Source organism: Cheilinus undulatus, linkage group 16, assembly GCF_018320785.1.
Source record: "Cheilinus undulatus linkage group 16, ASM1832078v1, whole genome shotgun sequence".
NCBI lineage: Eukaryota > Metazoa > Chordata > Actinopteri > Labriformes > Labridae > Cheilinus > Cheilinus undulatus.
The window spans coordinates 12,503,272-12,747,654 of NC_054880.1; the positions used below are offsets into that span (position 1 = coordinate 12,503,272).

Genomic DNA, 244,383 nt, shown 5'->3' on the forward strand with positions numbered 1-244,383 from the left:
ATAGTTCTGTGGTAGTATAATTTGAAAGTATTCACAAGCTGTGAAAAGATTTTGATTTGTCCTTAAAAATTGCTCAGACTGAATTACAAAACTGTTAAAATTATTGCTAGAGTTCATTAAATATCACTTCTTTGCTGGAGCGCAAACTCAGTTTCTCTATAATAATCTGTATTTAATATCAATATATCCATATGTTAAAGTTTCCTTTAAAGTTTGGATGATTTGGGAAAATAGCGGAGTTTTTCATTCATCTTTCACTTTTCAGGAAAGAGTGATCACTGTGGTAAAAAGGCCAGACACGGTTTGTTAAGACATGAGAAAATGTAGGATAATAAACGTGTGAGGTATTACTCCTGCACTTTTTGTTGCAGCTTTAAGAAATGCATCTTTGAAAGTCTCTGAGAGTTCTTCATATTTCAGGTGCAGCCTTGCAAACAAACAGGTGGTGGCGCTGTTTGTTTAGCCCTTAACCCCACAGGTGTACTACCTGCAGCCACAGGACTCCACCACCATGTCCTCGTACTGTTTGTACACCACGTTGTTTCCTGAGTCGATGTACAGGATGCTGATGGGGCTGAGTTTGGACGGGGCGCAGCAGCTGGGCGGCATGTTGCTGGGGTTCATTGAATTCATCAGAGTCTGGATGATGGCGTGGTTGGTGGGCTCCAGGTGGGAGCGCAGAGGGAAGTCACACACCCCCTCGCAGTGGTAAGCCTCATAATCCAGCGGGGCAATGATCCAGTCGTCCCAGCCCAGGTCTCTAAAGTTAACATGCAGCGGCTTCTTGCTGCACCTGGATTTGGACTTCTTACCGTGTCTTTTACCATGACGGGTTTTGGACACAGCCGTCCTCCTCCTCCTGCTGGTTTTGCCTCCAGGGCCCCTCTCTCTGGCTTTCCTCTCGAGCCCCAGCAGCACCCTCCCCTCCCTCCTCTCACTGAAGAGGGTTTGCCTCTTCTTAGACCTGGTGAAAACCACCAGGATGGCTTTCTTCTGTTGGGGCCGGCCATGCCGGTGTAAACCCAGAAGGTGCAGGTCCAGCTCCCTCTCCGGGTTGTCCAGCATGGCCCTGAGCTCCAGGCAGAAGTGCTTCCCCTGGCTCAGGTGCCGCTGCTCTTTGAATATTTCCCACACGTCCAAAACCTCCCACTTCGGCCTGTGGGGATCCTGCAGGTCCAGCGTTTTGGAGTCCAGCAGCTGCCGGTCGTGGCAGGAGAGGAGCTGGATGTCGACGGGTTCTGTTTCCGATATCCTGAAATTCCCAGACACTTTGGTGTAAACCCTCAGCTCGGCCCCCAGCACCTCCGCTTTTTTGGAGAGGGTTGAGACGTCGAACAGATACTGCTGTCTCCTCAGAGGGGAGAGTGGGAGGTCATCTGTGGAAAGTATTAAAACAAGAGGGTCAGAGATGATGTGCATACCACAGAGATGTGCAATCTCACTATTGTCTGCACCCGATTAATCTGGGACAGAAAATATGAGTCATGACTGTTAAATCAAACATACCTGCATGCACATGCACACATTTTACATACCAAAAATTTACCATCAGTCAGAGTAGACAGCTGTCTGAGGCTACTGCAAATCTAGAATTACGTTTAATGATAGAGAGATGCAGTCTGAATGCTATAATCAAAAAGTATGATTTGTTGCAGTAGAACAGCGATTGCACCTACAGAGAGCATTTTAGAGTACTATTGGGGATTTAAATTTCAGATTTCCCTGGTTTTCTTCCCTGAAAAGAGCCTCAAAATATTTTGTTCCTTTGCTATGATTGCTTTTAGCTTAACTGGGATGGGTTTCATAGATTTTACCCTTGTCTTGAGCCTCCAAATGTCTTTACATACCTTGTCCAATGTCCACAAAACTTGCAATAGTGTTTGCAGCTTTTGAAGAGCGAAAGAAGCTGGCGTTGAGTCCCAGTCTCTCTGCTGTGGAGAAGGTTTTGTAAATAGACAGCATGTAGTCATGAGGCTCTATTGAGTCTTTAGATGTAGCTTTGTTGCTTCTGTCCATGGACGCCGGTGCGTAAAACTCCTTGAAGTATTTTGACGCCTCCTGCCCATCAAAAATCCTCGTCACCTTGCTGCTCTTCGGCGCAGCTGGAGGAAAAATAGCCAGAGAGTGAAAACAGGGAATGTCCAAGGCGATCAGCAGAGCCCCGCAGAGAAGAGAGAAGTGATGGAGATCCATCCTCTCTGGTCCTGAGTCAGAGCCGGAGCCTTAGCTGTGGCCGGGCGGGGAGGGGGGGACCACGGCACAAACCGGAGCTGAACTCTGCATCCACTCCACGGTAAGTGGCTGCCCCGCAAAGTGCGCACAGCTCAGAGGGACAGGCGGTGCAAAGTTTGAAAAGGAGGGGGTGAAAACACGCCCACATTGTACTGTTATCGTAAAGAGTAAATGGAGGGCGCAAATTAAGGCTGTAAAGCTAATTGTTCCTCTGTCGACCGTCTCCTCCCTCCTGGGGAGGCAGATGTGCGGTGAAAAGACGCTCATCGACATCAGGAGCAGAAAACCACTCCGACATTCTAACAAACCTTCTCCTACCTGTCAGGCTGGCTCTATTTTTTAACTCTTACCTCTTCTTTTCATAAGTTCACGTTTGCTTGAGCAGGACTAATCTCACCAGAGAAGTTGAGCCGGCGTGCTGCTAAATTCAAGAATTTTCTACGGAGTTTGGCGCCCTCTCGTGACGTAACGGCGCACAAACACGCAAAAGGACTTTCAGCCAATCAGCGCCGTTCAGCACCACGGACAGAGCCTTCAGTCCGAGTTATAAAAATGACATAAATTACAGATAAATATGCATTTCTTGGTTCCTGTCACATGACGTTGTTGAATTCCTGATCCATTTCATAAAGAGCAGAACAGTGATAAATCCTCATCACATGTAAATTTATATCACAATGATAATATAATAATATAACAATTTTTGTGGTTCATAATTATATTTTACTCAATTATGACAGTCTCTAGAATAACCCAAATATTATATCAGATGTGTAGTATTTTGTGTGTGGAGTCATTCAGGCAATAGGCAACACATTCAAAAAATTTGGGACACATGCGAGAAAAGACAGAGACTTGTGTAATGCTCAGAAATCACCTGGAACATTTCACGGGTTAATTAGAAGAGCACCCACGAAAGGCTCAGTCATTCACAGTCAGCAACAGTGTGAAGTTCTCTACTTTGTGAAAGACTGCGTGGACAAACAGTCTGACAGTTTATGAACAATGTCCCTAAATGTGCGATTGCAAGGATTTTAGAGATTTCAGATCTATAGTCAATGATATTGTCAAAAGATTCAGAAAACCTGGGAAAATCTGTGCCTGTAAGAGGTACGGCTGGAAACCGACATTGACTACCCATGACACTTGAACTCTAAGGTGGCACTAGGTTAAAAACTGACATTCTGTGATGGGCTCAGGAACAGTTTGAAAACCAGTGTCAGTAACACGTTATATCACTGCTTCTACACATCTTAGTTAAAATGTTGTAATTGAAAGAGAAAGCCATATATCAACCATGTCCAGAAGCACCAGCTTCTTCTTCTCTGAGGTCAAACTCATCAGAGATGGACTGATCTAAAGGGGAAAAGTTTAACGAGTCAACGTTTCAAAATGTTTTTGGAAATAATGGCTGTTATGTACTCTCGGCTTGAGACGCAAGGGGTCATCCTGGTCATTGCCAATGCAGAGTTTAAAAGCCAGCATCTGTGATTGTATGGAGGTGTATTAGTGCCCATGGCGTGGGTAACTTGCACATCTGTGATGGCAACGTTGATACTGAAAGGTAAATAAATGTTTTGGACCTACACATGCTTCCATCCTGATATCTTTTTCAGGGACTTCCTTGCTTATTTCAGCGAGACAATGCCAAGCCACATTCTGCGCGAGTTACAACAGCATGGCTTCACAGTTAAAGAGGGCAGGTACTAGACTGGCCTGCCTGTCTCCTATTGAAAACTAATGACAGCAGAAAGCCTGCACTGTTGAGCCACTTCAGATGTACATCAATCAAAATGGAGAAGTTGTTCACTGTTACGTTAACTCTTAATAATCTGACACTGAACAAAAATACAGCATTTGGTTGGGGGCTAATTTCCAATAAAAGGACCCTGAAAGTGTTGACATTTTTTCCAGCGATATAAATCCAAAATTCAGGCAGACATTACTCTCAGCCTTTTCATGTTTGCACCATTTTTTCCCAACATATTCAGTGTGGTTAGAGACAAATTTATGATTTTTCTTATAGGGCTTTAAGATTATTGGATCAAAGAAATAAGAAACAAATAAAATTTCATATGTAATACAAACACACATTTTATCACTGAAAAATAGAATTTATTGAAAAGGGAAAAATAAAGTTTCAGACATGTAATCCTTCATCCTACAGATTCCAGTTGAGCATTATTGCACTGGTTTTTAAAGAGGTAGCCTTTATGTACTTTCACCAGGTGTGTGATCACATCACAAAAATACTTAACAGCAAAGAACAGACAGAAAAACAAATCAGAAAGAAAAAGTGCTTCTTTTTATCCTCCTTCATAGACTTTCCTTTTGGTTAATGCTTGAGTTTTGTGGAATCATAAATTCATTTCTGTTTTGCTTATCTAAAAGCCCTAACCCAAAAACTTTGTTAAAGAAAATAAAGATAAGACAAACCATCCCTTAGCCTTAGGTACAAAAGATTAAATCATTGAGCAGACTGTTTCATGTTAAAGTGAATAAAAGTTGCATTTCCTTCATTAAACCGTCTTAATGTCCCAGAGCCTTCTAACAGATATCAACACCTGAGCAGCAGGCGATGTTGTAGATGACGCTGATCATACAGGCACTGCTGACAGCCACTGTAGTACTCGAGCTGAAGACGCTGTTATCGTCAGTGGTCGGCTCAGGTGGGCTGTGGGTCGTTGGACACGTGGTGGTAGATGCTGTGGTGGTTGTCGCCATTGTGCTGGTTGCCATGGTGGTGGTTGCTATGGTGGTGGTTGGAGTGTTTTTCACAGTGAAGGAGCGTGACGTTGCACTCCATTCATTTAGCGTGAAGACCACGGTGAGGTTCTCACCTGTAGTTAAAGAGCGGGTGATTACTACGGGGATTCAGAGGAAGTGAAGAAGAAAATAACGCACGAAACAGACGACTTCCACACAGACTATATAAAAATAGAGAGAGCACATTGCCTGCAGTTTAGTCATGATGGTTGTTTTTACACCTACTTGGGTTCTAATCATGTTTTTGTTCAGAAAAGTTTATTTTTTTATTTGATGCTGTCCGAAGATCTTAAATAATAATAAATAAATTTATCATTATAATAAACTTTATAATATAACAAGCATAAAAGGTGGAAAAATGTTGCTAAAACTAATAATGCTGCATAAAACAAACAAAAATTAAAGCTTTATCTTTGTACAACAGGAGGTGACTGAGATGCATTGTCCATCTTTATAAACAGTTTATAATCTACAGTGAATTACTTGTTCTGAACCTTCATACTATCCTCTTAGTTTATAGTTTTAATTCAGAGTAGTATGACACAAGCATACCTGCAGTGAGAATAGACAGGTCGGTGTAGTTCGCCCAGCACTCATCAAACAGGAGGGTGGTGTTCCCCTCCAGTCCTTCTGCTGGATTTCCACTGGAGTCCAGCAGGACGGCAGTCACAGTGAGAGTCGTCACTCCAACAGAGACACAATTACCCTGCAGACAAAAGGGAGAGTTCAAATACACAAGACACTAAAACACAATAATGACATTAACGAACTGAAGCCCTGACCCATTTATCCCTTGTCAAAGAGCTTAGATCGGTGGACAGAGTTGTGTTTATACTCATATCATTGCCTCACCTCTGCATCCACAGCCATGAGGCTGGGCTGCTGGAACAGAGGACCCACAAACTCCCCGGTTATCGGCTCAGTCACCAGCAGCAGGTTGGAAACGCTAGACACAAAACTTACTTTAGGTTCCTCCCTCGTCCCTTCTTCTGAAGCTTCCTGGGATCCAAGAACAAGAAATAATTAAACCAGTAAACATTCAAGAAATCAGGTACAGAATTCGATCAGTGACAAGCAGAACTTCACAGAGCACCTTTAAACACAGAAGGCTACAACATACTTTGATAATGTGAAGGGAGGAATTTGGGTGGATAATATAATAAACATTAACGGTCAGGCTGAATAGAGAGCATCTGGGGTCTCTGGAGGTAAGAGGATGTAAAAAGAGTAAAGGGGAAGAAGCAGACAAAGCTGTTGAGTCTGCTATATGATGCTCTAATGAGAGTATTTTCCCTAAAATCTCTGCTATGTGAAGTTAGATCTCTTCCTAACACTCTCCCTTCCTACCAAATTTTGAATTTATATTTACATTACATGTATGAAATAAAGCTGACTATATAGCAATAATTTTTATGAACAGAATGCCAATATCTAAAGGATGTTGAAATATTCAAGATTAAAAAAACACAATAACCAATCATGTTTCCCTGGCATATTAGCACTTTAATGCGTGTAAGTAGATTTTGTTCTTCGCTAAGAATAAATCCTTAATAAGAAAACTGTCACGATTGCCAGAGTTTTCCTGAAATCTATCAGAGTACTTATCTAACTTTATTTATTTTTTTAAACAAACTTCTCTCCCTTTTCCTCTCATTTCAGATGGTGAAGTACCATTGAGTGTGATTCTTTCAAAGCAGTTTTAAGATTAAATGAAGATTTTCACCTTCTCCCAGCTGGGGTCTGATGGTGGTGCCGGAGCCTTGATAACTCCCACCCCAGACACGTTGAAGCCGATGGAGTTACTGAGGCTTCCGGAAACTGCTGCTTGACCCACTTTATCGGCTGCGTCTTTCAACACCGTGAAGTCTTTTAAGAAGAGAACAAAGAAATGTGATGAATATGTCTACTAGAAAGCTGAATCTAGAGGTCAACAGTTTTTTTCTCCAAATTCACCCTCTGTGCTGTTGTCTGCCTGCTGCTTTGGAGGAGTCCTAATCTCCACATCCACCCTCAGACCAGTAGATCTCTTCCTGCGTCGTGACCCTGCACCTTCCCGGATGATGTTGGTGACCCAGATCTTATTGGAGGGAATTTTGAGGAAAGTAGCGAGGTTAAGAACCAGTTTATCTCCAAAGAATTCCTCCTCAGTCACAGTGGGCAGTTCGAAGGAGATAAAGAGAACTGGAGACAAATGGATCTCTATGTCACCAGAACCCCTCAGGATGACATACATCATCTTGCTGTCAGGGTCGTAGAAGTTGGAGCCCAAGGTGGCGTTCAGCGCCGGAAGGTATTGACCTGGAGGGATTAAAGAATACACCAAAATAATGATTTCAAATTCAAACTTGCCATGTTGACTAGAACAGGTTTTCCATAAAAAACAAAAGAACTGTTTTTATTTATTTTTCTGTTATGGTTGGTCTTAGTATGCCTGATCATCAATATTGGCTTAAATGGGAACAAAATCACTGCATCATGTTAAAGTATTCAATATCATACAATAAGACTGATTTATTTCCTTCATGAATAGATTCAGCCATAACTGTTTAATCTGTCTGTCAAGTTTCAGCACCTTCATAGAGGGGCTTCTGTAGCGTAAAGTCAGTTTTGTCCTTGTTCCACAGAGCATTAGTTGGTGCTATTAACTCGCCAGCGACGTAAACGTTGTACACCTGTGGTTTGGAGTAGAAGACTGCCGCCCGAACGCTCTGCAAGTACAAACAAAAATCCCCTTAATGAAGATTATTGTTAACACATAGAGAAGAAGTCTTAAAGACTGTGCCCTCACCTCAGATTGATCAGCATTGAGCATCATTAGGCGAAGTTTCTGGGGGCTGATGCTGGTGAAGAAGATGTCAAAGGAGTGACCGGTGGCAATGATGGCATGGAACGTCGACAGTCTCTTCTGGCAGGTGTAACCCGCACACCATCCGTGATCCTGAGGACCTGCAAGTGGGGACACAGAGCTTTAAAGGCATACTTTTAAATAACATTCAAAAGTTTTCTTAGGGAGATACTATGGGTTTGACTCGTGTCAGAAGAACAGTCCTACCATTAATCAGATCCACATAGCCGTTTCCAAGCACAGCAACAGGTGACAGACGTCTGGTCTCCGTGTCAGAGTCAAGACTCTCGATCACTAGCATCCTGTAGTTCAACTCGAAACACTTGTAACTCTGCCAGGAATTCATATATGTGCAGTTTTCCCTGATTATGCCTGAGAACAAATAAAGCAACATCACTGATTAGACAACAGTGTAGTTTGAGAGGAACACACCAGCAAAGACACAACAGAGCCCATTAAGTCTCTATTCAAGAGGAGGGTCATAATCTCAGACTGGAAAACGTCTCATTCTAAGAGAGTTTGAGATTAAAGCAAACTTTAAGGATGGTTTTCTCTAAATGCCCAAGAGCTCCCAAAATTCCAGGCTCGCTACAAAAGCTTGGTCTGGACAGAACAGAACAGTCTTTATTCATCCACAGTGTGTGCAGGCTTGAAGTTCAAAACGGAATGCCTCAGGGCTCAGTCTTAGGAGCACTGTTACTTACTCCTTATATCAACAGTATCGGTCAAAATATAGTGTTTTTATGTTTATTTTTCATGTCTATGACTGTTAGATGTGCTGCTGCCTGTCTTGGCTAGGACACTCTTGTAAATGAGGTTCTTAATCTCAATGAGGTTTTCCTGGTTAAATAAATTTATATACAAAAACCTCTCTCTGGAAATGAGGGCTAAGAGCCACATGTCTAAGTTGAACCACATTCATCATCTTTAGTGTTATTTTTTATTCGCCCTCTCTTTATCTGGCTACCTTTGTTTGGAGCGATCACTTCCACAGGGATGCGGCTGCCGTCTGGCTTGGTGATCATGGTCTTTGGGATGCGGTAGTCGCCCAGCCCCCTCCTGGGATCACCGCCCCATGCAAACTCGGACTGGGGCAGCACAGCTCCAACTGCACCCAGGAAGGAGCCATCCAAGTCCTTAATCATGCTCTTCTTTTTGGCATCACACTCCATGTCCACACAGTCTGAGGGGTTGATTTTTCTGAAATAAAACAACTCAAATTTAATCAAAATGCACAAAATGCCAAAACATTTAATTTAAAAGATAACAACTGATAATGCAAGTAAGTGTTTTAAATCCTGTCATTTGATATATAACGATTACCCCAAATCTGCCCTGTGGACCAAGACTTTGTTGTCCTCCCAGCTGTCCACTATTGTAATGCCTGAAACATGCACAGGGTGCTGCAGGTCCTCACTCTTTGGGTTGGTCATGAACATGATGTTTGACTCTCCTGAGCAAACGTTTCGGAAATTGACGAATATCGTGTCTAAGAATAGAGCAAATGAAGCAGATGCATGTGTTTTTCTTGCATACATTTTGTGTTTCTTATTTTTTATAACCCCAGAGCCTTAACTCACCTTCCACTGTCAGCAGTCCTTTGATGGCGTTGTAGCTATGGCTACTAAAATAGACCATTAGTGGAGCGTTGTTGTGGGAAGACATAAAGCTTGGAAAAGCGACTGCAGTTCTGCCACCTGAACACAGTGACAAAAACATTTTTTTAATTGAAGAAATCTAAAAAAATGTGTTGATAGACAATATTCAGGGCTTTTAATTCATCTTTATTTTCTTTAAAGATAATCTGGGAAATTTAAAACTAAATAAATATAATTTTTCTACTTTTTACAAGCGCTTGTTCAATTTTCTTTCAAAAACCTGTTTCTGTATCAATGAACTCTGTGTCTCTCTCATGTGAGCTGAGAAAGTTAAGCTAAGTGAACATTATGCTATTTTAAACACTGTTCCAATGAATGAAATTATGCGCATATCTACTTTGCAGTAGTGATGCTGTGTGTTGTGTTTGTACTTCACCATTTGGTGGCCTTGGAGCACGATGCTGTTTGCTGCTTCGAACATTAAAGTCGCTGCTGGGCAGCGTGTCTGAACAGTCAAAGTTTATGCTGCTGCCCACGAACATGGAATTCTGGGAAAAGAGAAGCATAGGGGACGTAAAATTATCAGCAAGAAATAGGTTGTTTGAGATCACGTGATCCAGAATATTCGTTGGGGGATCAGGTAGTGGGGGACAGCCATGAGGAATGAATGGGAACAGAGGAAAGTTTGTACTTGACAGCTCTAAATGGAGCTCTGCACTGCTAAGGAAATTCCCATATACACTTTACCACAGTTTAAATGACTTACCTGGCGTGGAAGTGATCGATATCACAAATTACTCAGTCCTGCAGACCTCCTAGCATCTAGTGCCATTTAGCTAGGTGAAAAGGAGTCTTGTACTGAGCTAAGAGGTTAGCTAAGCCCCTTTAACAACCATAAGTCCTCATTTTGTCACACAAACATGCTTTTAATTGAAATGGTGACATACAATGAACAGACTAAACCTTGTGGGGTAGGTGACCAAGAGATGAAGAGCTGTTCATGAAGGAGTCTGTCCTACGAAACTGCTCTTTAGTGTGAGCTGTAGTAGCTAGCTCCCATATAAGTGCCAGTTTCCTTTCCCCTATCCTTTGTTGTTATCTAATCCACATTTAAAAAGCCAAACTGTGACCACATAAAGAGCTGTTTGGGAGTCAACCAGCACTACTGAGCTGAGCCAAATGATCTGGATCTCTGAAAAGAGATGGATTTCCTGTCACAGTGAGTGAAACTGGAGGTTGGTGAGACGAACCTCAGCTGAGGAAACACAGGTAAGATCAGAGTTTAATGTGCTAAACCATAAAAAAAACTATACTGAACCAAACTGGACCATACTGTGAAAATGGACCTTTAGGCTTACTGCCCTGTCTCTGACTTTTTTTTTTGCTTAATGTTTCACTACTTATGGGACATAAGAATTAATAATGTTTTGTTACACTTTGAATGCTTGGCATAATGATAAATCACGTAAACATGTCCTTTTTGGTAGAGTTTCTCAATGGAGAAATTACTTCTTGACCCCCAAGGGGAGCTCTCTGCTGCTGTCTTCTGTCATCTGCAAAGAACCTGTAGTGACTTTATTACATTACACAAAAAACACAAGGAACTTTATATCATTTAACACCAAGGGGCAGATCTGGCGTTTTGTTCATTTTTAATTGCTAAACTTGACACTATCTGTCCATTTAGGAAAAACAAGTGACTGTAAATCAAAAGAAAGTGAAAACAAGTGCAATGAAGAGGAACGCAAGGCCCAAAAAGGAGGCAGACAATTTTTCCCTCCTGACAGACTGTTCTGTATGTAGTTTTGTGTTCTGCGATTGCCCTTGTCTTTCCTTGTCCAAAAAGAGCTGGACAAGGAAGTGGAAAGCCATCAACCAAGCAGGACAACTGTATGCTCTACTGTCTTACGCCCTGATGCTGGTCTGGCAGGAGATCCCCCACTGAGACATCACCTACTGTATCGTCAGTAGCATGCTCAGACAGGCATGCAGCTGCAATCCATTTTGTTCTCAACAAGTTTGTGAGTGAAGACTTTAGTCATCCATTCATAATGATCTGATCTGTCAGTTTTTAAGTGTAAATGCAGTATAAGAAGTATTACAGGAGAGTAAAAATGCTCTTACCTTCACACTTGCATATTTATCAGCCATCTTATGGGCGAGAGAAGGAGGACCATAGATTAATGGCATGATGCCCATTCCGTTGTCCACCAGGGTCGCATTGTGGATAATAACACTACTGAAGGTCTGTAAAGGTGAGAGGAAGACAAAGGTTTGTTTAAATTCTTCTCAAATAATAATAAAAACAACTTTTAAATAAGTAGCAACCTTTGCTGCTAAAAATCAGACCAACACAGAGGTACAAAAAAATTTGCAGCTTTTTCAGCAAAAATAAAGGAAGCCCAAGAATAGCCATGTAGAAATGACAGCTGTTACTGCAGAGACATGTTTACAGCCTGGCACATACAGAAAAGAAAATTCTGCTTTTATTATATTTTGCATAACAGTTATGTTTAAATAAGATTTCTGTCTGATCTGACCAACAGGCCTGTTGATGTTAGCCAGCTTAAGGTACACTCTAACTCTACCTCTGTGTTTGTTTCTAGACCAAGAACCAACAATCAAGAGGGAAAAACACTTTCAGGAGGAAAACATTCAAATGGTAAAGGTTCAAGATTTTTTAAACTGTTCTTGAACCTTGGCACCACCTTACTCTGACAATTTCTCCTGTGGAAGAAAGAGAGAAAGTTCAGTACCTGGAAGAAGATGCCGTAGTCAAAAGTCCTCCATATGAAGAAGTTGCTGATGAGGCTGCAGCCGGGCAAACCATCTTTGTCCATAAAGACTCCGGCGAACATGCCGCTGTGAGCCTCATTATTGAGCCAGCTCCCAACCTCGTTCTTGGTACCTGCACAACAAGACAAATCATTTAAATAACTCTGAACACTCAAGACCTAATAGTGAGTTATTTGTTTTAAATTTGTCTGAGTATCACTTTGTTTGAATCATTTCTGCTACCTGGACATGGTTCACCATCGATGCGATAAGCGACTCTCTCATAACCTGCCACGATGTTATGCTGCAGAACAGCATTCGTCCCCTCGCTGACCTAAAATCCAACAGATCATAAATGTTGACATAGATATTTGTGACAGAACTAGCCTGTCTGTCTATTTACTGAGAACAAACCTTGATGCAGGCAGTGAAGTCAAAGTTGAATTCCTCCTCCCTGTCCTGATACGATCCGGGCCACAGACAAAACATCACCAGGTTCCTCCTCAGGGTAGTCTTGTCACCCCAAACCCTGATACCTGTGATCAGGAAGGCATTTATATACACACCAGCAACTTTATTAGGTTCACCTGTTCAATTGCTTGTTAACCCAGATAGCTAATCAGCCAATCACATGGCAGCAACTCAATGCATTCAGGCCAGCAAACATGGTCAGGCGACTTGCTGGAGTTCAAACCGAGCATCAGAATGAGGGAAGAAAGGGAATGCAAGAGACTTTGAATGTGGCATGGTTGTTAGTGCCAGATGAGCTGGTCTGAGTATTTCAGAAACTGCCGATCTGCTTAGATTTTCAACCACAACCATCCTAAGGGTCTACAGAAAATGGTCTGAAAAGGAAAATATCCAGTAAATGGCAGCTGAGTGGGCAAACATTTGGTCTGTCGTATCCATTACAAGCCAGAGCAACGAGGAAAAATGAGGAAGTAGGCATGCCTAGGGCTGTGATAGTTTGTGAGTAGTGGGGCTTGTTGGAGGACAAAACTCAAGCTGAGGCAAGTTGGGAAAAGTGCAAAAGCATCTTCTCTGCCAAGAGCTGCATTCAGTTTGGCTCTTTGCTCTTGTTTTAATAAAAAAAATACATGTGGATGAGTTCTGGTAAAACTTATGCTATATTACAGCTACATCCGAACTAATCGCTACACTGGTTGCAGCCATGGAATATTTAAGAGCTAAACCTGGCCTATAACTATCACAAACCATGCCAAAGCAGTTTGGGAGAAGAGTGAAGCCCTGTTCTTTTTAAACCCTTATTTTCTTTTTTTGACATGCTTTACAAATAAATTTATAATTAAACCAATTTTTTTAGGAAGTCAAAAAGACAACAATAATAAATCAAGGAGTTCCAGTTCAGAAAGCAGTTATCAAGGTTCTATGCTGTGTTAATTCTATTGACTGTAAAGGTGGAAACATGTCCATATTTACCGTCTCCCACGGGGCGATGGATGATGTTATCGTCAATATTCAGCCCCACTGTCCCATACACTCCGATGGCGGGAGCAAAGCCCTCATGGAAAGCACAACCCTGTATGTACAACTCTTCATCTGTAACCTAATAATACAGAATATAAAAGAATAAATATCATTACATTTTAGAATTTTAACACATGCCTGGTATGAAAAAATGTTCTGCTAATCTCACCATTCTTACTTTTCCTTTTGATTTACAAAATTAAAAACTACAAGTGATACTTGAGGGATTCACTGAATGTGCGGCAGCCTTTTATCTTTAAGGAAATAATTACAAAAATTATCTGTGTAATGTAATTACACAGTTACACAATTACACAATTACATAATTATGACTGTCAAGAAAAGCCACTTACTCAAACATCACAGAGAATGTGTTGTGAATTGGAGATCAGTCTGAATTGAACTGTGAGATACTTAAAGATTCACATCTCTATGGTCTAAGTGTGTATTTTTTGTGTATGCGTTCGCTGCTGTACCTCTCCCACATTAAGGGCGGCCACAGAGTATCGAGGGTCAAACCAGTCGGTCCATCCTTCCTGACCGGTGCGGTAGAACTCCACGTTCCTGAGCTGAGCTTTGCCTTTAGGAATAAAACAGCAAACAATGAAGAGCTTCATGTGTTGGAAAAAAATTCACAATGTAAATAAGAACACAAAGCCAAACTGAGTCTGGTTAGAGAGTGTTAAAGCTGCCAAAGTGTTGATAATTTCTTATCAGTTTTGATACCATTTATATTTTTATCCCTCATCTGCAGTTTGTGTCACATTGACACATCTTTTTAGTACAAGACAAATCATAAAGGAAAAGATGTTTTCTGCCTGAAACTCTGTGGCCTTAAATGACTTTATGTGAATAATTTGTAAAAGAAAAACAAGTGCACATGCTACAATAATCCTACAAATGTATGAGCACTAGGATGCTAGGGTCAGTTTGACTTTATTAGGTAGGGATGAACCTTTATTGATTTTTCAGAGCCGATGCCTGATGCCTGATTACTATTGACACAGATAATTGGTATTTGGGACAATGTACGCATTTACATTAAAAATAAGCAACATGTGATAGAGGACAGTAAATTGTACTTACTACTAAATATAAATATGTAAACCAGCAGTAATGTGAGTTTTTATCACTGAAAACGTTACACTGTTTACAGTTCATGTTTGTATCAGCCAGCAGTAGAAGTGCTCCCATGTTTTGTTTTCATCACTTAAATGTTGCAGATTGTGAAGATGGAGCTCTTTTAAACTGATTTAGTATGATACAAACTAGAGAAGGTACACTTCACATCAGAGCCAAAGTTGTGCAAATTTTAATTCATTTATAATAGTGATTTGGAATTTCCCCTTGTGGGACTAATAAAGGAATATCTTATAATAATATAAAATCACTTGACCCCTACTGTCAGTTTAAAAAGAACTACAGAAATCACTAACAAATACATAAAACAGAAATTCATTTGTTTCTAACAATGTTATATCTATGGCCCCTTTGGGCATAAATCTAGGAAAAACTTAAGTTGTTTAATTAAAATTTTTAATTGCAGTGAATTTCAGAATTTCTGCAGTTAATTACAATTAATCACCCAGTTTCGAAATGTCACCATTTTGCATTTAAAACTATTCCTCTTTCTTTTATGGGTTTTTGCATTGTCTTAAACTAAGGGTAATCAACTTCCTGTTTAGATACAGACCTGCTTTTATTTTGAAAGAAAATTAAAGAACAAATATTCAAAGAAAGATAGAAGATTATGACATGAACTTAACCACAGAAAAAGGGAACTTGGCATTATCAAAATAAGGAATCATGAGGTGCGCATGGCTTCTTACTCGTCCACTGAGCTGCCTGTTGGGGTTTTTTAATTATTAACAATAATATAGTTGGAAAGACAGATAAACAAGATGCTTGACTGACTTGCAGATGATGTAAAACATTTAAAGTTTTTTTTAAGTCAAATGATTTACAACACTCAACAAACAGCAGAAAGCAGCAGCTTCAAACAGCTATAACCCACATGAGATTTTTTCCTCTAGTTAGCCAGAACACTCTCCGTACCTCTGTAGGTGATACCATCCGACCTGAAAGTGCCCACCAACACTCTGGCTCCAAATGATTCCTTCTCCATATCGTCGTACTCTTCACCAATTATCTTAATGTTTCTAGTCAAGAGAGCGACATCAGCTGCGATGGTGTAGTAGTGTGTTCCTGAGACAGAGTAAGAGTCACCTGAGTAGAGAAAGGAGAGGAAAAAGGCTTGACAGGCATTCTGAGATCCTTCACACCTATACTATAGGTCATCTGTACATTTCACAATTATATATTAATTTTTTTGTAGTTTTTAGAGATGGATACTTGGCTGACCAATGTGTTTGTAAGTCAAAGGCTGGTCCAGGGTCAGTTCCAGGCCGTCTGCTGACACGGCGCTGATCTTCCGTTTTTCAGTCTCCCATGGGTTGTAGCTGGTGGTGGAGATGGCGACCTCTTCTCCAGCCTGTAGCCATGACAATTACACAAGGAGATGTAAACAAAGACTGGACTCTGGTTGTGATAATAGCATTATTAGTACCAGAAGGTATTTGATTACATGTTTATGTATAAGCTGTATTTAAAGGCTAAATTTTAATATTTCAACACTTCACTGCTAAAACTTTCAGTTTACAGTTTAATATCTGACCTGCCAGTCCACAGATTTCCCGAGGATCAGCTTGCTGGATCCGGCGGAGGCAGTAACAGCCAGTTTGGTGTGGTAAACATTGTGAGGTTGTCCATAAAGTTCCAGGGTACCAAACACACCTATGGTTCAAAAACAACCTAAGTCAACCTCACAGAGCATTAGTCTTGGCTTGGTTAATTCATGTCACTGCAGCTCTTTAAATTCTATCCTACAGTAATAGAGACTATTTCTCTGAAATCTGCTCTGATAACTTCTACATTTCAAGGACACAGCAAGAGTATTTTGTTACCCCTTTCCCCCTTTCCAATCATTATATTGATGGATTTCTATTAAGACTGGCAGCAGTCCTTTTTCTGGGTTTAAGTTTATGTCATAATCTTCGATCTACCTGGAGTATATTATTTTCTTTCAAAATAGAAGCAGGTCTGGATCCAAACAAGAAGCCAAAGATACCTCACATAAGGCTGTTTTCTGATTAAACACAACTGTTTTGTACACATTAACTGACCCACAAAGTTGTGCTGATTTTAGATCAACATAAAGTCAGTTTACCGACACAAGAGGTTACCTGTCGCTGTTGAAGTTCAGATTTAAATTGTGTAAAATATGAATTAAACATCATCACTCTCACTTACAGAGAAAATATGAGGATAAGAGAGAGGGACGCTGCTGTTAGCTGGTTTAACATTCATTTATCAAACAATAGTTTGTTTCAAACAGTCTTTTGGCCTACCAGAAAATAAAAGAGAATATTTAATTTTATCATCTTAATATTATTCAGTTATAATATATCCCCAGACTTAATAAAATATTTTATTTCAGGCTATTATTATTGAGGTTACATTAAGATATTTTCTATGCACAGAAATATGAACAACTATTCTTTTCTATGTGAATATAAATATGAACAATTATACTTCCCAGTGAGATTTGGAAACAAAGGCCTGACTCCAAATAAAGAACCTCCTCCTTATTAAGGCCTGGTACCCCCTGCATTTTTGTAAACAAAGGCCCCGGTCTTTAAGGATTTACGGTGGTTGATCTGCAAATTTACTTGGATGAATAAAGAAGAGGAGATAACTATGGTAACAACCTGATTGTTAATACCTGTGTAGTCCATACTGCAGGTAGCTATGGGTGTTTTTATGATTTTTAGGATGCCAACAATGACCCTCTTTCTACTTCCATATCTACTGTGCAGCTCAGAAGATGAAATTAATCCATGCTGTACAGATATGAAAGTCTTGGTAGAGGCAGGAGATCTTACAGTTTGCTCTCACAACTCTACTTCTGATGTGTACCCTGCACTAAAGCACGCTCACGTTCTTATTTCCTGCTTACCACAGAAGACTCCACATGAATTGTGCCCAAGACCACGTCTTCAAGCACCCTCAGGCACCATTGTGATCATACTGATCAAAATAACTGAGCTTTGGGGTCAAGTGTACTCAGATATAGGTCTGGGTCTAACATGTAAAAACTTGGGATTGTTTTCACCAGATACATTTTATTGTTTGTTCCATTCTGTTGCATTGCTGTGGGCTGAGGGAACAGCATTCTTTTTTTTTTTTACATGTTCAAGGAAAATGACAAATACACCAGTTGTTGAATCTTAAATCTTACCAAGAACTTTAGAACCCTGGTTTGGTCCTTCAGGCAGAAGCCAGTCAGGAGTGCTGTGGCGTCCTCTAAGTCTGATGTGCAGCTGACCCCTGAACGGCTTGTCATCCCAGCCAGCGATCATTCTGCCGCCCTAGAACCGGGAAAATGAATGGACTCAACTAAGAAGAGAGTACCATATTCATCTATCTTTTATCTTGTTCTTCTTACTTTTAAAAGTTTTCCAAATCTTCCCTCAACATATTTGAAGATATTAAAGATTAAAGAAAAAAGATGCAGATAATCAACATAGTCAGAGGATTAATCCCACTGACCTGTATGGAGATGTAGACAGCATCCACCACCACAGAACTGTACTCAGGAGCAGCCCGCCTCTTTCTGCTGGATGCATTCAAAGGGACATCAGGGATCTCCAGAACTCCAACAACTGTTAGTTTATTAAGAGGAGGAGTGTTGGCATCCAAAACCACCCACTGACCTGAAGTTTAAAGGGGAAATAAAAATTTGAGAACACTTCAGCATCAATAAGTTCAAAATAATTAATTTTAACATACTTTTATAAATACTAAGAATAAATTTGACCTTAGAGTTAAAGGATTGCTGCAAATATAAATTAAGTGGCTAAATTAAAACTACTGACACACATCAACAGAGACAGATGAGGGATAAAGCACCATCTACATCATAAAAAGATTCCATTAAATCACCTTTCACTTGGTTAATTCAAAATGTCCTTGGTTTTCTTTATCATGTTACCTGATGGGATGACAACATCGGCGCCCTCTGTTGGTACAGTAAAGTTATTTTCAGCTGAATTTTCCCAGAAAGAGGAATTTGACCAACGACTGGAGGAAAACATACAGAGGACAATTTATTTTTCTGTTAAAAGGCCAAATATACAGTACATTCATACAGATGTTCAAACCCTCTTTTAGCCTACCGGTACTTAAAACAAAAAAAGGCCAACTCTCTATAATATTCTGTTATTATTATCCTAATATGATTTTGTTCTGACATACCCCCCACTTCATACATCATTGCATTGGAGTTGCATTATGATATCTGCTTTAAACTAAAAAAAAACAAAAAAATTGTTCTTTTAAGAGTGGAGATTTTTATTTAAAAAACTAATGAATGTGTAAAGTGAATTTACTTTAGCACCCCCTAAGGACAAAGCCCTACCTCTAATAGCTGTGATCTTGATCTTTATGTGTAAGCAGAGTTTTCACGTGACAAAAAATAATAATAATAATAATAATAACAGTAAAAACACATTGCTGCAGACTATTTTTGAACAGGCTGCTCTCAGACAGGCCACTGAAGTTATAAATGATCAATCTCATGTTCTACATCCAGAGTTTCAACTGCTGCCCTCCGGTAAGAGGTTAAGAGTTCACTGCCGTAGACTTAACTGGTTTAAAAATTTATTTATTCCTTTGTCTATAAAGATATTTCACAGCAATAAATAAGGCAAGCAGGACAATGGACTGGACTGTGATTTCTCTTGCATTTTGCACTAGTACTCTGAGAATATAATGGTATTTATGTTCTAGGTTTCTAGGTAATTAAATATTAATACTACATGTGTATGTCTGAGTGTCTTTCATGTGTAATCTGTATGTTGTTGATTGTTGACTATTTCTGCAGCATGGCGGAAGAGCCCAAGACAAACTTCTTACTTTATGGGACGATAAAGTTGACCTTTTCTTATCCTACAAATCCCATCCCACTTACATTTCATGGTCAAATATGAGTTGTTGCTATATAAAATATTTAGGTTGTTTCTGCAGTGTGCTGTAGCTCACTTGATTTAACACCGAACCAACAACTAGGGCCCAACCGATTAATCTCCTGATTTAATCCTCCAATCATAGTCTATTGAGAATAATCATCAATTGGCCAAAAGTATGCAGACAGACGCCATTGTTAACACTTGTATTTTCACTTATAAAGTGCAGGGAATATGACTTTAATAAAAACATCTGTATTTTCCAGAAGTTACTGCATTTTTGCACAGCATTTTGTTCATTATAGTTCTTTTTCTAACAATAAAAGTAACTGAAAACAGTAAAATGTTCTGCCTTCAATTGATATCTTTATAACACATGTTGGAACTACTGCAGCTATGGAGCAGCTATTTATTTTATCTATTAATTAATCAAAAACAATTTTATGTAAATTCATTCGGCTGATAAATGGGTTATCAGAAAATTTTATTCCCTCATATCAGCAGCGGCCCACAAAAATCCATATTGGTTGGACCATAGAAACAACCATGAAGGAACTATCAGACTTGTTGCTGAAATAACCATGAAGAAAAATCAGTATTAAATTTCAGTTTTATAAGTGTCCAAAAAATAATTGCATAGGCTTTGCACAACAATGTGAAAGCAGTGGACTGTTTATCAGCAACAGATTGACTCAAAGTGCTGCTACGCCGAGGGTTGTTAGTTTCAGTTAGTAAGCGCTGGTCTTAGATATCATGTAGTTTAACGTACATAAAGTCGTCTGGACGGCCGGTTGGTAAGGGGGCGAGTGTGGCTGGAGGTGCGGGTGTTGGTGGGATGCAGTTGGGGTAGAAGCAGCGGTAGACCTTGAAGTTCACATCAAAGTCCTTCATAGAGCGGTCTGCGCTGGAACGACGGCGGCGATTGCTGGTCTTCCCTGACACTAAAAATCCAAATACCATCAAAAGATAAAGATGCATAAATTAATGGCAAAGGGTTCCCATTTCTAGTTCAGGGGTCATCATATGCCAAATAACATTAAAAAATCCCTCACATTTACACAGAATTTCAGAGCTGTTGATTAAATGAAGGTAACAATCCCACTAATAAGAGATCAGTGTCATAAGACAGATACATAAAATGAGCTATTCTTTTTAAATCCTCTCAATATTTGACATGAAATATAAAAACACCAACATATGATATAGAAATGTAATGTGTCATTATGCATTCACAAATGAAGACAACATTCATTAGTATTAGAAATCCCTTGTCCAAATGTCTTATTTTGGGACATCAGACAATGTAACAACACTGGCTGCACATGGCTGCTTAAGTTTTGATTAACAAATACCAATCAAATCAAATCAACCCAGGAAGATTTCTCAGGGCAATGGTCACACACAACAAAGCACAACATAACACACAGTATTATGATGACAAATCACCAACCACTAAAAAAACACCTAAATTTAAATGATGATGATGATACAGTTCAGATATGAGATAGTACAACTGTAAGTTTCTTAGTGTCCTCCAAACTCAACTTAGTGCCATTTGTCTGAAAAGAGAACCCATATTTCATGCATTTTGTGTCACGTTGGTTCTCGTTCTCGCTTTGTGAAACTGCTAGCATTAAATCAAACTTTAAGCTCCTACTTCCTTTGTCTTTGATGGAGCATGGGGACCAGCATTAGCTACCCTACCACCTCCCTATGACTCCCTTAAAATAACTGCACAATAAAGACTTTTTTCCCCAACTTTTCTTTTTCCAAACATCCAAGACTAGCTGAAAAAGGCTCTGCAACCCACTTTTGGGTCCAGATCTACCAGTTGAGAACAATGGGCCTATGGTCTAATTGTGTTAACCTGGTCCAAGGTGTAGCTTATGTTTCGCCCAATAACAGCTGGGTTTGGCTGTACCATCCCCCAACCCCAATGAGAAAACTGGTTTAAAGATGATTGGCTCCATGAAATTGTGAAAAATGCCAAAATTGCATCAAGAACAATGCAGTGAATTCTTTTTCTGTGATATAAAACACAAAAGAAAGCAGCTAGTAAGCTGATGTTCCTGAAAACCAAAAATGATTATAGATACAGAAAGGCAACAGAATAAAAAACATGTAAAATGGAGACTTACGTATGTAAGAGACCGTTTTGGAGCTTTCGTCCCAGTACCAGTCCCCACTTTGGTTTTTGTCGAAGCTGAGTGCTGACTCTGAGCCGTTCCTGTCATCCATGATGTGGAACTTGTCTGGGGACTGAGTCAGGTTGTGTTCCATAATCACATAGTCATTTTGCTGTGTGGGTGAAAAAGTTCAAGAAAAAGATGATCAGCTTAGTCAAGAAACAGAGTCAGTTTTAGTATTATCCTGTTGTTTGAAAATTTGAGTCTGTCCTTTACCCCGAAGCTGTAGTATGTTGAAGCATAAGAGATATTGGTGATCTGGTTGCTATCTTTAAAGTTCCACAGGTATGTATTTCTCGAGGGTAGCAGGGCCATCCAGCCCTTCTTATGAGTAAGTCTCTTCTCTGCATAAGGAACTGTAGAGATGCCTGTAACAGAGGGTTTAAAAACAATGAAGACAAAAACAACAGACCATAAAACTTAACATTACTGTGGACATGTGTTATTAGTTTCTTTAAGTGCCCGTGATTAATCTCAGAAATTCTGAAATTAATCTCTAGATATTCTCTTTTTTATGCATGTGCAGAGAGGCTGCCTTTGTACTTTTTTCTGTCTTTGACTAATACTTTCTAATTTTCAGAATTTATAGTATGCTCTGCACAATATTGATCTTGCTGTCAAAAGATGTCCCATTTTTGAGTCTATATTGATGTTTTTTGTGGTGACTAACTAGTTTTTATGTGTATTTCAATCGGTACAAACCATTCTGTTGTACTCTCATGTGTTCTTGCACTTTGATGATTGCTGTTGTGATTTATGTTTCATAGATGTGATTTTTTTGGAGTTTTTATGACCTTTGTCAGGTGACCTGTCACATGACACCGTACTTGTATGTTACCTTACCTGTTCTTTATCCTTATCCGTCTGTTATCACAATGAAGACTTGTGGCGAGTCGAAACGTGTAGATATCTCTGTTTAATAAAGCATTTTTTTTTAACACCAGAGTGCCTTGGATCATCAGGTTCGACAACAATTTCTTCTATAGACTATATTTGCAAATAATCTGGCAAGTCACTCTTCGTTTTTTGCTGTTTAAAGTTTGTCCACTCGTCCTTCAGAGGACCTGATCCTGGTAACATTTTACTGACATTTTTGACCCCTTGCAGCACTCACCCTCTTCTCTCCAAACATGTCTGTTTAAGCATAGACAGTACTTGGATGAGCCACCCTGGTGTATTTTTAACAACTCGAGCAAATTTTCAAACCATTTTATATTTTCAAAAAAATTTGTATCACAGTCTGTGCATGCAAGAGGGATGTCAACTGGTGCATCCCTCCCTTAAATTCACTGACTGAGATATAACAGCTCACGTTAAAAAAAATAATCTTTTAAAGTCCTTTTACCATGTTTCTGATGATGCAGCCATGATTTCTACGGACGTAAATCTAACTAACTTGTGGCATTATTATTGAGAGGATTCGTTTATTTTTTTAAACCTTCTTTTATTTTATTAATTCTTGTTTACAAATTTCTGAAAATTCTACATTTATTGTTGTGCTCCCATGTGTTTTATGTGTCTCGTGTGTTTTTATGCCTCACACTTCTGCACGATGAATTGTCCCAATGGGGACAAATCCAGTTGTATTTGTAGTTTGGAAAGGTCTATTTATGTTAATCAAATTAATATCCAACATCAACGTATTATTATAACAACTGCTCCCCTATTTCAAGGAGGGTCCTCTGGCTCTCTAAACACACTACGCACACCCTTCAACTGCACTGCATCTAGTCACCAGCAGAGTGCAGCACATTCTCAGAAAAAGTTGTCAACAGACCACATGGCAAGTCATGCAACTGCATGTATTCCTTACCAAATTTGTTTTGCAGTAGGATGTCATGAGCAGACAAAGAAGATGGGGAAGGGTTGTTTGCTCCCAGACGGATGAAGCTGACCGTGTGATCACATACAGCGCCAGGGAAACCATTGCTCCATTCGTCACGCTGTGTACAGTGGTCTGGGTCCAGCAAAGGGCTCATAGGAACCACTTTGTAGCCAGCGTTTCCTGAAATTGATAAAACACAAGAATTTTTGAATTGTTGTAACATGCTAAACAAAGCAAGTTCTTCACTTTTCTTTTTTTTGACATATCTCAAAATCAAAATGACCTAAAGCCTAGTAATCTTATTGCCTGAAATCCATAGACCTCTCCAGTTGCTAATAACTATTTCAATTAAACATTACATTTTTGTAGATGACTATTTAAGAGACTCTGTCTTCATTGTTGCCAAAAATGTAAATAGAAAATATTGTTGCCTTCGTTTGTCAGGAATGGGATAAATAGGAAAACTGGGGAAAGAGTGAAGACTAAAAAAAAAAAGGATTGTCCTACCCTAGCCTTGGCACATTAAGTGTATTTAATGACCTGAACACATTTTAAATCTGATTTTTTAAGTACTTGGCTGTTATAATTAAAATTTAAACTACAGTTCTGAGTTGTTTTAATGACTGCTGAAAATATTTTCATTTGACAAAGGGGGTCCCGGGAGAAAATGTTTGGAAATCACTGGATTAAAACCTGGGGCATGCATCTGGAGGACTGTAGCCTCCATGTATGGGTTGGACCTAGGAACTGATAATATTTGACTGTAACCTGTTCTGATGCTCTTTTCTGCGAAAGCAAACACTCAGTTACACCTAGATCGAGAGTTAATCCAACGCTGAAATAGTGCCTCATAGATTGATTTCAAATAGAAAAATGTTATCAAAACTAAAGTGCTGTTATTGAGTGTGCCAACTGTTCAAATTATGAAAAGAAAGAACACTGAGCTACTTTTGAGTCCCAACAGTACTGACATATGAGGCAAAGAGAGTTTAAAAAGCTTACAGAAAAACAGCGTCAGGGACGGATTAAAAGCCTCCATTTAAAGCCTGGATGAGTGGAGTTACACGCCACTTGTTTATGGTCTGTTTCCACAAAGCAGTCCGGCTTGGTTCTGTTCAGTTCTTTATGGTTTAGTACATTAAACCCTGATCCTGCTTGTGTTTCCACAGTTTATGCCATCCAGTTTTGCTCATGATGGAAAATCAGCTTTTTTTTTAAGAGAAGTGGATAATTTGGCTCAGCTCAGTAACAAAAGCCTGACATTTGGCATCGGAAGAAAACTGAGACTCAAAGGGGTGCTAGCGCCTGTGGCTCAGAGTAAAGGACCATTTTGTAGAACTACACTGTTTGTCAATGGCACGTTATTATTCTGTCACTTTAATGTAGTCACTTTCCTTCATTCCGACTTATTCCTTATAGCTGTTTCTCATTTAATGATGCCCCCACCCCCCACCATCCTGTGCTATCTGCATCACATGACTGAATACTATCTATAGACTACAGTGCCTTGCTGGTGTGCAAATTACAAGAAACACTTAATATAAATTTTCAAAATATGAGACCATGTATTTCTAAGCCATAGATTGACATATTAATGAGGATAAGTTTAAGAGAAACTGAACAGTAGCAGAGTCAAGAATCAGTACCTGTGAGGGAGCCATCCATATCCACCAGCTGTACCTCATGCTCCCACTTGAAGCCAGCCTTGTTGGTTGCATTGTAGTACTGGATCTTTTCAAACCTGACAGACCAGCCACCACATTTGTCGATACACGTCCCATCGATTGTAGTTACCCCAATGGCTGAGCAGGAGGGGCAGTCGTAATTGATGAATGTGGTGTTGGAGACCAACATGCCATCGTCATATGGTGTGATGACACCTCGTGTCTTACTCGTCTCAAATGTTCCAAGCTGCCAAGTTGGGCCTGCAAGGATGGAGTTGAACACCCCGGCGTTTCCAAAGTCTCTCACTTTCGATGATATGATACGCTTGCCTTCTATCCCAGCTTTCTCGTTATTGACCATGACAAAACCACTGAACTGCACAGCACCAACGTTGACCCACTCAGCACCTTTTTCACAGTTCCAGGTGGTGAGAGAATTGAAGACAGCTGGCTCGGGAGTTTTGGAGTTGCAGCCTCCGTTCTTCATGGGGAAGAAATCTTGGAAGATCCAGAGGCCAAACCAGCCCTGAGAGTGCACCGTGTTGTTAGAGAACTCACCAAGGGGAACCTTTTTCTGGCAGATGTTTCGGTCAAAGGACGGGCCATCAGGATGCTCGTGCATGCGGTACCAGAAGCCAAAGTGGGTGCCCCCTGCGGCAGCATTGTTTCGGATGATGTTGTTGGGATTGGTGACCCAGTAGGCGGCGGGCGTGACATCGTCATTCAGCAAGCTCATGCTCTGCTTGACAAACACAGCCAGGTTGTACTGCAGGATGTTCTCTGTCTCAATACCGTCCTCAATGAAAAAGGCGCCACCCATGATGTCAAAGATGACGTTGTGCTCCACCAGCAGCCTATGCGTGTTGTGGATAGTTACAGCCCTGTTGAAGGTTCTGTGGATTGCACAACCCCTCACATATGAGCTGTAAGCCATGTCTCCCATCAGATGCCAATGGATGGGATAACGTCCCAGCCTGAAGGCTTGTCCCGCATAGGTCACCTGCAGATTAAAATAATTGAAACATTGAAAGTTTCCATTTGAGGTTGTGCAAGTACAAACAAAAGCAAAAAGACCAGAAAAGACTAGCAAAAATAAAGAAAGCAGGCGTAATCAGATCAATCTGTTTCAACACATTAAGTATCAGCATTTTACCTCAACATATTCAATTCTGCCTTTTGCTATTTGATTAGTTTGGGTATTTCCTGTGGATGAGTGGATCATGATGCAGCCTCCAAACTCATCACTGCCAGTTTCCTCTCCAAACTTGCCTTGGAAGCATGTTTGGGTGCTGAATTCACCTACAACAATGAAAGAGAAGGATGTGATATACGCATACATCAGCTATAAAAGATGCTGTCATGATATCAAATTTTGACAAGAGTGTATTACCAAGGAACAAATAATGCCAAATCTTACAATATAGAGTCTATTTACCAGGGCATTTTGCCTTTTTTGGGCATTTTGCCTTTAATTGATAGGACAGCTGAAGAGAGACAGAAATATGGGGAGAGAGAATGGGAGAAGACATGTACCAAACATGAGCTGAGACTGGGAATCAATCCCACAACCAGTGCACTGAAGAATTCAGCCCCTGCCTACGGCTGCCTGCTTCACCCACTGATCTACACTGGCATCCACTTAAGCCCTCTGTAATAAAAGTTCTACAGGCATGAAAAATGCACAGTGCTGGACGCTCTATGACTAAAATGATAGATGACAACCTCTTTTCACGAGGAAGACAAGACTCTGACTTACTAAAAATAGATCTTTAAACTACTGAGACAAACAGTAAGTTTAGTTTTTAGATGGGAGCTGACACTGAGATCTCAACTGTTGACATCTTAAATATGTGATCCCTAAAGTAGAGAGCAAAAGAAAAAAATGACATTGCAATATAAATTTCATTTCATTATGCTCATCTCTGCAAGTTAATCCCTGATATTAAATTGAAGTTTTGATGTTAACAATGAGCAGTCACACAGCTCTAGGTTTTAAAAATGGCAAGTTCACATGTTTAGAGGTTCTGCATGTAATCTACAGGTAATTTGCTTAAAATAAATTAAAAGAGTTCAGAAATTTAAGTTGTTTTCTGTTACATTAAGATTTCTATGATTCACATTTAAACAATACCTGTGTTAAAGCCATCAGGACAGGCCTTAATCTCGTCTTGCCAGGCTTCATCGACGGATCCTCGTACCACGACGTTCCTGGTGAGCAGACCCACTTCAGCTCGACCCTCGAACTGTGTGCCATCAGGAAGCTCGACTGTCACCCCAAGATGAGTGTACTCGAGTGGTCTATCCAGGGTTAAAGTCTTTCCATCAGCCGACACAGAAGCAATTTTTCTTTTCTCGTTCTCTTTCTGACTGTGCCTGAAACATGATTATCAAAGTACAATGTCATAATTGGCAATAAATTCAAAACGTACTTACTGAATAGTAAGGATATGTGATCATAATGGCATCATGAGTTCAGAGTTCTTTAATACTAGGGGTAGAAATGTGAGGTTGCATTACTCTGTCAGGCATTGTGGACTATTGAGATTATTTTTTAAACTCTACAGTGTTTGGTTACTTTGTAGGGTGCAGTTATTTTCATTTATAAAGTTTAAATTTCCTCCAAAGGAAATGCGTTCTATGTTTTGACCATGATACGTTTTTGGTGGGAAAACAACATAAAATGCAAATAAGAGCGTGTGCATTCTAGAGCAATGTATCATATTTATGATTTATGAAGCTGGAAAAAAGCTGGTACAGTGGCTACTCGAGCAAAATCCTGAGTCATGTTTGTTACTGATGGACAACACACAAGCTTATGTAAACACAGGATGGGATGTTGCAACGCAGTCTGAGCACAGCGCTTAATATACACCTGCTCTAGTATTGCAAAATAGTGACAAAAAAGACAGAGGTTTTCTGGATATAATATAAACTGCTTAAAATCGTTTGATAGTGCATGAACCAACATTAATTTGTGGCATGCTGGCAGGTCACGCTGCTACAGGAGCAAACTGTTCTTTTTACTGTGTTTTGTTTTGCCGACTTCTTTTTCTTGTAATGGCGGCTATTAATCATTTATGAACATCACTGCCACCTGGTTGGCGGTAAATACCAACATTTGTTTGCCACCCCCCAACTGTAAGGAATACATAAACCGTTGCACTCCTAGTAATAACTACATTTTATTAACATTTCCTCAAGTATTTAAATTTCTTTGGCATCAATGATTTTGCATCCCTGCTGTACCTGTGGCCTGTGGAGGCGATGACAATTTCATCTCCTGCTTTCCATGTCACCGCCTTCTTCAGAATCAGTGTGTTGGAGCCCTCATTCGCTGTCTGTGCGAGGTGGGTCCAAGGGACAGGAACTGGAATACCTGGAGAAACAGGTTGTCAACACTGACTTACACCTGATGAGATCAAGTGTCGGTGATAGAAACCTCCCTGCAGGACACACGACTAACATTACCTTGGTAGCCATCTCTCATTTGACATAATGACATTTGATCAGGGTTTTTTTGGAAGATTCAGGTCAAAACTATTTCAGTTTTCCGTTCCTTAAAGCTCAATACTGTAATTCAGTAACAGCAGCAGTATTCTGATCCTCATCTCAAAGCTCCTATAGGGAACTTTTTGTTTATGTTGTTTTTGGTACCCCCCTGTGGACAATGCCGTAGTCTGTTGTATATTTTTTACAATGTCAGAGGTTTTCTGGGGGGGAAGAGATAAAAACTCTTGAATCTAAAAGCCAATTGCATATTATTAATGGTGTCATTATTCAAATTAAAAATGGTTCAGGAAGCATTAAAACAATGTTTCAGGAAATCATGCAGTATGTAGGAAAGAAATATCAATGCGTCTTTCAGCCAGTGATACAAATATCAGGAAGCATCACCTCAGTTAAAGACAAAAAGGAAGTTCTGTTAAAAAAAATATAGCACCTGCCAGCAACTCTACTTAACATGGAACTCCCCTTTGTGTAATTGAACAATAAGATTCACATAACCTAAATTTATTTTTTTTTGGATGGAGAGAGGCAAGCTGTTTCTTGTCTCTGTGCTATGCTAGGTGAACTATCTGCTGTATCTTGCTTCAATTTTAACAGACAAGGGAGGGTTCTTTCTCTTTACCTCTGGTTTTTGTTGGTATACATACCATGCAGGTCCAGAACTCCCTCTCTAACAGCCAGTGTCTTGGATCCATAAACAGGAAGTTCAGGTGAGCGCAGGTTTCCATGAAGTGTAATGATTGCTTTGTGCTGGAATGGCGCCCCCTCCTGGCCAACCTGGAGCTGACCTCCGTCTGTGATCAGGATGTTTTCTGCCTGCAGCTCGATGTCAGCTTCATCAAACACCAGTGTCCCTCCTTTGCGGGAGAAAAAATAAGTTAAAAACAAAAATTCTGGTGTTAAAAAATTATTGCTTTACTATTTCACAAATTTTATGATTTGATAATGTTAAAATTTTCATCTTTTTTGTGTTGATGTAGGGCTGTCAAACGGTTCAAGTTTTTTTATTGTGATTCATTTCAGTATTTCTGTAGTTAAACACAATTAATCTCCTCTATATGTCATATTTTCCACTATTTTTCATAAAAATATTCGTTTCATTTTTGATTATCGTAGAGTCTAAAACTAAGGCTAATTGTCCTCCGATTTAGATACAGATCTTTCATATTAAAATGAAAGTTCTGAACTTAGAGTACATCAAAGATTACAACATTAACTTAACCACAGGGAAAGAAACTTGTTATGGATTGAAGAGGAAACAGTGGTAACAATAAAACATAAAGTGTTTGCTGACATAGGGTTCCGATGACTTTTGCTTTCTACTGTGCTGTCTGTAAGTTTGGTGGACCTTATTTACATCGCTGTAACTATACTGCAGTGGCTCAACCAGTGTGCTGAAAGGGATGATAAAACATTAGATTAATCACAATTCTAAAAAGTATGGGCTTCATTAATTGGAATAATTGCATTATTGTTGATAGCCCAACTTGAATGTATTCTTTTTTCACCAATTCAAATTTCAGATAAAATGCTCTCTGTGCATTTTGAGAAGCTATATACTTCATACCTGAACAAATTTTTTAAGAAGTGTATTTTACTCGTTAAAAAAGTTCAGGAGTACATTTAAAACAAAGGGAAAAGAACTGGGGAAAAAAACCACGACAGCTAATGCAACAAAATCTTGTCAGTTGTGAAATTAAAATATATGATAGACTTCTATTTGAACCTTGGATCAGAAGCATTTTCACTACTGGGGTGCTGATGTCCAATAGGATTTTCTGTCCTTTAGTGATGACAACAAATGAGCCTCTTTCTGGTGGAGGCAGGCCACCCCATGTGTACTTGGAGGACCACACGTCAATGTAGAAGAAATCTGCCTTATCCTGAAAACAGGGAGACAATGTGATAAGACTCCAGGAACATAATAATAACTTTATTTGTATAGCACCTTTAAAAACAGAGGTTTGCAAAGTGCTTTGACAAGAAGCAGAAACACAATAAAACAGAGCATCATCATAACGCAAGCAAAAACATAAAGACAAAACCACATCAACAGGGAACCCGTGAAAGATAAGGCCAGCAATGTAACATCATTATCGTCCTAGTAGACTCATTACAAAGTCCAGAAACATTAAATTAATCTGATAATAGGTCTCTGCCTTCTTACCATCTTTGCAATGCCTTGATCTCCAATGCTGACTCTGACTTTAGTTTCCTGGGATTTTGGATTAGAATTTGTCACACACATGATTTGTGTGTTGGTTGCAGATTGAACGTCACAAACGGAGCCTGCAATGGTCACTTTAACTTTGCTTTTGTCGGTGCTGTAAGGTGGGAAAAACAGGACATAAGAAAGATGAATTTAACAACTCATACATATAGTGAAAGAGAAATAAACCCTGGGTTAAGCTAGTGTTGATGGAAGTATAAGGGAAGCTTCTGATTCACTGCCAGTGGTCCATGATCTGGGTGTGGCTCTGCACTGTTACATTGTAATTACTCTGCAGGGATGTTTAGCTCTACTGCACCTGAAACCAGAGCCGGTGATGGTGAGCAGTGTGCCTCCAGCAGTGCCTCCTCTGCGTGGAGAAACCCCAGAGATCACTGGAGTCAGCTGAGATTTGTAGGTGAAGCCGTTTGATATGTTGACAGCATCATTCTGGTTGATGACAGCAACCCCGCAGCTCAGCTCAGAGTCAGTGCCTAGAGTGCAGACAGGACAGCCAGACAGAGAGAAATATGCAACAACAAAGGAAGGAATCAAGATGAGTGCTTAGAGATAACAAACGGTAAAAGATGTCTCATTTTCTGTGACATGTCATTGTGCGATCTGACATGTCTATCACTCTGATGATGAAAGCCAAGCCACATTCCTCCCTGATGGTAATCTGTCTCTGTTAAAGTTTAACAAGACAGAACCAGTTTGTTATGATGAGTCAGGAACTAAAAATACCAGCCAGAAACATGTTCTTTCCATACAAAACTAAAACTTGAACTTTTGAACCTTAATTAGGAACACAAAAAGCTTCTCCTTTTTTTCAGTGGTAATAGTAACTGTAAAACACCTCTGAAAATTTTGATTTAAGATTCATTTTAGTTTTCTACTTAAATTAGTTCTTGTTATTGTAATTATAATAGTAATAAAGTCACTACCCCCTCTCCAGAAAAAAGAAGAAAAAAACAAAAACAAAACAAAAAAACAAAAACAAAAAAAAAACAGGTCTAATGTGCAGTAAATGTGTAAAGGAAGTTATATGATCAAAATAAATGCTATCTTTGGCATAAAAAACTGTTGATTTTTGATACGAAATAACAGTGAGATCATTTATAAAAATAAAATCCTGAAAATATTTAAATATCTGGTATTCAACAGGACTGAAGTTGATTAAAAGATTTAACCCAGAAAGTAGATAAAAATCATTCACATATACACAAGGCATGGCTATTTTAAAAAAGAGACTAACGCTCTCAAACAATTTTATAGAAGATAAACATTTTTGAAAGTCTTTCTCCTTCAACATGCGCCCCTTCTGCATCAACACACCGCTGGATTCAGGTCTTCTGCTGATCAAAGCAGTGCAGTAGGTCTTCCTCAGAGAGGTGTCTCAGAACCTCTGTGGTTCTTTTCTTAACTTCTAACACAGATTTAAAACATGTTCCTTGGAGCAAAGATTTGATCTTTGGAAAAAGGAAAAAGTCACATGGTGTTAGATCAGGTGAATAGGGAGGGTGATCAAGCACTGTGATTTGTTTTTGGGACAACTGCTTTACCGAGAGCGCAGTGTAAGCTGGAGCGTTGTCTTGATGAAGAATGAAACCATTTTTCTACAGTTGTAGTCTCTTTCCTGGGACTTTTCCTCAGTTTTTCTAGAAGTTGTTTGTAATCATGTTGATCGCCGTTGACCCTTCTGAAACCCACACCTCCAAAATAATACCCTTAATGTCAGGGAAAACAAAAATCATGGCCTGGTTTTCCATTGCACTGACTGCTGTTTTGTCTCAGGACCACACTGGAAAATTCAAGTTTCATTGCATGTAATCAATCCTTCTAACAGATTTAGGTTTGCTTCAGCTTGTTCCAAAATGTCTACACAAATTTGCTTGTTTTTTTCCATTTGATCAGGATTCAGAAGTTTTGGGATGACTTTGGCACACACTTTCATCATGTTCAAATATTCATGCAAAATTTGCCTGAACTGTCTCTTTATCAATGGAGACCATTTCTGCTATCATTCTTACACTGAGTAAGCAATCACTTGGAATGATTTGTTCAGTTTGTTGAATGTTTTCAGAAGTTTTTGATGTGCATGGGCCCCCAGATCGTCATCATCTTGAACATCCTCTGCCTTCACAAAATTTTTTGTGTCAAACACACATGTACATGACATGCAGCGTTCCTCATACACCTCAGTTACTATGTTAGATTCAGCTGCTCTTTTGTTCAATCTCACCAAAAATTTCAGAATAATGTGTCGCTCAACTTTAAGCTAATCATTTTCCAAAAAAACACATTTATTTCAGTCGGTAGCTAGCAGTGAACTAAAGACATCCCTTATTGGAAGCTTGCAGCAGTTGCATGTGAATACCCAACTTTTAATAAATAACACTCAGTGTGACTGTGAACCCTGCGGCTTCATCCTCATAAGTGCAGTCTCATTGTTTAACAATCATACCTTATATAGTATTTTTTATGAATGTTTTTGAAAGTGACATTTTTGCCCTTAATGGCCTTTAAAGATAGGAAATTTGTACTGGGTATATTTTGTATGCTTTAAAAAAATTACAGAAATCAGATTTTCAAAATTTACCCTGAAAAAAAAAAACCTACAAAAAACATGCCATCTGCAGTAACAAATGTAGAATATTTTCAAAAGAAAAGGGGAAAATGATTCATTTGGACAAAAGTGTCCGTCATGATACAAGAGGGTGAAGAGCTGTTCTGGTATGTGACAGTAAACAAAAGCAAAGGGAGAGACAAAGACTGGAAATCTTTTAGCTTAAATAGCTTTCCAAATTAGGAGTTTGCGTGTGATGGGAGAATTGTACAGTGAGCTATGTTAAGTATGACTCAGTTTGGCTCGAATTGTCTGCCTGAACTGGCAAGCATGCTTCACCTCATGTAATGAATATAGTTTGGCAAGACTCTGGCTCCTATTATTATTAATTGTACCATAACCAATACCTCATCTCTGAAAACAATGTTTTGATCAGGTCGATACTGTAAAAAAATCTACGAGTCATTATTGTCTTCTGAACAAAACAAAAGGGTGATCCTCCCCATTCTCTCTGGAAAAGTTCATGGTGTTCTCGACGTTTTCAAAAGAAAGCATGTGATCCTGCTGGTTTCTCATATATTTAGTTTCTGGCTAGTTATAACAAACAAAATAATGTTTGATGGACAAAATAATGCATGTTAATAAATGAAAATGTATCCCCATTGATACTACACAATGTGGACAATAGGAAACACTGGTCACACTTAAGGAACAGGTGGTTGTTGCTATGAGCTCAAGGCAATCAATTAAAGCAGCTCTGATCTTCTTAAATCTGGATTTGTGCTGGGACTAAGTAAGTATACATTGCTGACTTTTTTTCTGTCAGTAAATCAAACTGAAGCTATTAAAGCTAAGCGACAAACACGATTAAAAAAATCATAATCCTGGTTTTATTTCATTTATCAACTTTAATTATAATGTTTATTTTTTTAACATAAACCAAGCTTACCATTGTTTTGTGGAGACTCGCAGTACAGACGAGTTGATGTCGACGAGTTTCTGTCTACTTTACACTCCTCCCTGCAGATCCACACATCAGAGCTGGACGGATCGAAGCCAGAACCCTGCACGGTAAGGAGAGCACCGCCACCAAAACTACCTGAATCACAAATGAAGGAAGAAAGAACTTCTTCAGTAAGACAAAAACATAATCCTGAGGCTAACAGCAACAAAGAAAACAGAAAATGCAAGAATGAAGATTAAAGCTGCATAACACCACAACAGTTTTATGATTGAATATGCAAAAGGGTTGCCTCAACAAGGTCAATTCTCTTTTGTGCTGAGGACAGAGTTGATGGCAGCTTTGAAAGCCCCTAAATCTTTACCCCTCATTACTTCAATAAAAGCATTCTCAGTTTTGGTTTACTTCTCTCCTTTCCCCATCAGACAGGACAGAGCTACAAGTAAAATTTTAAGGGCAGTCTGTCCTAATATTCTTAAGAATCTTTATAAAAAACGCTCAGGAGGGTTATAGGACAAATGTTCTGTCCGTCACATTGATTTTGGGCCAATCAGAGTGACAAAACATATGACAACAACATGTAAAAAGCTTGCACACCTGTAGCTACCACCTGTTTCTCTTCAAATGATGCAGACTGGCCTGGTCATTCTCTGACTAGACATAAGTGTATCATCTGTGAACTTTCTAAGACGGATCCTCCTGATCATAGACATGGAATCTGGCCAATCCATCTGCTTTACTAAGTTATCACTGTCCCCTTCTGTGAAAAAAAACATTAAAAAATATATACAGGTAACTCTCTTTACTCACCCTGGTTGGGCTGCACACCGCTGAGTGTCAGCTCATAATTGAACTTGACTTCAGACTGTGCATTTCCTTTGTCCTTGCGCTGCAGCATGACTCTGTATGTCCCCCCTGGGCTGTTTCCTGCGGTGCACTTCACCTCTGTGTCAGACACTGATGATACAGTGCAGGGGACATTGTTTATGGTGACATGGACTTGCTCAGAGTTGCTGCCAAATCCTGAACCTGTGAGCGTGATGGGGACCCCGCTTGGCCCTGCAGGAGGAGGAAGATGAGGTAATGAGAGACATGTGATACATGACCGGAAGGTTTTAAAATGAACATAATACAGTGATCATGAGAAATTAATAGTACCACCCTTTGTTCAGAGAAACAGAGGGTTTGCTTTTGTCAGATCAAATATTATAAGAGCCATGAGGTGAAGATCTGACCTTATTTTGCATTGGAGCTTCAAAAATTGCTGAAATTAAAAGGTATAATATATCTAACAGTTTAATGACTCTTGACTTTTCAAAATAAAATCATGCAAACAGAAGAAAATGTGCTTTCTCAAACAAATATGTTTTTGTAACATTTAACTCTGGGACTGTGCGCTATCTTGGCCATGTGCACCTCAAAATAAAAAAGCAGTAAATTGTTGTTGTATTTTGCATTTTCAGCAATTGGTGCTTCCCAGTAAACACAGGGGTTGCTAATATGTAATATGGTCTGGCCCATAGATCAGCTGGCTGATTTAATTGGGCCACGACATAAAACCTTAAAGGGCTGCACAGAGGCACAGTTAGAAAAGCACTTAGAACCACTTGCTCTATAAATAAGCAGGCTTTTTCCTTTCTTTTGTTTATTCATTAGTTGCTCTTAATGAATCCTATCATATCGTGTTGTATGTATTTGGTAGTTTTAGTTTGATACCACTCTTGCACATACTTTTGTACATAAAAATACGCGTTTTCGGTTAGACTGGTTGTAAAATAATGATGTAGTTGTAGCTGAAAATAGATTTAGTTGTGAAGCTTTGTGAATAAGTAGTGTTAACATTGTCTTATTAAGGAATCAAACATTCTAAAATAAATGTAAATAAATGATTTTTCTTCATTTGATGGAAAAAGTATTTCATTACAGGATCAGGACCATAGTTACCAGTGTTAGGACTGATGGAGTCAATGACAGGAGTATGATCTGCAGAGTAGTTGAAGCTGAGAGGAGGATAATCCACTGAATACACCCTAACATTGACGGTCGTCTCTCCCTCGCTGTGAGGAGGTGTCAGGCAGCGAAGTTGTGCTGGAGTCACTTCCTGAATCTCACAGGGCTTGCCTTCGATCATCACATTGGTGTTTCCTGGAGCAAAGCCGTTTCCAGTGAGGACCAGATTGGTTCCTCCTGCCAGGCTGCCCACACTGGGGCTAAGGAGGGCTGTAGCTTTGCTGTTCAGGGTCACAGAACCAGAAGCAAGGCCGTTGCTTCTCAAAATCACTGTGATTGGATGATCTCCTGCAGGAAGGGCGTCGACTTTCACTGTAATGTTACTGTCACTGACCCCAGTGACCTCCAGCTCTGTGCTGCTTGCAAACACTGCAACGTCCTCCTCGTTGGTGCCAAACCCTGAGCCACTGATGGTGACTGCGGACGGCTCGCTGATGCTATCAGGAGAAATACTGGTGACTTGAGGAGTGATGGAAGAAGAATACTGAAAGGAGCAGTTTGATAAACAGGAGCTCTTGATCCTGCCCGTATGGAAGACAACTTCACCAGTGCGTTGCTGAGATGATGCTGACGTGTCACAGACAACATGGGTGTAGTTCACAGTGACCACAGTGCACTGAATGTCTGCTGCAGTTACTTGTCCTTCAGAGAAGCCTGAGCCATGGATGAGGAGTCGAGTTTGGCCGGTGGTACTGCCAATTTGAGGCCAGACTGAATCAACTACAGGCAGCACCGCAAAACGGCGATGGAGCTTTTTCTTCATGGTAATGATGGCATTTCCAAGGTTGTTGACTCTGACGACTACAGAGTGAGCAACACCGATGGAAAGACCACTGTCTTTGCTCAGTTGACAAAAGATCTCCGAATTAGAGCTGTTGATGACCTGACAGGGCTGACCTCCCACTGTCACCTACAGGACATAGAAACACCACAGTCAGGCACGAGAGATCAAGTTGAGCATATAAAAATCAAGCTTTAGTCTTCTGTCTGTCCAGAAAAACACACTTCCCATGATTGAACTGAATCTATCTTATTTATTAGGGCAGCTTAACATAGTTTCATTGTAAAGCATGGCATGCACAAAGAGTCATCACTTTTGTTTAGTTTTAACTGCTGTCCTTATTTGGGATGGGGATCGATTATTTTTTAATGATATTAATACATTTATCAATCTAAATCCTTATACCACTATCCCTACTTGTCTGTTTTTGGTAGAAAAACAAAATGACAATACATTTTTTACACTAGAGGTATGAGAGAAGTATAGCTTGAGTTAAAACAGGGGGTCCAAAGTTTTTCACACAGGGCCACTTACAGAACAATATAAGGATGATGGGAACACATTGACATAGAAACTTAAAACACCTCCAAACATAAAAAACAGATTACATGTGTAACATAAAAACACTGCTCACTTCATTAGCACAGGCAGTGTCACTGAAGCCTTTGCCCTGAATGTGGATATGCTGGTGGTACGTCCCCTGGTTTGGAGAGATGGAGGTCACTATGGGGGTGGCACAGGCAGTGGAGCTGAATGAAATGACATCTGAAGAGTTGGTGTTCTGCTCGCACTGTGTGGACGCGACGCATTGCTGGGCTTTTGTGGAGCCGCTATCAGAACCTGAAGGGAAGATGATTAAACACATGGATTATGTTCATATATTGGCACAGATTTTAAGTGGTTTGGATGGCAAGATTAGGCTCACACTAATACAATGTATTCTTTCAAAAAATATTAATACAGATTTTGAATTCGATACCTTTGATTATGTTACAAAAAAAGCTAGGACAGAGGCAAGAAATGACTGGTAAAGTTGTTAAAAACTCAGAAAACACCTGATAGTGACTGGATATAAGAGCACTCCTGAAGCGCTCAGCCATTCACAATCAGCGAGGACACAGGGTTCTCCACTTTGTGAGAGACTATCTGGAAAAGCACTCTCAGCTAACAAGCTGAGCTGCTCAGTTAGCAAGTCAATGTACAACTGTAAGTGAAGACTCTACCATGCAAAGTGAACAACATCCAGAAGTACTGCTGACTTCTCTGGGCCAAGCTTATCTGAGATGGACATAACCAAAGAGGAAAATGTGCTGTGGTCTGACAGGTCCACATTTCAAATTGTTTTTGATATTAAACACCATTGAGTCCTCTGGGCTAAAGAGGAAAATGACCATCCTGGTTTTGGACACAAAGCTCAAAATCCAGCTTCTGTACAGTGTGGGGTGTATGGTAAGGGTAACTTGCAAATCTGTGAAGACACCATTAATACTGAGAGATGCATAAATGTGTTGGATGAACATATGCTTCCATCCAGACATCTTTTCCAGGGATGTCTGCTTTCAGTGTGGCAATGCCAAGCCACATTTAGCACAAGTTACAACAGCATGGCTTCACAATGAAAGAGTGCAGGCATTAGACTGTATATACAGTACAGAACTATCACTCACTGATAATGTATGGCTGATTATGCGGCAACGAAAACCCTGCAGTGTTGAGAAACTTAAAGTGTGCATCAAGAAAAATAGTACAGCTTTCCACTCCTATTACTTCAACAATTAGTGTTTTCAGTCCTCAGGTGCTAACAGTGTTTGTGTGGTAAACATGCTCCTGTCCAAACTTTTTTGGAATATGGTTCAGGCATCAAATTCAGAATGTGTGTATATATCCACAAAAGCAATAAAGTTCTCAGTTTGAACCTTTGATGTGTAGTCTTTGTGTTCAACTGAATACATGTTGAAAAGGATTTGAAAATCACTGTATTGTATTCTCTTTTAACTGGCATTTTAAAGTGTCCCAACATTTTTGGAATTGGGGTTTGCAACTTTTTTTAAAGATATTAACAACAGCTGCATATTAAATCTATGTAGTCCTATTCAATGCCATGCTGGACTGAATGAATCCCAAAAAGAAACATGTAAAAATATTTATAGACACAAAAACAAACACTATGAACTCTTTCTGAGAGAAGAGGGAGGATCAGCCTCTTGTTTTGTTCAGAAGATGATAATGATTCATGGATTTTTTTTTTACAGGATCCACTTGGTTGAAAGATTGTTGGCACTGGTTATGGTACATTGGATAAGAATGGCAGCAGCTCAAGTTATTTTGGCGCCACAGTCTTGCCAAACTATACTCATTTAATGGAGCAAAGCATGGTAGCCAGTTCAGGCAGACAATTCGAGCAAAACTGAGTCATACTTAACATAGCTCCTTGTACAATTCTCCCATCACACGCATCCTCCTAATTTGGCAAGCTATTTAAGCTAAAATATTTCCGGCTTCTGCCTCTCCCTTTGCCATTGTTGACTGTCTCATACCAGAGCAGTTCTTAATCCTCTTGTACCATGATGGACACAGTTGTCAAAAAAAAAAAAAAAAAAAAAAAAAATATCTTTTTGGTAAATTATTTCTCTGTTGTAACAGTGCTTCTTTGGTAGTAATCTTGTACCATTGGAAAGCCTGTTTATTTCCTTTTTAAATTATGCCACATTTGTAGGGAACATGCATTTGTGGGATGAGCAGCAGAGCTGAGTATATGGGCAGCACCCATGAAAAACTTGCCAAATCTTCTCTACCAATGCCAAACAGCTTATTCTATTAATGACTCTTGTTTGGTGTTGTTCAATGGATTGGATGATTGAAGTCTGAGGAAACAAGACAGATTGGCAATAAAACAATTTATTCATTTAACAAACAGGAGCCTCAGTAGCATGTAGAAGAACTATACACAGCTACAACAGCCTGGCAGCTCTTCCTCATGTTGGTCAACAGCCTGGTCACACACTGCTATGGGTTGGCATCACATTCTTCAACCAGCATTTGTCGCAAGTCAACCAACGTGGTTGAAGAAATTGTGAAATTGCCAATATGTCTTGTTTCTTCAGACTCCAATCCACAAAAACACCAAACAAAAGTCAGTGGCAGAATAAACTGTCGGCACTGACAGAGAAGATTTTGCAAATTTTTCATGGGTGAAACCATCACACTCAGCTCTGCTACTCATCCAACAAATGTATGTTCCTTATAAATTTGGCACCATTTAAAAGGGAAATAAACAGGCTTTCTAATGGTACAAGATTTACTGCACAAAGAGAAATTTCCTCGATTTTGTACTTAAGTTTATATATAATATTACTGTTACTGCTGCTTTTTAATACTAAGGCACAAAGTATAAAAATACTGTTACAAATGACATTAAATGAAATCAATAACCAGATTCTTAATTTTGGATGAAAATACATAAACATATAAAGATGTTTTGTTACTCTTATATATTTCCATCATGAACAAGGAATTTAAGACAGTTTCCATAGCCTTGAGCTATAAGGGGTCCTTGGCTTGGCAAACTTTGGGAACCCCTGATCTGACAGTTTCATTTTCTCTTAAATATGTGAAATACATAAGAGCACCTGCATTTAAAAAGGTATTATTCATATGATTTCAGATTTACTGGGGGATTCGTAACACTTACCTCCTTTAACATGTAGGGCCTCCATACCTCCGACTTCGACTGAGACCCTCTTGCTCTTCCCCTCCCTTTCCTTGACCTTCACGACCCCCTGCAGCATCTTATCATTGGCTGGATTAATGAAACCACTGCTGTAATAATACACACCCGGGGCAGTGAAGCGGTAACTGAAAGACCCTGGGGAGGGGCAAGAGTGAAGAGTTTTTAGAAATGCAGCAAACATCACATACATAAAATCATGAAGATTTCACAGACGCGTTGATCAATTATCTCTCACATGTGTTAAAAGGTTTGACACTTAGCACAGCACTCATGGCATTCTTCTGTGTCACATACTGTAGTTAAAAGTGAGATCATGCTGACACATCAAGTGAAGCAGAACAATTCATACATGAGGTAGAGGTAGTAATTTTATGGTGTGGAAAGGTGTAAACATAGACTGTGATACAATGTAAGAAAGAATGAGCTTCAACTATAACTTTCCTTTTGTTACCAGATCTATTTTCATCTCCATTTATGCATTCAAATTACAGCAACGCACATGTGAATCTCAGGTGTAAATCCCAGCTTCTGTTGTCTGCACTTTATTTATCGCGGTAATACTTTCTTCGGACCCTTTCATTGTCATACTATGGCATGAAAAGGAAATTTGTATCGTATGCTACTTTTTTTTTTTTACTTCAATTATCTAACAATAAAAATCTTTCAGGTGTTTTATTGAGAGTATATAGGAGAACTAATTATCATTTCTTGAAAGTGACTCAGTTTTCTACCAGTTGCTGTCCTGCTTCCGCTGTTGAATGATGCATCGTCCTCATAACTGGTGCCGCTTGGCGTGGAGACCTGGAACACACTGTACCAAACTTGCTGGAAGGCTGGGGCTTCCCATTGCCACTGTACGGTGTCTCCAACAAACACTGTCAGCGAGGGCTGATCCCATGCATATCCCTGTCCATGGGCTGGGACATACACAAAAATGCACAGTTCAATGACATCAGTAATGTAAGTTAAAGAACAGGTTACACAGGAGGGAATTCAAGTCTTAAGATGAAGCAGCACATTAATGAAAGTTCTAACAAATCCAACAATATGTTGTGTTAATGCATGGCCAATCTTTCTGACCTTTTTTAGCCAGAGAGGACAAATGGAAAATTTAATAGTTGACAACCTTGCTCGTGTATATGAAACAATTTCCTTTTAAAGTTTGCAGCCACAGTCACATTCACCCAAAAGGTGACGCTCCCTTGCTTGCAGCCTTTTTCAGAAAGATAATTCACCTTCTGTTGTACTCAACCTAAGTCTGTTCAGGTTTATTTTACAGAGGAATAAAAAAGGTTGAAAGGTGACCCTACTGTGGTGTGATCCCTGGTTGGTGACAACGTGGGTCTTCTCCTCTGACTTCAAATCACACTGCAGCTCATTCTCTGAGGCAACCTTCACGTCACACTCTGCTTCTCCTGATGATCACAACCAACACAAAAAAGTGAGATCACATACAATTAAAAAACGTATTAAAGTAGTGGTTTTCCTACATTGGTTCTCTAACATTTCAGACATTGATGCATCTCAGTACTTCAGCTAAGAGGCTCAGCTTTTATTAACTGCTTATTTCCAAACTATTTCAACAATTTCACAAGTGCTTTTAGAAAATAAGTTCAGCCATACCTCCATATATTTAGCTAGTATTTAGCCAATAACTGTTAACATATATACATTAATAACTACTACTACTACTTCTACTACTACTACTAATAATAATAACAATAACTACTACTTATAATAATAATATTATTATTATTACTCCTGAATGAGTAAAAGACAAAGCGGGTAAAAGAAAAACTAAATTTTAAAGAAAAGAGAAACAAACAAATACATCAATAAATACATAAAAGGAAGAAAACAGCAGAAAGGAAAAAAGGAAATAACAATATAATAAAGAAAATAATAAATAAATGACAGAAAATGAAATAAATAAAATAATTATACTTGAATAAAAAAGAGCTTTATGCAACACATGCCATCTTCCAAGATTAATGGATCATAATGATCTATTGTACAGAAAAAAAATAGAAGTAAATACAGAAAAAATATTATTTTATCTTTTACTTTTTTAACTCCTTTACTTTAAATGGTTATTATTTTTTTTAAATTGAAATGATTTCGATTCATTATCATTGCTATTTAAACAATGAGTTTGTTATAACCTAACCATTACTGGTTACTGTAGTTAACAGCAGAGGTACAAAGTAACACTAACATTTACTCAAATTCCTGTATTTTAGTGGCTTTTGTGTGCTTCTGAAATCAGTAATTTTATTTTTACTTCAGTGTACTTTTAGGGAAGTACTGTCCTTTGTTAAGTTTTTAAAAACATCAATCACGGAGTAAACAAAAACAGAGTCAAATCGGGAAGTTCTGTCTTTTTGTCTAGGACATGAAACTAGCCAGCTGTCAGTTGTGACTACACAGAAAAATTCCACTTTAATTCCCAAAACAGCTTGTGCATTTCACTTTATATTAAAGCTGTGATTTTACTTAAACAACCTGGTTGAAGATCCATATTTTCCTGTTGTAACTGCCAACAAGGAATGACCACATGTTACTGTGCAGCTCTTCAGTATTTAGGTAAATTAGAACCAAAGTAACTGTACTTTTACTCGAGTATTATCATCTTTCCACCTCTGGCTAACAGTTGAAAAATATTTCTTTCTTTAACATAATTTCTCTAAGCGACATTTTCAACTATTTCTACCTTAAAGGTGATGTTTAGCTAAAACAATACTAAAAACTCATCCACTATTTTTGACTATTTCAAAACTTTGTTAAATCCTTTTTAATTTTTCACCCCTCCACTCAGCCTTTCTGCTGATCATTTTAGCTGTTGTTTGTTAACATTTAGCTAATCATTTTAAATGGTAAGCCATGACTTTCAGCTAATTGCTGAGCTATTAAGCTGAGCTTTCCTTGAAAACGAACTACTCTATGGGGAGTCACGGCATTGTTATATGATTACTACATGTATGAGTCACGATGACAAACAATCACCTATAGCAAACAGTGCGACTAGTTTCAATTCCACAGATTCCATTGACGATACCGTTTACACTAACAAATATGATTGTGGGAAGGGATTATTGCTGTGGAAATAACCCGATTTGCAGTTGCTGGGTCACCTGTTGCTTACCAACAGAGACTTTGTTTTCAGGGGCGTAGGTGCTGAAACCAGATCCAGAGATAGTCAGCCTGGTTCCTCCAAACAAAGAGCCAGCTGTAGGGGAGACGTTGTGGATTTCAAGGATGTATTTAATATTGGTGTTCACTCCATTGCTATAAAAGAAAATAAACAGAAAAGGAGGAAAAGTAAATCATACCTGAAATCCTATATTGGGGTTTAAATAACTGACATGTATTAATTGTGCTATTCTAATAATTCTAACCTGAAAAATGAGAAAGTTTTTCCTTTCTTTAATTCTTTTAGATTTTAAATGGTTTGATTTGTTGTCTGAAGCTACAGCAGTTTCAGAGTGCTGTTGAAATTGCTGTCATCTATGACAAATAAACAGATAAAGAACATTTTGTACAACATGATTTTGAAAGTTCTGATAAATTCTTATCTTCAGCTCTTTCATCACATCTTAACCTTGCACAACAAAAGCTTGCGTGCTGCCTGTTCTTTTGATACACTCCGGTTACAGCTGACGTCATATCTGCACTTTTCACTTGGGTGGACTGTTGACTGGAAAAATTCTCTACAGTGTAAACCATTTCTGTGAACCTCACCTTGCTTGTGGGTAGCCGTTGTTGCCGACCTGCACGTACACCTTGTATGAGCCAGGCGGCAGAGCGGGAAGCGTACACTGGATTTTTGTTGCAGTCCACTCAACTATTGTGCACTCCTTAGCGCCTACAAGTACCATGCTGTCATTGTCTTGTCCTCCTAGGTTTGAGCCTGTGACTGTGAGAACTTGTCCACCTAAAAAAAAAAATTCAGAAAAATAAAATTTAAAGTTTCAGAAGTTCTTTTCCACAGAGAAGCTCCTGTCATTCAAGTGCCAGGATAATTTGCTCTTGTCACCACCTTGATTCTACTTAATGATGTCCTGCAGATTAACATTGTTCGATAGTTTCGTTGCACACACTATAATTATGTGTGAGCGTCTTCAGCTCGTATTCTCAAGTTAGCGTGACGGACAAAAACAGAAGAAACCTGCAAGACGACATTACAGGACCCTTGAACAAAACTGAGAAGGTCATGGTGAAAGGTTTCCACACATCCTTCAAAGCTCAAAGCTCAGTGGAGTCACATGTCACCTCTACAGTAGTGACAAAATAATAACATCAATCTACTCCTCTTTCCTTCTGACATGTATAATTACACGGTGAAATTATGTCTGTCAACAGTTAGAGAGGCATTCAAATATAACATAACAGGTCCTTTACCAGGACCTGTTGCATCAGGTTGTTACGGTCACGTATTTGTGCTTCAGAAAGTCTGAGTCCCATTGTGTAAGTACACTTACACTACCTTATATCCTACAGTATGCCAGCATGAGATGAGGCGTTACATCATGCAGCATCAAACATTTGCTACTCACACCACATCTGTAAAGCATTTACCTCTCTGCTTTGTAAATTTAGGTTTTCCCCACTAACAGAATGACATCTGGTGATTTTATTTTGAATGCACATAAACAGAAATGTGCTGCTTTGTAGGGATGCACCAATCACAGTTTTCTAGACCATGTAAAAGTAAAAGTACTATGATTTGGGTTCTCACTGATACCAAGTACAAATTCTGTATGTAATATCTTTACAATTCCTAAAATTATTTTGAAAGTTTATTTCATTAGACATTTCTCACTCCTCCTCTTGACAGTTAAGTAGTTCATAGTTTGCAGTCTAACCTATTTCTGACACCCTCATTTATGTTAAAATATCACCACAATACAGAAATGGCTTCAACTTTACCTACAATACTTCCTCTCATAATGAGCTACAAATATTCTGCTGAAAAATGATAGAATATAGTATCTGAGATGCTTTCTGAGTACTACTACAACTGCACCAATGCAGTACCAGTATCGGTGCATGCCTTGTTCTTCATAATGAACAGCATTTGCTGGCAATCAATCAGATGATTTGTTAATTTTTTGTATTGCCACAAGTCAGGGTATAACATTTTAAGTCAAGAAAACAGTCCTATCAGACTCCTGGTACTTGTCATCTCCCTCGTTCCTCTTCGTTCATCCAAAAAACCTTAAAACCTTGTTTGTCCTGGCTGCCATTGGCTTTTTAAATGAACACTCGTGTTATAGTAATTATTTGTAGTAACTTAAAATTACTACTTTGATGCTGCTCTGTCCATCCCATAGAGTAAAGAAAGAATGATCCCTCCTCTGCCCAGGCGTGCTCTTGAAACTGTCTGTCTTTGATTTAGGTTGTTGTAGATTTCAGATAAACTGCTAGTTGCATACACTTGGCTGATTCTTTTTGTTGGACTTTCAGAATAAAACCTACTGGAGTTATAAATTATTCAACTATTCCATTTGGCATACCCATGTCACTGATGCTTTATAATGATTGTACTGAAAGGTAAATAAATGCAAATACTCCTGTGGAGGCACCCAAATAAATAACTGAACTTACCTGTGACATTTACAGAGTTGGGACTCATGCCTGAGATCTGCGGTGTGAGGTCACCATCATACGTGAAAGAGCTGCTGGCAGTCAGAGTTGTGCTTCCCTCCTTTACTACGACATTTTTTGATCCTGATCCCTGGAAAAGGTATCATAAACTTCTATGTTCAATTGAACTAGCAAAACTTACAGATTAAAAAGTCAAAGTTGGAATAACAAAGTATGAGATACATTTCACAGAAATTTTGATGGCCCATGTGGGTGCAGAGCATTTGTTATATTGATTCAGTTCTGTACATGAAAGACAAATGATCTTTTAAATGTTCTTTAAATGTTAAATATGTAAGCTTCATAAGGATTTGCCATGAAAATCCAAAAATTAATTTGGTTGGAAAACTATCAGGAACCAGGAACAAAAATAATTGTCCAGTATGCTTTTGCAGGTCAAGTAGATTAAAAAAAATTAAATAAAAAGACTTGCTGTCCATTCTTATGGACAGTCTTTGCTGTCATGTTTCTCCCGGCTGTAAAAATATGCGTTTTAATTCAGAACATAAAGAGGATTCCTCAACCCTGGACACTTGTTGAACTAAAGTTTTGCATTGCCTTAATTTTTCAGAGGCTGCTGCACAGCCTGTTACTTACTGGTGGGGTCCTGCATTTCAGTTCGGTGTCACTGCCATCAACTATCTTGCACTCCTCACCACCAACAGTAACTGTGGCGTCCTGGCTGAAGCCATAACCTTTCACCGTCAGCAGTGTGCCACCTTAGGAAAACCAGCTGGTTATCAAACTTTTCAACATGATTACTCAAGGTGAATCACTATATTCTAAAACTGTATTGGTCCTAGACTGATATTTTTTGAGTGATGACCTACCTGCTAGACTTCCAGAGAGTGGAGAGAAAGAGGAAATGCCGGTCTGGTACGTGAAGTTGAAGATTTTGCCCTCAGGAGTGCTTGCATTGCCCAAAGATTGAAAGCTCAGTGACACAGGGTAGGTACCAGCACTAGAGCTGCCAAGTCGGCACACCTGAGTGGTGGCTGAATTACAGAAAACCAGGTTAAGCTTCTTTGAGAATAAACAGTTAACTCACTTTAAAAACCCAGTATTTATGTCTCAAAACTTCTTAGACGTACCTGTGGTCTGTTCAACATGGCACCGGGCATTACCAACAAAAATGTCAGCACTTTCATTAATGAAGCCCGTCCCAGTGACGGTCAAAAGAGTCCCAAGGCCATTTGATCCTAAAGGTAGAGTTATTACTAAAATTACTACATAATCAGTTGCTGTTTCAACTTTGCTCTGCAGATTCGAAGACTGAATTTTAAAACATTACATTTGTTGCTACTGCCTATTTCTATATGAAATCAGCACAAAGTTTAAATAAATCTATTGGGAATAATACTCATTTTTTTGCATTTTAAAGTATTGATTGGTCTTTGAATAAGAATTTCTGTTTCAAGTTACTATAGCTTTGTGTAAACTTACACCTTTAAAAGGGCATCTTTACAAGATAGACCACATAACAATTGTAAAAATCAAGAACTTATCTGGCTTTGAAAAGTGTTGTAAAAATTTGAGGTCATGTAAGAACTCAATTAAAAATATATGTAACAAAGAGGTATTAGTAAAAATGAACATTTCTGTGCAAAAATTCTACATATCATTGCTCTAATAGAGAACAACAAGTGATTGTTCATCTAAAGTTTTAAAACTCAATCAGGAGTTACTTCATGTCAGCAAAGACAAAAAAACAAAAAAAACATTTGGGTCTGGTACCTTGAGATGGGCTGATTCCAGTCAAAACCGGAGTCTTTTCCAGAGAATACTCAAACCCACAGTCTCCAGAACACTTTGAGGGGATGCCGTTAATAGTAACCTGAACCTGCAAGAAGCAAGCCACAAAAAGTCCTGATGTGTTGAGTTTAAACCAAAAACAGAGACAAGCTGTTTAAGAATAATCACTAACAGTGTCATTTCTGCCACAGCAGTCACAAAGTTTCATGAATAAGGTCATTACTGTAGCTGTCATTCACTCAAAGCACATAATGCAGAGCACGTATTGAGTAGCGTGCAAAAATTACAATCTAATCCTGCCTGGAGGCATGAAATACATGAATGCAGCAGCACAATGCAGTGACAGCCAAAAATAGGACTTGCTCTACAGGAAATGTGCTTGGTAGACACAGAAAGTCACCAGCTAGCAGAGCAGACATTTGACAGACATAATAATGGCAAAACCCTACCCGGATGTACTGGAGGGTCTCTGAATCTATGATGTACCTGTGGTTTGGATTCTGGGGTGCGAAAGAATTCTCCCGACACGCTTTTCATCTTCAGTCCTCCCTTTCTCCTCTCACGAGCAGAAATTACTACATTGTTGCCTTTAACCATCGAGGAGTTAGCCTGTCATAAAAATGATAACCAGATTTCAAAACCAAACTACTGTTTTCACTTGCTGAAACCTAAATGGGTGGAAAAAGACAAATGCAAAGAGTAAACAGAAAATAAAACTCCTCCAGCTCTTAAGTTATGCTATTGTCCTCTTAGTAGGTCTATTACTGTTGCTGCTGGAGGAACAACATTAACATAGTGAGTGACTGCTGGCTTTAGCATTGAAGAAGATCTACATTTCTTTGCTTTTGTAAAGCTCTTTGAAACTCCTCTGTGTCTAACATAAATCATAAATACCTTGCTTTTCCTGTAAATAAAAAAATGATTGAGTAGATTTGGACCTTTATCAAAGGCTGGTCTCCAGGGTTTGTAAGCCACTCCACCCTCCAGTGGGGTCGTCTGCAGTCTCCCAGCCACTTGACTGTGACCTCGCCCATCCCTGGGATCCCCTGGAGGGCATACTTCATGTCCTCTGCACTGATGTTCACTGGCAGGCCTGAGAAGAAGCACTGAATGTGTTAGATAACCACCAGCAACCAAAGCTGGATGAGGACAGGGACTAAAAACCATCCATCAATTATTTATTCTGATGTTCCCATTCAGTAAAACCCACACATGTAGAACCAGAATCAGCTTTAAGTGATTGTAGCATTGATAGTATTGTTGCAAAATGTGCAAAGGGCAGAAGGATGCTGACTAGACATGATCAGAGAAAAAATATGAAAGAATGTGGGCAGATTTACATAAGATAGACAAGGTCATTAAGATTTGTGCAATGGGCAACCTTTTTGTTCATTTTTTTCATTATTCTTGGAAAAAAAGGAGGATTAACCCTTTTACTCATCATGACAACTATATCAACAAAGCCGCATAGGTAGCTAAAAAGTCAGATGGTCCATATTGACTTAAAAAGAGTTCAAACTTTTAGTTGATGCTTTATGTTGATCAGTGGGCTTTCTATGAGCAGCAAGAGTTATGAAAATGTTGATTGAAATAAAATTCCCATCCAAAATACCTGCAGCAACTCCACCATAAATCTCCAGGTCAAAATTGCCTGTCAGAGGAGCGGAGGCTCTGCTTTTGCGCGTGACAGTGACTGTGGCTGATCCATCAGTATACACAGCCGTGTCAGCACTGCTGTTAGACATCTATAAGAAAATAAAAAAGAAGCATTTTAAAAGACATTTTACCCATTTCAATGATGAGCCTCTCTTTAAAATAATTATCATTAAGTTCAAGACTGGAATTTATTTATTTTTCACAAATAACAGTCATGATGGGAGTGGACAACTGCTTTTCACCAGTTTCAATTTTTTTTTACCATTGTTTAAATATTGAGACATTTTGGTAAGATTTTCTCCTTGAAAAATGAGATCCACACAATAGGTAAATACAACCACACAAAAGCAAAGGGCATTTATCTTCATTACAAATTGCAGCAGGATAGGAAACAATGGATTAATGGCAGATTACTGTCAGCTTTAAATGAATGAAAGTTACAACAGACACTCCCCGCAGACAGTTCATTTAACGTCAGTCTGTCTGCTTCTCCTGTGATCTGTTGACTCTGCAGCATGTTATGGCATTACTCTGAAAGCTTCATTATGGGGAACTGTAACTGGTATCCCATAAGCTCAAGAATGTTTAACTTCTTTTCATAGGTGCTGCTGCCAAAACAACATTGTGTATTTAAAACCTCTGAAACTTTGTTGTAAACAATAAAAATCAATCCGTGAACTTTAAAGTTGAGCCTTTTATTTAATGTCCTTACGCTAAAAAAGAAGAGAAGCATAAGAAAAACAACAGAAAAAGAGATAGAAAAACATTAATATGTGTGGGTGTGGAAGATCACAATTAAATTGACATCTCTAAATGCTTAAGAGACAGCCATCACAGCATAAGCCTGAATGGTATGTCTGATTCAGACTCAAAGCAGGAAGCAGACGGCGCGCCTTCTGAGATATTATTTTTAACTGTCACTGAATGTTGAGTGACATATAGACACTACCATATATGCTCACTACTCCAGTTCAGGGTTTTCACACTCCCATATTTTTAAAACATTAGAGAAAAAAATCAAACAATATTCATACCTTTTGCAATACAAAAGTGTCAAAGGAAAAAAAACTTTGGGTTATTTCATTTTTTTAATGTCCAAAAATGCAGGAAATCTTCTGCACACTGTCTTCATTGCACAAAAACATCAGCAATATTATTGGTATGGAGACACTGCATAGAGATTTACAGATTAGGAACATCAGGATTGATACCAATACTGATGATTACGTATCAATTTACCTGATGCCAAAACTGATGCTTTAAGACTTACTAAAATTAAGAAATAAGCCAGTAATTGGTTCTTTTGAATTATTTCTAATTCAAAACCAATGTAGTCCAGCGTTCTGAGAAATCAGTGCCCCGGGCAGAAAAAAAAGGCCCCAGTGTCAGCTGTTTCTGTTGTCGCGCTTAAAGCGCTCTTGGTTGAAAAATGTTCAACGTTTGGAACAGTACTGCACTCGTCAATGTCACTTCTACAACACTTCCCAATCAAAATTAAGAAGTGGCAGGACTTGTGAGCATCAACCCGACCTGGAAAGGGTTAGAACTAGCCCAGACAAGGACACCTAACCCTGTCTCTGCCTTCCCCATCCTCTTGCTAAGATCTGTCGTCAGATTTTTCTCTTTCTATTTTCTCTTGTGTTCTCTGCAGATACTTGTCATGTGCGAAGTGTATGAGGTCTGACAGCAGATCTCCAGTGCCAATCTCCACTGTCAGCCCCCTCTCCAGGCCTTAAATAAAAGTTACAGTTAGGAAGAAGGTTTCCATTTGATATTCCCAGGGATGTCCTGGATCTTGCTGCCCATCAGTCTCATAGCATGGTTAGAGGACCACAAGGATAGGGATGTGGCAGAGTAGGCAGCATCAGTGCTGCCACTCCCTGAAGCTTGCACGTATGGACCCTAGGCTGTTGAAGGTGGCTTGCTGTGGCAACTAAATGCCATGCAATTTATCAGCAGCACTTGGGGAGCATAACTGGTATTAGGGGTTTTCTCACTGAGCACTTATTCTTTCATTACTACACAAGAACATTGTGTTTATTTAAAAAAGAAAGGAAACCATAACAGTTATTGACCCTAAAATGACATCAGTAAAGACACTTATGCAGTATCTTACCTGCATAAAGCCGACCTCTAGCAGTGGAAACCCAAAGGCACAATCATCTGGTGTAGCTTTGATCTCGTAGCTGATTTGGGAAGCCTTTGCTGGTTCTCCCTTACTAACAGAGATTGAGGCAAAGGTCTGACCCTTGTCCTCAAAAGGAGATGGTCTCCTCCTGAGAGGAACAGCTGTAAGAAACAATTCAGATACACCAAACACTTTAGAAACATGTAAAGTTTGCAGTTTCAAAAGTACAATTCATAGAAAAGCATTCAAAAGCTCTGTAATGTTTCTTGTTGAAATAAAACAGAAAAGCTCTCAAAAAGCTGGTTTGACAATCCCAAAACCATCAAGCTTTGTACCATTCATATCTGCCGTGGGAGCTCTCTTTCCCAAGTGAGTGACATCCACATAGAAGTCTGCACCAGAGTCGTCTCTGTAGAGGTAAAACTCCTGCAGTTTAAAACCATTTCCAGTGTATTCCACCCGCAGGGATTCGGCCAAGTCCATACATTGGTAACTCCATCTGTCAGGGCACAATTATGTTTAAATGCTACAGTTTTTTCTAAATAAACTTGCAAATGTGTAACATTTTCATGGCTTTAACTGACTTGTCTCCTTTATTGAACAGCCTGATGAGCTTTGCCGTCTCTGTCTTGGTTTGGCCTTGGCTGTCGATGTAGGTAAATCTTACTCCTACTTCATTCTTCAAAGTTCCCTTGTATGCAAAGCACAGCTGAAAGTACAAGGATGAAAAATATTACACGGCAGGATTAAAGAGTAATTCCAAGAGCAGATATCTTATAGAGACAACTGGTTAAAGGTTCTACCAGGGCTAGGCCATACTACCTAAAAATTCTTAGACCTACTTCATGAGTTGTTTATCCCTGAACTCTATATGACGATTTTTTTGGTAACACGCTTTTTTACACTGGCCGCTATGTTGTTGTGTGTGTGTCTATGAAGTAAATGAACAGAGAAGGTGAGGACCATAAGAGCCTAATGGGAGCCACAAAGCGAGTTAAAAAAATAATATAGATTTTTACTTCATAAATTGTTCCAAAATACAAACAGGACTTAACAGAGAAAATCTATATCTTGTTCAGCCCTAGTTTCTACCACTTTTATGACTGAATCTGGGGATGCCCAGATGTTCCTTGCAGCCAATACTGATCACCAATCACCTATTACTGAGGTCAGCTGATTACAGACAGAGTACCGACCAACAAGTTTCCAACAATAGATAAACTTTAATCTGCTCCTTTCATCAAGGATTTCACCACATATCTCAACAGTGAGTTAATGAAGCCACCAGTTAACAGGGTCACATATTAAACCGTTACACCGGTGTTTGCTAGTGCTTCTGTTATAAATAAGACGCTGCTAAGTAAGATGCTGTGTTTAAATCTTCATAAAATGATTTGTAGGAATCTGTTACCAACTTTTCAACAAAATGTACACTGCAAAAATCAATGCAGGAATTTTGTTGGCAAGAGTATTCATTTAGTACTGGTATCCATTTAGTAAGATGGCCCTTTTGCTGTTCATGGAGAAATTGTGGGATGTCACATGCAAAAGGTGTATAGATCAGTCCTTGTAGTTTAAGGAGAAGTCTTTTTAGCGTAAAACATAGGAGAAAGGTGCACTAGAAAAAAGTTTGATCCATGGTAATTCATTTCTTTAACTTAGATCAGTCGTAGAATCACTATTGCATTAATATTACTACTACTACAGATTAGGTCAAGTTTGAGAACATCTCAGGTGGCAATCCCCCAGGCTCATGCCCCATCTAGATCAGGCCCAGGAAGGCCCCCAAGCACAGTATATCAGGCAGCTGACCTTTCCCATCCCCACTCTCTTAAGTACATCAGCATCAGAAACACAGTCTTGCCAACGATACCCAAAAATGCGCAGCAAATAAGTCATCACAAAAAAGTCCAGCCAGCGCCTCTGGCCATCAGCCAGTGTCCAGGCCTAACAAGATTATTCTAAGACCAGTAGGACCAAGACCTGAAAGACCGACTTCCGTCCGCATGCTCAGATATTAGAGTCAACTGGGAAGAAGTCAGGGATGGTGCCACCACACTTCACAGCACTCTGTACCAGAATATAGGGCAGATATCATCTGGATGAGTGAACTTGGGAACCCACAAAGCTGCAGAAACTTCCAGAGGACATCCCTGCTCACCAAGCCTGCTCACCAAGTGGAATGCCTTCAGGAAGTCGACATTGGCTATAAGCAACCCTCTGTTGATTCCTGAAGGATGTGGTCTATCTTGTTTAGGTGTAAAGCCAAACTGATTAGGCTGCTGGTGTTGGAATGGATCACAGATCTTGTTAGGCAGAGTCAGTACAAGGACCTTGCCTGGCACTAGGACAGTTAATACCCCTGTAGTTGTAACACTTTCACACATTTCCCTTTCCCAAATACTACTACAACAACTAATAAATAACAATATACACCATTACTAATAAAATAAAAATATGAAGCATTAAAACAATGTTGTAAGCAGGGCATGCCCCATCTACAGTACCTCTGTCTATATCCTGTATACGTTAAAATGCACACACACACACACACCCACCCACACACCCACCCACACCCACACACACACACACACAAACCAATAGATAAAGTAGTGTTTTGTTTACCATAGGATACTTGTCCAATGGAACTTCTCCATACTTGCTGCCGCCAGACTCTTTGGGGAAACTGTCCTTAATAAGAACTTTAGGGTTCTTCAGTGACCACTGGCCACAGAATCCCATTTTCACTCGAGTCCCTCTCTCATCCCCTTCATTCTGGTAACAATAAGAAATGGAAAAGCTATGAGGACCCTGAACTGGAAGCTCTTAAGTCAAGCTCATCCAGATAATTCTGATGCAAAACAGTTCAACTGAAGCAAGTGAGGATTTTTTTGTAGTTAGTATTTCAAGCAGTTAACTTAAAGCACATGAGCCTGTCAAACCTCTCTACAAGAGCATCTGAAATAACCAGTCCAATCAGTGTTAACTTACAGAGTTTTCCGTTTCATAATCACTGAAGAACATCACATCAGACCCTTCAGTTGTCAAGATCTCCCCGGGGCACTCAGCTTTCATCAGATCCTCAATAGCTGACTGCACCTGTCCATGAAATCAAACATGCTTTCATTTCGATGTTATTTGTACTTTTATTTCCAGCACAGGCAGCTTTATGTACAACCCTTTCAAAAAAATAGATTGAAGAAGTCACTGACTAAAGCTACGGCATTTTTTCAGAACAGACCTCAGTTACAGTCGTATTGTAGGGAATTGGTTTTGTAGAGATTCCATTCCAGCACACAGTGAAGGTCTCCATGTTACTTCTCCCCTTAGTAACCTCAGTAGTAACGACACTTGTGTCAGAACTGTAAGGCTCACCATGAAGTAGATTGAAATCCCCTGCAATCACATGAAAGACTTTAAATAAATGTATTTATGTATCTTCACTTGATTTAGGAGTCATTTTTGCCACCTTTTGATAAATATAGCTGCTCTTCTGTCTTTTCATACCTCTTCCAGAATTGAATGTAACGATGAAGTGAGACCCTTCATCATCATCCTGTTTGGTGACCTGGACTGTGTCAGGTTTGATTGGGTATAGGTTGTTGATGTGCGCTTCCATCATATCTGATGAGGCAGTGACAGGAATGGGACCTAAAACCCCAAAAACAGTACATATTAGTAAATATCAGCTGAACACTTTTCACTTGTTCTAGTGCATTCAAAGGAATATTGATCTTCTTATTGTGGCTACCAAACAGGTGTAGCTATAATACTATTGATAATTACTTTGTTTTAATGAATTTCTCAGAAAAATTTATATGTATAAATAAGAACATTTTGTTTTCTCCCATTGTACAAATGTGAATCCAAAATATAGTAACCTGCTGACATTTAAATATTTGGAGCCAGAGTTGTTGCGACAAGGATTGGCTGGAAGAGCCACAGTATTTACATCAGAAGGATTAGACCAACAAAAACAAACCTCTAACTAAAGTATTCCCAAACTTTGCCATGCCAAGGACTCCCATATAGACTTAGCCTCTGGTCCTGGCCTCTGGTACCTCTTGCAAAACCTCTTAAACTGCTTGTAGCTTATGATGTATAATATTAAAAATGATGACAAAACTTCCACCTATAGCTCTTTATGTTTACATTTTAAATCCTGAAGTTAAAATGTCTCTAAAAGCATCAGTTTTCTGCTTGAAATTAGGCTCATATATAAGTCTATATTTACAGAATGACTCCAACTTTCCCTTGAAAGTTAATCCAGAAAATAACACCGTTAAAAATGTACCGCACTGTCCTTAGGTAAATGTGCCTTACGGCTCTGTTCAAGGGAGACAGCTGGTTAACTTATATGCCCAACTTCAGACAATGTTTTGATTCATGTGCCTTATACTTGGCAGAATCTGTCCCAAAATTTAGAGATAACAATAGCCACCCACTAAGAGGGGACATTTGATTGGTCAATTCTACTCTACTATCAAAAAAACCATCTCACTGAAAGAGCAGGGTCAAAAGTCTATGAAACTATTTTCAAACATGCTTGCTTTGTCTTGTCTCTTTGATTTGAAACATGTTTTGTACTGTGTGAGGTCCACACTGCTATTTTTCATTAAAAAAATCCAGATAGTCAAATAACATCAGAACTGCTCTGTCTCAGTTAATGTTTTTCGTTGATTTTTGTTTCTGCTCCATCCCTTATACTGCAGCCAGTCAGCAGGGAGAACTCAAAACTTATGGCTTCACTTCAAGTGAGTGGTTTCGCTGTCCATTCTTTATACTGTCACTGGTAGTAACGCCTTACCAGTTGTTGCTTCTCCGTAGCTAATGCTGAAGTAGGTGTTTCCACATAGGTGGCTGGCACAGCTGCTGTTGACAGTAATCTTCTGGACCTCTTTGACTGCCACAGCATTGCTTGGCCAAGAGTCAAAGGTAAGGACCTGGGTAACAATAAGACTTAAAATAAAGAACTTTGTTTTGTTATTTCTCCTGTTCACCAAAATGACATTTCATACCTACATTGGTAACAATCATTATGCTGACTCTGCAACAGTTTTCTAGTTGAAAAAAAAAAACACAATCAAAATGCTTTTCTTTTAATTGGGTCTTCATCTTGCTGGATCACAAAGACTCAAGATTTAGGCATCTCTGCCTCCAAAAATATGACTGAAAACAACAAACAGCCTAAGCAAGGGCTTTCCAGCTAACTTACTAGAGGGCCAGCAGAAACTATCCTAAGTTGCTTTTAACAATGTTTAAATATTTATGGTTGAGTTTATAGCGCATAAAAAGCTATTTCAGCCTAAAGCTTGTAATGAAAGAGAACTTCAAGTACTGTTTCTGTTTCTGGTAGTAAGAAAACTCCTGATCCTCACGTCCAATAGCTATTCAAAATCTATAAGCTGTGAGACTGTGCAGAATTAGCAGCAAGTCTGAAATTAAAGTTAAAGAAAGTTTTTCTTTTGTACAATTGTTTAAAAAAGGCGCTGACTCATAAGCAATAAAAAAGTACTTTTATTCAAATTAAACAAATATCAATGCAGACAAACAGACATGCTCTATCTGAGAAGCTCAGGGCTGGGATCAGTGACTTCCCTGGAGAGGTCCTGCTATGGGCCAATTACAGAGCAGTAAGAGTGATATATCATATGATAATGTGGACATGTGTCACACTGGGGAGTAAACTACCTCAACAGTTGGCTTTTTTATGTTTTCTATCAGTGGAGTCACTTGGAGAAACAAGCTCATGCCGAGCCAATCAGGGGAAGAGAAACATCTTTGCACCAGGAGAAGCTTTCAGTTTGGTTCGTTGCTCTCCTTTGATAAAGAAATCCTGTCCACAGTGGCTATAGATATATCTGAGCTAATCACTTCATGGGTTGCCATTTGAGGCTTTTTCATTTTGATTTTTGCCTGTAGAGGTCCAAACCAAGCCATGTTAATCACTCTGCCACCCCCAGTTTGGCTGCGTCGGGCTAAACCAAGCCACATCCAGAATGGCCATGCTCTGGAGCAGGCCCCAAGCGCACCCTACCCACCTCCAAGCATGCCACAGTAACTCATTAATGTTTGGGGACATGCCGCGGGCATGTTTAAGTGAACCAATGAAAATACGGTTGAATTGTTTGGGAAGAACATATCACACTTCATATGATTTGAAAAGGGTGTGGCGTACCAACTTGACAACATCATTCTCACAGTGAAGCTCTGTAGAGGGAGCATCATGATTTGAGGCTGCTTTGCTGTAAATCTACGAAAGCATGGCTTCAAAAACAGAAAATCCACATTTTGGAGTGGCCCAGTCAGAGCCAAGACCTGAATCCAATAGAGATGCTGTGGGATGACCTCAAGTAAGCTGTTCACACCAGACATCCTAAGAGCATGGGTGAGTTGAAGCAGTTCTGTAAGGAAGAATGGTCTAAACTTGCTCCTGATCAACTCCTGTCCAGGCCTGATCAACAGCTACCGGAAATACTTGTGCGTACGTAATTGATCACAGATGGCACTGATCTCCAAAAATAGATGTCTTTAGGGTTAATTTACCAATATGATGGCCAGGTAAAGTCTGTGTTTGGTCAGCGTTGTATAGACATTAAGTGGCTCATATTTATCATGCAAAAACCGGACTGATGTGCAGAGAGAGAGAAGAAAAAAATGCTCAAAGTGAGCCCCCCCGATGATGAGGCCCTATGCTGTATGCATAGTCTGCATATAGGCAGGGGTGGGCCTACTTATGCTGTGCATTTATGCCATTTGACTTCTGTGTTAAAGCCCAGGATGGAGACTGCGGAGCAACACCTCAGCCAGTTTGGTCAGACTGAAATGTACATGCAAGAGGAAATCTCTGACCCCATTACCCACGTGTGTCAATCCGAAAATTTGATTTAGTATAGACGCAATATGAAAGCCCAGTTTTAGTCAGACTAATAATCATGCCACTTCTAACTGTAGTGAATGTACTGAGTGATTACTGCATAGCAGCTACAGATAAGCAGCAGGTAAACAAATACATACCTGGGACTCATCATACGTGTCGTAATCAGCCACAATGCTCTGCATCTCATTTTCAGCATCATCCGTCTGGCTTTTTGTAAAGGCACTTTCATTACAGAACAAGCCAAGGTTTACATCAGCAGCACCAGCATACTCCTGTAGCAACATTTCCATGTAGTAGCTGTAAAAAGCATAGGAACCAGTTTAAAGCTATAGTTCATACAGCACACCATGAATTAAAGATGTGGGAGTGTCCAGAAGTTGATTTGAGGTACAGCCCTGTACGTACTGTTTTCCTTCCTCCATAAAAAACTCCTCAGATGTTTGTGAAAGCTGCGGTGTATGGACATAATAAGGCTGGGATGTAGCCTTAACCTGAAGAAGAGGTTTTAATCAAAAACTTGCTTAAATCAGAAAACTACGCATACAACATAATTTCCTAGCCCATACAGTGCATGTCTTAAATGTAAACATGATTCACAACAGGTAAAATGTTTTGAGGTTTACACTCTCTGTACCTTATCTTCAGGATAGGTGGTGTTGCTGAGGTAGAGCTCGCATCTATCGTCACAGTCGATGGTGAACTTGTAGTTACAGGTGGATTGAGGGGCGAAGAAGCCACTGGTTAATGTGACGAAATAATCATCATCTTTCTCAAACAGCTGGGGCATTTCAGAGACCCACTTGGTCCAGTACTTTGTTGTGTTTTTACTGAGGTCAGATATGTCAGACAAAGAACTGGGCCTTGTGTCGTTCCACACTTCCATCTTCAAACCTCTTCCACCTGGGATTAAAATAGATACAAAAGGTTAAGTTTTTAAAATTAGAGCTGGTATGGTCAATGTGTACCAGCAGAAGAACCATGGTAAATCCAGTAATTTTAATGGAAACTTCCGCCAGTTCCAGTGGCTAGAATGTCAGAACTTGCTGACAGTTTTGCATGAATAAATATATACAACAGAATAACAATAAAAAGTTAACATATGAAGAGGGATAGAAAAAACAACAACAACGAGGTAGCTTACAAAATTGGCACACATAATTTATCACTGAATGACATTTACAGCATAACCCAAAACTTCAACTGATGACTTGTTCGTTTGCAGAATCTACTGTTGATGTCTTGTGGGTGAAAGCAATAATTAAATAAAGGATTAAAAGATAAAAGGCAGTTAAGGAAAAATGGACAGATAAGAATGCAATAGAAATGAAAAATTGAGTAATGACTGATAAAGTAAGTTGATTGACATTGGGTTGTTTTTAGGAAAATTGTTGCAATTTGAAAAAACAGAAGATGGAAAATCAGATGGAAACACAAAGGCAAAAGTGAAAAGTTGTGCAATTTGATCAAAAAATGTAGCCATTTTAAGGCAAAAGTTACAAAAATAGCATCATGTAGAAAACATTTTATGTTTTCAAAAATTAGTGCCGTCAGACAATTGAAAAAAATGATGTAATTAATTATAGGAGTCATCTTTAATTAATCACAGCTAATCAACTATATTGATAGGATCCATATATATATATATATATATATATATATATTGTATATATATATATGTGTGTGTGTGTGTGTGTGTGTAAGTAAGGCATTGATGAGGGAACTGTTAATTTTAATTGTATATGATGTTGATGGATTTAACCAATTGGAACCAGTTCTCAACTGGAACAGGTTCTGGATTTCCACTGCTGTTTGAAAACTGCAGAATGTTTCCAGAGAGCCAAAAGGCAGCGAGTTTTGCCAGTGCTGTGGTTTTCCCAAGGAAATGGGTAACTTTTAATAGGGATGTGTACAGTGGAAACTGTTTAATTCTGTTATCAGTTTAGCTTTTGCAAGATTGACGAGTCGGTTAAAATAATTACAGATAATTTTTTAAAGATGGGCCTGAAATCCCAGTCAAATGCTTCTTAAAAACTTTATGTAGCCTACCACCACTAGTAGCCCCTGAAGCGTCAGTTAGTGATGTCGCTACCTTCCTGTCAGAGCTTTCCCCCCAACAGTTTGGCAGGCATAAATATGAGAAGCTTAGCAGTTAGCTTGTTGAGGAACAGTGCAGTAACCATTTTTAAACTAGAAAATGGAAATAAAGTGGTATGTAGTCTATCAAGGGTTGTTCTCTGTTTAAATACCCAACCAAGGTGAAAAGAGGCCACAAAGCCCAATATTTATCTGCAAAGAGGAATGAAGTTTGGCAGAGCTAGAAGCTAATGTTAGCCACACTCTACACAGCCTATCAGTCTCAACTCATATCTGCTGATACTTTTTGTAAGTATTTTCCTCTTTTTAGACCAGTCAGGTAAACTGTAGTGCTTTGGTGAATCCTTCAACACATTAACAAAGTCATATTGCTAAAAAATAGGGGGATATCAAAGGTAAACATGGGATCTTGCTGAATTAATTATTACAGCGTAAATTCTTTACTGATTCATATTTAATATTGTTTTTTATAGGCTGACTGACATTCTGTAAATGCTCCCATATTTTTTTGGTAGTTTATATTTTAAATGTTGTGCTTAGTAGCCCATTTTATATCTTAAACAATTAAAGAAATATATTAAACAACCGTGTAAGGAAGACTGCTTTCAGTGCTGGCATATCCTGGTCATTTATGGTTGGTTTTTATCAGCTTTTGGGCTTTTTAAGGCTAATTCTGATCAGCTGTTACTCTTCTTTTTTCACTCAAACCTAGCAACTTTGACCATTATGACAAAATCAGTGTCACAGTCTCCTGATCTGCAGCATCTTCTTAGATGTATCCCTGTCTGTTCTTTTTGAAGACAATTAACATGATTACTTTTTTCTTTAAATCACAATTTTCTTCAAATTAACTAAATAAAAACCATACCACTTCATACATTTACCATTCTATTTTCATTTGTGAAACATTTTTAGCATTTTATTTTGAATGCATGAGTTTTGATCATGGTAAGTTTAATCATTTATTTGTTGATATTTCCACATCTCTCATTTACATCAGCACTTTGTTTGCATACTGCTGACCTCAAATAAACAACAGTGGATCAGATATGATATCAAGACTTGTCTATATTTAATGCTGTTTAAAAAAACTATATCTGCTGAGCTACAAATCTGTACCTGCTGTTGTGATCAACTCTGGGCAAGGGTGCGTGCTTGACGTAAAATCACCAGCATGTCAATCAGATAACAGCTTATCTTGTGACAGCACACAAAGCACATCAAAGTCCCTAAGCTTTGTTGCACTGTGATAAGTGATGACACAAGTCCATCATCTTTAAGTCAACAGTTTTGTTCACAAGTAAGAGGGATGCTTTGAATTCTTGCTGTGATGAAGAGGTAAACTGATCTGACAGGGCACAAAAATAAAGCAACAGGATGGATCGAGACATGCTTCAGTTGCTTCAAACAAAAGGACAAAAGAAGAAGTAGCATATTCAGTTCTTACCTGGGTGCACTGTCATATTGTTCATCTCATGCATGGCGGTTCTGCACAAAATTCTGTCATCGAACACATTCTTGATCTCACACGGCAAGCCTGGGAAGAAACTGAGTGTCAGTAACTTTCCACTAAAACAAAAAACTGGCAAAGCAATGTGAATATTTACTCATCTTGTCTTAGGGGTTTGTTAAGCTGACATGAGATTGGGTTTGTAAATGGCTCATTTTGCATTTTTGAGGTTAGATATTTAATTGAATGTAGGCATCTCTAAAAAAATGATCAAACATATTTACTTTGGTTCAATTTCTCCATTTGTTTAAGTTATTTATCTACATCACCAAGAATTATAACTTATTTCTAATTATAAAGAGTGGCTCTTTACCATGGTAACATTCATACTTAAAAAAATCAAATTTAAGATTTTGAAGACATGAACTAAGAAACAGTACAACTTTTTGCACAGCAAACAGTCAAAAATTAAACATAAGTGAGACATAAGTGGACAGGACTAAATGTTTTTTTATTTTTATGAAATTTCAAATGACTTAGAGCAAAGACATTTTTCACAGGCTAATACAATATATATATATATATATATGTATATATATATATATATAGTTTGTTTAATGCAAAAATAACATGCTATGCTTCTTTTGACTTCATCTGGCTAGTGGTGGCTTCAATGTTGAACTGATTTTTAAAAAAAGAACAAAAAAGGTGTCAGGCCAAGGATGACAGATTTTGTCTGGTTACAGAAAAGGCTTAAATTTATACTGATGAACTTGAACTATAAAGGCAAACAAGATCATCAGCATAAAGACTGACAATTTCAATAAAGTTATTCTTAATACTTGAATGCTCTAATGTTTTTTGAGGTACTCTACAAATACATTTTATTCATATGATCATTATTTTATAATCAAATAATGACAACTTAGTGTTAAATGTGCCCTGAGATTTTTTCAACATTTGATAATAATGCTAAATAAATCAAACAAGATCAGCTTAACCTGAACTTACCATTTATCAGACGGTAACCAAAAGTCTAAAACAACTGAAATGATCTATGGTGTCTTGCCTTAGACAACAGCTTGTTCTTTTCATGGTCTGCTGTGTCTCTAAGCGCCAAAAGATTCTTTCCTTTCTCGTGAAACAACTCTAAAGTTTTCTTTTGTTTGCTGGGTTGTAAGGTACACGCACATTCTTCAGCTTTGAAAAGGATTAACACCTTTGCATGACTTGACGCACCGACAGTGAGTTTTGTTTTGGAGACAACTATACAAATCTATTCTTGCTGAACACTGTTAGCCTGAGATTAAGATAAATATGTGACACAGACAGTTTCACCTTACCTGGCTCAGGTAAGATGGAACACAGGAATTTATTACCTTAAACGGCTTATGGAGCCACCATAGTCAGAGCAAGGTCAGATATAAAGTGCACCTAGGCGCGCAGATGGTCAAGTGGTTTAAGGCGCTTTAAATCTGGCCTGTGGCCTTTTACCGCATGTCTCTCCCCACTCTCTTCCCTGTTTCTGAGTCTATCTGTTGTCCTTCCTCTATCTAAAAGGCATAAAGAGGCCCAAAAATAAATCTTTAAAAAAAAAGGATATAAAATGCACCTGGTCATCCTGGCATCATCAGTTGGTTTGTGGTGTGGCCCTGAGAAGCCTCAAATTTGGAGAGGAATGACCAAAGACTGCATCAAAACATGGACGTAGTTTCGAAGCGAAGCTTTCAAACCAAACAATGGTCATCAGCATATTAGAAATGCTGACTAAAGCTACCTTTTGATCAGTCAATGCTAATCACCATCAGAAGCTGTTTGAGTTTGTTTGAAAAATGAGGCACCACGTACATGAGCTATATAGACCAAAAAGCTTTTTGAAATCAGTCTGTAAACACCTTACTTCTGCTGCTAATAAAGCCGGTTTATGATGAGTGTTAATGGGATTTCCAGGGTTTTTGCAGTCAGCTTTGAATGCAGTTTTAATGTTCTTTCACAGTGGTTTAGCTTTTCAACAACCACTTAACGACATGCTCAAACAAGATAAGCAAGGTCTTGTTTGTATTGCAAAGTTCTGGGTTTAAGTTCTTTTCCAATCTCATGGTGATGCTTACCTCCGACAAGAACTTGTGCTGGTTCATCAGTTTCATCAAAGAAGCGGCCATGAACAGTCAACAGTGTCCCACCCATGATGCTACCCTTGGATGGAGAGACTCCTGTCACCTCTGAGGAAGACAAATACACATTTTACTATTAAAATAATGAAAACAATATGCCATATTTATTTTAAACAAATGCCTGACGTACCTGCATAACTCTGGAACATGGCGAGCTTGTTCTTACGACAAACCCTGAAGAGACTCTTCTTTATCTCAGACCTAAAATTAAACAATAATTTGCAATTATATTTGTGCACGCAACAGAGGTGAAAAAAGAACTAGATTATTGTACTCATATAAAAGTACAGTTACTCCGGTTAAATCTTTCTTAAGTAAAAGTAAAATTACTAGTCTATAAATTTACTATAGTAAAAGTAAAAAGCATTTCATTTTAATTTTACTTTAAGTTCTGAGTACTGAGTAGCTACTAAGGAGCTGTACAGTAAAGAATGATCTTTCCTTGTTGGCAAGGACAACAAGTGAATAGATCTCAAACCAGGTTGTTCAGGTAAAGTCACACTTTTTTAACAGAAATTAACAGTGTCAATTTAACTAATATAGTTAAATTTAACACTTGAAAAGTTACAGGTGGAAACTCTTACTCAACTTTGCGCATGGTGCAAATGTGTCTAATAACAAAAACAACAATACAATAGGAACTTGACCAAAAGAACCCCAGCAGGGATCATTGTTCCACAGGCAACATCTAAACACAACTAAACACATCTAAACAATCTGCCCAAGGGCATGATGGGGAACTCTGCTCACACAACCCCCCTGCTCTGAGAATGCAGTGCCCCTAAAATTAAAGATGTGTGAGATTTTTCAGTATACTGGACCAGATTTTCCTGGTTAAATACATTTAGATAAAATAAAATAATAAATACATTTCCTGATTTAATACACTTTATGGAATGTCAAATAATATAGGAAGGCCAAAGGTCATAAACCCCTTAAATTTGATGAGTTTTGGTAAATCAGTTGCCTCTTCTCTGACATATGCTATATGCTATTTCACATTTTAGGAGATTTGGTGTGCTGATTCTTAACAATGCAAAAACAAAGATTAAAATTGAATTGATTTAGCCAGAAAACAAAGACTGTATGAATGAATCTCTTAGTCAATGGCCTATCTAGAATTAAGACCTCTCACTGGTGACATCAAGTCTTTTTATAAGGTTTCTTATGGTCTTACATTTCAAAAGTCCAATTTAAGCCTTTTTAAGGCTTTTCAGGGACCTGCAAGAACCCAGTAAAACCTTTTATGAACTAAAACTAGACCACAGTGTTTTTCAGATTTGTCAGCTAGATCAAGACTAAAAAAACTTTAAGTGTTTTCATATAAAGACTGACTGAATCTAGAAGTGTTGACAAAATGAAAATTAAATTAAAAGCTGAATAAACCCAGGTCAGCAATGGGTACATCCGCACCAGGGCTATAATAGTTTGGGAGTTTTTATTTCAATTTCGCTTTCACTTATTGTTTTCAATTTTAGCCTAGTCTAGTTTATTTAGTTTTAATTCTTTTGAAAAAGCACAATTTTAGTTTAGTTTTAGTGTTTTCAAGTAATATTAGTTACTTGTTTGGTAAAGGACTCAAAAGGGACAGTAAGAGAAAACATCAAACCATTTCAGAAAAATATTCAAATAGGCTTCTCTTTATTCCTCACTTTATTTATTCAAATGTGACGTCTGAATACAATTCAAGAGCTAAAACTACTACTGTGTAAGTCTTCTTCAATCAAATCAAACCATTTTACATTCCCCATGCTTGGGTTTACATGCCAGTTAGTACGCTGCTGTCAAAGACAAAAACTAAGAAAATTTTGCACCAAATTTTATTTTATTTCAGTTTATTCATTTTCAGTTAGTTTTGTAAGCTCACGACACAGTTCTAGTTTTCATTTTTTGTAAAGCCTCTTTTTATTTTAGTTTCAGTTATCTAAAATAGATTTTACATCTTAGTTTTGGTCATTTATTTGGTTTTAGCTTACTATATCAACCTTGGTGTGTATGCAGATATTTTACTGAAGTTGCATTTCGTGAAATGTTGAAGTAGTTTTAAATGCTTTACCTTCCATATTCAAGGATGTAGGTGGTATTTTGACAGCCTGTTAAAGGAAAAAACATTCTAATCAAGGATAATTTGCACTTTCAAAATTAATCTCTGAAAAACAAACACAAGCATATCAAAGCAAGCGTACCAACATATGTTCCTGTTGTTTTACAGCTCATATCACCCCAGGTGGCCCTTTCATTGTCCAGCTTTAAGTTATAGCTTTGAAAAATAAAAGAGAAGAAAAACAACAATAGTAAATGTAATGATGGACTTGATCACAATGTATTGTGTAATTACATGTCAAAAAACTTACAGTTCATCTGAGTTGGGTTTCAGCAGATTACATGGTTTCCCTCCTGTGTCGGCTCTGCAATCATTAAGATCATATTGATGGATATATTAGGCGGGTTTTAAGTCTAAATTTAAAGGTCCTGTTCATGTTAAATTGATACAGGTTGTTTAGAAGCAAACAAAAGACCACTAATAGACTCCAAACTCTACATTTCACTAAAACCCTGTGATCTGGGAGGGAAAGGATTAAAAAATTATTTTCCTTATATTTACTCATTTTTGTTTTGTCTTTTCCTAAAACAAACTTCTATCCTTACACAATTGTCAGAAAAAACAGTCAAAGTCAAGGCCCTGTACACCTAATAAACAGTACCAATGCTTTTTGTACCTCAGAAATCTGACATCACGGCCATTAGAGCTCAGCTTGTCGCTGTTTCCATACACATCAGTGAAGATCCGGCCTCTCACAGAAATCACGGTGCCTGCAGGAATTTTAATTGAGGTTTAATATAAAGCTGAAAAGCTGTCCCAGTAGTCCCTGAATGCTGTAGAAGCAAAAAACAGTACCTGGGGGACCACTGGTTGGACTCATAGAATCGATTGTAGGTTGGTACCACCACACCACCTGGGGAAAGTTATAGTAAGAACACTGTTGGAACCAATCCAGGCTGGACTGATGGATTAACTCATTTATAAATGAAGGCATCTGCTTTGCATTGGCTGTATACTTACATACAAGCTGCACCAATATGGCTTGTCAGCTCCATTGCATATTTTCTTGACAGGAATAGGAACACCGTCCACAGTGACACGGACATCATGCCTTCCATTTTGTAAGGGTCTGTGATGACACATTTTTAAAATTGATCACATAAGTTGTGACATGGTGCACTTTCCAAAACAACTTCTCTAGTCTTCTAGGTACCAGTTAGAAGCTGGTCTTGATACTTCTTACCTGTACCTAAAGTTTTTACAGACATGGGGAAAATTGCTTTTTTTCTATGATGCACCTAAGGCATGAAATAATCTTCAAAAGCAGCCAAAATTAGAGTCACTGACATCACTGAGCAAATTTAAGAGAATAACAAAGAGCATAGTGACAGAGGCATGTAGTTTTTAGTGAAAAACTGTTTTAATTTGTTGTGATTGTTCCATGCTGTGATGTTTAACTTGTTCAATTCATCAATGTTTTTTTATGGCTGCTACCTCAGGTCTCCCTTGTTAAAGAGTTTTCCTCTCAATAAACTTCCTGGTGAAATACAAATAAAAATATTTGAATAAAATTAAGTGGGTTACCTGGAGTAACACATTATCTGCGTGTCGTGCGTCGAGTCTCTCTCCAAGTCACATGGGACCGAGTGAGTGCCAGACACAAAGGTCACACTGATGCGTGGGGGTGCAGCTGGGTTCAACTGGGGACTGTTCGACTTGCCAAAATCTAGGGAAAAAAAAAATACATTTATAGAAATAAATACCAGAAAGTTCACTGATGAATAAGATAAAAGTCAGTGAGTGAAATTTTTCAAAATAAACTCTTGAAAGACCTAAAAAAATCTAAATAAAAAAAAAACCCTATGAAGAATTGTTACATTGCCTCTTTAATGGTTTCCACTGTAGACTATTAGTCTTTACACTGTAAATTAACATAGTCATCTTTTTATCAACCAATGAACAGGTTTGTTAAGCTCTGCAAAGTACCATGTCTGAATAAAAAAGCAAAACTTCATTATTTCAAAGATAATTTAGGTCCATGTCAAAATTTCAGTTTCATAAATTCACCATGACAGTGCTTAGATCAAATGTACCTGTCCTGTTCCTTACCTTTTCCAAAAAGGGTCACTCTTGTTGCTCCATTAGTACTTCCATGACGTGGAAGAATATAGTCAACACGCGGTTCAGCCCCTGAAATACACAGAAAACTGATGGGATTTGGTCTTACAAAATTGATCAGTTTCAACTGTTGCTGATAGAAAATTCGTGAGAAAGATCATCTGAGTTATGTCATACGATAAAAACTGTTTCTCTTTTGTTTTAATTTAATTAATTTCTAATTAAATGTAAATAACTTGAAACAGAAAGATTAAAACAAGACAGCACCAAGATCAAGAGTAACAGCAAAGGGACAACACATAACATATGCTACATAGAAAAAAGTGTTAGGCTTCACCTGTTAATTATTCAATTTAGGTGTTTTAATCAAACCTGTTGCCACAGGTGTATAAAATCAAATACCTAGCCATGCAGTCTCCATTAACAAACATTTGTGATACAAAATGGGTCATTCTGAGGAGCTCAGTGACTTCAAGCGTGGTACTGTGATGAATGCCACCTTTACAATAATATAATTAGAAAGTGGAAGTGTTTAGGAACAACAGAAACTCAGCAACAAAGCAGAAGACCATGTAAAGTCACAGAGCAGAGTCAATGACTACTAAGGCGCATAGTTTGGGAGATCTGAACTTCCACTGACATTAATGTAAACACAAAAACTATGTGGCCCCATAGACTGGGTTTCCATGGCTGAGCAGCTGCACGCAAGCCTCTCATCACAAAGTCAACAACCAAGCACTAGACGATGGTGTAAAGCACAGCGAGACTACACTTTGAGGCAGTGGAAATGTGTTCTGTGGAGTGAGTGACAAATCATGCCTCTCTGTTTGAAAGTCAGATGGGCATGTCTAGGTTTGGTGGTCATCTGCTTACAAACTATTAAAAAAGCATCTTGTCTTGAGAAAAAGCCTTGCCTATCGGGGAGGAAATTGTTATTAATGCAAACTGTTTCCTTTTAAGATTTTTTTCGAATGTCAAAGAAAATAAATATGTATGTGCTATGTCATCTAAATGAAATCAATTTAGTTTTCTATTGCATAAATATGTGTTTGAAAGTACAGCATTTAATGTCTGCACTGGCATGTATATAAATATAAGCAGACTTAACAACATGTTAATTACACTTCACAAGAGATCTGTTGGCTCTGCAACAAAGTAGGAAAAAAATATGTTCATATCAGAAATAGATATATAATGTACCAGAGTTAGTTGGATAATACTGCCAAATCAAATACCAAAAATTAAACATCTTTACAATGGTTGCTAATTTTAGAAAATCTTGGCATTTTCTATGCAGTGTTAAAAAGTAGAATTTAGACTTAAAACTAGCAAACTTGATATATTTTGTACTTTTTTGTTTGTACTTACTGCAGCAACACCAAGGTGTGAGGAGGAGAGCCACCAGTGTCAGCTTCTCCATCCTGGAGATTTCCCAGATTTGCCTGCTGTCTCACCTGATGTCTGATGTGGTTAACAGTCTGGATGTTTGAAAAACTGTAGAAAAAACTGAACACAGAAAGGTCTTTTTAGAGCACTGTCTTCAAAGATTCAAATTCATGGTGTTGCATGATTTTGGATTTATGCTCATATCTGATACAAATTCCCTTTAGTCGACACCGATATTGATACAGATTAATACATTTAGGTAAGACCTAAAACATCTGTTCTTAAAACACACTTTTAAGTTAAGTTTAAGTTTAAGGAATGAGGATTATGAAAAACTTGTGTTGATGTAAGTAAGTTGGTCCTGCATAAGACTCCACAAACGTATTCGTACATGTGGTCAGTATTTACAGCTGACACATCAGTTGTAAATATCAGGATAAATTTTCATATCTGCTGAAATTGATAACTGACCATTCAAATTAATATCAGTCGATACTAATATCATGCCAATAATATTGTGCATCCCTACTTGAAAGAAGGATGACTTCTTAAGAAGACTCAGCATTGTAAATCTCAGCCATGAAGTGCATACATCTAAAAAAACTGCAACACAACAACAGGTAGGATTCTTTTTGATTTCAAATATGAGAAAAGCTCACCTGTTTGAAAGTTGTTCTCCCGTTGAATGACTCAGGTGTCAGAGGGAGAGGGAGAGAAACTCTGCCTGTGTACAGTAACACTGTCCTTTTATAACTCCGCTCATTGTCCCACCTCTAACCTGTTGGTGGGGGAGGGAACAATCCACTCTGCAATGCAACCATTTATCACTGTACTGCCAATCTGATGCTGCCATCAAAACAAACAACCTTCTTTAGATGTCCATTCAGAGGGTGAAACTAGGTCAAAAAGATGTGGCGGGTGACAGCTTCATGGGTGGAATCTCATCTTGATAAGAGTGATGGAATAAGAGAGGAGGTTATGAAACAAAACAGCTAAGAGTAGGTCTATCGATTACCAGTAATTAACAAATTATTGGACAGACATTAAAGTCAGCATTAAATAATCAAGTTAATAAGGAAGAATTGGGTGCATCATCTTCATCAAACACTGATCATTCAATATTACCAATATAGGAGAACAAGCCAATCAGCCAGAAGATAGACAGTCTCAAAGTGACTCTCATGTTAATGCGAAGGAATCCCTTCTGTCTTATGGCCCCTGTCATTAACAGCAAAAAGCACTGACACAGTAGTCATTTTCAGGCTGATAGCTAATGATGTTTAAATAGCAGATGACCTTATAATAAATCTTCTATGTGAGTGCCACTGAAAAAATTGACAATGTCATCAGACATCATCAGTTGTCTGACGAAGGGCTAGGGCCCGAAACGTCACATATATAGTGATAATCTTCATTGAACAAGCTTCGGAGCAGCTCCTGATTTACGAACTTATTCTTCTGTATTGCAAATAACCTTTTAACACACAGATTCATGTGTTTTTCAGAAACGAAGTGGATAATGACCATGACCAAACATCTTTGACATACCTTCATTTTAATATCTAAACTGTCTTTGTTGAAGAAAATTACTGTTAAATCCATTTTTAGCAGCAGTACTGATTGAGCACAGAAGTTTTGCAAGTAAAGGTGGCTTCAGCCAATCAGGGACATCACTGAGACACTAGGATCGTGGGTAATGTATTATTGTTTGCCGAAACCATGTTTTCTCTCAACAAAGTCAATCACATGAACACATGAGAAACTGTCTTTTACATGACCATACATTATCATTTCACACTTAAGAAGCTTGTGGTAAGAGGCGGCCGGTAGTCGAGTGGTTAAGGTGCGCGCCATGTACGCAGGCAACCAGGGCTCGAATCCGGCCCACGGCACCACCCCCCGCATGTTTCTCCCCGCTCCCCTCCCTGTTTCCAACTCAATCCACTGTCCTATCTAATAAAGGCTAAAAATAAATCTTAAAAAAGAAGCTTGTGGTAAGTCTACCTTGAATGGTTATGACATAATGGCTTATGGCCAAATCTAAATAGCATCATGGACTGAATGATTTTGTGGCTGATAAGGGACTATTAGATGGAGGGAGGGTGTCTGATCTCTCCTCCCTCTCCGCCCTTTCTGTGATGTTCTGAAGGCATTTATAGAAATTCCTGGGTAGATGAACCTCAGCTAACCTCTGGGGGTTAGTTACTCTTTAAGCAGGAAAAATGTTTACAGTTGACTTTATTTAATGTTGAACTCAGGAATTTCATCAACAGAGCTCCGGTCCGATCCTTTTGGTGTCTGAAGATTTTAATAATTAATGAGGCTAGTCTTTTTTCCCAATGCAAAAGTTTTCACAGTATCTTTTTAATCATTTCTGATGATGTGGGAATGCCTCAGTCAACACATATTCACACAGTGTCCTACGTGTGTTTTGTGCTCAGTGGCACAGTTTAAGTAGAGAAGTTCAAAGAGCCAGCTATGGCTCAGTCTAATGAATAATAAATATTAAAATCTGCAGAGTTGATGATACGCCAGTGTGCAAGTTAGATTCTTTAAGGGAACAGAAGGATCTGACTGGTTTAATTCATGTTTCTCCCAAAACGAGCAGTGGTGGGTTAAGACCCAAAAAGGGGTCGTGAAGCTGTGTTCGGTAGGTCTGGAAAAATTTGTGGCCAAAGACTATGATGTAAGGAAGCCCTAAGTGATCACATATCCATATATTTTACTTTACTCTGTCATGCTGTGAAAATAAGTAAAGTTAGGTGGTTTTCTTGAGAGCCTGACTCTATAGTGTACATATAGTGTACTGTACATATATATATATATATATATATATATATATGTATAGTGTATACAAACATGTTCTCCCAGTGACTGTGGAGGCACACATTTTTAAACCCCCTTGTTTTGTTCCATCTAAGGTCCAAATTGAAACAACTGGCATCAAAAAAAGTGAGCGGTTTTAATTTTTCAGAAATTCGAGTCATGATTTCTCGTTAAGGAGATGGTACTGAGGCTAGACTTGTTGAGTTGCCCTAAGCATGCCTTTATATATTTAGGCTACCTGATCCAACCTCTTTGCACTCAGTGACTGTGTGCCATCAAGATAAAACGTAGACAAGTATGTCCTAAATCACTGTGCGGCACGCGCCTTTGACAAGACGCTTTATACTGAAAAATACAGCCCAGTATGATTTTTCTTTAACTCATAATATCAACTTTAAGGGGTTTAAACCCCAAGTATGCCTAAGCCTGTCTGTTATGTAAACATTTATTTTTCAGTGATTATATACGTCACTTTGCTATGTTTGACTGACAGTGGCCTCATTTCAGATTTTATCATTAGTTCACCAAGCTGTTTGTATGTGCAGTTTCACTTTATAAGCCTCCTTTATTGTGAATTGGTGCATTAATCAATATTTCAAGACTAGAAGACAAATACTTTACTTTCATGGTTTATCTCTAAGATAAAATGAGAATATTAACCAATGAATACAAAAACGATATTAAAAGTTTATGTTATGCTAAATCTGACCAATCAGATTCAACCACGTAAATCCTAAGTCTGGAACAGCCAGAAACAGACAAGCTTCAGTTGAAGTGTAATCTAATATCAAAATATCTTTTAAAAATAGAAATAATACTTCTTAAAACAAAACTTGAACTTTATAAGCCAGTTGTGGACATGTAAAGGATCCAATTATATTTAACGAACATCTTGACCATTTGTGGGTTCATGTTTGACTTCATTCTGTCTATAAAAGATGGAAAATACAGTTAAACTGACACAGTATTAAATAGAAGATGTCTGGTCACTATGTATTCAAGCATACATAAAACAGCTGTCTTAAAAAAAAATCAGCAGGAATCACATAACTGCATTTAGTGGTGTTAATGAAGCAGTGCTAGTTTCATTTTAATGGTCCTTTATAAGATGCTATGACAATCTACAACACTATCACTTATTAACAACGGCAATAAGAAACATGTCATGACTGTTAATGGGTTTGATTCACATAAAGTGATTAAATGCATATACACCACAAGAGCTGAGGTCAACATTTTCATTGCTCAAGTTTAACAATGAGGAGAGCAGCCTCGAGAATTATGCTGCACAATCAATCTCACTGTAATCGCGATGTCAGGCTGTGCAATAACATAATCACATAAAAGACTGCGTTTTTTATGGTGTTAAGTAGTACCTGAAAGGTTTAAAAGAATGCCTGCAAAGGCCTTTTAATTCACAATAGTGCCACTATTGCACTTTGTAGGATTACCTTTATTTTCAAAAAAGGAACATAAATATATTTGTTAGGCAGTACTGTAAAAACATTGTATTTTATATGCTAGTGAATATTTTTATGTTTTCATTTGAGAAATATACACTTCACTTCATTATCACTGTCACAACTCAAGGTTGACCTATTTCTTGTCTCCATCATGACAAAAAAGAAAACAAAATAAGTCTGAGCAATGTTTGTCTGTTTCTCTGAGGTGTCCCACACAAAAGGAGCCATGCCTACACTGACTTAAAAACACAAACACAAGAACAGTACACTTCCGTACATGTCATTCAACATCAAATGAAATATGAACACAATGTTTCTTTTCAAACGGGATTGATGGGCTGACGCCCAGGACTATACTAAACAAAAGCGTCTTTCCTTTGTATCCTTTAAAAGTCCTAAAGGTTAGGAGGAATATTGTTCCTTTTTTATGCTGATCTTCAAAAATGTATCAGCTGATTTTTCCTAGATGTAGCAGGGATTTCCAGCACATTAAACCTCACCTCTTTGATAAAAATAAGGAATTTCTACTGATCCAGATTTTCTTAAAGCAATATTTCTGGTGTAAATAAAAGCATTGCAGACTCAAAAGCGCTGTTTTTAATGTCCTGTGGTGATAAAGAGTTGAAAGACAAAAATCTTTTCAGCTGTTGCATTTATACTTTGAGGTGCAACTCTAGCAGCCTCAAGTGGTATTCATGGCTCAGTGTTCAAATATATCATAAAATGTAAACCTACATTAAATCACGTAGACTCTTTTTATTATCAGCTGTCTGTTTCCTCTCAAAAAAGTACTCATTGTGCATCACTAATAAATGTGATTAAAAGTAAGCACTGCATTAATTATGGACCTGAGATCTGGGTATTCTTTGTAGTCCTGAACTGATAAACTGAGATGCTTTGAATTATTTTTCTCATTCACTGATTGTTTTTACCTGCAGCTCACCTGCACATCTTCTCGATCTACCCCCGCCTCATTCCATTGCGCTGTTTTTTGTGTTACAGCTCTTTTGAAACATCTATCAGCGAGTACATCATTGATCAAATTAGATAACCACGGTTTGACATGTTTCACTCAATATTCTGTTATCACAACATGTGATCTGGGTGTGTGGAGGCACGTTGTTGATGACGTGAATCACAAGAATCATGATAAATGATAAGAGCAGCAGCAGCAAATTAATAAAAGGAAGGCATAAGGAGCTTCAGTTTTAACACGAGAGCACACCTCAATCGTTAATCCTCCTGGAGAGACGCACTATAAGTGAACTTTTCCTGCTTCCTGTAGATTGCATGTTCTCACTTTCTAGTGGACACATGATTACCATAAAATATAGGTAAAAAAATAAATAAAGATTTGCAATTATCTTTGGGCAGCCTGACTTAGTATCCTCTGTGTGTGGGAAAGTGATGATGTTACTTGCAATAAATCATTTTTGATGGCAATAGTTTCCTTTTCTTAATGCTTTTGTGTGTTTTTTTTCTCATGGAAGATTTCAGTGAGGCCTAGGTTGAGCAGCAATGGCTTGCAGTATATTTCTATAATTCTGTGATGATCTACTGTAGTTGATTCTATTTATTTAGTATTATTACCTCCGCCAAGGAGGTTATGTGATTGGCAGGGTTTGTTAGTTTGTTTGTTAGCAACATAACTCAAAAACTTATGGACGGATTAAGATGAAATTTTCAGGAAATGTCACAAATGGCATAAGGAAGAACTGATTCGATTTTGAGAGGCATCTGGATCACCGTGCGGATCCAGGAATCTTTTAAAGGATTCTTTACTATTGGGAGATAGGGCTAATGGTGGAGATCTGCGCTCTCCAAATGCTTTTCTAGTTTTATAATGTTGTATTCTTGTTTTAAGTTTTGCTCTTTGTACTCTACTGTGAATCCCTTTGGTCAACCCCGGTTGTTTTAAATGTGCTATATAAATAAAGTTGACTTGAACTGAATTGTTACTCCATACTTTGTTTTGTTTCACTTGTAATAAGAGACCGAGGTTTGCATGTACCTGGCAAATTCTGGCTAGTCAAACATCACTGTAACCACTTTTTAAAATAAAGTTAAAGCTCTTTGTTCTGCTCTCCTTCAGTAGTCGGGATTTTGTTGGCGTTAGTATTAAAGTGTTTTTGGTCCCTTTGGTTTGTTGAACAGCAAACGCTGCTCATATATTTTTTTCTTGTTCATTTTATTTTTTCAATTGCTTTTTGTCACCCCAGTCCTATTCAGACTCTAATTGTACCTCAGCCGGATGCTTCTTTAAACCTCAGATGTGTTTATGGAGACAACCAGATAAATAAAATTGTTACCCATTGTGATATTTTGCTCAAGATCTGCCCAAGGCAGTCAGAACCATTAGATGAAGCCTTTTGTCAGAGGAGCAGGTGTGTTGCAAGCTGTTAAACATGCACCTCATCACGTCCTTCTCTCACACATGCCTCAGGGCAGGAAAGACTGACTGCTTTCTTGCATAACATCCCTGAGAAAAACAGCACAGATGCACAGCCTTTTGTGTTAAGAAGATTATGGCAGGACTGTCAATCTGCCTTCAAAGTTCTGTTATTTTCATCTTAAAGCGCTAATTATGTTGTTCCACACGAGGAAAACAAGAGAGGAGAAGGTGAGAAAAAAATTACCTGTTCGTAGAAGCAATCTTATGTTTCAAAAGGTATTCATGGGTCATCCACTTAGAAGAAAGGATTTATATTTCAAATTTAAGTATCCTCAGTCACAACAATGTCATCACTATCTTTACCCAAAAATGACATGACACAATCAAAATTAACATTTCAGTGATAACAGAAAACACAACGCTCACTATATTGTCCAGACCTTTTTTGGTGTCTGCAGCCATACTGGTGAGCAACTTTATGCAGCATCAGGAGCAGCTAAGTAGCTGGAAATGAAATAGATCAGCAAAACAAATGAGCAATATCACAGTTATCAACAAACCTGGGAACTTAGCTGCAGAAAAAACTGTGTGTAACAAACACACTGAGGTGATGACACTGTCTAATATACACAGACACATGAGCACCATTTTGGTCCCAAAACACTGACACTAATTAAGCACCAGTTAGACACTATGTAGGAGTTTACTTAAAATGTTTGGTAATTAAAAACCAAGAAACACTTGAAGCCTAAATCTTTGCAGTTTTTATTTACTATTAAAGTGTTTTTTGTACTCTAAGCATACTGAAAAAAATTCTAGTATTACAGTTTGAGAACCCAATGTTATTAAGATTTAGTCTGGCATCCTTTTATGTTACCCCTACGGAGTTAAGACCTCATACATTTGGTCAGAGTTAAGATAAATACAAAAAAGGAAAATAACAGGACCAGGCCCTGAGGCTGCAGCAACTGCACAGTCCAGGTAAAGTAAAAATAAATAAATAAATAAATTAGTTACAAGATGCTCTCATTTTAAGGGAATTAAAAACCAGTAACAGTGGCCGATTTTCATGTCATCCATTCCTTCCAAATAAATCATAAGTAACACAGTGATATGGGCTCTATGCACGAATTGCTTCCGCGTTTGGCATTAGACCGCTCCCACACTTTCAGTCGGGAGAGGAGAATGGGGTATGATGGCAAAATCGTTGCGGTTTACTCGCTGTTTGCATGAGTTACCTGAGCTGACTGTCAATGATGAGTTAAATTTAACTGAAGATGTCCAGAAGTGCTTTTAACCTGTTTTTGAAACATCATTTTAGCATGTTTGGATGCCAAGTGATGATGGTAGATTAAACACAAACAACAATGGAAACAACAACAACAACAACAAAAAAAAAAAAAAAACAACGACATGGACAAATTAAGGCAGTATAGGAGGGTTTAGATTCCGTTTGGCCTAGCACTTATCGTTAGGCGGAAGTTGAGAACCGGTCTTATTTTCCACCGGAAATACGCCACCCCCTGCCGTGCATAGAGCCCATTGCTTTCACAGACAAATATTTAAAAAACACAAATTTTACTCACTGACTGTACTACAAATACGGTCCATAGATAGAGACAGAGCTATTTATGTTTTTAACGCAAATAGGCTTGACTAAAAGCGTTGTGTGGCTAAATTAATAAAGCCTACTAAAAATATTAAACTAATATATCAGTAATATAATTATAGAAGCTAAATAACACAAATTTAAATGGCTGTTACAGGAATGTATTTTAGGAAAATGCACATATTTTCATCCCCTCCAGTTAGCAAGGACTATCGCCAGTGATCAACATTTAGCTTAACTCGACTGTTAGCTTAACTCGATCGTTAGCTTAACTCGACCGTTAGCTTAACTGGTAGGTTTAATCGGTTAGTTTAGGCTAGTTTAGGTGTAGCTAAATTATCAAAAAGCGATTTTTCCCCCTCCAGACATAACAAGGTATACCTTCATATTCCATAAAATAACAACTTATTTGAAAATAAAACCAAAGTGATACAAATAAAATGCTGTAACTTTACCTTGAGTTGTGTGCTGTTCATTATTTCCAGCTAGGAGAAATGACTCCTGTTTTAACATTTGTATGCTGGCCTGTAACGGTTCGTCTCGACTTTAACACAGAAAATAACAGTTTTCCTCTAAATAATACTGAGGAAAATTTGTTTGAAAATTAGAATGAGGAAAGAAGAAAATGTTAAAATACTGATTTGAAAAAAAGCTGAAACGTTGAGGAAAAACACAAAATGTCAAAGAAAAACAAGCGAAAATGCAAAAAAATATAACGCAGACAAAAAGTGATAACATTTTGAGAAAACTTGAATCAGCATAGAAATTAAAAAAACAAGCCAAGGTTAAGAAAAAAGTATGACAAGAATGGTCTCAACTTCAAAACTGTGTTTCAAAATTAGTTTCTGCATTTCGACTTTTCTGGATGTGCATACTGATCTAAGGGCTGTAAAGATTAATCACACCAATCGCGATTAACTAAGATCCATGACTAGTGCATTTAAGTCTTATAATCTTGATTAATTGCATGCTTGTTTTTATCCCTTTGGATAATAGTGATGCAAAATAAGTCTACCACTGGGATTTAAAGACTTCTTCTTACCACATTAGGAGTTCTTCATTTCCCAATCCTACATCTTTACAGTTGTTAAATGTACCAATGTTAATTTTCCAAAGTAACTTAGCGTGAAAATAAAAATTAACTCGGATAAGAAGTGGGTTTAATCTGAGTGTGGGGTGTAAAACTTTTAGGACACTGAAACTTATTGTCAAACTTCACTGCATCCAGTGTGTGATTTAGAAGCCTGGTATTGTTTTGTTGTGTAGATCACATTCTGCCAGTGTTCTCTTCTAAAAGACAATCTGATGTGTTGGCAAAGTTACAACATTGACAGCCATCACACAGGACAATAACACAGAGACTTCTGCTGCGTGCAGACACTTGTCGCCTGTGCACAAGTTCCCACTCACAGAACTTAACACTCCATCCAAAAGCCTAAAAATAACGCGGTCATTGCAGGAATGTACAGTACGCTGCTGTCACGTTTTCTCAGTCTGTGTGAAGAATGACCTCTAAATATGTTGTTTGGTAGGTTCTGACAGAAGTGTGATAATCAGTGCCTTTGTTTAAACGCTCTCTGTTTTCAAAGTAACATCTGAATACCTAGAAAAAAAAAATTGCATAACTGCTGCAACATGAGCTCATGCTTTGGATACATTTGCCTCCAGATATGGATGGTTTTTATCTTCAAGAAAGGACTTTTGTTTGAAGAAAACAACTTAATATGGTGATTAAAGTACAATACTGTTAGAATACAGTGTGCCAATCATTCTGGCTGAAAAGAGAAAATATGGGCATAAAATGGTCTGTCTGAAGTTTTTGGTTTATGGGTGATTTTCTAAAGGATGAAAACAGCTCTACAGCAATTGTAAAGAAAATATCAGAACACCTTGATGACCAAAATAGGCATGACTTTATTTTTCTTTCCAAAACTGCAGCATAACAAACTAAAATCAATATGAAAACACACAATACAAAATAAAAAATAACACTTCAGCATTGCTCACAATGAGAACGAACATCAGCTGGGGTTGTAATTGTGGATGTATGGAGAGTAAAAAAATGTCTAGACAGTGAATTGGCTCATTCACAAAGTTGCATGTTGAGCTAGAAAAGCTCTGATTCTCTGCAGGAGCTCTTTCTTCACACTGTCTGGTACAAGCGCTGAAATGAAGAGGAGAAAAGACAGATATGTCAGAACAAACATGGAGTGACCAGAGCAAGAGTCCGAGATACAAACTTTGTCGTGATTCTTTTGTGGATGTTCAGTTTTTGTTCTGAGATGCTTATTACTATCCATAACCACAATCAGAATTAATCACAATTACTTAATTTATCCCCAGGGGGATATTTGGATGTTATATTTACTCTTAAACACAAAATAGCTGCAGGATATGAAGAAATATGTATACATACATTATCAGTCAAAAGGAAATGTAATAAGAAAATTGTACAAAAAGGACAGAGTATGTGTTTTGTTGCTCTGATTGGCCTATAATGAGTGTGAACAAGAACCTTTGTCCAATCACCCTCTGAGTTTTTATTTTAGACATTCTGCTCTTCCAAAAGCCCTGCATGAGCTGTTGCCCCATTGTTATGAAACGCATACCATGAAATGAATCTAGTCTATTACGATCAAGTTAAGGTGATATGTCAGTATTTTTTAGGTTGAGTCATATGAGGTACTTGGTGACAGTATTGGCACTAGCCTCCAGAGATTTCAGTGAGCATTGCCCCTCTAGGAAGACTCGCTGGTCATACTGGCAGCAAAACTAGGCTATACAGTGTAGCAGATGAGCACATCCCAGCCGTATAATTCAGCAAGGTTAGGGTAAAAAAAAAAAAAAAGGGCTAAAAAACAAAGTTGGCTTAATCGTACACTATATCAAACATTTTTTAAGTGTTCCATTTTTCACCCAGAAAACCTCTGTGTTTGGCACTATTTTGCAATTCAAGCTTCGGCTATGTGTTCTTTTGCTCTAGTGCACTATTGTCTCCTGATCAGCTGTTAGAGCATGTGGACCCAGTGGGAAGAATGAGAGAGGAGAGAAACTTTAGAGGAAACTGGTTAAATGTAATTTGGTAATCCCTCCTAGGTACTGAACAGGAGGGATTTTAGGATCAGATTTTCAAGGCACTCAGCTACAAGAAAGTGACATGCATACCTGAAGTCCTCCTACTATACTTCTTATTTCACTGAACAACAAATAATTTCCAGCATATGAGATTTAAATTAACAGCATAATAACTTGTAATGAGAGTTTAACACCACAAAATATTAAGCAACAAATTTGTAACAAAAGCTCTAGTATGCTGTCTTCTGCAAAAGTATTTATATCCAATAGATGCTACTGGTTTTCAGTTATTATGTGTATTTTACCTTGTCAGCCATTCAGCATAGGAACTCATATTCATTGATAGGACATATTTAAACTCCATACATTAATACAAAAAAATAAAGTTCTGAATTTGAACTTTTACTGGCCCTTTATGTTTCAGTGGTGCTGAGATGAAATTCTGGTGTGTTTGAGCACAAGGGTCTAAAACCGCCCCATGGCATTGATAATGCATAAAGGCATGCCATCCTTTACAGGCTGCTTCTTTATTGTGGGTGTCTGACACATCTTTAATCTCTCTAAAACACTGGAGTGTTCAACAGAAATAAAGATGCTTTGTACGGTCAAGTTAGATTTGCCATTTAATGTCCAGGAAGGATTCTTTCTGATTAACTAAAATATTTTTAATTTAATAAGGTGGTCTGATATAAATTAAGTTATCATGCAATACTCAATCCTTTTTTGAGTTGTTTGTATGTATATGTTTGTACCTCTTCCTTTTGGTGTAACCTCTGTGACCAGATCCTCTACCGTGACATGCTCCAGACCCTTTTCTTTGATCACATCTAGGAAAAAGGAGAAAAGCCGTTCAGAAATCCCATTTCAAAGAAGGATCGCAACACATATACACATACGTTCAATGATAGTACCTTTGCAGTGTGCTTTCAGCTGATCCTTCCACCCACACTCCACCAGCTTGGCTCTGAGTAATTCTTTCAACCTACAGCCACACATTTGGTTGAAATTATTTCAACGAATGAATAGAAAACGCTGTCTTAAAACCATCAATGGATAAATCAGTGAAAAGAGCTCGCTTACCGCTCCCGTTCCCCCATTTCTATCAGCTTTTGGTTTATTGCAGCCCTCATCTGCGAGTCTTTGCTCATGATCTGTTTGGAATCAAACACAAAATAAACACGTTTTCTTTTTTCATTCAGTTATGCGAGGGGGATTTGCAAGAGATGTTTTTATTCAGCAAGAAAATACGTCGATTTTACCTTTTATCGAGATGGATCAGCTGGGGAACATACAGTCCATTCACAAGAGCGTACCGGCTAAAACACTGAAGCTCAAGAGTTCCGCGTTGAGGATAACGGTTCAGATGATAACGGTAAGTTTTCAACGACGCGGGCCACAGAAAAACAGATATGAAGGATTATTTCAAAATTAAACGCTGAATAAGTAAATAAAGTAATAAGTTAGTGAGCACATATAAAATAAATATGAAAAAATAACTTAAAGGAGAACTTAAAGGCATTGCCCAGATGGTAAACTTCGATATGGAAATAGATTTGTATGGTAAAGATACCCAGTTAAATAGAGTGACAACAGAAATATAACGGAGAATATGACTGGGAAATATCCTCGATGAAATATTAGAGATTTTAGGCAAACTCCAATTAACGGCTATTTGTTCATTCCTTCATTTTAAGCACCTGTCGTTTAGTAAATTATTATTTTCCCCACACTGTATTACATCAACATAACAAAGAAAGTTTCATTCTAAACACGGTTGCCTAACGAAACGTATCGAGTATTTTTTTTTTAGAAGAACGCGAGCTAAGTTTTAAGAACTCAATTTCCCATGAGCGTTAACTCAGTTCATGTCCGCTGCTAACTGTGACCGTGTGCACACAAACAGGAAACGTATGTCCTCCTTCACATCATCATCTCATTCTAAAGGCTGTCATCAACTTCTGAATAAGCTAGTGTTGTTTAAAAAACAATGGCCGCATCGAACTATTCCCTGAAGGTCAACCGAGATCTCCTGGACCCAAACTTTGAAAGTTACAGGCTATCTCTGGACGCAATACCGACGTACAACGTGGAGCTGGATGCAGGTGAGAGAAAGTTGAAGCAGTTAGCATACTATGCTACATAAGGTTAGCTCTAATATAAGGCTGAAAGGTCTATTTTACCTTTTTGTTACAAAATGAGCAGATTTATATGACAAGCAGAGGTGTTTGAATAGAAATAATAAAAATAACTCAAAATATCCTTTAATGCTAGGTGTTACCTGTTTTTGAGTGTCACCAAGATGAGACTACATTAAATTTTGCCAACTGAATGGTTTCACTGTCTGCTTTTTGAAATAAGCACAATTAGACCACCATCATTTAAAATGTATAAATGTATAAATGTATAAATGTCGGAGAGCTGCTTGTAAAAAAAAAAAAAAAAAAAAAAAAAAAAAAACAATCTAGGAAAAAAATAAAGTCACCGAGTTCCTCAGTCCAAGATGACAGGGATGTCATGTTTTGTCTACAAACCCCCAAATTTTCAGTTTCCGGTGTTTGGAGAGAATGTAAATATTTTCATCATTGAGGGCGTTGGAATGAGAGAATGGCTGCTTTGTTTTGCTGAGAAAATAAATGAAACCAAGAGGTTAGAGATCAGTAAAGTAACAATACTGATGAGCCAAAACCCTTTCCCCTGTGACAGTGACATATAAGGCTGAAATATGTACTAATTTGACCAGAATAGCCATTCTCAGTGTTCACCTCCTACATGATAGAGGCCAGCACCCAAAGCATGTTGCCACTGCACTGCAGGGGGAGAAATGGAAGGGTAACATTAAAGCACAAAAAGTTACTGTACATTAGGCTACCTTACAAAATGTTATCTTACAATATGTTAGGTTACTTTACAAAATATTACTTTACAGTATGTTACACTACTCTCAAAGTTTTACTGTACAATAGGTTACAGTACTTAACAAAATGTAACTTTACAATTTGTCACAATACTTAAAAAAAATAACTTTACCATAAGTTTCAGTATTTTACAAAATGTAACTTGACAATATGTAACAGTACTTTACAAAATGTAACTTGACAAATGTCACAATACTTTACAAAATATTACTTTACACTATGTTACAATACTTTGCAAAATGTTACTTCGCAATGTGTTATAATACTTTACACAATTTTACTTTACATTATGTCACAATACTTTACAGAGTGTAACATTACAATATGTTACTTTTCACAATGTTGCATTACAATTATTTAATGTATATTATATGTATTTGCAATACCCTACCTTACAAGAATTTACAAGACTTCACAATAGATGACATAAAAATACATATATAACAATAATATTATGATACACAACAACATGTAATGTTACAATGTTTAAAAATATGTAAGATCACAATTCGTAACAATACTTAATATATTGAAATACTTTATAACATGTTACCTTCCAATAGATTACAATACTTTACAATATGCTGCATTGCAATACATAAAAATACATTTCTGTATTTTACAGTGAGTGATGTTGGATTTTGTTTTATTAGATTACGTTTCATTAGGTATGATATTTTGATACACTGCAGGTTGCGTGGCTAAGGAAAACAATAATTTTTTAGATTAAAGTGGATTCTGCAATATTTGACTTATTGCAAGACAATCCTAAAAATTCATTACAATACATAATAAATGAAATAAACAGAATTTCCCTTAAAATTTCAAATGCACAATTTATCCATTTATTCACTGCAACATTATATTGTCAGCTTTCTCTTTGGCCAGTTAACTTCATTCACATTACTCTCATTCATGTCATAACCACCACTCTAAGGAGTCAAAATGGCAGAGAAATATTTTTACATCACTGTTTCTAAAAAATAAATCTGCACATAGGGCACCATGGATTAGGCTAGATAATATCTCACTTTATTAGAGCTGACCAAAATATTTTTGGTGATATACAGTCACATGTCAGTGTTTTTTCTAACCTTCTTCCTTTTTTATCTCTATTGTAGCTGTGGAGGAAGTGAAGCTGAAGGATACTCAGTACACCCTGGAACACATGAGGGCCTTTGGCATGTACAACTACCTCCACTTGGACCCTTGGTATGAGGATAGTGTTCTGTTTGTGGACTGCAAAGGACGGGTTCTCAGTCTCACTGTCACACTGGTAAGCCTTTAGATACATCTGTATTTGTATTAGTCCTTGTTCTTGGAAGCTCTTTTAATGCTGGTATTGTTGCAAAGCACATGTCCAGAACGTCTGAAACAAATTCCTTAAATGTATATCTCACTTCAGGTGGAACAGGTGTGATACTGATTTGACACTGTAAGTGTTGGTGAGATTTAATGCAACAGGCACGCCAGTAGATGGTGATCAAGCACCTTTTTAATGGCAGCATCAGCTTGTGATGCTGCCATTGATGCAGCCCATGAAGGTGCTGTTGGTTTTTCATTCATGCCAGAAGGTAAATTCAATGAATCAGTGTTTGCAGTCGATCTCATTTAGAGATAGACAAAGGACTTTGTCACTCTTTCACACATGCACTCCTCAATATTTCCTTAAAATTTTAGGGCAGGTGGCCCGTGCAGTCTTCCTTACTGCACTGAGACTTTCTGAGACTGTTTGACGCAGATGAGGGGGGTCTCTTTCATCAAGACATGACAAAAAGGACGCTGCATAAATAGAAGACACTATGATGGTAGTTTCAGTCTTTATATACAGTACATGCATAGATTGTGAAAATCATTGTTAAACCAATGTTTAAATTATCAATTCAGCTGATCTAATACACATGCTTATGGTTATTGTTAATATCTTCTTTTGGTGTAAGACTCCCTAAATGCCCACATTTTCTCCCATGTTTGAGAACAAAAACAGGATATTTTGCCCAAGAGTCCACTTCTTTTGCCTGATATAAAACCTCTTTTTAAAATCAGTAGTTAGGTGTGCTTGATTGCTTCATGACACATTATTTGCAGATGCCTGTCAGCAATCCAGACATCACTGCTACTGATACTGAACCAGTGCGGCACTGAAATTCCTAATTCATGCTTGATATGTTGGACATGTTCACAGAATTAACCAAAAACTGGAAAAAATGAAATTTTCAATCAGAAAAAAGAATGAAGCAGCTTTACTACATGCACAACAGTTATTGTGGTTGTGTATTTTAAACATCATCACCCCTGCTTACTTGAATACCTGAATATTTCCTGCTAAGTTCTTAAGGCCAGACCACATACATCAGTACATCAGTGCTATTGGTCACCCTTTACATCTGTCAGTGTGTTAACTCGGTTTAAAACAATAAAAATACATGCATGAATGCATGCTATAACCATTTGGTATTAAGGTAGCTCATTGTGGGGGAAAAAATGTTTTTTCATCTCCTGAAAAGTTGTGATTTTAGGGATACAGGGTTTTGGCCTGATGCCATCGATATGTTAAATGCCTTAAGAGTGAATGTCCCTTTCTAGCAGCAGCACCACTGCCTGTGTGTGTGAAGATTGTTTAAAAGCGATGACAGAACTCCTGTTGATGATCTTGGGCTAATCTGTCAAACAATACATTTTTAATATAAAGGACTCGCTATTGAGTATACTCGTGCATCATTGATTAATGTCTCGCTGTATGCGGTACTACCTTCTCTAAAGTCAAACTGTACAACATGCTCTGCTGGTTGTAATGTGATCCACAACAAGATGAGTTTTAAAGCAGTTTAGTTCTTCTTCATGGGGGTCAATGACAGAAAGAATCTGAAGTTTATTTTCAATAACCATATTTGCTGGGTGCAGCTGCCCCTGCAGTTTTTATAAATGTTTGAATTTGTATTTATCCTTTTTTATAGAATATGTAGATAAAGTGAATTGGCAGTTGTTGGTTATTTTTGGTGTTAGAGTAGTCTGCAACTTCTTTTAAGCTTCTCTAGAGTGAAGTCACATCTGTGTGCTATTGTTGCACAATGAAAAAAATAAATAACATTTACGGCTCATCTTTATAGGTTCAATAGCACATGAAACATTACTGTGTATTCTCAGATACTGTCTTATTTAGTTTCAGACTACTTTTTCTCATATTACCTCTGAAAGGGAGGAAGCGAAGAAGTAGGAAAAGAGTGCATATACATTATGCACCACTGTGCACAGAGGGAGAGGAAATAAACGACAAAACTTTATTCGATCCTCTGTCCTGATGTAACGCAGTTTACCAGTGAATTGTTAAAACAATGCTGCAACTATAAATCACATCCAGAGCTCCTGTAATAAATGTCCTCATGGTCTTTTTTTAAAGATGGAGAATTTTGTAAAAGGATTGAATGAAACACTGGTAGAGGCACCAGCTGTGCTCGCTGTGCACCTTCTAGCTCATGTATGTCGAGTTGTAGAGCTATTTCCAAATTTTTAGGAGAGTGTTTGCTGTGAAACAATAAAAAAAAAAAACAATCATGAAATACAGTTTCCATCACTGCCTCGCTTGCAAATATACTCTTTGTCTTTCTCTCTCTCTCTGCGGTTGTCCAGCCAAAAGAGATGTTGCCAAATGAGAGCTCATCAACCAAACACCTTAAAGGTGTCAGCCCTAGTATTTACACATCATTATCATTTTTATTCAATTTTTTGAGTGAGTACAAACCAACATGGAGAATGAAGTCAACGTTCAGCTCTTACGTGTCAGCAGTAGTAACATAAATGACTGATCCAGGTTTGTTACCAAAATGCTGAGACAGGGAGGAAAAATGAGTCCACTGACCTTTTTCTGTATCATTGAATATAATCATAGATAATTAGATCTTCATCTCTGTTTTTCAGTTCAAACTGATCTGGATGATGATAAGACTATAATCTATGTAGACAGACGGTATTTCTGCCTTTCAGTGGCATCAATAAACGACTCTTTATGAAAATGTGTCGCTCACAGTCTAATTACAATCATCACACCATAATTATCGCTCCTGATAGGCCCCATTTTTTATACATTTTCAGGCTAGTGTCACTCGGATCATTGTACAGAGGCGGTTCACACTCTGTCCCAGGCATTAACACTGCAGAAAACCATCTGAAATGTGCTTTATACATCACGTAGCGTTATGATTCGCAGTGTCACGCTCCATGGAAACAACAAGGCAGCTGCTGTAGAGTCCCTTTCAAACGCCTGTTACTTCATGCAATGAGTAATTGATGCTCATGTGGTTGCATTTCTGTTTTGGACTAAAAAGGCTGTGACAGTCACAGATTTAATGGGAAGCCAAGTTGCGGCTATCACCAACGTGTTTTGTCAATTGTTAGTCAGATTTGTGTTTCAAGTATCTTTAACATCAAGAACATGCACCAAATATAAATCTCTGCTTACAGATTCTGTCCAGAAATGTTGAATCAAGGTCTTGATTTTCAGATATGAAGTGTTCTGGTATCCGTTTGTAGTAGTATGAATGTTGTACGTACTGATGACTGGCTCATATCAGATTTGATGATCATTTATTAACAAAAATCTGGATTAAAGTGCAGCTAACAATCAAATATACGCTATATGGACTGAGGTATTTGGCCACACCTGTGAATCATTATTATTCAGGTGTTTTAGGCATGGTCCACACAGAGACAAATTCAGAAGTATACGCTAAAGTTTTTTTGTTGTGTCGGCGTTTCATCCACACGGAAACAGTATTTCTGGAGACCGAAAACGCTACTTTTTGAAACAGGATCCCAGAGTGAAGAAATCTGTATATGCCTGCCGTTTCGTCTCTGTGTGGACAGCCAACTGCATCTTTCTTGAAATGATTAAAAAAAAAAAAAAATTGTAGATCAGAGTATTTCTGCAGCACAACACTCATTTTTATGGTAACTTTTTGTCACATGCTACAATAAAATCAGTGCTTCTGGGATTTGGATAATTGACTTCATTAATTGTGCTTTGATTGCTTTGATTTATGTCTAAAGCATAATTGTCTGATTGTCTTTCTGGATGCAGTGCTGATGTTTTTGCTTTGTTGTGGATCCAGGACACCGCCCTGGGGAAGCCAAGAGAGGTTTACCGTTTAACCGAAGAGTCCAGAGAGAGTGAGGATCATCTGTGTGCATCACTCAGCCTCACCTCAGCAACCTGGGCGGCTCTCAGTGACGGTGCAGGGCGACTTTACCTTCTCCGCACTGGCAAGAGGGGTGACAGCTCCCATATGAAGTGGGAGGTATGTAAAAAAAAAAAAAAAAAGAAAAAAAGAGTTTCCTGTTTAAAGAGATACAAAAGCATGTTTTACAGCCTATATTTTTCCATGAATAAGACATCTGTGAAAGAAAAACAGGTATTTTTTTGGGTGTAAAATTGCTGCCACTGTGAAAGCAACATAAATAAAGCTTTATCCTGTATTGACCTCTGTTGGAGATAAAATGTAGGTGCCGCAACACAAACTAAACAAAAAGCCTCTGACGGATGTTAAAGCCCTTTTCCATGAACTGGTCTAAAAATAAGTCTCAAAGTAACAACCCATTTCAAACGAGATGTAACTGAGCACAGATCTTGCATGCTGCTATTTGGAGGAGGAAGTTCACTGCTTCTTTTCTGGCAATACTAGCATCTCTGCAACTGCCGCTTATTGAAATGTATTTGATGAACCGAGTTAAAAATGAAGCCAATATTAGAGGAGGTAAAAGATTTATGATGATGTATGCCAGACACCTCTTCAACAGGTGATGTAACTGTTGAGTCATTATGTGGCGCATTCACAGAGCACAGGTGCAGAATAACAATTTTAAAAAACCTGATTTATTATGACAATGACAAATATGCTTGTTTATGCCAGGAGATGAATTAGCTGGTGGCGAGCCAATGTTTGATATTTGTGTAATTTCTAGCTGCTGAAATAATTAAAAGATAAAGTGGCCAATGTTGATTTTACTTAATTTTTAAACAATTTTTCCACAGAAAGAAAGCAAGCAATGCACAAACCCTATCAAATTAATTTTCTGTGTCCAAAGTTTAATCTAGCCCTGTCTGTAATACTTTAGAAATCTGTTTTCAAAACAAAAGATGATTAAAAACTCAGCAAGTCTCACTGCTGAAATGTGATAATGTCCTCTGATAATGATAAACTCTGATTCTCATTTAGTATGCAACTAATGTGCTACTGTCTAAAGACTAGTCCAAATGTAGATGGGTATTTTTGAAAAATAGGTTTTTGTCAGTTTTTTAGTTCACAAAAATGCATTCTTTGAGAGCTCTGTGTCCAGTGTTTATAAGAAGTCTGCCCATATGGGGGGATAAAGGGACAAGTTTTCTAAGCCTCTGACTTTTATTTATTAATACTGTAGTAAAATACAGCCTTTTCCAAAATGTAAGCCCCTTGTATAAAACCAAAACGATCTTTTTATTGGTAATGTCAACAATGTGGATGAGAAAATTGACCAAAACATTTAGAAAGTAATGTCAGACTTCATAGCTAAGCCATGATCTGGTCAAATGCCAGGGTGACAGAAAATAGAGTAGAAGAACCAGAAAAAACCTCAAGGGAAAAATAATGAGATAATAGCAAAAGGAAGAAAAGACTAACATTGGCTGTCCAAAAGTTGTATAAAGTGCTTAAGGGAGGCGAAAAATCTGTTAAAAGTCACAAAAATGGGTTAAGAAAGGCAACAAGGGGGAAAAAATGGTGAAAAGTAGTTAAAAAGTAGCAAAAGTGGCTGAACAGTTGGGAAAAAGTGATGAAAAGAGGTTAAAACATGGCACGAATATGTAATTTGAACATCAGAACCTAATAATAGCTTGACACACTTTTCTGCTCCTGTAACTGCTAGCCCGTATGTTAGCATTAATGCTACTGAACCAACACACATGCATTGATATTAACAATAAATCACAGCTTTAGGGCCTATTCTCTGGGTTTTCAGGGGTCCAGCCAATCCTGTGGGCAGGCCTGGTTTATGTGCACCACGCTACCGTATGTGACGGTTTCTCCTCTGTTTGATGTCCCTGGTGTGCCACGTTATCACAGACACTTCCATGACAACGAACGATAACGCCGAACTGTTGCTGGTGTTACTTTGCTGACTGGACTTTTGACATGGTTACACATTCACACTAAGGTTGAGCAGTCAATCAAAATGTAACCTTTTGAAGAACAACGTTCCACCTTCCTGACCAACGTTTGCCAAACGGGGTTTTTGTCCAAATCTGGTGCACAGCTCGTCTAACAGCTGCAGCATCAGGAGAACTACCCCTGCCTGGACTTTTTAATGTATTTTAAGGCTGTGGCAGTGCAAACCCTGCACCCCTAGGCTCTCGAGGCAACAGACCCCGACCCTCTTTCAGTGCATGGCTATTTTTTAAATCAGCTCATTTGATTAATCAAAGTCCTGTTGTTCTCTTTGTTTACAAAATCCTGCAGTGCTGAAATCCTACAATAAGAGACAATAGTAATGAAAAATGAAAAACTTCAACCAAATACACAGCCATAAGAGAGTGTGTCAACAGAAATGTACGTCTCTTTAATGAAATGTCTTATTATCAAGCATGGGCTCCAGCTCGTGTTCACATCACCATCTCTTTATTTTACCTTGTTTAAAAGCATTTAATGGGGATTAGCAATAAATGAGAGCTCTGTCACAGTATAAATACACTTGGTGGAGTCTGGAAAGGAACAGTAACAAAGATTTAAGCCCTGGAGTCAGAAACTTCTGCAGTTCTGCCTGTCAGTTTAAGCACTATCTGATCCCAGACAAGTCATTTTATATCCTTCAATTAGGTTTGTGTTGGACAGCTGCCGTAATAAGACTGACTTATTACTTTAAAGTCGATCTTCTCAGCATAACATGAACTCCCACAACTTAATTCAGACACTGATTTTAAAATAGTACTTTAAATTAAGATTTATTAATGAAACATAGACAGAGATTTTCTTCTTAATCTTCACTGCAAGGCCTCCTGGGCATTTATTAAACCTATATGTCACCCCCATAAGCACTCTACCTCTGAACCAGCTCTCTAGACTCTCTCAGAGCCTGCAGCTCCAGACTACAAAGCTGTCAGGTATCTGTAAGCCATCTCACCTTCCCCAAAAAGGCTAGACAATAACCCCAAAAAATAAATTACACCATGCACTAGCACTTTCTCTCTCAGAAGGCATCATTTAAACACAGCTTCTAGATTTGTGAACTAACGTCTATTCAGTTTCTTTTAATTGGTTGTTGCCGTGTTGTGTCTGCTTTAATTTTGTTTGTTTTTTTGTTATGCTGAAGTCTGGGAAAAACAACAGTTTTCGCCTTAAGCTTGAGCTTGTGCTGCAGAATTTAAAAACACAGTTACTTATCTTACATTAATGTGAACAGCGAATATTATGGCCTGATATAAGCAATGTTTGAGCATCTTTACAGCCTCTTTTTTCATATCCATTAATCTTTCGGCTTTTTTAGCCAAACAATGATGATGCAAATACTGTATAAATCCTCACTGAATACTATTAAATCTTGCATCTGGGTAATGGTTGGTCCTAAATGATTATTAAATTGATTTTTAAAGAAATGAGAGTATTTTTAGATCATATGATGAATGAAATATTGTCTTTTGAGGTGATTCAACATTTTGTAAGGAAACAGAGACTGTTCTGTCTTGTGCTAATAATGTCTTTGCCTGTTGCTGACCCAGTGTAATACATATACACAGTAGCAGCAGTTACTTGAATTAAAAACAAGGCCATATTTCAGACATTTTTTGAAAACAATGGCTATTGAGTCCTCTGAGCTCAAGAGGAAAAGGACCATCCAGATTGATATCAATGCAGTGTTTAAAAGCCAGTGTCTGTGATGGTGTGGGGGTGTAATAGTGCTCATTTTGTGGATAACTTGCACATCCTGGAAGGCACATTTAATACTGAGGTTAGAACAGGTTTCAGAGCACCATGTTTCCATTCAGATGATCTCTTTTTCTAAGGACACCCTTTAATTGTATGCAGATGACACCCACTTTATACACAGCTGAAATATGGCACCACTGATCCTGATATCACAGGGGTGTCAAACTCAATAATAGCAGGAGCCAGATTCTGAATTTAGGTGTAACCTAAGAGCCTAACAGGGTCAACATTTAGCCATAAACCATCAACCTTATTTTCACCAGTAATAAATTATGGGGAAAAAAACTGATGTTGAATAATTTTGAGGTAAAAACAAAGTCTAAATGATAAGTTTAAAGGCTCAAAATCTGAGGAAAAAAGTCAAACCTATTAGTGCAAAATGAAATTAAATGGCAAATGAGTGTTTGTAGAAGGCAAATATATGAGATATAAAGTCGCAATCATAATATGAGATAAAATTTAAAATCATGTGTTTAAAAGGTCGAAGCATGAGTTAAAATTTTGAATTGCAAGTCTAAAAGGTCAAAACATGGGATTAAAGTCAAAGACAGGAGTTTAAAAGGTCAAAATGTGAGATTAAATTTGAAATAATGCGTTAAAAAGGTCAAAATATTATTTATTATAAATACTCCCTCTGGCCACAGTACTAGCAACACTTATAATCTGGCCCTAAATCTGGGTGACTTTTCTAATATTTGTAAAAAGCCCTACAACTGAGGGGTCATTTTTGACACACAGCTATCTTTTTGACAGAACAGACTTAGGTCTAGCTGGTCTAGACCAACCTGCCTGTCCATCTCTAAAAGGTTTCCATTGTTTTTCTCTTCTTTGTGAGTGTATTGTTTTGTGTTTTCTAGTGATGTTGATGTTTTTGGTCTATTTTCAACACTGTATCAGTGTTGACACTATGCTGTTGCCAAATGTTGTGATTCCTGCCACACCCCAATTTCCCTACGGGGACAAATAAACTAACTAACTAACTAACTAACTAACTAGACTATCACTAAGCACTTTATCGTAGTAGCAGCTGACGAACATCCCAAAATCAAACGTCTAAACCCTGCTGACAGGCTTTTAAACACAGGGGAAGAGAAGTGACCTCATAACACCTGCCTCTTATTCTCTTCTCTGGTTAAATGAGCCTGAAATAGATTTTAAAATCCTGATTCTTATTATAAAATTGTACACAGCCAAGCTCCATTCTTTATCTCTGATATGTTAACTCTTCTGGGGTCTGACAGGCATCTAACTATTCCTAAATTTTGATGAGTCACGAGCAGTGACTGAGCCCTTACATTTCAGACCGTCCAGCTGGGCAACTTTGTGACTTGTTTTTGAAAAGTTATAAAGAGGCATCAGTATTCATCTCCCAGTCTGTCTTATTAAAGATTCAACTTCTCACAGTATCTCTAACAAGACTGCCAGCTCGCAGATTTCTTCCATTTGTAGTTTTATCCTGTTTGAATTGATTGTTTGTTTTGTGCCTGCAGCCACTGTTCAGTGAAAACACGGGGGAGCCTTTCACCATCCTCCATAGCGTCTCACATGTCCAAGCTGGAGTCCACACCATGGAGGTCTTGCTGCTCCGCATCCTGAAGGACCCACAAGAAACCAAAGGGAGTGGATACTATGTATCTCTGGAGTGGATCACTGTGGCCAACACTGCAGGACATGGTGGGTGGTGCATTCACACTGCGTGGTTTTGGTAGATGGGCACAAAATAAGAAAAGAAACGGCTTCCATATATAATGAGATCTAAAATAGGATCGAAAATGAAAGTCTTTTGTACATTTTCATTCCCACTTTTACTGTAGTCAAACCAAACAGAAAGACAAAATCCTCATCTATTGAAAATGTAATGTTGTTATATAGTTTGCTGTATATGAGTTTAATTATCTTGTCTCAGATTAATGTGCTCAGAGGTAAACATTGGCTCGAAGGATTTTCATTAAAGTTCCTGGTACTTCATGCAAAAGAGAGACAACCTGACTAATAATGCAAAGACTGAAAGACAAATCAACAGAAGCAGCCTTTCCTTATTTAGTCAGATTTAATAGTGCAGCCTTTGGAATAATATTTTTGTCCTTGTTCAGTACATTTTAATGGCATTCAGAGGAATAAATTAATTGTTTTACAGGTTTAATCAATTAAGTAGCAATTTTGGGTCTTAAAAATGAATATTTAAAAACACGTTTCACTGCAGGCTTCGTTCAGGATCAGTATTCTCTGTATGCACAGATTCAGTAATTAGGGTCCGAGCTTCAAAAGCAGAGCGAGAACTCTATTGAAATTCCAGGACTTTTCCTTCTTGTTTTATGCCTAATGCTTTGCTCTTTTTGCAGCTTAAACATGCTTGAAAAATCACCAAAATCTGCACTCACAAAGTTGCAGAAGTTTAGTGTGGATACTGCTTTCATTAAAGCACTGCAAAATGACTCCACAGCACCCCTAATATTTAAGCCTCTCCACAGGGTTTGACATGACATAGGCATACAATTAGTGGGTTAACATAACCCTTCTGCATAAATATACATACCATTCAGGTTGTCAGCATTTTTAATGAGTTTCTGTTGATTTACAAGCTTCATATTTGAACAAACTCCTCCTGAAGGCTTCATCCTAACCTATGTAGATTTACTCATCTTGTTGTAGAGACTTTGGAGATTTAAAGTTATTAAAAGCTTGAGCAGACTTCAAAAAGTGTGTCCCTGACTGCTGATGGAAATTTCATGGTTTCTGCCTATTTATTTATTTTATTACCTCCACCAAGGAGGTTATGTGCAGGTTTTTTTTAGTTAGTTAGTTAGTTAGTTAGATTGTTAGCAACATAACTCAAAAAGTTGTGGATGGATTTTGAAGAAATTTTCAGGAAATATTGTCAGAAATGGCATAAGGAAGAACTGATTAGATTTTGGGAGTGATTCAGATCACCGTCTGGATCCAGGAATTTTTTTTAAAGGATTCTTTACTATTGGGAGATAGGTCTAATGGCAGAGGTCTGCGCTCTCTGAGTGCTTTTCTAGTTTATTCTATTTTATAACGCCTCCTATTGACTGCAGGAAATTACAGTTTATAGTCTTTCATTAGCAAAGGTCAAATGAGCCACATCAAAACAGCTTCCTGTGTTGATGTCCTGATGGGATAAACAATCTTCAGTATTTACCTTGTGCTTTATTTTGAAATTAACAGGATGCACTGTGCATTCCTCAGTCTGACCTCCTGTTTAGGCTGGTCTGCTGTGTTCAGCTTGATGCATGCCTGGCAGAAGGATGAGTGTGCCTATGTTGCTGTAGCAAACATCAGTGTTTTGCCACAACACCAACAACAAATTGTTGTTACTCTTAACTACAATGTTTGAGTTGCTTTAAATCTCCCTATTGACTGCAGGAAATGTTAGTTTATAATCTTTTATAAACACCTCTTAGCTACTTAGCTGAGCATATCCACTTCAGATGTTGCCAGAAAAAAAAATTGAGACCTTCAGGGTTTTTCTGTACCATGCTCTGACCGATGGTTCGCAGCCGCTATCCATATTGAAATCGCGGTCTCAACCGAACTTTGTTTTAAACTAACGGCCTGCCCACTAAGCGTGACTTCCTGTCAGCTAGCTAGCTAGCATTCTAGTTGACAGAAACATAGCCTCTGCCTGTCAAGCTATCTGTCAATCATTGAGATGCACCAATCAGCGCGAAGTGAGGTTTATCCTAAATATAATCCAAACAATCGTGGTACAAAAAAATTCACCCCCTGTACAGTGGGAGCACAATAAGACACTAGCTAATGGGACATGTTTGATATTTTGAACCAGGCTGTAAACCAGTTTATTTCTAGTGTCGAAACCGGCTGTTTAACATGTTTGCAGACGGAACTTCCAGTGTTCCTGCAGCTAGCCTCAAGTGGACACTTGCGGTATTGCAATTTTTTGCACTTCCGCATTGGCTACATTTTTCAGGACCGGAGGTTGCTGCTTGGTGTTGATACAGTCATGGAATATGCAATCTGCAGCATATGCATTGTGTTTTATTTTGAAATTGACAGGATGCGCTGTGCATTCCTGAGTCTGACCTCCTGTTGAGGCCGGTCTGCTGTGTTCAGCTTGATGTGTGCCTGACAGAAGGATGAGTGTGTCTATGTTGCTGTGGCAAACATCCATGTCTCGCCACAAAACAGGAAGTTGTAACTCTGAACTACAATGTTTCAGTTGCTTTAAATCCTGGTCTGTTATTTCCAGCCATTATCCAGCAGTGTTCATTGCACCAACTAGTAATAACTTTGTAAAGCAGCTCTACAAATAAACATGCTGCAATTAATTGAACATGATCAATCATTCCTTCATTTGAAGACATACTCCCAATTTTCTAGCTTTATTACAGTTTAGTATTTATTTATTTAATGCCTTTATTCTTGAGAATGATACTGGATAGAGTTGGAAACAGGGGTGAGAGAATGGGGGATGACATGCAGGAAAGGAGCCACAAGCTACAACTCTGCTCGCTCAATATAAAAAAAACATACAGCGAGAACAGTGAAAGCCTTACATAACATGCTGTTGTTTGCATGAGTTTGTATATTGTTTGTATGGTTGTGAAAATGTGTTATTTTGTATTTGGTGTTGTCAATTTGTCTTGACAGATCCATCAAAAGAGACTATTCTCTTCTGCGTGCCACTTAAGGATGGCCTGCCATGAAAAAAGACAAATTTCACCCACTGTCTTAAATACAGGAGAAATAAATGTATGAGATTAAAGATTTCTTCACTCATGGATTGGTGTGTTTTGTTGTGTGTTTTTTCACATGCAGGTCAGGAGAAGAAGTATGAGGTGAAGAAGAGGAGGATCCTCAGGGGGAAATCCGTACCTCACTATGCAGCCGTGGAGCCTCAGGGGAAGGGGCTGATGTTGGCCTCGGAGAAACCATTTGTCTTCACACATGTGGACGGTGTTCCTGTGGAGGAGCCTGATCCGGAGCCAATGGAGGTGGAGAAGACAGGTGAGTCAGAGGTATAGTAAATACTGTACTCGAAGCAACCCCCTCAAGGTGTCTTGATGCTGTGAGAAGGTAATTTACCGTAGCACTAACTGCTGTTTTCATTGTGAGAACCAAAAAATAGTCAACCATTATCATCTGTTGTGACCTAGCTTTTGTAAATAAGTAAAAACGTGTATGAGATGCATTTTTCTTACTTCTTCATCTAAGAAGTTTTATGTGTAATATATGCAGGACTGAGCTAAATACCAGTATAGTATGCCAGCACAAACACTCTTTTTAATGCAGGTTCAGCGTTTGAACACCACTTTTTCCTCCCCCATCAGGTCATAATCTTGCATGTGAAGAAAAGGGTTAAGCAGAGCTGCACGATGAACTCAAAATGATCTTTGTAAAACCTGAAATAATTGCAGGACAGAAAAAGAATTAAGATGTTTACAGAAGCAGACATTACTCAACATGTTTGAATGTTACCTGAGACCTGCCGGATAGAGACGTGGGTGTAAAAAATTCGCTCTAACACCATTTTCAAATAGTCAGATAAAGCTTAAGTTAGCTGTCAGCTGTACTCACAAAAAGCTTTTGGATTAGTTTGGCTTTTAGAGCAACATGTAGCAAACACATCTTCTGTGTGAAACACTTGATTAGAAGAGCAGTGAAACTCATTTCTGGCTTATATGCACGCTTTAATATTTGTTCATTTACTTGACCTGTAATCAAGTTTTGAGTATTTTTTTTATTGTTATATGGTTTGATTTTTATTTTTTTTATCCCAAACATACTGTTTATCCCACAAAGAAATCACAACACAACATTATATTCCTGTGCTGGTTTTGTTGAAAAGACAAAAAGCCGCCACCCCTGGGCTGTGCCTGTGTGTTTGCTTTGCAAACCGGGCAAAGCAGATGAATTGGCCAGATTTCATACGGTCATCAGGCAAATCCATCTTGCAAAGCCTTAATCTCAAATAATTTTGCCAGGTCTGAAAATGGACTGGACCAATCAGCGTAATTGAAGGAGAATGAGGAAGGGTTTAGCAGCACTGGAAGCCGATAGCAATAGCTGCCTCTGGTTAGCTCGGATGTAGCTATAGTATAGCAGCAGTTTTATCCGAATTTTTCCATGTTTCTTTTTTAAATAAAGGACCAAGAACAGTACTGATAGCTTTACGTGTTTGAAAAGATGTTTTTGCTCTTCTCCTGACCTTCAGAAGTATGAGTTTCAGGTGGGTTTAGTTGCACTGTAAGGCAAGACCAATGGTTGTCGTTGGTGTAGCAGTTAGCTGGGATGTAGCCATAGTATAGTGGCAGTTTTAACAGAACTGGGCCACATTTCTTTATTAAAACAAGACCAGAGGAGATGTATTTGCACTTCTCCTGACCGTCCTCAGCATGAGTTTTATTCACAAACAAGCCCCACCATTCATAGACTACGACAGTACCAGCTGTGCGAGCTTAAGTTATTACCAGGGCTGCACTTGCCTGCTACCTTACTTTGTCTCATTGCTCTGACTGGTTGATAGAACGTTCCTCCAATCACCTTATGAGAATTCTTTGAAAAGTCCTGCCCTTCACAAACACTTTCTATGGGAGGTTACCAAGATGAGTGTGAGGTACAACGGATATGTGAAACAGTCTATCTTGCGTGTCAGGTTAGATATTTCCTTGTATTAAGGAAAATGTGAAGCACACAGAGCTGTTGAGAGGCTTTCTCAGACCGGGGTTGAGGGCCCTGTCTGCACAAACAGACCTGTCCATGAACACAGAGCATATTATGCAGAAAACAATGCTTGAAATAATTGGAAATATATTCCCATTAATCTCAGCTATTATTGCTCTGATAAGTGGGAGTTCTTTAGTTTCAAGTGGATGGTTGGCAACAGAATTGGTTTATTTGTATGAATACATGTCTCTCCGAGGATCTTTTGAGCATAATGAACACAAACCAATGGGTTTAAATTGGCACGCATGTTAAGATTAACTGAACATACAACAATGGACTTATGTTTTCTACTAGTCAGAGTGGAGTTATTTGATTTTTTTTTAACCAAAGTCTATCTGTTACATTCGGAAATGGCGTTTTGTGAGAAAAGATTGAGTTCAGATTGCAGAGCTCATTTATAAAAGTTGTGATGCCACATCAGAAGATTCGACATGGTCTCACTCAGACTTTGAGAAAACACAAAAAGAGGTTTAGATCTGGTTTCAGATCGATTATATTTACAGCGAGAAAGTGCTGTCTTGTTTTTTCTCTCTTTGGAAAGATGACAGTTTGTCTGTGAAACTGCTGAGTCAAAGTGAAACACAAACATCATCTGGGCTCTGAGGTCTCTCCTGCCGTACATGACTGATGACATCATCAAAAACACTCGGCGCTTGGCGTTTCTGTGACGAGAATTAATATTCATTATACGTGTCATCAGCTTGTTTTTGGTCACTTCTGTTTGCCATTACCTTTGAAGAGTCAGGAGCGGACTGGATGGGTTGTTGTCATAGAAACGCCTGAGTGGGCAGAACAACATTCTCAATGAGACTGGGGTCTCTGTCATAATCAGAGTCTGTGTATGGCCACAGATCACTGCTCATGCTGACCGTCTCTATATGTCTGACTCTTGACTACAGCTTCAACTTTCTCTTTTTTTGTTGAAAAGAGGTGTCTGCTTTTTTCAGTCAATGACAGAAGAAATGTGGCATTTTTGTGAGGGTTTGCAACGGAAAATTACCACTTGTAGTTGTTTTTTTTTTTCCCTGCAAAATAAAAACAACACAAATAATGTGGTAGATCATAAAACAGTTCAGAAATGGCAGAACTAAAAATTAATAAGGAATATGTATACAATTAAAATGATAGTAATTCACTTTACATGATTATTTTGGGTAACTGACTAGAGCTATATAATAAACCATGCTGTTTTAGATGTAATGCAATGCCATCATTCAGAATAAAACACATTTTGCGTTTAGTATGATCAATAAGAAATTATTTCCTGTCAGCCAGTATCCCGTCTCTTTTGAATATTAGAAGCCCTGGCTTTAATGGCCATGCTTCTATTCGGCTGTGATGCAGTTGGATGAAGCTCAAGCTAAAGGTTCATTTGTCAATTAAGCATCTTTTGTTTTGATTGTGGACCAGGAGAAACAGACGTAGGAACTGTAAAGTCATCTTTCGCTCTTATATATCACATTTTAATTTGCTATTGCAGTATTGAAGAATGATTTTGCACATTGTTTTTAATGAATTAACTAATGAACTTTTTACTGTTAGAAAATAATTAAACATTCTTGTTACTTGAGAACAAGGAGATGCTTGCAAATGCTATTGGTAAACAGTAAAAAGCCAGATTGTTTGAAAAGAAGCCCACTCGCACATTTTAGAGCCTGGAATAACACAATATTTGGGTTGTTAACTTGTTAAATGATGCTGTAACAGCTAGCCATTTCACTGTCCAGTTATTTGTTTATTTTTTGGTATTTATTTCCAATCCCCAAGACTTTCCTTTAAGGCAAATGACCCACAAATCAACCCAGCACAACCACAAGCAATCTTTAAGAAACTGCGTTATTATCTGTTATTTATTTTCAGAAGTACTGGTAAGTATCTTAATCTTAATAGACAAAGCTCTTTCTAATGCTGACTTTACATCAAACAGCATTTAAAGCTATTTTTAAGTCACACACAAATTTCCAAACTCAGAATAAATTCACAAGATTTACAGGAAGTCAGGGCATGCTGCTGTGATTCCAGTTGCTTGAATTGTCATAAAATGGTCATAAAACCGGTTCTGAATTATTTTTCAGGTGTTTTTTCTTTTCGGTGCAATAAAATACAATAAAACAATAATACAATAAAATCCAACCCACTTTAAGCTGCTCTTGTACAAAGCAGCAGTGCTACATGAGTTGATATTATTAAAGCACAAGGCAAACTTGTCGCAGCATCTGACATCTGTAAAAGTAGAAGTGTTACGATGCCAGTTTTGCCTTCCTGATCCCGATACCTCATCAGAACAGCAGTGCTCGAAACGTTATTACTTGGGTGCAATAAATAATTAAATTTTTGTTAATTCTTTGTCTCATTTACGGCTCAGCGCCTGCCCACCTTGGTTGGATGTGCGTGTAAAACTTTTCTCCTAACTATTTGTAACTATATTTGACTCAGAAGTTGTTTTTCTGCTGATTATTGAGTTTTGCTGCTAAATATTAAAATAACAATAATACAGGGCACTGTATCACAGGCTCTCTCTATCTCTCTATATACACACGTGGACAAAATTGTTGGCACCCCTCTGTTAATGAAAGAAAAACCCACAATGGTCACAGAAATAACTTGAATCTGACAAAAGTGATAATAAATAAAAATTAAATGAAAATTAAACAATGAAAATCAGACATTGCTTTTGAATTGTGGTTCAACAGAATTATTTTAAAAAACAAACTCATGAAACAGGCCTGGACAAAAATGATGGTACCCTTAACTCAATATTTTGTTGCACAACCTTTTGAGGCAATCACTGCAATCAAACGATTTCTGTAACTTTCAGTGAGACTTCTGCACCTCTCAGCAGGTATTTTGGCCCACTCCTCATGAGCAAACTGCTCCAGTTGTCTCAGGTTTGAAGGGTGCCTTCTCCAGACGCCATGTTTCAGCTCCTTCCACAGATGTTCAATAGGATTTAGATCAGGGCTTATAGAAGGCCACTTCAGAATAGTCCAGTGTTTTGCTCTTAGCCATTCTTGGGTGTTTTTAGCTGTGTGTTTTGGGTCATTATCCTGTTGCAAGACCCATGACCTGCGACTGAGACCAAGCTTTCTGACACTGGGCAGCACATTTTTCTCTAGAATACCTTGATAGTCTCAAGATTTCATTGTACCCTGCACAGATTCAAGACATCCTGTGCCAGATGCAGCAAAGCAGCCCCAGAACATAACAGAGCCTCCTCCATGTTTCATAGTAGGGACAGCGTTCTTTTTTTGGTATGCTTCATTTTTGCGTCTGTGAACATAGAGCTGATGTGCCTTGCCAAAAAGTTCCAGTTTTGTCTCGTCTGTCCATAGGACATTCTCCCAGAAGCTTTGTGGCTTGTCAACATGCAGTTTGGCAAATTCCAGTCTGGTTTTTTTATGATTTGTTTTCAACAGTGGTGTCCTCCTTGGTCGTCTCCCATGAAGTCCACTTTGGCTCAAACAACGACGGATGGTGTGATCTGACACTGATGTACCTTGACCTTGGAGTTCACCTTTAATGTCTTTGGAGGTTGTTCTAGGCTATTTTGTTACTATTTGTATTATCTGTCTCTTCGATTTTTCATCAATTTTCCTCCTGTGGCCACGTCCAGGGAGGTTGGCTACAGTCCCATGGATCTTAAATTTCAGAATAATATGTGCAACTGTAGTCACAGGAACATCAAGCTGCTTGGAGGTGGTCTTATAGCCTTTACCTTTAACATGCTTGTCTATAATTTTCTTTTTAATCTCCTGAGACAACTCTCTCCTCTGCTTCCTCTGGTCCATGTTTAGTGTGGTACACACCATGTCATCAAACAGCACAGTTACTACTTGTCACCCTTTAAATAGGCCGACTGACTGATTACAAGTTTGTAGACACCTGTGATGCTAATGAGGAGTGACACACCTTGGTTGAACATGTCCCTATGGTCACATTATTTTCAATCTTTTCTAGGGGTACCATCATTTTTATCCAGACCTGTTTCATGAGTTTGTTTTTTAAAATAATTCTGTTGAACCACAGTTCAAAAGCAATGTCTGATTGCGCTGACTGCGCTAACATTTAGCATGGCTAAGCAAAATATAAAGTTAAACTAAACCGTATCGGATCAGTGCATAAACTCAAAATCAAAAATCAGCGCTCTGGCATTTAACCAACTGTAACCTGTGATGCCCCTCTTGTATATGTGTGGCCGAGCATGACGCAAGGAGAGGTGAAGCAGGGGACAAGGAAGTAGGCTAACAGATACTTTATCTAACATGGTTTAACCCACAGGCCTTTATAAAAACAGACAGGCTTGGAGGCCGGAATCCTCCTGAATGTGGCAACCACCTGTACTGTGCATGCCTAGAGCCTGGCCTGTCAGTAACTGCTGCAAAGATGACTTGGATGCCATCGTGAACATGTGACATATGATGCACTGCACAGCCCGGTTGTTTGATATTATTGCAGGTCTTGAGCAGGCACAATGTCCGATATCAACAATCAATAGGAACAGTCTTGCCAGCTCCAAACAAGAAGCTGAAAAGACGTTAACCTGGGGAGAAGGTAAAGGAAAGGGCTCTAATTACTGGTTTAAACTCACAATTTATGTTTTAGTGCACACATGAGGAAAGAAAAATGCCATTGATTGACCATTCTTACAGGCACAGTGATGAGGAAATAAAAGCAGTAACTAACCTTATCAACATGTTTCGCTCTGACAGTCAAAGAGCAAAGATAGATGGACCTACACGCTCAGTGACCAAATGGCACCGCCTCCTCCTTGTGAATGGGTGTAATTAAATGTAAGTGGTATTAACATGCATCACAGCAATTGGGTAAATTTGTGTTATCTCCTCCCTAAGTGTTTGCTCTCCTGAGCGTGTCCTTCAGTCTGTCTGGGGCCTTAACATTGACTGTGTGCTGGAATGGATAAACACAATTGTCAGCATTGCCAGCACGACAGCTTTAAAACAGCCGAAGGATTTTAAAGGTGTATATTAAGTGAGGACTAAGATGATGATTTAAAAAAGTGGCTGTGGCTCAGATTGTGGTCAAAGAAGCAGCTGTAAATACTGTAGCTCAGTGCACACACTCTCTCTGCTAAAGCTCCATTAATTCAGTGAAAACACATAATTACAGACAGGTTTTTCAGAATAAAAGCCCCCACTTGTCATGTTGTTTGAATGTTTTTATTATGAACAGACATGACAGGGGGGGTTTTCAGGACTGAACTGGAAACTTATAAAAGCATCTTTCTGCGGTCTTATGCTCAGAAACGAGCCTGTAGTCCATCTCTCAACCGTGAAAAATGATTTTCAGGTTTCTGAGCCTTACTTTTGTTTGTCATTCTGCACTTAATGTGAGAGAAATGGTGTTTCCATCAACAGTACTCAGAAACCATTGTGTGTCTTAATATCTAAAATTTTTTTTATTCTTTTTTTCTGCTTTTGCACTTAGTTTACTCACAACCTGTAACAACCTGCAGACCAGCAGTGACACCCTCTCTGAAGATATAATAAAAACCTCTGCTGACCCAGACAGAGCAAAGTGTATGTGTGTTGGTGGTAGAGAAGCAGAGTAATGGCCGCTTTTCAGCCGATCCTTTTATCAGCGCTCTGCTTCTCTCTTTTCAGAGAAGAAGAAGTGGATTAGATGTCAAGAGAGGGGGCATCTTCAAACAGGTTGGTTAGTGATGAGAGAGGAAATAGAGAGCAAGAGAGAGGGAGATAAACTCATGGAGAAGAGTGGTAGATCTACAGGGCTCAATAAATTTATTAGACCACCACTCAATGTAAGGTTTATGTCACAGCTGCCCTAAATTAACAGCACTGGTAATTACCAAAATCATTTTATGTTTCTGTGATGGTTAATCCACCAGTGTGTGGAAGCTTTTTAACCAAAATTATATTGTTAAAGCTGACATATCATTTTTATTGTTATCCATGAATTTTCAGATTTATTGTTTTACAAAATAACAGAAAAAAAAAATCAAAGCACATAATCATTGCTTGAGTAAAATGTCAAATTATAGTTATTTACTGTCATTCCTGGACAGAAAAATTAGTTTCAGTGGTTGAATGTTACGCTTGATTCATTTCTGACTTCTCAGAGAAGCCCAGTGAGGTGGCTTGAATTTGAGTATAAAAAGGTGAATTAACTTTGAAATTCCTCATTCCTGTTCAAAACGGTTAAACGTCGAGGGCTCACTGAAAATGAAAGAGTCCGCATTTAAGCACTTCATGACACTGTATGGTCTCTGAGACGAGTCGGGAAAGACATAAATTGTTCTCACAGTGTGGTCAAGGCTGCTTTGGAGTCAGTTGCCGAGACGGGTAATTACAAAATGCTCCAGGAAGAGGCAAGAAACGAAAGTAAACCCAAGCAGATGTCAGAAACCTCAAGATTTTAGAGGCAGAAGGAAGACCACTGCTGCTCTTTAGGGAGGGATGAATGCAAGGCTTCATCCCTCCCAACAAGGCTTAAAGGGAAGAACAACTGCTAATAAGCCTTTACTGAGGCCTGCAAAAGTCCAGAAACGCCAGGGAGCGCAAACACTGGACTGTTGATGACCAAGTTTGAACTCTTCGGTCAGCATTTATGTCCGCAGAAAAGCTGGAGAACGTTTTGATGCCGGATGCATTGTGCCCACAGTGAAACACGGTGGAGATTCCATTATGGTATGGGGTTCCATTTGTGGATATGGCATGGGAAAATGAGTGAAAACTGACGGTATCATGAACAAGAACATCTACCACAACATCTTAGTGCATGGAATCCCTTCTGGACTGAATCTGGTTGGTCGTGGGTTCATATACCAACAAGACAATGACCCCCAACATACTTTAAAACTGTAACAGCAGAGACTATTTGACTCAGAAAAGGGACTCTGGAGTTCTGGAACTGATGGACTGGCCAAGTCAAAGTCTGCATTTGAATCCTATTTGGGATTTAGTAGATTCAAAGATTGATTTCACAAAAGTTTCATCTAAAGCAAGTCTGTGGGAACAGCTGGAAGCTATTTGGAACTCAATAACAAAAGAGACTGTGGAAAAGAATATAAAAATAATGGCAGCAAGAATGCAAGCTGTTATCAAAGAAACCATACTAAATAATACATTTTTTGGTCGTTATGTGTGGAAAAAGGTCCATTTAGTTGCCTCAGTTTGTTATTTCCCAAATAAATAACAATAGCATTTTTAGACTTAAGTTGAAAGATTTCTAAAATATTTATGTTTTCTTCTTTTATGACAGGTGGTCTAATAAATTTGTTAAGCACGCATGAGGTTCAGATTAGATTTCAACCAATATTGGACACCGAAAACACACAATTTCTATATAAATATATGAAAAAATAAATATCTGTCTATATGGATGATTTAAGGAGTCTTACTAAAAGTTATAATCATAGTGTATCTCTTTGATTAGCCAAATAGTGTATTAAAAAAACAAAGATTCATATAACCTTTTGTCACAAAATAACAAAAACAAACCTTAGATTTGCACATTTTTACTTTGAAACAAATGAGATTCTGACATTTCCATCTTGACAAAAAATGGAACAAATATCAGTTATATTTATGGCGTAGGTTTACCTGGGAACAGACACCTACAACATAACTACTGGGTGGGGAATGGACGGAGCAGACAGTGACCTCTAGTGGACACATTTTTCAGTGTCCACTTCAAAGTTAATCGCATTTAAAATGCACAGATTTGTTTTTGTATATCAGAAGGCCTAAACAAGTGTTAATATTGTACAAGAGCTAGATGCAGCGAAGGCCCAGCTGATATAGCTAGTTTGATAGGGGAAGGCATACAGTTTATTTATAATCCACATAGATTGTTGCACTGCAGCCCAAGCTTGCTGAGCTGATGAAGCACTGGCTATCAGCAAATTTATCTCCACACCACAGCTGATGATCACAGACACATTTTAATGTCTCTGCATGATGACAGATGCAGACACGGACACTGTAGAGCTGGGACTGAGAAAGGTCATGTAATAATCAAATCAGTCAGGGTATAGTACTGTGTTTAAATGCTGTCCCACCCCTTGTGATTAGTCGGTCAATCAGTTAAAGCTTTAAAAGTTTTAAATAGCTTGTAAATTGATTACCAATCAAAAATCTCAATTATGTGTTTTCTCCAGCTTCTTAAAATCAAAGAGCTGCTGCTTTTCTTTGCATTTTCATTGGTTGTCTAAGATTTCTATTGGACTGCTGTTTGGACAAAAGTGGAAATCTGAGGACTATTCTGGGCTAACAGAGGCATTTTTCTGAGTTCTTCGATATTTTCCAGACTAGATGATTAATTTGGAAGGTAATCATTATACCTGAGACAAACAACAACAACAAAAACATTTTGAAGGTTAGAAGATTTGGAAACAAAAAGAAATATTTGGCAGCTATCTCCTCTCTGTCTCATTAGTCTCTTCATTGATTCAGTCAAAAACAAAAGGTGATAATGAACATGTCTTCGTTTCTCACTTCCCTGCCAGGGATAGAGCAGGATGGCTGGTGTGGAGCTTCGTAATTGGACCGTTTTCAGCACTCACACTTTGCCAGTAATCAAACAGTGTTGTATATGACAGCTCTGGCACTGGCAGTTCTCACTATAGGAGGGTTGTTCATGAGAAAATCAGGACACAGTTGTCTGCTTACAAAAAGGATAACCTGGTCTTACCAACAAAGTAGGTTCTTCGATTATGCCCACATGGATTGAGGCATTTATTTGTGTCATTGACAGCTAAGTGTACTATAACTACAGGAGAGGCACAGATACTGAGTTTATGTCATCTCAGTCATGAATAATAAGTACACTTGATGTGGAGCAGCAGCTCTATTTGTGATTATAAAGTGCATTCAGAAAGTTTTCAGTGCCCCTTCACTTTTTATGTTGACGCCTCATTATTTTAAACTCAGTACCCCATCATGACAAAGTGAAAATAGAATTTTTGATTTTTTTAACTCAGTATTTACCTAAAACATCTTTGCAGCAAGTAAGGCCTTGAGTCTTTTTGAATATGAAGCCACAAGCCTTGCGCGCCTGGATTTGGGAATTTCTGCCATTCTCCCTTGAAAATCCTCTCCAGGTGTCAGGTAGCCTGACACCTACTGATAGGAGAGCATTTTCTTAATGACTCAAATGGCTGCCAAGACTTGAGTGTGATTCACCCTAGGGGAACCGGATGTGTTTTTATAATATATTTTGCTACCCATCCCTTGCAGGACAGGAGCCAAAATGCCTTAGTAACTGTTGAAACAATTTGTGCTGCAAAGTTAGAAACCATGCCACCAGAGCAATCAGCATCGTCTATGTATTTGCAGTGTGTTTGCAGGTACATGTAAATGCAGCTATTTTGGCTTTTTTGCAACTTATATATTTGCTGCAGGTTTCAGTAGTTGAATTTTTCAGACTTTTGAATTGTCATCATTTCTGAAAGCACTGCACATGCAACCTTATACAAGTTGTTTTTGCCATTGCCTAGCAGCTGACAAACACTGTTGTTTTTAAGAGGCTTAAACTCTGGGAATAAAAGTTGTCTGAAAAAGCAGTGAAGGCTGTAAAGGGCTTTGTTGATGAAATAAGATTCAAATGAACTTCGAAATTCTTCTCAGTGAAGAACCTCAGTCTCATTCTTGAAGATATGATTGAAGCACAAGGCTGCAGAATAGTTTCCAATGGTATTTATGATGGGATTGTTTGCACCATTTATGATTATGTGCTCAGCTGCCAAAGGCATTTCTTATCAAGCATCCGTGGACTGAAAGAGAGGAGTTAAATAAGGATGCATACCCTGCTGTTCATATATTTTTCCTACATGGTTTTTGACAAACATGAGCAGCTATCCTGCCTTACTCAGCGCACATGTAAATCTGTTCTGATGATCACATGGAAAGATTCAGAAGCCAGATCTCCCTGTGACGACTTATTGTGTGTCACGGTGCCACACACAGTATAGATAATATCACACACTTAAAAAAAAAAGGTCTGATTTTCAGATGAAAGCGAGCCAACAGGCCGCTTGAAGTGCTGAGTCAGAGGACGAGTTGGCTTCTGAACAATGTGGGCAATGGTGAGAACAGATTTGGGTCTTGTTAGGAGGGAGCGGAAATGCAGCTGTCGTCTTTGTGAAAAAAGGTCTTTTAAGGAAGAAGCCTGGACTTATTCAGTGTTTTCTGTCAAAACTCTTAGAGCTCAAACTTTTCACCCTGCTGCTAGTGCTGTAGTTATTGCTTTCAGATAATACAAAAGGCCATTTTAGGCATTTGTCTTCCTTTTAGATATTCATCCTTATGTTTAGTAAACCACTTGGATTAATGAATACAATTGTGGAATATACTGTATATGCCAGAATTTTTAATCCAAGTAAGAGTAGCAGCTCATGAGAGAAAGAAAAAAACCATGAATCAGACCCTGGCATGGACCCACACCAAAAACAGCGAATGTGTTTTTGGCTTTTTGCCTCACGTTGCACTAGATGTGATTGAGATCATTGATCAGAGCTCTGAAAAGAAATTCTTACCAGAAAATAAAGTGAATTAAAACCTCTCAGTTAAATTCCTGCTGGGTAAAAAACCTGGAGGCAGTCTGTTTGGTAGCACTGGTTTGCAAATTCTGATTACTTTTATTGGGCTTTTGTTAGGCCTACCGCCACGTTCACATGGAGACGAATTCAGGAGTATACGCAAAATTTTTTTAATCTTATGGGCGTTTCATCCACATGGAAACGGCGTTTTGGGAGGCCATAAATGCTACTTTTTGAAACCGGGTCCCAGAGTGAACAAATCTGTAAATGCTTACTGTTTCGTCTCCGTGTGGACAGCCATTCGCATCTTTCTTGAAACTATTACATCACACTTATGCCACATGCGCACAAAGTTTGTGGCAGTTTTCTGTAATCTTCATCTCTCTCTTGATGCATTTCCATGGAAGTGTTACAGCGCCACTTACAGGCTTGGCATATATACTGGAGCTTTTTCAGTTGTTTTCAAAGGTTCCGTGCTTACTTGGACATTTCCTGAAATGATCCCGTATTTATGGAAAAAAATTTCAAAACTATAATATCGTTTTTATCTACGTGGGCTTAAGGCCTTGACCACGCGGAGTTACCAAAAGGTCTATTTACCCAAAACTTTTCTAGGACTGCAGATGAAATCTTACAGTCTCACACATTCTGAACTTTTTTTTAAAATGCATTTTTAGTTTCTCCCACTTATTTGGGATGAGTAGAGCCTGATAATTTTAAATGTTCAGCCTTGTCTTTGAAAAGGAATTAGTTTTGACCAAAATAATGCCTACAAATCTCCTGAAGGTCCTGTTTCTGCAGAAAAAACAGCACTGGAGAGGTTTTATAGGTATGAGGGAGTCACTTAGGGGATGGACCCCAAAAACATCTACAGATTTTCCTCTAAAAGTTCAGATTTTCTTGGAAACGTTCCTGTCCAAAATCCACACAAATTCCCTAAAATTGCAAAGAAATTACCCCAAAATTCTGTGAAAATTCTTAAATATAATTAAAGGTATCCCATCAAAAGTAACACAGAATTTCTTCAAATATTCTCCAAATGTTTCAATGAAATGTTTACTATTGTAATTGAATAAACAAATCCTCCCATATTCCTCGTAAATTCCTGAAAATTTTTGAGAAAGTTTCCAAAAATTTTAAAGATAATTCTCCCTAAGATTTCTGATCAGATTTTACAAACTCATTCCCAATTCCATGAAAATGAATTTCAAACAAATTTCTTGAAGTTAACATAACAAGTTAACAGCTTTAAAGGATCGCCCCCAGTCCCAATCAATTTCTCCAAAATTTGCAAATAAGTTTTCCAAATTTCCCTGAAAATAGATTAAGATTTAAAAGTAAATTCCCCCTCAAAGTTATGAACACATTTCAAAAATTTTCATTAAATTGTCTTGATATATACAAACAAATTTACCCCGAAACTTCAAATGAAACTCACTAAAATGTATAGAAAGACATCCCCAAAATATTCACAGAAGTATCTAAAATTTTTCAAACAAATTCCCCATAATATCCATGAAAATTCCTGAAAATTTCAACATTTCAAGCAAATTATTTTATTGAACATTCTGGACATTTATCTCAAAAGATTCTAGCTATGTTATTGGAAAGCCAAAATGTAATATTCTCATATAAACATGCAATGTCTAAGGAGAAAAAAAATGAAAATAACATTGTATTCATTGAAATATGTATTGTCACAGTGTGGGCAGTTTTTAAAGCCTAAATTTAACTTATTTAATGCATTGCTTTTTTTTAAGTGCTACAAAACATTGTCATAAATGAAGGCTTCACGTTGAACATTTCCTGGAAATGCTGAAGGTTTAAATGTCAAATTATGCAGGAGGCTCATCTTAATAGTTTTCCTGTATGCTCATGTTATCTACCCATCCTTTAATAGTTTTTCTGTGTGTGGTGTCACTGAATATTCAACAGTTCTCCCCTTAACACCTTGCACTGCATGAGATGTTTAATTCATGACTCTGTAGCAGCCGACTGCTGACATTAACTTTAGCACCTCGTGTTTCTCTCCTGTTTGATTTCAGATCCCATTTACTTCTGGCAGCAGACGGCCGAGGACATCACTGTTTGTGTGCGGATGCCCGAGGGTGTCACCAAAGAGGAAGTTCTGTTCAGACTGACGGCAGACAACATCAGCATCGGGGTTCAGGGTTTTGCTCCTTTACTGGAGGGCCAACTGTTTGCATCTGTGGACCCTGAGGCCAGCGCTTGGATCATCAAAAATGACAAAAGGTTTGTACTCTTGGACTGTAACAAGTTCCTAAATCATAATTTTCTTTTGATTTCAGTCCAGAGTAGAAAGCAGTGAAAAAGGAAACAGTGGATCAATTTCAGCTTTGGGCAGTATTGGCAGATTGGGCTCTTGTTGTCAGTTCTTAGTCAGAAATACCTTAGTAGAAAAATACTGAGACCACATAATCTCTCAAAAAATCCCTGGAGCAGGTTGCTTTCAGGTGCAGCAAAACTATCTTTATTGTTGCTTTTAATAAAATGTAAAACAAATTCTCAAAAGTGTGAATTTTGCCTGGAGTTGGAGCGCCCAATCAGGTGGGAGAGGGAAAAAGTAACTCGTAACACACCACAGGATAATCTTGAAAGATAACCTTAAGAATCAGCCGATAATCAGGCCTCTGCTGACTTTGGTCAGAAGGGGAGATTCAGCCCGACAACCGGCACGATTATGGTGCAGAGTGGTGAAGAGACACAGGTAACAACATCATCTGGCCTGATACCCAGTTTATTTTCAATGAGGGAGAAAAGCTGTTAATAATGGCCCTCCTGGTTAATGCTGAAGGCATGTTGCAAAGTGTTGTGGGATTGCTTTTAGTGCAAACCAGGAAGTCCACTTTTAGCAGCTTTTCCCTTTCATTATGTGGAATTCATTGGTAAAACAAAAACATTGGTGTACTGTTTGGTAAATACACTGTATAGAGTGCAGTTTTTATAGAACAGAGTCCTTAGTTAGAAACAAGAAAAAAGCTGCAGAGGTTGGCGTGTTGAGCAGCATGTCTGGTCTCTACTTGACCAGAATATGTCATAATATCTAAAACATTTTGGCAACTTTAACCCTGATTTGCGCTTTGCACTGTAGCATAGGCTATAATTTGACACAGCTTTAAACCTATGCAGAAGCTTGTGCAAGTAGCCTTTTTTAGAAATATAACAATGCGCCAAAATGAATCCGATCACCAGCCCTGTGATTGGTCCACTGAGTAGCATCAGGTGACTAGAAGATTCTGATTAATGTCTACAGGCATGTTGTGTGGGATACAACTTGCCAAGGATGAAAACCCAATTCATCAAATCCACTTGCATTCATCTGCAAACCTTAGAAGTGCATTTCCCCATTCATGCCTCTCAGTAGCTGAACAAACATGACAAATTTCCTCATCCTCTGCCTGAGATGTTTCAGCGAGAGGGGTCTGGCCGCAGACTGTACACCTCTAATGGCCACGATCACAGACTATTTATCTGAGATGCTTTCTCTTTCAGAACAGAAATACACACTAAAACTTCTGAAACAACATCTGGTTAAACTTCTGTTAAGGGTAAGAACAGGGGTTAAGGCAATGGTTTGAATACCAAAAGTAAATGTTATAAACCTGATCATCAAAACCTGATTGAAAAGTTAAATAAAGCCAAGTAAACAGTCTGGTTACAGGATAAAAAGCCTGTGCTCCATAAAAACATTCTAACACAGCAATGAGCTTATGTAGCTGCATAAGCTACATAGATAACATGGCTAATGTAGCTACTTAACTAATTAGCTACATTAGCTGTGTAGCTGTATTAGTTATGTAGTTACATGACTAATTGAATTACTTAGATAGTGCAGTGACATAGTTCATGTATAACCTTGCAAAGCAGATGGATAGGCCCGTTTCCTTGTTTTTCACTGGCGAATCCAGCTTACAAAGCTCCCATCTCAGCCGTTTGGGGCCAGTTAGAGAGTGACAGGACCAATCAGCTATGAGGGGCAGTACTTTGAGGCGCAGCAGAGTCGTGACATAAACAAGTAGCGACAAGAGCTGATGCAGTTATGGAGGAAGAGCATGGATGCTGCTAAAGCCCCAGTTTTATCAGAACTTGACGGCATTTCTTTGTTAAAAGAACAAAGATCAGCAGTGAGTTGTTTTCTTTTTAAAAACAACAAAAGTCGAGTACTTACATTTCTATAGTCGCCATGTTTTGCGTTATTCCTCAGTAGCTGCGCGCATGGCTTCGTCACGTGCTTTGTTGCTCTGATTGGCCCAGAGAGATGTGACAGACAGAATGTTTCACCCAATCATACTCCGAGTAGCTTTGTTATCTGTTGCTGCATAGCTAATTAAGCTACATAGTGTAATGACAGCTTATGTAGCTACATAGATAGCATAGCGGCATAGCTAATGTAGCTATATAGATAATGTAGACAAAGTAGCTACATAGCTAATGTTGGTTCATAACTAATTTAGCTATGTTTGATTATGTAGGTAATGTTGCTAAAGCTATGCTTACAAAGCAGCTGCCTAATCTATGTATTCATGTCAGCTTTAGTTACTTTTAGTAATGTTCATGTTCTTAGAGTTAGCATTGGCTTATGTAGTAACGTTAATGACATAGTGTAGCTATGTTAGCTATAGCTAAAGCTAACACAGCTAAAAGGAGCCACCATTCATGTAACTACTTCTAAAACAGGTTTTTTAGATAAATAAATCCCAGATTAGACTTCTGGTTTTTTTTTTAGTCTGTAACGTTTGCAATACAGTTTTTTCATAACTATAACTGTCAGACTTATTTTATGAATAAATATGAATTAAATAAAGAGTCTTAAATGTTGAACTGGCAAACTATGGCACTTTGTTCTGAAGGAGACAGATTCTCAGATAAACAGTCTGTGAGAGGTCATCTTTTTGTCTGCCCTCTTTTGTTTTACAATAGTCAGCAGTAAATCAACTTTGTCTCAGTATTTTTCAGTTCCATCATAATGTGCTTAGTGTCAGAAGCTACAGTTTCCAAGCACACAAGAAACTAACAAGACAGGACCAGAAACTGTTCATATAACTAGCATAGAAATCTCACTGCTGTCTTGTGTTTTGTGAATTATTGCGTAGCGATGCAGACACACCACATACAAGTATGTAGTGCTCTTATGGTGTATGCCACTACTGTGTAGATATATGAAGAGGTATAAACCAGACTTTAGTCTAAGCTGCTTTTAAAGCATTAAACTAGATGGAGGAGAGGATGTTCTAGTTGAAAGAGCACACCTGCTCTTTTTCTGCTTTATAACACCCTCTGTGATTCAGTGTTACAAAACAATAAAACATAAAAAACATTGGGGGGCATGACTATTTTTTTTTTTTCTAATAAGCAACGGATCTTTTGATCTGGTCTTACGTACCAGTTGAGTCACATCCCGCTCTGCTTCAAGACCTTTTATCTGTGTCTCCTTTAGCTCTTTATCTCTGCTTCCTGTTCTTCAGTACCAGTCCTCTATTCATGGTAAAACACGTTAGATGGTCTGACCATCTTTGATACACTGAAAGGCCGTTGTGTGAGTGAGAGATGTTGAACCTGTGTCTCTCAGGTTTCTTTCTAATGGGGCATAATAACTGGGTAGATATTATAAGATTTTGATTCTTCATTTTGCTCCTTTTCATTCAAAGTAGAAGATTTTACATTGGATATGAATTGTTTTATTTAATTACATGAAATAAACATATTAAACAAAAAATAAATAAAATAATGTAGTGAAGAGGAAGAAATAAAAAATATCACATAAGGACAAGTCTCTGTATGATGGAGGTGAGAGTTTACCCTGTACATAGGGATTTCTCTTACATTGTTTTAATGCTGATCAGTTAAAAATGAGCTCTCATTGAATTTGTTGTTTGTTTGGTGAACTCTCTGCTCTTTTAAACTGTGAATAACTCAGAAAATCACTCTTTTTATTCTTGTGTTTGAGTATTTTCTTCTATCAAAGAACATAATGTTGCCAGAGAAAATGACAAATAGATGGTCTGATTTGTTTTCATGAAAGGTAAACATTGTTATGTGTGCATCTGAATCCAGACTGCATCAAGGCGGTTTTTTGTCATGAAAATACGTTGTGTATTGTTCATATTGAGCATGTTTTTTCATGTTTATGTCAGATGCTCTATGCAGACAAAGAGCTGAGCACTGTCTACTCTGAAGAGAAGGAAAGAGTCTCCTTTTATGTCTCTGTTGTATAAATACAGCCCTGCTTTATGAAAATAGCCTCTGTAGGCACATGTTAATTTCATGTATTGAGGCTGCACCACATGCACAAAATGTCAGGTTTTAGCAGTGATGATTCAGAAAGGAGATGGAGTATTTGATTCACCTCTTGTGTTCATATTCTGGATTTGCCCCGCCCCCTTTTGGAGAGTTGAAGGTCAGTACAGATTGATTCAGATTCTTTTCCTCAGTACCCACAAAAATAAACTTTTTCCAAGCCAACATTAACAAAAGCCTCTTTCAGATTTGCTATCATCTTGCTCATGATGTCTCTACTGGTCTGTAGAGCATAATAGAACAGTTTTATTATGTTCACAGAGATCCCACAGCTCGTTAGCTATACTGTCTAAGGTTGCACGCTGGTCACAGAATGTAAACCTCATCACCTTTTCCTGCTTGCTTTGGTTGAATTATCCTGACTATTTCGGGCCACATTCTCACATCAGCTTTCACTCCGATTTAATTCAATTCAATTCATTTCAGAGAACTTTATTTGCACCCAGTGTGGCGATTAGAAGCTTTTAGAACAGCAGATTTACAAAAAACAAAGAGCAGTATGATTAACATGTATGGCCTAATAGTTTGTCCATACCATGTATCTCAAATGTTGGAACTTTGTTACCCATTCCTATTAATTGATGCAACTGTAAGTGTTTTCTGTGTTTTTTACTTTCAGCCTCTAAAAAAGTGTTCGGTAGAGTCCAGGATACATTCAGTGGCAGAAAAACACCAACATACATCTCATTAAATCAAAAAATACCAATGGTTCAGTGGTGCACAGTGACTGCATGTTCTCAGAGACTCTGTAGGAACATTTTAGATTAAATCCTTCAGGAAAAAATGCACATGAGTGAGCATCTGTTTAACTAAGCAGAATTTATTATTCTAATTGTATTCAGATTGATTCAGATGTTGCCTTGAAACCATAAAAAATGATACTCTTATCATTTAGTGCAGAGCTGAGGGTTAATTAACAGGCCGTCCTGTATGGCATGTGCTTGGATTCTATGTGTACCCTTCATTGACACAGGATTCAGTGGTATGGATTTCATACAAAGACAGAATAACATTATGCACACTCCACAGCTGCACACTGTGAGCAGCATGACTGTGAAGTGGTTGTACACATCACACGTTTGCTGGAAATGCTGCATTCATTTGAATTTCATTTAAAGGTCACGAAAGACTCCAAATAAATAGATAAATAATAAAACCAAAGTTTTATTTCTGTAAACCTTACTGTGTGGCTAATGATCTGGCTGAGAGACCATTTAAAGGCTCAGATATCCTTTGCAGGTGTTTTGAGTTAATTAGCTAGATAGAGTGTGACTCCGTGAGTCTTATCACAATATTCAAATCTTCTGAGATACTTATATGATGAGTTCTACTTTTGAATTGAATTACTGAAATAAATCAGCTTTTTGATGATATTCTTTTTTATAGATGTACCTGTAGTTCATTTGGAGTTTTCCTGATGCATTTTGAGATTTCAGTTAGAATAAATCAGTGGCATTTGATGTTACAGTGATAAAATTACATTATTTTTGATTTACTGCAATGTTGATTTTGGTAAATCGAGGGGTTAGAACATAGTTTTAGCCTATTTCAATGGGTTATCTCTCTTGTTATGAGCAGCCTCATAACAAGAGAGAAAGAAGGGGGATTGAAAGAAAGCCGCTGTCCTGCTCATATCACATAAAGGTCAGACCATTTTTATCTTCACTATAAATCTAACATAAGACATTGGACTTCAGTCTGTATATGAAAGGAGGCACGCAGCTGCTAACTTTTCCTCTCTGTTTAGCTGCGGAGCCTGCATCAGAAACCACTCAGCTACTTCTGCCATAATGAGGAGAGATTGTTTTTTTTTCTGAAAACGATCTCATGAGGAAGTTGTGTAAAATTAAAATATATTGACCTTATTGGCTAAACATGGTAAGGGGCCCGCCCTGCAGAAGTCTACATCTGAAATATGTCCATACAGCCAAGAGAGGAGTGGGTGTCCTCTTCATCTTGGCTGCTAACAGTTTGCAACAACTAAAATTACCGGTAGTTTGCTGAGGTTGCACAGCTGGGCCGAAACTTTTAACAGGCGTGTGGGAAGAATTTCAAAATAAAAGCGTAGCTTTATGATGATGGTGTAAAATGTATATCAGATCCTAGGTTTAGATTTTTACTTCTATAGATCTGATTGGATAGTGGATGTATCAATCCACATCGTTGAATTGTTACACCCCCTTTGATAAATGGTAAATGGACTTGAGCTTGTATAGTCATCCAACTACTCAAAGTGCTCTTACACCGCAGGTCTCACCTACCCATTAACTAACACATTCATTCACTGATGGCAGAGGTTTCTATGGAGAATGGGTCATCAGTATTAGCTAATGCCGTTCACATGCTTCTATACCCATTTACATGCCACCAACGAAGAAGCAGGAGCAAATAGGGGTTAAGTATCTTGCCCAAGGACATTCAGTTTGAGTTATTTAGTACATGCTCTCCTGCATGCTTCTTAATGTATAACGGTATTAAACACTGTATTTTATAAAGTCAGAACCCTTAGTTTGTCTCCTACCTCTACATCATGCCCATTCTTAATAGATCACAAGATTTATCATCAACAAAAACTGAAAATATTTAATTATAGTAACTACTCAAATTTAAGGACATAGAAGTGCTGAATTTTCTTTTTTAGCTTAATAACAAAATGATGAATTGAAAATTCATCATTTCAGAGTATTCAGTGGGACCATGGCTGTAATGTATTGGCTGATAATAAGAGTGACATCACATACTTCACTACCTCAGTCTAAAAGGCAGATTGCACAGACATGGCTCAGCAAAGAGTGACGTTTTTAAGCTTTTATCTGTGGTGTCTCTCGTCATTTTAAACTTTAACTAGATAATAATGAGATTTTTTTCTCTCTTGGTTTATTCTGCTGCTCTATTTCAAACTCCTCTCAGTTGTCACGGAGAAACATAATTTATGTCAGAACCAGAGCAGACACAGCCTGTCAGACTCCCCTCTGACCTTTCTTATCAAAACTATGGCTCATCTCCCCAGACTGATTGGATATTTTATTTTTTTTTTTTTGCCATCTTTCTTATTTGAAGTGCAGGGTTTTCTCCAGAGTCCAAAAAAGTGGACGATTCCAGAAATGCTGGAACAAGAGTGCTTGGCTTTCAGCTGCTTCAAAATCAGTGACAGTGGATTCTTGTGCTGCATAAACGCAAACATTCACATTTAACACTTACTTTATATGACCCGTTAATGTGTGTATTTGAATGTGTCCTCAGCCTGGAGGTGAGCCTGCAGAAGCGCAGTGAGGGGCCGATGTGGGCGGAGCTTGTGATGGGAGACAAGAGAGGAGAGTACGTGATGAACGACGAGCAGGCTGCCCTCATCCACGAGAGGCTGACACATCTTACCTCTGATGACTTGGTAGGCTTACTTTATAACTCATTGTATGCTTATCAACAGTGTCTTTGATCTGTGTCCAAAAAATGTTGAAAATATCTCTGCCCTGTCCAAATTTGGAATTATGAAGCACAGAGCTGATGTTTCTAGATGCACATGTGTGATTTTAACTTTAAATTTTGCACTGAAGATTTTTAACATGCACTTATCCACGGAAAAAGGAACTTATAATGGATCTTGAAGGAAATAGGGGAACAGTAAAATTGTGAATGTTTGGTAACACAAGGTGCCTTAATTACACATTTAACTTTCTAAACTGAAATGGGACATTATTGTTATTATATGGACTCATTTTACACCACTGTGGCTGCAGAGAGATGTTGCAGTGCATAAAAGTGTTTTTAAAGGAAAAATTGAAGCTCTTATTGTGGGCTGTAATCAATCACGATTTATGCGTTAGTCTTGGCAACCCTAAATCTTAGTTATTTTAGCCATTAGTCTGTTCTGACAGTTAGACACAAAAGGCAGCACAAACACTGCATTAAAATGCTTTTCACTGATAGTTCAGATTAGGTAAAAATGTCTTACCTGTGATACAAGGACCTGAAAATAAGTCTTAGTTCAAAGTCTTAAATGGCTAACTGCCAGGGACACCCAAAGGCCCCATAAGGTTTGCTGTCATTCCCAGAAGCTCTATCATTATCAGACAACAGCTAATTAAAAAAGACATCATTGTCTTAATCAGAGTCAGTGAATTAAGATTCTGTGACCCTGGACAACAATCCATTGACACAAAACTCTCCTGTCATCTTCAGTGAAATAGTGCCTTGATTGTTCACTGCAGCCTGAAATAAAAGGGCAATAAAATCTATGATGGTTGATTTTAAATGTTACACTGTCTGGTTAAATCATTGTGGTGTTAAATCAATGTGTAGCAAGTGTTGGAAAACATAACTCAGAAATCAAACTTTCATGAGTCACTGCTCTGTCTCAGGAGGTGTTGTCATGACCTCACATTGCTTTTCTATTTAAGTCCGTCAAGCTTTTAGCATCTCTGCTCTCTTCATGCTCCATGTCCGTCCTCTCCTCCTGCTCCTCTGAGCCCTAGTCTTTCCTGACGTCTTGTTCGCATCATCTCTCTCTCTTCCCAGTGTCACTGTCATGTTGTTAGCATTTTTAGCTTCATTCTCCCCTGGCCAAACCCTTCATTAGTATCATCTGCAACCACTCGAGGCCTGCAGTGCAAATCAGGCCTTTTTACATGTTAATAGATGCAAAACAAGCGTAACCATGGCCTCTGTCTTGTTTCCTTTTAACCAGAATGGAAACCCTGACAGGGACAAGCCCCCCTGTAACTCTCAGGAGCTGGAAGACTGCGACAGCTTCCCAGAGGACAGCTTCAGCCTCACACACTTTGATGGAGAATCCCTGAAGCCCACTCAGGTGGTGAGTAACACCTCTCTCCTTCTCTGGTAAACACTTTCACCCTGTAATCTCTCAAGCCTGAGCCCCTCTTGTTTCACTTTTTCAGCCGCTTTTGCCGTCCCCTTCAATCCTTCATTTCCCTCAAGTGTGCTGTTGGCTACCCGATGCTCACGCTGCGATGTAAGAGCAAGATTTTATTCAGACGTGCCCCTTGTGAGCAAACCACAGATGGCCTTGGCCTTTAACAAGCCACTTGACCAGAGAGCTCCACAAAGGGGAAAGCAGGAACATGCACACCGCCTTCATTTCTATCACAGCTCATCCTGACTTGAATGGCAATAACCTGAACCTTTTAGAGCTTGCATCTATTTTTGTAAAGGCTCCCTCTCTGGAAACAAATGATGGTACAGCATGTCACTTAGCAGGACTAGTTAAGGAGGTTCTGCTTTAAAGATACATTACGTAGATTTTTTTGCTTTTGATGCCAAAGCTTTTAAAAGAATTCTAATTCCAAAAAGTTGGAGCACTGTGTAAAATGTAAATCAAAACAGAATGCAGTGATTTGCAAATCTAAAAAAACATGTTTTATTCACACTAGAACATAAACAACATACCAGTTGTTGAAACTGTGACATTTTTACAATTTCATAAAAGATATTAGCTCATTTCAAATGTGATGGTAGCAACACAATTTTAAAAAAGGGACTGGACAACAAAAGGCTGGAAAAATGGTACAAATAAAAAACAGGTGGAAGAGTATTTTTTACCAATTGGCAACAGGTCACTAACATGACTGGCTATGAACGCAGCATTTAGGTAAAAGGTTTAGTCTCTCAGAAGTAAAAATAGACAAAGGTTCACCAATCTGCCCAAAACTCTAAAAATCCCATCATCAACAGTTCAAAATATCGTTGAAGAAAAGAGAAATCTCTCTGTGCAAGGGACAAGGCCTAAGCTCATTTAAAATAAAGAGGTAAAATGGAAAATTGTTCTGTGGTCAGATGATTCAATATCTGAAATTCTTTTTTGAAACCAAGGATGCCACATCCTGCAGACTAAAGAGGAGAGGGACCATCCAGCTTGTTATCAGCGCACTGTTCAAAAGCCTGGATCTCTGAGGGTATTGGGTTGCAGTAGTGCCTATGACGTTGGGAGCTTACACATCTGGGAAGGTACTATCAATGCTGAAAGGTAGATAGAGGTTTGAGAGCAACATATGCTCTCATTCAGACAACGTCTTATTTAGGAAAGGGCTTATATATTTCTGTAGTCCATGCTAAACCACATACTGCATTCATTTCAACAGCATTGATTCACAGTTGAAGTGTCTGGATGCAGAACTGGCCCACCTGCAGCCAAGACCTTTACCAACAGAAAACATTTTGTGCATGAGGAGGCAAAGAAGACTCTACTACTAGCCCCTCCTACCTCTAAAACATCTTATGTCAGCAACTCAAGACAAACAAAGGAAATAAAAGTTCTGGAGATGATTTCAACACTATCATAACCAACTCATGCAATATCTGAGCATGCGCCTCTGCTGAGGTGTTAACCCTATGAAAACAATGTACCAGTGGTTAAGGTAGACACAGCTGGGCTGAAATAACTAGTTTTACCTTGGTTTGTTATTGTTGTTGTCTCATCAAAGCCACAGACTCAAAGAGCTGATCAGGAGATAGCAATATGCAAAAAAGTGCTAAACACAGAGGCTTTTGGGGGGAAAATAAACTTGATTTTTTTTTTCAATCAAGCCTATGAGTCAACATTGCTTTTACAAGTTACGTGTAACTTTACCCATCTGTACTGCTGTATATCTTAGTTTCCTTGCTAGTGCTCCCAGCACTCTATCCTTAAAAGAGCAATGCTGCCTGAAATCTCTGGAGGCAAAGACCACTACTACTACCAAATATCTCATAAAACCAACATAGAAAATAACAAAATATCCCTTTAACTCTTGCTTAAGCTGTTGTAATATCAATTTCTGCTGCACTGCGATTAAGACAAACCAAGTCGATTCATTGAAGCTCACATCTTGTATGAATCACTCAACAAGCTGGCAAAGATGCTCTGAAGTGAGCGCACTTGCTTTATGTTGCTGTTATTACACACATTAAACATGTTTCACCTGATTGCTGTTCTGCACTTTGTTTTGACTCAGGCAGTTGACGTTCAGTTATCCGATGACCTGACTGGCTTTAAGCATTAGAGTAGAACATACTAATGTGAAGATTGAAGCTGAGCTGATTCTGTCACATATCACCCTGTTGTGCTACTTTTATTAACCCACCACCATGACCAGAAGTTTAAGCTATCATAAGCAACAGTTTAAACCATGATGACTGAGTTGCAAAATTCAATTTTATGGCAGAAATTATAAATATTATGTAGTTGATATTGGTTTACTGTCCACCACCAGGCATCACTTGACTGTATCACTCTTAAAGCTTTATATATTCATCACTTTCACTTGCATCTGGTTGTGATGTGGTACGACAGCCAGACAATCACTGTAAAACATCTGAAAGCTGTTTGCTCACCAACATTAAATAACAAATGAAGAAGAAAGCAGAACGCCAACAACATCACTGAGGTGCTAGAAAGCTAACTTTGCCTCTCAATCTTCTCTGTGTCAGTCTGTTATTCTGTGAGGGTGGTAGTTCACATACTGTGTGTCTTAGGTTTCATACAGTGGCAGAGATTTAAAAGGCTGTGAAGCATTGGTATTGAGTCATGATTTCTCCCTCCATGTTTGATGTTGTCCTTCCCAGGTTTTTGTGCAGTGTTGGTCAGAGCTGAGTCAGAAATCTGCTCTTTGATTGTGTGCGGAGGAAGGCGTGGACTTATTGACTGGAGCCAAAGATGTGAATTAATCATTCCACCTGATAGAAAAATGTTGTTTTTGAACAGCTGCACACTAAAAAATCCTGAGGCTTTTAATGCTGATAAAATACATTTAAAAAAAAAACAGCTTCTTTACTCCCTATGCATTCCCTCTGTCAGCATAATGAATGTTCTAACATTGGTGTCAGTGGGACTTTGCATTAACTTCATTCAACAGATACACTATATGGACAAGAGTATTTGGCCACATTATTGAATACATGTGTTTAAATCAGACCTGTAGCTGCAGATGTAGAAGATCAAGCACATAGCCATACAGTCTCTATTTGCAAACATTTGTGATACAAAATGTGTCGTTTTTAAGAGCTCAGCGCCTTAAAAAGGTAGTACTTTGAAGGATGTCATCTTTGCAATAAGGTAGTTTATGAAATATAATCCCTGCTGGATATTACACAGTCAATTGTAAGTGATGTCTTTAGAAGACACAAAGTGGAAGATGGAGCGGGGTCAACGACTGCTGATTCCATAGAAGAGTTCCCAAATTCCATTGGCATCAGTGTAAGCACAACAAGCTGGATAGCAGTGGAGACTTGTTCTGTGAGGTGATGGATCCCAGTTCTACTTTGGGGGAACCTGGGTTTGGAGAGAACGTTACCTGCCTGACTAAGCTGGGCCAACTTTGAAGTTTGGTGGAGGAGGGATAATGGTACGGGGCTGTTTTTCAGGGTTTGGGCTTGGCCCCTTATCTCCAGTGAAGGTCGATCTTAAAGCTTTAACACACCAAGTCATTTTGGACAATGTGCTTCCAACTTTGTGGTCTGTACTCCAGTGCACAAAGCAAGGCATGGTTTGATGAGTTCATTGTGGAAGAACTTGACTGGCCCACACAGAGCCCTGACCTTGAGCCCATCAAGAACCTTTGGGATGAACTGAAAAAGTGATTGCGAGGAAGTGCTTGTCATCCAACATCAGCGCCTGACCTCATAAATGCTCTACTGAAAGAATGGGCACAAATTCCCACAAAAATACTCCAAAATCTTGGGGAAATCCTTTCAAGAAAAAAAAAAAAAGAATGGCCAGCTTCATATTAAAGTACATGTATTTGAATACATGACATTACAGTCCCTGTTGGTGTAATGGTCAGGCAGCTGAATACTTTTGTCCATATAGTGTGCTTCATTGCATGGCAACATTTATTAAACACAAAGCACAGAATAACTCAGTGAAATAGTTTTTGTAACCATCCAACTTGTTGAGATGTTTCTCTCAAGTCTCAAGGTGATCCCACATAAAAACTTCTTGGATAGTTATGGTCAGTATGAATCATCATTTGTACACTGTGCATGTCTTTTGGTAACCCATTCAATGGTTGTTAAGATATTTCTAAACTATGTAAGCTAAAATGCTCAAATCTTTCTCTCTCTGTAATCCACATAGTGTATCAGGTGTTCAGTTAGATGTATTTTGTTGAACAGTTGCTGTCTCTGGAAGAATCTGTGGTATGAAACAGGTGTGCAGTCATTTAATCTTGAAGGCTAGTCCCTGAAACCTCAGCCTTGTAATATTTGCTATTTTTGTATCACTCTGAAGCAGCTAGAGATTTGTTCAAAAACGGCAATTACTGTGGAAGCTGGGGCGTTTTTTTCCCTCCATCCTGTGAGTATAATAGGAAAAACAAGTGACTGCTGTGCTGAGCGTCCTTCTCGCTTCATTGTTTCCCACAAGAAGAAAAAACAGACGTAGCATCTCACTGTTTTACTTGAGGACAAGGTGATGGATTATACTTGGAGATAAAAGACTCAACTGTCAAAGAAAGTATAACATTTTTATTATTTTCTTTAGCTTCAGCTTTTGTACCCTTTAATGATAGGTGTTTGGGTGTTTGGAGGGCGGTGCAGACCACACACAGCAGGCAGAAAGAGGAGAGCTGCAAGCTACGTGTAGCTTTGCCTTTCTTGTTTTTGTAGAGCTGCAACAGTATTTAATCACTTTCTGGGTGGGTAGCTGCTCAATAACATCTCATTGCTTTCTTTTATTGCTTTCCCTTCATTTGCAGTGCTCCCTTACTTCACTTTAGACACTCAAACACCACTGCCCACTCCTCTTGCTCATCATCAAATCACTATTGAATTCGACGTATTTGTCAAGATAGTGTTATAATATTACAAGCGTAATATTACAAATAACTTAGGAAAGAAAATTTCTGTTTGGTAGATTATTTCTTTGTTTTAACAGTGCCTCTGCAATAAATCTTACACCATTAGAAAGCTGGTTTATTTACCTTTTTAATGGTGCCGCATTTGTAAGGATCATGCATTTGTGGGATGAGCAGCAGAGCTGAGTATGTCATACACAGTTACAACAGCTTGGGACCTCCTCCTCATGCTGCCACCCCACACCACCACACTGCCTCCACCAAAATATGTTACTCAATCACAGCATAGGGCTCTCCACTGCGCATTCTCCACACTTTGATCCTATGATCCAACTCTTGTAGACACAATCTGAACTCATGGTTGAACATAACATTCCTCCACATGTTCAGGTTCCAGTGCACGTGTTGCCGACACCGGCGCAAACGGGCCTGATGGTGAAGGGTAGTCATGGCAGGCCTCCTGGCAGCCCTATGAGGCTGGAGATTGGCTTCCTGCAGTTTGTCCTGGATTGTCTGGGCAGAGAGCTGTCGGTCATATGGTTCTGCAGACTAAGACTGCAAATCTGTTGAAGACAGCTCATGATTCCTAAATGCTAACAGGGTGAGAAAACAGTCTTCTTGGGGTGTCATCTTCTTAGGACATCCACTTTGCGGTCTGTCCCTGACGTTCCCCGTGATGTGGAACTTAGCCTTCAGTTTGGAGATGGTACTAGGGCTCACTCCAAGTAATGCTGCAACATAGCTTTGCACAACACCAGCTTGAAGTTGCCCCCTACGCAGATCAGTCAAACATGGCATGCCAATTCTTGGAGTAGAAACAAGAGTCAATAGCAACAGCAAAATATGCTGTTTTGCATTAGCAGAGAGGATTTGGCACATTTTTATGAATGCAACCCACATACTCAGCTCTGCTGCTCATCCCACAAATGCATGTTCCTTACAAATGTGGCACCATTTAAACAGGCTTTCCAGCCGTGTAAGATTCATTGCCAAGAAGCATAACAACAAATAAATACTCAATCAAAAACACATTTCCTTACTTTGTGTGCTTAGTTTAGATTGTGTTTCCCCTGGCCACCACTGTAAGAATAATTCACACTTTTTGGAAACACCACACCTATTAAAAGAAGTAGAATGAGCCAAGAATCCTGATACACATTGTGCCATGGCTTTAGTGTATGTTTATTTCCCTATTTAATGTTGAAATTAAAGGCTATAAATCTGAAAAGAAGAAACTTTCACAGCCTTCGCTCTGTTTCAGAATAAATGAATGCTTTTCTTCTCCCTAAACAGAAACACAACCATTTTAAAAAAGCTCTTTTCATCACTGAGCATTTGGTCGTCCTCTTTCAGACAAAATGATTTCAGTGTTTTTGGTTATAAATTCGCTAAAGGAAGCCTTTCATTCTGTGATGAAAGAATAATAATGAATATGAATGTAATGGCCGGTGTTTCTGTACACTTTAATAAAGGGCTTTATGTGAATACAAACCCTTTAATGTTGCTGCCTCCATTTAGTTTGCAAACTGTGCAGCCTGGCAAGCTGCTGCCTCTAAGTCAGCTGGATTGTAAGTGAACATGTTCAATCCTCCTTTTGAAGGCCATCTAGGACTGTTTGTTCCACATGTGGGAACATGTGAGTGTATACAGATGTGTGCTTGTGTTTCCTGTTTATCTGTGTTTCTATAAGAAGCCTCACCTTCCTCTTCTTGGTATCCTATTGTGTGGCCTTAACGCTGCCCACAAGGACGTATGATGACCTTTTATTAAAACCATTCAGCTTAGAATAGTGGTGATACTTGTTAACATGGCCCCTTTGTTGGCTTTTTTCTGTTTGGTTTAAATCCTTGCAGAGGGTTTAATGTGTATTCCTCAGAGGGAGGATTTGAGTCATATCCTCTGACCATATCTGTCAAACCGTCACAATAAAGTCTGTGTGCTGTATTTACTGAAAGACTCTGGTTATCAAAGATTTCCTTTAAAAGAAAGACTCAGGATTTCCTGTGAGCCTTGCTGACAGTCTGAATAGTTTGTTAAAGAATAGAAAATGAAAGTTGTATTTAAAGGTGCAATGTGTAGAAAATTCTCACTGAAATGTCTGCATTATTTAAAAAAACACTTGAATGAGTACTATGAGGAATTGTGAACTGCTACGGCAAGGTGCTGTTCTTTTGCTGTGTTTCAATCTCTTCCATTGGCTGCATGTGTTTTATTTTTCATTCGCCTAAAAACCTTTGCGTTCCACCATCATCGTCATCCACGGCCACTTATGAAAGCCGGCTGTTCCTGAGACGACAGCTCATCTTTCCTGTGTCACTGCTCTTTATTTTGAATACCTTTATCTAGGTTTCACAGGTAACATAGGAATTAGAAGGACATTTTGTATTACGGATGTAAGAGGTTAATCCTGTGCTTTGGTCTGTTAAATCCTCCTCATTCAGCAGCAGCCTTGTAAAGAAACTAAAGCAGAAAAGAAACATCTGCTCTGCCTTTTCTTAGTTTGGCTCCAAATATCATTGTCTAGAGGTGTTGATCTTCTTAGTACAGTCTTCTGTAAGCTAAGACCTGAACCCTCTGTGATTCTGGACAAAAAAAAACAATTTAGAAATGGCTGGTTTTCATATGAAGTAACAGTGAGGTAAGATTGGATTTTTCCTCTTTTTGACCGCAGCCAGTAAAACCAGAGGAAATCAGAGGGTATAGTTTTACTTTCAACCCTCCTTGTCCTAAATATTAAACATTTCAGTCATGCAATATTTGCACTTGGATTGTAACTTTGAAAATGACCAGGGTCAAACTAAAACCTTACAGAGTCTTGGAGGTTTGTTGTTCAGTCTTATTTGTCTGTGTCAAAGAACTTTTATTAAAGGTGCCCCAGTTTCCCAAAATTAATCACTTTCTAGTCCCCAAGTAAGCATGGATCAATAACCCAAATAACAGAGTATAATATATCCACTCCCACCTGCAGTTTTGTGAGAGAGTTCAGAACAATTTTCCATCTCAGGTGTCAGGTATCGACCAAGAGTTTTCTGAAAGTATGAAACCTTATCAATAAGATTGTATTTTTTCTCCATTTGGGACTGCGAGTGTCAGATTATTTTTCTGTATCGATGGATTCTTACTTTCTTTGTTGCGTTTGAAACAGGATGCCTATTAGTTATTAAAAAGTTGTTAAAAGTGAAGTTACTTGAATTTAAACTATATTGGCAAAAGTATGCAGTCACCTGACCTCTTTTGCAGCTACAACAGTTTCCATTTGAACAATTATTGCCCATTCGTTCTGTATAGCATTTATGAGGTCAGGCACTGAAGGCCTGACTCACAATCTCTTTTACAATTCATCCCAAAGGTGCTCAGTGGGGTTGAGGTCAGAGCTCTGAGTGGTCCAGTCAAGTTCTTCCACACCAAACTCATCAAACCATTTCTTTATAGTCCTTCCTTTGTGCACTGGTTCACAGTCATGTTGGAATAGAGAGGGCCTTCCTCAAACTGTTGCCACAAAGTTGGAAGCATAGCATTGTCCAAAATGTCTTGGTATACTGAAGCATTAAGACTGGCCTTCACTGGAGATAAGGAGCCCAGACCAAATCCTGAAGAACAGCCCCACACCATTATCCCTCCTCCACCAAACTTCGCAGTTGGCAAAGCTTGGTCAGGAAGGTAACGTTCTGGAAAACAATTAACACAAAAATTATTGGTATGTTGAAGGATTTTGATGATGTTTATATTCAAAGTTAGAATGCAAAATCTTTGCAAAAATAGCTCCTGGTTTGAAACCAGCCCACATCCAGTGTTTTTAAGGTTGTCCTTCAAACAGTTGTGCCTTTGATGAGATTTTAAACAGAGTTTTGTCCATAACCCCCAAAAACATTAATTTTTTTACCACAAAACTTTATACAAATGTCCAACAGCGTGAAAGAATATATTGATGGTCTTTACTTTGTAAATAGTTGAAGTTAGATGTCACTTTGACATGAATTTGTTTTGGAAATAACACTCTTGTGGCCTTTATGCAGTGCTAGAACTCAGGAACAGAAGGAGGCAATGTGAACACATTAAAAACTTGTTAGGGTGCTGACTTACTGACAATAATTTTTACTACCCACCTTAAATTCTGTTGATATTTTAGATCCATTTACCTCTGCGATGAGTTTACCTTTATGTTTTCACCTTTTGAAAAAAAGACATTTGATCAATCTGTTACAGGAAATTATGGCAACTACAGTCAGAGTTAAACCACCTCTAACACTGAAAATAAACACATTTAAGCACATATAAATACTGGAATAGGTTGGAAAACAGACAGAAATTTATATACAAGACAATGAAAAATATAGCAGTATCCATCCTTGATCCATGCATAATCCATCTATCCATAATCTATCAACCCATCCATCCTTCCATTATCCACCCAACCTTCTATCCATCCATAATCCATCATCCACAATCCTTTCAACCATCCCTAATCCATCCATCAATCCATCCAACCATGCATAATCCATCCATCCATTATCCATCCAACCATCGGTAACCCATCCAACCTTCCATCCAACCATGCAACCTTCTATCCGACCATAATCCATCCATAAAACATCATTCCTTAGTCCTTCCAACCACCCCTAATCCATCCATCAATCCATCCAACCACGCATAATCCATCCATCCATCCATCCATCCATAATTCATCCAACCATCCATAGCCCAACCATTATCTGTCCATCCATCCCTAATCCATCCAACCATGCATAATCCATCATCTATAGTCCTTCCAACCATGCATAATCCATCCATCCATAATCCATCCAACCATCCATAGCCCAACCATTATCTGTCCATCCATCCCTAATCCATCCAACCATGCATAATCCATCCATCCATCCATCCATCCATCCATCCATCCATAATCCACCCAACCATTCATCCAGCCATCCATTCATCCAGCCATCCATAATCCATCCATCCTTAATCCGTCCATAATTCATTCATGCATTATCCATCCAACCATCCATCCATCCATCCATCCATCCAGCCATCCATCCATCCATCCATAATCCATCCATAATTCCCACCACCACAACCCTGCAACCTTTTCCAGCCTGTTTTCCTATTGAGAAAAATTTCTTTTGCCCCATTTAAATCTTTTTTTTCCCCTTGATTTTGTCTTGCCCATTTTGATGGGCTTGATTTTGATTCCACAATCAGATAAGTTCACAATCAGTATATACTAATTCAGGAAGGAGTATTACCTTTGTTTGTGCTAAACTGACTAATTAAACAGCTCTTGACCAAACAATTCAATACACAAGAAATAGCAAAAACAGCTGGATATTGGGGGGATAAAAATGTAATGTTTTTAATATTTTCCTGGTCCTTATGGAGAAGAGACTCTTACAAAGGTTTCTCCAATTCTGGTTCTTATCTTTAAATAAAGCAATCAAAAACATTGCCTTTAGGCAAAGGAAAATAGAAAGAGATAACTTTTAATTTGGAAACTTTTTGCTGAGGCCTGCTTGAACATCTTTAAATTATTTTTTATCAGCTGTTTTTAATGCAAGACTTGCACATTTCTGCTAGAGGAAGCAGAGCTCATTATTGAAGTCGCATGCTGGGGCCTTGCTGTGAACTTTTGATGGAAACAATTTCCAGTTTTAGTTGCTTTAAGTTCGTGTAAGAAAAAAAAGTTGTAAATTCTGTTTTTCTGATTTGATTGTTACCACATCACCTCTGTAGGTTGCATACTTCTCAGCTAACCATGGATGGAAGAACCCAGGCTCAGAGGGAAAATCTGCTGCTAGCTTTCAGTCCAACACAAGTGTCAAGAAAATGAGTGTTGAGTGGAGGAGTGATGGCTTTCTAAACGGCTTGTCATTTTGCACAACCATCAGCCATCAGCACCAACATACGAGCTGTTCTGTGCAGATTTTTCAATGCCTGTCAAGTGTGTGTTGAGATGGGAGGACAGGACAGCCTGACAGCCTCAGAGACTCTCTGGCAGTCGACTTCACAGGATGTCAGTAGACTGAGTGAGAGATCGGTGTGAACTGTCGGATGCAGAGGAGCGATTATGTCACAGCGTGGGTCATCTTCACTCCAAAACAAATAGAGTCAGACTGGAGATACTGACCCAGTGCATGCAATTACAGTATGTCAAGCAGGTGCACACATCAGGTGACGTGAATGTGGAGCTCATTCAGGAGCCATTTTCACATACAGCTTTATACACGCAATCTATGTGCTGGATTTAAGGACAGAGATGTGCCATAGACAATCCTAATCCCCTAGTTTCTCAGAATCAGTATAGTATATCTGTCTGTCCATTTATCCAATCCCTGCCTTAAATGAGAAGATAATAGATATTATTGACTAACAAAAAATATTATAGATCATGATTATATCAAAGCCACAGGATATACTTCAGTTGTACTTTATTTTAGTGGGCTTTATGTAAGTCATTTTATAGTAATAAACAAACATTGTCTAATAATTTCTTAAAAATAAGATGGAAATTACCTGGTAAGAAGTTTCCATTTTACCAAGTTATAACTCAATAATATTAAGGAAGCATTTGCCAAGTAATAGTGCATTAATTACTAAGTAATAACTGATAAGGAGGAGGTGCAGATTGAGGTAGGATCAAATGCTAGTGAATATTCAGTGGAAAAATGGCTTTCTCACAACTGTTTAAATATGAAAATGCCAAAATGGCCCATCAATTATACTTGGGTGGGTGTCGATATACCTGGGCAGGCCAGCCAGGTAGAGCTTATGTGTGGGAAACACTGGTTGGTGGTGGCAGATGATTACTGCAAAATGATTTGTGGATAAGGTGCAAAAATGTGGCAAATAGCTAGTGCCAACTGTGCACAAATCCTGGAATTATTAGAGCATGCAATCCATTGCACAATGTCAACATACACAGCGTACTACTGGCCCTTTAAGAACAACTCCCTCTATCAACAACCCATATATACTGTATATATACTGTATATGAAAACAAGGTTTGAGGATGAGGAGGAGGGTTGAAATAAAAATAACGATAGAAAAGTGTTAGGAAACAAAGAAGGAAAAAAATAAGCAAAACGAGAAAAGAGAGAGAAGAAGGAGAGATATAAAGCAAAAATAAAGTGTGGTTAAAGGGAAAAGGACAAGGGACACCACTCAGAAAACTGAACACTTAAATTGAGGCTCTTAATGTAGAATATATTAAAAATCTTTACTGATGGACACTGATGATTGCTCAGAACAAACTGAAGTAACAACAGTCACTGGAGAACAAAATCCATCAACCCACTGAAGGCTGGTTTCACATCAACGTGTCGAGAAAAGCTCATCCAGAACAACTAAATAGGTTTTAAACTCAGAGCAGCTGAAGTGTCTCTCATCACCACTGTCTTTGACTCTGATGTCAAACCTGCCTCAGTGTCACAGACAAACACGTAGAGAGAAGACGTGTTAATAACAGAGTGAAAAGAGAGCAGAATCAGATATGACTCAATTCACACCTTGACCTCCTTCTTCTCTGTCTCTCTGCAGGTGAACCTGGGCAGCCATCAGTACCTGTTCACAGTGGAAGTGAACCCCTCTGACATGCCGTGTCTCTGCCTCAGGCATGACGTGGACGCTCTGCTGTGGCAGCCTCGCCCTGACCAGCCCAGTGACATGTGGGAGCACATCGGCACGTTCAACGCCCTCGGTAGGAGCTACAGATGTAGAGGAGTTTACGGAGCTTTCTGAGCTATCTCTGTTAACACAACCACCTGAACAATATCTTATTTGTATTCAAGAGAATAAAAGAGGAATAATTGAAACAGGCTCAGACAAAACAACATCACCATCGTGTACAGCAGTGGGAAACTGTTCTTTCCTGCCATGGGGGCAGGTCAATGACTGAGGGTATTAAAACCCTCCTGATAAGTTGAAGTTGTTTAAGGATATGAGCAGCGTTCCCACAGGAAGCTCATCTTAATTTCCATTTTTGATAAATCATGACAACTAGAGTTGAATAATTCATTCTTCCAGCCATTAACTTTGTTTATATCTGCTGTCATACAGCTGCTGAGCATCCAGAACTGCAGCGGAGAGGTGACAAAACATTTTATGAGTGCCATAAATCTGCAGATAAAGACGGGAGGGAGTTTCCCAACACTTAGTTGGCTTTTAGTCCACAAGAACAGTTTTTGAAAACTTGACCATTTACAGATTTCTCCTCAGCTCACCATTTAAGCCACTGAATAGGGTGATTATAGATTCTGCATTTAGTTTATTTACCCAAGTAAATCCTTCATCACCTTAGAGTCGAAGTTTCACAATCAATCAACAGGACAGTCACTTTAACCAGAGAGAATGGGATCCATCACATTCCTACAGAGTGCCCTGAACACCTGTTTTCAGCACTATGTAACTTTGGTAATAGGCTGCATTTCTTTTGTGAGAGATGTCTATGACTCTCGCTAACGCTTTAACCTTCAGATAAAAGCTGCTAGTTTCTCTCTCAGTTCTGTTTGATACAAACCCAAGGCTACGAGACAGGAGAGGGCGGTGACGGATGAAGCTGAGCAGAAAAAAAGAGAAAGTGATCATGCAAGAAGTTGTACAAAAAACACCAACCTGGTAGTAGAGTGTTCATCCCTGCAGATATTATCCATAACAGATGACTGTGTAATGTTAACCCATGTTTACTGCCACTGTACAGTGGCCCTCCTGGCCTGAAAACAACTCGGCCCACTGGCAGTTCTCCCAGTTTTCCAGATTAGCCCCTCCGGGCCTGCTTCAGTGAGTGCCCCAAACAGAATTTATTTATTTATTTAACCTTTATTTAACCAAGATTTATTCCCATTGAGATACAAAAATCTCTTTTACAAGGGAGTGCTGGCCAAGACAGCAGCATGATTAAGTTTCACACATTGGACATTAAACAGGACATAGAACAAAGGTTACATCAATCAACAAGTCAGCAGCTTTCAGCAGAAAAATGTGCACACACTGGTCAAATGTTCCCTAATTCTATTTTTGAAATCTCCTAAACTAACACAACGCTCAAGTTTAAGATGGCCCTGTAACTCTGACCAAGACGATGGAGCAAAAACATTTAAAGCTCTTTGACCAAAGACAGAGCGAGTGTGAGGAATCTTATACATGATGAATCCATGAGAATGAAGATTACAACTACTGACAGCTTTTGGGGTCAGTAAAGAACAAAGATAGGAAGGTAATTCATGTTAAATAGCCTAATAAAGAAAGATATACCAATGTTCTGTCCTCCTATTGTATAAGGACGACCAACCAATTTTCTCATATAAAACAATGATGGTTCCAAAAACTCAGATCAGTGATGAATTGTAAGGCAGCATGGTACACTGAGTCCAACATTTTCAGAGGGGATAAGGTAGCACGCATGTAAAGAACATCACCATAATCCATTACAGACAAAAATGTTCCTCCATGTTGTTACTCGAACTCTGTCAGTCTCCTTATTTTTTGAATTAATTGTCTCCTCTGTCTTTTCCAAACTTCAGCATCTGGAGTGATTTTGATTCAGTTATTCACTCTGAGAGGTAAACCATTGTCATTTGTCTTTCAAATGAAGCAGAATTTTACCATCTGCCTGTCTCTGTTAAGAATTCATCATCTGATTGGAGGTCACAGATGGCTCTCTGGTGACATTTTCAGGAATGATACCAGTGAGATTTATAAGAAAATGAGTGGAAAACATGCAATTTAAACACCTTAATCCCACTGGTGCAGCTTTGAGAGAGGATTATTACTAGGATGCAATAATAAAGCAATAAGAATAGCCCATGGCTTAAAATGTAGTGATATGCACAAAACTCCTGTGTATTGGTTGCCTTCAGTCACTTGATCCTGATGGTGCCTGGGATGCCTGGGACAACTGTTACAAATGAATAGAAACAGAGGAAAGTTACTTACAGCTCCAAATGGATCTCTACGCTGCAAATATCATCAGAAAATTTCTACATATAATGAGTATGATCCCTACACTTTACAAAAAAGTGTTTTTTGTTCTCAGTGTAACAGATTTGTCTGGCCTGGATGTGATCAATATCACAAATGCCTCAGCTCTTCAGACCCCCAAGTGTTGTCTATTCAGAAAGGAGACAAAAGTCAAGAGGAGTCTTGTGCTTAGCCAGCAGGCTAGCTGAGCCCCTTCGTCATGTAAAAAATGCCTCATTTTGTCAAAAACATGCTTTTAATTGAAAAGGTGATATACTATCACCTGAATAAACCTTGTGGGGTAAAACACCGAGTCACGAACAAGCCTGTTTCTGTGTGCTTTATCTCCTCAGGCAAGTTGTTCCAAAGTCGAGGGATCCTGATAAAAGCCATATCACTTTTAGTTTTAAGTCTAAACTTTGGAATGACCAGGAGGCCCCTACCCAAGGATTTAAGACTGTGAATCTGGATCAAATGATCTGGATCTCTTAAAAAAGACAAATTTCCCACCACAAAGCTTGAGACAAGGCGGACATTGGTTGACGAAACACGGGCGAGATCAGAGTTGTCAAAACTGAACCAAACCGGGCCACTTTGTAGAAAAAAAGGCCATATAGGGGCGTTGGGTGACGCGCTCATCCAGGCTTTAGACAGAAGCTTCTTAATTCCTACCTGCTGCCAACTTTTTGCCTCCATGTTTCACTACGTTCAAGAAACAAAAGCAGCTTAAGAATGATTTTATTTTGCACTTTAAATGCTTGACATATTCATAAACAGACCAGAACATGGCTTTTAGGTAGCAGAAATCACTTCTCGTCCCCCATCTTGACCGTCATCTTCTAAGAACCTATTTCCCAATCTTTTGGATTGAGCCCCATGTGTAAAGGCAAACAGATGATTTTCTTCTTCCCCACTTAAACTTGATTTTTTTTCCTGCCTTTTTTCCTTTTAAAGTTTCTGCTTGAGGTCTGGGTGAGCCAGTGTGAAAATGCAGCAGGACTTCAGCCTCACCAACCCTCAACAAACCCCCTCTTTTTCATCCTTTACTGCTCTTCTTTCACAGGCTACGTCCAAGCGTCCAAAAGAGACAAAAAGTTTGCCACCTGTGCTCCCAACTTCTCCTACGCCTCCCTGTGTGAGTGTCTCCGCCGAGCTTTCATCTACAGACAGCCAGCGCCGATGGAAACCGTCCTGTTCAACAGGAAGCAGGGCCGACAGGTCGGGCAGGTTGCCAAGCAACAGGTTGCCAGTCTGGACTCAGATAAAGCGATCCTAGGCTTCAGAGCATCCAATGAGAGACTTTACATCCTGACCTCCAGTAACCTGTTTGTTTTAAAGGTCAACAATAATTAGATCTTGGACTCCTGTGAGCTTTAGATATTCATCACATTAACCCCTAAAGGCTCAACCATTCCAACCAGAAGAACAAGAAGAACACATCCTGATGTGTAAGTTTGTGTTTCATCCATCTGTGTTCAGAAATGTCTGTGTGATCAACAGAAAGGAATCTGCTCTGAAACCAAATAAATAAATCTTCCCTGAAGGTGATTGCTATCAACATTTTCATTAAAGTAAACCATCAAATAAACATTTTATTTGTTTCAAAGTTTTCTGTTAACAGTTTTGTGGTTAAATTAATCACGTCTTGACTTACTGGATGTGTATTTGAGATAGAATTTGTCATACATGTGGCTGACCATCAATGCTCCCTGCTGTATTGCAGATAATTATAGCCCCATGAGGTCCAGATTTTAACCACAGAATAGAATAGTATACATTCCCCTTAATGAATGTCTGCTAAACTGATGGCCGGCTGTGCTGCATGCATGGCTGCTCCAAGTGTTTTGTCAGATGGTCAGTGGGGAGGAGGACACAGAGGAAATCCCTCTCTTTGGCTTATTCTACAATCATTACTGAGGAAGTATGAAAGAAGCGAAGATTCATTTCCATAAATTTACATAAACATGTTTCACACATCACTCTGGCTCCTTCTGAATTAGCTTCAATCTTGGACAGATCAGACGGACTTGAAGGGTTACACCCTTGAGGCTGAAAAATTCAATCTCATCTGTAGGTGATTTATTTTTTTATTTCTTATTTTTCATTTAGATTAGGTGCTGCAATTCTCGTAAAAGGTGGAATTGATTGAGGAATTTAAGAGAATTATCTGATAGATTTTCCTGCCAGAGCCATCTGTATGCACTTTGACACATGAGTGTGGTGGTGGGGTGGGCGTGGAGGAGGGGTGGGGGTGACATTTTACTCCGAAGAACGTTGTGTATGCCTTTGAAATAAGACAGAATTCACATTATTTTTAGTATTTGACCTCAATTGATAGGGTAAGGGTAAGTATAAGTAAAAAGCAGATATGCCACAAAACAGTGATACATATATTTGTTGTACCCTCAAATGTGTCATGTTCAGTGGGTTTATGTACTAATTGTTTATTATTTAATATACTCTGTTTACTTAAAGGACCAGCAATGGGACAAGCAATGGAAACTAGCAACAGCTACAAACTCAAAAATTCAAATTATAATATAAAAAGTGTTAGTTTACATCACATGAAGATGGAAGTGTCAAATTAAATGAAATTGTACAAAGGATTTGATCCCATATATGTCCATTCAATATCAAATGATATATATTTAAGATGATCAAAAAAGCCATACTGACTCATATAAAATTAAATTTTGTACCTTACAAAAGAAGCAATACTTGTCATGTCAGTGCAACATTTCATCCCACTTTATTGAATATCTTGCACATCATACCCCCCACCAGCCCAAAAAAAAAAAGCCAAACAGGATCAGCAATACAGAAGATGAATGGAATGTTGGATAAACTATAGTACTGCACATCATGAGAGAGTAATCTTTTAAACCTTTAAAAGCTAAACATATAATTATATATAATTATATATCATGTTGCACATGATTTGAAAAGTCATGTTGCACATGATTTCAAAGGTAATGCTGCACATGATTTGAAAAGTTATGTTGCACATGATTTCAAATTTTATGTTGCACATGATTTTAAAAGTAATGTTGCACATGATTTTAAAAGTAATGTTGCACATGATTTCAAAAGTACTAGTGAAGTAACATTTCATTATATATGGAATGTAATTGTAACATTGCCACAATGTAACAGGTGATCTTTTACTCTATGTAAATTAAAATTGCAGGTGATATGAGTTGGGCAAATGATATAAACAGTAATACTGCACATCTTATGACAAATATTTCCTAAGATATAAGCAGTCATATTGCATATTCTATGAAACCGCAAATGATTTTGTAAGTTCTCTAAACATCTACACTTTACGTATGCATATTGCACGACATTAAAATAAAATAAAACACATGATGCAAACAGTAATATTATGTGGCCTGAATGTTGTACTGCCATTAAATGACATGTGATGTTTTATATGATGCAGAAAGAATGATTGCAGGTGATACGAAAAGAAAACATATAAACATTTTACACATGATAAACATACTAATATTGCACATGATTTTAAAGTTATAAATCATTTAAAATATACTTTACACATGATATGAAAAGATATATTAAACATGAGATAAACAGTCATGTTGCACATCAGCTAAGAAGTAACATTGCACATAATAAGTTGTATTTCACGTTTGTTTCAGATCTTATAGTTTTGTACATATGACACATGATATGAACAGTTACATTGCACATGATAAAAGTATGTATATTGCACATGATTTGAAAAGTAACAATGTGAAAAGTAATGAAAACGTGTATAGCAGAAAATTACACGTTATTGAAATTGCAATATTGCACATTTTTTAAAGGAACATTACTTTTAATGCGATAATTTTAAACATCAAGTCAAATATTATCATATACTGAACATATGATAATGCTGCATGATCATCTTTAAAGGATACTGTATTGTGGTTAAACACAACTACAGTTTGCTGAGTTGTGAAGCTCCATTCTGACATCTTGCTCGGAAACATTTCTGCCTTTTTCGTTCAGCACTGACATTTACTTTTTCCATTTTAAGAAAGCCAGGAGGAAGGACTCTCATTCAGTCCAACAACAAAGAACAGAAGAATCAGGAGAAACGCTAATGGATTCCTGTTAAAGGAGAAAAAGATGGTTCACTTCCTGTTTTTCATATTTGCTTTGATTGTACGGCAAAGAAGAGAGGAGACAAACAGAAGGGATAATGTTTTTGCAGGATTAGCTCCATTAAGGCAGGAGGTAAAACTACAACATCGCTTTTGACTCCTTCAGAGAAGTACATCTATATCTGTTTCTTGTCTGAAAATGACAAACAGCAGCCTGAGATTGTGTTTTTTCTTTTTAAGGACTGTGGTCTCAAATTACAGGAGAACGCCTCTAATAAATTCATCGATCTCGCCTGAAATTGCCGGTGTTGTTTCATCTGGAACAACCACAGAACAGTCAAAGGCAGTTTGGCTTTACAATTCAATTGCTTCATCAGGAAAGGCAATTTTGCGAAAACTATCTGCAATTTGTGTCCTCAGCTCCCCCGAGTCCCGCTGCTTTCCGAGGCCAATTGTTCCTCTTTGGCTCTGGCCACATCACAGGCCTCTGTTCATCAACCCTTTCTCATTTCACTGCCTTTGTGTCGCTCAGGAAAATCCTGTTTCACTCTGTTTTTATTCAATTACTGGTGACCAATTGAATTAGGCTGCTACCCTTGTTTTTATCAGCTGCAACAGAATCCAGCTAATATTAGGAGGATGGGCTCTATTTGCCTTTACTCCAGCCAGTAGAGAAAAAGCAGTGGGGCAATTTCTCTGCAGAGATTAGGCTAATGAAACATAGTTACTGCCCTGTGTCCCTGAGCTTCACATGGATGTTCTTTGGTAAACACTGCATTTCTTTAAGAATTGGCTCACTGAGAACTTTATTAAAAAAATCTTGTGGCTTGGCAGCCTCTGCTTTCCTCGTAGAAATGCAATCAGCCTTTATGAATGAGCTTCTTTGGCTGCAGGGTCAAGAAACCCGATCAGGCTCTAAATTAAAATCCAGAGTCAACACAGACCTGCAGTCAGCTTGTATTCCACTACTAGGGGTTTAGATTTAACTTTTACTTTGGAGCTGAAATACACATTTAGAGATTGGATCTGAAACATACATTACTTCCTTAAATTAAGCATAACTCATAATCAAATAAAGACTGCATTTAAACTAGTTCATTTTGATTATATAGCAGTGATTTTCACAAAGCAGTTTGAGCCTGTATGCCACAGAAGATAACAGTACAGATTATCCAGTGCTAATTTAGACTATACTTTAGTTTGATTTGTACGCAGCTGTGATTATATGACTTCACATTTTTTTTCTTTTATAGCTCTGTGTATGTTGATTTAATGATGAAAGAATTCTGGTGTGGCACTGAAGTAGACCTTGAAATGATTGATAAAGATCATCTCTGATATCCCACCCCTTCTCTGATTTTGATTGGTCACTAAGGCCGTGACATTGATGAGCTTGCTGCCGCTCTAAAAGTGACTGGGTGCACGAGAGCTGCATAACAGTAGCATCATGGCTTGATTTAGATTTTGCTTGCATGTTGACGGTGTTCATTTTGACTGTGATTTCAAATGTAGTCTTAGTTTTCCAATTTAAATGGTAATTAGTTTTAGCCACTTTTAAGTCAAAGCCAACTTAGCTTTCATTCAGAGTTTTTTGCTAACTCCAAGTCTCGCCGATCAGCTCTTGTGTTTCCAAACCCCAACATATTTTATTCCAGTTTTAGTCTGTTTTTACATTTTAGTCTCTTACTATTTAAACTGACTTAATAAGCTGAATTGGGAAATTAATACAACTTTATGTCTGCCAAACACCAAAGCACCATTTCAGTCTCATCAGACCAAAGAACTGTCTCCCACTTGACCGTGGAGTCTCACACATGCCTTTTGGTGAACTCTAGTCCACATTTAATCCAAGTTTTCTTCAACAGTGGCTTTTCTTTGCCACCCTCCCATAAAGCTTTGACTGGTGAAGAACCTGGGCAACAGCTGTTGTATGCAGAGTCACTCCCATCTCAGCTGCTGAAGCTTGTAACTCCATAATAGCCATAGGTGTCTTGGTGGTCTCTCTCACTAGTCTCCTTCTTGTACAGTCACTTGGTTTGTGAGGACGGCCTGATATTGGCAGATTTAAACACGTGTTATATTCCTTCCATGATAGATTTAACTGAACTCTTGGGGATGTTCAGTGCCTTGGATATTTTTGTACCCATCCCCTGACTTATACTTTCAGTAACCTTTTCTCTGAGTTACTCTCTGAGTGCCTTTTGTCTTCATGGTGTAATGGTAGCCAGGAATACTGATTAACCAGTGACTGTGACTGGACATTTCACTAATTGTGAGAGTACTTTCACCAAGTGGCAGGACTGCTGTTGAATTAGATCATTCACTTTAAAGGGAGTGAATATTTATGTAATCACTTCTTTTACCTGGCATGTTTTTGTTTAAATGACTTTATGGAAATCTGTTTTCACTTTGACATTAGAGAGGTATTTAGCCAACTTTCTTGTCAAAAAAAGCCAAATAATATTGAAACATGATTGACTATAATATTAATAGAAGGGTTAAACATCAAAGGAGATGAATAACTTCAGTAGGCTTTGTATGTGTCCTATGAGTCTCATCATAGATTTCTTAAAGCTTCTAATATGCAAAAGTTTACCAGCACCTCTCTGCCTTTTTGTTGAAACTTTGTTCAGTGGCAGAGGTGATCCAGTTTGGATCAAGGGGTGGATGATGGGCATGGTAATGTCTTTATCCTGGTCAAGATGCCCAATTACTGGGTGTCTGTCCCATTCTGTGCCTGAACCATAATCTACTGAATAAATGTAATGCTCTTAAGGTGCTGTAGGTTTCAAGACAAAGATTCATTAGATAAATGTTTTCTAAGATGTCAAATCTATTATTATTATGAATTTTAAATCCAAATCTGGAGCTTATTCCAACCCATGATGTTGCCTCAAGCTGGCTATAAGAAAAACTGAAGGTTTGTTGAGCTTTATTTTGATGCTTTTTGTACTGTTTCTTAGCAATTTTCCTGTGTTTGTAGAACTCTCTAGTGTTGTAACATGAGCTGCTTGTGAAGAGACAACTGTGCAGGTATGACATCCATAACATCTAATTAGCTTCCCTCCATCTGCAGCTCCCATCGAGGGAGGAGTTCCATTCATTACCAAACAATATGCAATCAGCTCAATAACAATTTAGCTCCAATTATTCTCCTGCTTTGGCTTGTTTACTTTAATTGTTTAATCATTTAGAAAGCTGCAGATTTATCAGGAGGATCTGAGCTTTAATCACAGCGTGTTTGTTTTCTAAGGTCACTCTGGGCTTCATACACTCTTATATCACACTCTTATACTAATGCTAGACTTTAGAAAGTTAGACTAACTGTTACAACCAATAAAGTACCACGTGAATTGGCGAATTTAGTAAAATGGCTGATTATCTGTAACAACTTACAGCTACATTATGTACAATTTTTACACTTTTTGTGTTGGCCTATGTTGTGTGTCCATAGCTGACATTTTTTGTGCTAGTAGTGCACATTTTCATTGTAGGCCAGCATTTTCAGCGCTCAGTGTCCTGGCCCAATACAAATGCCCTTGGTGTCAGTTGTTTTTTTTCTCGGTCAAAACCCTGCCTTTCTTCATAAGTTTGCCTCATAAATCTTTCTATAAGTGACTCGATTCATTGTATAGTCTGACTACCATGGGAATTTATGAAATCAGTGGCATGTCTAAGTCACTCAGCTCTTCAGAACGACCTGTTTTGTTTTACAAATGCCCACTGCGCCCACTAAGTCTGCCTGAAATCTGGGTGCCATGATTGATGACTAGCTAGCCTTCAAGGTTCATGTGGCCTTGATCGCTCAGTCCTGCCGATTTGCCCTCTATAATATCAAGAGAATCAGACCCTACCTGACAGAACATGCAACACCTGGTACAGACTTTTGTAATATCACGCATTGACTGCTGCAACTCATTACTGGCAGGACACCCTGCATGCACAGTTAAAACTCTGCAGATGATCCAGAACACAACAGCACGTCTGGTCTTCAACCAACCCAAGATAGCTCATGTCACTCCTCTTTTCATCTCTCCACACTGGCTCCCAGTTACAGCTCGCATTAATTTCAAAACTCTAATCATTGCTTACAAAGCAGTAACCAAAACTGCTCCTGTTTACCTGGACTAACTCATCCAGGTCTATAGTCCTTCTCGCCCACTATGCTCAGCCAGTGAAAGGCGCCTGGTACTTCCAGCACATCAGGTTCCTAAGTCACTAGCCTGACTCTTCTGTTGTCCCTAAATGGTGGAATGAATTACCCAGCTACATTGGATCCACAGAATCCCTCTCTACTTTCAAGAGAAAGCTAAGGACCCAGCTCTTTAGAGAACACTATGCACTTAGCTAGACTATTCTCTACTGCTGTCCTCAGTGGTAGAATGAGTCTTAGCTAGACTATTCTCTACTGCTGTCCTCAGTGGTAGAATGAGTCTTAGCTAGACTATTCTCCACCGCTGTCCCCAGTGGTAGAATGAGTTTCCCAACTACAGTTGACTCGCACTGTCCTGCTCTACTTCTGGGACTTTTCACCCAGCTCTTTGTTAGTGACCCAGCACTTGGTACTAGTCATTAGTTGTTGTGAAGACAATTAAATGGATGGGGATGATGAGAGATCTCACATTTTGGTTGTGTCATTGTTGATGTTTATAAAAATAGACAAACTTGTATACATTATGTGCTTCGCCTTTAACACTGCATGGCAGCGCCTGCATCCAATTGGACTTGAAGCACTTTGTGGCACTTACTGAGGTTGTTTCTTCTTGTCTAGATCTCTCAAATGTACATCGCTTTGGATAAAAGCGTCCACTAAATGACATTGTAACACCATAACGAATGCTTGTAAATGGATACTGCATGGCTATACACCTGTGGCTACAGGTCTGATTGAAGCAGCTGAATTGAATGATTAACATGTGTGTCCAAATACTTTTGTCCTTATAGGGTATCTAGGAATGCAGACATGGTTTAAGATGAACTACTAAAAGTGGGTTTATCAGTGAGGGTCTTTAACAGCTCAGACTGTGCACTGAAACTGAAACATCAGCAGAGGCTTTGTGGTCCAGGATCAATTCAGATCACCTAACCATTTGTCTTTCCTTTAAGACATTTTGACAATTATGTTATTTAATTTCCCTAACAGCCCAAGTCATTTCTCAAAGAGCTGGAGACGTTAGTCAAAGGTCCCTGAGGACATACGGCTATTTGAAGGTTGATGGGGGAGGAGTCCATGTAGTTAGTAAACCAGCTAAAGGCATCCCTTTTGTCAGCCTGCCTCCCATCACCATCACCACCACCACCACCACCACTACCTCTGTGAGAGTGTAAGGGTGGAGGAGGGGTTCTTTGGATGATTGATTCCTCTTCTCACTGAGGTTTGTGCGGGTTACAAACCCTGCACCAACAACTGCTGTGAATTACAGGAGCCCAACAATGTTATTCATAAAGCCATGGAGCTGTCCATGGTGCTGAAGTACTTCCTCTATGATCCATTCCCTTACACCTTTCCTCTCTCCATTATATTTTGGATTTAGAAAGTGATCAGAAGTGAGAGATCATGAAGACCCGCTTCTAAAGAAAGTCTCTTAAAATTGTTTCACGAATTGATCAGGAAATAGAGCTGTGATTATGCTTGAATTTGAAGACAAAGACTCTCACTTGACATCTCTTACTCTGGTTCATGTGACTGCCTGTCATTGGCTGTATCTGGTCCATACTCTAATTTAATATTTATTATCCCTGATGTAGATGTCAGTGGTTGACATGTAGGCTTTTCTTATGTTTTAAGCTGTTTATTTGATGCTAATTTATTCAGAAGACATCACTTTGGGCCCCAGGAAATCATGCCTAAATTTAAAGGCTTTTCCCATATCATCAACTAAAACATCAGCCACCTAACTTTAATAATTTAATTGGCTAATTCATAGAATGAATATAACCATCATTCCATGGGATTTTCCACAGAGTAAGTGCTCAGCTGTTCTCAGGATGATCCCTTACAACATCAAGTACATCAAACATCCTGGGGGGCAAGAAAGGCTTCCCACTGCTACTGAAGTTGCCTCCATACTAGAGATAGCCGAGGCAAGAGGCGTAACCTTTGTCCACCCATTCGTATGTTCATATGTCCATCTGGATCACTCCTGCGACCATGATATTGCAAGACACATTGAAGGATTTTCTTCAAACCTTGCAGTGTCCACTCTAAGGATGAACTAATCGAATTTCAGAGGGGGAAAAGCCAGGACAAAATAGATGCTGTTGAGCCTGAACTCGGCTGCTAAGAGAGTGTTGAGCTTCACTGGCATATGCTCCCATACCTGACCTGACTTTATGAGCCTTTTTTGCATCGCAAAGCAGATGGGTTGGCCATTTTCCATGGCTGTCATCAGGTGGATCAAGCTTGCAAAGCTTCAAGCTGAAATGCTCCTTCTTAGTCAAAGAATGACCGGACCAATCAGCATCGCTTGAGGAAAAATAGGCGGTAGCTTTGGGTGTTGTTTGGTTGTACTGCAAGCCTGTAAACAATGGCAGCCTGTGAAGAGATTAGTGTAGCTGCAGCTGTAGCAGCAGTTTAAAATGATATCAGTGTGTTTATGAGACACCAGAAGGTCACAGGAAATGTCAACATTTGTAGCCCTGTGAATTTAAACGCTCCACTGCTTGCTCCCTCTCTGAATCACAAAACATGACTGGAGATCTGAAGTTCTTGTAAAGCATTTTGCTTTCCAATACTATGGATCATCAAAAGAACAAAGATTGGTACAGCTACTGAAGTACAATGAAAAAAAACATGTACTCCATGGAATCAGCCTCTTCTGTGCTTGTTTTTTTGTAGCTGATTTTAGAGACTGCATTTATTTCAATCACTAAAGAATAATTGACTTCATCTCACGCGTTCACAGTTTGTTCTCTTCCAGGTGTAATTATTTATAAAAGCTGGGTCTGTTCTCCTGTTGCTGCAGGGCTGTAATTACTCCACCTCTTGTCTTTGTTGCTGTCTCTGTCTGTGGTGTCATAACGAACATTACAGGCCCATTATCGCTGAACTACATCTTTTTATCAAGCTGAAACACATCAATTAGAGAGTTAATGAGCTGGAGAGCTTCTTATCTCTACCTTTCTGCATTCGCTCCACTAATAATTGATCTGCTCATCCGCCATGATTTATCTGTTTATGCCATTTACTCTTACAGTGAGTTCTTCTCGCAACTCTCCCTCCTCTTGTTCCTCATTTCACCTCGTGTGTTTTGATGCTTTGTTTAGTTAAATCCAGGATGCAGTGTTGGAAACAAGAGGGCTGCTGGTTTAATCTAATACAAGTTCTGCATCCCACAGAGGAAGCTGGTTATAGCCGGCCATGCAAGACATCTATTTGTAGAAAATTGATATTTTTACTTTTTGTTTGTTCTTTGATTTTTTTTCCAGTCAATAATTCAATATTTATAAATATCACCATGTTTTTAATGACTGTTCTGTTGTGAAACAACTTATGATGGGTAAGTTTGGTCAAAGTTGGGGTTGGGTCAATAAAAAGTATTCATCCCCTTGGATGTTTTTGATTTTATAAATCAATACAAAAAGATTTCTACAAAGTAATGTCAATTTAATTAAAATATGTAATGTAGAATAAGTGACTGCATAAATACCATTTTGAACAGGAATGAGGAATTTCAAACTGAATTCACCTTTTTATACCTAAATTTGAGCCGGCTCACTGGGCTTCTCTGAGAAGTCAGAAATTAATCAAGCATAACATTCAACCACTAAAACTCATTTTTCTGTTCAGGAATGCAAGTAAATAACTAATTTGAAATATTAATCAAGAAATATTAATGTGCTTTACTATTTTTTCAGTTTTTTTGTAAATCAGTAAATTTGAAAATTCATGGATAACAATAATAATTATAGTTTAGCATTAAAAATATCATTTGGGTTAAAGAGCTTCTACATATTGGTGTATTAACCACTGCAGAACCATAAAAAATGATTTTGGTAATTACCAATGCTGTTAATTTAGGGCAGCTGTGGCAGAAACCTTACTTTGGGTTGTGGTCTAATAAATTTCTTAAGCACTTTCTCTCTATATAATGAATAAATAAATAAATAAATAAATATATCACTCAATAAATCCCAGGTTTCCCCCACACACAACAGGATCTCTGATCATAGAAATTGAACATATTTGATATTTATGATGTCAAATTGGAGCGCTCTGACCGTCTTCCGAGCACAACTCAGGAAAATTTGTCAAGATAATCTTTAGAACCATCTGATAACCGGGCCTTTGCTGACTTTGATCAGGAGGGAAATCGGGCTCAAAATCTTTAAGTGCGCAACTAGCTTTAGTTAGCCTTTCTTACAGAGCCTAGAGGGTTATTCTCTTCCTGTAACAATTCAGTAGGTAGCGTAACTTTTCAGTAGGGCAAAATTTGGTGGACTTTTTTTACTGAGAGTTTTTATCCCTTCACCTTGTACAAGTATCTTGTGTTTTTTTTTTTTTAAATATATTTTTCTGCTCTCCTTCTCCATCCTTTCTTTGTTGATGTCCATCTGCACAGGATCTATGTTTAGAGAAAGCTCAGACATGTTATGGCCTTCTTCTGTTTACCTAGATATAACAAAGACCAAGGAAAATAACTTGTGAAAATGAATGAAAATGAATGAGAAAATCTAAAACTGCATCAGAGTTGGCCTTTAAGTCTTGTTTTTCTTTATTAAAAAAGATGATAAACACAACAAATGTCCCAACTGAAGGCTGAGTTTTTCATCATTGGGCGTCGCAGACATTGTCATTGTCTTGTCTTCAATCCAACAGCCCCACATAAGATGTCCGACGGTAACAGCTGGTATAAGAAAGAACCGCTCTGGCACTGATCGAGATCTCAGACTCACAATAGGCGAGCTGTGAGGGCTTTTAGACTGAGTCGAGATTCAGAAAGAAACAGAAAATATTTTCCTCTGAGGTCAAATCTCATCTCACTTTAAGGTTTCAGAGAGCATCGTTTGTTTATGGATACCAGAGCCTCTTTGTGTTCTGTGGTTCTGCTTTCTTAAAGGGTCATTTCACCCCAATTACTGAACACTTTCTACCCAACATTACTGATATTTGGCCTTGAACTGTTTTATACTTATGAAATAGCTTGTGTTGCTCTTGTTGGGAGGTCTCTGTAGATCTGAAAATGACACTGCTCTTACAGCAAACTGTTGTTTAACTGTATGTAATCAAACCATAGAAATAGAGAGGGTCGCTGCTTTTCTCTGTTTGCTGTATTCTACCTAACAGCTAAATAAATTATGAATTATCCAATATAAATACAGTTATTAATGACTGTTTTGTTGAGCAAGTCACTTCAGATTTTCTTATGACATACTCACATACCATATTGTTAAACAAGTGGTGCTCTGTCACCAGAAATATGACAGGATTATCTATGAAAAATACTTCAACTTTCTTTAATCCCCAGGCCTGACTGAGAGTGAAAGTGAAAGAGAGCAGCACAGACTCATGGATTTACCATGGTCACACCATGGTCTTTCACCCGTTTACACAATGCATTAGCAGGGATTTGTATCTGTATTTGGGCGTTCAGATACAAAAGGGTAATCCTTGGTGCTTCATTTGGCTGCACCTCAGTGCGTATCAAAAACTCTCAAATATCTGATAAAATATACGGACAAAAGTATTCAGCTACCTGGCCATTACAACAAGGCCTAAATGACAATGACTTAAAATACATGTATGTTAGAACAGAGTTGACCCCCCTTTTACAGCTTTAACAGCCTCCAATCTTCTTGGAAGGCTTACCACAAGATTTTGGAGTGTTTCTGCCCATTCATTCTGTAGAGCATTTATGAGGTTAGGCAATGATGTTGGAAGAGAAAGCCTGGCTCACAATCTACCAGGGGTTTAGTTAGTTCTCTCTGCAGGCCAGTCAGGTTCTTCCAAACCGACCTCATCAAACCATGTCTTTATGGTCCTTGCTTTGTGCACGGGAGCACAGTCACATTGGAATAGTAAAGGGCCTTCCCCAAACTGTTGCCACCATGTTGGAAGCATAGCATTGTCCAAAATGTCTTGGTTTGCTGAAGTGTTAAGATTGCTTTTTGCTAGAGATAAGGAGCCTTGACCAGACCCTGAAAAACAGCCCCATACCATTGTCCCTCCTCCACCAAACTTCACAATTGGCAGGTGCAAGTAATGATCTCCTAGCATCCACCAAACCCAGACTCGCCCATCTGACTTCCAAACAGTGAAGCAGGATTTGTCACTCCAAAGAACACTGCTCCATAGTCCAGTGTCAATGTGTTTTACTCCACTTAATCTGACACTTAGCAGTGCTTACATCAATGTGAAAGTTTGAAACTCTTCAGCTATGAAATCAGCAGAGCACTGGTGACTTTTACGCACCATGTACCTCAGCAGTTGTTGACCCAACTCTGTGATTCTCTGTGGTCTTCTGTTGTTCCTAAACGCTTCCACTTTCTAATAATATTACATACAGCTGACTGTGGAATACCCAGCATGGATAAAATTTCACAAACTGTTTTTTATTGCTTGAAGTCTCTGAGCTCTTCAGAACGACCCATTTTGTATCACAGATGTTGAGATGGAGACTGCATGGCTAGGTGATTGAGTTTATACACACCTGTGGCAAAAGGTCTGGTTGAAATAGCTGAATTTAACAATCAACAGGTGTGGCCAAATACTTTTGTCCAAATAGCGTATTTTAATGTATTCGACTAACAGGCTTTTAGCCCTAGAAACATCTAGAGACTATTAGGATATAAAACAGTCCTACATGAGTAAACAGGCTGAAGGTTAATGACTGTCTCTGTCTTTAGGTGCTTCATCTCCATTAACATGTCTCTGAGTCTGGAGCTGATAGACCAACATCCGTGTGTATGAGGAGAGGGCTCACATCAGAACATTATTTATGCCCGCCAGAAATTATATAGAGCCTTTTGAAATTCCACTCACGCTGTTCAGTGTGACGGCTGTAAATTAGCAGTTAACGGGAAACGCACGCTCTCCAGCTGAGTTTTCTATGACAAGCTGTTTGGTAAATGTGATTACAAATTTACATTCATGTGGGGAAAATGCCTTGTTTATGTCTTCACATATTCCCTGCGCTAAATCAATTGCTGGAAATGCATTTTTTACATAATGTTTAATGGTAAGAAATTGATGGAATGGAAACAGTATGTGCATATGAAACATTAGATTTCCATTCTGTCAAAGTCAGACGAGAGAGTCACCGAAACAGGTCATGAATGGAATTAGATTTCACAATAGCATAAAACAAATAAGATAATCAAATCAAAACTGGTATACAGTCGTATTCATTAGAGCAAATCAGGTTATCTTAGTGTGGAAAAGGCAAGGTTCTTAGCATGAGTGCATTAATTGTAGTGTGAGTAAGGCCCATTATTGGTGTGTTCATTTTAAAAATTGAATTAATCACATGCTTTATTCTTTGAGTGTACTTTAGTTAAACCACTGCAACATCTCTGCAGCTACAGTCATGTGAAATAAGAAACACCTCTGTACCTCAATATCTCATTTCATTTTATAAAACGTAGAGACAGCTTAGCTAATTTACCTTTTGACTGTCCCTTTATTTCCTCTTCAATCCATATTAAGCTCTTTTTGCCATGATTGAGTCAAAAGCCAAATCTTTTATTTTCCTGAAGTTCCTGGTTTTATTTTAAAATAAAAGCAGGCCTGTATCCAAACAGAAAGTCATTTTTCCTTAGAGGTTAATTTCAATTGGAGGCAGACTGACTCTATGAATATTTAGTAAGAAAGTGTGTACACTCTGTACATCCGCACATACCCGGGGCTATACCACTGTGTGAGGTGTGGTAAGTATAATTTTACCCTCTGCCAATCTGAATGGAAGACAATCAGGAACGCTCCAATATGAAATCATAAGTACTTAACAATATTTATGTTCAGAAATCCTATTATATGGAGGGAACACAAAGAACAGCTGAGCAGACAGGAGCAGGAACTATAGCCAATCAGGAAGAAAGCTTACTAAAGGAGGAAGCACAGCAAACACAGCTATAGCTTTGATTGCTGTGTAAGTTTTATGCCAGTTTTACACCCCGTCCCTTTCTAATTGCTGAATCATGAACACTGACCTTAACTGAGTCGAGTGAGGCCTGCGGGTCTTTAGATGCTGTTCAGGGTTCTTTTGAGACCTCCTGGATGAGTCATTTTGCTAGGCCGGCCACTCCTGTGAAGGTTCGCCACGTTTCTCCATTTGTGGTTGGTCACAGTTGATTCATGATTTAACAAAGGGGCAATGAGGGCCAGGTAGGTGCACGGTATGCCATGTTGGTCTTTTCATTACACATGAAAAAAACTCTCACAGTTTGAAAAACAGTTTTTCATTTCACAGACATCTTTCTTCTTTTTGACCTGTATATGAATGAGAGTTTGTTAATGAATGATCTGGCCTTGAACTATTGAAATAAGAAGGCAGACAGTCTGTAAAGGCATAGCTCAGTAATTTTGAAACTGTGAAGTGTGGGGTATTGAGTAGGGAGAGGTAGTTACAGACAGGCATGGAAGCTTTGCAGTGCTGCAGATGTACACTATATAAATGAGCTATTTTTAAAAGAAATAATTAACTGAATTCTCAGGTAAACTCTTGGATAAATGTATGCTTTACAGAGAAAATCCTTAGTGCTTTACTTTCCATCAGCAGGCTACATAGTTTCAGCTCTTCCTTCGTACGCCACATTCGTGTTTCTCTGCCTGCAGAACAATGATCAGCCGGCTTTTAGACTCTGGAATAAGCTTAAAAAAAAAAACAAATCACACATAAAAATGTGCTTTCTTTTCTGGAAATTTTATTTGGAGCATCAAGAAAATGTTCAAATCAGCCACTTTAATATAACCAAACAACATACCCACAAGATCACATTATTTTAAAAGCAAGACCAAGACAGGAGCTGCCAAAACAGGTATCACAAAATAACATTTAAACAAGATTTACAAAGCTTTAAAGAAATAAAAAATGGCATAAAAATACACAGACTGCTCAGACTGAAAATAATCATAAATACAAATCATTTTTTTAAATATAAAGCAAACATACAAGTGCATGAATGTGCTGGTGTAAGGCATACGCAGTATATTTACACCTCTTAAATGGTTTTAAACCAGAGTGTTATTCTGCTTGAGTGCTGCCCAATTTATGGTTTTGCTTTGATCAGAAATTCATGAACTGTTACTGATCTGGCAGAAAATGCCACAAAACATCAGCATATCTGAACATCACACGCTCATTCAGGCATTTTTCACCCGCTCACTGACGGCTTTCGACACTAAAAAGCGAGACAGGCGAAGCGATGGTTTGTTAGCTCCACACAGTTCACATGAACCACAACGCAGACCAAAATATTCACTTCACTTTGCTTCAACTTAACTTTAAGAGCTGCAGTTAATTTATAGCTTCATATGTTACATTAAACCTTTGTAACACTATATACAGTCTTTTACACTGTAAAACATTGAGGTTTACAATCACTGCTGCTCAGACCAACAAGAAAAAAGAATAATTTCAAAGGATGAACCAACACGGCATGTTTTATCAGAGGTCAAAATAAAGCTAAGGCTGTGTTATATCAATGTACATTTCTTTAAACTAATGACCATTTGAAATATTTCCCCTTCTTGATTTTAATGCTTGGTGAGGGAGAAGTGACATAGGCAAAATACAAGCTCATTTCAAATGAGAGTGGTGTGCGTAGTAAAAAAAAAAAAAAAAAAAAATCTACTGGTATTGAGGGCATTTTTGGTTTAGGATGAAAGTCAAAATCTCTGACCTGCACTGGATTTGGCACTTGCCAGCACAAAAGCATAGTATTATGAATCGTCCCTATATCTTCTGGTTTCCTTGAAAAGCTCCAAAGCGCCGTGAAAGCTCATTTTGGCACTTTGCATGCAGTAGCTGCATTTAAAAACTGATACGGGCAGAGTATTCTGGCTGTACTTGGTTTCATTTCATCTGTATTTCTTCACGTTCTCTTGAAGCTCGTAAATATGGCTCAAATATTACAACACAACCGGTAATCATGAGGTCAGTGTTGGGCAATATCAAGACAGTCTGGCTGCAGCCCATTCATATCTGCCAGCCACTCTCACGACCATTCGTCTAAGACGCTGTGTTTCTCAGAACAGCTTGCTCTTCATAGAAACATTCCCAATGCAGCTAATGGAGCCTACATAGCTGTTAGCTGCATGAGCTACATAGTTAACAGAGCAATGTAACTAAAAGAGCTAAAGCTAAGCTTACAAAGCAGCTACATAGGCTATCTATCAATGATATCTGTGTTGCTAAGTTAGCTTTGGCTACATTTGCTCATGTTGCTAAAGTTCACTTAGCTATATTGGCTTTCATAGTAACGTTTATTATGTAGCTAGTGTGGCTATGTTAGTGGTGAGCTACCGTTTAGGTAGCTACTTCTAAAATGCATACGCCTAATTTAATCCCGGATTAGACCCCTGACTTTTTTTTCTGTTTTCTCTGATAACTGAGCTTCATAGCAAACGTAGCTAACGTGGAAAAGCTGAGCTGACAAAGCAGCTATGAAAGCTTCATAAGTGTGCCATCTATGTAGCTATATTTGCTTTAGCTACATTTACTGAAGCTCACGTCACTTTAGTTAATTTAGCTATATTGGCTTTTGTAGTAATATTAATTATGTAGCTAGAGTAGCTATGTTCGTGATGAGCCCCCGTTCGTGTAACTACTTCTAATATGTATATGCCTAATTTAATCCCAGATTAGACCCCTGACCTTTTTGTCTGTTATTTATGAAATATTGCTTTGTATGTAATGTTTGCAATGTTTTTTTCATGAATATAACTGCCAGACTGTGAATAATCTAAAAACCGGAAACATGTTGTACCAGCAAATTCCAGTATTTCCTTTCTGAGACAGACTAACAGTGTGTGAGAGTGGCCATCAGAAGTGTACTGTCTACAGCCTGACCATTTTTAGCTATGCAGCCATTACAATCATATAGTAGGCATGTATCTGACGTTACCTCACCTGAGCACAGAGACAAACAGCTACAACAGATTAGGAGATCGGACTGAGCAGCAGCGAAGGAGTTGTGAACATCCATATTCCTACTGGAATATTATTTTAACATCCATACCATGAAAAAAGACATCTGTGAGTATGTGCACTGTAACGGTGGTAGGCTACAGTTTACAATACACTGTAAAGTGTGTCCTAAATTGCATACTTCTGTTAGTATACGGTATTACAGTACAGTACAGAGCACTCAATCACAGGGGTTACTATTGTCTCAAATGGTATACTGCCAATTTGCACTAACAGGAAATGGTGACAGTTTAACTACCTCTGTTTTCTTATCCTACTTCTTTTTAACAGCAAATTATCAATAGATGTTAAGTAATTATAACCAAAATTTGACAGCTGTTTTCACTCACTGTTAGATTCATGTAACTTGTATTTTATGTTCACATTATTCACTTAAAAAGAATTAATTTATTTTGTTTCAAATACCTTTCCCCGGACTAAAATCTACTGTTGTTGCTAACACATGTTAGCGAGCAATGCTAGCTTGCTAATTGTACAATATCCACTAAGTCAGCACTATGGCGTTCATTTAGAATGCAAAGTGTCAATTCTTGGACATTTTTGAGTCTGCAAAGTAGTATGCTGCATTTGAGTATACTTCTCAATTTGAACGCTCGATGCATGCTTATGTACCCACAATGCCAGGAGTCAGGCTGCAGACCGTACATCTCTGACCGCCTCTGTAATAGACCATTCCTCTGAGATACAGTACGTCTCTGAACAGAAATACACGCTAAAACGTTTGAAATATAACTGGATTAAACTTCAGTTTAGGGTTAGGGTAATATGTAGGACCCTAGAAGTTAAAAACCTGACTTGCAAAACCAAATAAAAAAAATGCTTAACAACGCTAAGTAAACGTCTGCAGGAAAAACCTTGGCTTCCATAAAAACATTGTAACGCTGCTAACTGAGCTTACATAGGTTCATTAGCTTCATAGGCTATGTACTTAACATAGCTATGCAGCTAACGTGGCTAGCGCTGAGCCTACAAAGCAGCTCCATTAGCTAAGTAATCTACGTAACTACATCAGATTTAGCTGCTAAAGCTAACTTAGCTACATTTGCTTAAGTATTAATGTTAATTATGTAGCTAGTGTAGCTATGTTAGCTTTAGCTAAAGCAAAGAAAGCTAAAGGGAGCCACTGTATGTGTGATTACCTCTGAAACTGTTCTATACTTAATTTAATCCCAGTTTAGACTTCTGATCTTTGTTTTATTTATGAAATGTTGCTAAGTCTGTAAGGTTTGCAGTGTGGTTAATTCATGAATGTAACTGGCAGACTTTATTTACAAATAAAGATGAGTTTTTTTAAACAATCTAAAACTGGAAAACATTGTACAGGCAAATTACAGCACTTCTATTCAGAAAGAGACGGTGTCTCCGATGAACTGTCTGAGATGTCTGTGGCCGTCAGGGGTCTATGGTCTGCAGCCAGGCTGTCTTGGAATGTTTAGTACAGAAGTATGAGATTTGGGACACACTGAAAAGCTTTTCTGTTGTGTGTAGTATAACCATCAGCTAGCTAGGTTGACAATTAGCTTTTATTTGATCAAGTTCTTCTCTAACATAGGCTTACACTTTACAGCGTCAGAGAGGAAAGTGCTGCCTTGTGATGGGGTAAACTGCAACAAAATCATTTCCAGTGGCTGCCCAGCAGAAAACCAGAAGGATTGTTAAGCCTTGCTAGTTTTTAGCCACGTCCAAGATACGGAGCTATTATTGTTGCAAAACTATTTGCAAATGCATACAAAGGTCTGTTCAGACATTTGTGGATTTGTGCACAAATTTACAAATCTATTTACACATTTGAAGATTTCTGTACAGATCTTTGTACGCATTTGCAAATAGTTTTGCAACAATAATAGCTCCATACTAGGCAACAATAACTTAGCCAGGAGTTAAAGCCTTTTGTGTTATACCTAGTCACACCATCAAATGGAAATGTTATTTTAGTTGAGGATAACAACTCTTAGGTTTTTTTATCTTTCTAGTTTGTAATGGTTCATTTGCAGCTAGAAGGAAGGCTAACCTCACTAGTTTGCCATTGAAAAGTTCAGTACTGTTTAAGTTGACTTGATCTTTCACTGCTTTAGGTTATCAAGTTTTTCAATATTAATGTTTATCACTATCAAAGCCATTAGTAACAGCATATCACTAGAATAGATTATACCCTATCAGGAACACGTTGGAGCTCTAACAGCCCATAATAATCTTATTATATATAATACTGAGGTTTATTAATGCTTTACCTTACTAAAATCATCTCCACCCTCTGTCAGTAAATACAGAGTAATTTGTTGGGAATTGCTAACAATAGCAAAAGTCCAGCTCAGCCTCCTGAGCTCAACACAGTCTATCTTAGTTTTCATATTGCACTTGAGGTTGTGAGGTTGTCATGTCCTTCGCAGTAAAAATAGATCCTGTTTTGTCCATGAAGGTTCAGGTGTGAGTCACTCTTAAAAGGATGACCTGCCCTGAAAAAGCAAAGGAGGGGGGGCTATCAGAGCTGTGCATGTTGAGTCCTCTGGTGTGAAAATAACTCCATATCTCAGAAAAAATGGTGAATGTAGTTTACTAACTCTTGCATTGCAAAACTGCTGGCCTCTTAAGTGAAATATATGTCCATATATATAACTTTTAAACTGTTCTCCATGCATGTCAGGCTGGACAAAAGAATTTGACAGCAATTTTGAAGACTTGGACATAACATTTAGTTATTTTGTTTAGCAGTGGTCCCCAACCTTTTTCTTTGGAGCCTCTCAAACTTGAAGCTAATCCCAGCTAGTATTAGAGGCGGGTACACCCTTGACTAGTCGGCAGTCAACAACAGGGCTGACAGAAAAAGGGGCACAAAATATTTCTGCTCACATCTGCGGGTAATTCAGTAATCATTTCATCAATTGAGCATGCTTCTGGTCTGTAAGGGGAAGCTGGAGTACCTGGAGAGAGCCCACACATGCATGGGGAGAACTTGTACACTCCACTCTGATAGGCCTCCAATCGGGAATCGAACCAGGAACCTTCTTACTGAGCTGTCAGTGCTAACCACCACGGCACAGTCCACAGTAATACCAAGAAGCAGATCTTACCAGATGACCTACTTCTACACAGTTCAGTAACGGCTTAATTCTCAATGTTTTATATGCACGCTAAAATGGACATAACCTTCTGTCTGTACTTTACGTCACCGTCGTTGAGTGAGTAACGTCACTTCTGCTGTCCAGGTGGGGCTAGGCTGGACAGAACAGACTCTGTGATGTGAAGTGCAGATGGTCTGTGTAGACAGTTATGATTATATGACCTTGAATACACAAGGATCTATGAGCATTAAAAGGAGCTTCAGTGAGTCTTAGGTAGAGGGGCAGGACCCCTGGTTGGGAACTAATTCATGAAAGTATACTCTGCTTTATCTTTTATATGACCCTACATGATCCCATGGTTAACTCCTTATGAAAATTTAACTGAGGAGTAAAACATGTTGAATTTTTTCTGGATTTCTTCACAATCCAACATCTGCAGGTTTAAGGCACCTCTGCTCTGCCTTTACTTTTGAAGCAAAGAGGCTACGTTCACTCCTCAAATTCAATCTATAATCAAATCTCTTGAACTCAAGCATACATTAGTATTCTCACAGCTAGAGGCTGGAGACAGAAGTTCTGCACTGCAGGATTATTAATGAGAAATGTTTCTGTGCTGATCTGGATTGTTGCTCAGATGATTGTTGCATCTGACTGCATTCATTCAAACCATTCATGTTTTAGTGACTCATTCACATTATATTATAGGTTTAAGACGAAGATAAGACACCGCTAGGAGAGCTTTTCTGTCGATATTTGAGCTTTACGATCACAGAGATCCATCTCCACAAAGAGCTTGCACCCCTCAGACTGTGATTACATATCAGCTGCTGTCATTTGTTTACATCTGACACTTCAGCCACCTGGCTTTAAATGTCAGCGAGCACTGGAGACACAATATTCCCTCTTTGAGCAATATTTTCAGATTTTTAATCCTCCATTGACTCTCAGTATCATCTCTGCAGCCTTAAACAAAACTTCAGGCTTCGCTGAAATCCACCTTCCCGTACACACATTGATCCTGGAACATCATCTTCTGTTCAGACAACAGGTCATCTGTGACCGTGAGCTCCTCCAGCTCTGTGGTGAAGTGATCGGTGCTCTCCACCATTGACGTGTCTTTGACGGCGCTGTACGTGAGTGCCACGCTGTACGCCGTGGGTTTTTCCGATCCTTTCCTCCCGCAGCGGCAGATCTTGCGGAAAGCGGCGCGAAACTTCTGCGACATGGCGTTGTAGATGACAGGGTTGATGGCGCTGTTGAGGTAGACGCAGATGCGACAGAAGAGGAGGAACCAACTGTCCAAGTAGGCCTGGTCCAGGAAGGAGTTGACCACCACTAAAGTGCGGTATGGCATCCAGAGCACGGCGAACAGGATCACCACAACAGCCAGCATCTTTGTCACCTGTAGAGGGCAGCGAGGGGAAACATGAGGACTGGTGTGCAAACTAAAGAGTGTGCAGTGGGAATGCCAATACTGCTGAGCTGTTAATGTGAAAATATAAAACAAACATGGAGCTACATATAAATAATCTACTTTCTCATTACAGTACTGAAGACAATGCCAACATGCAAAATAAAACTGTAGTTCCTTGAGTGTCCACTTGAGGCTGCCTCCAAAAAACGATGAATCACCATTAGGTTTCCATATGATAATGCTCATTTTTACATCAGAATGAAAATGTTTACAGCCACATTCAAAGACAGTTTTGGTCTCTATAGCTTATTTCTTAATCTTTATTTTCATATAGCACACTCATTTCTTGACAGCTAAGTTTTTGATTGGCTGCTTTGAAGTTACTTGCCAGAAAGAGTAAGGCCTATCTCAGCTCCACCTCCTGACCTTTTTTTAGACCATTAAAAGTTAGTTTAAGACAGGAATTACATTATTCTATACATATAATTCTAATATTCACTATTCTCCACTGTTCAGCTTCAAAATGTTTGTTCTGAAAACTAAGGGGGATGCCACTGAGACTTTCCACAAGTACTGAAATCTAAAACTGTTTTTAATTTCAGACAAGCCAGGATATGCCGTCAGAATTTCTAGAAATGCCCAGGTCAGAGCAAACATTTGCAACGCAACCAGACGGTAAAGCATGAATGAAGTCAGACACTGATGTTAGACAAGAAAGCCTAGCTTGAAACCTCCATTCCAGTTCATCTCAAAGGTGCTCAGTGGCATTTGCCAAACCAGGACTCACCCATCTGACTGCCAAATAGAGAAATGCGATTCATCACTCCACAGAGAGCGTTTCCACTGCTCCATAGTCCAGTATCAGTGTGCTTTACACTACTCCATCTGACGCTTGGCATTGGACTTGGTGATGTGAGGCTTACATGCAGCTGCTCAGCCATGGAAACTCATTCATGAAGCTCCTGCCGCATCGTTTTTGTGCTTACGTTAATGCCAGTGGAAGTTTAGAACTCTTCAGCTATGGATTTAGCAGAGTGGACGACTTTTACTCCTTGAGGCTGAGTTGCTGTTGTTCCTAAATGCTTCCTATTTCTAATACTATCACTAACAGTTGGCAGGGATGAAATTTCACGAACCATCTCATTGAAAAGTTGTCATCTATCAGAATACAACGCTTGAAATCACTGAGCTCTTCAGAACGACCCATTTTGTATCGGCTAGGTATTTGATTTTATACACCTGTTGCAATGAGTTTAATTGATACACCTGAATTCAGTAATTAACGGCTGTAAATACTTCATTTGGCATCTAGATAGAGAAGGGAACCAGGGAGAAAAAATGGGGGTCAGCTTGTTTCAAAAACTATGTCCAAGCTATGGGGCCAGCCCTAACCACTAGGCCGTCTTGTTGACGCAAAATTGTCAGTGGTTTTTTTTTTTTTTTTTTCAATTTTCTTTCGCAAAAACTATTTTATCACATTTAAGAAAAGAATAAGTATATTAAAATATTTTTGGCCACCTATGTGACTTAACACAGCTTATCTTTTCATTAACTTGACCCCCGTGGACTTTCTCGTGCTTTTTACTCCCAACCTTTACTTCCACCATTGCTCGTTATACTTTAAATGACCACTAGAGGTCACTACTTAACTATTCACCAAAATACAGAAGTCTTCATCTGCTGGCTGAACAAAAGACATCTCAAAATAAACTTATTCCATATTCTGATGAAATTCAAACTGTTTTTTAGTCACAGAAAAGAGTGCAGTTTCATCTTTAATTACATAATTATTCATTCATGTTTTTCTTCTATTAAATTCATATATTTTCTTTCAGTCAGAATTTAGGATATAGCTTTACATCGGTATCAGCAAGATAAATAATGTGGCATGAATCGATGTAAAACTGTTGTGTCTAATCATTTTTGATGCTGCCATCTGACATACCTGACTGCTGACTACTGATTCTACGTCTAAGTAAAAGAGACGACCTTTTGGATAAATTGATAGGAGAGAAAATGCCAGCATGGTGGGAGTCTTGCATCACAAGAAGTGATAGAAAACATTGGTGCTATCTAAAACATGACTTTAACCCTTGTTTCATATTTAATACACACTTTTATGAGACATGATCAACAAATTACTTTAAAAACATTTTGGATAAAATCTAATAAATTATTTTTAAAAATCCCTCCAGTGGATTATCAATTGAAAGATATGGGTAATGCAGCAGATGTGATACAAAAAAAAACTATTTGAATTTTTATGACAGTTTTTCTTTTGGGGGGATTTCAGTAGAAGATTTTTAAAAACTAACAACATACCAGATCAACTGTTTCAAATATCCATGCATGGATATTTGTCACATTCATCTGGGACCTCCCATAGAAAGCCTTTGGAAAGGACAGAGCTTTTCAAAAAATTCTCAGAAGGTGATTGGAGGAACGTTCTCTCTTTCACATTCATGATGGGCCAATTAGTGCAGCAAGACCAAATGATGTTGTACGCATGCTCTACTCTTGACCCAATAAGCTGCCGCTGCCATAATGGCAGAGCTTCTCGTGAATAGTACTGATGTCAAAGCCAGTTGGGAGATGTGCAAAAACGTCAAAGACAAGCTTCAGGGCAGCTTTTTTCTCCTGTTTTAAGAAGAATTGTGGTTCCAATTAAGCTGCCACTTTCCTACTGCAACATATGAGCTAACAGCTAACAGCTACCACGGCAGCAGCCATTGGGTATGCCAGCAAACCCCACCCATAACCATCACAAACCCATGCTGAAGAAGGTCAGCAGAAGAGTGAAAACATCTTGCCGATCATGAAATGCTTTTATTGTTGTCTAATTTTTATGTCACGCAGAAACATTGCAACCTGACACGCCAGATGGATGTGTTTCACACATCCATCTGGGAAAGCTTCAATAGGAAACGTTTGAGAAAAGGCAGAGGCTTTGAAAAATCCTTGGAGTATGATTGGGTGAACGTTCTGTCTAACACATCTCTACGGGCCAATAAGAGCAACAAAACACGTGATGAAGCCACTAGCAAGCTGCGCGTGCGCAGCTACTGAGGAATAACACGAAACATGGTGACTATAGAAATGTAAGAACTCGACTTTTGTCGTTTTTGAAAAGAAAACAACTCACTGCTGTTCTTTGTTCTTCTTTTAACAAAGAAATGTCATCAAGTTCTGATAAAACTGGCACTTTAGCAGCATCCACGCTAATCTCTTCCTCCATAACTGCACCAGCTCTTACCTGTTTACGTTACGACTCTGCTGCGCCTGAAAGTACTGCCCCTCGTTGCTGATTGGCCCTGTCACTTTCTAACCGGGCCCAAACAGTTCAGATGGGAGCTTAACAAGATAGATTTGCCAGTGAAAAACAAGGAAATGGGCGTGTCCATCTGCTTTGCAAGGTTAGAAACATGGTAGACTTTTGTTAAAATTGGTGCTATACTGGAGCTAAATATGGAGCTAATCACCACACTGGAGGCAGCCATTGCAAACGACTTTGTGTATAACTAAACCCTGCCTGTAGCTACCGCCTCATTCTCCTGAAATTACACTGATTTGTCTGAACAGTGTTTGGTTCGGCACTAATGTTATGGATTTGAGCTTTTCAAGAGATGGAGTCTGGCAAATCCAAATGCTTTGTAAGGTTCCAAAAAATGAGAATTTTCTTGCTATTATTTGAGGTATCTGCCTCTAAAGGATTAAACATCTGCATCAGTATCAGTCTAAATTTTCTAGAGTCAGTACATTACTAATCAGTGTGAAACGTCTCTAAAAGCCTGTCTGTTCTTAAACATTAAAGCAACTATTTGCTTCTCTGACAATATTTTCTGGATGATAAATTTTAAAGGATCACCCAACTGTAGGAGTTTGTGTTTTTTGTGTAAGTGATATGTGATAGAGAGCACGACAACAGATGCTCATCAGCCCCAGTAATACTGTTTGGTCATTGACTTCTCTCACTGATAATCATATTTATACAAATTCACGTGATCAGCTGTTTCTTCAGTTTAAATTGAGTTTTCTACATTCATAATTTTCTTTCAAAGTTCATGCGACAATAGTCATCAAAGTAATTCATTTTCAAAGCTTTTCAAAGCTGTATTGAGAGTCCCATTTCCAAAAAAGTTGAGACATTTTGTAATATGTAAATCACTGCTGAATATTATGATTCACAAAACACTGAAACCAAGCCAAAGATAACATACAGATGTTGAAGACAATTATATGCCCATTTTGAATTTGATGCCAGTAACAGGTATCAAAAAATTTGGGACAGAGCCAATTAAATGTGTGATTTCAGTGTTTGCAGATGATCAAATGATGTTTTAACACTTTTATATAAGACTTTTATGTAACACTGTATTACCACAAAATATAAGTAATAATGCATGGATGTGCAGCATTCCTTGGCTGCAGTTTTTGATGTCTAGGGTATTTAGGGAGATTTATTCAGAAATATTGGCACCATTTTCAAATTGAAAGTGTTTTGGGATTATTTTTCTGTATGGCTAAAGGTCTCAGAACTGTGGTTGAGTAAAACAAAGGACATGAAACTAAAGGAATCAATTATAGCCCCTTATCTTATCTCACTTCCGGTCAATATCAATATTATTAATATATTTCTTATGGATTAAATCTACAATTTTGGGCCTTATGTTTGAAAGAAGCCACGTTTTGAAGACTAACTGATGTTCCTGTTGACAGTAAAGTTTATAATGTCTTTCTACCCACCTGTCTGCGTGAGGTGGCCGTGGAGCTGGAGTGCCTGGAGTTCTTGCAGCTGCTCTTCTTCTCCACGGCGTGGTCGTTCTGTCCGTTCTTCTTCTTGTCTTTGGGGTCTGAGGGCAGCGGATTGAGGAAGAGGATCCTGGCGATGAGTCCATAGAGCACGGCGGAGAGCAGCAGCGGCACCACGAAGAAGACGCCGAAGTCAAAGAAGTAAATGGGCAAATAAAACTTCCTGGAGACTCTGTAGCCGCACGTGATGATGGTGATGTTGTCGTACACGAGCTCCTGGATGTCAGACAGGTAGAACCACATCACGCAGTACAGAGAAGTGAAAGCCCAGACGAACAGGATGATCTTTTTAGCTCTGGAGAGCGTGCACAGAAACTGAGCTTTAATGGGATGGCAGATGGCGATGTATCTCTCTATGGTGAAGGCGGTTATGGAGCACGAGGACGCGTTGATCCCCAGATACTGGAAGTAGGTGATGCAGAGGCACCCATAGTGTCCGAACACCCAAGAACCGAAGATGCTGTCTGTGATCGTGGGTAACCCAGCCGCTGTGAGCACCATGAGGTCCGCTACAGCCAAACTCACCAGGTAGCAGTTTGTTGGAGTCCTCATGTGCTTGGTGGTAAGAACAACCAAGATCACCATGACGTTTCCAACGATTCCTAACGCGCAAATTACAAAAAGTAGCAAACTGCTGATCACCTTGTACTGGATGCTGTAGTCCGTCCACGTCCCCAAAGTCTGGTTCATTTCTGGGGATGCTGTAAAGTTTTCCATCTCGATGTTTCAGCTCAAAAATCAGAGAGCAATCAGACCCTTCAGATCACCAAAACAGCTTTTACGCGCGGGGATAATGAGAAACAAATTACCTGTACACGCCCGGAAAACTATCTTAAAATCTTTCAGGGAGTTCAAAATGTCTCCCAGCTCTGTTAAAGCCTCAGGCTGTCACACAGAGCTGCTCTGACTCTGAAGTAAATCCGCGGTCGTGCTGTGCGTAAAAATGGATGCGTCTCTGTGCTCTCCGCAGAACAAAGTGCGTCTGTCAGACAGATGGCGGTTTGGTTTTGAGCCCTGCTCTTGGCACAAGCTCTCATTACGCATGCGAGGGGATTAGCCCATTATTATATTTTCAGAAGCAGACCTCCCCTTAAGCATAGCTGCTCTGGTGCCAAAATAACACCATATAGTTCCACATGTGGTTTCCTCCTTAGTTACAGAAGGGGATGAACACAAAGAGATAGTTAAACATTCAGGAGACTTTAATTAAACTAATGGGAAACTTCATCTTTAAATTTCTGTTCCTTTCTTTTTCATTGGTGCACAGAGAAGTCTTTCCTTCAGTGAGCTCAACAGGCTGCCACTCTCTTAGAGTAGGCTGCCTGTGTGCATGATTGCAAAATGCATTATGGAATTAACTGCAGCCCCTGTAATAGAATAATATCTCTGGTTGGGCCCATGGGTGCTTAATCATTTCTAATATAACTCTTATTTGGATTTTTTTTGCTTGAAAAGTTGAGCGAAACTTCTAAGCATTTATTTTACTTTTTATTTTAATAATGAATAAAATTCAATAGATTTGTTATCAGATAGTCAGTGTACTTTCAGGCAGTTTCATCTTCTGATAGGAATGATCCTAAAAAAATCTAGAGAAACCCTTGCTATTCCAGGTTTATGTTTTTTGTTTTATTTTTTATTTTATTTTATTTTTTTTTCAAAAAGGGGTGTTTCCCTTTTTGTTTTCCATTTCAGTCACCAATCATGGAAAACTAAAAAACAGAAATAAAAAAATAGTTCTATTTTTTATTTATGGTAATTCTGGTTTTTGTTTTCTTGTTATAAAGAAAGACTTGAAGAACAGGAAAACGTGCGACCCAATGGGAAAGGTAAACATTTCAAAATAAAAGCCTTCAAGTCAAAACAAAGCTTACATAGCTGTCCACTGTGTTTTTACAGAGTAATGCCATCCCCATTTAACGTATACAGTGAATTAGAAATAATCTTAATGGTAAATATTCTGAAGAATTAATAAACTATGTCATCATTAGTACAAAAATATTTAAAGTCAAATATTTAATTCATGATTGTTCTGTTTGGTGGAAAGATTTGCTGTCTGCTTATAACTGTATGTAAAAATAAAGAATGAATGATTTGATAATAAATGAATAATCAGATAGAAAGGCACATGAGTTTATGGAACAATAAAGTTTCTATTGTTTTATTAACCTGTTTGTTTTAAGTAGCAAATATAACTATTTTTTTTAACATTATTTTGATTCAAATAGGACTAGTTTTATTCTCTCAAACTCAGTAGATGGCCTCGTAGGCTTTTATTTAACACAAGGGCATTTATTCTGAAATGCTTACCTTTCCCATTGGGTCACATGTTCTTCAAGTATTTCTTTAAAAAGGACTAAAAGACAAATTAGACACAATTTTAAAATTGTGTCTTTTGTGTTTCTTTTTTGATATTGAAAATTTTAAAAACCCAGGAAATTAGTTGACTGCTATTATAAGCCATCTTTAACCCGAGGATGGCATTTATTCCCCTCAGGACTATTAAACCCCTGATTTATACTTTCCATCTGTTTGTAAAACCAGCTTCTACTCTCCATGATTAATTCACTGTGCAAGAGTTGGTTGGCAGAAATTTTAGTCTCGAGCATCCCGGACGAGCCCCCATTTGTCAGGAGCTGGCTCAGAGTAGATGACAAAGAAGGGATTCATACAAGGAAAAAGTTTTAAAAGAAGTCAATTTCTTACAAATTAAAGTGAAAATAATCATATTTATGTAAGCCTGCAGGATCTGTTATGGATGCAGTGTATGGATTAGTTCAAACAAACCAAACCAGGTGGTGGAGGGAGAGAGGAGAGAGAGAGAGAGAGAGAGAGGGAAAGCTCCTTGAATAAGCTGAGGCCTGATGATCTCAGGTGTGCATATTTCACTGATGTTCTTCTCAACAGAAGATTTCTTGTGTCATACTTGTCTTTCATTTATTAATTTTCTTTTTTTTTGGTCCTGTTTTATTTTGAGCTTGCTGCTGTTTGTACATCACTTTGCTGATCTATGTTTTTCTGTACAAGCTGCTCCAAACCAAGCACCCCAGAGGGATTAATAAAGATGTTTGAAATGGACTAAATAGATTGTACCTACCTGATTTCCGGGCCCCCTAAGGAAGGGTACCAAAGAGCTCAGCGGGAAGTTTATACAAAGCTTTTTTTGTTGTTGTTAAGAACAAGTTTGTGTAAGCTTATCCTGTTAGGATTTTATCAATGAGAACACTCAAAATGACAGTAATTTTAGTCACCACAGGCAGGCCCAGCCTTTGGCCCCACAAACAACCATCGTTCATTATTCTGTGTGTGTGGTTTGACTCTTGCAGATGTTAAAACTCACCACCCGTATATTTCTCTTCCTTAGACGTCTGCACTGGACCAAGACTGGAACCACTGCTCTCGACACTCATCAAAAAGGTCATAATTTTTACTTATTCTACTACAATTGATTATTATCTTTAAGAATAACAAAAAAAATGCCATTCTGGTAGAGATTTGGACTTATTTTTCAAAGCTTAGTGTAATAAGCTGAAAAGTATTTCCTATTAGGAGCTTATTCTTAAACTAGTTTATCCGTAAGGCGAAAGATGAATAACTCACTTTGTTTCTTTTACTTTTATTGAACACCATTAATTACCTTTCCTCTCTAACTTAAACCATTTATATGAAGAATGCAACGTTGTTTGTTTTAAACTGGAAGAATACCATAAAACTGAAATCCATCAATGTGCCTATTTCTGTCCTTCTGAACTTTTGACAAATCCCTGAAAAGGACAGGATAGGACCTCAGTGGATGCTTTTGTCTGGATCTGGATGACAAAGAGCCCTTTTATAAATGTCTTGAGATAACTTAGGTCACAAATCTAAACAAATAAAAATAAAGAAGATAAAGAGGGTACAAGAGAACAGTTGCATGTGAAATATTGATTTGTTTTCAGTTTCATAACTTCTGCAATCATTTTTCACTGTATTAACCAGGAACAAGAATCTGCAAAAAAAGGATAAATAACAGTAGAAAGCATATGGACACATACTGTAGGACACTCATGAGTAAACCTGACTAACACTCAGCATGTGAATACACAGTAAACCAATCAGAATGTAATTATTCCTGCTGATGGCGGCGAAACATCAACACTGATGACTAAACAGAACATTTAATCAAATTATGCCATGACTCACTGAACAGGTGTCTGAGAGAGCCTGATTGAATATGTGAGGTTTTTAAAGCTGCAGTCCGCTTTAAGTTCCACCACCAGGGGGCTCTCAATCACAACAATAACAAAAATAACACTGCTCGGCTCAGACTACCTCCGCTGCTCCCAGATGACTCTGTTCAGTAATACCTGTACTCCATACGGCATATTCACAAAGTAATAAATCTAAAGGATGATTTTCACAGAATAATTCAGACCACAAGGTACTCATACAGCCTCTTTAAACAGCTTTTCTCCCTCATTCTGGGAAACTTATCTATGAAACCAAAAAGGCGGTTTATTGTTTAGTAAACATACTTTATGGAGTTCTGTTTTGTCAAAAAGACTAAATAGAGAGCAGCAGGGGTGAGCAGAGCTGGGTGGCACTTTTACAAATGTGAGTGGGACAACACTGCTATGGGGTCGGGAGAGAGCGTAATGAGGTATGGGGGAGCTTGGGGAATAAAAAGCCAATGGCAGAGATAGTCCATCACAAGCAGGGGTGGAAAGTAGCTACAGAGTATTTGTACTTTTAAAATTTTTTTTTACTCCTACTTAAGTGAGTTTTTTTACTACAGTAACTGTACTTTTATTTGAGTACAATACTCTTATACTTTTTTCCACAGCCACTGACTACACAGTAGCACATAGAGGGAGAATGATTTTACATCACTTCTCAAAACAGCTGTTGTACACATCAAAAACTGGAGTGTTGAACATTTGAGAGTTGATTTTTACTCCTAAAGTGTCGTTTTAACTCCATTATTTGATAGAGATGATCCACTGGTGTTAGTTCAAGTCTGTAAAGAGTCAGCTGATTTAAGCTCCGCCCACAGCCGGGGGATGTGTGGGCAGAGTTCCCCATCATCCCCTTGGGCAGAGTGTTCAGCTGTGTTTGGTCGTTGCCTGTTGTATACTGTTCCCAGCTGGGGTTCACGTATGCACCATGAGTGAAGTTATCCACTAAGTTAGAATTCCCGCCTCTGACATAGTGTGTATTCTTCATTCTCCTGTGGAGTGTCAGTGCATGTGTTTGTGTGTGTGTGTGTTTGAGTGTGTGTTGCCTCCTCCAGGCTGATTCCTGTCACCTGTGCTGCTGCTGCTGAAAGGTGAAGCTGAACCGATCAGCCAGTCAGAAAAATCATTGTACTGCTGTACAACTTCAACAGCTTGGCCAAGAATAAAACAGGAGAAACTGGTGAAAGCTTCTTTATAGATTCAGTGATCTTTTCTTTAGTTTTCAAACATTCATAGTCAAAGATGAGCTCTCAGACCAATCAATAATCACTCACCACAAGGCCGGTGTCCTGGTTGGGATACAGTCACTGAATCGTTGGCAAACCTGACAGTATGTCCGCCTTCATTTTGCTCTGGCACTCATTTGCCTTTAAAATAAATAAAAGTGGTGAAAGGACACATCCCAGAGGAACACCATGTCAAGTCCTGGTATGCATTTTGAATGTATACATCTCTACCTGCTCTGTAGGGGAACTGGAGCTGGTCTAAGCTGTTCTGAGTTGCATCCCACACCCCAGCTTTTATAATTCCCTTGAAAGTTTTCATAGTGAGAGAAGTGAGAGCGACATGTGGAAAGTCATTTTGAGATTTTGGTGTTTTTGTCCTAGGCACGATGACAGATTCTTTTCAAAGACGAGGGACCCTGTGAAGCTGGAGAGACTTTGTGAAGATGGAGGAGAAAATAACAACCAGTTGCTCTGCACAGTGCTGCTGCATGTGGCCGATAGACCGGCACCACTTCCACTTCACTCAGATAAGGTGAGGCCGAAACATGAAGAGAAAAGGCAAACAGTTAAATCTTGAATTCGATCCTGGGGCAAACAGTAAGCCAGTCAGAGAGCAGCACAAGGGTAAAATGGTCCCTCTTTTTAGACCTGTTGGGAGACAAGGAGTCACATGTTGAACCTGCTGCAGGTGCTGGATGTGCGAGTGGCTCAGCCTACATATAAAGAGAAGCAGTAATCAAGTCAGGATGTTATAAATGCATGTATTAGACCCTCTAAATCTTTTTAAGCTTTCGCTGTCAGCTAAAAAAAAGCTGGACTCAACTGATATCAAACTATCATCAGCAAAAAAATTCACCATGACAACTATGAAAATCCAGAATTTATCTGGCTTTAGAAAATTGATTAAAATTTTAAGCTCATGTGAGCACTCAAGTAAAATATATACGGACATTGGAGCGCAAAAATTCAACATGGCTCCTTCATTGCAAACACAAAGCCCAAAAACAAAAACAATTCTAAAAAATAATGATCAAAAAATAAAAGCTTGCACATCTGCAACATCAACATTCAGTGATGAAATGTTAAAAATAAAAAATGAGAACTAAAAGAGCAGGGATGACAATGTGAAAGTTGGTCATAATGGACTCTGAATTCTTCCTCAAACTCCTGAGAGACTTTCCTCTGTAGCTGAGTAACAGAGCAGCTCTGTGTAGTGAAGGCAGCATGAAAAGCACAAAAACACAGATCTGCGGTGACCTGCACTAACGGCCGCGCTGTCCAACAACACGGGAACGTGCAGCTTTCTGTTCTCTGTGCAACAGTGTGGAGGTGGAAACTCTCCTCCACACCAACTGTGCCCATTCTCCGCTACAACCACAAGCTGAAAGCGGGCACAAACACTCGCTCACACCGTGAAGCTGCCAGGCGTCCAGCCTGAGCAGCAGGTGGATCAGGAGACAGGGAATTACATAATAATGACAACCCTCTCCTCCTTTTTCTCCCATGATTCCCATTATCTCGCTGCCATGAAGAAGAAGACACTTTTAGCTCTGTTATGTTTCATCTGCTTTTCTTCTTGTTAGTAGATACAAATCTGCTGCGATTATGAAGCTCATTTCTTTGATATCAAAGGACCTTTACAGCGTTTTTCCAATATTTTCTGATTCACATAAATGTTTGCTGCCTTTGATTTAGTGTAGAAATTAACACTACAATATTCTCTATGCCACACAGTTAAATATACACATAAGATGCCTTTGTCTGTGATCTAGTAGGCTTTGAAACAGAGCCATTTTGTTACAGATAAAGTGAAGTAAAAGCTTCTGTCTGAGACCATACCTTCCTCTAATGAGTTAAACTATTAGTATTCAACTGTCAGAGACAATTTAACACATAACAATGAGTATTGTCGTCTCATACATTTGTTTAACTTCATTATTTAAGGAGGCTGCATTGAGGAAAAAGAGAGACAGCAATGATCATCAGAAAAAACACAAATGAAAGAGTTTTACTGCCCCCTAAAGGACACACATGAGTATTACTGGAACCAGAGGCTGCCGCTGGCACACGCTGGACTGGCATCATTTCTTCTGATATGTAATTATATTATTCAAAAACTAGAATAGAGCAGTTTCACATTCATAGTGACAAAGAGAAGTGCAGACAAGAGCAGCCACAAGCATCTTTCTATAGACCAGTCATGTTTTATAACCCCATTTCCAAAAAAGTTTGGGCAAAGTGTAAAATGTAAATAAAAACAGAATGCAGTGATTTGCCAATCTCAAAACTCCTATTTTTTTCACAGTAGTAAACAAAAACTGAGACATCATACTATTTCACGATAAAAACTAGCTCATTTTGAATTTGATGGGAGCAACACATTTCATAAAAGTAGGGATGGGGTGACAAAAAGCAGGAAAACTAAGTGGTATTTATGAAAAACAGCTGGAGGAGCAGTCTGCAACTAATTGGGTTAATTTGCAACAGATCAGTAACATGACTGGGTATACATAGAGCATTTTAGAGAGGCAGAGTCTCGCAGAAGTAGAGATAGGCAGAGGTTCACCAATCTGTAAAAAAAAAAAAAATCCTTAAAAACCTTGGAAAAATTTCAGAAAAATGTTACTCAGCGAAAAACTTCAAACGCTTTAAATATCCTACCATCTACAGCATGAAATTCCATCACAAGATTCAGAGAAATCTGAAAAAATCTGTGGGCGAGGGACAAGGCCCGAGGTCAATATTAGATTTTTGTGATCTTCAGGCCCCTAGGCAGCACTGTGTTAGAAACAGGCATTATGGGGTTGCAGGTGGACTGCTGGTTATTTCTTGCCTCGTGTGTGGGCGGCCTGGGTTCAATTCTGATCGAGGGCTCCTATCCCACGTCTCTCATCTCTGTGTCCGAATCTATCTGCTTTCCCCCTCTCTAATTAAAGGCATAAAAAAAACAAAAATATCTTTAAAAAACACTGCATCACTGCATCATTGCATTGGTTCAGGAACACTTCCAGAAATCCTTGTCCAATCACTATGCCATCCACAAATACAGGTTAAAGCCGTATCATGCAAAGAAGAAGGCGAATGTGAACACTGTCTTCTCTGGGCCAAAGATCATGTCAAAATGGACTGAGGCAAAATGAAAAACTGTTCTGTGGTCAGATTAAAAATTTGAAATTCTATTTGGGGACGACACATTTTTGAGAAACTCTTCCTCTCTAAAATGCTCCTTTTATACCCAGTCATGTTATTGACCTGTTACCAACAACCCTAATTAGTTGCAAAATTCTCCCCCAGCTCTTTATCATTAGTGCCACTTAGTTTCCCAGCTCTTGTTGCTCTGTCCCTTCTTTTTTGAGATGTGTTATTGTCATCAAAATCAGAATGAGCTAATATTTGTTATGAATTAAGATTTTTAAACCTCCAACCAACCCCAATTTAAAAATCTTAATGTCCTCTAAGAAATGTTATGAAGTCCTAATCATGTTTTATTGGAGTTTAGACCACCTTAATGCCACTGTATTCTTTTTATTAGTAAGGAATGAAGAAAGGTTGTCTCTTATGGTGCAAGGTGTATAAATTATTTAAAGAAAAAAACAGTTTTTTCTGATAATACAGCATTTTTTTATGCCAGCTTTTCCCCCTGTTAAGATGCCCCTGGCTGAAACGGTATGAACATGCCCTCAGCCTGAATATTATTTCTAACCAGATGTAGATATTCCAAACTTCTGAGATTTTAAAGAGATAAATGACTGCACACTAACCTGACACGGCAATAGGAAACATTTGAGAAAAGGCAGAGGCTTTGAAAAAAACTTGTAGTGTGATTGGATGAACATTCTGTCTAACACATCTCTACGGGCCAATCAGAGCAACAAAACATGTGACGCAGCAGCTGTCAAGCGTGCGCAGCTATGGGGAATAACGCAAAACATGGCGACAACAGACATGTAAGAACTCGACTTTTGTCGTTTTTGAAAAGAAAACAACTCACTGTTGTTCTTTGTTCTTCTTTTAACGAAGAAATGTCGTCAAGTTTTGATAAAACTGTCCTAAGAGGATTAATTTTGGCTGAACTGGACACAGGAAAATTCACCAGCTCACTGAACCTTACTGAAAGATAAAATGACACAATTATGATTTAAAAAAAAAAAATACAATTTCCACTGAAAGGGAGGTTAAATGTGTTTCAAGTTGAGCAATAGAAAGCCAGGAATGCTAACAATAACATGATGTGCAATACATGACACCCCTCTTTTTTGATAAATATTTATATCTTATTTCTTTGGATTTCATTGTAAACATAAATTATAAATCTGTATTGAAAAATCCAGTTTTGAAAAAATAATCTTATAGTAATAATAATTTTGAAAAGGGCATAATGTTAAAGTAAAGGATTAAAACGGCCCAACTGAAAACTGCATTATATTAAACCAACTGTTCTGATGTTACATAAAAGTTGCTTGGAGTGTTCTTTTGTCTTCATGGTGTCATGGTAGCCAGGAATACTGATTTACCAGTGACTGGACCTTCCAGACACAGGTGTCTTTATACTACAGTGACTTGTAGTTTCACCTCACAATCACAGACCTATGCAGTCAAAAAACCTGTCATGCTCACACTCACATCTACGGGCAATTTAGAGTCACCGATTAACCAATCAAGTCACATATGCATGGGGAGAGCATGCAAATTTCACACAGAGCGGCCATGCCTGATATTTTTGTGGTTTTCTAAAAACCCTTGAATAACTGTGATGACATCACTGTGACATCACCAGGGCTGAAGTGTCAGGGGTGACAGAGGTCATCTAGAGCCACAGAGGCCGTTCAATACTTTCCCCGGCTGACAGCCTTTAATCTCTTATAATCTAATATCTTTAATCCGTGTGTACAGTGGAACAGCAAAGTCGGCCTACAGGAGAGCAGGCAGGCAGCGATTAATTTACCTTGATTTATATTTAGAAAGAAAACAGGAGAGAAATGTGCTGCTGTGTCCGTGTTCACCCTGCCTGGTTTGAACCTGAAGGCAGCGGCGAAGACGTGTGCGACTGCAGAGCTGCAGGATGGATGACGTGCAGTGAACACACCATTACCTTTGACAATAACTGAAACAGATAGCTCCTTCTTCCTGCTGCGCTTCACTTACTGCAAACACAAGTCCTGCTTAGGTCTGACTAAAAATCACCACCAAATACATCAGCAGAGGAAGATTATGACTCCTCTGCTGCGTTCTCATGAATATGTATAGACTCAGCTTGATATTATTCCACCGTGTACGACTCTAAGACATACAGCAGAGCGTCAGGAGAGCTATAAACCATAAAATGTGTCAATTCCTCTGAGTTATACAGCCGTTACACAGCGAGCACGGCAGTTGAACACATAAGCACACACCTGTATGGTGCTATAAATCAAAAATAAGCACACACTGTTATGCAGAGTAAGTCAGTGAAAGCAGAGCACTTCTTTAAAATGTTCACTGACCTCTGATCTTGATTTACAGACGTAGTGGCAGGTCATTTTAAAGGAAGTCAGAGCAAGTCAACACAGATCCATACGGCCATCAACCACACACACATGCTCATGTAAACACTCTTCAGAGCCAGGACTCAAGGTTGGTCATCAATAAATTCTTTGCTGTGCTGACCCTGACCCCCCTCGATTAATGTAGAGCACAGTGCAGGATTCAGTCTATAACCTGCACTGACAGAAAGCATCACTTATAAGATGGATTTGTTTTTCTTTACTCCTACTACCTGTGATGCTCATGCAGGCTAAAACCGCAGACTGTATAGAGACTGGAAGTACTTGAAGTTTTTAAGATATTTCAATACATTGTCAATCTGATATAGGGTGAAACAATGTGACTTAAATCAATAGAGTTTATGACGATATTGATGGAAAAATGAGTAAAAAGATGCTCAGTGAAAAAGATTGTTTAAAGCAGTAAGTGCTAGAAATATGCTTATCAACCACAATAATCTATCAAGCCAAGATGTATAATCTCATCTTCATTTATTTATAACATTTTGTTTTTGTGCTATGTTCATTTCAATTTAGGTTCACAGGTCTCCAGGTCTTCAGTCACTTTTAGTGCAATGTCCCAACTTTTTTGGAAGTGGGGGTTTGAAAAATGTTTAGGTTTTTGATACCATGGCCACAAAAACAGAAGTCCTAGACAGCAAACATTGGCTCAGTTAGTGTTTTAACTGTCAAAAACTGCAGCCACACTCCTGCACACTAAATTGCACAAACATGTTGGCAACTCTCACTCCTCACTAGTTCTACTCACTTTATCAAATGTTACCAAATGTATTTGCACAATTTAGACATGCTGTCTCTCTTTAGTGCAGAATATGATTGGAGATCATTAAGTTTCTCTACCAACAAACATGAAAATAATTTACATAGATTTGATCATTTTGAAACACGCTGCTATTTAGAAGTACTGAAAACTGAAGCTGGGGCAGCTTGAAACATGTCAAGTCACATGACTGCTAAGGTCAAGCTTGATGGCATCACTTTTGTCTGGGTCTTCTCACGCCTGGTGATACGCCCAAAGACAACTGGCAATTTTCAGGCCCTTGGGACATCCACAGCTATTTTTTAATCTTAGTTTTAGTCTTTAGATGAAATGCATTTTAGTTTTAGTCACATTTTAGTCATTTCTACCCTTTTAGTTTTAGTCTAGTTGTAGTCGACAAAAACTCAAAAACATTTTAGTTTAGTTTTAGTCCATAAAAAGTCCTCACGTTTTAGTCTTTACTTTTAGTCCAAGCATTTCTTATCTTGCCTAAATCTGGTACCAAATCATGGTAGAGTGTTCTCTGCACCCTGCCAAACCTGGGGTCCCTGCTTTCTACTCCTGAGAGGCAGAATAGCTATGGGTGCTTTGTTTTTTGACAGATTTACCCACAGTGGAGAAATATCTTGGATTTTGAATGTCCGACGAAAACTACATTACATTTTAGTCTAGTTTTAGTCATCTTGATGAAAACTAAACTTAGTTTTTGTCAGTTTTAGTCATCACAGATCTATGTTTGTTAGTCTCAGTCTAGTCTTGTCATGGAAAAAAAGGCTGTTGACAAACATTTTTAGTCATAGTTTTAGTCAACAAAATGAACACTGATCACAGCACGACCAAGGCCTGATGACAACTATACTACCAGCCTAGACGACACCCTGGGCCGTGCTTACTCGCTACATCCACCCCTTTCTATGCCCTAAAGGTGTAGATTTTTTTTCCCAACAGTTTGTTCCTGTTAACATGCAAGACATCCAGAGCACACCTGGGGTTGTGTCAGTCCTTCTTCATGCCTGATGGTTCCCTCAAGCAGGCTAACTTGTGACATTTACACCTTATTCCAGCCATGATTTTTGGCCCAGACATGCCAAAAAAAGTTCTGCACAGCACTGTATAACACTGCCTTTATTAAAATTACATAATAGTAGACATACAAGTATATAATAAAGATAGAACATAAGAAACAAATACTAAAAATATGCAAACACAATGTGTATCCAGTATAAGAAATTGTGTAAACAGCTGTGTGACACTCTTTACCCTTAACTGATTTCACTTTTGAAACCAAATCATTCTGTCCACTTATTTTGTGTAATGAATGGGTGCAATGATGTAAAATTCTACGATATATGTCCTTTAATAATAACTAATATTAAATGACAAATCAATTTGTGGATTCACTGTTAATGTAACAAAATAAAAGCATTGATCCATATCCAGTTCCTCCAATATGCATTAATCAACTCACCCATTATCAGTGCCAAAATATGAAATACATTTGTATTTTATATTAGAGCAGGTTTTCTGTGCATTAATATGAATGCATCTGGATTTATTACATGAGAATCTCAGTCATGGGAAACTGAACATAGCAGAATAAAAGAAAAATTATGAAATACTTTCATTGTCCAAGGAAATTATGTAACATCCTACAACTTCCCATTTGAGACGTTGGCTGCTCCTGTGCACACATTGATAACAAGAGAAGCTTGATTGTGCTCAGAGCTACAGCAGAAGGCTGAGTTTGATCAGGGTCAGCCTCTTTGTGCAGGGTGTGGGTGTGATGCTGAATTAGTAGAAAAGTTATTTAATTCACTCAAAGATTTTTAAGCGTTTAAGTAAAGACTGGAGGCTAAAATTTTGTTTATCATGACCTTTTCCTGCTGTTTATGTCTCAGTGTTTGCAGTATTACATAAATGTATGAAAATGTCTTGCAGTGATTCCTGTCAGAAAGACTCAAGATATAAATTTCCTGTTGCAGCTCTGAGTTCTTGGCTTTGTATCAGAAGAAACATCTATGAAAAAAATCTTTGTGTGCTCAATGGAAACACAGCCAGTTTGTTTCTCTCTGTATGACATTTAACTTCAGCCTCAGGCTGAGGTAGAAAGTTAAGAAAAGAAGGGAAGGGAGTGAATACTTTTACCTGGGAATTTTAATTTCCCTAAATAGAAACTTAGATAGGAAAAGAAAGAGCAAAGAGAAAGTGTAGTCTCTAGCCTCTGCCAATTGAGGGCGCCAAAGTGCTGACGCTTTCACCCGTGAAGAGGATGTCAGATTGAACCTGTGAGTCTAAAATGTGACAAGACTTTTTCTTTTTTGAATCTCAGAAAAACTGCTTTAAAGCAGCATGGACAAATAAAAGGAAATTGAAAATAAAGAAAAAAAGTGAAAATAAACAGTGAAATGAGGTGAAAAACAGTGAACACAAAATTTACATTAAAGGTGATGACACTATATGCAGTTTTAGATCAAAACATGGAAAAGGACACAATCTAGCACTGAGCCTGTTCTTTAATCCTGCAGCTGACAGGTTTCCTGCTTTGTTTGAAAGCATGTTTGTTGATATTGATTCCTTTGCTGAACAACAGTATGTAAATTCTGCTGCCAGAGGGCTCTCAATCAAAACTATTAAAAATGACAAGTAGATGCATGCTGCTTTGCTCCACCCACCTCCCACGCTTACTTGAAAAGAAAAGCTATTCCACTGGCTTTCTTGGTTAAATAATCCTAGAATGCTTTGCAGAGAATCAATGGACCAATCAGAGTCACTTAAGCAGAAAGATGGGGTAGCTACAGGCATGGTTGAGTTGTACTACAAGCCTGTAAAGAACTGCACTGAAAGCTTGGTGGAAACATTTTGAGAGCTGTAGGTTCAGTGTGGTTTCTTGTGTACACAGGTGACCGAGAGAGGGGACCATTGTGGGTTTTGTAGATTTATTGGAGACAGCATTATAAACAGGTGACAGGACTGAGGTTCATCTTTCTGACAAGGCAGTCTCTTAAATACACAATGTAGATGACTTCATGGAACAGAAAAAGCAATGGTCAAACCTTAAGATGCATACAAGGTAACGCCTGAGATGCTGTATATATAGAATCAGGTATACATCAGCTGTCCTTAAGTTTCCTTCCTGCAAGAAGTCTAATTCAGCTCTAACCATCTAAGGAGCGTGTCCTCTGACTAAAGAGGCACAAATTCTATTTTAGAGATACAGGCTGAACTCATCTCAAAGAGCTCAAGCATCTTGATCAAAGCTTAGAGTAATCAAATCATACTTACAAGAGCCTTCGGCAAGAGTTTAATTTCACGACTGGCTCCACTGATGGTGAACAATGATAGCAGCTGCCTATCCATCGTATCATTTTCGTTTTCTAACTGGCCTGCAATGAATGTGAAAGCCAATATCTTACCTTGAAATTATCTTGCAGCATGAACAAGGGAGGCCACTTTTAACAGCTTTTCTCCATCATTATCTGAAATTCATCCATAAAAGAAAAACAGTGGTTTACTTTTTGGTAAATACACCATATGGAGGGCTTTTTTTTTTTTTTTTTTTTTTTTTTTAAAAATTCCTCAATTTAAGAGAAGAAGAAGAAAGCATTGGAGGAGGGTGGAGTTGGAGCTCTAAATTACTGGGGGAGTTTTGGTGACAGCATGGGCAGTCAGTGACAGAAAGTAATGGTGGTCCGTGATAAGTAAGCAGCACAAAACATGAATGAGATACAGCAACAGAAAGGCAGCTTCCACTGCCAAAACTATGAGTGATTCAAGCGAGCATCAGCGACAAAATCAGCTTGATTACACTGACTAATATTGCGGTATCCCGACAGCATGCAAGTGATGCAGGCAATGTGGTGTAACATTAGTTCCCTGTTGTCCTGTTTTTATTTACTTCTCATCTCAAAATGGCAAGGAGCAATTAAAGAGTGAGATGAAAATGCATCAGGATTTTTCAGACTGGAATAATTCCTTGATTTTCTCTCACTTTTCACGCTCAACCGAGCTTTTGAGCTTGTTGCAAAGTGGAGATTGTTGCACATGAATAATTTCCATATTTGTGTTTTAAATGTTTTTCTCTGGCTGTCACATAGAGGCAAAACTACAGCTCAAAGCTGTCAAAGTCTTGTCAATACAAAGCACTGCTCTGCTGTTTCTCCACAGTCAAAATAAAATCCCTCGATGTCTGTTTGGAAGGGAAACCTGAAATTCACAGAGCAGACACTTACATTTTAAACAGATGCAGTCTTGACAGGGAGTACACAGTGATGTGGAGCAATGTCTAAGACTTGCAGTGGTGCTGGACATGATGTTATAAAGTGGTCATAATGTCCAGCAACAATGAGCATATCATATCTGTCATGGCAGCAACCTTGACAAGAAACAGCTATAACATTTATCTTAATTCATACAATTTAGTGTGATAATTCTACATATTATACCTTAAATCATCTTCGAAACAAAGATATTCTAAAGTTTGCTGTTTTCCCTCCTCGTAATTCATTGTAAGCTGCTACAGCCACTTTAACTTCACCCTGCCCTGCTTGTGAAAAAGGATTTGTCTGCATTCTACAAAACTGTGAGCAAATAAAGAGCTCAGAAATATGATGCAGCAAATGTTTAGACAATCTGGCACAAGAAGAAGAAAAAATAAACACCCCACACAAGTTGGCCCAGTTTCTCTTTTACAAACCGAATCAAAATGGTCCACCCCAGACGTATTCAGAACAAGGACTGACAGCTGAATGTTGAGTTTTGTTGCTCCAAATACCCAGAAACTGAGCGAGGAACAGGTCCAATAATTGATCTGTAAACGCCTGTGGTGTTTGTTTGTGGATGTAGATGGAGAAGTTTTTCTCAAAGGGATTAAGTTGGGATAAGAGGACATGAAAAGGGGGCCTTCAGCCTGGAGTTTATCTGCTCTGCTGCTGTCAGGGCAAATTTGTGTTGATGTGTGTGCTTGTTTTATGATTCCCCTGTTTGAACCTCATCCAAAATATCCTCTAAGTTGTGACACTAAAGAGGGAAATCAGGCTACACAGCTCGGCTTAGCCCTGCAGCTTGACTCAGCTTTTCTGCTTTCTGCTTCCAGACCACCAACTATTATAGGTGTTTGAGTGTGTTTGAGGATAAAAAAGCTTTCAGGTTCACTCCGTGCCACTAAGTATTGTAATTATCACAATATGTCACACCTCTGGGTCTTCTTCAAATGAACATGTTCACCTGGGGGCCAATTTCCTCTGATGACAAGCTCAGGATGTGACTCATATGCTTGAAAAATGTCAAGAACCTCTTTTAAAGGTATCTAAACAGAAATGAGTCACAGTCTAATGATCAATCCACTGGTGAAAAGTCACAGTCAGTGAACGTTTAGGTAGGCGTAATGTCAAATCTCCAGTTAAGGCAACACTTTTGATAACTCATCATTTCTGCCACTAATGTGAGCAGTCTGAACTTAGCAGTAGGCTAATACAATTTAACATGATTAATTTTGTTGCTACGGATAGTATGAGGTAGCTAACCATCTATTATCCAGTTATCACTGACATAAGCTAGGAATAAGCTTAACAAAATGATCCAGTTATCAGTGACAATATCTATAAATTAGCTTATTGCTAACTAACACTATCCAGTTATCAGCCAATAAGGAATTAGCTCAATGATAACAAAACTGTTAGCCAGTTATTAGTGACATTATACAGGTTCTAGCTCTATGCTAACAAAATAATTATCCAGTTATCAGTGAGCAAGGAATTAGCTAAATGATAACAAAACTGTTAGCCAGTTATTAGTGACATTTTATAGGTGCTAGCTTTATGCTAACAAAGTAATTAACCAGTTATCAGTGAGCAAGGAATTAGCTCAATGATAACAGAACTGTTAGCCAGTTATTAGTGACATTTCTTTTTCAACCAAAAAAATCTTTTAAAACTCTGTCGTGCTTAATAATGTGGAACAGTGCCTTTTGGAGTTTTTATTTTTGAAAAAAAATAACAGTTATCATTATGAAGTTTGTTCAAAAACATTTGAATTCTGCTCTAATGGCTGATGACTTGAAAAATACTCTGACTGTCATTTGCATAAATATTTTGGAAAATGAGAGAAAAATGTCATTTGCTTAATAATGTGGAAAGCAGTGTACAGTTTTGTTTGAGACAGTAAAAATGTAGAACTTCTTTTTACAGCTCTTCTGTACTTGCTGATGAGTGTCTGTGCATGGTTAAGTTCACGTCTTCTGCAAACCGTGCTGAAGTACACATGATTTTCGCCCAAGACCACCACCTCTGGCACATTGCTAAAGTCAAAGTCTATTCACCCAGTGCCTGATTCAAAACAGTTTGGACACACCCCTGCTATAAGTGAAAGCCTGTAAAGATGTGTCTTGTTTCTGGTCACTACTTAATGTGTATTTATCGCTGATGCCGTCCCTCCTCCTACTGAAAAAGGATGCCTGACTCAGTTGAGTCTTCATGTATGCCTGTTTTCTTCCAATGTCCCAGTCTAACCTTGGACCAGCGTCTCTTCTTCGCCTGCTATTCTTAGCTTCACTTGTGCTCCGGCTTCACAGCAGATCCGTCAGCGTAAAATGCCACACTTGGCCGGATGGCGTAAATAAAGCGGGGCCTGCTGGTTGGGAGCGTCTCTGGAGGAAATGACAAATCACTTTACATCATAAAAACAACAGAGCAGCAGCATTACTAGAAAAATATCTCTAGGGAGCAGCCTGGTGGTGCTCTCAGGTCGTGAAGGAGCAAAATACTCTCAGGCTGTCATAATCTCAATCCTTCTCTCGGTGGATGGTTGTAATTTCACCGCACATGGCACTTAAAGTGGTAGTTAGACAGATGTATTCTCCCCTTTTCCTTGTTTATGCCTGGGGGGATGTTGTTGGAGGGGGAGATTAGGATACAGACTCTCACACAGTAACTATCACTATCAAAACACGCTCCTGTCAGCCGCTCAGAGGCTCCAGCTGAATAACTGAGGGCTCATTGGCTCAAGGGCACCGTGGAAGTTTGAGCAGATGGACTTCATCGTCATCCCCTCTTTAGTTTGTTTTCTTTTAATGGCAGCATGTTACATTTGGACTCTCCACCTCCATGTTGACTTTTAATGCAGAACTGCTAACAGTGTAATTACATCGAGATTTTAACTCAGAAGACTAATGCAGAAACATTTGGTTGCAAACTGCCGTGCAGTTCGCCATGTGGACCCTTTTCCATGCCGTGTGTAATGTCAGACTGATGACAGCGGCCCCCCGAGGCCCCTCAGTGTGTGTTTGTGGGCGTGTGTGCCTGTGTGTGAATGTAGGTTATGAAAGCATGCGTGACTCTTTCTGACATGGCACAGTCATGGTTATGTATTACAGGCTGGGATCGGCAGGAGGGCAGAAACTGTAGATGCATAAATGTTGCAGCACTGTGTTCATATTATGTGTCTGTTTTTTAAAGACTAAAGGTGTGATGAAGACTAAAGGAACACATTCCTCTAAGTCCATCCATTAAGTATTTATAAGTAGTATATGAATGTTTTATGAATGATTTAATACAATTTTCTCAAATTGTTGGCAAATACAAGGACTGTTAAAGTGTTGAATAATGTAAGCATTTCCTAACAATAGTTAGTTCTTCTTTAAAGACATACCTTTAATACAACAGTTACTATGCCCTTCATTTCCCCAGACTCCATTATTAAGTGCCCATGGGCAAAGCTATAAAATCCTAGTCATTATAAACTCTTAATTTAAGGCTGAATTAGATTAATCCAATAACCGATTTGTGGGTGCTGCTGCCTGCTGACTGTGACAGCAGTGTGGATAGTTAGATAAAAAAAAAAAAAAAAAAAATGACACTGCCGCTGGAAAAAGGACCTAAATCGTAGTTAGATTTTATGTGTCAGACATAAACTGCAACATCCTTAACCTTTTAGAGTTCCTTTAATATAATAATAAAGGATAATTGATATATAATGTATAATTAATATACCATAACATTTATTTCTTAGGACTAAAAATGTCAACTAGTCAAAAAAGAAAAAATCATTAAATACATTTTAAGGAGTATTTGCTAACTTTTTTTTTATCAGGGCCAGGGATAGGTTAATGATTGGCCGCAACATTGGTTTTAATGCACTTTTTATTTTTTTCAACAGTGTCAGATTAAAAATAAAAGAAACCCTCACACTCAAAGTCCTTGAATGGGAAAATATAGCATTATCTGGTGGACAAATATAAAAATTAAAATTTAAAAGCAAGTGGTCCAAAATGAAGTCTTAAAGGGCACATATTGTGCAAAAATAACTTTCAGGTTTTTCAAACAACAGTATGTGCTCCTGGCCTATCTACAATCCCCCAGAACTCCTCCCCCCTTTTCTCCACCTCTCAGAAAATGTGTGCTGAAACAAGCCCTTTCACAGATTTTCCCCTCATGATGTCATGTGGGGAGTTGGCACCGCCCCCAGGTTTGGTTTGGTTGGCCCTCCCCGCTTGGAAGAAAGTTCCACCCTACTTTCTTAATACCCCTGTCATCTGCCAGCTGAGAGGAGCATAAGGAGAGCAAAATCCATGAAGCCACATTCATTTTTTGAGAGGGGCGGAGTCAGGGGCGGAACCAGGCAGCTCTTTAACATTTAAAGCCACAGACACAGAAACAGCTTTTTTTCTAAGCAGGGCTGAAACAGAAGGTTTTTTTTTAGACAACAAAAATCAAAAATCAAATACCCGAGTGCTTTCTCAGCAACAAACTTCAAAGGCATGTTTTGGGGACCTCTGAGATGATAAAAACTTGTCTTAAAGGGTTAAAATATGTCACCTTTAACATAAAGGAATGCATAGTTTATGTTAAGATAAATGTGGGATCAAAAAAGATATTTTCACTGGTTTTCAATGGGACATTTTTTATTCCTTAGGAACAAATGTGTCGGGTTTTGTGTTGCTTAGCCATTTTAGACTAATTTAAGGAACTGAGATAACAGTTCTCTTAAAATTATTCAAAAATGAATATCCTCTGGCAAATTTGAGCGATATTCATTCAATTCACCAAAATGGCCAGATAATAAAAAACTGAATGGCACAAAATGCCCCTCAGATTAAGTACATGGTGGCTACGTATCCCCTGCATCACAGCTTGATTTTTATTTCAGGGTACATGTTTAGAGGTTGAGATGTAATGATACCAAAATTTGGTATCAGGATTGTTTTGACCTAAACTTCCATCGTTATTGTTATTATTGTTATAATTTGCTGAAAATCTACTGATACGTCATGTGAGATAATTTCATCAAGTTTAATATTTATAGAAAACAGTGCAATTCAAATAAGCAGCACAAAGCAATTTAGACCTTTTCTTGTCTTATTTTCCTTTTCAATCCATAACAAGCTCCTTTTTCCATGGTTAAGTTCATGTTGTAATCTTTGATCTACCTGACATTTCTTAATCTCTGCCAACATAAAATCAGGTCAGTATCCTAACAATCACTCTTTCAGATGGTACAAAAATCCATAACGAAACAAAACAGTTTTAAATGCAATATAGTGGAATTTCAAGCTGTGATATATATAATGAGATTAAAAACTTTTTTTAAACAGCACGTCTGTCTTCAGAAGGTGAGCTTTTAGCGTTCCATCACGTTTTCCTGTGTTGACAGGACTGCTGAATGTTTGCACTAAATGCTTAACCAGAAAACTGTCAAAGTGCTGCACACACCATGTGAAACACACCGCTGCAGGACAAATGTGCCGTAAACAGAGGATGGACTGTGGGCTGCATGCTTAGAGCTGCAGAGAAACTTGGACTGTATTAGCCTCGAGTCGGGTGTAAAACCTTGGCCATCGCCCACATCAGCACCACCATCTCTCCTTTATCGCCCGGAGAGAAAGCATGCAAGCAAAGAGCTGTTGGTTTTTAAACCCTCCATCAGAAGGTTAAAAAGAGCCTCTCTGAAGGTGGAGGGTATGAGAAATATGGTAGAAAATAAACATGTTTACATTCTGTGGGCTGACTGTAGAAAGTCATTCAGACTTTATGTCTGACTATGTATTTATGATCAAATCTGTCCATCATGCCATCAATGATAAATAAAAGTCTGCATGCATATGAAACATCCATGCTTTCCTCCTATTTTAATTACAGCCCCAATTCCAAAAAAGTTGGGTAGCTGTGTAAAATATCAATAAAAATAGAATGCAATTATTTGCAAATCTCATAAAGCCATACTTTTTTTTAATAGAACATAAACAGTAAATCAGATGTTAAAACCGAGACATTTTAGCATTTCATGAAATTATGAGCTCATTTTGATTTGATGGCCACAAAACATCTCAGAAAAGTAGGAACAGGGCCGTGTTTGCCAATGGGCAGCACCCCCTCTTCTTTTAATAACAGTCTGTAAAAGTCTGGGAAGTGAGGAGACCAGTTACTGGAGTTTTGGGAGAGGAATGTTGTCCCATTCTTATTAGATGTTGGATTCTAGCAGCTCAACAGCCCTGGTTCCTCTTTGTTGGATTTCTTGTTTATATAATGTAGCAAATGTTTTCCGTTGGTGAAAGATCTGGACTTCAGGCAGGCCAGTTCAGCACCCAGACTCTTCTACTGTGAGGCCATGCTGTGCTGATGGATGTGGAATGTGGTTTAGCATTGTCTTGCTGGAATATGCAGGACTGGATGGGAGCATATGTCGCTCTAAATCCTCTAAATACTTTACAGCATTGATTGTCTTTTCAGATGTGTAAGCCACCCACGCCATGAGCACTAATACAACCCCATACCATCACAGATGCAGGCTTTTGAACTATTCCCTGACATCAAGCTGGATAGTTCCTCTCCTCTTTGGTCCACAGGGCACACCATGCTTTTCAAATTATGATTTATCTGACCACAGAACAGTTTTCCATTTTATGTCAGTCTATTTTAAATGAGCTTTGGGCCAGAAAGTATGGACCATGTTCACATATGGCTTTTTCTTTGAATAATACAGCTTTAACTTGCATTTGTGGATGGCACAGATTTCTTAGAAGTGCGCAGTGGTTTCCAGTATCATTATGCCTGTTTTTAATGCAGTGGTGCCTGAGGCCTGAAGATCACAGACATCTAATACTGACCTTTGTCCTTGTCCCTTGTGCACAGAGATTATCTATGTTCTCTGAATCTTTTGATGATATAACGTACTGCAGGTAGTGGGATATTCAAAGTCTTCACAATTTTAAGTTGAGAAATATTTTTATGAAATTTTTCTACAATTTCTAGACAAACTTTTTCAGAGATTGGTGAACCTCCACCCATCTTAATTCTGAGAGACTCTGTCTTTCTAAAATGCTCCTCTTATACCCAGTTGTGTCACTGACCTGTTGCCAATCAACCTAATTAGTTGCAAAATGCTCCTGCTGATTTTCATTACTGCCACTTACCTTTACAGCCTTTTGTTCTCCTGTCCCTACTTTTTCGAGATGTGTTGCTGCAATCAAATGCAAAATGAGCTAATATTTTTCATTGAATGGCAAAATGTCTTAGTTTCAACATTTTGATATGTTGTTTATGTTTTATTGTGAATAAAATATGGGTTTGTGAGAGTTTCAAATCATTGCATTCTGTTTTTATTAGAATTTTTACACAGCGTCCCAACTTTTTTGGAATTTGGTTTGTCAATATGCAGTTTAAGCTGCCTGGTAAGATGATTTCAGATGTTTGGTAGATTCTTGAAACCAGGCTGAGGTGTTCAGAGGCAGGCTGGTCGATCAGTATTGATAAACATGCCGCTGTCCGTGGTGCTGATCAGAGGTGGCTTTGACATTTTTCTTTGCCGTTTTTCTGCTACATAAATTGACTGTGATGGAAATATCTAGAATGATTGTATGTGTACATCTGTGTTTGTGCGTCTCTTTCATGCTAGTGGGTCAGCCCATTAATTGATTTGCACTAGGGCCTAACACACTGCAAAGTAGTGTCAGGGATGTCAGCCATTGCACTCTGAAAATGCAGTATGGAGCTCAATGGTGGCAGCTGGCATTCTGAAAATACTGTCCTATCTTTACTTTTGATCAGTTTAGAAACAAGTCAGTCAAATCAGCCACACTCCTAACTATGCAAATTTATGAACCATCAAGTTTAGCCAAATGAAAATGAATGAGTTGTCGAGGAAGTCACCCCTGTACCCTCTGTAATGTTTAGAAATAAAGGAATGAGCCTCTGATACCAAACATGTTGATTTCTGCTGTGAAAATGTCATTTTCTTTGAGCTTGATGGGGATTTGTTGGCTTTTTGCTGACAATCTCAAGAAGACACTGAAGGAGCTGCAGATTTTTGCACTTTCTACTGACTTCATTGAGACTGCCACTTGGCTGCAATCTTTTATATTTTTCACAAAAGCCCACAATCTTCAAGTTTTAAAATTAGGTCTATGCTGGAGTTATTTCAGATTTCCAACACTCCTCCACTGTTGGGAGCTCTTCATTTGGAACTGAAATACCCTTTATTCTTGCAGCACTTATTCAGCCAAACTTACATCCTGTTAACTCCACTCCAGTATCACTCAACAGAAACAGGTTTCTGATTTTAATTAATGTCAAACACGCAATTACTATATCTGATATAACATATGCAGCACAAATCTCCTGAAGGCCCTGGTTCTGCAGAAAATATAAAGATGGTTTTAGAGCATCTGTTTAGGCTTGAATGTTGCTCAGTTGTTGGGGGTCTTCAGTCAGGGAGAAATGGTGAAAAAGGTATGGTGGAGTCATTTTGATGCTGGACCACAAGAACCTGGTCATCAACAAAATGTGCACACAATTTCTGCTCCTCTCTTCTCTTCCAACATCCACACAAGTTTCCTAAAATTTTAAAGAAATTAACTAAAACTTCTGTGAAAATTCGTTAATATATTAATTTCAAAGTATTCCATAAAGAGCATCCCAAAATTGATTCAAATATTCCTCAAATATTTCAGTGGAACTTTATCTTAAAGCCCAAGCATTCCAATACAAACTCCCCCCCAGAAAAAATCATGTCAGTTCTTTAAAAAATGACAAATTCCCCTTAAAATTTCTTATTAAATTCCCCAAATATGTTCCCCAAAATTCCATAATTGACAGAAAATTCCCTCAAATGTCCAAATAATGGAATGTCCCCAAAAAATTCTAATCGAATTCCCCAAAGTTTAACAAAAATCCAAATTTCCTTGAAAATGTCAAACTACCTTCAAACATCCAAACTAATTTCCCACATTCTCATAAAGATTAAAAAAAAAATCCAGAGCATATTCTTGAAAAATTAAAATCAAAATTCCCAAAATGTTCAATAAATTTCCCCAATTTCCATGAAAATGCCTGAAAATGTCACAAAGACATCCAAACAAATTTCCTAAATTCCCATGTAAATCTCAACAATTTTAAAGTAAATTTCCCCCCCAAAAAAACTCCATTGAAACTCTCCAATATAAACAAACATGTGCCCCAAATTTCAATTAATTATCTAAAAATTTCCAAGCAAGTTCCCAAAATATCCCAAAAAATTTCCTAACATTTCCTTGAAAATTTCTAAAAATTTTGTAGCGAATTCTTCCAACATTCCAACAATTACATAAACTTTAGTGGGCGCTCTGGACAATTATCTAAAAATTCTAAAAGCAGGAATTGTAACAATGTTGAAGGGAAAAATGAAATGTCCTTTTATGTACATGCAGGGTTTTAGGAGGATATTTAGAAATTGGTGCTCTTTTAAGATTAAAGATAAAGAATTCAATCTTTACAGGATGGTTTTGACAAAAACTGTCTGTTTGACCAAATGTTGTTGAATTTTAAATGGCTTAGGCTGGTGTTTGTCCACATCTGTAGAATATTTCACAGGGAAGATAAACTCATGAGTACACCTCCGATTTATGTTTTTCAAAGTACAATTCCAGTTTGGCTTGTCTGTGGAAAACCTGTTAGTACAGAATGCTTTTATTCTGAATTTTTGCCAGCTTAATTAAATATTAAATCGACACCAGGCAAAAGACGATACAATGATTAGATTAAATGAAAAGACCTTTTTCAACATCTTGATTTGTCTGATTTGTGAACAAATAAAAAGAAGTTAGTTATAAAATCATGTTTCTTAAGTTCCTCTCACTTTTCTTCTTTGTGCTTTAAATCAGTAAAAACCTGTCTTAACCCAGGCTGGGTCTGATCTAGATGTTTGAATAAGGAGACTAAATAAACATTTTCCTTGTTGCAGCCTGTTAGCCAAGGCCTCTTGCTGAATCAGCATTTTGAAAAAGAGCAAGTGTAATTTCTCCCTTGTTGCAGCTCCGAGCTCTAAGCTTCTCTTCTAATCTTCTCCTGAAAGTTTTTATCCTCAAAGAGTTGTCTGAGTTTTCTCTCTTCACTTTGCTAACTGCCCTCCTAGCATCAATCCAGATAAGTTTAACAACGTACACAGGGGATTACCACAATTTGCACGGCTTACCCTGTGCACCTCAACTAAGGGAAGACTGCTTTGCTGCCACCTACTGGCAAGTGATAGTATTTCATCCAAAGGGGCATTTTTCTCACCTGGCACGCCAGATGGATTTGTTTCCCACATTCATCTGGAAAACCACTCATACACAGCGTTTGGGAAAGAGCAGAGGCTTTGAAAAAACACTCGGAGGGTGACTGGATGAATGTTCTGTCCGTCACATCTTTACGGGCCAATCAGAGCAACAAAACACGCAACGTTGTCATCGCTACCGAGGTGTACGTGCGCAGCTACCCAGGAGAAAACTCCATAGGGAACTGCATAACGCGAACCATGGCGCCTTTCAAGGTTAGCATTTTTCTGCACCCCAGAAGTTTCTGTCTTTTGTACTGAAGAGGAACTAATGCCTCAGTCAATGGAAGGCCGTGGGTGCAGAAACATATGACCAGGAAGTAACACCAAATGCATAGAAAGTTTTTAATTTGCTTTCGTATTGCACATTTCACAATTTAATCTCCAATTTAAGAGCTGTCTTCCCTTTGTGGAGAGAGTGACTGGGCAGGAGGGAAGCGCCCTAGCCCCCCCCCCATTGACCGGCCACCACTGGACATAGCACTCATGTTCCTAGTATGAAAGCCTTAATGGTGACAAGAGCTGACATGCACTACATTGTGCAGCCAGTCTGAAACAGAACGTTAACTGACAGTGGTCACCATTGTTTGTCTATAAAGTATGCCTATTCTCATCTAGTGGAAAGATTATCTTACCTTTCTCTACTCCTCATTAAGCCTCTTACTTTTCTTCTTTTAAGGTTTGCTGCTTTGAGCTAAACTTATGTTGGACCTTTAATTAGCAACATAAAAAGCTTCTGGGTTTGTCAAGGTTTAATTCATGTTGCCGTAACGATTAACAAAGCAGTTTATTTTCAAAAGGCATTCTTCTGTAGAAAAAGCACAGATTTGTAGTTAAAAGTAGAGAAACTGTTAAAAAAGCACAAAAAGCTTGAAGGTTTCCAAACAGTAGGGAAAAAAAATCATTGATTAGTTTAAGATTTTTGGTACTTTGAGTTTATTTTTGCCTTCATGTTGGCTGTGATCATTCACCAGACTTCATATTAAGTAGAGATTGAGGTTTTGCATTTCAAATGAATTACAAACACACCTTTCTACACTGTTAATCAAAAACATTTGAGTCCCCTTTGACCAAAACTTGGCAGATTGACTTCCATCTAAACCACAGGTGATTCTTAATTCGACTCCCTATGTCGTTGCAGTGTTGCCCGTTCATGCAGGGGCATATATGCGTTCACATGCACATGAGAAACAGGGATCCTGTGATTTCCCATGCTGTTTTCTCATTGCTCTGATTCATGTGCACAGCAGAGCATGCATGAAGCAGTGCAGGGTTTTTAATGTCTGTGCCAAGTGTGGCAAGTTTCCACACAAGAAGCACACAGAGAAAAGCTTTAAACCATGACGGGGGACAGTAGCTTAATCAGTAGGGACTTAGCTTGGATGCTGGTTTAAGTTCGGGTCAGACCAAGTCCAGGTCTGGTAACTGGAGAGATGCCAGTTCACTTACTGAGCACACAGGCCATCAGTTCCAAGGTGCTATGAGTCAGACTCTCCCTGGTGTGCGGCAGTCCCTCACTTGGACATCTCTCCATTATTGCATGTCCATAGGTTCCTGTCATATGAGCATGTGTTTCAGCCTATGAGTTTGCAGCTTGTATCAACATCTGAGTGTAAAATTGAATTTCCACTTAAGGGATTAACAAGGGATATCTTGTTCTTCATCGTTTTCTTCTTTTCCTGTCTTTCCAGTGACTTATAGAGGACAGTTTTACTCAGTTAATTACATTTTAAAAGCATTAAAAAAAACATGCACTTTGGTAGGCTGTTGCATGCATGTTTAACTGACATGCTGGCATTGCCTGCAGTCTAATTACTCTGGTTTTCTTTTGTTTCATTTTCTTTCCTCATCCTGTCTTATATTATTTTGTTCTCTTTATGGAGCCTAAATGTAAATGTCTGCCCAGGAGCTTCAAATGGCTAACTCTGGCATTTTTACAATCAGTATACACTGTCCCTGTAAAATAGATAAATAAATAAACACATTTTAACAATAAGATTTAAACAAAAAACCCAGGTTATCACTGACTCATGTCAGACTGGGATAATAATAGTGGAATAACCTAAACACCTGCTTGTATGTTCAAAATGTTTTTAATAAAAATGTATTTAAATGTGACACATGCAGTGCCTTTAACAAGTCTTCACCCCTTAATGTTTTACCCTTTTAGTGATTTTATAAATCAATCATAGTCAGTATAATTTGGCCGTTAAATGTCAAAGTGAAAACAGATTTATACAAAGTAATGCCAATTATATGAAATTATGTAGTGTAAAATAAGTGACCGCATTAATATTCACCCCTTTCAAGTCAGTATTTAGTAGATACACCTTTGGCTGCAATCACAACACTGAGTCTGTGTGGATAGGTCTCAATCAGGCTTGCACATCCAGACATTACAATTTTACTCTGCTCTGTCTCATTGCACAGGGATCAGGTGTGAACAGCCCTCTTCAAGTCCAGCCACAAATCCTCTCGAGGTCTAGGCTTTGACTCGTCCACTCCAGAACGTTCACCTTGCTATTTTTAAAACCATTTCTGTGTAGCTTTCGCTGTATGCTTCAGGTCACTGTCTTTGGAAAATGACTCTTCTCCCAAGCAGTAGTTCTCTTGCAGACTAAATAAGATTGCCCTCCCTTTTTCCTTTATTTTTCCACTTTCATTTTACCCTCTACCTTTAAAAGCCCTCCAGGACCAGCTGCTGAGAAGCAACCCCACAACATGATGCTGCCACCACTATACCTCACAGCCACAGCAAATATAGCGTCTTGTCTGATGGCCAAAAAGCACCATTTTGGTGACTCGACCATGGTGTCTCCCACATGCCTTTTGGTAAACTCTAGTCATGATTAAATATGTGTTTTCTTCAACAGTGGCTTTCTCTTTGCCACTCTCCCATTACCTGGGCAACAGTTTTTGTAGTATCCATCACCTGACCTTTACTTTTCAAAAACCTTTTCTCTGAGCTGCTTGGAGTGTTCATTTGTCTTCATGGTGTAATGGTAGCCAGGAATACTGATAAACCAGAGACAGGACCTTCCAGACACAGGTGCCTTTATACTACACTCATCTGAGACACATTCACTGATGTCAGGTGATCCTCATTTCACTAATTGTGAAACTAAATGCTGTCACTTATTTTACCTTACATATTTCTATTATTATAGAGGGTTTTTTGTCAAAAAGACAAATTATACTGACCATGACTGATTTATAAAATCATCCAAGGGGCTGAATACTTTTGATTAGGAAGTTTTTTTCTTAAGGTGGCACAAGGGTTAAGCATTCATCAGACATTTTAGTCTCCTGCTGATTTCATAGCGCTCCTCTATCTGTGCTCTGCATACATACATGTACATATATGTGCTGTACAGCTGTAAAATCAGTTTCATTTTCCTGTGTCCCTTTCTCTGTCAGAAATGCTAAAACCTCCCTGAAGCATGCGACAGTCTTCTCTCTGTATAAAGGTCCTGACCATTAAATACACAGAGAACGGAGCGTTCGGCAGAGCCTATGTATGGAGAACCTGCAGGCGTCAGGGTGGTTGATCTCAATAAGCACGAGAAACGACCTTGACTGGTGGTGCATTGAAGCGCTTTGAAATGGTGACCTTTGGCTGCCTGTAGCCCACATATGCTCCAGTTCTCTGCAGAGACATAGTAAGAACATACCGGAGGATTTCTATAGGGGACTCGGGAGGAACATTCCTGCATAACTGTGGCTGTCATTTGAATTACGGCCCTCTATGTGAATGCTGTGCTTCTGTTAAACTTTTAAATACTTCATGTGATGCTGAAGTGGATTGTTTTGTTAGTTCCTGAAAAGCTGCCAGTCTGAAGATTGGAGCTTTTCTCTCAGCATCGACTCTACAGGATTTGACATGGTTTTGATTGAGAGGAGTTTTATTCCAGTTGCATGCTGCTCATTTAAAATTGGGCCAGCCTGGAAAATGATTTGCAAACACTCGTTTCAGTGGATGAAAATCCCTTTTTCTGGGCTTAAATAAGTTTTTCAGTTGCAGTGATATTGTTTGAGTGAATATTATACCCCTAATGATGTTAAATGTGTTCCCAGATAGAGGGACGCTCAGATGATTGATGAGACTGTTCCTAAACTACAGAATCTCTGCTTTCTGACGTACTGTTTAGCACAGTAGCTGAAAGTACTGGGATTACGTCAGTGCGTTTATTTATTCAGGGAATACAAGCAAGATGTCAGGAAATGTGTAGAAGTCTTAACCTGGCACACCATATGGATTTATTTCACACATCCATCTGGAAAACCACTCATACACAGTGTTTGAGAAAGGGCAGAACCTTTGAAAAAAACCTCAAAGGGTGATTGGATGAATGTTCTGTCACATCTTTACAGGCCAATCAGAGCAACAAAACAAGTGATGTAGCCGCTATGGAGCTGCGCCCCTACTGAGGACTAAACTCCATAGAGAACTGCATAACGCGAACCATGGCGACTGTAGACATAGAACACAGATTTTGTAGTTTTTGAAAAAAAAAAAAATCAACTTAGTGCTGTTCTTTGTTCTCCTTTTAACGAAGAAACGTCATCAAGTTCTGATAAAACTGGCACTTTAGCAGCATCCATGCTAAGCTCTTCTGCCATTATTGCACTGGCCTCTTGTTGCTGCTTGCTTACGTGACGACTCCGCCGCGCCTGAAAGCACTGCCCCTCGTCACTGATTGGTCCTGTCAGTTTCTAACCGGGCCCACATGGTTAAGATGGGAGCTTTGTAAGATGGATACGCCAGTGAGAAATACAGAAATGGGCATCTCTATTTGCTGTGCAAGGTTACAGAAGACTGCAGACTTACTACATTTGGACCAGATCATCTATTTTTGTTTATATTATTTATATTATTTATATAAAAGTTGTAGCCAAGAGCGAGTTATCTTAGCCTAGTTTAACTAAACATTAAGGCTACAAATGGGGAAACGGCCTGGCTCTGTCAAAAGTGACAAAATCTACTCACTAGCAAGAGTTTTGCAACAGATTAAAGACTAGTCTTTGTGAGAAGCTAAGTTGATGAGGTGTTTGTTGACAACTTTAAGAAGCATTGAGTTTGGTTTGGTTGAAACAAACTCATGCCTGCTTGCTGAGTTGGATCAGTTTATTTGCACTGGAGTGAAAGCAGGTTGACAACAGCCAGACCAAGACGTTTGAAAAGGCGGGTTTCAGTCCACTTTCAGACTCTGTTGTGGTGGATTTGTAGTGAGAATATAAATCAACCTCAATCTGACCTTGTTGGATAAGTGTTAGAAACCACCTACAGACTTGAGGAAGCTTCAGAAACAATCACATGCGAGTCTTCCTTTCCTTCCTCTGGTCAGGCTGCTGTCTGTGAGAGAAACATTATTAAAGTAATGAACATCCAGCTTTTCCCACACACAGACTTTACCTGGGCATCACTCCCAGGTAGGCTGTGAACAGTCAGGTTATTGATTATTTTTAGAGGAATAAAGCAATCTGAGATTGATTAACAAACCCACACTTTCTGCTCCCTCTGCACTTCTCTGTCACAGTGCTGTGGAGAACAGCCATAACTTTACTCTGTACAATCAAACTGTTTTTGGATTTGTTGTGTTAAATATCATCTTCTGCTGTTGTTTACATGCTGCTGCTTGTAAACAATGTAATTTTGAAACTTTATAACTTAGTTCTGGATTGTTGGGATTTGTGACTCAGAATTTTTAAAGACCCTGTAAAGGGATAAAAAAAAATCTACATTTAGGTTTGTTGTAAGATAGGCCACTGTGTTATGAACCCAAAGGCCAAATTTCAGTCAGATAAAATATCTCTAAGTTTATAAAACTTCGCTTCAAAATCAGGTGTGGGCGTGTCAATGGAATTAGTTGGAGCCACGCCCCCTCATGAGAAATAAGGTCCTCTCCGATTTTAAGAAATGCTAAATTCTAAATGGATGAAAGCACTCACTATTAGCTTGCTTCTTGACCTTACGTTGACCTTATGATCAGAGGCTCTGTGCCAGAGCAGAGACAAAGTCCGTTTTCTGTCTCAAATCTCTGTTATGATGCTTTAAATGATCTATAGACCATTGTAGCTGATAGATTTGGCAATTTACCTCACAATGAACAAAAGAACAGCATGAAACTGACTGTTAACTTTCAATAAAGGCAGTGACATCAGCTAACAACAGACTGTACTGAGATGAATGAGTTTATATCATCGGGGTCGTTCCTCACTTTGGGACAGTGACATCACCAGCCCACATAAACTTAAAACAAAAAGTAAGGACATTTGTGTTTGGTACATTATTTCTTTGTTGTAACAATGCTTCTTGGTAATAAATCTTATACCGTTGGAAAGCCTGTTTATTACCCTTTTAAATGATGCCACATTTGTAAGGATCATGCATTTGTGGGATGAGCAGCAGAGCTGAGTATGTGGGTTGCGCCCATGTAAAATGTGCCAAATCTTCTCTGCCAATGCCAAACAGCTGATTCTGCCATTGAATGTTGTTTGGTGGATTGGATGATTGAAATTTGTAGAAACAAGACATATTGACAATTTAACAATTTATTCAGCTCTGCTGCTCATCCCACAAATGCATGTTCCTTACAAATGTGGCACCATTTTAAAGGGTAATAAACAGGTTTTCCAATGGTATAAAATTTATTGCCAAGAAGCATTGTTACAACAAAGAAATAATGTATCAAACACAAATTTCCTTACTTTTTGTTTTTTGTTTATTTGCCCCACTCAAATTAAACCCAGCCAGGAAAGAGACGAACAACTTTCTAAAAGTCTAAATCCAAAAGTCAGTCACATGTAGATCTCAGTGTTTTCACATGTTCACAGCAGCCTTATTCCAACATATCTAGTGTATTAAAATGCCAATTTTGGATTTCACTCTGTCTTTTATTTGTTCTTGTGTTTGTTTTTGAAAGATTAACTGAACATTACATTACTCACTGAGGTTGATGATTACATTGATCACCAACCACTTTATTAGGTACACCTGTCTAACTGCTCAGTAACACGGACATCTAATCAGCCAATCGCACTGCAGCTGTGTGAACGGGAAAGTGCAGTAAGATAAGCCACCCCTGTATCTAGGCAACTGTGCATGGTTTTGTCATATGACCATGAATTCAGGAAATACCTTTTATTTCTGTCTTGTGTTGTAAAGATGCACATGGGAGAAATAGTGTATACTTTCACACACAAAAAATGATTTTTTGCCTGTCAGAGTAAATTTTCCACAACTTTAATATTAACCCTCTTTGACCAACTTTGTCTTATGCAACAAGAAGAGACACAATATTCAAAGTTATAGAAAATCTTTAATAGCACTCCTTTTAGTGTTCTAATGAGGCTATGCATGCCCTTGTAGCTCTTACAGAAGGTTTTCAAGCCTGGACCTTGAGTGACTTCCCGTAGACTTTAAAAACAGATGTCACATGGGCAGTGACAACCAATGGCAAGCTGTTCTGTCATCATGTCATGCTTTGCAGAGTAGTGCCTCTGTAAACACTTAGAGACTGGGGGAAAGAGCCTGCCTCAGGATGGAGAGAAAGAGACACAGAGAGACTGGGATGTGTCCCTCTGTGTCACTGCAGACAGAAACTGCTTTGAATAATGACTCAAACGAAGCCAATCCCAAAAACTCCAAAGACTTTTTTTTTTTGTAGATATGTGAATATTTAAAGAGTTTGTGTCAAAGAGTGAGTTTTCTTCCACATTTTGGTCCCTAAGAGATGGGAATACAAGTTTCAGCAAAATGTTTTAGTTAATATTGTTTAGGATGTGTTATACATGAAATCTTATGAAATTTAATTTCTGTTTAGTTTTTTCTTTTGTTTTTGTAGTCCTATAACTTTTTAAAAATTCAAGTGACATTACTGCAGTCAGCATATTCATAGAGCCAGTGTTTTGAAAAAAAAATGTATAGTGCTCAGACAGTTCAAGCAAATTCATCCAGGTCTTAAAAAAATATATAAAACATGTATAAAATCATTTCAATCACTTTTCTAAAGAATCAGCTGAATGGAAAACTATTGGATAATGCAGGCAATGCAAGTTTTTGTGCAGCTAAAAACAAGAGACGTTTCACTTTTTCCTGCTTTGTGTGCAAGGGACTTCTTTGAAGATGACCAGTATACCCTGCAACCTCGATGACTGAAATATTAAATGGCATTTTTGATTGTTTAGTGGTCTTGAGTCTAAATGGTGGCTTGTTCTGACAACTGTTAAACAGTTTGTTAACTCCCCCCTCCTGGGGCAACTTGAATCCCTCTTTTTGGGAGGTCAGATTTTCAGACAGCTTTGTTAGAGGTGCATCCTGATCATTTTATTTGATAGCAGAGATCATGAAATGAAGGTTTATGTCTGCAGTCTGTCTTAGTGTTGGAGACAACAAAAGCAAAAACTGGCTCACACTACCCCACTCTCCCCTTATATTAGATTGGTATAAATCTACTTATCTGCCATTCAGTACAACAATTCCCACAGAGCGACTCTTGAGTGCTAGGGATGGCCATCCTCCCCAACCTCTTCTGGTACATTTAATTTTTCTGATCTTTTGACAGTATTCATTAGCAGTACATTGTATAGAGACACTCAAATAGCATCACTCAACAAGAGAGGTCTACATGTTTTTCTTGAAAAGAGTTTGGTATAAATGATTTTATAAGTGCTGACCATGATTTTAGCTCATATCTGAAATTTCAACAACCTTAGAGCAGACAAAGCCTCATACTCCTATAAGATCTTTGGTGACCCCCAAGGGGGTCCCAAACCCCAGGTTGGGAACCTATAAAGTAGAGCAGTGTTTTCATTTTTTATTTGCCCAAGGCACACTTAGAATCTTGCCAAACTGTCAAGGCACACGATTTTCATATCCATGCAGAATCGCCTCATTAACCCATGTTAAAGTGTCTTTAGTTGCTGCATGGTCGTAGTAATAACGTTTGGTTGTTCAAAATCCCACAGCACACCTAAACTCGTTTCAAGGCACCCTATTGTGCTTTTCCACACCATTTAAGACCCAGTGAGGTAGAGTATTACAGCCATCATCCTAGAATGCAGGGGAACAGGATAATATTGGCAGCAGGAAGCTGATGAAACTGTTGAAACAAAAGCATAAAAGCTTCATTTCTAACATGAGATGTGGCACTTCAATCATACAGGTGTAAGTCTCTTCAGAGTATAAGTCATGATTATATAGAAATTAATAAAGAAAAAAAATGGCCAGAAAATACACTTGGGTGACTGTAAATATATCAGAGCAGCTCATCCAAGCATTGTCCATGTGAGGAAAACGCTGCTGTATGACAGTGAAGCTTGATTTTAAATTTTAGAACACATTTTTCTTTTCAAGATGAAACAAATGAAGAAATGACTTACCGTATTCAAAAGAACAAACAAACTAACAAACATTAAAATGAAGAAGAAAGAAAGAGTGGATTAGTCAGGACTCTATCAATGGACTCCAGACGGTCAGAACTGCCAGGCTATTTTAAAAACCAGAATGAAGCACTGTAGATTTTACTGATTACCTTTAAAACTTTTCATGGCCTTGCTCCCAACAACAATTCTGACCTTTCAGTACTGTACTAACGCTGACACAAACGTTAAAATCCTCTGGCAGAGTTCTTCTGGTTGTTACAAATACCAGACTGAAAACAAAGGGGAGCAATGAGGGCCCCAAAACAGTGGAACAATCTGCACAAAAAGATCAGATCAGAGGAGTCGGTAATGTCTGTCTTGGAGACATACTTTTATCAGACTTTTAGTTTTCACCTTAAATTTTACTTTTTAGATTTTCTTTATACAAATGTATGCCCTTTATGATTTTATTAAAGATGGATTTTATATCTTAAAATGTGAGATTTTTTTTTATTTTCTAAATCATCCTGATAGTGTGAAAACCTGCATCCTAACCTCTCTGCTGAAACTCTCAGATAATATGAATGAAAATTTAAATGTACAAACGAACCTTAAAGATACAAGCTGCCTAAAGAATCATGGGTAAATGCTAGGAGTGAATCCATACGTGGAGGATTTGGACCAACATATTTCAGTATTTGTAAAATTCTGGCAGCAGGTGTGGTCAAACTAGAAACTTTCTTTGTTTGGAAACTTGTTGCCTCAGCTGCAGGGGTTCCTCTCTCCATCTGACCTCAGACCTCTCTGAAAAAGAAAGGCATGCCTGACAACTCCAGAAATCAATAACAGGCAGAAAACATGTGTACAGTATTCTTCTTCACAGAAATCAGCCAATGTGTACATCCTCCTGACCAACGGTAGCAGAATCCTTCACTGCTTTTCACATTTTATTTCTCATACATGTGTTCTAGATTTAACACTTATAATATATTTATAAGGTAAAGGTACCATACTTTAGAGCTTTTTTAAATGATGTATAAAAAATCTCTTTGACTGGGTTATTTCTCCCTTAGAACACTTGCACTGTGTTTGTAACATTTGCTTCATAATTCATGGGTAGACCCTTTAAACAGACCATTGACCTCTGACCTTCTTGGCAGGGCTGCTGGGAAAAATCTATTTTTTAACTATTTATTGACATTTCTAACTGCAGCTTCTATGATTTATGTTAGGAGCTCCTGTTAGGCTAATCAGCCACTTTTCCAGCACGGCTGTGTCCGGTCACTTGGATCCTTGCTGAATTATCTCAACAGCTGTAATGTGTATTACAATAATATTTAGCACATATATTCATTATCCTAAGAGCCTGAACCATAATGGCTTTGGTGATACTTGGACTTTTTACCTAAAGGCAGTTGAAGGTTGATTACAATGTAAAATATCTTTAATGGATGAATTTTCATGGTACCCACAGGTTGAATCATACTGACTCTTGTGATCCCTTTACCTTTAAAGTGCCTGCAGGTGTAATCATCAACTTACATTTTTCTATCATCTACTGATGGAAATGAGCATTAATGTTTTATATTCATGGTTCCCAGAGGATAGATTGTAATGACTTATAACATTAACTGTTTTAGTTTAGATAGATGTTAAATAGAGAACACAGTCCAGACATTCCCGACTCCTTTAGGAGAAAATGTACTTTGGATTGTCCTAATATTTCACAAAAATATTCATGGTTCCCAGAGGGTGAATCATATAATCTCTTTGAGATCCTCTGACCTTTCAACTACATACAGCAGATCACTGTTTTATAACTCTAGTATATATCAGCAACTACTAGCTGACTTTTGTGAGGATGCTCATGGTTTCCAGAGGATGAATCAAAGCATCTTTGGTGATTCTCTAGCTTTCCTTTTGTACCACAATGAGGTTGAAATTTATTGTTCAAAACTGATACTTTCTCGACATGAGTACAGTCCAGATATTTATTTACATGCATGATGAACTGTGAAGAAGTTAGGGGATACTCAATCTTGTCATCTAGTGCCACCTACTTGTTAAAGGTAGCGTTAATTCTCTAATTCTTGCACATTGAATAAGATTGTGCTCCAGAAATGTCCTATATTTTGCTGCATTCATTTTACCCTCTACCTTTACAAGCCTTCCAGGGCCGGCTGATTCATCCCCACAGCATGATGCTGCCTCCGCCGTCTTTCACACTGGAGATGGTGTGTTTGTGGTGATGTGCAGTGCTCGGTGTCGGCCAAACAAAGTGTCTTTTGTGATGTCCAGAAAGCACCATTTTGGACTCATCAGACCAAAGAACTTTATTTTAATCCACCATGAAGTCTCCCACACGCCTTTTGGCAAACTTTTGTTGAGATTTAATCTTTGTTTTTTATCAACAGTGGCTTTCTCTTTGCCACTCCCCCATAAAGCTTTGACTGGTGAAGAACCCAGGCAACAGTTGTTGTATTCATAGCCTCTTCCATCTCAGCTGCTGAAGCTTATAACTCTTTCAGAGTAGTCACAGGTGTCTTTGTGGACTCTCTCACTAGTCTCACTCCTGCATAGTCACTCAGTTTGTGAGGACGGCCTGATCTAGGCAGATTTACACATGTGCCATATCCCTTCCATTTCTTGTTGAGGGATTTAATTGAACTCTTGGTGATGTTCTAAAACCTTTTCTTGGAGTTACTTGGAGAGCTCTTTTGTCCTTATGGTGTAATGATAGCCAGGGATACTGATTAACCAGTGACTGGACCTTCCAGACACAGGTATCTTCATACTACAGTCACCTGAGACGCATTCACTGCACTCAGGTGATCCCCATTTCACTAACTGTGATACTTCTAGCACCAGTTAGCTGGACCTCTGCTGAATAAAGCCAGTCACTTTAAAGGGGGATGAATATTTAATAACTTAGTTTGCATTTTGTATTTTTGTTTAATTTGCATTACTTTGTAGAAATCTGTTTTCATTTTGGCATTAAGAGTTTTTTTTTTGCATGTGTTTTTGTCTAGAAAGCCAAATAATACTGGCCATTGTTGATTAGTAGAATACTTTTTATACTTTTTATAGGCACTGTAGTTGGATACATTTTGGTAGCCTACATGCAATTTAAACTTTCTCTCTTTTGCTTGTAGAAGCCTAGCTTGTTAAAAATGTGACCCAAGATTTTTCCTCTTCGACCTCCTTGCACAGTACCCAGTTGGTTAATAATGTCTACATTTCTCCTTTCCAGCTCTGCACAGAGCCACGTGCCATCAGTACCGTGGAGCTGCTAGCATATCTCTCGACTCTTAAGCTAATTGCTACTTAGCCTCTTAAATTTTGCTGCTGTCTTAATAGAAAGGCAGGATCTTGAGAGGCTTTATTGTGGCGTTATCAACATGAAGCACCATTATCACTAACTTGCATTTTAATGCAGCCTTAATTGTTAATTAGAAAGTGAGGAAACCATGACTACACCATTTAACGACTCACGCGCGAGATAGATTCATCACAGCCTGGCAACACAAAAGTTACTTTTATTAATAACAAAGCTATAAATAAACTCATAAGTCTTTTCTGTGGATATACTAATGAGAACCATAATTTGAGATACCTCCTCGCTCGTGCCCACATGCAGTCTGCCGCCACCTGCCTCCAATCTGATGGGTGTGCGCGTGCCGGGGACCACTTCACTTGGCTCGGTAATGAGCAGCATGAGGCGGTCTGCCGGAGCCCAGTCCGTGGGAGGGGTCTGCCAAACCTTTCCCTCTAATTGACCAGGGAGCAGAAGCAGCCTGGGAGCGCGCAGCCACAGACGGGAGAGAGGTAACTAACGCGTTTAGTCGATTATCAGACTTCCTCAAACAGCAGGTGGATGGACGTTTAGTGGCGTTCATTTAAGCTTTGGAGCAGCGTTAAGCGTAAGTACTGCACCATCAAATGTTACTTAGCTGCTGTTTTAGTGTTGTGGCTTTTTATATTGTGTTGGGAGTTAATTTAGGACTTGCTTAGCTTTACTTTAAAAAAAAGCTTGCGGTGCACACAGGAGATGTACGGGAAATGAGAGTGGGCTTTCTGCTTGTGCGTTCACTTTGGCAGCACAGTCTTAGCTAGTCTTATTTGTTTCTTTTTGCGTGTTTTACCGGCAGAGACGGATGGGCTCCAGCTCCTCTAAATGGCTAATCTCGAACTGTTTTACTTTGACCAACCGGATCCCAGAGACTCCACCCTGGTTTTAAAAAATCCAACTATCCCCGAGCTCAGCTGCTGTGGCAGCACAAACGGAGAAAAGTCGCTTCATCCCGGCGGAGGAGACGCTTCAGCACCACGGACAGAGACACCGAGACCCGCGTGGCTGGAGCACGAGACCGAAACATCCTTCACATGCAAACAGCAACATGAGGAAGAAGAGGAGGAGGATGTCCTGCTGATAGAGACAAGTTCAGTAACCTGCAGACTGAGTCAGAGCTCCTCAAGTGAGCTGTATGAGGAGGAGGAGGAGATGGAGGAGGAAGAGGAGGAGTACCCGGAACTTTACTTGTTGTCCGATGAGGAGCTGTCCTCTGACGGCTCAGGGAAGTCTGTGGATTATGGTTTCATTATCGCGGTGACATGCCTAGTGACGGGAATCTCTCTGGTCGCCATATCGTACACGGTGCCCCGGGAGATCCGCGTTGATCCGGACAGCGTCTCCGCCCGGGAGATGGAGCGTCTGGAGAGGGAGAAAGCGCGAGTGGGGGCCCATCTGGACCGCTGTGTGATAGCGGGACTGTGCTTGCTCACCCTCGGGGGTGTGCTGCTCTCAACCCTGCTTATGATCTCCATGTACAAGGGAGAGATGATGAGGAGGAAAGCCTTCGCTTATTCCAAACACGCAGCCAAGTTGTATGGCTCCATCAGTCTGAGAGCAGGGTCCAGCCCCACCCGGGAGTCCTGCTCACATTTGTCAGCAGCTGATGAGGATTTAGAAGTGCTCAGCTGAATTTATAGACTGAGAAAAGTACTTAAGAAATCCAAGCCTTGCTCTCTCATAACAGAGGATGTGGTAGGGATTTAATGCCTTTTGATTTCAAACAGCTGATGTGGATAAGGACAGCTTTAAAGGGCAGGTTAGCATTTTTAAAAATGTGTCTCAATACATCTCTAACATGCCCCTAAACACGTAGGAAGAGTCTTTGTTTGCTGCAGCTGTTCCTTTTGTGCATACTGGCTCTTGAGAGATCCACTCCTAATACAATTATAATGTAAGCGAATGGGGCCAAAGTCCTAACCATGTGCATTCAAAAAGAAACTAATTTGGGGCAAAAGCTTTTTCCCTAAATAAATTCAATATTTAAGATTCAAAAGGTGCAATATTTCTTGGCCAGTAAAGAAATAATTTATGATTCAGGAATGCCAACCTCCTGGAAAGTATATTTTTATTTATGCACTCAGTTTGGTTGGGGCCCCTTTTGTGCGTCAATATGGCATAGCATGGGTGCAATCAGCCTGTGGCAAAGCTGAGGTGTTATGAAAGCCAAGACAGTCTGGCAGCAGATCTCAGATGTCCCCTCTTGCATAGCACTACTGTGAGATGCCTCCTATTTCAGGACACACTAAAATAAATGATAAATACACACTAAAACTTTCCAAATCAAATCTGTTTTATATCCAAGAGCGGTCTGGCTGCAGACCATACATTTCTGACGGCCACTCTCACACACCTTTTATCTAAGAAAAGGGAGTGCTGTAATTTGTCGGGAAACATATTTCCAGCTTTAGATTTTCTTTTAATTCAACTTTATTCATAAACAAAGTCTGGCAGTTACATTCATGAAATAGCCACACTGCAAACATTACAGACTAAACAACATTTCATAAATAAAACAGAAAAAAGATCAGACGTCTAATCTGAGATTAAATTATGTATAGACCCGTTTTAGAAGTAGTTACAAGAACTGTGGCTCGCTTTAGCTTTATTAGCGTTAGCTAGCTAGCTACGTAATTAGTGTTACCACATAATCCAATGAGGCTAAATTAGCTAACATGAGCTTTAGCAAATAGAGTGAGAGCTAACATTGCTATGTAGATAACATAGCTGCTTTTTTAGCTTAGCCTTAGCTATGTTACCTACGTAACTCCATTATTTCTAACAAAGTTAGCTTTAGCAAACATAGCTAAAGCTAACTTAGCTACACAGATAATGTAGATACATAGCTTATGTAGCTGCTTTGTGAGCTTTGCTTTGTCTCTGTTAACTACATAGCTCTGTTAGCTATCTAGCCTCCACAGCTAATGGAGCTATATAAGCTATGCTGGCAGCATTAGAATGTTTTCATGGAGGACAAGTTTTTTTCTGTGAGCAGACTGTTTACTCCGCTTTATTCAACATTTTGTAATCAGGTCATTCAGGTCGGGTTTTTAACATTTTGATTTGGTATTTGAAACATTACCTTAACCCTTACCCGAACTCTAAAGCTTTTTCCATTCTCAGATGTACGGTGTCTCAGATAAACAGTCTGTGAGAGTGGCTGTCAGAAATTAACAATCTGTCTTATGAACTCCCAGTCAGGGTTAGGGTCAGGGTTAGGATACCAAAAGTCAAAAACCAACCCGCAACACCTAATTACTAAACATTTAATAAAGCTGAGTAGACAGTCTGCTTACATGAAGACATTCTTTCCTTGATGAAAACACTAACACAGCTAACATAGCTAAAGCTAAAGCTAACAAAGCTATGTTTGCTACTTAGGTAATGTAGCTGACGTAGCTAACTTGCAAAGCTAAAGTTGATAAAACTATGCCAACTATGTTAGTTTATTCTTTTATTTATATAAGCTTTAGTTTATTTACTAAAGCTAATGTAGCTACTAGGCATATGCTATGTTTGCTAGAGCCAATGTAGCTACATTGGCTTATGTAATTACCTTAACTATGTAGCTTGCATAGCTACATTAGCTTTAATTAAAGCTAACAAAGCTAAAGTGAGCCACTGTTGTTGCAACTATTTCCAAAACGGGTCTATACATAATTTACTCCCAGATTAGACCTCTGATATTTTTTCTTTTTAAATGTTTCTTGGTCTATAGTGTCTGCAAAGTGTGTATTTCTTATGAATGTAACTGCTGAACTTTGTTTATGAAAAAAGCTGGATAAAAAAATCACAAAACAGGAAATGCATTGTACTGGCAAATGAAGTCACTTCCATCCTGACAGAGGTGATGCTGATTCTCATCAGATGGGTTAGGACCCTAAAATGGGTCACAAGGCTGTTTTCTGTAATATATGGAAGCCCTCAGTGGACATACATACACAGGTGATTTTACTCTGTTTAGCAGTGTTAAAAGGTGCATTTTGGCTTTTTTTTTCTCAAGGATTTCTTTTATAATGTTGTAAGAACTTGTGTGGTTTTCTTATAATAATGAGTTAATTTCTTAAGATCTCTAGAAAATAATTTATTTTTGATCAAAACAAAACAGAGTAAAAATAAAACACATGTATGCATGTTCTCCCAGGGCTTCTGTAACGATGTGTTCTTGTAAACATTTGTTTTGTCGTGTATCTTTGTTCAAATTTTTTCGATCTTAGGTCCAAACAGCAGAATTTTTCATGAAATTAATTTAAGTGGTTGAAACATTTTTAGAAATGGAGATGGTGTTGGGTCCTGAGGCTAGACCAGATGAGTACCTCTGCCCTTCGGGGGTCAGGAAAAAACAAATTGGCCAGCCAGTCACTCACAGTAATACCACAGTCAGCAAACTGGTTCTAGTTATTTTGGCGCTGAAGGCAGGAATCAAGTCCTGCTGAAAAAGAAAATCATCATCTCCATAAAGCTTGTCAGTAGAAGCACAAAGTGCTCTTCAGTTTCCTGCTTCATTGACTCTGGACTTCATAAAACATGGCTGATGTGACCATTTTAAAGGGCAGGTCCACCGTTTTTTCAAGTTTGCTTCAATACATCTTTTTCATTCCCCTTTGCACACTGAAGGAGTCTGTTTGCCGCAGCCTTTTGTGCTCACTGGCTCTAGAGAGATCCACTCTTAACACAATTATAATGAAAGTGAATGGGGGCTACGGTCATGGTCACTGTTAAGAAGAAAACTGCATTATAGTGATCATTCTAGGCTTATTTGAGGTGAAAGGAGATGCATTTAAGATATTTTACATCAACATCTGACTTGAGGCTCCTTTGTTGGAGGCTTGCTATTGTAGCTACAGGGGAGAAAATAAAATATGATGGATATATCTTTGTACAATGAGCTCATTTTAACTCAGCACATCTTATTTTACCTTTTATCATAGTTTTGTACGGTGTCTATAAGAAGACAAATCATGTTATTGAATAAGCTCTGCTCTCACTTTCTTGATTTTTTAAGGCACCTTGCCAGATAAAATAATCAGAGCCTAAATGTAAACTGAAAAAATGGAAGGCTAATGATTTTAGTCACCTAAGCTATAAATAACTTCGTTGTTTGGACTAATAATTTGAGTAATGAAGAAACAATGAGGTTAAATGTCAGTGTAATATTGAAATTATGACATAAACTAAAGCCTTATTAAAGTAACCAGAAACATTATATTAATCTTTTTTAACTTTAAAGTGTTATCATTTAATTTAATCTCTTTCAAATCCTGATATACAAAAGTCCAGCTGTGATCACAGTTTAGAAAAAAAAATGTCCATCACTTTCACATCTCACCGAAACTAATAATGCAACACATAGTTAACATATTTCATTAAGAGCACTTACTCAATGATTCCCTCCACTTTTTATTTGGAAAAATAGTTTTTAAAGTTGGCACCTAAGGGACAAATTTTTTTGCAGATGGCGACGTGGAAAACTGTTACTGTCAAACCCTGATAGCATGGCTGAGCCAGTTTCAGATGTTTGATGGATGACCCTGCATTGCTCAAATTAAGCACATGTGTTTTATACAGAGTCAAAATATGTGAGTGCAGCCTTGGTTAGATTCGTTTTATTAAAAACTTCCATCTTTATGTCATTGCCTGTCCACACACAGAGAGAATTTTGCACTGAAAAGTAATATTTGAAGGCTGCAGTGCAATTAAAGAAATAACTTATAGAAAACAGTTACTTTTACCCTTTTTTGACCAGCAACAGCTAGCATGAATAAGAGGAACAATTACAACAGTTGATCTAATTTTTGCAAACATGTTGGCATTATTACGGTAGCCCTGAAAGACAATTGTGAAAAAACTTTGCACCAAATGTGGAGACACAAAAGTATTTAGACCAGTGCTTGCCAAAGAGTGGGCTGGGGCCCACTGGTGGGCCTCAAAGAGGTTAATTACAATAAATAAAAATCATAGAAATAAAAGAAAATCACCTTTTAATTGATCAGAAAATACTTCATTACGTGTTATTATTTCAAGACTCAGAAGTAACAAATTCCAGGCAGAGGTTTTAACTCGTGCCACGCTTTAATCATTTATTTTGCTTGGTCTATACAGTCAGTGTCATGGTTTAACTGGGGTTGAGTTAACTAGTGACACTCTGTGAAGCATCTGTGCTGCTCACTTCCTGATTTTTAAGAATGTATCAGTCTTTGTAAACATCGATGCTGCTAGGAAAGAGTCTGCTGGACAACAAAGTACATTTAGATAAATATAAGAAAAGACATCTTGATTATTTAATATTTATATAATAAAACAAATGCAGTGGCTCATTTATCATGCTTTCTGATCCAACAAACATTTTGTGAGTAATGTTAATTTATCTGAAAGCAGAGCATTTACATTTAAATTCTCTGTGTATGAAAAAAATTGATTTTCACATTTTCAGATCTCAAATTTGGCTGCAGCATACTGACGTTTGGCATTGCTGATCTAGACAATTTCACAAGCATATTTTACGGAAGAAGAATATTTTATAAATCAAAAATTTATAACACTTCCTTTTTGGGTGACTTTGCTTTCAGATGTGTAAGTATACAGTCACCCTAAAGGTCAAAAACGTTTTGCTAAATGTATAAAAATTTTCACTAAATGCAAATTATTTTCTCAACATGATTTTGAAACACTAAATATTGAAAAAAATAAACATTAAATAAAACCCAAGGACAGTTTGTTAAGAAGAAAAGCTTGAATTGCTACAGCAGTCTTTGAAACACAAACAACAATTGTTTTACTCCAAAAAAAGAAAATTAAATTAAGACATAAAACATTTCATGAAATACAAAATATTTTAAAAAACAGAAATAATTCATCAACCCAACATATCATGCAACATCTGAGACTACATAAAAAAACATATATAACACATAAAAAACTGTAAAAGGAAAACACAAATTAAATGAAACACAAAATATACCAAAACACAATTTTCTACGAAACACTGAAAAATATTTAATGAAACATAAAAACATTTTGTGGGAGAAAAACAAGAGTCTGGGAAACTGAAACCTTTTGTAACTTGTAAAGAAAGATTTTTTTTTCATGTAAAAATAAGAACTGGAGCTAAAATGATTTAATGAAATGCAAAAAAAAAAAAAAAAAAAAAAAAAAAAGAAAGCATTTAATTCAGCATGAAGTATAATGAAACAAAAACATATTTCACAAAATGCAACACATATTTCATGAAACATAAAAAAATGTTTCAACAAGAGATTGTGAAACATAAAGAGGGGAAGCATAGAAAATTGTATTCTGCAAACAAAAGCATGTAGGCAACAAGATTTCATGAAATGGAAAACAATGAAACAAAAATAATATTTTTTTTTTGTAATATATCAGATACTCTTGCACCTATTTGTTAAATTCAAATGATTCTTTAAATACAGTGTGTTGGTTAAAATGTTTTTTCATCCAGTGAAATGTTTTTGCTGTTGATCTTTAGGGCCACCGTACATTTTAGTGCTATCTTCATATTTAAACTGATAGAAGAAGCTGAAAGGAGAGATAATCTGTTCTCTGGGCTTCTAGCTCAACATAATTTGACACTCTAAGGAAAGATTTGTGTCCTCAGTGAGAGTTTCCTTTGGATTAAAATGTAAAATTCATCACCTACAGCTTTCAGAAAACTGATGTAATACTCCTTGAAATCTACACTCTTAAATTTGCGAGGAAGACAGTTTTCTTGACTTTAAATATTAAAATCCTCACACTTGCTGAACAGATTCTTACCCTTCATTCTGCATTTTAAACGACTATCTTTGTCCTTCTGTAGTTTTGACCACAAAAGCAGCCCCTTTAAGATCCCTTACAATGTAAGAAGGATCAGTGCGCCTTTTTTGTTGTTTTGATATGAAACGTGAAATATGCTTTCCAGGAATATACATTTTGTTTACATAGTTGGATGCTGTTTGCCTTATAACAGTCTCGACCTGACTTTTTGTTTACTCCTGCATCACTGCTCCTAATGATGCCGCCATTTCAGTGAACTCCTGTTTACATGCCGCTGCAGACTTGTACGTTGAAGGCCTGTGTGCACACTGTGGCTGCGAGTCATTATTACTGCCTGCACCTTGTCAGAACACATCACCGACAAAGCAGTGCAGATCTGGCTTAATAAAGAACAACAATTGCATGAATGTGTGTTGAAACCCAGAGAAATCCTGTTGACTGTGCCTGTGTTTGCTTGCATTTGTTGAGATGGTAATGCCGCAGGAGGTGTAATTAGGTTTCGTGGTTGAGCACCAATGTCGGATGCTCCGTTTACCCCAAATACACTTAGGGGCTGCAGATGTTTAAATGCACACAGAGCGAGACAGAGAGAGTCAACAAACCCCTGGAGGGACACTCTCCTGGTAATTGGTGTTACTTAATTGCTCGTGGGAGGCCTGTATTTCACAAAGGGGGAAAAAACACATAACTGCCTCAATCAAGCCGGAAACAGCCGCTTATCAAAAGCCAAATCGCTCCAGCTGCAATATTCGAATGAAATGTGACATTATGCATTCACAAAGTAATGGAAGGCCTGCTGCTCTGATAGAAGATGCAGAGAATGAACAGTCCTATTTTCCCCAACACTGTGTGGTGCAGCCTTTGTTATTGGAAGTGCTTGCGGCAAACAGGATCACATTATCCTCCACACGACCTCCGCTCACTCTCACCTCTATAATGTGATTAAAAAGTTGCAGTTGACCTCTTAATGAAATATTAACTTGATTTCTTATCCTCATTAATGCCATGGTTCACAGGTTGGTTCCTTTCCTCATATGAAGGAAGAAATCCCCTCTTTGATGACTTATTTTCCTTTTTTTAACTTCTGACTCATGTCCTCAGTCGTTGATTTCCTTCATTTTCCCAGGTGGTTTTTTTTTCTGCAGACATCAGAGGACAGCTGTGAGCGTGTTGCATTAACTACGTGGGATTGCAGGAGGTGGTATAGCATAGTAAAAGCAGGAAAGTGAGTTTCACAGTATGGAAAAACATGAAAGTCAGAGTCTTAAATCAAAAGTCAGCCTGCGATGCACTCCAGCTCTGCTGAGACTCGGGTCTGCAGGGAAACCAGCTCACATGCAGAACATATTTCTCCCCTGGTGACGTTCATTGAAAATGATTCAGCTGAGAGAAAATCATTTGACATTTACTTCTGCAGTGTTGGTGACATTGAGGTTTGTCTGTAATGCTGTAAACATCTAACTTTGACAACACATTGTCTGTGTTTGTGAGGGACAGAGCCTTGGAAATAAAAAAGGACTTTTTAACAACATGAGAATGCTGCACGGTGAATTTACTGGTATAACTGGCCCAGTTAATCTGCTTACTTTATGTTTCTAAAGCCAGGGATTAACTTTTAATCTTTGCCTGAAACCTGTTGGATTTGAAAGAGACTCAATAACAAGCATTTTTTCCTTAAACACAAAATTCCACGGCCAGGGGGCGCTCAATCAAAAACAACAACAGAAAATGAGTGAAGAGAATGCTGCTGAACTCTAACCACCTCTGCTGCTTACTTTGTAAAATTGAGCACTGTATTCAATTAAAAACAGAAACCATTGTTTTTGTTTCATAGATATTCACATAATGAAGGAGAAAGGCTGTTAAAAAAGGCCTCCTCTCTAAATAACGGCATAAAGAGACCAAAATATACAGTGTTTACTGCAGAGTATGGTGGTGGCAGCATCATGCTGTGGGGATGCTTCTCAGCAGCCAGAAGACTTGTAAAGGTAGAGGGTAAATGAATGCAGCAGATTGGAGGACAATCTTATTCAGTCTACAAGAGAACTACGGTTTGGGAGAAGATTTATTTTCGTGAAAGACAATGACTTGAAGAATACTGCGAAAGATACACAGAGACGTTAAAGAAGAATGGAGTAAAATTGCACAGTCCAGATGTGCAAGCCTCATTGGGGCCTATCCACAGACTCAGAGCTGTGATTGCAGCCAAAGGTGCATCTACTAAATACTGACGTAAAGGAGTGAATGATTAAGCAGTCACTTATTTTACATTACATATTTTAATTTTATTGACATTACTTTGTAGAAATCTGTTTTCAGTTGAACTAAGACGTTTTATTGTATTGGGTTTTTTTGGGTCAAAAAGCCACACTATATCATCCATTACTGATTTATAAAACCAATAAAAAAGTCAAACATCAAAGGGGATGAATACTTTTGGTACGCAGTGTATCCTTATTAAAAAAAAGTGCCTAGTTTACACCATGAGCTACTCGCAGAACACTGTGGAAGAACTAACAAGGAAGGGCACTTTTAACTGCTTTTCTCCCACATAATGTGAAATTTTAACCTGACACGCCGGATGGATTTTTTTTTTTTCCACGCATCCATCTGGAAAACATTCAATACTAAGCGTTTGGGAAAGGTCAGAGGATTTGAAAAAAACTCGGAGTGTGAATGGATGAACGTTCTGCCTGTCACATCTTTACGGGCCAATCAGAGTAACAAAACGCGTGACGTAGCCGTGACCAAGGTACATGTGCGCAGCTACCTAGGAATAAGTCAGTACGTGACTTTTGTCATTTTTGAAAAGAAAACAACTCACTGCTGTTCTTTGTTCTTCTTTTAATGAAGAAATGGCATTAAATCTGATAAAACTGGCGCTTTAGCGACATCCACACTAATGTCTTCGCCATAATTACACCAGCCTCTTGTTGCTGCTTGCTTACGTCACGACTCCGCCGCATCTGAAAGTACTGCCCCTTGTCGCTGATTGGTCCTGTTACTTTCTAACCGGGCCCAAACGGTTCAGACGGGAGCTTTGCAAGATGGAATCACCAGTGAGAAACACGGAAACAGGCGTATCCGTCTGCTTTGCAAGGTTAGTGAAATTTATCAGGATGACTGAACATGATGGGCTTCAGAGTGTCTCTCGACAGCATTTGTTCTTGCTAGGCTAGAAAAGTTAAAGTCTCTGCAGTAACCACAGCATCATTTTTTAGACAGTCTCAGGGTGGGAAAGTAGTACCCACCACCAACCAAATGCTGGTATTTTTGAGCATTGTCTGGTGAATTTAAATAACCTACCAGCCACTGAGGGGGTTAAATAGTTGAAACATTTCCCTTTATTAAACTTCGATAAATACTGTAAGCCTTGATATTTTTTTTTACATCTTAAAGCATTGTGCTGCTTATTGCAATAAAGTGGGTAAAGCTGTAAAGTGAAAGCTGCAAAAATGAGCCCTGAAAATACTGGACTTTATTGGTTTTTCTATTAAAAATGAGCGCTGCCAGTGCAAAAACACTGTGGCTATGGACACACGCCTTAAAAGCACAAATGACTCTCCATGTTCAGACCCAAACAGAAAAAGGATGACTTTATGGGCATGCTTGTGTCTAAATATCAGTAGCACTGTATGCTTTGTGAAAGTAGACTTTGGGACAGAGCAGATAGCGGAAGCAAATGATGCAGACTTTTTTAAACTACCAGTGGCCACAGTCCATTATCTGTGAATTAGAGCCTCCGGGTGTTAAAGCAGAATTCACTCAGTTTAGAATGAGCAGTCTGAGGTCTGTTGTTGGGTCACAAAGGGGAATTCTATGAGCATAATGTCCTCTGGTTTTGGATTTTAATGAAAGTTGCTGTTTGGTTACTATTCATGTATATCTGATCAGGTTCCATTCAGATTTGATATCTTTTAAACTACAGGTGTCATCTAACAAGCTCAGCAGATAGTTTAATATAGCTGCAATGCAGCAGACACAGTGCCTATAACAAGTTTTCACCCCTTTGGATGTTTTACCCTTTATTGATTTTAAAAATTAATCATGGTCAATATAATTAGGCATTTTAAACAAAAAAAAAAAAAAAACAAAAAAAAACCTTTTTGATGTCAAATTAAAAAACAGATTTCTTCACAGTAATGTCAATTAGATAAAAATATGTAAAGTAAAATAAGTGACTGCATAATTATTAACTTCTTCAAGTCAGTATTTAGTAGATATACCTTTGGCTGCAATCACAGCACTGAGTCTACATGGATGGTCTCAATCAGGCCTGCACATCTGGACTGTGCAATTTTACTTCATTCTTCATGCAAAACTGCTCAAGCTCTGTCGGGTTGCATGGGGATCAGGCATGAACAGCCCTTTCCAAGTCCAGCCACAAATTCTCTATTGAACTGAGTTTTGGGCTTTTACTCAGTCACTCAAGAAGATTCACCCTGTGGTCTTGTTGCTTTGGGTCATTGTTTAGATCTAAAATAAACCTTCTCCCAAGCCACAGTTTTCTTGTCCTCAATGATTTTCCTGTTTGCTGCATTCATTTTACCTTCTACCTTAACGAGCCCTCCAGAGCCAGCTGCTGAAAAGCATCCCCCACAGCATGATGCTGCCACCACCATGCAGTGGGGATGGTGTGTTTGTGGTGATGTGCACTGTTTGTTGTCCACCAAACATAATGTCTTGTCAGATGGCCAAAAAGCACCATTTAGGCCTCGTCAGACCAGAGAACTTTCTTCCACTTGACCATGGAGTCTCCCACATGCTTTTTGGTGAACTGTAGTTGAGATTTAATGAGTTTTCTTCAACAGTGGCTTTCTCTTTTCCACTCTCCCATGAAGCTTTTACTGGTTAAGAACCTGGGCAAAAATTTTTCTTGTATCCATCACCTGACTTTTACTTTTTAATAACCTTTTCTCTGAGCTGCTTGGAGTGTTCTTTTTTCTTCATGGTGTAATGTTTGCAAGGAATACTTATTAACCAGCGAGAGGACCTTCCAGACACAGGTGTTTTTATACTAAAAAACACATTAAATAGATTTTTTGTCATTTATATTTATATTGGACATAACTGATTTATAAAATCAGTAAAAGGGTAAAACATCCAAGGGGTAATACTGTTTATAGGCACTGTACGTGTAAACTTAATGCAAGTTAATCTAAATTAATCCCTTATTTACGAAGGGAATTGTCTTACACATGTGACATCACAGCAAGAGCTTTAACTTTTCATCGGTTTTACTGCATGTAAGACACTGTGAGAGCTTTGTGGTTGACATTTCCATTCACGTTGATTTTTTCTATGTGTAAGTCTCAGAGAACTACTCCTACTCGTCCCATCTGTTCAATCAGCTGCTGCTGCATGCTCACTAGATGGTAAATATATTAACTTAAAAAAGCACCTTCTTATTCTTCCAGCCATTCAAAGAGCTTTACAGTATGTCGGCCATTTTCACACACATTCATTTACTAATGGGTATTCTAATGGCAATGCAATTGCAATGTAAGGCATTAAAGTCACTTACTGGCAATGAGAGACATGCCCTTTGCCTCTTATCCCTTTTTTTCTTTTAGAGTCACACATTTACTGAGGAATTTCACATAATGAGGGAAAAAAAGCTGTCAATAGTGGTCTTTGTGGTTAATGCTGCAAGCTACTCACAAAGCATTCTGGGAAAGCTCGCAGCACAAATCATTAAAGTCACAATCAACAGCTTTCCTTCCTCATTATGTTAAATTAATCTATGAAACCAAATCATTGATTTACTGGTCTGTAAATATGCCTTGAGGAGTCCATTGTAATGTCCAGAATCCTCAGTTCAAAACCAGTACTAAGCAGTGGGGCTGGGGGGACCTGGCTGTCATTCTGGTCTCTACTGGACCTGGAAACTCCTCATGGGTCCCCGTTGAACAGACTACAGTGATTTGCAAATCCATTTTAACTTATATTCATGTGAATATAGCACAAGATACTCAAAATGAAAAAAAACCTGTATTGTTTAAAAAATACACACATTTGAGATTGATGCTTGGAGCATCTTTCAAAAAAGTTGGGACAGGAGCAAATAAAGACCCGGAAAAGTTAGAGAATGCTCTAAAACACCTGTAACAATCAACAGGTGAGTAGGATAATTGGTAGCAGGAGGTAAAACCATGATTCGGTTAAAAGGACCGCTCCTGAAAACTCAGTAATTCACAGTCAATGATGGTGGAAGACTGTTTGGGCAAACAATCCAACAATTTATGAATAATGTTTCTCATCTACACCATCTACAGTCCATAATATTACCAAAGTATTGAGAGAACCTGAAGAATTCTCTACATGTAAGGAGGAAGACTGAAAATTAACATTTTATGTCTGCAACCTCCGACCACGAAGGCACTACATTAAAAAACCACCATCATTTTGTGATCAGGTATATCAACATAGACACATAGGAACACTTAAGATAGCATTTTAAATTAACATAATACCTCACTGCATCTTCAAATGTAAGTTAAGGCTACCATGAAAAGTCAAAAAATGCTGCCAGTTTGTGGAAAAGTGTGCTGTTGTCTTCACATTTCATATTGGTTTGGGAAATTAGGCTGTCGAGTTCTCTGGGCTAAAGAGGAAAAAGACCATCCATGCTGGTATCAATGCAAAGTTCAAAAGCCAGTTCATGTGATGGCATGGGGGTGTATTAGTATTACTTTTAGTCCAAGCATTTATTTTCTTTCCTAAATCTGGTTCAGAATCATGGTAGTGTGTTCTCTGCGCCCTGCCAAACCTGGGCTCCCTGCTTTCTACAGTTGAGAGGCAGAACAGCTACAGCTGCATTGTTTTTTGACATTTACCCACAGTAGAGAAATAGCACAGATTTTAAATGTCCGATGAAATCTGACTGTATCTCAGCTGTAATTAACTGTATCTCTCACTGCATGGATATATGAAGCTGCAAAAAAGCAAAAAAATCTTGGAAGGTGATTGGACGAGCACTCTGTCTGTCAGATTCACTGCGGACCGCTCTGGGCAATAAGATAAAATGAGGTGGTGTGCAGCTTTAATCGTAACCTGAGCTTGACAGGCTGGTGCTGATGTTGTTTGTGAATGGTGGAGCTTGATGGTGGATAAAACTCATACCAAGGCTGTTTGGGAGAAGTGCAAAAACATCTTCTCCACCAAGAGAAGCTTTCATTGTGGCTCTTTAATAATGTTTGATAAAGAAATGTGGACCAGTTCTGGTAAAGCTGATGCTAAAGCAGGCACGGTGCCAGGATTATAGCTTTGGGTGGGTCTATGCAATTTTGGACAGACCTTTTAATATGAAGAACTTCAACTGTTCCTCAACAATATATATGCTCTATAGCCTACTTTTTTAAAGAAAACGCCAGGGAAGTTTGACACTTTTAGCCTCTGATGGAGACAAGCCTTTTGCTATGTAGTCATAATAATTCATTGGTGCCGGTAAATCATGCAGTTTTTATTGCTCATTGTAAGAATAGCCTATGATTCTGTCTGTTTTCTGCCATGCTGAAGGCCCATAAATCAATATGCAGAGGACTGTTCTGTGACTTATATGAAGGGAAATTCTTTCTTTTTGATGATTAAGATAAATTATTATTTGGTTATTGGTAGCAGAAAGAGAAAGAAAAGAGAAGAAGGAGAGAGTCAATAGGAAAAGAGGCAGAGTGTGATTTTTGCTTTAAGACAATTTAAAGACCATCAGACAGGAACATTCAGCACTATAACTCACATCCTTCCTTATCTGTTTTTTTGTTTTGTTTTGTTTTGTATTTTGTATTTTTTTTTTTTTTGGCTTTCGATGTGTCATTAAGAAACATTAATCCAGTTATAAAACGCTCATGGCTCTCAGCAGGTACAGTCATTCACTGTGGATGAGACTGAAGAGAGAGGCAGCTGTTGCTATTGGCTTCCATTACAACTAAACCTCTCCCATAGTGACTGCAAACTTATGCTAAAGCAGGATGTTAGAATAGCAAAAACATCTTTTCTGTCATGAAAAGCTTGCAGTGCTGCTTTTGCTCTTTATTTAATAAAGAAATGTGGTCCAGTTCTGATAAAACTGCTGCTGAACTACGGTTACATCAGGGCTCAACGCTACACCAGCTGTTGCTGTCTGCTTCCAGTAAAGCTAAACCCCGCCCACAGCCTCGCCTCATTCTCCTCAAATGATGCTGATTGGTCGGGTCTGTTTTCAGACGTTTCAGACTGGAGCTTTGCAAGATGGATTTGCCTGATGACAGACTGGAGTCTGTTTTGCAAAGTCAGGGGTTAGCATATGTAGCATATAAGTAGATTTTTTGATTTAAATATAGTGTATTTAAAGCACTTTTAAAGGGGACATTGTATGCGAAAATGACTTTTTCAGGTTTTTTTCTCAGCTGGCAGCTGAGAGGAGGATCAGCAGAGCCACATCCATTTCCTGAGAGGGGCGGAGTCAGGGGCGGTCAGACAGCTCAGTAACATTTAAAGCCACAGACACAGAAACAGCTTGTTCTGAGTATGGCTGAAACAGAGGTTTTTCTTTAGACATGCAAAATTTTAATACTGGAGATTTTTTTTCTGCAACATACTTCACAGGTGTGTTTTGGGGACCTCTGAGAACAATATAAGATTGTCTTGAAAGGGTAAAATATGTCCCCTATAAATGACTTGGACAGATGCAGGAAAAAAAAACCCTCTTCTGAGAAGAATAGTGATGGTGGGATGACTCAGTCAGTCAACATTCAGCAATATTGGACAAAAAAACTGGTCTCAGAGTGTAAAGACCATAAGTTGGTGCCTTAGCTGGGCCTTCCCTTGTCTAGACACGCCTTGGTTACACAAAAAACAACTCTTAAGCTTTTATTATTGGAGTCTCACTCTTTCTTTTTTGTTTATTTCCCGTCTAAAAACAAAGATGTAGCTTCTTCCCACCTCTGCCTGCCCACTGCTGGACCTGAAGGCTCAGTCTAACACAAACACAGACCTTGTGCTGAACGGCCAGCGTGTGGTTGTGAATATGTGGCACATGAAAGTGTTTCTGCAGAGCTCCAGCTGAGAAAAAACACACTGGTAGTGAAGGGTTAATGCAGCTTGTTTCTTCCACAGGAGCATTATTAGTGATGTAAAGGGGGCTGGGACACTGCGGCAGCTTTAATTGGTGTCTGTGTTTGTTTTGCCAGGGGACTCTCCTCGACACAAAATCAAACCTGTAATAAAAGACGACGCACAAACACAGACGCCCACACAAAGCAGCAAACAGAACCCCGCTCTCACGAACGCAGGGGCGATTCACTCAGGCACAAAAAAAAAGCAGGAAAACACTCTGACAGACGGATGGACACGCACTCTGGGCTTACTCTCACTCTCCTCCTCTTCCTCCCTTCCTCTGCCATGAATGGAGTCAGTCAGAGTAATCATTCAGGGCAGCTGGCAGCAGGAAATGGAATTGGATTGCTTCAGGGGTCACTCAGGGTCAAGAGCTGGGGTGTGGCTCTGGACTCTGGGGACCAGGAAGGAGAAAAGCCTCCACGGCGGCATTTTACATCAGCATCTGGCAGCCACTTATCATCAGCTGTCATAAGCACTCATCACAACGAGAGGCTGAGCAGCAGAAAACCTCTCTCTGCATCACACTGTGTTTCATACTTTGTTCTGTCTGCTTGGTAAATTAAGAGTAAGATCATGTCTCCAGGTCTGAAATGCCTCTCTTGAACTACTGCCTTAAGTTAATGACTTATTCAATAATGATTCTCGTTACTCCGATTGTCGCATAGCAACGGCAGGCAGCCACAGCTTGGAGGAAGAAGAAGAAGGGACCAAGCAGAGAAAGGAAGGAGAAGTAGAGGAACAAGCTGGATATAAAATCACCCTCCACATCATTTATCAGCTTTATTCATTCAGCTCAGAGGGCTTTAAACCCCCAAAATCCTGCACAGAGTGACACCGCCGCCTTTCAAGCTGTCTTTCAGGAGGTTTTCAGAGCTGAAAGCTGCGAAGCTGATGTACCTGAAGGCTGCATTTTAACTTGGCTCTGTTTGAGGGGAGAGAAAAGTCAACAGACTGGAGGATTTCATTGATCAGTTTTTGTTTTAACTTTTAACTCTGTGATGCAAATTAGTCCTCCAGTGGATCCAGTCGGCTTGTTTGCCTAATGTGATCTCACTTGGAGTATCTTAAATTATCCTCATATCTTTGGAACCTAAGCTAAAGGTAATGTTGGCCAGTCAAACATAGGCTGTCTAGGTGGATTATGGTAATCAGGTTGCACTCCATTCAGAGAGACTACAGTGTTCCCACCTGTGGCACCCTTACCCCATGTCATTCCACACTCTCTCATCTGGATTTCCTACTCTATCCACTGACCTTTCAAAATAAAGGCTTGAAATATACAGAATAAATCTAAAAAACAAACATAAGCTGTGTCCAAAACTACAAAATTTGTACTGCCAACAAAAGTATTCTGCTCTTCTCTGAAGGCTTTCTGTGGGAATTCATGCCCATTCATTCTTTAGAGCATTTATGAGGCCAGGCACTGATGTTGGATGAGAAGTCCTGGCTTGCAATCTCTGTTTCAGTTCATCCCAAAGGTTCCTTGATAGGGTTGAGGTCAGGGCTCTGTGTGGGCCAATCAAGTTCTTCCACCCTGGACTCATCAATCCATGCTGGGGCAGAGCCCTGCGCAGGACTCATTTCTTAATCTTTTTCTCACCATTACAGCCCACTCAGTGAGTGCCATCCACTCCCACATCCACAACAGGTGTGTCCAATCCCAGCAGCATCCTGCACAGATTCTAATAATCCATATTAGATATTCACCATAACAGTGTGTAAAAGAATAGCAATATTGATGTGTTCATTAAAGCACAACCTTGGCAATGTTTCCTCCCTGAATTAAGGAAAACTCTAAGAAAAACAACCACAACACTTACCATCCCCACGTGTAACAGCGCCACACATGGATAGAAAAGCAGCTGAGAATTTCAGACTGATTTAACTCCAGGTATGGCTTAGTAATAGCAACGTTAAAGTAACATTTACCAACCTTATTTAAATATCATTTGTTTTAAAGTTGTACAGAGGGAAAATTGTTTCCTGCACTGCAAATTTGAAACTGCAAATTTAAGCCCCTCAGAGTTAAAATTAACACTCTGCCAGGGTTTATATGGGAACCACTGATAGAGTGTTAAATTAACACTGTAAAGTGTTAAAATTTCAACACTAGCAAAGTGTTAACTAACAACTCTTACAGTGTAAAATATTAACCATATCACAGCAAATCATCAGTGTTGATTTAATCCCCATGGTGTTAAATTTAACACTTTCCCAGAGTTTACATAAGTTCCCTGGAAAGTGTTAAATTAATATCTCCCATACTGTCAATTTTTAACAGTCAATGTTGTTTTTGTATACAATGCAAAGTAATTTGTAGTAATTATAAATTACCATCTCACATCACACTTCTTAGGTAATGTGAGGTATCACATGGCAGGTACAGAGCAGTGAGGCAGTCACAGCATGTGTTTGCCCTGAATTTGACATTTGCACTGCCACTTTCAATCAGCGATCCAGTCCAACAGTCAGGATTTGACCAACTAAATAGACCGCTACACTCATGGTGCAGAGTGTCTACCATAAAACACAACAATAATTCACCAGAAACATGAGCAAAGGAATTCCAACAGTTATAGCTGTACAACAGGCAACATCTAAACACAACTAAATACATCTAAAACTTCAAAAACTTCTAAAATACATCTAAAATACATCCAAACACTCTGCACCAAGGCATGATGGGAAAACTCTGCCCCCCAGATTTGAAATAACAATGGGTAGGGCTTAAATCAATTAACTCTCTTCAGAATTGAAATAACACTGCACAGATCAACACTGTCAAATAACTCCAACACTGAAGGCCATTTAACTCCGAATGGAGTTAAAATTAAATTTTGAGCGTTAAAATCAACTCTGAAATTTTTAACACTGAGAATTCAACACTCCAGTTTTTGCTGTGTGATCTCTGGGAAGGTTGTGCGTCATATAAACAGCAGTGAACTTCCATCAGTGCTCATAGACAGTAGGCTAATCTTTACTCTAGTTATGCCGTGCTGTTACCAACTTTATCTTTCAGTGCAGTAAGGGACCTTTGCTTGGGAGTTATGATAACTACATAATGGCTCAGTGTCTCCAGATGCCGGTGCGTATCTGCAGTGATAGGCCAACAACACAATAAGGGGAGCATTAAAGTTGTTTTGGCGTAAACAGTTCTATGTGGAGCTTTAACAAAGCATCTCACTTTCTGGCTGCACGGACCCACATTCAAACATGCTTACACAGCACTGGCGACTCCAACTGACAAATAACAGCAATAGAGTGGTGCAGTCATGATGCAATTTTGTAGGCGAAACCTGGAAGTTAATGACACATTCAACCCCTTTGACTCCATGCACCACTTATAAGTGACTGCATGTGATCTACATTTGTAGGAATTCTCCTCCTCCACACTTACACTCATTAGCTGCCAGGATCTCTCTTTGTTTGCTCTGATTAAGTGAACCACCTGCTATAAGTTGAGCAGCACCCACATACTCATTCCTTTTTCCTTCCTCTTCTTCCCTTTCGCCATCGCTGTCCTGGAAGAAATGCAGGAGGGACATCATAACCATAGAAACGGGGTCAGCCTGTTGCTACGGAGAAATGACAGCGTGCCATGGCGGCTCAGTGTGTAAAGGAGTTAAAGATGTTATGCATTTGATTCGCCAGTGAAGGTGGCTGTGGTATGTGAGGAATTTGACACATTTTTCCAATCATAAACACCATAAAGAGGGTGTTTTTTTTTAGCTGCTGTCACTATTTGTCTTCTTGTCAACATACTCTTCTTTGTGAGAAAAGATGGAGAACACTTTGTCTGCAAACCTGTTTGGATCAAACACTGAGCTGGAAATGCTGACTACATGACCCAGGGTGGAGTTTTACTGGAGCAGTATTGTCAGCTATAGACTTTTTATGCATACAGACTGCAGACATCTGTCAGGACTCTGAAGAAGAGAAAACGGCTCTGAGGCTTCCTCTCTTTCTTTTGATTCAGCCTTTTCTTTACTTCAGCTGCTTGGTCGTGTATCAGTCTCAGCCTTTCTTCAAGATCCAGAGCCGGTTTATATATTTATTTATGCAGAAATAATATTGGAGCTGTTAAATTTTTGGAAATGATATGTCCTTTTTAATGGTATAATATCAAATGTTCTTAAGAATCTGAATCCTCTTAGACTGTCTAAGGATTCAGTCTGACACTCAAACCTTCAGTGATTCATATAAACAGGCTTTTAACCAAACCCCATCTTTTGTGGTAGGATTAAGGGTTTGAATCCTCAATTGTCTTCACATGACAGATCTATAACATAATAACACTCATCTATGTCAAAAGGTAGAAACATTTAATCTAAACTGTAACTTTATTGAGCATCGGTGTGCCTTGCTTGGTAGGGCAGGCACTTGTCTTCTACACCTGGTTGAAGGTTTGAATCCCTGTCCTGGTGCTGTTTGGTGCATGTCAGTATGCATTGGTTTAAACTTCCAGTAAGGGCTTAGGTAACAGGACAGCAAACGTTAACAAACAAAAAAACAAAACTTGACCCAGGGGGCCTGATCACAAAATGTTTGATAAAGCAGACTAAACAGTCTGCTTACAAAAAAACCCAAGTCCTCCATGAAAACATTCTAACGCAGCAAGCATAGCTTACGTAGCTGCACAAGCTACGCAGATAACGGCCTATGCTATACTATGCTATGCTATATAGCTATGTTGGTAAATCTAAGCTCAAAAACAGCTATGTAAGGTACATATCTAAGTTAAGTTAGCTTTTGCTATGTTTGCTAAAGCTTATTTATCAAAGGCTAACTTTGCTCTAGATAATGAGCTGTGTGGCTATTGTAACTAAAACTAAGCTCACAAAGCAGCTATGTAAGCTAAGTATCTAAGCTAAGTTAGCTTTTGCTATGTTTGATAAAGCTAATTTAGCAAAAGCTTAGCTCACATCAGTTATGTAAGCTACGTATCTAATGCTGCGTTCCATTTACCTCGGAGCTTGGAAGTCGGAACTGGGAATGACGTAACATTTATTTGAAAAAACTGATTTCCCAGTTGTTTGCTTTTCATTTGGCACAACTACAAATAGTTGGAACAATGATGGATGCCATTCTTGAGCTAGCCAGTCATTGTTTATAGCAACATTGACCAGTTGCTAGCCGATGAGCCTTTAAAACAGCACATTGTGCAGTATTTCATGTATTAAAAGACTTCCTGCAAACTACATGAAACCGCAGGGTAGTGCTGTATCTACAGTTTCTAAAGCAGCATAAGCTGTTAGCTTTTGCTATGTTTGATAACGCTAATGTAGCAAAAGATAACTTAGCTCTGGATAATGGAGGTATGCCGCTAACATAGCTATTTTTCTCACAAAGCTAAGCTCTTAAACCAGCTGCGTAAGCTATGTAGATGTGTACTCTTTGCTACATTAGCTTTCTTTGCTACATTAGCTTTTGCTACATTTGCTATAGCTAATGTAGCTCAAGCTCACATTGCTAAAGGTCATGTTGCTAAAACTCACATTGCTAAAACTCATGTTGCTAAAGCTAACTGAATTACTTTGGCTTATTTGGTTGTGTATATTATGTAGCAAATGTAGCTATGTTAGCTTTAGCTAAAGCTTTCAAAGCTAAAGCAAGACACAGTTCGAATAACTACTTCTGAGATGGGTCTATACATGATTTATTATCATAATTCATATGTTTTATGTATGAAAAGTTGTTTAGTCTGTACTGTTTGAGTCGGGGTCATTTCATGAATTTAACTGCCAGACTTGCTTGAATAATGTTGAATTTAAAAAAAATCTAAAACTGGTTATTCATTGTACTGGCAAAAAAACAGCTCTTCCTTTCAGAGATATACAACATCTCAGATGATCAGTCTGTGAGAGTGGCCATCAGAGATACAAGGTCTGCAGACAGACCCCTTTCTTATCGTCTCCCACATACAGTTACTACAGTAATGTACATCTATATGCAGATGATACAATTGTGTCTCATTTAGCTGACGCTGAGCCTACTGTTTAGGAATTACATTTTTTTCCAATGTCCTTCAGACTTCACTTAAAAACCTTAATCTTATTGTAAATAGCAGCAAAGCAAAATGTATGTTGTCTTTCCCTCTCAGCTAGAGATGTTACTGTTGACGGTCTACACTCGACCACACTGGATGGAGGTAATACTGAAACAGTAACACTTTGAAAACATTTTATTATTTGGCTTGATGGAACATTAACATTCAAATACCCTACTTATACACTAATAACTTAAACTTGTTGGTTTGTTTTAATTGTTGTAATTGTGCTTTTTTTTGTAACTGTCATTGTTCATGAGGGGAACCAATGATTTTCAAGGTTTAAATAAAGGTCACAGCTGACATAGATGGAGTATTTATGATAGTGGAGAAATTTGAAATAAAAAGGATTAAAAACTGAAACACTGTTAGAAATAACTTGTTAAAATGTGGAACAAGAATGACAGTAAGGCACAGTGTTAATGTTTTATCCAGGCCTGGTTTATTTCACACATTTGTTTGCTGGAACACTGACTTATAAAAACACTGATCCATCAAATCCACATGCATCAAGGTGAGACATGCAGCCATTAGCAGGTATCTCTCAGAGAAAAGAATGATGCGACTGTCTGACTGAAGAGATACTTCAGCACTTTAGAAAGACAGGAGGGTAAATTAATCCCTCAGCAGGACAGTTCTGCTTACCTCGTCTCTGATTTATGCTGCAGGTTGTCCTGCATGCCAGGCCTCAAAATCTGAACAAATAGTACCAGAGGAGGAACACAAAAGCTTTGTTCAAATGCTTAATTCCATTCAAGTTGTTCTTAAAGGCTCAGTTTGACTCCTCAGGAGAGTTTGACGTCACTCAGTGGCTCAGCCATGGTTTCTCAGAAGCCAGCACACAACAAAAGCCTTGGATGTCTTTATTTGGAGAGAATCAATTGAGTGCAATCATTGAGTATCAAACACTGAGTATTTCTATGTAGCATTGATTGTGTCTACTTTTTTATGCTGCTCTATCAGAATCAATCTTTTGTATTTCTGACTGCGGTGTGCTGCAATGCCTGAGCTATTGTTTTTTCTTGTCAATGACAAGGCTTTGTTCAGTTACCAGCATCTTTACAAAGTGTAGATATTATCTGAGGCTTTGATTTCTATTTTGATGGAGGTTTAATGGACAGTTTCATGCATGCAATCTTCATTTGTAACAGAAAAGAACAGAATATACTCAGAAACAGCTTTTCAATTTCTCTGATTCAAAGCAACAACATGTATTAACTCCTAATATGGCGGTTTCAAAGTCAATCTTTGATTCCACAAAGTGCCTTGGTTGCCAGTTTTTAGATGATTCTGTGAGTGTGTAAGGCTTTATGGCACTGGTTCACACAGTAGCCTTCAGCTCATAAGAAACCAGTTAGCTTATTTTGGTACCATTAGATACCGTGGCTGAGACCGGAAGACAAGAAGGGACAATAATTAATCAGGTAAATAAAAATAAAAAGAGCGATGGCCGAGTAAAAAGGGGAACTAAAGTAAATATTGGCCAGGCTTTAGCTAGAGCTTAATGTAACAGGCTGCAAGTCCAGTGCTAAGTGGTTAGGCTGCTATACGTCCTACTGATAATGGGAAAGCAATGCTCCAGTGGCAGATACATCTGATCAGATACTATCACAACAGATTGTGAAGTAACATGGGGTTGTACATTAACAGAGTCTTATCTATTCATTCTGTAGAGCATTTATGAGGTCAGGCACTGATGTTGGACGAGAAAACCTGGCCCACAATCTCCGTTCCAGTCCATCCCAAACATGCCTGATGGAGTTGAGGTCAGTGCTCCGTGCGGGCCAGTCAAGTTCTTCTGCACTAAAGTCATCCAGTCATGTTTTTAGTATCTTTGCTTTGTGCACCGGAGCACAGTCACATTGGAATAGACAAGGGCCTTCTCCTTAGCAGTCGTTGACACCGCTGTGATTTCACATGGTCTTCTGTTTTGTGGCTGAGTTGCTGTTGTTCCTAAATGCTTCCATGTTCTAATAATATCAGTTACAGTTGAATGTGGAATATCCTGAGCTCTTCAGAACGACACATTCTGTATCACAAATGTTTGCAAAAGGAATCTGATATTACACACCCATGGCAACAGTTGTGGCCTAATACTTTTGTCCATACAGTGTGTTTCAAATTGAATAGTAAAAAGAAAAGGAAATGATAACATGTATTTCTTGTTTTTGTTTACGTCAGCCTATCTAGACTTACTTCTTTATATTTGCATAAATTGATGTTTGCTGCGCGCTCTGGCTGTGTAGGTCAAGAGTTAACCTGAACAAGAGTTTGTCAGCAGCTTTACAAAATCAGCATTTCAACCACACACACAAAAAAAATGTTTCTAGGTGATTGAAATCTCAAGTATTCAGTTTACTGTTAGTTCTACATGTATGTATTTCAAACGTTGCTTGTCTTTGGTTGAGGTGTAAATTTTCGGAAAGGAAAGGATCGCTGTCTCTCCAACTGAAGCCTTGATGAAACGTTGCATGTTGAAAATCCAGAGGCAAAACAACAAAAGAAAGCCGTCTTTATCTTCCTCGTTCAGCTTGTACTCTCCGCCCCATCTGTTCTCCAGGGTGCGTCATGCCTCCTGTCATTCAAACCAGATCAAACTGAGGTGGTTCACATCTGCATCAGGAGCGAACGCATGCCAACTGATGCAAAAATACACGTGCTTACAAAAACCACTCTTCTGTGTTTGCTCCTTTATGCAGAAAAAAAAAATAACGAGCCTGTACGCCAAGTGGGAAACTTCACAGACCTCAGTCAGTCCCAGTCTCCTGCCTTGAAATCTGTTGTTATGCAGATGACAACAATGTGTTTTTCTCTGCTTTTATGTGCATCTTCCAGCTGTGTAATATGGCTCATTTTATCTCAGGTCAACATTAATTCCTCTTTAATCTAATAAGTAGCCCTCATGATAACTCATGCCATGTTTTTCTAATTAAATGCTTGTGAGAGTTACTACTTTATTTCAGAGATGTCAACAAGCTGTAATTAGATTTTTGTAGCCTCCTTCAGTTCTTGTTTGAATGTTGAAATAAACTTTTTCAGAAGGATTTTTTTCAGGTGCTTTTCACCTAGTAGATGTTTTTTTACACACTCACTCAGCCCTGAAATAGTGACATGAAATGTGAGTTAAGAAAACACCATTACATAAAAATCCATACGACTGTAGGCTATACTCAGAAAGCAACCCACAAGGGATTCAGTGAGTATTGACTTTTTAAAATGTTGGAAGAGAATCGAAAGATCTCAGGGGGGTTGTGATACTTTAAAAAGTAGTAACTACATAAAAAGAGGCCTTATAAAATGTGATGTGTAAGCCATAACTTTGAAATGGCTGACGCCCATATTCAATAATAGCAACGTTAAAACCCTCATCCAGCACTTTAGTTTCATTTTGATTTTAAGACATCCACACACTAACCTTGATGTTTCAGCTTTACACAGAGACACTGAAGCCAGACGTGGAAGAAGAGCTAACTGTGATCTGACTGGATTTGTCTGAAAAGGTCAGATATTTGATACCACATATTTTTAAACAATACAATATCCTCTATTTCAATGATTAATAGTTTCAACAAGTATAAAAACTTGAACAAATCCCACTGATATAAGTATTCAGGTTTGCACACCTGGATTGAAGAATTTTCTGCCATTTTTCTTTGCAAATCCCCTCAAGCTCAGGCAGGCTGGATGGGAACGGTCAGTGAAAAGCCATGTTCCATTGGGTTCAAGTCCGGGCTCTGGCTGGGCCACTCTAGGACGATCACAGAGTGATCCTTAGGCCAACTCTTGGCTGTGTGCTTAGGGTCATTGTCATGTTTGGCCCAGTCTGAGGTACTGAGCGCTGCATATATATGCATACATCTCCGTGCTTTGCCTCTTCCTGCTTTCCCTCAACCATGACCAGTCTCCCAGTCCTTGCTGAAAAGCACCCCCACAGCATGATGCTGCCACCACCAGTGTTGGGATTGTATTGGGCAGGTGATGAGTGGTGCCTTGTTTCCTCCATACTTAACATTTAGAATTAAAGCCAAACAGGTCAACCTTGGTTTCATCAGACCAGAGAATCTTGTTTCTCAAATTCTAAGAGTCCTTCAGGTGCAGTTTTGCAAACTCCAATCGGACTTTCATGTGTTTTGCACTGAGGAGAGGCTTCCGTTTAGCTACTCTGCCATAAAGCCCAGATCGCTGCAGGGCTGCAGTGATGGTTGTCTTTCTGGAACTTTGCCCCATCGCCACATAGGATCTCTGGAGCTCAGTCAGAGTGACCAGCGGGTTCTTGGTCACCTGTCTTGTTGAGGCCCTTCTTCCCTGATTGCTCTTGACGAGTTCTGGTTGTGCCAAACTTGAGAATGATGGAGACCAATGTGCTTCTGCGAACCTCTGGAATTTTTTTGTAGCCTTCCCCAGATCTGTGCCTTGCAACAATCCTGTTTCTGAGCTCTGTAGATAGTTCCTTTGATGGCTAATGGCTTGGTTTTTCTGTGAGGCCTTAGAGAGGTCTGTGCCTTAACAAATCAGGTCCAGATATTTTAATTTACCACAGGTGAACTCCAATAAAGGCTACAATCAGGGCTGCTTTCTGAAAGCACAGTATTAGTCCAGCTGTCTTTGGATAACAATGCTAGTTTCCCATTATAATGTATTAATTTCTTGAGATGTGGAGAAAAAGACTAAAAAACTGGTTATCCCATGAAAATAGGTGTTGTTATCCCGGTGTAATGAGATAAATAAATGAAAAGTGTTAGCCCTAAGTGTTGCCTGAAAGTTGTGTTTTTATTTTACAAGGTCAAAGCTGGAGTTTATTTTGTATAATTGAGCACAAAATTGACTTTTTCCTACTTAGTATGCTCAGAAGCATCTGTAATATGAATTTGTTTCATTTTGCAAGAATTAAGTAAATCAGTGACAAAATGAGTTTTTTTGTGATCTGAATGATCAATTCTGAAACTACTTGGTAGTATCGTATTGTAAAGCTGCCACATTTATATTCTGCTGCTCACTCACAGCCTGGGTGAAACTGAAACAGCTGTTTCTTGGTTCCTCTTTCTCCCACCTCATATACATATTAAGAAGCCTTCAGGTGAGCTGACTTTGGAGTTGCGTACGAATGTTTGGTGTCAGTGTGTGGGCAGAGCCATCAGGCTGGTGGAGTGTTTGGGATCAAAGCCTCGAGCACTTGTTTTCCCACTCCAGAAACACTCGGCTTTACAGATAAATTACTAAGAAGATGACAAAGTGTCTGAACTCCAGTCTCAGCTTGCTCTACCAGAGTGTGCAGACTACTCAGGGGGCTCAGTTCATTTTATTCTGCTTCAATTACACGAGGGCAAAATGTCATGGCCGAGGGCAAATAAAAACATGTCAGCTCTGTATTCTATTTCTTGACATTCAATTACTTTTTTTTCTCCCTCCTTGAGCTTCTGGCTGCTAAATATGGCCAGTTGGCTTTCCTTGTAAAAGCTTAAACCATTGAAACTGCACAAGTTTTTTTGGTTTCTACACTGAGGCACCGACAAAAGCAACCATGCTTCTGATCAGTTCCCTCCACAGTTACTGTAGATATGATACCCAGCATTAAAGATGCTGTATTCTACGCAGATTTTTCATTTTAGAAAACTTCGTCATCCTTCGTTTATAACGTGCCAATCAGTCTGATCCAGCCAAGGTCAGAAATGTTTTTCAGCGGGATCCGTCAGTTGTAGGGTTTCAGTCATTTCTTCTCGTGTAGTAAATTAAGAACATGTCCAAACTGCAATTTCCGCAGCGCCACAGTTTTGCTCCAACCAAAGGCGAGTGACCTTGCCCACTGTAAGCGTGTTTGGAGCACTGCGCAGCAGGAGGTCACGGGAGAACTGGGAGTTCATGTAGTGGATTATTTTACCTTTTGGGGATTAATTTATCATCTGTTCCAGTGTGAGTCCATGTTATTATTAATTCTGCCCATGGGTGAGTACATTAGGAAGTTAAAAAGTTAATGTTTGCTTAAAGGATGTGATCGACGGGAACTGACGCAGTTTGGCAGTGGCCATCACTGAAAAGCCTTACAACATATCTCCAACAAAGCTCAGCAGAGTGGCGCCTCAGGGAAGCATTGGTACCGGACTGGAGCGTGGGTAGTGGAACTGTTCTGATTGACCAGCGAGAGAGAGCGTAATTTGCTCCACAGCACAATGCACGAGCGCATCATGACAGCTGCTGTATGTGGAAATTGGAGGTTAGACATCTCATGACCTCCCAACAGAAAGTCTAGCTAGTTTGATTTTTGTCCTGCTTTCTACAGTTTGTTCCCTGTCTTTTCTTGCATTGACCAACAGTCATAGATGTAAACAAACCAAACGGCAAATGGTGCTGAAAGAAGTGAGATGAGACAGAGGAGAAGTCTGTTGAGGCCTCACAGCAATATCTGTGCCTTTAAGATGTGTCATCGAGGGACAACCACTACAGCCTGAAAAGTAGAAATGCCTTACCTTTGGTACAAATGAGATGCATGCTATTCCTTGTGACATGTAGATACCCTTGTCTTGGTTAGCTCCAGGATCTCCTCTATTTACGCCTTTTGTCTTCAGGGTCAAAGTCCAGCGCGTCTGGGCTCGTTTGCAGTTTATAAATATTATTGCTTAGTGAATTAAGGCCTCGCCACAGGGAGATGAAAGCGTTATATTTCTATTTCGTTTTCAAAAAAATTTCCATAAACACGGGATCATTTCATGAAATGTCTGCGTAAGCATGGAACCATTGAAAACGACTGGAAACGCTGCAGTATATATGTCAAGCCTGTACGCGGCGCTGTATTACTGCCACACAAATGCACCAAAAGAGAGAAGAAGATCACAGAAAACTGATACAAACTTTCTTCTTGATGCCCTCCCGGTCGTTCTCCGCGTTGGATTTAAGAACATATGGTGTATGTTGTTCACTGTGGTGGTAAAAAAGCATCAGGTTTTGCTGTAAAATCCACAATTAGCTCAATAACTTCTGCAGCATGAACACATCCCTGTAACCCGCCATTGTTGTTTTGGTTCGATATGCGCATGCCGGGGAAAGTGGCCTACGCTATGTGTGACATAATTGTTTCAAGAAAGATGTGGTTGGCCGTCCACACGGTTGGCTATCCAGACGAAACGGTAAGCGTTTACAGATTTGTTCACTCTGGGACCTGGTTTCAAAAAGTAGTGTTTACGGCCAACCAGAATGCTGTTTCTGTGTGGATGAAACGCTGATACGACAAAAAACTTTTGTGTTTACCCCTGAATTTGTCTCAGTGTGGACGGGGCCTAAGACACTCTGATTTACAAACCATAAATAAGTTTCAAAACTCTAGTTTGTTTAATATTTATTCATTTAAACACCATACTTGTACTAATTTATCTCAGACAGTAATGCAAGTAAATGATAGTATTTTAAATGTTGATTTATAGATAATAATAATAATAATAATAATAATAATACATTTTTTGTAAAAAGCGCTTTCAAAGTGCTGTACATAAAGTTAAAATAATGAAAATAAACACTTGATAATAAGAATGTTTAAAAAATCTAAAAATGACTAATGTGATTATGTTGATTAATTGTTATAATCAATTAACAGCACTAATATATTTACATTATTCATCGTACTCTTGAGAGGTTTTTCTGTATTTTGAATTTATTTTATGGATAAAATTTCTGTAATTCTTGGATGGACAGGAACAAATAGCAGTTCACCACAAATGTATAATCATGTATGTGATGAATTAATGTGAACTGAATCCCACTCTCATATTTCTATTTTTGTATTATTTGGCTTAATTTCTTTAAATAAATGTTAAAAGGCACTTTTTCTCTCTCTCTCCTTTGCTTTAAAGCTTTCATAAATCCAACTATTTGTCTATTCTGGATCTCTAACATCGGCCAATTTCTCTCTTTAATCCCAGATGAAATGAATGTTGTGTTAAATTGTTGATAATTTGTATTTTAAGGCCCTGCTTGATTCATGCTGTAATCACAGCCTTCAGCTGTTCTGTGAAGTAAACTCTTCCAAGAGTAATGTGGCTGTAGATTCCAGCCTTATTTATACAAACCAATTATTGTTAATTGGTCCAGTTTTGAAAGTAAAAGTGTAGTTCCGTTTAAGTGTTGTTCTTCCATACATCTTTAAATGCAGCACAGTAAGAAATGAGCTTCTACTCTTTCTCTTTCTGTCTTTTTTATTAATGTTGGCCTTTATTCTTTCTCTGACACTTTCTTCTTGCTCAAGACAGACTACCATTAGCGTGCCCGTTCTGCCTTCTGTGCTCTGCTGGTGCTGACTTATGACTGTGGGTGGGTGCAGCACCCTTCTGAGGTTTCATGTCTTTCATATAAACATACAATATTCATACATACGGTACAGAGATTATACAATGCATACAGGACATACAGTAAATGTCTACATACAGTACATTAGCATTACTGTATTGATTCTACGTAGCAGTGTGGTTCACAAACAGTCCATCATGAGAGGAATGGCACTTGAGCATGGCCTCTGCATCGCTGCACTGCAGTCGACTTTGTCTGCAACTAGGTCAGAAATTCACTGGAAAACTGCCAGATAATTTCTGTAGCATGAATGTCGTTAAAGCGTTTTGAATTTAAGCGATTTCTCAGAGGAGGATTCACCTTTTTCAGTAAAGAGAGAGGAAACTAAAAGAGTGTTTTTTAGTATGAGATGACATGCAGCAACGACTAGAAGCAACGTTACTGACGTGACAGGAGAAAATAGGATTTTTAGGGAATACAGCTCTTAATTTAGTGAAGTGCTCGTTCTTGGCTGCCACCAGCTCTCAGCCACAGTCTCATGCAGGACAATTTATATTAAAATGTATGAATTCATACTTTATGACCCCACATTTATCCCCAACCTTATACATAATTTAAGAGAATCTGAATCAACTTTATTGGCCAAGTATCAGGATACATACAAAGAATGTGCCCCTGCTTCAGTAACTGTGCCTGCAGTTGTGCACAAAGCAATCAGAGCAAATGTATGCATGCTTTTCATACATGCAAAAGCAGGATGACAAAAGGTTTATACAGGGCAGATGTGCAATTATGTAATGGCAAAATTGCTGGATGTATAGATTCTTTAATAAGGCTTATAATAGACCCGGTTTTTATGAGTATACTGATGGAACTGCAGATTCTTTTTGTTTCCAGTAAATCTACTACTGTAATTTTTATTCATCCTCAATTTAAGCAGGAAGAACTCACTGAGACTAAGGTCTCTTTATCAGGGGTGCCCTGCAGCAGAATAAGTAAAACACCACAGATAAAATAATGACAGAAATATCCATTTACGTATTGCAATCACATGTCCTGGTTAATAAATCACTTTCCTTACATAGTTAAGACACAAGTGATACTAGAGAGGGCAATCTAGCTTTCATTTGGAAACTATTCAGCATAATGGGTGCAGAAACATTAAAAAGGGTCCCATCCCATTCTGTCTGAAATCTCCAAAGACTCTGATGCATGGCATCCAATGGCTTCAACACTGATGCAGATGCATGTGTTTGAAGTGTGTAACCTGACACGCCACATTGATTTGTTTCACACATCCACCTGGAAAACCTTCAATATACAGCGTTTGGGAAAGGGCAGAGCCTTTGAATGGATTAACGTTCCATCACATCTTTACAGGCCAATCAGAGCAACAAAACACGTGATGTCGTTGCCACTACCGAGGTGCAAGTGCACATTTACCGAGGAATAAACTCCATATATAATTGCATAACGCAAACCGTGGCGACTATAGACATGTCAGTACACGACTTTTGTTGTTTTTGAAAAGAAAACAACTCACTGCTGTTCTTTGATTTTCTTTTAACAAAGAAATGTCGTCAAGTTATGATAAAACTGGCGCTGTAGCAGCATCCACGCTAATGTCTTCTGCCATAATTGCGCCATTCTCTTGTTTCTGCTTGCTTACGTCAGGACTCCACTGAGCCCGAAAGCACTGCCCCTCGACGCTGATTGGTCCTGTTACTTTCTAACCGGGCCCAGACTGTTCAGACAGGAGCTTTGCAAGATGGATTCGCCAGTGAGAAACAAGGAAACGGGCAGATCCATCTTTGCATCTTTGCTTTGCAAGGTTACACTTTAGCAGCATCCACGCTAATTTGTTCCGCCATAATTGCACCGGCCTCTCATTGCTGCTTGCCTACATCAGGACTCTACTGCGCCGGGAAGCGCTGCCTCTTACTCCTCAAAAGATGCTGATCGGTCCTGTCACTCTCTTACAGGGCTCAGTCTGTTCGGATGGGAGCTTTGCAAGATGGATTTGCCAGTGAGAAACACGGAAATGGGTGAATCCATCTGCTTTGCAATGTTAATGAATACTAGGTGGCATAAAAAAGGTCAATGATCTGCCTTGAGAAAAAATCCTATATTTGGTCTTAATGGGGTTTAGCATTAGTTTAAGATCAATCAGGGCTTGTTGCAATGCAATGACTGTTACTGAGACAAAGCTTGACTGTGTGAGGGTGCTGAGTAACTTCATATTCTATCATCTGCATAAAGAGGAACTTAACAATACTTTAATCTTTCATTAGTGCTATAATGTAAATAGAAGTGGACCCAAAACTAATCCCAGAGGTACTCAGACACACATTGTGTGCAACAATTGCTTGACCAGTTTGTCCAGACATCTTGCATCCTTGTGTTTTACACTGCCTCCCCAGCAGACTGTAGCATAAAACAGAACACTTGCCACCACAGCCTGATAAAACATCTGCAGCATCTTACTGCAGATGTCTATTGATCGGAGTCTTCTCAGGCAGAAGAGGTGGCTCTGCCCCTTTTTGTAGATGAAGTCTACATATTTAGACCAGCCCAATTTATTATCCAGGTGTACACCTAAATATTTATACGATGTCACCACCTCGATGTCCACGCCACAAATGTTCACTGGCTGAAGAGGGGGTTTGGATCTGCGGAAATCTATGATTATTTCTTTTGTCTTTGAGGTGTTGAGTAGGAGGCAGTTTTTGTGACTCCAGTCACTGAATGCACTTATCAGATCCCTGTATTCGGCTTCTTGTCCATTTCTGATACACGCCACGATAGCAGTGTCATCCAAGTATTTCTGGATGTGGCAGGACTCAGTGCTGTGTTTGAAGTCTGATGTATATAGTGTGAACAGAAATGGAGCCAGGACTGTCCCTTGTGGAGCCCCTGTACTGCTCATTAATGTCCCAGAAACACAGTTCCCCAGCCTGACAAACTGTGGCTTTCCTGTCAGGTAATCTGTGATCCAAGAAACACAGGAAGGATCCACTCCAATCTCCGTGAGAACGTCTTTGAGAATGTTGGTTTGGATGGAGTTAAATGCATTTGAAAAATCAAAGAATATAATTCCCACATAAACGCCAGGTTTCTCCAGATGAGACAGGGCACGATGAAACATGTAGAGGATGGCATCATCCACTCCAATGTGTTCTTTGTATGCAAACTGCAGGGAATCGAGTTTGTCTTTGACCTCAAGCCTCAGTAGGCGTAGAATCAGCCGCTCCAGAGTTTTCATGATCTTTGAAGTAAGGGCAATTGGTCTGTAGTCATTTAGTTCAGCCGGACATTTTATTTTTGTTACCAGTACAATACAGAATGTTTTCCACAGAGCAGGCACCCGCCCCAGCTGTAGACTCAGGTTGAAGATCCTTTGGAGAGGTTGACACAGTTGCACAGCACAGTCTTTAAGCAGCCTTGGACACACACCATCTGGGCCAGCTGCCTTCCCAGAGCAAAGTCTCCCAAGCTCCAACCTCACCCCTGTCTCTGTGACAGACTGGGGTACAGCTGCTAGAAGGGAAGTGGCTGCAGCAGTGGAGACATGTGTAGGAGACGGAGAAGGAGAAGGAGGAGCTGCAGTGGAGATTTCCATATGTTGAGGAGAAGAAGGAGGAGCAGCAGTAGAAATAGGTGTGTCTACAGTGTCAAATCTATTTGAAGAACAGGTTGAGTTCATCAGCTCTTTCCACATCACCCACTATTGGCTGGCTTTTCTTTTTATTGTTGTGTCCAGAGATGGTACTGATCTCTCTCCACACATCACGGATGTTGCTGTGTTGAAAATTCCTCTCTATCTTCTTTTTGTATTCCAGCTTTGCCATCTTCAGTCTCCTCTTCAACTCATGTTGCACTTCTTTGAGCCGTTCTTTGTCACCTTCTCTAAAAGCTTTCGAGTTGTTTTGATTCAACCAGGTTTCAGTAAAGCACAGGAGACTGCATTCACAGTATGTTTTGTCAGTCTTCACCAGTATCTCCAGCTCGTTGCTTTTGTTGGGCAGACAGTTGACGTTTCCCATGATGAATGATGGAAGAAAGGGCTTATTTTTCCATTTCCTAGTCTTCATCTTTGCACCAGCACGGCAACCACGAAAACGCCTCGAGATATCCACTGGAATTAGATGTTGTTGTCCAGATTTGTTCTGTCTCAATAAAAGAAGCTCCTCTCTTGAATAAACTCTTCTCCCAGCAGAAATATCCATCAGTAGTTGCCAAAAATATGACAAAAATATGAAAAATAGAGTAAAAGTTGCATAAAGTTCCGAGAGACCAGACATTGCAGCCACTTGATCAAGCGCAGGTTCCAGAATGAAGAAAAGTTCCAGAAAGAAAAGCTAGACATGCCTTATTAGATGCCTGCAATTTTAATAAGTGTTTTTTATAGCATTGTCTCATTTACAACCAACACTTGCAAACGTCTGTTTAAAAAATGATTCTGTCTGCTGACTTTCAGCTGAATGAGATGTTACCATCAGAGTGCTCATGAATGCCTCTTTGTGTAGTCTGATGAACACATCTGAGCATCATAATAAACCACATCAAGGCTTTTATGCTTTAAGATCACGGCCTGTGTACAGAGAAATGCTTCTTTCAGCTCACTATTCATCAGTTTTTCTGTTTCTCAGTGTCCTTGAGGTGAATCAGCTCATTTGACAGAGCCACTGACATGTGTGTTCAGTAGGGTAACTCTGTTATGTCGATTTCTCTTTCTTTTATAGCACCCAAATGAACCAAGAACATAACTGTAAAAAAAAGGAAAAAAACAAGTGGAAAATCTTCACTTTAGATGACAAACAGTGTCCCTTTGCTCATCTCTCAGGCACTTACATAGATGTTGTTTGGCTTTATAGATTATTGGCTAGGAGCTCAGTTCACCTTGGGTTAGGTAATCAAAAGTGAACACTGAGACTCAGAGACATTCAACAAGTGGCTTTTAAAATCTAGTTGACTAAATGGTTTGACCATGCATCCTCCTTTAGACTGAAATCATAGGTGCTTTATGTGGAGGCAGCAGATGGACTCTGAGGATCAAAGCTTCAATCTTAATGCACTTTTGAATTAGACAGCGTGTAACACAGAGCGAGCGCAGTCTGCAATAAAGAGGATTATTTATTTTCTTCTTTGTTGGACCTAAATCATGTGCGGTTTATAGTTTGTGCTCTATATGATTACTGTCTCTCAGGTCAGCTTTTCAGAGATATTCCTTTTTATCTTTCAGGAGACAGGTCCAGCTGTCAGGAGGATTTTTGCTACCTTTGTTCACTAGTATTTCCAGTGAGCAAAGACCATGGACCAGCACATGTTGACAACCACTTCTGACTCTGCACTGTTTGTTTTGGGGTTCAAAAACCATTTCCTTGAAAAATGCTCCTCTCTGGATCATGTAAATTCATAAATTAACTCACCGAAAATGGATCAACATACAAAGATGAATACTGGCACAGAGTATCCTGAAATCCAAGGGGACAGGGCAAAATATGATACTAGATTTTAGGTTACCATTTCAAAATGCACGAAAAGACAGAAAAATGATGTCACTGTACAAAATCTCTTTTAAAAAAATTCATGCATTTCATGGTCTAAATATCAGAAAAGCCCCTCGTAATTTGCGACAATATAATCCCAAAAGTTCTTAGTTTGTTTCATGTAAATGTCTGACATGATACTCTCAAAATTTCAGATTTTTTGTGCTTTTGTTAATGTAATTGTTTTTAATTTAAAAAAATACCAGTTGTTGTTTCTTCTAAATTCTGTGAATTATAATCTCAATATTCAATTTTTTTTTTAAAGTGCCCTCTACTAGCCTGGGAGTGACACCATTACTGTCAGGATAAAAAAAATTCCTCGCAAAAACGTTCAGAATAAAATTCAGTTAACCTTCCAGTTAGGGATAGGGTGAGAGTTAGGACACCATACGTTAAAAGTTGAGATCTGACATACAAACCTGATTAAACTTTTAATAAAGCCGACTAAACTGGAAAACAGGAAAAAAGTTTTTCCTCCATGACAACAAATAAGTGGAGCTACTGTATCTAAAGCTAAAGCTAATGTAGCTATGTCAGCTATGTTAGCTTATACTACACTTGCTAAAGCTAGCGTGGCTATGTTAGCATACCTTTTTAAAGCTGGCATAACTATGTTAGGTTGTATTGCTTGAGCAAATGTAGCTACGTTCACTGTATTAGCTACAAAGCTAGAGTAGCTACGCTGGCTTACATAGTATGTAACTAAGAAGCTAAAGTAGTTACGTTAGCTTTGGCAATGTAGCCATTGAGATAGTTCCCTCCTGATGGAGACGGAGTCTCACAGTGTTGGTCTGCAAGAGGGGCGTGAAGCCGGATATTTAGAGCTCCCCCTGCTGACGGCTGTAGTATAGTTCTTAAATTCCATGTTAACAGATGGGGCATATGCATGACTTCAAAGTTGCAATTACATTTTCATCATACCCAGAATTTTTTGTGATTGTTATTGTCATTCAGATTCACGTTCATTTGTCTAGAGTATTTTTTGTTTTATTTATTTATTTGATTTAAAAAAGACAAGACGTAGCACCATAATCAACAGCTTTGTTGACAAATGAGACTTTTTCCAGAATTCTTAACTGTTTTAGCCAAGAGGAGGAAAAGTGGGAGATAAAGTAATGAAAACTAACAACCCGAGGGATCTTGGATGTTTTCAGGTCAGCTAAATTTGGCTTCACATTACATCACCAGTTCAACATGTCAGCACCCACGTTGGGAGTATTTTAGCTTCACTTTTGAACAGGAGGAGACAGAGACACGTTGTCCGTATTAATTTGCTTCAAATAAAGGCCACCATTGTTTCAGGTGACAGCAATCATGCAGTTCTCACCATTTCATCTTTGGTGTCACTTTCTGCAGGAATGGGCAGTTCTAGAAAATGCCTGTCCTGTTGCCTGGTGACTGCAGCGCTGCCAACACACCTAACAAGCCACAAGCAATATGTGCTCGTTGTTTTTTCTCCCTATTCTTGAGTAAACATCACCCAGCAGACTCATAAGGTAGGAAAGTGAGGTGAAAGTGGATGTAGAAGTGGGGGGCAGGGGGGAGAAGTCTCCAACACAGGATGCTGTCTTATTTCCTCTGCTTTAATGTCATGGAGGCATGGAAATTCATTTGCTTTGACATTTGTGATCCTCGGTGGCTCCAGAGAGCAGCGCTACAGCGTACCACCTGGTCGCACTTTCATAAGAAAGGCACTGAATTTGAATCATCATCCCAGGGAGGATATTACATGCACTATCACATTTTTTCAATATAATGTTTCTCTTTGTCTGCAATTAATCAGTTTCATTTGCTCTTATGTCTTCATTAAATCCTTGGCTTCTCCTCTAAAGCGCTCCACATCCAGCTGGCTCTTGTTCTCATAAAAAGAAGTGGAAGTGGAAGGCAGCCAGCCGCCGCTCTGTGATTGAGTCCGAGATGTGTGTCATGGCCTCGAGGATGGACAGAGAGAGGAGAAGAGAGAGAATGAGGGAGGGTGTGGATGTGTGCCAGCAAAAATGCCATTTTTTTAACTGAAGTCTGAGAGTTTGTGTGAGAGGCATGAGTAAGCTCCTTCATGGAGATTTCACATGGGGATTCATTGCTTGCTATTCAAAAACTGATGAAAATGGCTACGCTCTGCTGCAGCTTTTGAGAGAGCAGAGAGAGAGAAGTGCAAAGTGATGAGAAGGCAGTTTTTGGAAGTTACTCTATGCAGCCTTTTCTATGACTTACTGGCCCTATTTGAATCTTAAAGTGATGGCAATCTTGTACTGCTGGCCATTGAGCTGCTTCACAAGGCTTTACAGTGGGGGAAATGTGTCAAAGCCGGTCTTATTCTTTGATTTTGATTTGATATTCTCTGGAGAAGTTCTTGAGACTGAGGACAATTGGGGTCAGCTTATAACAAAATCACACAATATGCTCTCTTAGCTGCTCTTGGTTTGTTCTTGTTTAGTTATCCATCTTAACACCCCCGCTGAGGCTCAGCAGCATTGTGTGCTGCACAAAAAAGACATGATCTGCTCATTTTGAGAGCCAAGGAGAGCTTTCTGGGGCCCATAGAGATAAGAAAAATCTTGCTCCATTGTAAAGTGAAGATTTTATATCCACTATGTGAATAATAATCACTCTTACCAAAGCAGCATTTATGCATGCCATAGTTATAGCCTTCTTAAAAATGCGAACCTCTTTGCTTAAAACAGAATTCAAATTAAAAAAAAAAAAAAAATCTAAATATGTGGAAAAGGTGGTGAAATTAGATTGTAATAGTAGAGATATGGGTTACAAGAGGCAGAAATGAGTTAAAAACTGGTGTAATAAACAGTGAAATGCAGTTAAAATTGGGGGAAAGGTGAAGAAAAGGGGTTGAAATGTGGCTAAATTGAATTCAAGTGGCAAAAACTGTATGCATAGTTAAAAGAAATGGTCTAAAGTGAAATAAAACAACAGAAAAAATGGTGAAAAGGTGTTACAAATGGTAAAAATGTGTTTAAGTTGTCAAAAATGGGCGTGAAAGAAAAAAGAAGAAGTAGGTGGAGGCCATTCTGAGGAACATGGATCATCCACTTTATATCTCCCTAAATGACCAAAGAAACAACGGTGGTGGACG

At 38.7% G+C, this 244,383-nt stretch overlaps 6 protein-coding genes across 6 annotated transcripts; 2 read left to right on the forward strand and 4 right to left on the reverse strand.

Annotated features, from left to right (window-relative positions):
- Nucleotides 1-483: 483 nt before the first annotated feature.
- On the reverse strand, nt 484-2,193 carry gdf6b (growth differentiation factor 6b). Its single transcript, XM_041809848.1, has 2 exons — nt 1,848-2,193; nt 484-1,376 (listed from the first exon to the last, which is right to left on the reverse strand). The coding sequence occupies exons 1-2, from the start codon at nt 2,191-2,193 to the stop codon at nt 484-486; spliced, it is 1,239 nt and encodes a 412-aa protein (XP_041665782.1).
- A 2,234-nt stretch (nt 2,194-4,427) lies between these two features.
- LOC121523525 (fibrocystin-L-like) lies at nt 4,428-70,525 on the reverse strand. Its single transcript, XM_041808444.1, has 76 exons — nt 70,474-70,525; nt 69,097-69,177; nt 68,572-68,713; nt 68,008-68,116; nt 67,843-67,900; nt 67,664-67,757; nt 67,298-67,351; nt 67,130-67,203; nt 67,000-67,036; nt 65,074-65,144; nt 64,881-64,991; nt 62,767-62,856; nt 59,860-60,125; nt 59,631-59,716; nt 59,363-59,522; nt 57,153-57,288; nt 55,853-55,996; nt 55,587-55,741; nt 55,337-55,444; nt 54,971-55,120; nt 52,930-53,054; nt 52,681-52,844; nt 52,334-52,506; nt 50,174-50,306; nt 49,500-49,654; nt 49,048-49,170; nt 48,544-48,649; nt 47,901-48,008; nt 47,640-47,804; nt 47,407-47,528; nt 46,771-46,900; nt 44,905-45,097; nt 44,309-44,451; nt 42,477-42,581; nt 41,898-42,083; nt 41,128-41,301; nt 38,071-38,276; nt 36,590-37,565; nt 35,456-35,704; nt 34,634-34,783; nt 31,438-31,612; nt 31,077-31,233; nt 30,636-30,792; nt 29,557-29,766; nt 28,649-28,778; nt 27,534-27,775; nt 26,556-26,701; nt 25,385-26,402; nt 23,727-23,918; nt 22,130-22,281; nt 21,866-22,025; nt 20,497-20,668; nt 18,755-18,843; nt 18,313-18,476; nt 18,002-18,131; nt 16,379-16,497; nt 16,066-16,195; nt 15,760-15,930; nt 14,181-14,284; nt 13,657-13,783; nt 12,631-12,752; nt 12,460-12,550; nt 12,198-12,349; nt 11,566-11,688; nt 9,878-9,989; nt 9,424-9,540; nt 9,167-9,332; nt 8,811-9,043; nt 8,051-8,215; nt 7,787-7,944; nt 7,571-7,706; nt 6,952-7,296; nt 6,722-6,864; nt 5,851-5,997; nt 5,551-5,704; nt 4,428-5,072 (listed from the first exon to the last, which is right to left on the reverse strand). The coding sequence occupies exons 1-76, from the start codon at nt 70,523-70,525 to the stop codon at nt 4,780-4,782; spliced, it is 12,666 nt and encodes a 4,221-aa protein (XP_041664378.1). The 3' UTR covers nt 4,428-4,779.
- A 10,150-nt stretch (nt 70,526-80,675) lies between these two features.
- Nucleotides 80,676-83,191, reverse strand: LOC121524320 (transcription and mRNA export factor ENY2-2-like). Its single transcript, XM_041809656.1, has 5 exons — nt 83,116-83,191; nt 82,937-83,007; nt 82,768-82,838; nt 82,609-82,683; nt 80,676-80,945 (listed from the first exon to the last, which is right to left on the reverse strand). The coding sequence occupies exons 2-5, from the start codon at nt 83,002-83,004 to the stop codon at nt 80,869-80,871; spliced, it is 291 nt and encodes a 96-aa protein (XP_041665590.1). The 5' UTR covers nt 83,005-83,007; nt 83,116-83,191; the 3' UTR covers nt 80,676-80,868.
- Nucleotides 83,192-83,762: 571 nt separating this feature from the next.
- nudcd1 (NudC domain containing 1) lies at nt 83,763-138,548 on the forward strand. Its single transcript, XM_041808087.1, has 10 exons — nt 83,763-83,958; nt 85,893-86,047; nt 89,880-90,065; nt 95,213-95,396; nt 98,523-98,711; nt 112,992-113,199; nt 120,508-120,652; nt 121,949-122,074; nt 134,583-134,742; nt 138,064-138,548. The coding sequence occupies exons 1-10, from the start codon at nt 83,844-83,846 to the stop codon at nt 138,351-138,353; spliced, it is 1,758 nt and encodes a 585-aa protein (XP_041664021.1). The 5' UTR covers nt 83,763-83,843; the 3' UTR covers nt 138,354-138,548.
- Nucleotides 138,549-160,293: 21,745 nt separating this feature from the next.
- On the reverse strand, nt 160,294-166,260 carry trhrb (thyrotropin-releasing hormone receptor b). Its single transcript, XM_041809746.1, has 2 exons — nt 165,475-166,260; nt 160,294-160,719 (listed from the first exon to the last, which is right to left on the reverse strand). The coding sequence occupies exons 1-2, from the start codon at nt 166,255-166,257 to the stop codon at nt 160,294-160,296; spliced, it is 1,209 nt and encodes a 402-aa protein (XP_041665680.1). The 5' UTR covers nt 166,258-166,260.
- Nucleotides 166,261-205,006: 38,746 nt separating this feature from the next.
- LOC121524138 (transmembrane protein 74) lies at nt 205,007-206,186 on the forward strand. Its single transcript, XM_041809381.1, has 2 exons — nt 205,007-205,125; nt 205,354-206,186. Exon 2 carries the CDS (start codon nt 205,380-205,382, stop codon nt 206,184-206,186), a length of 807 nt encoding a protein of 268 aa, XP_041665315.1. The 5' UTR covers nt 205,007-205,125; nt 205,354-205,379.
- The last annotated feature ends 38,197 nt before the right edge of the window (nt 206,187-244,383 follow it).

Coding starts and splice junctions, on each gene's coding strand:
- gdf6b (XM_041809848.1), bottom strand. CDS start 2,193: ATGGATCTCCATCACTTCTCTCTTCTCTGCGGGGCTCTGCTGATCGCC. Junction 1,377..1,847: donor TTTTGTGGACATTGGACAAG/GTATGTAAAGAC, acceptor TACTTTCCACAG/ATGACCTCCCACTCTCCCCT.
- LOC121523525 (XM_041808444.1), bottom strand. CDS start 70,525: ATGGAGAAGCTGACACTGGTGGCTCTCCTCCTCACACCTTGGTGTTGC. Junction 67,901..68,007: donor CATATTGGTGCAGCTTGTAT/GTAAGTATACAG, acceptor AACTTTCCCCAG/GTGGTGTGGTGGTACCAACC. Junction 7,297..7,570: donor ACAGAAGCCCCTCTATGAAG/GTGCTGAAACTT, acceptor TAATCCCTCCAG/GTCAATACCTTCCGGCGCTG.
- LOC121524320 (XM_041809656.1), bottom strand. CDS start 83,004: ATGAGCAAAGACTCGCAGATGAGGGCTGCAATAAACCAAAAGCTGATA. Junction 82,839..82,936: donor GAAATGGGGGAACGGGAGCG/GTAAGCGAGCTC, acceptor GTGTGGCTGTAG/GTTGAAAGAATTACTCAGAG. Junction 82,684..82,767: donor GCTGAAAGCACACTGCAAAG/GTACTATCATTG, acceptor CCTTTTTCCTAG/ATGTGATCAAAGAAAAGGGT.
- nudcd1 (XM_041808087.1), top strand. CDS start 83,844: ATGGCCGCATCGAACTATTCCCTGAAGGTCAACCGAGATCTCCTGGAC. Junction 86,048..89,879: donor TCAGTCTCACTGTCACACTG/GTAAGCCTTTAG, acceptor TTGTGGATCCAG/GACACCGCCCTGGGGAAGCC. Junction 113,200..120,507: donor ATCATCAAAAATGACAAAAG/GTTTGTACTCTT, acceptor ATGTGTCCTCAG/CCTGGAGGTGAGCCTGCAGA.
- trhrb (XM_041809746.1), bottom strand. CDS start 166,257: ATGGAAAACTTTACAGCATCCCCAGAAATGAACCAGACTTTGGGGACG. Junction 160,720..165,474: donor CGGCCACCTCACGCAGACAG/GTGGGTAGAAAG, acceptor TGCCCTCTACAG/GTGACAAAGATGCTGGCTGT.
- LOC121524138 (XM_041809381.1), top strand. CDS start 205,380: ATGGCTAATCTCGAACTGTTTTACTTTGACCAACCGGATCCCAGAGAC.